At 38.2% G+C, this 236059-nt stretch overlaps 9 protein-coding genes and 1 long non-coding RNA gene across 23 annotated transcripts; 6 read left to right on the top strand and 4 right to left on the bottom strand.

The window, feature by feature from the left end:
- Positions 1-17886: 17886 nt before the first annotated feature.
- LOC136267479 (rap guanine nucleotide exchange factor 1-like) lies at positions 17887-25678 on the top strand. The gene is made up of 16 exons (XM_066062644.1): positions 17887-18008; positions 20074-20191; positions 20334-20412; positions 20490-20571; positions 20617-20700; positions 21259-21370; positions 21419-21489; positions 22647-22678; positions 22738-22790; positions 22841-22935; positions 23539-23620; positions 23672-23773; positions 23946-24043; positions 24398-24532; positions 25386-25458; positions 25511-25678. Exons 1-16 carry the CDS (start codon positions 17887-17889, stop codon positions 25568-25570), a joined length of 1398 nt encoding a protein of 465 aa, XP_065918716.1. The 3' UTR covers positions 25571-25678.
- A 3306-nt stretch (positions 25679-28984) lies between these two features.
- Positions 28985-31683, bottom strand: LOC136265792 (NACHT, LRR and PYD domains-containing protein 3-like). The gene is made up of 2 exons (XM_066060708.1): positions 31576-31683; positions 28985-31520 (listed from the first exon to the last, which is right to left on the bottom strand). The coding sequence occupies exon 2, from the start codon at positions 31517-31519 to the stop codon at positions 29060-29062; it is 2460 nt and encodes an 819-aa protein (XP_065916780.1). The 5' UTR covers position 31520; positions 31576-31683; the 3' UTR covers positions 28985-29059.
- Positions 31684-31713: 30 nt separating this feature from the next.
- LOC136265793 (death domain-containing ATP nucleosidase-like) lies at positions 31714-56882 on the bottom strand. Its single transcript, XM_066060709.1, has 4 exons — positions 56851-56882; positions 42840-42887; positions 41681-42550; positions 31714-31849 (listed from the first exon to the last, which is right to left on the bottom strand). The coding sequence occupies exons 2-4, from the start codon at positions 42865-42867 to the stop codon at positions 31722-31724; spliced, it is 1026 nt and encodes a 341-aa protein (XP_065916781.1). The 5' UTR covers positions 42868-42887; positions 56851-56882; the 3' UTR covers positions 31714-31721.
- An 861-nt stretch (positions 56883-57743) lies between these two features.
- LOC136267478 (uncharacterized) lies at positions 57744-60034 on the top strand. The gene is made up of 3 exons (XM_066062642.1): positions 57744-58078; positions 59144-59263; positions 59432-60034. The coding sequence occupies exons 1-3, from the start codon at positions 57755-57757 to the stop codon at positions 60032-60034; spliced, it is 1047 nt and encodes a 348-aa protein (XP_065918714.1). The 5' UTR covers positions 57744-57754.
- Positions 60035-66429: 6395 nt separating this feature from the next.
- Positions 66430-70150, bottom strand: LOC136265791 (uncharacterized). Its single transcript, XR_010705736.1, has 2 exons — positions 69567-70150; positions 66430-69377 (listed from the first exon to the last, which is right to left on the bottom strand). It is a non-coding gene; the product is annotated as an uncharacterized lncRNA (long non-coding RNA).
- Positions 69757-128569, top strand: LOC136265790 (uncharacterized). 2 transcript variants are annotated; one of them, XM_066060705.1, is made up of 11 exons: positions 69757-70260; positions 76029-76268; positions 80534-80608; positions 82715-82804; positions 83857-83928; positions 87509-88375; positions 93461-93547; positions 106581-106664; positions 116336-116410; positions 126879-126941; positions 128155-128569. In XM_066060705.1, the coding sequence occupies exons 1-11, from the start codon at positions 70092-70094 to the stop codon at positions 128445-128447; spliced, it is 2115 nt and encodes a 704-aa protein (XP_065916777.1). In that variant the 5' UTR covers positions 69757-70091; the 3' UTR covers positions 128448-128569. The 2 variants fall into 2 exon arrangements, with proteins under 2 accessions (XP_065916777.1, XP_065916778.1); XM_066060706.1 differs by lacking the exon at positions 76029-76268 and having other exon boundaries at positions 69758-70260.
- Positions 128570-154834: 26265 nt separating this feature from the next.
- Positions 154835-174234, top strand: LOC136265633 (uncharacterized). Its single transcript, XM_066060537.1, has 6 exons — positions 154835-155299; positions 156691-156795; positions 158321-158365; positions 159522-159583; positions 165717-165796; positions 174103-174234. Coding segments are annotated over exons 1-6 (669 nt in total). The 5' UTR covers positions 154835-154924; the 3' UTR covers positions 174105-174234.
- LOC136265626 (protein NLRC5-like) lies at positions 160530-213720 on the bottom strand. 13 transcript variants are annotated; one of them, XR_010705631.1, is made up of 8 exons: positions 213610-213720; positions 190258-190497; positions 161826-161930; positions 161503-161567; positions 161414-161442; positions 161231-161363; positions 160742-160806; positions 160530-160682 (listed from the first exon to the last, which is right to left on the bottom strand). XR_010705631.1 is itself a non-coding variant. In XM_066060528.1 (3 exons), exon 3 carries the CDS (start codon positions 184817-184819, stop codon positions 180038-180040), a length of 4782 nt encoding a protein of 1593 aa, XP_065916600.1. In that variant the 5' UTR covers positions 184820-185630; positions 190258-190497; positions 213610-213720; the 3' UTR covers positions 179863-180037. The 13 variants fall into 13 exon arrangements, 1 of the variants encoding a protein (XP_065916600.1); XR_010705633.1 differs by having other exon boundaries at positions 161231-161323; XR_010705630.1 differs by having other exon boundaries at positions 161503-161930.
- On the top strand, positions 165817-167970 carry LOC136265631 (uncharacterized). Its single transcript, XM_066060535.1, has 2 exons — positions 165817-167062; positions 167117-167970. The coding sequence occupies exons 1-2, from the start codon at positions 166793-166795 to the stop codon at positions 167861-167863; spliced, it is 1017 nt and encodes a 338-aa protein (XP_065916607.1). The 5' UTR covers positions 165817-166792; the 3' UTR covers positions 167864-167970.
- An 8291-nt stretch (positions 213721-222011) lies between the features above and the next one.
- On the top strand, positions 222012-224967 carry LOC136267477 (uncharacterized). The gene is made up of 3 exons (XM_066062641.1): positions 222012-222207; positions 223282-224167; positions 224505-224967. The coding sequence occupies exons 1-3, from the start codon at positions 222012-222014 to the stop codon at positions 224965-224967; spliced, it is 1545 nt and encodes a 514-aa protein (XP_065918713.1).
- The last annotated feature ends 11092 nt before the right edge of the window (positions 224968-236059 follow it).

The raw sequence follows: 236059 nt of genomic DNA, 5'->3' as shown, positions 1-236059 counted from the left end.
TGCTCTTCAACTTTTTACAGCAAGGTGCCCCCCCTCTTTCCAGACTCTGGATCCGCCCCTGCCTTGACTGATTCGAGATACTCTAATACAACATGTACAGTTGCTCTAATAAAATTAATAGTCATGTATGATACTCTAATAGATATGATACTCTAATAGAGCAGTCACAAGTTACACTGTAGCTGTGCTACAACAAAAAAACTACACAAAATAGGAAAAATGTCCATTTAACAATGAAGTAGGGATCTATGCAATAGAAAGTAGTGAAACAAGCGATGAATGATGGTATTACAGCATAGCTCGGTGTGAAATACTTTGGTACATTAGCTACAACAAGTATCTGTTCAATGCCAAAGGAGGGACTTTCAGTACCACTGAGTTTTGCTATAATACCATCACTCATCTCTTGTTTCACTACCGTTTATTGCATACATCCCTACACTTCATTTTTAAATAGGAATTTTTTCTAGTAGATAGATTGATTGATTGTGGGTTAAGTAATACATATCTTGCACAAAATGTAAATCCACAATCATTTTCTGCATTGTTATCAAAGCTCACAGATCTGCTTTATAGCAACTCAGTGATCAACTGTGAGATCTGCAATGGTACTTAGCACATCAGTGATCATTAGTGAGATGTACTATGTGTTGAATCCCTCAACTGGAGATATCTGCTATAAAGGAGGTCTCTAATCATTTAATCCAGAGGTAACCATTTTAGAGACCTTCTCCGGGGATCTCTTAGTAATTTTATAAATATCTTATTATCTCCCAAAGATCAAGGATTTTATGCGTACATTTTCTAATTACAATTATACAAATTTTCTGTGTGACTGCTCATACAGTATCCACTAGGTATGTTTAGGGTGGTTTGATAACAATTAATTTGTCACACCTTAAATTGCTTTAAAATTCGAATATTAAACATGCTTGGTAACAATTTGTGCAATATAATTATGCTATTTATATCATTATTTTTTATGGTCATGTATGTACAAAGCTGCATAAATATGACTGGATCTGCAGAAACCTGACACAATCGTGCATTATTCGAATTCCTGTTTATTAAATATTTAACATTAAGTTAAGTACTTAGGACTATGAATGTACTGTAATTTGCTTTTCTCATTGTAAAATAATTTTCGTATGCAAAAACTTGTATGAAAATTTCTTGTCTGAAAATTTTTACATAAGATCGAACTACTCTAATAGAGCGGTGATTCACGTAAATCATACGAAAATATTTTTACACAAGCACGAAGATTGTTTTACAGATCATTTGTCTTAGAATGTAATTTAGTTACTGTCAAATCATCTAAACTTAACTACACCGAGCCTTGCCTAATGTATAAATTAAAACCCACAATAAAATGCTCTGTGTCACTCAATAAAACGAGTCAAAGCGTTTCGTATCTTTGAATTGGTTGGGCATCAAAGCCAAGAGCAAATCGTGTTCCCATGATATTGCCTGGGTAATATCTAGATATTGCCTGGTGAATATGATAGTTAACCCTGAGCGCCGCCTTTGAACGCAACTCTAAAGTTGTATATATATATATATACCACACTTGTGGTTGAGATCAAAAGCGCTGCGGTGATATACAACACTTTGTGGCTACGCTTACCATATATGGTGCAACTTCACACATTTTACGGAATCCTTATCTAAATGGTAAACAAGTCTCTCATAACTAGTGCCTACGTAAATCAACCAAGAATTATTCAACTGAGCAAGGAGAAGGATTTTTGATGAACTCTTGTCTCCTTTACTAATCGTGAGTAAATGGATGTGGCACCGCTAAAACGTCTGATCCATCAAGAATTTCTATGGAGCTTAATTCCATGAAAATAGATCGATACTCCATAATAAAGCAGTCAGTGGAAACTGCAAACTGCGATCGATACTCTCTAATAGAACTGTCACTTTATAGTAAAATGCTCTAATAAAGCATTCACTGATTAAAATGTTTCAAGATAATTGTAAGAAGTGTTGCTAACTTAGGAGCATATTGCAAGTATAATGAGAACACTGAAGAGCATATTAGGTGAGAAATTTCTGAAAGTATTTTGGGCGAAATTTTGAGCATATTTGACTCAAGCCTAGACACAAAGGAGAACACAGTGTTAAGTCCACAAAGCATGATACTGCGGTATACCAAAAGTTGCCTTTCAGGATAAAGTGACATCAAACAATGAAAAAGTCAAGCCCGTATCCTTAGCCGTTCGAGTTAATCTTGCCCAACGGCATTAGTTAGTCAGTCAGTCAGGCAGTTACGGTAGAATAACTTTTTTAATTTTGTAGCAACTTTTTGGAAGCATTTTAGGTCATAATAAAGGTACTCTTGGGTTTGGTTATACCTAACCAATGCTGCCAAAGCACTACGAAGGTATGGTGAGGCTGTGATATTTTTGGCCAGAAAAGCCCAAATCTTCATGATCCCTAATAATAGCTACAGTACTATATTATGATACAAGTATAAGGAAAGGTTGATTAGGGATCATAGAAAAAATAGGAAAACAAGGGAGGTTGCCTAGACCTGCTAGTGGACATTTAATCCCTACTTTAGTGTATACCATTAGAGTTGGAATCATAGAAATAAAACCAATGAAACAAGGGAGCAGAGGCGTAGCCAAGGGGGGGCAAGGGGGGGCAAGGGGAGGCATTTGCCCTCCCATCACCGTACTGTTTTTTTTTAAAGACCTCCGTCACAAGCTTACCAGTAATAAACTGACATGCAAATGACTATAAATTATGTGCGCTACTCAGCGGTATCACCAGGGGTTGCTAGTGAACGCGCACTGTCACAGAAATATCGGTCCGGGTAAAATCGGTCCGGCCGGACCGATTTTGGTTACCAAAACTGGTCCGGCCGGACAAAATTTGGTTGACCAAGTTTAGTCCGGCCGGACCATTTTTGGCATCCAAAATTGGACCGGCCTGACTAAAATTGGTCCGGCCAAAACTTGGTTGGCCTCATGCACCCCCTGACCACTTGGACCAATTTTGGTTGGTCCGCGGGTGTGTGGACAGGTTGGTCCATGCTAAGTTTTTTGTGACGGACCACTGCAGCCGACTTAGCCTGGAAACTATATAAATGAGTAGCGTATAGTTTATGATTATGATTATATTACATTGGAAAGACAGCAATGTGCTGATATACATCCAATAATATAAATTTACTTATAAATGTTGGTCCAGGAGTTTGTCATAACTAGATGGTTCGTTTCCCGAGTTGATATACGGGTTAGTAGCTAGAAACTAAATTCCATGTCATAGCTATATGCAGCGATGAACATATAGTCGCATAATTAATGCTGTTTTAATTTAAAGCAGTGTGAGATGATAAAAGTCCTGCATTCTTCTTTTCCATGTCAGTAGCTAGCTGTCCGAGTGGGAAGTAGAGGTTTTCTTCTGGCATACATCAACTCAAATGCATGGTCAATACTGGACTCTTGGTGTGTAATGTTGTATGCAAAAACACAGGCATCAAGATATTCTTCCCAAGTATATTTTTACATGCTCAATAAACTTCACAAGCATCATCGGCTCTGCAGTGTTTGGTTGAATCTTTCATCCAGCCTGTTAGTGTTGATTATGACAAACAACTATAGCAACATGACAGAAATCACCAGCCTATGCTGGATCACTTATACTTGAAGATGGTAGACAATTATAAAATCTATCATTAAAACATGTCTTATCTTCAACTTCTGCATATAGCTAGCTCAGAATTTAATTTGTTAATTCTGACCCTTGGTCAGTTCTTTATTAATCTGGGAATACCCATGCATGCATTGTCATAAACAGCTACACATATCATCTCAGGGACTGATCCAGAGGGGGTGGATGGGGTAGCTAGCCACCCACCATGCATAGCCTTGCAGCCACTCAGACATGCATTATTTAATAATGCTGAATATTACTGATCATGAACATGCACTCTTTCGTTATATCAACATGAACTAAATGCCTGCATTGCATCAGATTCCAATGCTAGCTGGCTATAACCTTACAGTAGATGGTAGCAATATACATGAACTTATCTATGATCATGGGCAGTATATTAACTATCACCAGGTAGAGGACTTTTTGAAGGAAAATATGGGGTCTGCTTTTAGGATTGAGTCAATTTTACTTTCATGTCTGCAGCAATTCACCCTAAGGCCATGAAATAATGTGACTGCCTCAAAATTTTAAGTTGGCTAAGTAGTGAAAAGCATACTGAGAATATTATAGCTACAACCTTTATGGTGATGTTTCTTCTTGTGGGGCATGTCATGGGTAGGAGATGATAGTTCACATTTTAGTTATTTAATGGAGCAAACCTAAGCTATCATCTCCTAAATATCACATACAAAAGAGAGGAATGTGCAGTATGTACACATGCAGGTGTTACAGATGTATTGTTCTAACCATTAGTGTTAACTCATGATCAGACATTATATGTGCATAAGAGCACAGTGCACATGCTACTGTGCATGCGCTTCACTGTACAAACCAAACAACAACACAGTAAAATTAGCCTAAAATTGTAAATTTGTATCTCAGAGTGTTTAAGACTTGTATGCTTCAAGCTTTTGTAGCTCCTTCTCTTTATTTCTTTTCCTTAATTCTCCTCATACAGTGCCAACTGAAGCCATTATATCAATTCCTAATGCATAAATGTTTGAAAGGTGAGCTTTAAATTTTTTAAATGAAATTATTACCAGATTCAATCACACAATACACCTGTACCTGGGAGAGCATGACCTAGATTTAATCAGAGTTAGACTGAGGTAGAGGTGTGGTTTTATTGCATATTTTAAAGCTGTATAACTTGCTTTTCTTGTTGGACAGTAAAAAGTTAATGCAAAAATAATTTTGTGCCATTATTATTATTATTAGACTTTACGGCATATACAAGGGCAAAGTGACACAAGGAAGGAGATACAAAAAGAAAAGGGTGTATGCTGATGGTCTGGTAGCAATCTGTGCTACCAGCCATAAGATTAATAACAATTAATTACTTAACTACTTACAAAACAGAAAACAAAAGCTTTACTTACAGAAAAAAGTGGAAAAAAGAAAAAAAGTAAATTATTTGCTTGTTTGTTGAAACGGAATCAATTGGGGGTAGGGAGTTCCAGAGCCGAGTTAGTCTGTAAAGGTATGAATGGCGGGTAAGTTGGGGTAACATTGTTTAAGGCAAGTTTGTGTTCTAACTTGTTGAATGTTGATGACCAAATAGGACCTGTAGCAAATATGATATAGTTGTGAATATTAAAATGTGTAGATGGTGACTTCAAAGATTTCAAGCAAAATATAATATCTAAAAGCTCTAAGGTGTACATCAGTGGCAGTATTTGGAGTTTAACTAGGCGATCGAAAGAAGAAGAGTGATAATCATTTAATATAAATTTTGTAGATCTTCTTTGAACCTGTTCTAATAAAAGTATGTCTTTTGATAGGTGAGGCCTCCAAACTGGTGAACAATAAGATACCTGTGACCTGACCAAGGTTGAATAGAGCTTTTTCTTAGCCATAGAGTTATGCAAACTACCAAAGGTCCATCAAAGTAAACACAAAATTTTGTATGCTTTAGCAATTATGTAAGAAATGTGAGAGGTCCATGTCAGGTCTGAAGATATAAAGACTCCTAGGTCCTTTTGTAATTGCTTTATAGGAATATCAGAACCATCTAGGTGATACTGAGCATGAAACTTACATTTAAACTCAAGTAGTTACTTTTATGATGTTAAAGATTAAATCTTTATCATGACTCCACAGTGAAAGAAAGTCAAGATCTAACTTTAAGTGAATAGTATCTTCCTGTTGATTAATTCTCTTGAAAACTTTGGTGTTGTTGACAAATAAGAAACATTTAGAACTTTGAAGATAGAGAGGAAGGTCATTAATGTGAATTAAGAGTAACAGGGGGCCATTTTATATATATACAGTTTATATAATGTACATTAAATTTGAATATTTACAAGGTTTACCAAATTACAGTATATTGCATTTCGTTAAGCATGTGTGACAACATTCGGTGTGTTATTGGCTAACATGTACGTAACATAGTTATAGCTTAAATATTACATCTACTCTAAGTAGTAATTTAGCTATGTCAGAAGTAGCTACTAATGTGGTACTGCAATATGTTTCCAGGACAATCAATTGACTGTGGGTGTTCTGTGTGACAAGTTGAAGTCGAAATCTCATGCAAAGAATTTTGTCAAGTTTTGGGTGTCAAAGTCTCACAACCATCAGTTGATGCAGTGTCCAAGATGTGAATAAAACTAAAAACCCAAACTTTCTGAGAAATTGAAAGGTTAGCCATGATTAAAAGGGACTCCCACCTTCCGATGAACATGAACTTGCAAACTGACAGTCATACATACACTAGAAGAACTGCATGGTTTAAATTTAATCATCATTAATCAGAGACTATTATGATTACATTTTCCAAATGTTGGAGACTTACAAGATGTAAGAAAACAAGACACTCTATGTTTTGAAAAAGAAACCTGCGAGTTTGTTCAGATTTCAAATGATTACTTAACCTAGCTAACAATAAGGTGAAACAGAAAAGGACCAAAGAAAGGAAAAAAATCCCTCCTACCCCAGGATTAGAACTGCAGGCCACCCAAGTCTAGTCAAGCGCCACACTCAGTCTCCTCCAGGAGGAATGGATTTTCTTCCTTTAAACCTAAGTATTTATTGTTATTAGCACTTTACAGTGACATTTACATATTATGTCACACCACTCCATTCAATTGGTATTCGGTTCCCTAGTGCAACTCAACAAGATAGTTCATGTGACTGTGGATTGTTTTCATTGGCATATGCCTACACAGCATGCAATGGAGTATAGCTTGAACCAGAAGCTTCATAAAAATCTTAAGTCTTGGGAGCCATGATTTGTCTAGACCTTTGGCCTCACCTTTGAGAGAAAATTACCTAATTTATTGTGTTTGCCGACTGCCAGATTGTGAAGACAGATGGTGCAGTGTTGAAGTTGTCATAAATGGCATCACTATATATACTTGTGCTGGCATATACCTAGTGACAATAAAGTGAAGGGCATGTGATTTTGTAGAAACTGTGACCAACACTAAACCAGTATGGGTATAGAGTTATGTATGCTTTTTGCTGTTTTAGCAGCAGCAGCAGCAGCAGCAGCAGCAGCAGCAGCAGCAGCAGCAGCAGCAGCAGCAGCAGCAGCAGCAGCAGCAGCAGCAGCAGCAGCAGCAGCAGCAGCAGCAGCAGCAGCAGCAGAAGCAGCAGCAGCAGCAGAAGCAGCAGCAGCAGCAGCAGCAGCCCAGGGGGTAGGGCATCGACCTGGTGATCAAGAGGTCCCAGGTTCGATGCTTGAGTTGGGTGTTGCTACTGCTGTTTCCTTCAGTAAGAAACTTTACCCCTATTACTCCAGCCACCCAGGAACATATTGTGCAATTCAGGGCACAGCTGAAGAACAGCCTTGTCATCCTTGTAAATATAAATTTTTTAAAAAGCAGTTTGTTTCATTCATTATTAGCAATGATTTTGTACTGAAACTATACCAGTGATTCACTGGTTTGTACTGTTTTAGCAACAGCTTGTCAATCATTATTTGACTGAGTGGTTAATTAAGTAGTTAGTTGCGAGCAACAAATAAATTACATTGCTAGTTAATACACCCTGTGCTTACATTAAAATCTGTATTATATAAATGCCACGCTAGGTCTGGGTGTAAGACTATAATACCCTAGTAATAATCTTGCACACATATACTGGTAGTTATACTATACCTTATGTGCATGGGGTGTTACCTCCTGGTGCCTATAATTCTGGATTCCAAAGTGTCTGTCATAGAGAAAAAGTTACAAGTGCCACAAGAAAATAGGTGAATGAAGCAGTTACTATAATTAATGGTTAAAATTGAAATAATTACTTAGCAAATATCTTTTGTATTAATCATAATTAATATACCTGACCCCTATATTAAGCCCACCCACCGCCCCCTACCCTCCCACCCTATCACTACCACCTGTGATATTATTACCCGCTCGAGAAAAGTTGCCCAAAACAGGGATAATTTTGGGTATCAGAAATGTATACACCCACTCAGTGATAGCTAGTAAATAGATGCATACTTGGTGCAAATTGTGTTTGCACAGCTGTAGGCACTGGGAAGTTATTACACAATGATTACTTAAAATTGCCATATCTCCTAACAAAGCTTTGTGCGTCGAAGCCGGGTTTTGTCAAATTCAGTCACATATATGAATGATCTATAAAAGGGACACAAACATCTAATCCTGCATGCATTAGAGTAGTGATTATAATAGTGATTCAATTTTTACATAACATAAAGCAGTAAAATGGCTACATATCTATTAATGTATTGCCTACAAAGCAGCTGTTTGAATTATCAGTTTACAAGTAAACAACTAAAACTAAATAATCAAAATTAATGCTGTAAAAGTTGCAGTGTCATAGCAGCTTTATTTCGCCCTTATCCACACCCTGTTTTAAAGAGCGAATTGTTTCATTTTCATCTGGCCCACAACCATCGAAGGTGATTACATATCCTCTAGATGAATAAGAAATGACTGTTCCCTTGTACCATCTCGTTGTTTGTTGATGATCTGAGTTATAGTACTCTACAGCTACTCGGAGACCAACAGCTTTCTTGCCTGAAGGAACTCCCAATGCAGTTCTGCTTTCTCAGGCTTTGGGAGGTCGACGATTTCTTTTTTCTTTTATATGAAATAGTAATTCCAACCTCTGAAGCAATTTGCAATACTGCCTGACGACGATCTTCTAGGTATAAGTGTTCAACTAACGGTTTAAGCGAAACAGATTTCAAGTTGTCTGGTGTATTTTGCCTGTTAATTGACTCAACAGGGTTGTTAGTGCCAGGTAGGTCATCCCATTCACCATCGTTTATAGAACTGAAGGCTTTGCTCAATTTCTGCAAGACTGCAGGACGTGTCCACCAGTCAGTCCATGTCTGTACCCTACTCCATCTTACTGTGTCTACTTCTCCTGAAGAAACATTACATAAGGGTGGTGGTAAACTTTCTGACAATTTTGTGAACAGTTCAGATCCTGATAGAACATTGAAGGCTAATTGTACTTTATCCATTGATGGATTATCAGGTATTAGTTTTGCAACTGACATGAAAATTTGATACCCCAATGAATGTGTAGAAGGGTTGACAATTTTGCTATTCTCATAGCAGATCTTATGAAGTGTACTGAACAACCACGCAGTATATTGTTGATTTCCATACCAAAGGATTCTCGAAAGGCATCAGCCTCTCCCTCTGCAAAATCTAAAAGGATTTCCTTATGAGCACTTGTCATTTCATACCTTGGAAAAGCTTGCTTAATATTAGCAGACAGCACTGACAAAGCTTTTTCTATAGACTCGCCATCTTGGTGATTCATCAGCACCCTGCCACATGCCATATAACCCTTTGTATTGTTGTTAAAACATACAACATTAAAAAGGTAAGGGAAATGATGATTCCCAGTATAATCAACATCAACGAACAAGGCATCTGCCTTGTACCAATGATACAATTGAAAGGGTGACTGAAAGAAAGCGTATCTCCTGTCTCTTGTAAATTGATATGCATTGTCTCCATCAAGTTGGTATGCTCCAATCAGTTCATCAATTTCTTTGCTTCTGCTTTCCAAGACTGTGCACTGTTTATCTATTCCTGCTTTTATGGCAGGGAATGATGCAATAATCTTAAATGGGTTGACTTTATCATTATCTATTTTCTCTACTTCCTTCCTTACTTTTTTCACAGCTGCTCTCATTCTATCTAAATTTATTGCAGGCAAAGATGCTTCCATTGGACGATATGGCATTCCAACCCCTTTTTGTAATTCTTTGGGTGTGATTGACAGATTGTGAGAACAGCTCTGCTAATACTCTAGGGAAAATTTTCCATACTAAGGTGCAGCATGGTTATGCATGGTGTTGCCAGTTCCTGTATTCATAGCAACAAACCATCGTCTACCATCTCCATCCAGTTGTTTTGGGTAAATGTATACAATGTGGCAGCAACATGGACCACTTGGTTGGAGAGCCATGGTAGGATTATCCTCACAACGGTTTATCTTTTGTTTGGTTGAAACAATATAATCGCATCCTTCTCCTGCACATATTTTGACCCCAGAACAGTAGGATCTGTTCATTAAAAGAGTTTTCCTTATTCCATCCAGATTTACTTCTAATTCCTTAACTGTTGCCTGGCTTCGAGACAGCTGAAGGCAATGAAGCAGATAGTGAGGATCAGAGGTGGCATGTGGGGAATTCTGCACTTCAGGGAAGTACAAACAAATCTCACTCTCTGTTGATGCTGTACCAAACCCAAGGAATTTTAACTGGTCTGCGTCACCTGGTTGCCACATCTACTTTTCAAAAATGTTCATCAACCTAGGCTTCACCTGCATTCTTCTTGCTTGCGAGCTCTTTGTTGGACTAATTGTGATATCCTGTGAACTGGCCAGTATCTTTTCAATCACAGTACAAGATGGATTCAATGACATCACTTGTGTAGGCCTTTCTAAATGGTCTTCTCCTTTAGGGAAAACCATGTATCGACTATGTACTTCATAATGGTTTTCAAAAGGTCGAAATGTGAAAGAAAGATCTAGTAGGCAGAGATGAACAGCAACGTATAATACTTTGCACCATGAAAAGCTTGACATTGGAGTATCTGTTATCACCATACCACAACCCCAAGGTACAAGTTCATTATCTATAGACTCCAGGCACTTACATATATATGGACTTGTTGATTTCATCAAAACACCTACTAACAAAGTTTTAGTTACAGTGCTCAACCCTGCATTGTGAAGCTGTTGCACAGCAGACAGTAGTGTGCACAGGTAGTCCTTAATATCACAGCACTCTTCACTAAGCATATCTGATGCCTTACATATCATGCATAGAGGACTATTCGATACAAAGCAGGTGGGAGGTTCTGTATCACCTGCACCTCCATAAAAAATGAGAGAGCCCAAGACAAACATTTACCGTGATAAACACTGTAAATAAATCGCCAAGCTTCAACATAATTACGAATCATCTCACGCTTCTTATCTTCATGTGTCTCCTTGTCATCCCCATCTATTGCGCGATCAAGTGCTTCCTTGATCCACAAACCTAAACGTTTGTCATCAACACATTCATTGAAGTAAAGAAAAGCATTTGCTACCATGCCATCTTTTCTGCCAGCATGGCCAAACTCCTGTAAAAGAACACCTAGATTCCTTGGACAACCAATTCTGATAACTTGATTATTTCTAGGATTATCAACGCCCAATTCGTAAGACTCAGTTGCCACCAGCACAGAAGCATCCCCCTTTAAGAGTCTTTTCTCTACTGAAACTCTTTCTTCAAATCGCACATTACCTGTGTACTTCAATGCAGTAGTCTTATTCTTTTTCAGCAATTCAGTCATCTGTTCAACATCACTTACAAAGTCTAGGTACACTACAGTAACATTCGAATCTAGAACTTCTACGATGTCTTGTGCAGTTCTTGACCAAGATCAAGATGATGACTCGATTGATAGTGAATCACTATTATCCCTTTCAGCATCATCTACTGAATCTATCTCGGCATCGTCATCTAATGCAAGAAGCTTTTGTCTTTTGTATCGTCTTAAATGCAACACGAGGTTTTTCCGATGCACACCTTCAGTTAGTACAACACAGTTATCGCTGTGTAAAAAATCTGCTTGAAGAATTTGTATTTGATCTTCCGTCAGAGTAGCAGACATTGCAAGGAGCTTACACTCCAATTGTCTCAACCTTTTAATGCCATCAAATGCTGGTCAATATGATGGCAATCTATCTAAACTCTTGTGGGCTTCGTCCAAAACTATGAGATGCAAATCATCTACTTTGTCTTTTAATGCACTAAACTGACCGATGGTTGCCTGGCAGCGTCCATTTGCTGGTGTCCCAAATAAATATTCAGGGGTGCAAAATGCAATGAGAGGCCTCTCACTATCACATGGGTTCCTTAACACTTTGCGAAAATTCATTTGGCTGTTTTTTCCTGCAGCACTGCCAAGTGCAAATGCATCTATCCCCAAATTTTGAATTTGGTTTGTAATAACTGCTATCATTGGCTCAATAACTAATGTTATTTTACCAGGGTTCATAAGGGCTGATGCAACGTAACAGAAAGAGATTTACCAGAACCTGTCGGCTGCACAACAATGACATCTTTTCCACCCTGCAATGCTTCAATAGCAGCTACTTGAAAATTTTTGTATTGTGCCACCTTCAGTTTAGATTTTAGTGATTCTAATTCTGTTATAACGCAAGGAGCCAATGATGGTTGTGTGCTGTGAGGAGAGATAGGTGCTTCATGTGACTGTTGAGACTGATAAGTACTAACACCAAAATCAGTAATATCCACATCTGACTAGTTATCACTATCAGGGAAATCATGCCCACCATTCTCTTGCCTCGCATCAAAGAAGTCTACTAAAACTTTCAATACTGCTAGTGCATTAGGCCTTGCTTCTGGATCCTGCAACCAACACTCTTTGATTAAGCCAGAAAGTGTTGTGTCTACATTTGTGGGAAACACAGGCCGTAACTCATGCCGAACATTGTCAATTAATGCCATAGAAACATTGCACCATGCAGGCTTGCAGCATACTAGCTCATAGGCAAGTATGGAAAACGCATATATGTCAGAAGCCTTGGTAGGTCTCAGTGGAAATGCACCATTTGAAGGCAATTCTGGTGACATGTAACCAGGTGTCATTAATTGCTTCATCGTAGTAGAATGAGAAAAACGTTGTGGGGCTGTTGGAACATTAGCATAGTCAGTAAGCTTTAAAAAAACTCATCACGATGTAACCCATTTACCAAAACATTTAATGGCTTAATATCTCCATGTATTATGGCATTACTGTAGAGAAAGCCAACCCCCTCACTGATGTCAGTCAGCGCAATAATTGATAAAATCAAGAGGCATCTCATATCCATAAATAACCATTAAGTCTTCAAGTGAATGCACAACCTCATCTCCTAGTTTCTTTTCACAAAGCTCCATAATTACATAGCCAGACTGGGGGCAGAGACCATATATTTTGGCTACTTTAGGATGATCATGCATGTGCAAATATTGCTCGTATGACTTTACAAGTGAACTAGCTTGGCTATAAGAATAACCCTTCAACTTCTTAACAGCAAATTCTCTACAGTTCATTGAACCTACGTACACTCTACTGCTTGCACCATCTCCTACCTCATTCGTTAGTGATACAGTTATCTTTCCTCCATATTATATGGGCTTTCCCACACAAATGACTTGTGTGATGGCAGAGTCACATTGATCCTTCTGGGTCACTTCTTTGGTGGCTCCATTGCTAAGGGGAGAAAAGTGATCATCACTAGTGGTGCTCCACAGCAATACTACCCAATCCCTATAATGCACTTGTCAATTTCATCCCCCACCCCGGGGCGTCCCCACACCCCAGGTGGGGATTTGACATTGCTTCTTGTCCCCACCCCTGGGGCAATTGACAATTGTCCAATTCACTGACCAATTTTCGGTAGTTGCATTTCTAATCAATAAAATCGCACTTGCTATAATTTTACTAGCTACAGGGCAGGTTTATTACTAGTCGTATGCATGAAATATGCGCTTAGTCATCCTTGAGGTGTTGTCAAATCCCCTACTATGGGGGTGGGGACATAGTGGGGATTTGACAGCCGATTTTGCCCCAGTAGTGGGGAATTTGACACCGCGATTTGTCAAATCCCCGGTATTCCCCCACCCTCCCCGGGGGTGGGGGGATGGGGCATGAAATTGACAAGTGCATAAGCATACTGTGTAGCTCGAATTGCCGTTTATGCCGGCCGTCAGAACAAGCGTAAGAATTCTCTATAAATCAGATGCTGAAGTAGATACCCACAATGAAATCTATAATGTTGGTATTATCACAGTACAGTAACAAAGTTTCAAATTTCACACTTACCAGTTTGGTGGCATGGTCCAAAGGAATGCGCGCGAAAACAGCACGTGCGAAAGAATAAAACCCGAGGTAAAACCCCCAATGCTAATTACGTTTTGAACAAAATCACGGAGTTGCAGCTGATTTACTCACAGCATTAACATGGTTCCGTACAGAAACATATTAACTTCGCTGGATATACCGCAATCTAAGGTACGCCAATGTGTTAAAGGTTTGGCAGGTTATATAGAGCCGGTACCGGTTACACTGTTTTGCCGGCTATTTTGCCGGCAGTGGAGGGTATAATACTTAGAATGTTACGTGCATTAAAAAAAAACTTGTACAAAAAACCTAAGAAAGCGAAAAAAAAAAGTTGTCTAAGCGAGGGTTCGAACCCGGGCATCCGTACTCATAAGCAATGTTTGTAACGATTATACCACCGGTGCTGCAGCTAGTCATATTATTTAGTTTCTACGTTATAAACATCCGACTGAAGTGAACAAGAGTGAAGAAGAAACCAAAGCTGAACCCTAGCCTACCCCTAACGCTAAGGAACTACTTTTCGCATCCCCTAAAGTTGAATGCTCGGGGCAACCTACTAGACGCGTGCCCTAAAGTTGAATGCTCGGGGCAACCTACTAGTGCCGGCACAATAGCCGTTAGTGTTTGCAAACCGGTACCGGCTAAATATACACTTCGTAAAGGTTTTAAGGGAGCAACATTTCCCCCTTCTTTTTCGACGTGTGATATCAATGGTTTTTATCACTCGTAGGTATTCTTGCTGCCATTTTGATGTTTGATACTAAAGGTTTTAAGCAATGGTGTCTGATAAATCCACTACCTGTCCCTACGTTTTATGTCAAAGGTCTTACCAGTTGCTGGCATTACTGCTACCACCTATACGTTTTATACTAAAGGATTTGCCTGTCGCTGTTATACCTGCTTCTTTTACGTTTACTATCAAAGGTTTTACCTGTCGCGGATATACCACCTGGTATGTATGTTCTGTACTTAAAGGATTTAGCCGTCGCTGTTATCCCAACCATTAGTGTGGTGTTTCCTTTACTTGCAAAGGATTGCACGCTTCGCTGATTTCCCACCTTCATTTCATTCCTTTATATTAAAAACAACCTACATCAATATTATATATATAGTACCTATACCCAAACAACTGGTAACCACAGTTGTACTCTGTGTCATTCTTTAAGCCTCGCCCTTAGAGGACAAATTACGTCACGGTGGGGGCGACTAAATTTAAAAACGAACGATGGTATGCAGCACCATAGATTATATCTGTGGACTATAATCTATGGCAGCACACTTCTTTGTGGCTATATGCACTGATTAACTACATAGAGCGCCAGTTCATCAATACCCAGTGACCGCAGTTGTGCTTTGCGTCATTCTTTAAATTCCGAGTAAAATTCTTAGAGAGCAAATTACGTGGGGGCGACTAAATTCAAATTTCAAACTAGCCATTCTCGAAAACATGTTTCAATCTGAACGAAACTTTTAGAACAGTTTAAAGATACATTGCCCTACATGCCAAGCGAGTATTGCGGAAAACAACAATCTGGGATTTGTATTTGGCCTCTAGGTCGACTGAGGACGACTGAAACTGCGTTTGGTGCTGAAATTAAGACTGTAGGTAGGCATTCCAGTATCCGAGATTTTTTAATAAAAAAATTCTCCGTATATTCCCCAATAGAACCCTGGCACAAAATAACAACTCGTGTTTAACTTGGGATTGCTCCGTCGTCCGAGCTCCAATGAGTATGAAAATCGCTGTGGGGTTTGTCCACATGCTGATCATCATGAAAATCTTAGTTTTATCGTGCGCGTTACATATAAGTAAGTTTTGTGTTGTTTTGTAATCTTTTCAAGCCTTGTAATGTATGTAGAGTACTTTAAAACTTTTAAAAACGTACTGTCGGGTGGAAGGTAGTCACTGGTGCTTACTTTAAAGTGCGTAGTTACTTCGCTCAGGTTAGCGATTTTCAGCTCCAGAGCATTTTTCTGGTGGCTGTGTCATCAGCTCAAAAGTATAAACCACTTCAAAGTAGGCACAACAATGCCATAATTGAAACCACAACTCCACCTTAGGTATTGTTGCATCATTGTGGCACCTCCACTTCAGTTGTTTGCTTTTATAAGTTGTTAACTTGATGTTTTTACTTACTTGAGATAGCCACTTGCCTATGGGTATACACCATTGTACTGACAAGTGTGCAGTAGGTGAAACATAATTGCTCACCACAAAGCATACAATGGTTGCTGAGATCCAATAAGATCTGAAGTTACTCTCATTACATGTACAAACTTGTAGCTAGAAGCAACTGCAGTTTCAAGATAGTCCAGATTACTAGATGACTTCCTGATTCAATTGTGCCATTTTCCCTTTAAAATGCATGGGGAGCCCTGGAGAATATTTTTACCTTTTTTCAATTTTTAAGCACTGTGCATGCCAAAGTAGCTAATTCCAACCCAACAAACTATATATTTCTGAAATCGGCAATCAATACTCTATCTATTGAGCATATAAAAATCCCATTTTTCCAAATTTTAAAAATTGGGCTGGAATGCCTACTGTAGGGTAATCATGTATGGTGAAATCGATGATGTGAATCTTGAGGCGATTGAGTGAATACTGAAGCGATAGCAGGGCAATCAATGTTTGGAATGCACAAAGGAACGCAAGGCATACACCTGCGGTTGCGTCTAACCACATGCGATTTAAAAAAAAATACACCTGCGGTTGCGTCTAACCGCATGCGATTTAAAAAAAAAATGAAACTTCCCCTTTGATGTCAGCAATCTCGATCACGAAACAATCGGCATGGATTTGCTTCACTGCTTGTGTGGTAGTTACTAGTGACACGATGAGTTCAACTCTAGAGTTTCAGAGGGATAGCGTAAGTGGCGGGTGAGTTACAGGAAGGCCGAATTTGACAACGTTCGTTCCTGTAAAATCCTCACGTAGTGGTCGCGTCATTTATTGTCTGCGGCGCGCGTTCTGCTTTACTGGCCGCGCGACTCACTACCGTGAGTCTTGATTACCACCTAATCCTAGTGAGAGGTCAAATAGTTTAGTAACTTTTTAAGGTATGTACTGTTTGTTTACTAAGACAAAACATCATGATATATATATATATGGTTATGGCGATCTATGACAATTCACTTGCCTATGAGTATCATCGATATACTCTAATAGAACAATCACATGTACTACTTAGTGAATGCAATTAGCTACTGTATAGGTAGAAATTTTTGAGAAGCAATTTTTTTTGCAAATTTTGTGGGGTGATGATAGCTTAATGAAAATATAATCATGAATATATTAAAGCTGCACGTATCACTTAACGTTGTGATTGCAGCAAAATGTCTTATTTTCTGGATTACATTAAAATTGTGCATTTTATGACAATTTCATCCCTATGACTCGGCTTATATGATATACTGTAGAGAGTTGATTATGTGTCAATTATCTGAACACCACAATGACTGCTCAATTAGAGTATTTTTATGCTCTATTAGAGTAATTGAAACAGCAATCTGTATCTAAACAGCTGTTTCAGTTATGCATCCTCCCTTCCCCAGCTTAGTTCAAATAGTCAACTCATCATTGTATTAGTATTTCTCTTAGTGTGTGTACTGATGTTGGTCACTTGTGTAGTGGTTATGGTAGAAACAAGAACTCAATAATCATTGGATCAACGTACCAAATCTCTTGATGACAATGAAGATAAAAATACAGAGTTTACACAAAAAGAAAACAGCCGAGGTGGAGGACATTGCTGCGTATTTGAGATTTAATAAAGAAATAAGGAAATCTTCTGCAAAGTACTTCCACATGGTCTCATAGTGTTCGTGAGTTTCTGTACACACTGAATACTTATTGAGAACAGTGTTCTCTACAGTCTTATATATGTATTATCTTGCAGCTACCATACGCATATCATTACTACAAGATGATGGTGGATACAGTCTTCGTGGTGGACCAGTTGATGCTGTAATAGCATATGGCTGCATCACCACAGAATATTGCAGGTATGATTGTGTTTATCCTAGCCATGTAGGTGTCAGTGTACTTTGCTTTTTGTAACTCCTCGTGTATCATTCTACAAACAGATGCTACTGTACTGATCTATCCACCCACGAAGGGCTGATTAACAAACTGGTCGATAGGTTAGTGCTGTACACATGTGATTGGTGTGTTGTAAACTGCAGTACTTCTACAAGGAGAACAGACAGATCATGTGGACTTCTTGTACTAGTTTGTTAGTGAGAGTACTAAAGAATATCAAGTAGGTCACCTTTATAGTGTTTGCTTTATTAGAGTGTATGTATGAATATATTACAAATCATGAAGATTTTTGTGGCCAAACATATCAACCTAAAACCAGCCTCACAATACCTTCATGGTGCCTTGGCAGTATTGGTTAGGTATAACCAAGCCCAAAAGTGCCTTCAATGCGAACCAAAATGCTTCCAATAAGTTGCTAAGGAAGTTTTAAAGAATTATTTAATGGAATTTTGATGACTAACTGACTGACTTACTAATGCCTTCAGACAAGCATAACTCAATAACAAACCAAAGCTAAGGACCTGATTTTTCACTGTTTGATGTCGCTTCAGCCTGACAGGTGCCTTTTGGCATACTGCAGTACATACAATGCACGCATCATGCAGAGATGTAGCAAGAACCTGGGCCCGGGTCCAGGCATCAATAATTGTACACTATAATAAACATCAAGATCGAGATACTCTAATGGAACAGTCACTCTAATATAGCAGTCAGGCAAATGTGAGTAATGGTAGCTATTCTAATAAACTACAATAAAACTAGCCTCACATTCAATTTCAGAGGGTACAAAGTTTAAATTTTTCCTAGGTGGAATGTAGTTAGTAGAAAGCCATAAAATTCAAAATCGAGATACCCTAATAGAACAGTAACTTTACTGGAGCAGTCACTCTAATACAGTGTACGTATTAATAATTATACTGCTGAAATCACTCTAAGATTCAATTTCAGAAGGTCTAACTTTCAAAAATTTCCTGGGGGAGCATGCCCCCAAACCAGGATGTTTTGCATACTAATTCGCACACTAAGAAATATGTCTTTCCTATATTGACTTGCTATATATACACCTACACTGTAAAAAATTAGTAGTGAATTTCTCTGCCACAATACTCACTACTGTTAAGTAGTGACGTTCACTACTTTTTGTAGTGAACGTCACTACTTTTTGCAGTGAACGTCACTACTTGGTGGTCAATGTAGTGATGTTCACTACAAACTTAGTAGTGAACGTCACTACACAAAAATAGTGAGTATTGTGGCAGCCATTAGTAGTGACGTTCACTACATTTAGTAGTGACGCTCACTAGTTTGTTTTTACTGTGTAGGCCCTGGCAAAACCAAAAGTCTGGCTACACTCCTGGCAGTACCTTTGTCCTCCTTTGTGTCTCATTTCTTTTTGGTTCACGATAGTGGGTAATAGCTTTCCTACGTCATTCAGGAAGCTGTGTTGTACAGACCTCCTACAGCCTTCTTTCCTCTACTTTTGCTGTGTATGCCTTAACAATACTTTGAGTGTCATCAGACAGGCATGAGTACAAGCACACAGTTTTCCAAACCAATTAACAACCTTGCAGCACTATTGTGGCCAGCCGTGGTCTGGTGCCAGGTCAAAAAATCACATGTTTGTAAATTATATCTAATCCAAAACAGCTAGCTGTAAAAAAGGTGCGGCCATTATTAAAATGTTTGCCATTTACCTACCATCACAGACATTTCTTGGCTGCCAACTGGGATTTCACATTTTTTTCACCATGGCTTTTTGGAGGCGACAATTCAAGTGAATTTGTACTGCTTCCTCCAACTTTCATTAGGACTTGGAAACAAATTCACCTGAATTGTCGTTATTAAAATTTGAAATGTCTATGAAAATTCGAAATGCTCTATTAGAGTAATTGAAACAGCACTCTGTATATAAACAGCTGTTTTAGTTATGCGAACTCCCTTCCCCAGCTTAGTTCATGTAATCAACTCAATATTACATTAGCATTCCCCTAGTCTTAGTGTGTGTACTGACATTGTTCACTTGTGTAGTGGTTATGGTGGTAACAAGAACTCAATAATCAGTGGATCAAATGAAACTCTTGATGACGATGAAGACAACTTGTTGGAGGTGGAGGACGTCGCTGCGTATCTGAGATTTAATAAAGAAGTAAGAAAGTTTTCCATAAAGTACTTCCACATGGTCTCATACTGCAAGTGTGGTCACATGCACAAGTGAAATATGTATTGAACAGTGTTCTTCACTGTCGTATATTATCCTTGCAGCTACCATACACATATTATTACTATAGGATGATGGTGGATACAGTCTTCGTGGTGGACCAGTTGATGCTCTAATAGCATATGCTGCATCACCACTGAATATTGCAGGTATGATTGTGTATATATTAACCATGTAGATGTCATTGTACTTTGTGTTTTGTATCTCTTGATGTATCATTCTACAGACAAACACTACACTGAAGCTTTTCTACTGATCTATCCAACATTTGTAACCCATGAGGAACTGATTAACAAACTGGTCTACAGGTTCGTCATATGGTGTGTTGTACAATTGTGATTTTTGTGTTGTAGACTGCAGTACTTCTACAAAGAGAACAGACAGACCATGTGGACTTCTTGTACTAGTTTGTTAGTGAGAGTACTAAAGAACATCAAGTAGGTCACCTTTCTAGTGTGTGTTTTATTAGAGTGTGTGTATGCATATTCATACAAGTAGTTGTTCTGAATGTTTTGCTTGAATTTGTATGTTTTATTTCCCATGGCTAGCAATATACAAACAAGTTAATGTTGTGCTTAGTTCTTCATCAGTTTTCTTTTTAATGGACCTCAAAACTGTGGTTTTTTAATTGTACAAATACATTTTATGTACAAGTACAGGACATGCGCCCTTTTATATATCTACTAGTGTTTTCCATTGAGCAAGGAACATGCAATCAAACTGGAATCAGTTGTGTAGAAGTTTATACAATGTCTAAATTTTGAAATTTATTTATTACTTTTCTGCCAAAACTTTAGCATTCAAGAAGCTGCTGTGAACACACCTCCCACATCCTTCTTTCCTGTGTGCATAACGTATCAATACTTTTGAGTGTCATCCATCAGACAGACACAAGCACACAATTTCCAAACTAATTTCACAGCATTCTTGCAGTCAGCTGGGTCTTGTGCCTGATCAAAATATAATTTGTTGGTTCTACTTCTCTTACATTTTAGGATGGGTCTTAGTCAAGAAATTGATGTGAAAGTGATTGGTCTGGTATATATGATGTTGTCAACTAAGCAACTCAAATTTGCTCAGTTGTTAAGAGATGCTCTGATTACTAAAGTAAGCACATTTCAGTTAGATAGTTAGATCATGTGATGCTCCTTGTAGCTGAAGCAACTAATACCTGACCACACTGCAATGTTTACAGCTCTCCCTAAGATGCTAACAGATGGAGCAAAGTAAGTGTATTCTACAGATACCGTAGAGTCTGTTTGTTAAGCGCACGTATATATTAAGTGCATATTGCCTGTTAAGTGCATACCTGTGTCCTGTACTTAACCCATTCACGGTGGCAACCGCCATATGGCAGATCGCTCTAATAAAACACTCGCTGAATACAATTTCGACACGCTTACACTGGTATTGTGCGTTTGTTAGCACGATGCACCTATGCTGAAATGCACACGCCCATAGAGGTCCCGTTTCTGGGATAACCGGCACTATTGTGGGTTTGTTACGTAATCCGGTAAAACTTTTCTTGTGAACAGAGTCGAGTTAAGTGTTTCTTCGAGTTGATAGTAGTGTTTTCGAATACTCTGAATCATTTCTGATGTGCTACAATAGCCGAAGAAGACAGTCAATGGTTTTACAAGAATGTGGCGTGATGTGCACGCGTGCGTATACGCATGCGCAATGAGGTTATTGAGCTAAATCTTGATAAAATCAGCTAGGGAGACCATCGCTCAGTAAGCAGACAATGTAGAAGTGTTTAATAGACTGTTATATTGATTTGTAGATCCTTTGTTTGTACCCGTATGTGCTGTTTATATTGTTTTCGTCTTTGTTGTGTTGTAATTACTTTGCGGTTTGTGTTGTGTAAACATAAACAATATAGCCAAGTTTGTAAGTCTATAGCAAATATTTCAAGGGGTGGTTACTAAGTAGTTTAGTGTACAGGTAGTGTTATACTGGGCAATTAGGCCAGACCTATATAGTCTGCCGGGAAATTCAGCAGTGAATGGGTTCATGGTTGATAAGCACATGTGGACGAACACAAAGCTCCAACATGAGACGAAGCTATACTATCTAGAGAAGAAATGCTAGAGGTTTTCTAATAGTGCATAGTGCAAAATTTCATTAAGTACAAAGCCAAAATATGGCCTGTACTATACTTAATTACCAAGCAAAGTGGTCTTCTGTAGCTAGTAGTCTATGCTCCACATGAAGGATTCAGTGCACAATAACTGGACTCAAAAATATTGGTACTTATAATGACTGCAATTCACACCACCCCAAGAGAGTGAATCCATAATAATCACAATGTGGTTTATTTATTAGACGCATGCGCTTAACAACCATATGTTAATCACAATATTTTTTCGCGAACTTTTATTAGGCATATGTGCCTAACAACCAGACTCTACGGAGGTGAATTATATATCATTTGTGTATATTGTCATAGGAAACATTCATTATTTGACCTGAAGGCTTTGCCAAACAAATGACACTACTAGATGCTGGATATTTCTACAAGTTGGATGTGAGGTGTGATCACTATATTGGCAGTTAACCATCTTCTTTGTATTACAGATTTATGAGATGTTGTGTTGGGCTGCTGAGGCCGATGAAGAGAAGAGTCCAGGTCTGACCAAGTTCACTGAACACTTTAATAATGTCTCACAATGGTAAGTGTACTTTGTACCAAAAACAATGGGATCAAAGCATGTGCTGGTATAATATGAAAGGCACAATTGAGCTGTGAATAGTGTCTGTCTGTAAGGCACAGAGCCAAGTATTTATATAAGCTGCCAGGTTAAAATTGTAAGGTTCCAAGTGGGATTCCAAGTTGTTGTCGTTATTAGAAAGCAATGACAGTAGTCTAGCTGTATTTAACTAGGGAAGTAATATGCCCAGCTTTGTTAGTAGTTAACTTGGAGAAGAAAGAAGGAACTGTCCATGTTTCATATATGCATGTCATACTTTCACCAGTGAGACATGGTACATACAGACTATTGTGGGATACCAGTAATGAGATTTGCTAGTGATGACTCTTGTACACAGGTGACCCAATATTCCACTGGGAAGGCATGACCATATGTAAGTAACCAAAGCCTTTGCTGGCGCATGGGCATGTGTGCTTGCATTGGTTTGTTTGTTTATTTATTTACGAACTCCCACTCATCTTAGTAATTTCTGCAAGTTTATATATAACTCATGTATTTATTAGTAAGTCATCCCAAGTCATTAGAATGACAAGTGTTTCATTCCTTTGTTTTATTACTACACAGGACAAAGACGCTGATCTTGGACAGAAGCCTTGACAAGAAGGGAAGGGAGAGAGTAATGCTCTACTTCATTTCAATAATGAAGGTACTAGCTACCTGATGATAAGTTGCGTTGTCAGTGTGTGTTATTCAACAGAGTCTACGACATATTAACAATTTCAATTCTTATTTGGCTATCCTATCTGCCATTGAGTCAGCGTCAATCAGCAGACTGGAGTGGTCAGAAAAAGTTATCAAGGTGTGAACAGTAGTGTAATATATGAAACACTATACAGGGGGCAGTGAAATAGTCGGTTTCTGTAAAAGCTCACTAGATGCATTTTGGTCATCTGAACGCAATATTAAGGGCAGGCCTTTTCTGGTGTCTGTGTTGATTAGCACTAGTATATATGACATTTGTTGTTTTACAGAATTTGGAAGAGCCAAGAGCATTAATTGATAACAAGGGATCATTTAAGGCTTACAGAGATGCCTTCGGAACAGCGACACCTCCCTGTATTCCATATATGTAAGTGCACGCGTGTGTTTGTGTTTTAGTGTAAGTGACTCCAGCTATTTAATTTACCACATTCTCTTACACACTGTTATTCTCAATTTCAAAATAGCGCATACCGTATTTAGTTTAGAAGTGTTCCACTATTTCTGATGGTCTATAAGCTGGCTAGGTGGTTTTGTGGTTGTCACACTTGTGTATATGGACACTTCATTACAATAGGCATATCACAACTTAATCACCACAGCTAGAAACATTTAGAGTGATTTTGTATATGCAGACATTTTTTATGCAATCGTGCACCTTTTAATCAACTCTCACAATAACTGGCTATTGTGACAATCATGCTGATATTGTTTCTCATTCTAGTGGACTGTACTTACAAGATCTCACTTTTATCAACATGGTGGGTGATAAATTAGAAGACGACAAGTCTTGTATCAACTTTAACAAACGCTGGAAACAATATAATACTGTAGACAAGATCAGATTAGCCCAAACAAAGTGAGAATTGTATAATAAATTACTTTTAATTCTGTGAAATGCGTGTGTCTGTGTGGGTGTGTGTGTGATTTTATAAATAGAGCAGGGACTCAAACAAAAAAAAGTAACCCTATAACCCACAAATATGCATGGTTAGATTACCTACAGTATGTGGGCGTGCCTTGTACCAGTGTACTCAACATTTCTGTTAACCCTTGTTAAGGCACTTCAAGGGGTGTGGTTGCCATACTATAGTGAAACTGGCCATTTTAAATGTAGCTTGTGTGTTAAGGAACGTGGTTGATGTACGCTGTTTTCTGTAGTGAACTGATCTTGTGGGTGGTAGACTAGAGCAGTCCATCAAGTAGAGGTGTAAACTCCTCAAACCATTTGTGGCACCTAAATATGCGCTTCTAAAGAAAGTATTATACAGAAATTAACATCTTGGTATGGTTTTCATGTATGAACAAGATGATGCGTGGATTGAAGATTAAGGGTAAAGGCAAGATGCTGAGGGAAAAACACCTAAAGGACACATACCATTCATGAGTTGGTTATTGTGGCATAAAATGGTGGTCGTACACTTTGTATTGTAGTTTAGCCTCTAGCCTTGTGGCTGTGGTCAAGCTGGCAGGCAGGCCAAAAACTGATTGGGTTTGGCAATTTAATAATTATACTTCTGTAATGGTTTTCTTGATTTTAATGCTAGACTTGACATTAGATAGGCTTAAAGTGTTCCTGGAAAGCTTTTCAATACATATGATATTTCTATGACAACTTATGAAGACAGCCGTACTGTACAATTGTCACTGCTAGCTTTAAAATTTTGTTTTTTGAGAGTTAGACCTGTTTATGATATGTGCTATTTTCACAGACAATACACAATAGATCCAGATCATGAAATACTGATCTTCTTTCGTGATTTTGAAAATCACTTGCCAGATTCAGTAAGTAGAACATCATCTAATGTGGTACCACTATCAGTCCTTCTCATTGTAGGATTTGTATAAAATTTCACTGGAAATCAAACCTAGAGGAACTGCCACAGTTACTTCATAAAGAGACAACGAAATTATTAATATAATGTGTATTATGTGTACAGTATGTAGTATGATAGCTACTTGTGTCTTTTTTAACTTCAGAGTGATAACCTCGTGTGCAACCAAACTTGTTATATTATTTACACTTGTGATGAGTATGCCATCACATGACATGTGGTATATAGCTGACTAGTGATGATGTTGTGTAGTGCACTAGTAGTATATGCAGCATGTAAGTGTGTTGTGATGCTGATAGGGTTCACTATTCTGAAGTTATAGCCATTTGTGTATTAGAGTAAAAAGTATCCCTAGGATTGAGTCTTTTATGCTCCAAATTTTGCCTATTATGCTTTTTGGCATTTCCTCAAATTTTTACCTATTATATATGCTTGTTTTTATGCTTTTCAGTATGCTTTTATTTTGTGTTTTTTCTTTGTGCAGAAAATTTCTTGTAATGATTAAAATAATATGAATGGAGAAGCATTACATCAATTGTAACTTGCAAATGGTTTGAAAAGGAATGTGCTCCAGAGTTAGTGGGCTTATTAGAGCAAGGGGTCTAGGCGCATATCTAGTGCTATAGTCATTTTATTGTCTAATACATCTTTATAGTTTCATATGCAACTACGTGTAAAATATTATGCATTGTTTCTGATTGATCTTTGATAAGGCCACTCCAAATAAATTCTGTTTCTTGTCCTTGGCTCAGGTGTATTTGCATGTGGGAGGGTAGACCATTTTCATTATAAGATTGGCAACTTTTAAACCATTATTGAATTTCCTGACACAATATTAACTATAAAAAAAGCATGCTTAATGTTTGTACCTTCCTTTTTAAGTTGCAAAATGTGAATTTGTGTTGACTTGATAGCACACTGACATGTGAGCTGACACTATTACAAGATCACTTTGACTCAGCCTGTACAAGTACAGTATGCAAGAATAACATGTAGTCCTGTGCTGATTATGCCAGCAAAATAGGCACAATATTTGTGTATCAGTTATCAGGAAAGCAAATTATGCATATTTTGTATGATGCAGAATGGGATAGTGTGGAAACAGTAAAATTTATATTATTAGTGAAGGAAAGACTAGTTAAAGATTGATATACCCTAACAGAGCAGCCACTACATGTTCACAGATGCATTAGATACTCTAACAGAAAGCAGCTAGTGAAGACAGCATGATGGGACACAACTGGGAATAAAAGGAAATTTTGAAGCATTGCTCAAAGGCATATAATAGGCCTGAAATACCAGAAAATGTAAGAATATGGAATATTAAATGACAGTAACCAGATGTGGGCAGTGGATGGGAAACAGAATTTATTTGGAGTGTGAGTTGTAGTGATTGGTATTCAAAGGACAAAAGTTGCTCAATATACATATGCATGTAAGTAATATGTAACTTGCATTTGTAGTGCCATGTCATGAATATAATTATTAGCCTCCTTGGATAAACACTTCAATTTACTGGTTCTCATGTTTGACTGTTCTATTAGAGAATCCTAGGTGATATTTTTGAAATAATTATTTATCTGGAATGATTCATGATCATCATTAGAGCTTCCATCACCATTGTATGCACTGTCTTCCAATAATCATTATCAAGATCGGACAATCAATCATGTTAGATAAAATTAAATGCTGAGCCAAACTACTCATCCATTCCTTGTACTAGTTGGCACGTGACTGCATGTGTGACCCTATAAAATTCAAACCCACAATCAGTAGCTTTCTGCATTTTGTTGAGTGTAGAATTATTCCTAAGACTGTAGTGCTACTGGTTGTCGGGAACCATTTCACCATCCAAAACAGTCCTATTATGCAAAAATTATATGGTTGCAAGCCTATTATCACCCACTCACATCATGCAATTTATAGTACTTCTACAATCTACGCTAGTGTAAAAATTATAATTGCTGAAAAAAGAGCTCGAGGAAACAAGCCAGCACGTTAAACACACACAGATCTCTATGGATATGGTAGAGACTTAGAAGAAAAAAATAGTTTCCACAAATCAATAGCAGATAAGCACTAAGAATGCTTCTGTATAAATGATTATTTGATCAAGTTTCAAAAGACCTCTGTGTGTTTAACATGCTGGCTTGTTTGACTATTGTTTCTTTTTCAGTGTTTTTCCAGCGATCTCTATTTTTCATATGTGACCTGCTGAGTGAAAACTCGACTTGTTTGCATCTTCCTTGAGCTTCATTTTATGACTTGTTTGTTGTCTAGAGGGAAAAACCAATGCAATGGCATGGGTTGTTAAAAGTTTCAACCTTGTCTGGTAAGTCATAGCAATAGACAACAAGAAGAGCAAAACAATTAATTTGTGCACTGCCTATATCAAAAAAAAATACAGGTGCTTGTTTAATTGATCATAAGTCTCGAGCGCAATGAGCTACAGAGTTGGGACTTGTGTCGTTCTATTCACCATGAACTGGGGCATTCATCACAGTATATACTTGGCCTAAATACACCCATATGTTAAAAGGCTGTTCAAGCTATAGAATCAAAAGTGACAATAAAGTTATGTCTTACTGCACATAACTCACATTTGCTTCATGGTACAGAAACGAAAAAAGATATTCTTACTCTCCATGAAGAGGCAAATCCATCATTAGATATTTCAATTTGTGTCTTCCTTCACTGTTTACTGAAACATATAAAATTATTTGTGTAGCATGTGTAATTATACCCAATGTACTTTTATCTCAAAACCAGAATTATGCAACCAAGTCGGGTTTTAACTCAGTCAGTCACATATTTTAATTTTTAAAATTATTTTTACACTAGTTTGTTTACTTTTATATTGTTTACTTTTATATAAATCCATTGATGGATAGCTAACATGATAAGTGCTGGTGGTGCTTGATATTACTAAACTGTATATCAAGTCAGTCATCATGTACAGTAGCTGTTGAGTGTTCAGCTATTATCAGAGTTAGCAAACACTGTTTACTGAGTGCACTTTGCACCTATATACAGCTTAATGTATAGCATACTGTGGTCAGCAATGTGCATTTGAGCATGGCTTCCAGTACATGTGCACACACATGCAGCTCTGTGATCACAATAAGTCAAGTAACAACATTGCTGGTCTAGTCTGGTATGAACTTATCATACTGTGATATAGAGTTTCTGAATGAACATGTTAACATGAATAGATTGGATACTTACTAAAACGTTGATTACCCTTGCAGAGACAAAGTCAGATCAATGCAAAGTGAACCTACAAGAAGCAAATATGCTTGAGAATGGATAACATGCATTTAAAAGTAGGTCATGGGCTCTGATAAAGAGACTTAACATGAAAGGCTATGTAGATTTTATATTTCAGTGAAGCCATACTTCAAAGAATTTACTTGGACAATATGGTAGTTAACGGGCAATAACCTATCCCCCAAAATGTACCCAGAGTTTGCTGTAGGCCTGTGGAAAAATAATGATAATACTAATAATCATGAACAACAATCCCACATAATACAATACATAATTTCACTTGTCTAAATAGTACCAGCCCAGTGAATAATTTCCACTTTCAGTGGGTTAGACACTCCATTTGTGCACCTATGTTGGTTGATTTCCTGAATCTGCTTCTTCACATCTTCTAAAAACTGATCATCATCATCTAATAATTCAAATATCAACTCTTTCACTGCATAGACATGTTTTAGATGTTCCAAAAAATTCAGTATTGCTGCCTGATCTATGCACTTGTCACAAAACTTCAATATTTTAAGAAAATTATTGCTTGTCAAGGATTTAGTTATTTCAACTAAACTTGGTGGTGAAAGTCCATTGTAACATTTCAATGTCAATTCTGTTAGTGTCTTGTTCTGTTTTAATAGCTTGGTGATACCTCCCACCAGCTTCTCACATGAAAGAAATTCAAGTTTCAACTTCTCAATCTTGCCATTTTTCTTGATACTATTCAATATGTTGTAGTTAGCTGCATCACTCGTGATAACTAGTTCAATATGTCTCAACGCAGTAGTTTTGGCTACATTACAATTAATCAATTCACATATATTAGGTTGGTCAAAACTGATTGATTTTGTTTTAAACAATGCAGCAGCAATTAAAACATCTGATGTCATTAATACACCTTTCAACCCAATATGTTCCATTGTGATGTTCAGTGAAGATAAAATTGCAGAAATTCCTTCATCTCTTAGAGGATTACATGACAACTCAATACTGGTTATTGTTGAATTATCAATTTCCATCAACTTTTTGAGGTAGGCAGCACCGATTGCAGTGATACCATTATAGCTCAAGTTAAGATGTCGTAATTGCATGCTTTCACCATCATTAAAATGACGCACAAATTTTGTCATCCCACTGTCTCCAACACTATTGTTACTAAGATCTATCGATACAATTGATTTATTGTGGTATAGCATTTCACCAATCTTATCAACTCCATCACAACCTAATCCACAAAATGCCATACTAATGTCACAAAGTGATACATTCCTAAGGTTGGCAAAATATGTTGCACCTTCAGGACCAATATTAGCATAACTGATGTCTAAAACATTGAGAGTAGTATTACTGCAAATAATATTTGATAACAGCTGCATATTTGATAAGTGAGTACTTGATTCATCAGTTTCAGTATTAAATATGGTACCCTTGATGGACAGTTCAACAATACCATGCTGCATTGTAAACAAACTATGGGGAATAGATAATGACCGGTATGTAAAACTGCAGTCTGGAATACTTAGGACAACAATGTCATCTTGTAATTCCCTTTTTTGTAAAAGCTCAAGTAATATTAGAAACTGTTCGTCATATAAATACTGGGCATGTATTTGTTTTATTGTTCCTTTATAGTGCTTGAAGAAGTAACCAATGGCACGTACTCTATGCGATCCAACTTCAAACTTTTTAATGCCACTAACATCAATGATACCATCAAGGTAATCCCCGACTGTTTGGCACACTTCACTATTCTGTGCCTCGAACACACATTCCATCAAGAGTGGTATTCTCCACATAGTAAGACGTGACTTCAGCAGTTTAAATGGAAGTAATATATAACCAAGCACATCTATATCACTCAACTCAGTAATACCACAATAAAATCTCCATACACTTTCATAGTAATCATCATTCCAGTAAGCGTTTATATATTTCAGCTGCTCTTGTATGGGCATTTTAGAGATATACCATGCTGCACAAAATTCTTGCAGAGTTTTGTGAAGAAATCTATATGACTCTTCTATGCCATACTCTGAAGTGGTAGGTGTAGTTATTAATAGTCCAAGATCACTTGTCTTAATGTCAACTATGCCAATTTCCAAAAGACTTTGGGAGTTAAATATAGTCTTTCTTTGTTCTGTACCATTCTTTGCAACATAGCATAACTCAGAAAATCGCGTAGAAATATCTCCTGGAAGATGATTCAATGATCGAAGAATCTTTAACTGAGCCAAGTTTTGTGTTCGAGTGCTGATGTGTCTTAGAACCAAACGTAAACACAATAAAGTGTATAATTGTGTAAGTGTCTCTGGTAGCATTGAAAACCGAAAAAAAATTAGACATACTATTGCTACAAAGATTGGAATGTGCAGCATTTTCTTTACTATTGCATTCATCTGTAATTGTGATTTCAGTTCTACAGCCAACTCAGTGTTGCTTGAAAATGCATTTGAAATATATTTATTTACTGATTCTTCTGTATACCCTTCTATACTAATATTTTGTGAAGCAGCACGTTCTAGTCTATAACAAGCTTCAGGACGCGAAGTGTATACAAGTGTACAATTGGGAAGAAACTCTTTCTTCAAATCTGTAAATATAGAAGATGTACGAGATTGTGGATCTAGTTCATCATATCCTTCAATAATGAAGCAAACTCCCTCTCCAGAATTACTAGTTATTTCTTTTACAACATTATTCCTCAAGTCATCATCTGGAGTTACTATTAAGTCCCTGACTGTTTTAGCTTCTTGCATCCTTTGGGTATGCAAATGTAATAAAATTACAGCAAAATAATTTTTCAATACAATACCTTCTGCCCACTTTTTACAAATGTTTACAGCAAGTGTACTTTTACCCATGCCCAGATCTCCTTTAATAAGGATTACTCTGTTGTTTTCTCTCTCAGCATCAAGCACCTCAAATAAAGAAACTTTGGAACCTCTTGTAGATTTTCCATCAGCAGTCTAAATAGTCATCTATTAAGATTGATGCTAAATCTAATGAGTTGTACTTGCATTTTAAGTACTGACAGTATTGATGCATGTGCTGGCTCAAACCTGATTGGTCAGAATCAATGGGAAGCACTATAACAAAACAATTCAACTCAAATCATACGTACAGTACGATAGTACTGTATAGTAGGGACCACAAAGGAGTGGGTGTGGCCCATGAAAAAACACCACCCAAAAACCAGCCTCACTTTCCCCTGATGATGATGAGGTAGTATTGGTTAGGTAAAACTAAGCCCAAGCAAGTCTTCAGATTGACCCAGAACACTTTCAACAAGTTGCTACAGATTTAAAAAAAAATCTACTAAACAGAATTTCCTATTGGCTGACTGATGCCTTCAGAAAAGCATAACTCGATAACGGCTAAGGCTACGGGCTTGGTTTTTTTACTATTTGACGTTACTTCAGCCCGCGAGGTGCCTTTTGGCATACCACAGTATGTACAATGCATTCTTCATGGAGTTACCAGTGTCCTCCTTTGTGTCCCATTCATCTTTGCTGACAGTGAAAAGTGTCGATTTGGCGGTAGCATGTGATGATGGCTTCCCTTCGTAATGGAAATTGTCTGTATTTTTCATAATGGCTATTTTGATTGCAGAGGTACTTTTCGAGCAGTTCTTGATTCACACTGCTGTGTAACGGGTTGAACATAGCTGACAACAAAGCGTAATGGATCAGGGGCGGTGGAACAGGCCAAAGAGTGAGGGGGCCAGACCAGCTGTAAGCTGAAGACAAAAAAAAGTAACTACCTGCTGACAATAGCTGCCCTCCACCAAAAATTAATTACACATACACAGCTAAGTTGCTTGCTACACTGCTTCTCTGAATACTTTGACTGCTCTATTAGAATATCAAGATCTTGACTGTTCTATTAAAGTGTCTCAATCTTTTCTTGCAAACATTGTCGCATAAAAGTGGGGGGGGGGGACCCGTCTCCATTGTCTATGCAATAGATACTTCACTTTTCAGATGATAATTGATATAACTGGGGCACGCCCCATTTCTTTATTTTGATGTGGTATGCGTGGATTGCAGGGGTGCTTTTTGAACAGTTCTTGATTCGTAATGCTGTGTAACGGGTCTAACATAGCTGACAACGAAGCGTAATGAATACTTCAGTTTTCAGACAATAATTGATATAGCTGGGCATGCAGCACCATTTCTTTTGCGGTATGCGTGGGTTCACCAGTCATGATAACTATTATTTACAAAAAAAAGTTAACAAACAAGTACACAAATAAATTAGTTTTCAACTAGAGAGGGTGCACAAGTAGGGATATAACACTTATTATTGTTTTACTGTGATTTAATATCATGCACTATTCCAGCTTGTTTCTATCGATGTGCTATGGTTCCTACTCTAGTTGAAAATTCCAATTTTTTTGTGTACTTGTAAGAATGAAACCTATAAAATTTAATAACATAAACAAGCAAGTACGTATATATTAAATTAAGCAGGGATAATAGCAACAAAGAATAATGAAACAAGGGACACTTGCAGCTATATATACTGTAGAGTCTGGTTGTTAAGTGCATGCGCTTATAATTTTTCTAAAAATAATACTATCTGTTAGACGTATACGCCTTAATTATGGTGTGTTAAACACTGAATCACTAAGTTGTAATAGAGTAGTTCGTGGTCACCACGCCAGTGTATAAGGATATTTAGTCCATTTCTGGGTGAAATCCTTCACGATGAACAAGAATATCACAATCTAGAAAGCTGGTTTAGTGTATACATAGCGAAGGGAGACATAAGCACTCAAGGTGACATAATTTCAGTTATTCTTCCCACGCGTAGCTTTGTCGCATGCTAAGCCTCGCAATAGGCCATGTGCGCTTATGAGCCATGGTTAGTCACAAGAAATGCGTATGCGCTTAATAGACATATGCACTTAACAACCCGACTCTACGGTAATGGACATCTAATTTTCGAATTGCTTAGGTCATGTAATGGCCGCCTGCTATTTGGAATTATATGAGGAGGGTGAGGTTGAAATATCAAAATGTAATTGCTATTTTTCCAACCACTGACAGCAAGTTTGAAAACAAAAGAATACGTGCATGCATACAACTAACAAAATAACTGTCCATAAGTATATAAATATGTCACACATATGTAACACTCTGGCTTTTTTTGAAGCCTGTATGAAATATGAGAGAAAAACTCAACAAATAATGCAAAGGGGGTGGGACATGTTGATATTTCAACCTCATCCTCCTCATATAATTCCGAATAGCAGGTGGCCTTTACATGACCTTAGCCATTTGAAAATTATGCTTTGGAGGGCTCGGTCTCCATATCAACATGTGACTTTGAAGAACTAGCCGCCAAAACAACTGATCCAAACTCAGCAGTTTATAATAGAATTTCTGAAAAATACCTCTACTAGACCAACAAGCTGCTTTCAGAATATCCTCAACTGCTAAGCCAGACATAGCAGCCTTAGAGGTAGCAGCAACCCTTGCTGAGTGGGCCTGAAACTTTGATGTATCAACTCCTGCTTTATGCAGGCATGACTTCAACCATCTAGCAATGGTACAAGATGGGACAGGTCTGTGTTTCCCAATAAAAGACCTAAATAGGTGATTTCTTCCAGAATCACTACAGAATTTAGCTGTTTTTCTCTCATATACTTTTAGTGTCTCCATCAGACAAAGGCAATCATCACCATTGAATGTGGGGAAGAAAAAATTGACACTGTGATGTGAAGGTCTGGATTGTTTTGAAAGATGAACAAGTGTAAATTTTACCCCTTCGGGGATGAAAGATCTGTTGTTAAGATCCAACTCTGCAAGACCAGCCCCTTGACAAAGTGGGGTCAAGGCAAACAAAATTGCAGTCATAACTGTTAAGGCAAGGAGTCTGTTGGACCTTGCTTCTTAAATAACTCCAGCACTAGATCCACATTCCACACATTTTCATACTTTGGTCTTGGGGGTTCTTATTAAAAGCACCCTTCAGTAGTCAGCAGACAAGTAGATGCTTCTCAACTACCTCACCATCAATTTTCTCATGGACTGACGAGATGGCAGACCAGTAAGAGTTCAGTGATCTGTATCTATATCCTCGATGAATAAGTTGGCCAAAAAGTTCACTTGTCAGCTACAGGACCCCTAATGGGATCTCTACCCCATTCCCGACACCAACTATCCCAGCGTTTGAAGAGGTTGATATGGTCTTGCTTCTCCATAAAGCTTCCAATAATTGTGAAGCCTTTTTGAAAGGCCTTCTGATCTGCAGGAACTCCTGACAATGGCCAGATGACTGGTTGAGGAACTCCTGAAGGCATTATGAACTTCAGCTATGTTGGTGATATCACCATGTTCTCCTGAGTTGGGATAATGAGTGGGAATCCCTCCAAAAGAGAGGATACCAGAGCTGACTCCTCCAAATAGGTACCACTAGAACGATTTTGGCTTTCTCTGGCTGAATCTTTGCCAGGGTTGGTAATATCAGACACCAAGGAGGTTTGGCAAAGCCCTGAAACTGGCTCCAACTCTGAGTGAAGGCATCTGTGGCTTCTGCTGTGGGGTTTGGCCTCCAACTGAAATGTCAAGGTAGCTGATGGGTGAGGCGGGATGCAACAGGTCTACCTCTAATGGACCCACTGTATTGTTGATCTGTAGAAATAGCTTGGGTGGATCATCTAGTTGCAGCAATCCCACACTGTTTGTGATTCCTCGTCTGCAACAATATTCATCTCCCCTAGGAGGTGTTCTGCTATCAAGAAGATGCTCCCGTTCATGCACCATTTCCATCTCTGTTGCTACTGCATTCATTGGATGGGAGTGGATCCCACCAAAATGATTGATGTATGCTCTCGCTGTTATGTTTTCTGTTCTTATTAAAATGTTGAAGTTCTTCCTGTCCTTCGCAAAGGATTTCACTGCTAAAAAAGCTGCTGTCAGCTCCAAGCAATTGATGTTCTTCCACTGACCATAGCTCTCCCATCCTCACCTGTTGACCTGTTGATCCTTCAGAGTTGCCTCCCCTCCCCCCAAGTCCAGACACAAAGTATCCGATTCTATTATCAAGTCTGGGGGTTTTACCAGCAGAGGAGCACTGTTGAACATCTGAGCCTCCCTTGCCCACCATGCAAGCTCTTGCTTGGCTTCTTAAGATAGCCCTACCATCTGGTGGTAACTCTGTTTATGGAAGTTGCAAGTGGAACTACTCTGTTTATCAGGGCCTGTAACTGCCGATGATAGAGAGGACTCATACGTATTGCCTGTTTTGCTGCTGTTGCCATCTCCACGAAGGCTGCTAATCTCTGTGGTGATCCCATCCATTGAAACTGGAGGAATTTCTGGTGAGCAGGATCTATTGGCACTAGAAAATAGGCGTCCTTCATATCTACGTATCTTTGCCATCCAGTCCTTGTTCTCCACTAGGTCCTTCACCATATGGAAGCCTTCCACCTTAAAGTGTTCCTACACCACAAATTTGTTTAGGGATTTTAGATCTATTATTGGGTGGTAGCCCCCATCTTTTTTGGGAACCACAAAAATCTGAAATGAAATTCCCTGACTGGGTTGCACAGCTGTTATTGCTTGCTTCTCCAGCAGTGACTCCACCTCTGATGATATCAGCAACTGCTGATTTGAGGGGAACAGCATTTGTGAAACCCTGTACTGTTTGCAACACCCAAGGGTCTTGTGCCAGTTGTCCTTGAAGGCTTTTATGCACTCTGCTTGTAAAATGGTTACTATGTCCCTCTTTACTGAGGGCAGTATTGTATTTAGACTGAGAGTATGATGACAATTATTTATTACTTTTGAACCTACCTACATCTATTTCTGTCCTTGGATGTTTGCTCGTTGGCAACTTGAGCTCTCAGCTGGGTGACTGTATCCCCGGTTGTAAGGATGGTGTTGTCTACGGCCACTTCTGAATCCACCCCTGTGGCTGGTTTGGTAGTTTCGGGGGTGGTAGCCTGAAAAAACCCCTTTCTTGTCATCAGCCTTGTTGATCTTCCTCATGGCTTTCTGTTGATTCACAGTGGCATTGGCCAGCTTAGCGAATTCCTTGCCAAATAGCATAGGTGCAAAGGGTTCAAATTTTTTTCTGTCTTCAGCCATACATTTTAGAGAAGGATTAAGCTTCAGTAGTAGCTTCTTGCACCTTTCTTGCACCATAATTATATTAGTGCACGTTACCATCAGGCACAACGCCACTTAGACTGAAGACACCGCCTTTTCCAGTGACAACTCCCCTGCCTTCGTACATTCCAGAATGGCTGCCAGTGGAGATACAGCATTTAGCCAGAACTGTTGGAGCCACGGCAAATAGCTGTCCGCCTTTATGGCATCTGTCAGTACTATTGCCTTCAAGACTCCATGAAGCGAATCTGGTCACAGTCCAACATACCGATTCACTTTATACGAGCAGTGCAATCATCACTATCCATGGTCCCAGAAAATACTACCTCTAGGAAGGCCTTCATCGCATCAGAAACCTCGACGAGTCTACAGTTCTTCTTCAGCCAAGGTGGTGGCTTCTGTTGCAACATGGTGACTTGAGCTTGTAACTGCGATATCTGCTCTGTCATCTTCTGTAACAGCTGGTTAGTTTCTGAATCCTGTTCAGTCATTGTTGTACTAAGTGAAATGAAGGGAACTTGAATTTGTCAAACTTCTGTCAGAGCGGAAAAAAAAGCCAGAGTGTTATGTGTGACATTGTATTTATGTACTTATGGACAGTTATTTTGTTAGTTGTATGCATGTGTGTATTCTCTTGCTTTCAAACTTGCTGTTAGTGTTTGGAAAAATGGCAATTAAATGTTGATATATAATGACTGAGCCCTCTGAAATATAATTCCTACAGTCACATAGCGTAGCTGTTAATATTACTAAAATTATTAATTTAAAAATGAAGTAGGGATCCAAGCGGTGAAACAAGAGATGAATAATGGTATTACAGCATAGCTCTGTGAGAAAATCCACATTGGCATGTTATAACAATTATTTTGTTCAATGCCAAAGTAGGGATTTTCCCACTGAGCTATGCTGTAACACTATCACTCATCTCTTGTTTTTCTACTTTTTGATGCTTGGATCCCTACTTCATTTTAAAAATAAATTTTTAGTTTGTTTGGCTTTTTGTTATAGCATACAGCTATATACACATGTGAATGTTCTATTAAGGTGACTGCTGTTACCTCGATAATTGAATATATCTAGATAATCGCACACCTCTAGTTAAAAGCCATCTGTTGAGATTTTAGCTAAAAACATATCACCCTGCAGAGAGTTCAGCTACAAACAGGTCACCCTACAGGGAGTTCAGCTACATTACAAGTCACCCTGTAGATAGTTCAGCTGCACAACAAGCTACCATGTAGAGAGTTCAGCTACATTATAAGTCACTCTGTAGAGAATTCAGCTACAAACAAATTACCCAGTAGAGACTTCAGTTACAAAAAGTCACTATGTAAAGAGTTCAGCTATGTTACAAATCACCCTGTTGATAGTTCAGCTACATAATTAGCTATTACGTAGACTACATCACAAGTTACCCTGTAGAGAGTTCAGCTACAAACAAGTTACCCAGTAAGGAGTTCAGTCAAAAACAACTCATCATATGGAGTGTTCAACTCTCTACAGGGTGACTTGTGATGAAATCTCTATAATTATGTGATTCAATTTTGGAAAAACGATCCAAATCATACATCAGAAGTTTTTGAGATAATAGTTGTAAAGAATTCAAGTCAGTATAACTTGCAAGGATAAAAAGCATGAAATTTACACAAGAGATGCATCAATCTATTACCTTTCAGATCACTTTCAGTACTTATAGCTGCTTCTAGAGTTTCTTGCCAAAGAAAATCTGAGCAGTTGGATGAGCAAAGTAGTATCACGAGTGCTCACAAAGGGGTGGAAAGTGGGGGGTGGTGGCATGGGCAAGAGACAGACTTCAAAATGGAGGCAGACCACAACTGAAGCCCAGACATGAGACTACAGGGCCATGCTGGCTTCTTAGTGGCTCATATGCAGCAAAATCAACAGAGAAAATGATTGATCAGGCTATCCACCAGTAAACCACTGATTCTTGCCATGTCAGGCCCTTCACAAGGCCAGAAAATGCCATTCGAGCTTGCCACACCACCCAGAAAAGATATCCCATAAAACCAGCCTAGACATCCTTAAATCTACAGGATGTCTACAACATAGCTGAAGTTCTATTATAGTGACTTTTTTTTTAGCTGAAGTCTCTACTGGGTAATTTGTTTGTAGCTTAACTCCCCATGATTTTTGAACTCTCAAATCGTTTGTACATAAAGGAAGTGAGAGTTCAGCTACATTACAAGAATACAAGCCAGCGTGTAGACCATCCAGCTATGCACCAAGTCACCCTGTAAAGAGTTTTGCTACGTAACAAGTAGTCATGTAGAACGTTCAGCATAAAAATCATCCTGTAGAAGTCAGCTACAAATGAATTACCCAGTAGAAACTTCAGCTACAATCAAGTCACCCATTAGAGAGTTTAGCTACAAACAAGTTACCCTGTGGGGTGTTCAGTTACTTAAGAAGTCACCTTGAGAAATCATATAGTCACGTATCAAGTCACCCTGTAGAGAGTTAAGCTACACTTTTTCTTTAGAGAGTTCAGCTACATAACAAGCCACCTGGTAGAGAGTTCAGCTACACGGCAAGTAACCCTGTACAGCATTTAGTTACAAACAAGTTGCCCTGTAGCAGAGCTTATGATAACGTCTGCACACTGCATAAAATCTGGTCAAATGCATAGGTGTCTGACCATAGTGCTATTTGTCTGGATACGGTGTCCCATAAAAGCAGAAGGAGGGAGCCTAAGGGCTGAGCTGCCAGGTCTGCTGATTCTATCAATAATAACATTCACTTGGTTGCTAGAAGATAGTGTACATTCGTATGACACAAGAGAGTGACCACAAATGTAGCAAATGCATGACAAATTTGCTTTTGAAATCTTCAAAATCATTCACAACTCCCTGTTCTAAATCCAATCTATATACAAAAATTGTACTATCAATGTGCCACATTATGCTTTTACTACCCTCCAATTTTGAAGTAAATCGACTAAAGTACACACGAGTTATTGTGATTTTTGTTTAAGTGTGCAAAATGAAAAAGAATTAAGAAGAAAAATATAAAGAAAATAAGACAAATTTGAAGGCGCATATCTCAGTGATGGCTCAGCGGATTCTAGTGATGCACCGATACCACATTTTCACTACTGATCCAATACCAAGTACATTTTAGATGATACCGATCCAATACCGATACTTTGCCACACTGAGATGTTACTCACAAAACAGCTAGTAATTCCAATAGTGGATACTAAACACATTTGCTAGTTTCATAAACTGCAGTTTGCTGGTTTTGTGGCCATCAAACATGAGGATAACATTTATGGCTTCAATGAATCTTATTTCGTGGCTTACTGCTGTTTCCACATACTAATAATGCTAATGGTTGGCTTCTTTCAAAGAATTCATGGCTAACATCAGTTTTTTCTCAATGTGCTATGTATGTCACCATCTTGAAAAGCAATCTTGAAAAGCAATCAGATGATATCATAGAAAGTATTGGTTGGTATCACACATTTATAGCTTACCAGTACCAGTCCAATACCACCAAATAGGGCTGATACTGATCAGTTTTGCAGCAGAAAGTCCCTTGTGGTAGGGAACCGCCTATTTCAAATTTGAGCCAAATCCACTAGTGATGCACCAATACTGATACTAGTATGGTTAATTTCTGTCCAGCTATGGATGTGTGAAAATGGTGTTTTCTTGGTTCCTGTGAAATACACAGTTGTCTGTCGATTGGCGTCTGCACTAGCTGTACTTGGGCGCATGACAAGAGGATTGTTGGTGGATTGAGTCTGTAATGTGTATGCTGGGAAAGAGACAGCAGAAGGTTAGTACTGCAGTCCATATAAAAGACCAGCACATTAGGATATCTGGCCATTTTAAAACCAGGCGCGTGCCCACAGCCTGTGGGCATGCACCTGGTTTACTGAAATTGCTTTCGTAAAAGTGCGTGTGTGTACCTATCTACCTATCTATATTTGTCCATACGCACCCAATTGAGCAAAATCGTTAAATGGCGAAAGCAGCTTTTACGTAAGAAATAAAAGCAAAATGAAGGCTGTACTAAACTTCCACACAGGTAAATTTTGCTCTGAGGTGGTTTCTTTTTGGCGGTCTGAAATACAGGTGTGGCGAGTCTCCTCAGACTTTGTGAACTGCCTTCCCTTTGGGTTTTACAGGCATTTACCAATTGAGAAACAACTGTGCTAGCCTCGTAGACTACCAGGGATAGCCTGTCTCTTCGAGTTGGGAAGGGGGGGCATCCCCTACGTACGCGAATGAAAATGAAGAGCAGCCCAGAGGCTTTGTCGAGTGAATTTGTGGGAAAAACACAATAGTCAAACTATAAAACAGTTTAGAAGATACTTCTGTGCATAATATGTTGTTAAAAGTGGTTTATTTAAGAAGCGCTTCCTTAGCAGTGCTTAGCAACGTAATTGAAGAATTACAAAAATTCATGAATTATGAAATCTGAGAATTACAATAAATTAATTATGTATTATTGCACACCAAAAAACCTATTCGTTAATTCCAGATAAGATAGCTAGCTGCATGGCACCTGGTTTTTAGAAGTAGCACAACATCAACTTGTTATAATTTATGTAAGAATGTTGCTGTTAGGTCGATTCTTGCTACCCACAATTGATCAAACTTACGTAGAGCCCTGGCCTTTATAAAAAATACAGTTGTCCTGCAGGTCCTTTTCATCTACGTATGTGTTAAGTATGTGGTACATAACAATATACAACTTGCACTCATGCCTGTTGCATAACTTTTATACTTTCCAATTACTTAAGAAACTTTCATACACACTGTCACTGTACATACTAACCTTGCCTAGTATTAAGTAACAGGCTCAAATCTAATCCCATGAGATCATGAAAAAGATAATCATTTGCAGCAAGAGCTGCAGTAGGTTCCCATGTCTTTGTCTTTTGGTCAGCATAATCACATACGCCTTTCACTATGATGCAAGCCATTGTTGTTTTCATAATGTCGAAGCATTCTGTCTCGTATCCTACTGCTTCTTTGCAGTGAGCATGAATATACTGCTTCCTCATATTAGCATCATTTAAAACCTCCGATTTGCTTAACATTGGGCCTATAATCACAGATGAATTCCGCTTTTGATCTTTTGTACATGGAAAATGCCAATCCAGCTTTCTTTGTAAACGTTCTAACATGTATTTTGAAGCTGGTATTATATTTCCTTGGGGAATAATTTCTCCATCTTGCCACCCGATCATTGAGCAGTCATGAATTCTATCTGATATTAACACATCACCAAGTTTGACTTGACTTTCAGGGAAGCCAGCTGCTACTCCGACTGCAATAATAACCTTCATATCATGAAAGACATCTGTATCAGCATGAAATGCAGCATCTCTTCCATGTCCTTGCCTAACTCTTGTAACAGCAACAGGACATTTTCCAAATTTTCCAATCAAAAAAATTTGAGTGTCAATATTAGACCCATACTTAGCTTTACGATGAACTTCTAATATAACATTACTACCATCTGGTGGCTTTAGGTAACATTTGGTGGCAAGATCTTCATAATCATTAACAACAACTATCATTGCCTGGCTTTTAGCAACCATCTCTTTTTGTTTTTTGTCTAGGTCATCATAGTTCAGTTCTGTTGTCTGTATCTTAGCATCCTTATACATTTTCTTCAAATCTTCCTCATCATATAATGGTTCTGCAACAATGCAGACATACATTAAACAGTTTACAATAACATCTACAGTGGAATCTCAGTTATCTGATTCTTGATTAAAAAAGATTGCATTATTTGAAGAGTGAGTACTTAATTGGATTAAGTATGAGTACATTTTAATTGTTTGCAAATTGTTTCAAAATGATTTTGAACACAATTTTGGAGTTATGTGGTCCTTATGGGTTTGGGTAACTGATATACATACGAGGTTTCACTGTAAGGTTTCCCTGAGGTTTCACTGTAACTGAGGTTTCACTATTTACATACATACCTTCATCTCTTACATTTCCTTCTGCCATACTATTCCTCTGAATGTTAACTGCAATATGTACAAATGTACATGATCAGGACACACAATAATGTGTCGTGTGGCCAGGCACAGCTAGTACGGACGTGTGACAAACAAGTATGTATTTTACAGGAACCAAGAAAATGCTGTTTTCATGCATTCGTAGTTCAATAGTTCCTGAACAAAAATTAACACGTTTTGCTGTGGAAACTCCCTCAGGGTAGGGGACTTTCTATTCCAAATTTGAATTGAATCTGCCCAACTATCGCTGAGATATGTGCCTTCAAAGTCCATCTTATTTTCTTAGTATTTTTCTTCAGCTTCTGCTTCATTTTTCATTCTACTTGCTATAACTTGTGCAAGCTTTAGTCGATTGACTTCAAATTTGGAGGGCAGTAAGAGCATAATGCAGCACATTTACAGCTCAATTTTTAACTAAGAATTATGCGTGATTTTGAAAATTACAAAAGCAATTTGTTGTCACACCTACATAACAGGGTAACCCACTTGATAGAATAACTTGAAAAGTGGTCTGTGCATGAAGTTATTATTGTAGTGCACCCTTTTGTGGTTTGAAAGTACTGAGAGCATTAGCTAAGGAGATATAAAACAAAATCAAATGTGAAAAAACACGATCAAGATACTAGCACAATCACGTATCAAGTTTGGTGCAAATCTGATTAATAGTCAGCAGACATGGGGCCAAGTACATGAGTACTTATACTTAAGTACACTTAAGTACAGGTTTGAAAGTACTTGTACTTTACTTAAATACTTTCTTAATTTCTCCAATGTACTTGTACTTATACTCAGGGCCGCCCACAGGGGGGGGCAACTGGGGCATTTTTCCCCGGGCCCCAGCCTGAAAGGGGCCCCAGGAGGCCCCATGAAGGGCCCCCTGAATACCTGTTTAAAAGATCGATATACTCTAATAGAGCAGTCAGATCTAAATACTCTAATAGAGCAGTCACAGTATTCTTCAGAGGAGCAGTGTAGCAAGCTTATAGATAAGGAGATATGGTTGGTGATGGGTAGTTATTGTTATTGCCAGCAGGTTGTGACCTTTTTTTTTTTTTTTTTTTGTTTGGTCTTCACCTTACAACTTGGGTCAAGGGCCCCACTTTAACTCTTTGCCCTGGGCCCCTTAATTTCTCTGGGCGGCCCTGCTTATACTCAAGTACTTTGCTAAGTACTTGTATAAGTACTTGTAAGTACTGCAAACATTATACGTAGTATGTACACAATGGGTGTATAATGAGAATAACAAAATTGTATGAAGCAACTTCTTGCAATTATTTTAGTGCCTTTCTCAACCTTACTATGTATTGTGTAGTCATGATTAATGATATCATAGCATTCCAGCAAACAAAAGTAATGCTGCTATTTATTTTAAGGGTTTAAGAGAGAGAATGGTTGACAAAAACCTGAAAGTACCATACCCTTAGGCACACTTACATACTACAATACACTGAATACAGTATATATTTTACTACAGCAAAATGTACTTGTACTTTACTTAAGTACTCTCTTGATTGCTGCTGGAGTACTTGTACTTGGAAAATTCTAAAGCACTTGTACTTTACTTAAGTACTTTTAATTGGCCCCATGCCTGATAGTCATGGAGATTTGGACAATTATTTGCATTTAAAAAAGACCAACTTGTTGTCATGCCTACAAACTGCTTATGGGCCATTCCATGTCAAATCAACAAGGAATTTAGGGTCACCTTTCGGATTTTATGAAACTTGGTGTGTTTGTAGTACCTGTGATGCTTATCACTCATGCAAATTTTTAGTTCCATACACCCCAAAGTTTTTGATTTATGACTAGTGCTTAGTGGTAATAAAATTTGAATACATGGTATTAGTAACAGGAAAATATCATGGTATATTGATATATAGTTAGCTTGTTATTGTAACTATTGCATCATTTCTTGGGCCTAGTATGAAGGAGATATGCATCCCAATAACTAAAATATATATAGTTCAGTACAAGTAGGCATGTGTTGTAATGTGACAACTTCAAGTTTTTGTTTGGGGCGTGTCTGCTAAACCATCAACAAATCGGGTAATTAAACACCAAAGGCTGGGTTAAAAGCAATTCTATACTGGTATTCATCGATATACCGGTATTTTGATATATCGGTTATCAAAGGCTGTCATGGATTGATAATCGGTTATAATTTATCGCGATAAACGGTATTACCGGTATATATCACAGAGCACTATTTATGACCACAAATATTTTGAATATTTCATAGCCCAATGATTAGTGCTTTGTTTTGAGCACAAAATGTATTAATAGGCACAGGAATTGGTGAGTAAACGGCGTGACAGATGGACAGATGGCTTTTCAGCTTTATATTATAAGTGACCCGCTGAGCGAAAATGGACCATTTTCATAAAATTCTATTTTGCCAAAATGAAATACACTTGGTAAAAATATGCGTGCTACATGATAAATTTACACACGCCGTTATCACGTTCTGAAATTAAGCTCAAATAAATAAAACCTATACACCACTGGATTTGCCTATTTATGGAGAGTAAGAAAATCTTTGTGTCGTGTTCACACAGCAAAGGATACTTGAGTTATGGGTGTTTATTTTGCGATAAAAACAGCATCCACCATTGTCATTTCTTAGTTGGAATGGCCTCCTTCTTTATCAACACGGAGAAGTACAGGGAAAACACTATACCTTGATTGATTTGCCAGTTCATGGTGCACAGATTGAGCCATGTTCCATCTTCATAGCTTGTTTCAATCATGAGTTATGATCGATTATCTAAGTGCCTACAATTTATTTCCTGTATTGTACAAATTGAGTTTATCACTATTCCAACTGTCAAGTGCTATAACTCTAAGACCATTCATCATAAATACATGAAACTTGGCTGTCCACTCTTTTGTTACTATAGATTACAGAGAAACAATAAAAAATGGAATTTGAGGAATGTGCAAAAACAACCGGTTTTTGCTCAGCTGGTCACATATGTCTCACACTAGCGGAACTTGGGTCTTACACAGATCTTACCTAAAACTACACCACTAATTCATGCCAAAATATAGCTATTAATGCACGCCTCTGCTTTAATTTAATCGAGTCACATCTGGATTACAGCAGCATCGACCCACTTTTAATGCTGATAAACAAATCTGTAATCTTCATTTACAATGCTCTCAGCACCATGACCATTGACCGAGGGGTTGCCATCACCCATGCAAAACCCAAAAGTTGTGTACGAGAGTCCCAATATTTGTGACCTGCTGAGCAAAAACCAACCATTTTCGTAAAATTTTATTTTGCTATTAAAACATATTGAAGTAAAAATACGCATGCTACATAAAAATTTAACAAACACATTAATCGCTTCGTTATGTGCTGAAACAAAGCTCAAATCGATAAAACCTATACACTACCAGATGCTCCTGTTCATTGGGAGTAAGAAACTCTTTGTTTTGTGTTTGTACAGTCCATGGGTTATGGGCGCTTATGTACAATGCTGTAGAAATACAGTTTACCATAATTTAATTGTTGAAATGGCTTTCTTCTTTGTCCACATGGAGACCCACAGTGAAAACACTATATCTTGCTCGATGTGCCAGTTCATGGTGAACAGACTGATCCAGATTCCATCTTCACAGCTTGTTTCAGTCGTGAGTTATGATCGATTAAGTAAGCACCTGTAATTTATTTGCCATATCGTTGCTGTACAAATCGAGTTTATTCCTGTCCCAACTGTCTATCGCTATAACTCCAAGACTATTCATCACAAAAGGCTGAAACTTTGGCTGTCTACTCCTTTGTTACTATAGATAACAGAGAAGCAATAAAATGGAATTTGAGGAATTTGCAAAATGGCCAGTTTGTGCTCAGAGGGTCACATCTAAGAATTTCAAAATACTTCTGTATTTCAATAAATATTTGTAAATACAGTATTGTTTTTATTGTGATGCTTTCAATCCTGGAGAGTGGCTGACAAGGGACCACAGGAGTCTCAACAGATATACAGGTGACTTTGCATAAATTAAAAATATCCAGCAGTCATTTAACTAACCACTCCCAAGTCAAAGCCATTCTGGTTCAATTCAAAGCCTCACCCAAAGCAATCTTTGAATTCGTCATTGAGTCCTTCACCATGATTCCAGTAAAGATTTGCTTACCTAGCTATAGTACGTTCACGTTGAGCTGAATCCTCAAAAACATTTAATAACTCATGGATGCAATTACACACGATCTTGAAATTTGGCTCATTTGTAGTACTGCTTGATCCGCTAAAAATATTTCAAAATCTTTTTGTTCAAATGTTTGACATAATATTTACGGCCAATCAAAATTTTCACAATACATTTCCTATGGGGAAGCCATATAAGTACAGTGTCCATTACAGCCCTTTCCCGAACTTGTAATGGAGCCAAACCGTACGTGTCTGTTGTTGACACATTTGCTGTTATCTGGTTAGCTGAAATGTTAACTCTGTTGAGAAAAAATCCACTTTTAACTTTTAGCTGTTTTTCAGGATTCAGCTCAACGTGAACATACTATAGCATGAATGAAGACACACCACACAGTTGATTGCATGTCCAATGCTGTAATTGAGTTCATGAAGCACAGAAACGAAAATAACCGATTATACATGTTACCAGATTTTAGGATTTCCACAATTGTATGGCGAGTGCCTGTTGTCATGTGATATTTATGTGTTACATTTTTATTAGTGCACTAGTACAGGTACCTGCCCTATGTGCAGGGACCACATTATAATGACAACCAAGCATTAAACATCAGTGCCATTCATGCCCTGTAGCATGCATGGTGATACCACTTTTTAAATGAACCTTATACCACCATCCTATAAAGTACACTAAAATGATGGGAAGCATGCAGGTACTCCTGCAGAATTACAGTAGCTACACTAAGACAACTGTAATAATGTACATGCTTATCCATTACCACACAAGTAAACGATGTGCCCTATTATGCAGGCCATATGTACGTGCAACATTTGATAACATTCATCTTATATTGACAACAAAGACATTAATTTCACTTTAATATCATAGCATTGGTACCTGTCCCACAATGCAGAACGTGCCATAATATTGTGTATTTGGGGCGAGCCTGAGCAAGCCCCACACTAGCGAGTCGCCCACGTAACTTTCGTCTCAGCGACCATGCCCAAAAAACTACAGAAGAAATCGGAAAGAGACCCTGAAATAAACGGACTTACCGTGAAATAAACGGCGTAAATCACAGCATTTCCATATATGTTCGTCTCATCGACCATGCCACGGAGAAATATACGATGTAGATTACAGCACTTCCATATATGTTCGTCTCATCGACCATGTCACGGAGAAATATACGACGTAGATTACAGCACTTCCATATATGTTCGTCTCATCGACCATGTCACGGAGAAATATAGGACGTAGATTACAGCACTTCCATAAGTATATGTTCGTCTCATCGGCCATGTCACGGAGAAATATACGACGTAGATTACAGCACTTCCATATATGTTCGTCTCATCGACCATGTCACGGAGAAATATACAACGTAGATTACAGCGTATGAAACACGTGTATCAGCGCGTGAATATGAAAATCACCTAAGGTTGGCTAAATGAATGCAGAAGAACGGCTTACAAGAAGGAGACAGCTGTACAGATTGAGAAGGGACCGAGAAACACCAGAAGAAGCTGAAGAAAGACGAAGGAGAAACAGAGAATACTCCAGAACAAGACATGCTCGGCAAAGGGACACAATCTTGCAGCAGAGAAGGCAGAATTAGTATGTAAAATAATGAATCAGTCACAAAACAATAACATCACATCGTGCTACCACGTTCACTTGAATATACACTCATCATCAACTACCTATTGCTGCTATGCATACTCCCATTAAATATGTTCAGGCTCGCCCCACGATGCTGTTTGCATCTGTCTAGTGTAATCATGTTATGCAGTAAGCACTATGTGCAAAACCATCTCGACATAATGTAATGGAAGCCAAGTATTAAACTTCATGTAGCTATGTTGCAAGTATATCACTTTTAAAGAACATGAGGCTGCCTCATGCCATCCTACAAATACACTGAAATGATGTGAGCATCTAAGTAATTTTAAATAGCAGACTATACTGTACGCAAGGAAGTTTTGACGTCAGAAAAATTTGACAAATTCACACTTCAGCAGATTTGACGAATAAAACAAAAATCAAGAAATTGTAGACAAAACCTGTACTTTTAAAGGCGCTTATAAACATTTGACAAATTTTTCTGACGTCAAAATTTCCTTGCGTACGGTACATAAGCAAAGACAACTGTAATATTATAATATTGTGTATTAGGGTTGAGACAAATAATTCGAAGCCTTCGAAGCTTCATTCGGTTTCATAACATTCACATGCTGTTTTACCCCACCAAAGCTTCATTACCATGGATACCAACATGTTAAACCAGTTGCACAAGTATTGTCACTCCTTGTGGAAGCATATTTGTGACTGAATTTTGGAAAATCACCCATATGGGCATGCATGAAATAATTAGAATTTTCATGTTTAGTGAGTTACTATTAAGAGGAGGGTACAGTGTAAAAATATTTCAAGACTTTTTTTTGTAATTTAAGGCATTGAGAATGGCTTACAATCACTAACAAGTAGATTTACACAGTAAATCGTGTTCTTTGATCATTAAATAGTTTACATGTCAAATGCACCCATATGGTTGATTTCCAAAATTCGGTCACATTTTTTGATGTAATTATAGTCAAAGTCTAGGAGTTTGTGCTACAGTGTACACCCTAAGAAGCATCAATTGTAGTCATTAATTGTTGACATGACGTTTGCAACAAAGCTTCGGTAACATTTTGAAAAGAAGCTTCAGAGTATGTATTTGTACATTCGTTCCAACCGTATTGTGCATACCTATATGTCTATCCACAGGCGCAAACTTATTATGTAGTGTTAGTAAGTATCTATCATGGGTCATACAGGTAATATCAGATGCTACATGACATTGAAATGAATTTGTACTACTGCCTACCAGAGTTGTGTATGTTAATAACACTAGACTCCCTCTTGTTCTCTTTACTACATTATGACCTATACCTATTTTCATCACAGTAGAGTAAGCTACTACTGACATAATCACCTATTGTTATCACCTTCGTACAGTAAAGTTAGTTACTACTAACCATTATAAAGATTTAAATAAGGTGGAAAGAAGAAGAAACAGGTACCAAATGAGAGAACAAAGGTACAGCATGAAAAGTTATAACTGATAGTGAGACAAAATAGCATGACAAGAACACATAACAGAAAAACATATCAAAACGTTTGTAAAATTTACCATACATTACGTTTTTACACATTCTGGCATGGTTGCGGTTTTTATTTTATTTATTTATTTATTAAAGCTTTACAGTGCTGCAGGAGCAGCACTGATGGTCCACTGGTATCCAGTGGCCAGGAGTTACAAGTAATAAAGTAATTACTTAATTAGCTGAGTACAATTGAAAATTATGTTGGTTATTGCTATAAAAGAATGTCAAAGTTAGGAGTTTTTGGGTGTTTGTTACAGTTGGCGCAAGGACACAAGAAGGAGTAGCTACATTTGTTATCTGAATTGAAGTTTGATAAAAAGTGATTCCAAAGGTGAGTACTTAATTTTTGCTTGATTGTAACAACATTGAGATCTAAATCAATGACAGGGAGGTGATTCCAAATTCTTGGCAGTCTGTTGAAATAGAATTTTTAATAATGTTGTCTGAAGATCTGCAATTTTCGATGAGTGGCGAGTCGAGTGTTTCCAGTAGCAGTGTAGTTTGTGATGTTGAAGCCTGGATGAGGCGATTTATAATTCTTGATGAAGAACATAATGCCACTTAAGTCAAATGTATACATTAATGGTAGTAACTGTAATTTAAGAAGACGAGTCTTGTAGTCACAGGTAAAATCGTTTAGTGTATACTTGGTTGCTCGGTGTTGAACTTGTTTGAAAAGGTACATGTGTTTATGAGATATGGTTTCCAGAGAATTGAACAATACAGTAACAGGGAGCAAACAAGGGATATTGTATATATGTGACCAGATTTTACAGAACCGATCCAAATCGCACATCAGGCAAAATCAAACTAACACCACCAGTGGATAGCTACACTATCGTACTACAAGTTTTGACCCTCAGCACTACTCAAACTACACAAGGCTGGTTTTAATAGACGTCTTTTCTGGGTGGTGTGGAGTGCCCAAATGGCGGTTTCAGGCCTTGTGAAGGACCTGGCTTGGCAAGAATCAGTGGTTTACTGGTGGACAGCCTTATAATGTTGGCCAGACGTGTTCTCTGTAGATTTTGCTACATATCAGCCACTAAGGAGCCAGCACAGCCCTGTAATCTCGTGTCTGGACTCCAATCGTGGTCTGCCTCCATTTTGAGGCCTATCTTACACCACCAGTGGATAGCTACACTATCGTACTACAAGTTTTGACCCTCAGCACTACTCAAACTACACAAGGCTGGTTTTAATAGACGTCTTTTCTGGGTGGTGTGGAGTGCCCAAATGGCGGTTTCTGGACTCCAATCGTGGTCTGCCTCCATTTTGAGGCCTATCTTACACCACCAGTGGATAGCTACACTATCGTACTACAAGTTTTGACCCTCAGCACTACTCAAACTACACAAGGCTGGTTTTAATAGATGTCTTTTCTGGGTGGTGTGGAGTGCCCAAATGGCGGTTTCAGGCCTTGTGAAGGACCTGGCTTGGCAAGAATCAGTGGTTTACTGGTGGACAGCCTTATAATGTTGGCCAGACGTGTTCTCTGTAGATTTTGCTACATATCAGCCACTAAGGAGCCAGCACAGCCCTGTAATCTCGTGTCTGGACTCCAATCGTGGTCTGCCTCCATTTTGAGGCCTATCTTACACCACCAGTGGATAGCTACACTATCGTACTACAAGTTTTGACCCTCAGCACTACTCAAACTACACAAGGCTGGTTTTAATAGACGTCTTTTCTGGGTGGTGTGGAGTGCCCAAATGGCGGTTTCAGGCCTTGTGAAGGACCTGGCTTGGCAAGAATCAGTGGTTTACTGGTGGACAGCCTTATAATGTTGGCCAGACGTGTTCTCTGTAGATTTTGCTACATATCAGCCACTAAGGAGCCAGCACAGCCCTGTAATCTCATGTCTGGACTCCAATCGTGGTCTGCCTCCATTTTGAGGCCTATCTTTTGCCCTCCCCGCCACCCCCCAGCCTCCACCCCTTTGTGAGCACTCGAGATACTACTTCGCTCGTCCAACTGCTCAGATTTTCTATCTTATTTGGCGGGAAACTGTACAAGCAGCTACAAGTACTGGAAGTGGCTTGCAAGGTAACAGATTGATGCATCTTTTGTGTAAATTTCATACGCGTGCTTGCTATCCTTGGAGAGTTATGCTGGTTTCAATTCGTTAAAACCGTTTATCTCGAAACTTCTAATGTGCGATTTGGATCGTTTTTCCAAAATCCAGTCACATATATAGTTGTTTCTTACTGCTGATGGTATTGTGAGTTGAGAAGGTACGTCTCAAAAGGCCTAGTTTTGGCAATGATGTATTGGTAATGTGGCTCCCAGGAGAGGTTGGAGGAAACTAAGATACCAAGGTCACGATGAGTGTCAACTCTAGTAATAGCAGATAGATTGATATTAGATATTATAGGTTGTTTGTAGCTTAGGCTTAAAGCTCATGTGTACACACTTGGATAAATTGAATGAAAGGCTTCAGTCAAAATTCCATTTGTATAGTGAATCAATATCCTTGTAACAATAATAACACCATCTTTGAAACACGGCGCCATAATTTCCGAATACTATGATTTATGGAGGTGAAATATGGTTCATTGTAATCCTTATTGAACAGCAGGCCTTAATTTAATTTTTAAGGTGCTGAGGATAAATGTCCTTACATATTCACAAATGTACAGACATAGCGTCAAATTGTACAGACATAGCGTCAAATTGTACAGACATGAGCTAGAGGAGCACTTTGTATAGACTGCTGGAATTGGAATAGGGAGTTTCCATTGAAAGTTTTGAGGTTAAACACAACCACATAGCTGCAACATATCACCAGACTGTGGTCATAACAGTTGCTGGTGATAGCAGTACACAAAGGGGAGGTGGCATTGGTAAATCCTTGGGTTGGGAAAATGTAGTATCTCCTAGCAACCAAGTGACAGTTATTGTTAGCACTACAAACAAACATGCACACATCAGCTTTTATGGTACCACTATTGGTTTTGCAAGGACATGGGTGTCCGCCCAAAACTAATTATGTGCAGACATTGTGCTATTTGTGCGGATTTTGTGCGGATTTTGTCCGTTGACCACATGATAATTTAAGGCCTGGAACAGCGATGAGTTTGGTATATAAGAGTTGGTGCTGGGACAAAGGAACAAAGCAGGGGGAACCTTGTACACCAAAATTACGTGTTGAGGTGTGTTGTAAAAAACCCTGTTTTTTCACACGTTTTGTAAAGTATCTTTGTAACCCAACCAGCTAACCACTAGGTACGGGTGGATTCTTAATCAGTAGGCTTTAATAAGTTGAATGATACCAGTTAAACTAATTTGGTTGAGGTTAACAAGTTGAAATCAGAGGCATAGGAAGATATTTCAGGCAAGGGTGCTGAGGTGGAAGGCGGACTCACCTGCAGGGGGTCTGGGGGGCCCCCCAGACGCTGACGACATTTTTAGATTTGCATAGCTCAAATCATTGCAAATTAAATGTTTATGGACAAAACAATGATCGCATACATGCACATAGTACAGTAGCTACCTAAATTACAAATATGGATTAAACCCTATAACACTGTATTACAATAATTTACATGCAATTGTACTGGTATAGATGTATTATATTGTGTATGCACTAGAATGGAAGAATGGCCTTGGCCGAATTATATAAAAATCATCATTTATAGTAACATATCAGTTATATTTATTGATTTATTTCCTAGTGTTAAATGTAAATGCTTTAACAATTAAATCATCAATTCTGTTCTGAAGCAACAAGTTGTTCAGTTAACATGCACTCCCAGACTACTTAATTAGCACTTTGTAGACTAGAGAAGGATCGATCTCTCTGTTGTTGTAACTGTAACAGCTACCATCAATAAACAGGGAGGAGGGGTACACCAAACACGGGTACTGACACACACGTACACACCTTCTTATTCAATATTATCCACGTTATTACTGCTACTAGCGGTGTTTGCTGTGTCTTATCACCTTCACTTTCGTCATTTCCGTAAACTTTATACTGGAACATGTTAATCGGAATCTTGGAAAAATTCAATCCTATTCATCTCTGCACGTGGAAGACACGTGACATTGTGTTGGATTGTGAATCCATCGTTTTCTATACTTCTTCTGAATCACGAATTATCGCATGTTAAACAGTTATCCAATGGCGAGCTGTGGTGAACTGCAACATTGGAATCGTCGAGGTTATTGTCATCGTGACTGTCAGAATCGCTTTGGTCTGATCACGTGATCAATTTAATTACTTTGCGGCGCGTGCAGACAAATTTGTGGGGGTGCTCCAGCACCCGTGCTTCCTACGCCACTGGAAATTCCAAGGGCCCACCCAAATAACTTTTTTTCTATGGAACTTGTATGGAGCCCATTTTGTGTTGTAATCAACAGTGAATAACTGTCGCTATGGTAACATTATAACATAGGTATGGGTGGAATTGTGTAGAGCAGTTCAAGTATGGGTGGAATTGTGTAGACCTTCAGTGCAGGCCACTGTAAAGCTTTAATAATAATAAATACTTAGGTTTAAAGGAAGAAAATCCATCCCTCCTGGAGGAGACTGAGTGTGGCGCTCGACTAGACATTGGGTGGCCTGCAGTTCGAATCCTGGGGTAGGAGGGATTTTTTTCCTTTCTTTGACCCTTTTCTGTTTCACCTTATTGTTAGCTAGGTCATGTAATCTTTAAGTCTCCAGTTCCAGTGTGTTAGGTTAGGTTAATCCAAAGGCTGCAGCACATGTTGCTGTCAGACCTTCAGTGCAGGCCACTGTAAAGCTTTAATAATAATAATAATAATAATAAGAGCTTTCTTTTGTTGTATAGTATGCCGTAGAGATTTTGAGTGCTAGTGCTTGATATTTTACATTTTGTATAATTGGTGTAAAATACATGTATTTTGTATTGGGAAAGGGAGTTGGAGTTCTTCAATGAGCCTGTAGTACCAAGTTAAGGCTCATAACTTGTATTTTATGTTGTTTTAAGGCGTAATTCCTAAGAATTGATGGTAAAATTCAGTGTTGTGTATGAATATTAATTTTATTGTTGACTTTTTATAGTTTTTTTTGATACGAGCTGTTACCAAAAAATGAAAAAAAGTTGTTAAAGGAAAAGAAGTTGTAATTAAAAGGTTTAGCTACTGGGATTTGACTTCACACCCTACCAGTTTCACATTTCGTGCTGTACGACATGAAACTAGTGGTCACAGCATCTTTAAAAGTTTCATAAAGGCATGTGGTTTACAGAAAGAATCTTTGCTCTACACTTTCACATTTAACACGCTGTAAACGACGAATTACAGCAGTTGGAAGCTCCAATTAAAAGTGAGACAATTCTTAGAGAATGAGCGCTTTGTTTGATGCAAAATCCACACTGATATGTGTAGCTAGTTGTAGGCGAGATAATCGTCGGATGCCAAAGAATGCAACAAACGGATTTTCAGCTATATATATCTAAGGTATTGATGTTAATTGACACAATCTGCTGAAGGGGTTGACTACTGTTTATTGAATTTTTTTAATCTGCTTTACCAGATAGGCACTGGAGGCAGAGCCTGTACTGAACATGTACACCAACTACGGAATCCGGAAACTACTGAAGCAGGTAGGCCTATTATGTCAAGTGAGTAGGCTACAGAGTGAAACAAGACTAAACGGATGGCTATAGTTTATTAGTCCGGCCTACATAATTATAGCGATATGCCGAGACCGCTTATGTGTTTGAGTGGGGGGCGGCTTCAGTATCCGCTACAATAGGAAAAACTAGCTAGCGATCGGTGATAAGTTTATCCCAGGGCGTAACTCCATAAATTTTCAGCTCGTTTTAAACTTAGTACGCGGACGGCAAACCTAAACCAGTGCAGCCATAAATCACACAGATACACTAACTGAGGTAGTAGGTACATAGTATAAGGCCACTACAATGAGATTACTTGTTTCTCATCAACCGCCCGCACCAAAATTTTCTTTTGCCCATGCGCACTCATTATTGCACGAGATGGCAGCATGGCTTTTTTGAGTGTTGTGGTAGTGGGTTTATCACGTAGAAAAGCACTATTTCCATGAAAAACTGCAATCCCATTGAGATACAGACACCATTTATGAGTGTTTTTTACTTCTGTGTTGATTTAGAGAGCTTTCTGGAGCATCAACAACCACCAAGGCATCAACAGTGAGTGCTACAGTGTACATTAGACCATACACTAGCATTAGTATCGTGACCTGCATGCCCTATGTGCAGGGCCATCATATCTAAGAGACATAGTAGCTTTAGTGTTGCTACTTCTGCCACAAGCTTACACAGCCCCTCCCCCTAATAAGACTGACCAGCCTACATGTGCTAAGACTGCTGCTGTCTGCTGCTGCATGGTACATGACTCCAAGACTGGTGGAACTTTCGCAAAGGACTTGAATGCTATGTTACTGAAGTTGAAGTTTATGTGCACTTGGAATTTTACCCTCAGTGTGCACCAGTGCTTGGTGTGCATCCTGCCAATAGCCTAAAAATAAAGGATTATTATACTGGTTTTGTACAAATATGCTATGGCTTGTGCAATAATGAGATAACCCGCCCGCCCGCATGTGTTACTCTATGAGAAGTTGATGAGAAACAAGTTATCTCATTGTAGTGGCCTAATCATAATTTTTAATATCTATCATGCAACCATACTACATAACAAGTGTAAGTAATGCAGCCACTAACTTTGGGACTTATCTCTTGAGGAAAACAGATCTCCAATCCGCGGGGGGTCCGCCACTTTCTCGAAGGGCGTACGAGATTTCGAAATCACAGTGATTTCTCTGAAATCAATGATTTCATTAGTGATTTCATGATTTCAATTGTGATTTCGTGATTTTTATTTTATTTTATTTTAACTGCTTTTTAATGCAGGCAAGGCCTGCATTAATGGTCTGTGGGCAACTGGTGTCCACAGCCAGAAAAAGTATACGTACAACTTACAATTACAATTGAATGTATAAAATTACAATCAAATTAAGTTAGCTGGCTAAGGTTTTTGATTTCGTGATTTCCGTGATTTCACCATTGTTGACTCTCATGGAGCTAGAACAGGTCCAGAAGCTTCTTCGTCAGTAAACTGGATGGTAAAAGTTACATCTTCACTAGAGTCTAGTTCGTAAGCAAAGATGCTGGGGCCAAAGCCGTCTGGCTGAGATGATTCCAGGCACCAGTAGCGGTGATGGTTTGTGGTTGTGGTCGTACGGTAGTGCTGATGATTAACAGGCAAGCTAACAGTGTAAAGAGGCTGTCTAAAAATGAATAGAAGCCGTCCCAGAACTTCGTGCATAAGTTATATTCTAATGCACCTATCAATGTAACGCCCCACTACCACAGGTACGGGCTGAGGGTGGGAGAAAGTCGGGGTTGGTAGGGGAATTGATAGCCCGATTGCCCCGAGGTAGTGGGGCTTTGTATTTACCTTGAAAATTATAAAAGAAATTCACTTGCATCGGATAGTCAACCATCAGCGTACTCCAGCCGTACATATCACAACCCGCAAGCGTATCCTCAAAATGCAATGACTGGCAATCACGTGAGATAATTAACTGTACACGCCTCGTTTTTGAATGCAGCTGGCCTGGTGGCGATGTGTGAACGAAGCGAGGAACGAAGAGAAAGCAAGAGTGCGCTGGTGTCTATCAGCACACCTAGTGGGCTAAGAACAAGAGTTGTGAGATATAGTGGCGACGTCTCTGTCCTCCGTTCTGCAATTCTAGAGAGCTTTAAGGATATTTTGCAGTGCAGCCAGAGTAGTGTGATATTGCAAGTACGAGATGACAGCTGGGGAGAGAACGTGTTTGTTGATGTAGTTGGCTTGGACCAGGAAATTCCTGACAGAGCTGTGATGAGGATAATGGAAACAATTCAGTCCGAGGAAGGTGCAGCCAACAATCTTTCCACCGCACAGTCGGTTAGTAGCTTGTATATAAAATAAATTAGCTAGCTAAATAGCTATTTTTTCTTGGTGCATTTTGTCATGATAGGTAGGCAAAAACTATACTTGCTTAAAAAAGATTGATGTTTGTCACACAGTGCATGTTGCTGGGGGTAATTAGATGCATACAATACATTCCTGGTATTAAACTACATGGTATGCAAGTACTGCATGTACACTGGCTTGCTCTACTTGTTATTGTGAAGCCTAACAGTGATAACCTGTTACTGCTAATAGCACTCTTATCCACCACACTCTAATCTGTGCTAAGATGGTCTGTAAAACAGTTTCAGCTTAAGTCTAAAACTACAGAATTGTACGCTTAGCTTTAGTTGACAGACTGATTGCTTCATGCTATATATATAATTGAGGCTTAGCTGATAAATTTTACTTATAGTTGGAAGTTCTGAACAGAGCTCAATACAGCCCACCAGTCTAGACTCCGGCTCTAGAGTATTGAAATGTATCTGTGAAGAGTTTATCTATTTGTTAAAATCTTTTATCTTCACCTACATTTGCTTGCATATGGTTTGTTGGTTAATTGCTGACAGTGCTATAGTTAAATGCATAGGTTGTGATTAATAGCTATTTGATTAGCTGTGGTACCACCCAACCGCAACATTGCACTTGCTAGCAAGAGTCAATTTGTTTGCCGTAGAGCTAATAGCCAGGTTCACCCTGTATTCCGCAGGATGAAAACTCGTGAGTATAGTGAATACCACGTCCCTTTACTGGCAATAAACCTCATCGTGAACAAGTTAACTCTTGCAAGCAAGTGCAATGTTGCACTTATGTAGTTATCATACTGGTATCTATAGTTTTAATAGTTTGCACTACTAAATATTAGCAATCTTTTGTTAGCGGTTAGAGTATTATGATATTGTTCTAAGCATTTATATACATGCATTCATGCATTGTTAAGTTGCAGCTACTTACTATCTTGTATAAAGCATGCATAGTGTTACTAAATTTATATTGCAGAATATGTATTCAATCTTTCCAGTGGTAAAATTATACATAGTATCTATATTTTGTGTACAGGTGGCCTTTAACCATCCTCAGGATTCTGGTGCGGTTGCAGCAGCCCCTGGTAAAACTTCTACCCAACTCCAATTAAGCTTATCCAAGTCTGGTGTTTCGCTTTGCAGAGGCACAACACAGGTATATCATACGTATAAATTTTACGTAAAGAATTTAATTCAGTCTATATTGTTGCTGCAAAAGAACACACACACACACACACACAAAAACAAATGTATGCTTATTCCTGTTAAGTGCATGTAACAGTTGCATTGCATTTACATTCTGTATGTTTTATACCCTATAAAGGAATCTAGCATTCCAAATGTTGAGATGGCTAGTCCAGGTCTGTCTGATGAAGACATCAAGCAGAGAGCCCTTATTTACAAGAAGGAATCCATACGACCTCTAACTGAATATCAAATATCAGTAAATAAAGCAGCTCAAGAAATTTGCCTACAGAATCCCGTATATCTTTCAAGTCATCAGAAGCTCTTGGATGCGGCTAGGAGTAAAGTAAATTCAAGCTACTCATTTAAGAAGGGGAAAAGCCGCAGTAACAAATATTGTGGAGCTGTAGAGTCCACTGCTACAAAACGGCCAAGGCTCACTTTTGATGCTAGAGTGGAACGCACGAAACGGTTGGAAGAAGACATACAAAATTTAAAGGAAAGAATATCATACAAAGAGAAAAGAAGACAGATGGCTGAAAATGTGAAAAACTACAAGGCTTGTGACGATATTACTGCAGAGATTGCCAGTTTGTCCAAACAAAAACGAGAGCTAGAAAATGAACTGCTGGTTTTACAGAAAAAAACTAAAAGATCGATGTCCTACCATAGCAGAAATGTTGCTTCCAGTCGGAGTCAGATGATTCCTCTAGTAAAACCAGGCGTTTGCATAAATCTTTGAAACCAAAGGAATCAGCAGTAGTGCAGATACAATCATACTCTCTGACAATGAAAGTTCACAAACATCTTCCAGAGGTCAATCATCATCAAATAGCCAAATGTCCTCTGGTGATCAGACTTCTTTTGTTGATGAATCACCTTCGGTTGACCAGACATCGTCCACTGAACTCATGTCTTCCACTGACCAGATCTCTTCTGCTGGCCAGATGTCTTTTGTTGGTCAAATAACTAACCAACAAAAAGATACACTTTTTTAGCAGAGCCTCCTTGTACTGGTATTGCCGGTACAGGGAGGCCTCAGACTGACTTTGTTAGTACTTTCCATGATTATGTTAATCTTTCACTATCGGATTATGAAATACTTTCTAATCGTGTAAGCATAAGTAAAATTAAAGAATTTAACCTTAGACAATACTGTTTAGCTAGAACACAATACTGTAAAAGCCACCACCATAATTGTAAGGAATGCCCTAAAATGATAAAAGCTGCAAATATTGTAATGGAGAAAGGCATCACTCCTCTTAAATCATTATTTCAGAGCTGCTTTCCAGGCGTAACTTATCATACTCCAAATGCTAAGCGTAGACTGTTACAAATGCCTTTAGCTGCCTTGCTAATCAAGATAAATAAAGATCCTAAAGTGTATGTGATGGAACTCAATCCAGGAGTCGACTATGAGAAACTCATTGATATTTGTGAATCATCTAACAGCTCTGCTACTAGTTCAAAAACATTCTCCAAGATTGACCTTCAGAATTTGTTGTCCCTTGCTCAAAATGACCGGGAGAGAGAACTAGTTAGGTATGCAACATTCAAAGCTTCTGGACTTACACCATCATCAGCCAGGCGCTGTTATGGGTTTGAAAATATGACTGAGCGAACTGCTAGGGTGGAGGCTTGTATTGAAGAGTCTCTGCATATTCGAGAATCAATCAGAAGTTTAAGTGAAGATCAAGAAGCTGCGGTAACTCAGTTATACATTGATGATTCAGATATTGAGCCTGACTGTTCACTAGAAACTGCCACAGAAGATAAATGTTTTGTTTTTGATGAGCTGCTTGTAGCATTAGTTGAAAGTAAATTTAATTGGTTTCATTTAGTTGACCACATGCTAACAAAAGCAGATTGTGATGATGAAAAAGGTATTACAAATCAACTGTCCCAACAGTTTCCAAAATTGTTAGAGAAATGTTTGACATCTGATCATAAAATGTTGCTACAGCAATCATATCAAGCATTTACCAACTATAATAATACCCATCGACATGAGGCAGAAAGGAGTGTGGATGCCTTAAATGGTTTTATTGTGACAGACTCAGAAAGTGAAGATCCTGATGAGTACATTGGCCTCAAAGATGCATTTAGTGAGAAGGCAAAGGCTATTGTAGCAAAACAAAGGAAGACCATTCAACGAAGAGCCCAGTACTTAATAAGTAAAACTATTGCTAGCCGAAACTACCTTAGGAAGAAGCAAAGTGACCGTGTGAAAACAATTGTAAAGGAGTTTCCTACTATTGGAAGAGAAATCGAAGATTTTGTGAAAAGTTGCAATGTTGGGGCTGATGCATGGCGCAGAACTGGTGTGTTGACATTTGATGGGAACATCCGTGTTAAATCAAAAGCCACTTTTGGAAGGATACGTGATCATTTAATCAAAACCTTTGGACAAAACTTTGCTTATGGAACTGTAGTAGAGCTATGCGTGGCAAGGAACAAAAGAAGAAAATCTGCTGAACGTTATAAAGGCTTGGCCAAAGTCACTTGTAGACGTGCACGAAAGGGGTTCATGCTCAAGTTTAATCCCGACGCTCATTGGAGTGCAGCCTTTTATGCTGGTTTAAACTACCTACAATACAAGGATGGCTGCAACATTGTTAATGTTAACAGAGATGATGCTGCTGGATTCCGTTTAGATACGATGGCTACTCATCGTTTGCACAAGAGCCCAGTAGTGCAAGATCATGAAGCTCTAACGACTTATACAGACTATGTTAATCCTTATACCTCTATTCTGCAGACTACATCATATAATTTTACAGATACTACTGCAGAGATGTGTGCAGGTGTAGTTAAGGCAACTGGTGTTTTTCCAAAAAACCCATTTTAACACAGTGCTGATTTAGAAATGCTAGAACTAACACCAGAATTCAAGCCAATGTTCTTCAATCCTAGTACAGATATTAGAAAACCAGTTGAATGTTTTCGGGTAGATGGTGCCAGTGATGAAGGCCCGATTCATGAAGAGGTTCAATTCATATGGACAGAGAGACATTTGAAACGGTCAACTATTGCATGCCTTGTTACAGCAAGGAACAGTGGGTCCAGCTATTTAAATCGCGTTGAATTACAAAACGGTTGTTTAGCATTAGCACATGCAAATTTATTCATTCCATCCACTCTTGGAGGAACATGCATGGATTCAAACACAGGAAAGATCAATAAAGAAAAATATGAGCATAATATGGAATTGGCTACTAATGTTTACATAAACAGAGTTAATGATGCTCCATGTGGAGACACTGTCATACATTTGTACAATGGAGCGAATTCTTCAGAACAACAAGTAGTCCGTAAATATTTTCTATTGTAAGGGTACTAAGAAGCAAAAAGAAGCATTAAAAAGGGAAAGGCCAGAATTGTACAACTATTTTGACACTGTGTGGCAGTTAAAGGAAAGGCATAGCATTAAGGGACTACCACCCCAATACGCATTTTTTCTTGTTTGCTGTTTTGATCCCTCTTGTTGTCATCCTGTGTGCAGGAGTGAGCAGAAGCACATGCCACCCTGGTACAGTGGAGGACCACTTATCACGCACTTACCACTGCCTATTCCTGACCCTGACAGACCATGGGGTAATGTTGATTGCACTGAATGTAAAGAAAATTGTACTGGTCATTATTTGCCACCTAAGTCATCTATTCAATCACAACTTTTGCCAATGAAAAAGCCTCCTTCAACAGTACTTAAGGAAAAATTTGACCAGTTAACTTCATACCCTCCACCCGAGTCCCTTTGTTCTGAAATTGCTAAAGAAACCTTGCTATCAGTAAGTGATGTCACTATATGGTTCGAACACCTACACACAATCAAGGAGAACCGCAGAAGAGGTGCAGTAAAGGCTGCTGAAACAAGAAGAAAAAACAAAGAACGTAAAACAGCTGTAGCCACTTACCACTGTGCAGTTTGTTATGAAGAGTTCCAGGAGTTCACGGATTCCGTAGAAAAGTGGATAGGCTGTGATTTATGTGACAGATGGTTCCATTTTGTTTGTATAGGTATTGTGGAAGAGCCTGAAGAATTTGTATGTGAAGAGTGTAAATAGTTGGTGTGGCTTAATGCAGAGTGTGTACATCTTTTATCATTAATGAAATTTTTATTATTGTTGAAAAATATCTAACCCCCTCTAAGCTCCACATTCCCCCAGGTATATACTAGGGGTATTGTCAGGATTTGTAGGGGCTTTTACCAGCTGTACTCCCCCAGTAGGTGGGGCATTGTAATTTTCAGGAATACAAATCCCCACCTTCCCCCACCTCAGCCCGTACCTGTGGTAGTGGGGCATTACATTGATAGGTGCATAACAAGGGTAAAAAAATAATAGGCGTGGATCAAGGAATGCCGCACTGGCCTAGTTATAGCTAGCCGCCGGCATTTTTACGAGGCAATCCACGACTTATCTGCAGCCTATCAATACCATTATCCTCTTAGCCACACAATGTTCAACTAGACACCACTACCCTTACCACTTCATCCAGGTACTTAGCTACATGAACCGGCATTCCTTCTTTCCAAGAGCTGTCATCGACTGGAATAATTTGCCAACTTCAGTGATTGAGTCAGAAAGCCTGCATTATCAAAAAGCTACTACATACTTGTGCTGTAAAGTAAAAATGGTATAGGCAATGTTAGGCATTGTCGAGTATCGTCTTTACCTGTAGATATAATAAAGCAGTACTGTTGTTATCTTGTGTATTTTTTCCTTGGAGCATTACTCACGTCCCCTTGGCACATTGGCATGTCCAGCAATATTAATAATAAAAGTAGCTGATGGTGATACATGTGATTAATTAAGTATATTGGAATTGGTTACTATTACATGGTTGCGTGTCATCAGTGGGTCCACATGATTTCAGTTACACTTTTATCACTGAGTTATGATGAATTTAAAACAGTATCTTTGGTAGGAGATAGACTTGGACTCAATCAGTAATGATTAGGTAATGAAAAAGGTGTAAAATTATTTACAAAAATAGATAACAAACAAGTACACAGAAAAGTTAAGCACAAAAGAATACAAAGACTAGCAAATTACAAACTACCACACTAATTACAATAAACTAAACTACTTACAAGCTACACCTACTTAACTACATTATAAAACCTAAACAAAATCTATAATGTCCTCCGAGCAAAGAGCATAGTGTCTGAGGACCATTTTGGCATTGTATTTCCATAAAGTCACTGATTAGGTAATTGTTCTCCGTAAAATTTGTGTGCTATACACTGTTAGCTCCAATCATCCTGCATTATCAGTTCTTCAGATAATATAATGCAAACCAGTATGATGCATTGCCAGCAATGAACATACCTGCAAAATTTAGCAGAACTTATAAACCTTATCTGATCAATATGTGATGTATTTAATCTGCATGAAGCTGACTTAGCTATATGCAGAAAGATAGCTACTTGTATGTATTACCTACCAGTTTTATAATACACAATAGATTAAATCACACCTGAAAGTTGACATAAACAATATCTCTGCTAACATCAGTAACGTGCACATCCCTTCCTTCACAATCGTATTGAAAACTGGAATGGCTCTCTGTTAACAACCCTGATCTCATTTCATATTGACTAACAACCACAGTGGCAGGAAACACCTAAGTACACAGTCAACTGATCTGGATACATCCATGGTCTTCATTGTGTATGCCAGGATTGTTTTATATGAAATGTTTGCTTGCGAGTTATGTAAAGATGTTTAGTGGGTCAGCTGAACAAGCAGAATCATATTATGTGAGCTAATCTTTGAAAAGTTACACCTAGTAGCTAGTTACTAACCAGTACTGACATACATATTTTCTAGACAAGCTGCATAATTATTTGTCCTGAAGCTAATGCTGGGAACTACTTTCTTTGCAAAAGTATGCTTATAGTTTGCAGCCCTTCTACATGGTTTACCCGTTTCATCATTAACCCATGCAGTCACTATGATGTACCGTCACTTGTGGCTGCGAGTAGAGCCTAAATTGCTAGTTAAAACTGAATAAGATTCCGAGATGGATTCTCAGATCACTTGTATAGCTCCAGTGATGGAAGCTTTTGATCATTAGTGGACTCAGCTTGGGCTGTAAAATTCTAGAGATTGGCAGCCGAACCAGTGCCAGATCAAGTGATTCGGGCCTTAAATCACTTCTCTTATGTTCCAATTAATAATATCGCGTAATTCAATGCGTCCGTAATTTACGGAAATATACGGAGTTTTACGATTTTCGTTTTCAAAAAGTGTGATTTCTGATTTCTTTTGAGTGTGTGATTTCATGATTTCAAATGTGATTTCTGACGAAGCGTACGAGATTTCAAGAGTGTCGGACCCCCCGCCAATCCGAGCCCCAGTCTCGTTTGTAGCCATTTGTCGAGTTTGTTTAGCGGTTTTCAGTGACATCACTTTGTGTAAAATGGGCGGGAGGAAGACGCTTTGCAAAACCACGCCCACTTTTTAAAAACTATGGTAACCGACCGGCCGCCATTTTCATTGGGGCCTGTACGAATAATTGCGATTGCGCAGCATTGAAATTCGATGTTGACAGCACCTCAAGCAGAGCAGTATTGTTGAACAACAGACTATGGGAGTGTTCAGAGCTTTAAAATTAGTGTTTCTAATTAGATGCAGCTGGTTATCAGGGTTGAACAGGGCGCAAAACACGACTGCTAGTTAGCACAAGCAATAGTGCTGGCATATACTGTGTTCTCAGCTGCTGCAGACATCACTGAAGAATAGTTAGATGGTATCCTCAGTAGGTGAATGAATACATGAAAGCACTCACTGCTCTGCGAGTGTGAATTTTCAATTGCAGAAATGAGAGAACTATTGCCGCCATGCAAGCAATGTGGCTCACCAAGACCTCTGTTCCACATACCGGTATATGCATACATCTTTTGAATGAAAAATCTCTGAAAAATTTGTAGATAATTATGCATAATGTTGCATACAGTTTAGGTTATCAGCTTGTAAGCCATTTGAAAACAGTATCTGGGGATCTACAAAGATACGTGTCAGCAGCACTGACAAGCAGTGATATTGCAAACAGCACCATCCAATGTGCCATCCTCATTTCATGTAGCTGCTGTGGCTGTGGAATTATCAATTGTTTCTATAACACATAAAGTAGTTAGTAATTCACTCCTTTTCATATACTGTGTGTAACATAGCTAGTACTCTTGTGAGTGTACAGAGATAGCCATATGCATAATGATGACACAACTAAAACTGATGACAAGTATAGAAATTGTGTAAAAATCGTATCCTCAAGTACTAGTGTCTACTGATGTACCACACTACGTCTTGTCTCTGCCATACTTGATACACCATGCTATCTTCAGATAAGTAAGAGCAAGAGGGGTATGTATACTCACCACACTATACACTAACAGCTTTTCACTTCACTTTGAATATATAACTTAAGATGTAGCTCTTCCTCTTCTCTGGATAGTCTCTTAATGTCAAACTTAATGTATTGTGCTCCTGGCTTTTCCTATTTCCAGCAAGTACAACAGAGTAATCATTCCAATATTCTCACAGTAGCTGGCTAGTACTAGTGGGGAGGGTAAGTCATGGTCCAGTGTGACCGACTGGGTGGGGGGACTCAGTGGCTTCATAGATAATACACGTAATAAAGGATTGGCAACGCGCATAGCAACTATTAGACAATCCTCGTTACGGTCGCGTGACCTATTATGTAACTTCTGCGCATCTATCGTCATAGATACGGCTACCCCACAGAATGAATGCTCCGTTTTATCGTTCCCAGTGCTGTTATTTCGCTATCCAGTAGTAGAGAGGAGCTACTCATGTAACCCAAGATGTAACCAGTATCGATTGTAGTGAGCTATCAACTAGCGGATTTTGGGCGCTGGCAGCAACTTGGTGAGTCGTGGGGTTGGAGTCTTATTTACCGTGGCACAGGAATATCGAATCCTATGAAAAATTTGATGCGCTCCTGGTAGCCAGCTGCAGTAGGTCATAATAAGGATGGGCTATGTAAACCAGGGTTTAAGCCGATTGGCTGTTCGTAATAGGGCTTCAGCAGCATACTACCTTATGTATCCAGTGGCAATGTGTTGTTTTTTTAATGGACTGATGGATATTGTGTGTATATTGGGCATTTGTTTTCCCAGTAAACACCAGGTACCCACTAATGGTGCTGTGACAGCTCACCAGGTCCCCAACTGTATACAGCTGGAGCAATATGAGTAAAGTTTGTTGCTCAAGGAATCACCAGATTGGCATAACTGGGAATCAAACCTGGAACCTTTCAATTACCAGGCCAGTGCTCTAGCCACTTGGCTATGCTGCCTCACTGTCCTTGTCTCAACTTTGTGGTCATTGTGTGACTTTGGGTTCTACTTCTCCCTGTGAGATCTATTATTTTTTTTTATTATTAACACTTTACAGTGACTAGCACTGAAGGTCTACAGCAACATGTGCTGCAGCCTTAGGATTACCTAACCTAATTTCAAGGAATTAGACTTAATGACTTATAGCTGGAAAGGTGTAACAGAAAAGGGGCCAAAATAAGGAAAAAATCTAGACCTGGACAGTCCTGTGGATTACTAGACCTGTCCCAGGATGATTCTGCACAAGATTCTAGTGCCTGAGTGGTACACAGGCATCCCAGTGTTGGTTTGCTGGGTGGCAATAATTGTTTCACACAACTTCCGGCTTAGGCTCTGGGTGTGTGTGTGTGTGTGTGTGTGTGTGTGGAGGACAAGAGTTCAACACTCCATTCTATTTTCGTCATGTTGTTCACATGTGATGTGTTGTTTCATTAGGCCATAGTATGTGTTGTATTGTGTGGGAATTCCAGGGGTCGGTCACTCAGAAAATCCTTGAAATTTGGCTATCAAAATTGCAGCAAGTTTCAATGGTGATATTTCAGAAAATAAATCTCCTTTTATACCTGGGGCTAATTGTTTGTAGGAAACCATACCAAGGGGCCATATTTACTCCAGAAACCATGGTAGATCTTGCAATGGCTGTTGTTTTAGGTATGTGGAAAGTATTCGAAAAAAATAATTGACAAATTTCTGAACTTTGATCAATATTTCACTGAGTGAGAGACCTCTCGACCAACATCCCTAAATTGTGTAATGTTTTAGGGATTCCAAGTATTTGATTAGAATTTCAATAATATAAATCTTTATCTAGGTGTTTACTAGGATCATTTCACTGCTACTATTGCACGAAATGAGTAACTGACAGGACCTCAATGGAGATGCAGGTGTGCTTTGCACAAATCAATTAACGGAGCATCCATCAGTCAATTATCTAGCTAACTCTAAGCCATCCTGGAAACCTCAAAGGATGTGTCTGTCACATATGGTTCTTATAATCAAGACAGAAGCAAAAATAACTGATTTTATATAGTTCAGAATTTTAAGATTTTCTTTCTGAGATTGTGTGTGAGAGTCCTATGTCATTTGTGACTCCTAGGGTTGTGATTTTTATCTGATCTGAATATTTGAATTCATTGAATGCTTTATTAGAGTAGCGAGTGTTCTATTAGAGAAGTTAAATAATTTTTTTTCATGTTTTACAAATGTGTTTAAGAGATTTTGTATAAAACTTCATTTATCAGGTATCTGAACTGCAGGTGGTCCCTAGGAGTTCAGATGTGTTTCCATTGTTTATATCAATTATTATAATATAGCAGAGTCTAGCTAGACGTTAGTCCACAACATCAGTTTCCAGCACTGACGAACACAAGGACGTCACTTGATATCCACTGGATGGTATTTGCTGTGAGCTGCTACATTTCCAAAAACGTTCATTATTCCCTGTCTAAGCTTGAAGTCATGGTACAATATTTTACCACCAACAGCTCCTTCATGTTGATAATATGCTCCATTCCACTACACCTTTTATACCCCATTTTCACATACTTTGATGGCTAATGCCACATCTGAATTTGAGCTCGTACATATTTGCGTTCCACCACCATAACATTGAGCTCTCTTGTGCTGAATAGTAACTTGATGTTTCTCCACATAGTACCACGATAAAACTCCAAAACCCAGCACAACGAAACAGCTTCAAACCATAGTTTGGTAAGTGGTACGCCTACACAAAACAAAGCATTCCACTCTATTAACGGTTACAATTAATTCTTTATACATTGTTCGGAAAAAAGCACTTTAGTTTCCTTGTTAAAACTCCAAAACTGAGAAAAGCCATGAAGCAGTGGGCCTTATCTTGCGTTGGGTTAAAAATGACAGTGTGTTTCACTATTTTATTACATCAGATACTCACCTTAGTAGTTGTACGTTCATTTGAACTAAGCTTTACGTATTTACTGAGTAGTACTTTGCTACGGCACAAGGAACGAAGCGGCCTAGTGCGTTTAGTAACGGGTGAGAGGGCGCGTTAATTGGATGACGTACCGTAACGAGGATTGTACGTGACGTCACTACAGGTTTAATAGGCGCGTTGCCAATCCTTTATTACGTGTATTATCTATGGTGGCTTGAATCTACACATTGAATACCAGAAGACAGTATTTGTGAGTCGTATATTACACTCACAGTAAGTTTTCACTACTTCTGTCTGATAACAAAGTTGCGGAGAGTGAACCTTTTAATCGAAACGACTTTCTTCACAACGGCCAGATTTTCAATTCTCCATAACCAGCAGCTGGGTGTCGATTTCCAAGCTCAGTTCACCCAACACTTCATCATTTCCGAAAACACACTTCTCCTTTTCCAAAAGAAACTAAACAGCGGTGCTGCGAAGCAGTATGAAGGAATATGCCATACGCCGCTATGTACACTGGCCCCAATGAAAATGGCGGCGGCTCGGTTACTATGGTTTTTAAAAAGAAGGCGTGGTTTTGCAAAGCGTCTATACACGGCCACATGTGCATTGGGCGGGAGAGAAATACAAATGGCTACTAATGTTGGTGGTGAATCCTCAAGATTGTTGCACTCTTTCAGGAATGAGTCCCAAAGTTAGTAGTGCTATAATATTCTGTATTATAATTAACTTATTGATATAATATTGTGTTGTCTGTAATTTACTCGGTGATTTTTTCGTTGCCGTCTTAAGATCTCGTCACAGTCGTGCACTGTAGCCAACAGTGTGCAAGGATCTGGGTCGTGATTATTTAAAAGAGCCCATCTGTTTGAAATCCAACTTCTCTTTCACGTGTGAATGCACACTGAACTGAATGGACCGCCTGAAATTACGGGTGTAAAGGTTGGCCATCGCTCTCCTACTACTATAAGCAGGGGCGTAGTCTGGGTTTTCTGGAATAAATCGAGTTCTGATCGAGGGGTCCGCAGCTATAGGCGAAAATGCGTAGGAGATTTCGTAATCTTAAGGTTTCCTGGGATTTCTAGGAGATTTTCAAATTTTTTTTTAAGGTTACAGGATACGGAGCGACTGTCAAACAAAAATTTTATTACGTAATTAAGGCGGGCTTGTTGTGTTGTGTATCAGCTGGTAACAGGCTTAAATTGTTGGGAGTGTTGACTGGACAGTTACAAGGTACAAGAAAACACGTAACAGTACAAGAAAACACGTAACAGTACAAGATAACATAGATACAACACTTAGCAACTGGCGCACCTGTAAGCGCATGCTTAGTTCTGCTGACTAATGGCTATGTTTCCTGAACCAAAAATCAGGACTGTCAAACTAGTTGTTAACATTTTGTATAAACAGACTACTAGTTTGACTTCTTGTCTAGGTCCTGACGGAGCCATTTGTTAGAAATAATGTTTCTAGTGCTTGTGATGTCAATAGACACCATCCAAAACCACGCCCACTTTTCGGATGCCATTTTGAATGGGGCTAATTTCAATATCACTGACTGCACTGCATTGAAATTCAGCGATGAAGAAAGCTCGAACTAAGTGGTATTGTCAAACAATAGTCCATGAAAGCTTTCAATGCTGTAAATTCTTTGTTTTGGCTAAAAGCAGGTGATTGGTGCGACGACACTAATTCCCTTGTTTACCTGTACAAGGAGCGCCTGGATGGTCAGCTGCTACTACAGTTACTATCACTAATAATTTACCATCACTAATAATTTACCGCAGTAATGGATACTAAAATACTATGTATTTGTTTCGCAGTGCTTCCTGTGTGGGCCAACCAGCAATTTGGGCTGTCGATGCTTCGCGCCTTGTTCAACCCTGATAACCACCTGCCCCTAACCAATTTACAACCTTGAAGACTTCCACGGCCAATTGTTCGACAATACCACCTAGTTCGAGCTTTATTCATCATCGGATTTCAATGTAGCGCAATCGTAATAATTGATACTGGCCCCATTCAAAATGGCGGAAAGCTGTTGCTATGACGATTACGTAGTTTTGGATTGTGTCTATTTAAAAATTAATTTTGTGACCATAGTGTCTTACTTTAGGCCATATTGTAGTCATATTTCAGCAACTATACACATTATTCACAAATCCTCTTGTCAGTCCCTCACAAGTGATGTTCTTTAAATCTTAGAATTGTTAGTAAGTTCTCATGGTTCTTCATTGGTCTGATTTTTGGTTCATAGTTTTCACTGTTTGGCATGGGGACAACTCATGTTTCCATAACAACATATGAATTCCATGTCAATTAATGAGAAGTTAAGAATTGCATAAATGTTTGATAACAATGCATTAAGGTGGCGCTGAAGTAATTATGTGAAGCCGTACAATGCCCATTTGTCACTATTAAAATTAGCCCACGTGTTTAATTAGCTATTTTAGGGTGGTGGAGAACTCCGCTTGTGAACCATGTAGTCTACATTTAAAGGGTTCTTATGATAGCCTTTAATGTTGTAGCTTAGCATGCCAAGTTCCGTGAAATCACCCACTTTAATTTTGTGGCTATTAAACTCTGAACTTAAGAGCCGATTTTAAAATAACTCACCCCAGAAACAACCTAGCGCTAAACCGCCTTGGCTCTTATGGTTTCTCACATTGTAGAACAACTCTATGAATCCTTTTTAACGATAACAACGTGGAAACTGGTTAAAATGCAAACCCGCATTTTCAACAAGTGATATCACGCCCGTCAACAGCGAATCGCGAAAAATCTTTCCATAGCCCTGTAAAGAAACGCTTCACCAGTGCCTCTGCCAAATTTTGAGAGTCTATGGTAAGTAAATATGGAGTTATTTCACGAATTGTGAGACAGTGTAACTGGACAGGGTGCGCTCCGTAAAGCAGTAATCACGCGATGACAGCTGGTGTTGTTCGCTGTGAAGTTACCAGAGTTTTGACAAGGTGATGAAGTCAGTACGTGAATATCGTTACTTTTATCAGCAATAGTAGCCTGATAGTCTGATAGAGCTGGTTCTTTCAATATTTCGAAGCGCTTCGCTTTGTTCTATCAGTTTTCCGTGTTTTTTTGTGCATGACCACAAACGTGATGTCCCATTAGCCTTGTAAGGCTTCATTTGATTACTTCAGCGTCACCTTAAGAAAAATCAAACCCCTAATCATGAAAAATGATTGATAGTGTGCATCTGGGGTTTACAGTATTCCGTAACCTTAAGTATGAATTTCTTCGATTTCAAACCTCAAACTTCAATAGCAGGTGTCTAACTACGAGTACTAGCTACAATGTACTGAAGTAACAGCTAGATATAACCATGGTTATTGTACCCACAACTTGCTATGAGTGAATTCTTCATCAAGTATTACCCTTGGCTATAGCAAGAAATCTAGGATGAAATCCCAGCGAGCTTCATATGCTAACACACGCCCTTAGATGGCCTAGCTAAACTTGAGAGGATAACAGCCAAGCACAATGCTGAAGATGTTATAGTTTAAATGTCATACTGCCAGAGTAACCCTCCAGCTTGAACCCTCTGGGGCCACTTTTCGTGTTTCTAACTTTTTCGTGGCTACTTTACTAACTCAGTAGCTACATAGCCCAGGAAACTACTCTTACAGAAAGCAGGATAAAAGAATTATCGTGCAAAAGCAGATTGAGATTGAAGTGAGGTAACACGGATAATATCCATTGAATCAAGATGTTACATAAGATTGCATCATAGATTATTAATGTAACCTACAATATAAAGTAGCAAAAATGCTAAGGATTTCAGATGTCTTGAGATTTCAAATGTGGTGTATGAGATTTCAAGGGAGTTACGGATCCCTTGGTTCTGATTTGAAGTGGAATGTGTTTGGGGAGTTTGGATCTCCTAAAAGTCTTACTGTGATAGACTTTAGAAATTTTGTTATGCAATATGTTTTGTGCACTTGTGGATATTTTCTACTATTCATTAGAGACTTCCCGGTACGCAGCACGAGGCAGGAGAACGAAGTGAGCTGTTAATTTTTGGGCTCTACTGACTGATACTGACTGAGCTGGTGCCCAATGTGTGGCCAAAACCTCTCACAATTCCTTGGTGCCAGGTTTAACGGCACCTATAGAGGTATACTTACCATAGCTTATAACTTTATTTCTTGCCCATTTTAAGCAGCACCCGTATGGAATGAAACCCAGTGAGACTTAGGTCTGTTTGCAGGGGACACTGGGGAGTCGACAAAGGAGCTAGATGCGTTGTTTGAAAGATATTGGTAGATTGCAAGTAACAAATGAACAGTTGAAAAATATATTAACTGTATTGCAAAAACTCGATGACAGGGTTTTGGCTCTGTGTGAGTTGATGATGTAGCACGCAAAATTGATGAATCAGAGAGTATTAGTGCTACAGTGATTGATATAAAGGTGTTGTGTTGAGCGTATGTGTGCTTGAAACCTCCATCAGCACTTGGCTCATCTATGGCCACACCCGTAATTATAGCCACAGCGCTTGCTGTTGCAAAGACCTGCCTACCCTGCCCTGTTTGGAATTGGAAAAGTTTAGTGGAGATGTGATTGGTTGGACAACGTTTTGAGAGCTTCTGTTCCACCATTCTATAACTAAGGAAATGCTGGGGGCTCATCAGTGCTGCAATGCAACCCACTAGCAATCATCCTAGCCCATAGTTGCAATTTAGGAATAATCTGTAATATATTTTCCTTCAGTGAGTAGTATGCAGAATCAAACTTACCATCCTTAGCTTGCCTCTTTTATTTGTGTGTAAATTGGCTTGCCTCATCTTCTACGTCTTGCCATCTTTCCTTTTGTGCTTTTTTCTTGTGTGACTTGTACCAGGAGCCCATAAGTGCCGCAAAGGAGCATTTAACATCTGTTAATAGTCTCTGTGTGTGCACACTATTGGTGAAGTTTTCTGTCACCATTTACTCACCATCAACTCCTTTTACAGATAGCCATAAATTGCATTTACACAATAGCATTGTGATAATCCCTTCAGAAAGGGCACTGAGCTTAGTGAGTTACCTTTTTACGTAGCCATGACATAGTGCCTTGATTAGTGAATTACATCCATAGCAATACACCTATTATTCAAGTAATTACGTAACAACTAAGGAAATATTCGAATACAGTAAACTACTATTTATTTGAGTTTCTTAATCCTTATGTAGAAATACTATCTTCCTTTAAAGGTAAACTGCTATAGTGTTTTTATGGTGTAGTTCCAAATGGTGCCATGATGTTGACGTGCCATGTGAATACGGACCTCATTTGGTAGTTTTAGCATAATAGTTGGGATTAAAAGGCTACCACAGTGTTGTAGATTTATCCCCAGTGGAGTTAAACTCCTAGTATGAACAGTGATTCGATCATAGATGTTAAGAAGTGCAGAAGGCTGATCAGCAGTGCAGCAATCCTGATAATTTAATAATCTCATTCGTATGAGCTGCTGTCATAGCTTGTGGATCTCCAAAATGTTCTGCAGTAGTATAATAATGGAGTCATAATTGCCTTCAGTCAGTCCAAGACCTTGAATGGCCTTGCTTGTACTACCTTCTAAAGTAGAGTTCAGATAAAGGAACTTATCTATTTTGCTAATGTCTATTTTCATGGACTGCTGCCTTAAAAGGTATCCTGTACCAGATAATCTCCAGATACATTGGGTAAGCCAGGCATACCAATCATTTGCTGATGTGTCTCCAGCATAAACAGCTGTTTGTCTGCAGGGATCATTTTGTATGTGCTTTAAAGTACATTGTATGCTATTGAGTCATTTATCCAAGCTTTACTGTCATCCTTGGGAATTCCAGCAATTAGGGTATATCTTCATTTATTGTTGTCTCTAGCAACTACATGGTAAGTTGACATTAGAAAAAGCTTGCCATTAGGCATGTAATTTGGGAGAGTATACAAGGCCACCAGTTTCTTCAGCTAATGGTACATCCAATGTGGTGAATGGATACGTTGTCTAAAATTACAATAGTAACAATCATTCACAAAAGAATTTGATTAACACGAGTCATTTTTTCAATAGACAGGATAAGGCATCTTGTAGACATTTCCAGGTGGCTCGAACAGATCTACAGTCTCTTGACAGTAGCAGAATCAACACAAAGGTTTTCAGCATTATCCCCTGATTAAGTGCCATGCCATTTTCTTAAGTCCTTGTGATCTGCACTAAGTTGCTTACAAAAATGGCATTATTTCATTAGTTCAAAGCTTCAGCAAGCCTGCAAATTCTAATACACACATTTGGTCACTGTAATGCAATGATTGCCATACAATATCACAAGAAGTGCTGAAATTGCCCCAATGAAATCACAGTTGCTTTAAGCAAAAGATTTAGTGGCGTTATCAATAATTATATGGTTGTGTCAGAATATATCTTCTGTGGTCAATACATCTTCTTTTATCAATATTTATTGTAATGATGATTACTGCAGGAAAGAAAACACCAACATTGATTGATATTTGCAATAAGGTGGTTCCTTTTTGGGCATCAAAATGGAGACAGTTGGGTGTGCAACTCAAGATCACTAATCATATGATGGATATCATAGAGCATGACTATCGCAATGACTGTGAGAGGTGTTGTACTGAGATGTTGACCAAATGGTTGGATTATGATTATACTGCTTCTTGGGGAGATTTGATTACTGCAGTGGATAACTTGTCATATCATGGTATGATTATAATACAGTGGATCCTCACTTATCTGAACTTCATTTATCTGAACACTCAATTAATAGTGATTTTTTCAATTAAAGTTGTTTTTTTTGCTAATGTGCGCTTTATGTGTAGTAATTCGATCTGTCAGTGGGCTTCAGCTATCTGAACAGATTTATTTATCTGAGTACTTTTGTCTAACGTTAGGAATGAAGGTATTCGAATAACTGAGGATCCATCACATGAGTTCTATCCTGTAAATGCCTTTCACAATGTTATATACGTATATATAATTTATATATACATATAATTACAGTGATGGATTTTTATTATAGTATAAATACAATCTTTATTATTATTATTCACATGCAGCCTGATAATGCAGAACTTACTGTAACTTACTTTCTGATGTGTGCGGACAGACACATTATATGGGTTTACTTTCTGATGTGTGTATGTACTTGTAGATAATTTCACTCGCTTTTATCTAAATCAGATGACCTTGGTTCATGCAATTGTTTCCAAATAAAAGTGCATATAAGTTTGCGTGTGCATGTTTGTATCTTTGTTTGTCTGCACTTACGTGAGCAAAATGATAACCAAAACCTGTATGTGGAGTAGGGTTATGTGCAATAATGGTAAAACCTTATGACAATTGTTTTATCACGATAATCAATGTTATCTCGACGATGTTATATAATAGTTATACTGGCACAATGTGGAGTCCATGAAATTTATAAACCCTCAGGCCCTTAGTAGCGCCCTCGCTTCGCTCGTGCGCTACAGCCCGGGCCTTCGGGTTTATAAATTTCATAGACTCCACATTGTGCCCGTATAACTGCTTTAGACTCTATTTCACATTACACTCAGATTACTTACCTCATCCACGGCTGTTTCTGCTGTAGGCTCAGCAAAAGCGGCTGGTTTTTCTTGCGATAATACTAGCACCATGGCAACTATGTGTCCTCACACGACAAAATAATCGCGCTCATTAAATCACTGCATGTGAACAACGCATAGTGATTGGACAACTTAGATTTTGAGCATATGTTATATTGTGCCTGAAGGCATGGAGTATATTAGAAAACAAGGTGGAGTATATGAGATTTATTACCCACTCAAAACAGCCTAAATAGAGTCTAAGACAATATAGGAATGTTCTGTAAACACAATTTTACTTCTTTTTTTTTGGCACAAAGTCAAGTAGTGGTCAACCTTTCCATACATTTTCCATCTGACTGTGGTTGTTTACAAAGATTTACTATTATCTCAATAAGCAAATTCATAATCTTATTTTACGATAGGTGATTCAGGTATCTAGAAGTTTTTTAATCTAAATTATCTCCCAGCCCTAATGTAGAGGTTGTATAACATTTAACTTCGTTGTGAGATGATTTCTTCATGTTCAAAATGCGGCCATTATGAGGTATAGCTTGTCTAATTATCAAGGCATTCACACCTTTCCCATTGGATTCTATATTTGTATATATGGATGTTAAACAGCTGAATAAATAAACAGAGGGCTTTATATATAGCAATTTCCATTAAGGCATACCCACATACACTGTACAATACATGCATGCAGTAAATTTTCCATTAACAAGTGAATTACCATTTCTGGTAATAAACATGGTGTTAAATTTCATGATGGTGTTAAATTTCATGGTTTACTAGAGCTAAAATGACACAATTGATGTACAGTACCATACCTCATGCAATTATCCTGATTTGATGAATTACCCTTCTGACAATTGGCAACTATCATTCTTCTTTGCCAGAGTAGCATACAGTACAGACAAATACACATACAGCTACTGTAGCTATCAAGTACAAAACTTAAACACATGGATACAAAACAAATACAAACTAAATGCAACCACTTTAAGGCAATAACAAAGATGATTAAACAAATTACATACATCCCCTAACATTACACTGTGTGATAACAAAATAGCTGACTGCTCCATTGTAAATGCAGCGATCAGCCATTACACAAGCATCCAAACATCTGTTGCACGACCAATACATATGTCCATTATGCAAACCAATAACTGCACGACATAATAAATTATACTGGTACAAATGTAAGGAAAATTTTGGAATTTTAAGTTCGATTAGGGATCATTGAAAAAAAGTAGGGAAACAAAAAAAGGGAAGTCACCTACACCTGCAGATATACTAGTGAACATTTAATCCCTAATTCAGACTTGGTCTTTGGTATAGACTGAATTAGGGATTAAATGTTCATTAGTATATCTGCAGGTGTAGGTGACTCCCTTGTTTCCCTACTTTTTTTCTATGATCCCTATAATCAAACTTAAAATTCCTAATTTTGCCTTACACTTGTTTCTTTACTTTTTTTGTAACATTATTATGACTGGTGAACCCACGGGTACTGCATCAAAAGAAAGGATAGCACCAGAACTAATGTTTTCGTCTAAACGCGCATCCCAGGTATCAAATACTGCTTCGAAAGTGCAGTGGCCATTACGCTTCGCTTTCAGCTATATTCAACCCATTACACTGCGCTACATGCAAAAAACAGTAGAAGAAGTGCCTCTACAATAATCCAGTCATCACAAAAATACGACGATTTGTGCACCCCTAACTATTGATTAAGCCTTGAAAGTGCAGCAGCCATTATACTTTGCTTTCAGCTATATTCAGCCCATTACACAGCGCTACATGCAAAAAACAGTAGAAGAAGTGCCTCTACAATAATCCAGTCATCACAAAAATACGACGATTTGTGCACCCCCAACTATTGATTAAGCCTTGAAAGTGCAGCAGCCATTACACTTTGCTTTCAGCTATGTTCAGCCCATTACACAGCATTACAAACGAAAAACTGTGTTAGAGTCGCCTCTGCAATCAATCCAGTCACCACGGAAAATATGGACGATTCCCATTTACAAAAGTACTGTAGGGAAGCCATACATCGCGCTACCATGAATCGACACCTTGGGCTGTCAGCAAAAAGAAATGGGACACAAAGGAGGACAAAGGTAAATCCATGATGCGTGCATTGTACGTACTGTGGTATGCCAAAAGACATGTCTCGGGAAGAAGTGACGTTGAACAGCAAAAAAATCAAGCCTATAGCCTTAGCTGTTATCGAGTTACACTTGCCTGAAGGCATCAGGCAGGCAGGCAGGCAGGCAGGCAGGCAGGCAGGCAGGCAGGCAGGCAGGCAGGCAGGCAGGCAGGCAGGCAGGCAGGCAGGCAGGCAGGCAGGCAGGCAGGCAGGCAGGCAGGCAGGCAGGCAGGCAGGCAGGCAGGCAGGCAGGCAGGCAGGCAGGCAGGCAGGCAGGCAGGCAGGCAGGCAGGCAGGCAGGCAGGCAGGCAGGCAGGCAGGCAGGCAGGCAGGCAGGCAGGCAGGCAGGCAGGCAGGCAGGCAGGCAGGCAGGCAGGCAGGCAGGCAGGCAGGCAGGCAGGCAGGCAGAAAATTCCATTGAATAAAAGTTTTTCAAATTTTCTTAACAATTTATTGGAAGCCTTTAGGATCATACTGAAGGCACTTTTGGGCTTGGTTATACCTAACCAATACTGCCAAAGTGCCAGGATGGTGTGGTTTTTGGGTGAATGTTTTGGCCAGCAAATCCCAAATCTCCATGATCCCCAGTATACAGTACTACCATACTGTATGATGGTTTGCTGGTAGTCCATATAAAATTGGTACATGTATATACAGTATAGCTACTGACTAATGTTGATTGTGGTCAGTCAAACATGCTAGTTAGTACATTATTGTAGATTTGAGTTTAGGTTGGCTAAGTGTTGTCTTGAAGAAATCATTTTTTAAATTATTACGATGTCAAACAGTGAAGCTCGTAGCCTTAGCTGTTATCAAGTTATGCTTGTCTGAAGGAATCAGTCAGACAGGCAGTCAGTCAGTAGAAAATTCCGTTTAATAATTTAAAAAAAATTCTGTAGCAACTTGTTGAAAGCGTTTTGGGTCAATCTGAAAGCTTGTTTTGGCTTAGTTTTGCCTAACGAATACTGCCTCATCGTCGTCATGGAAAATTGAGGCTGGTTTTTGGGTGATGTTATTTTGTGGGCCACACCTACTCCTTTGTGGTCCCTACTGTACAGTACCATCATACTGTATGATAATGGGAATTAGTTTGATGCCTGCACCTTTGGGCCTGCAGCTTTTAGGATTGGGTTATCTATCAAGCAAATCCGTCATGGCAATGGATATGTGTGCATGTGCATTTGTATAATAATTTGTACATTGTACATGATTTCATTGCACTGTACTTTTTACTAATTTATTTAATAGCAAGGACAAATATGGCAGATTTCAAACCAAGCTTCAAGTCTACTGAGAATATTGGACAAGTTGATAAAGATGGAGGTATGTACATTCGTACATGTATGATTTCACGTACTGCTTAATGACACCATAAAGTGGTAGAACGTACATGTAAAGATCACAGTGATTTGTGATATCTACATACTACATTTAATATCCACCACAAATTAATATTGGTAGAGTATTATCAAGCCCAAGTGTACTCTTAAAAATAGTCAAATTGCATCATACGAGTTTCTGTATCCGACTAAATGACTATTGTTGTAATTCAATATAAGTACCATATTTCCTTGTACAGGCTTTTATTTCCTTTACAGCATTTTTGACCCAGCCTGTAAATGAATGGGGCCTTTATTTGAGACCTGGAATTTATTTCGGATTTCCGACCAACACCTGGCATTTAATTGAATTTAGGTGGTGGTAGAACGGGATTATTGTAATAGTAAGCGTAGAAAAGAGTGCCAGTGTGTTGACTACATAAACAAGTGTAGTCAATATGAAGATGAACAAAATGGCAAATTTCAGTCCCAAATACACATACTGTTTCCTTTTCACTTGATACTTACTAGTGGACCAATACTCATTACAAATAATCACCAGAGGATGGTTTTGAGTTGGAGGATGCTTTCCAAGGTGGTTTTTAGGTGAGCGTTCCATTAGAGTTTTTGTATAAAACATGGGCGATCCTATTACGTATGAACCCACTATCGTGGTTCATGATTATGTTAATGCCTTAGTATAGTAAATATCATTTACTGATTTACAGTAATGGCAGCGGTATTATTATTATTATTGATATTATGGTACATTATAAAATTTATGTTATAGTTCTATCACAGCAGGAATAGAATATCTTTCATGAGTAGGAGGTGAAGCCAAGGACGAGTGTTAATAACTAAGATATTCTACGACTGCAGTGATATAACTGGCTTATATCCAAGTAAAAGACTGTGAGCACTTTGATGTACAGTGGTCCCTCGATTATCCGGCCATTGATTATCCGAATTTTTGTTTATCTGAATTTCGATTATCCGAACTATGGAGGTGACTGTTCTATTAGAGTATTTGTGTGTTCTATTAGAGTATTTGTACAGGGCTCTGTATATAAATGAATGGGATTCTATTATCCGAACTTTTTGATTATCTGAACACCCTCAGGGCCAAATGAGTTCGGATAATCAAGGGACCAATGTATATGGCTTCATATTCAGCTTGCATAAATACATTATGCTGACACTGCATTTTGATTGCCAATATTGTACATTTGGTGTTTAGCACCTTACTGAACAATATGGTAGTATTATCCAAGTAAATTCTTTGAAGTGAGGCTTCATTGGAAAATGTATAATAAAGCATTGCCGCAAGTGCTATATGAAAATAAAGCACGAGGTGTGACCGAGATGCTAATAGAGCACGAGGCGAAGCTGAGTGCTTTATTTTTCATATAGCATGAGCAAGGCAATGCTTTAAATGATTTATGGAACTTTCTAGAGCCATACACTAAAACTCATAATTAACACGTGTTGCATGAATTATTAGCAGCCTGGATACACACAAGCTAGTTTAAAAAAGTAACTCACGCGTAGTTCACCATAGTTTGGCATGGTAGACATTCATCACATATTTGGCAGGTTTTGGTCACAACCCACAATCGATTCTATTGTGATACATGGTGAAGTATTTCCATGATATCTCCAGGACTTGCCCGTTTACATTAAGAAACACAACAGCATTTTACCTTCTCCCCACCCATCATCGAAGTATTTAGATATGTCTGTAAAAGCAATCCAGTGGTAGAACTCGTGTTGGCTGGGGCGATTGACCACTCAGCACGGTGTGGGCTATCAGCCTGCACCAGCTTGAGTAATTAATTGTACTTGCGTAAATTCCGTGGGCTATTAGCCTGCACTAGAGAATGTGAGCAACCGTGCTTTATTGCACTGCAAAGAGTGCTTTAATCGTATAATAAAGCACAAGCACTCTTTAGGCAATAAAGCACTGTTTGTCCTAAAGTGTACTTTATGAAACTTAAAGTACATCTTTTCCTCTGATCTCGCTCATGCAAAGTTCTATAAAAGTATTTAAGTATCGTATGTTTTTCAGCTGTTTTGTATGCATAAATAATTTATTGATACTGTTTATGCACAGAAAATAGTCAGAAAAAAGTTGTGACAGATACTGAAGGAAGATATGCTGCTTCTAATGGTGATGGACAAGTCAGCTATAATAAAGAAGAAGGTATGAGGATGATATCAAACTGTCTATTTAGAGGTTGTGTATAGGGCGAGCTCATGTGCACTCAATTCACACGGAAAAATCAGGGTTTGACAAGGGGATGCACTATGATCAGGGTAGTAGGTAGCTATATAAAGCAGGTGGGTGCAGCCTCCCAGAAGCTATAGGTATTTTATCTGTTTCACAACTAATGAAATTTTTGCTGTAGAGCCCAAATATCTAATCAGAAATAAATCATACTTTCTAAGTGGTCTGCATTGATCAAGAGTTTCAGCCATGAGTTCAGTTATGAGCTTAAAGTAAATTGTCATATTATATGAATGACATACAATCGACCTAGTACATTAAATAATCCTAGCAGGTTATATACAGTGGCTAAGTGTGCCCATGGATTGGTGCTGCAGATGCAAGTTTTCATACTCAGAAATAACTAGGGAGGATTCTCAATAGTGTTACATGTGGTGACTGTTCTATTAGAGTATTTGACTGACTACTTTATTAGAATATATCGATCTTTTTATTTGAAGAAGGGGGGGATGCCCTTCTCTGGATTCACCACTGAATAAAAATATTTTGCATAAGTCCAGTAATCACTATGAAAAGATACGGGTAGGGCTTGATAGATGTATGTGTTCTACTAATTCGTTCAATGGTATGAATCATGTAAGGGAAAATGTTATTGTGGAGAAATGTGAGGGACACATGACTGCTCTATTACAGCGAAGCTGACGTAACTGTTCTATTAGAATATCTGACTCCAGTATCTCAATCTTTCACAGTACTATGCTCTCTCTCTATTTAAGGTCAGTGTCATTTAGCTGCTGCCTGTGCGAGTATCTATGCTAAATTTCATATGTTCCTATGATATACTTATGCACGCGCACACACATACACACGTACACGCACGCACGCACGCACACACACAGATGATACACAGACATATGCAGACCGGTGTATGTGTGTGTTTGCATGTACAAGACTACTAGTAAGAAAAATATGTACAGAGTATACAGTAGAGTTTTGTTCCTATAATGTTTGCTAACTCTGTTTAATAGCACGGGAAGATGTGGCAGATTTCAAACCAAGTCTTAGATCTTCTGGACAAGTTGACTCTAATGTAGATGGAGGTATGTATAAGTGTACTTACACCTATGCTTTCATGTAGTGCTTATATATGGTTTAAGTAATTACATGTAAAGGATCACAGAGATTTGTGATTTCTACATGCTACAAGAAACCAACATTAAATATCTACCACAAAATATAATATTAATATTGGTTGAGTATTGTCAAGCCCAACTTAAAATATGACTAAATGACTAATGTCTTCAGACAAGCATAATTCAATACTACAAGTTGATTATTTACTTTAAGGTTACGGTATAGTCACGGGCAATCATTCAAAATTTTGAATGCCTATGGATTCTTTTTGAGAAGCCCATAAAACCAGTCTAGCAGCGTGAAAAGTTTCAAATGAAGGTGAAGCCCTTCATATTTAATGTTTTTATGTAGCTACAGTGTAGTTTGAGGCAGGTGGAACACTACAATTGTTGTAGTAACACAAGTAAGCCTACATCGCTCAGTTCCAGCTGTCACTACCATGTTTTTCCGCCGCCAAATACAGCAAAAGCTGTAGGTTGTATTGGCATTTCTAGGGCATAGTGATACTGTATATTAAATTTGTTAGGTCCTGTGGAAGCGTTTTTGGCGTGTTTCTCCCCAGTGACTCGGATACAAGCCTTCAAAGAGCTTGTTTCACCTGAAAAAACTATTAAAAGTTCAATAAAACGTCTATACTACCAGTAACTTAAAAAATCGCTTCCACAGGACCTAGATATTTTAGTTGTTTAGCCACATGTGTTGAAATTATAAGGATTCAGTAATCTGTTAGTCTGGTTTTTGGCGGCGCGTTTTTATAAAACATCGCTCTATTATAGACCACACACCCAAGAACAGTCGTTGTTCTGTAGTAAAAACAAACAAGCACAATTAGTTGTATTGCTAAACACAACACAGTTGTTGAAATTATTTATCCCTGCTTGGTTTAAAGCAGGTTTGGTAATTTGTTCCGCCCACGCATTTTAAACTATTCCGTAACCTTAATAGAAATCATAAATTTACTGTCAGTAAATAGACATTTTAAGGCAAGTTTCTCTCAGTCCTTTTACCTAAAAGTTACAAAATGAGAATAGGTAACCAAAATGGAAACAATGATAAATGACATCATATATTATGCCATTCAAAGGTTTATTGACGTTGAGGAAATGTGATATGTATTTGTGCATTATGTAATTAAGTAGTGCCATGCTTTTCAGCTGTTATGTATGTATAAATAATTTATTGATACTGTGTATATACACAGAAAAAAGTTGTGACAGATACTGAATGTAGTGTAGGGCGGTATGGCATTTTGATCCCGGTATTCGGTATTGAGAAAATATCCCGGTATCTGGTATTTCATGGTATCAACTAATAACACTCTTTTAATCAACCTGGTATTGCTTTATGTGTGATAAAAAAGTCAAGTGTTAATCTGTGGTTACTATCCACAGTTGGGTATATACCAGTTGGGTATACGGTATTTTCGGTATACTGCCCAACACTACAATAGCCCCCATCACACTTTATCACTGCTAGTACACGTGTATTGTAAGTGTATTCTAATTAATTAGTGCATGCGTGACTTGTAAAGAAGAGCAGTACCAGCAGTTGTAGCTTGATAGTGGTGTCTCCAGTGTTGCAAGAGATGGATAATACCTGGATTATTGTTTAAAAGCTGTTTCCAGCTTAGTCTGTGAGTCCAGTCCGAGAAATACATTATGCCAGGGGTTAAATGTCCACTAGTGTAGCTGCAGGTGTAGATGATCTCCCTTGTTTCATTGCTTTTTATTTATATTAAGATCCCTACTAAACCAGCACATACTTCATTCTAAGCACAGAATGGTGCTGGCTAGACTTCATTTAAAAGTTGATTGAGCGACTTTATCTGCTCCCCAACTATCAAAAATATGATTTAGAAAATGGTATGCTTAATATGCTTTGATCTTTGGAGGATAATGAGGTCTTCAAAATCCACTAAGAGACCTGCTAGCAGGTTCTTAAATTGGTCAGAAACCTGCTCACAGAAAAGACCTCAAAGCATCACAAAACTCACTTTCGATCATTGATTTGCAATGCTCTCTCCAAGCATAATCAGGCTGATAGCCTGCAGTGGGTGACCAGTCACCCAGTGGTTAACCACTCTATTTATTTTATAGGCTTACCTAAAAGAATTTGATTATGGGAGGTACAATCTAATGCTGTACGTTAGATTGTACCTCTCATAATCAAGATCGATGAACAGAGAAGTCCAAAAATATCACGGAAAATTCTGTTTAGCGCCCATCTGTTTCTAGACTGTTTTATGGCTGTTTTTGTCTTCTATTACACTATGGATGGACTTTACCAAGAGCTAACTGGGTAAGCTTCCTTGTAGAACGTTATTTTTCGTTACGTGTAATGTGGGTGTAGTTCATATTAGAAACTGTGCCTGTTTAGTTTTCGTGCTACTGTGGTGCCACTGAAGGCACAACTTGTGACAACTTGTTCCCATCGTATAAATCCACACAAGCTGCTTCTTCGACACACGTGTTCTTTACACTGCTGTGACACCATAGGCACTGGCTACCGCTAACCTGGCTCAACAATATCGATCACTGCCGTTTCCCAGATGTGCCAGATCCAAGTCTTGTGAAAGGAAGCGGTGCGAGCTTCGATTTTTTTCAACACTTCAACAAAAGCACATTCATTCTTCCGTGATTGTTTTAACATTGCGTGACGATTTCAATACGACATATAACCCAATCCCACAATGACTCCACCTATATGCCCATATATAATGCACACATTTTCTAAGTCAGTTAGAGACCATGCCCTTAGATCTTCATGCTAGGTCTCTAACCTACATGTAGCTATTCTGCTTCATTTTTAGCTTTGTTCTGCTTGTTGTACAGCATTACAAATCCAGAACAGTACAACAAGTGCCTCTGCCATCAATCCAGCCACACTACAGAAATTTCAATTAAACACATGCCTTAATTCCGCTTCATTTTCAAACATGCTATACCTGTTATACTGCTTTACAAAAAAAAAGTCAATACAAGAAGCACCTCTGCAATCAATCCATTCACTAAGGAAATTATGGGCAATTCTCATGACAACCACAACCAGCTGCACTGAAGCCATCACGAATCCATACCTATGTGGTATTGGAGGACAAAGGTATGTGCGTAAGCCCATGATGCAACTGCTACAGTTTGTGTAAAGGCACGTCGTGGGCCAAAGCAATGTGGAACAGCAAAAAAATCTAGCCTGTAGTGTTAACTATAGTCAAATTATGTTTGGCTAGAGGCATCAGTTACACTGTAGTTAATCAGATAGTATAAAATTCAGTTAAATAGAAATTTTTAAAATTCCATAACACCTTGTGGATGGGTTTGCGGTTACTCTAATGGTATCATTGGGCTTGGTTATACCTAATCAATACTGCCAAGCTGTTATGAAGGAAAAGTGAGACTGATTTTTGTGTGATGTTTCTGGACAAGAAAGCCCAAACCTTCATGATCTATATAGTACAAATGTACTGTATGATATCAATCAAATCCCAAGTGGTTATATGGTATAACTATTGCATATATCCCAATTTCCTACATGTTTATATTGTTGCAGAACCTAAATATGATGAGGAAGATTTGAAGAAAATGTATAAGGATGCTAAGATACAGACAACAGAACTAAACTATGATGAACTAAACAAAAAACAAAAAGAGATGGTTGCTAAAAGCCAGGCAATGATAGTTGTTGTTAATTATTATGAAGATCTTGCCACCAAATGTTACCTAAAGCCACCAGATGGTAGTAATGTTATATTAGAAGTTCATCATAAAGCTAAGTATGGGTCTGATATTGACACTCGAATATTTTTGATTGGAAAGATTGGAAAATGTCCAGTTGCTGTTACAAAAGTTAGTCAAGGACGTGGAAGAGATGCTGCATTTCACGCTAATACAGATGTCTTTCATGATATGAAGGTTATTATTGCAGTCGGAGTTGCAGCTGGCTTTCCAGAAAATAAAGTTAAACTTGGTGATGTGTTAATATCAGATAGAATTCATGACTGCTCAATGATCAAGGTTCAGGATGGAGAAATTATTCCACGAGGCAATGTAATACCAGCTTCAAAATACATGTTAGAACGTTTGCACAGAAAGCTGGATTGGCAGTATCCTTGTACCAAAGATCTAAGTCGGAATTCGACTGTTGTTATAGGTCCAATTCTAAGCAAATCTGAGCTTTTGAATGATGCAAAGATAAGGAAGCAGTATATTCATGCTCACTGCAAAGAAGCAAAAGGATATGAGATGGAAGGCTTTGGCATTATGGAAACAGAAATGAAATGCATCATTGTTAAAGGCGTATGTGATTATGCTGGCCAAAAGGCAAAGATATGGCAACCTACTGCTGCTTTGGCTGCAAATGATTATCTTTTCCAAGATCTTAATAGAAAAGATTTAAGCTTATTGCTTAATGAACAAGGTACAGTTGCATGTGTGTGTAGCTTGTACATGTGTTGTCTGTGTGTGTAGCCTGTACATGTGTTGTCTGTGTGTGTAGTCTGTACATGTGTTGTCTGTATGTGTAGTCTGTACATGTGTAGCCTGTATGTGTAGTCTGTACATGTGTAGTCTGTATGTGTAGTCTGTACATGTGTTGTCTGTATGTGTAGTCTGTACATGTGTTGTCTGTATGTGTAGTCTGTACATGTGTTGTCTGTATGTGTAGTCTGTACATGTGTTGTCTGTATGTGTAGTCTGTACATGTGTTGTCTGTATGTGTAGTCTGTACATGTGTAGTCTGTATGTGTAGCCTGTACATGTGTTGTCTGTGTGTGTAGTCTGTACATGTGTTGTCTGTATGTGTAGTCTGTACATGTGTAGCCTGTACATGTGTAGTCTGTACATGTGTAGTCTGTATGTGTAGTCTGTACATGTGTTGTCTGTATGTGTAGTCTGTACATGTGTTGTCTGTATGTGTAGTCTGTACATGTGTTGTCTGTATGTGTAGTCTGTACATGTGTTGTCTGTATGTGTTGTCTGTACATGTGTAGTCTGTACATGTGTTGTCTGTACATGTGTAGTCTGTACATGTGTTGTCTGTACATGTGTTGTCTGTATGTGTAGTCTGTACATGTGTAGTCTGTATGTGTAGTCTGTACATGTGTTGTCTGTATGTGTAGTCTGTACATGTGTTGTCTGTATGTGTTGTCTGTACATGTGTTGTCTGTATGTGTAGTCTGTACATGTGTAGTCTGTATGTGTAGTCTGTACATGTGTTGTCTGTATGTGTTGTCTGTACATGTGTTGTCTGTATGTGTAGTCTGTACATGTGTTGTCTGTATGTGTTGTCTGTACATGTGTTGTCTGTATGTGTTGTCTGTACATGTGTTGTCTGTATGTGTAGTCTGTACATGTGTAGTCTGTATGTGTAGTCTGTACATGTGTTGTCTGTATGTGTTGTCTGTACATGTGTTGTCTGTATGTGTAGTCTGTACATGTGTAGTCTGTACATGTGTTGTCTGTACATGTGTTGTCTGTATGTGTTGTCTGTACATGTGTTGTCTGTATGTGTAGTCTGTACATGTGTAGCCTGTATGTGTAGTCTGTACATGTGTTGTCTGTATGTGTTGTCTGTACATGTGTTGTCTGTATGTGTAGTCTGTACATGTGTAGCCTGTATGTGTAGTCTGTACATGTGTTGTCTGTATGTGTTGTCTGTACATGTGTTGTCTGTATGTGTAGTCTGTATGTGTAGTCTGTACATGTGTTGTCTGTATGTGTAGTCTGTACATGTGTTGTCTGTATGTGTAGTCTGTACATGTGTTGTCTGTATGTGTTGTCTGTACATGTGTAGTCTGTATGTGTAGTCTGTACATGTGTTGTCTGTATGTGTAGTCTGTACATGTGTTGTCTGTATGTGTAGTCTGTACATGTGTTGTCTGTATGTGTTGTCTGTATGTGTTGTCTGTACATGTGTTGTCTGTATGTGTAGTCTGTACATGTGTAGTCTGTACATGTGTTGTCTGTATGTGTAGTCTGTACATGTGTTGTCTGTATGTGTTGTCTGTACATGTGTAGTCTGTATGTGTAGTCTGTACATGTGTTGTCTGTATGTGTAGTCTGTACATGTGTAGTCTGTACATGTGTTGTCTGTATGTGTAGTCTGTATGTGTAGTCTGTACATGTGTTGTCTGTATGTGTAGTCTGTACATGTGTTGTCTGTGTGTGTAGTCTGTACATGTGTTGTCTGTATGTGTAGTCTGTAAATGTGTTGTCTGTATGTGTAGTCTGTACATGTGTTGTCTGTATGTGTTGTCTGTACATGTGTTGTCTGTATGTGTTGTCTGTACATGTGTAGTCTGTACATGTGTTGTCTGTATGTGTAGTCTGTACATGTGTTGTCTGTATGTGTAGTCTGTACATGTGTTGTCTGTATGTGTAGTCTGTACATGTGTAGTCTGTATGTGTAGTCTGTACATGTGTTGTCTGTATGTGTTGTCTGTACATGTGTTGTCTGTATGTGTAGTCTGTACATGTGTTGTCTGTACATGTGTTGTCTGTATGTGTAGTCTGTACATGTGTTGTCTGTATGTGTAGTCTGTACATGTGTTGTCTGTATGTGTAGTCTGTATGTGTAGTCTGTACATGTGTTGTCTGTATGTGTTGTCTGTACATGTGTTGTCTGTATGTGTAGTCTGTACATGTGTTGTCTGTATGTGTTGTCTGTACATGTGTTGTCTGTATGTGTAGTCTGTACATGTGTTGTCTGTATGTGTAGTCTGTACATGTGTTGTCTGTATGTGTTGTCTGTACATGTGTTGTCTGTATGTGTTGTCTGTACATGTGTAGTCTGTATGTGTAGTCTGTACATGTGTTGTCTGTATGTGTAGTCTGTACATGTGTAGTCTGTATGTGTAGTCTGTACATGTGTTGTCTGTATGTGTAGTCTGTACATGTGTTGTCTGTATGTGTTGTCTGTACATGTGTTGTCTGTATGTGTAGTCTGTATGTGTTGTCTGTATGTGTTGTCTGTACATGTGTTGTCTGTATGTGTAGTCTGTACATGTGTTGTCTGTACATGTGTTGTCTGTATGTGTTGTCTGTACATGTGTAGTCTGTACATGTGTTGTCTGTATGTGTAGTCTGTACATGTGTTGTCTGTATGTGTAGTCTGTACATGTGTTGTCTGTATGTGTAGTCTGTACATGTGTAGTCTGTATGTGTAGTCTGTACATGTGTTGTCTGTATGTGTAGTCTGTACATGTGTTGTCTGTATGTGTTGTCTGTACATGTGTTGTCTGTATGTGTAGTCTGTACATGTGTTGTCTGTATGTGTTGTCTGTACATGTGTTGTCTGTATGTGTAGTATGTACATGTGTAGTCTGTATGTGTAGTCTGTACATGTGTTGTCTGTATGTGTTGTCTGTACATGTGTTGTCTGTATGTGTTGTCTGTACATGTGTAGTCTGTATGTGTAGTCTGTACATGTGTTGTCTGTATGTGTAGTCTGTACATGTGTTGTCTGTATGTGTAGTCTGTACATGTGTTGTCTGTATGTGTAGTCTGTACATGTGTTGTCTGTATGTGTTGTCTGTACATGTGTTGTCTGTATGTGTAGTCTGTACATGTGTTGTCTGTACATGTGTTGTCTGTATGTGTTGTCTGTACATGTGTTGTCTGTATGTGTAGTCTGTACATGTGTAGTCTGTATGTGTAGTCTGTACATGTGTTGTCTGTATGTGTAGTCTGTACATGTGTTGTCTGTATGTGTTGTCTGTACATGTGTTGTCTGTATGTGTAGTCTGTACATGTGTTGTCTGTATGTGTAGTCTGTACATGTGTAGCCTATACATGTGTTGTCTGTATGTGTGATGCTTTTAAGGATGAAAACATAGTACCACCACAAACAAATCTAGTTGCACCATTCCTTTAGTATCTATGCAATATTGCACGGATCAAAGTGCTGACAAGTACTATGTTTTCCATACAGCACTAATTTGCTACATACATAGCTTTACTGTATGAATCATACAGTACAGTTATGCGGATAATTGGGAAAACACAGTACAACTATGCAGTAGAGCTGGGTAATATACCAGATTGAGTAAACTGTGATATTTAAGTCATGCTGGATTTGATACTGCCTGTTTATTTTAATACTGCCATACTGTCTAAGCAGTGTGGGCATGTTTCATCCCATATGTTTGTAGGCAGGTTGTAAACAAGTTTGTCTATGGTATTTTTGTACCTGAGCTACTTGGTAGTTTTACTGAGGTACGTAAATGGCTGTTACTTTAATACCAATGGCTTTTAGTACACTTTTGTAAGCATTGTAACGGAAACAGCTCCACTCAGACGGCACAAATGATCACATGTGTGACACTGTAAATCACTAAAACTATCTTACCAGTTTGTTTACGACTAGAATAGATTATATGAACACTTACTGATAGTCTGATCACCAAAAGTTGAAGTGGTTCAAGTAATCAAGATTAACGCTCCAAACAAGACAACTAGGAAGTACAATATTACGCTTAAAGCACCACCTATGCTTGTGCATACAAAACTACAGTAGGTGTCTTGAGGCTTATATAGTGCAGCTGCACTCAGACTGCCTGTTCGAATCAATGCATTCTTCATGGACTTATCAGTGTCCTCCTTTTTATCCCATTCATCTTTGTTGACAGCGAAAAGTGTCGATTTGTCGGTAGCGTGTGATGGCTTCCCTTCACAATGGAAACCATCCGTAATTTTCATAGTGGCTACTATAATTTGATTGCAGAAGTGCTTTTCGAACAGTTCTTGGTTCGTACTACTGTATAACGGGTTGAACATGGCTGAGAGCAAAGCGTAATGGATACTTTACTTTTCAGATGATATTTGATAGCTGGCGCGCGCAGTGCCATTTCTTTCTTTTGATGCGGTATGCGTGGATTGCAGGGGTGCTTTTCAAATGGTTCTTGATTTGTAATGCTGTGTAACAGGTTGAACATAGCTGACAACAAAGCGTAATTGATACTTCACTTTTCAGATGATGATTGATATAGCTGGGGAGCGCGGTGCCATTTCAGATACGGTATGCGTGTCATAATTATTTGCAAAAAAAAGTTAACAAACAAGTACACAAAAAAAATTGGAATTTTCATCTAGAGTAGAGACCATAGCGCATCAATAAAAAGTACTGAAACAAGCTGGAGTAGTGCATGATATTAAATCACAGTAAAACAATAAGAAGTGTTATATCCCTACTGTGCTCAAGATACCATAATGGAAATGCACAGTAGGGATATAACACTTCTTATTGTTTTACTGTGATTTAATATTGTACACTACTCCAGCTTGTTTCAGTACTTTTTATTGATGTGCTATGGTCCCTACTCTAAGTTGAAAATTCCAAAAAAAATTTGTGTACTTGTCATATTTAGTATTAGTATTAGCCACGATCAGTGAATCAATTGTCAGAATATAGTGTATAATTGTGCCAGCTAAACAATTTTGATTTAATATAAAATGTTTTACTGCGTAATGTTGCCATCATTATTTCTTTGTATGTGTTAACTTACAGGAATTACAACAGATGGTGCTGCTTCTGGGCAGCCTAGACATGTGGCTATTCAGCCATTTGTTGGTACAGCTGCTCATACTAGCATTGGTGAGTTACACTACTTTAGCTGTATGCTTTGATGCAGGCATACATACATATAAAAGTGATATGGATATTGTTCTTTCATAAAGTACAAAATTTAATTTTCACTAGTCAGTCCTTCAAATGGAATGGCCATTACATTTCTAATGGCAGACCAAGACCATTGTAATCTTCTCAAACATTTGGTGCTAGCGTAAGTCACCAATTATCAGCAGGTACCAATTATCGGCACTTGTAAACTACAGAGGCTACAGGATATATGGAGGCTACCAAGTTCCACAATGGGCTGTTATATCCTCTAAAACATTTCTTAGAATCGTTTTCATTCAGTGATTATTGTTGTTGTTAAAGTGCTATACAAGCTATGCTGGTTAAACATTGAATTGCATAAAAATGATTTTATATTGGAAGCCGGTATGCTTTTATGTCTAACCTGAATATCTCTTGAATGGCTGGCCTTATCTCAGAGTTCAAAATAACGTGCAGCCATTTTTCCATTAAAAAAATGTGTTTGACTGATTAAAAATAAAAACATCCAGTGTAGAGGTGGGTGATAGTAAAATTTTCACAAGACGATCGATAGTAATAAAAATGTCACTATAACGATATCAAGAGTTCATAATATAAAGAGGGAGGGAGAGTGTCCAACACTGTATTATCTAGTCAAAACACACTGTGTTCAAAGATTGCATCATATCCTGAATATTTCAGTATACTTCAGTATAATTCCATACAAATTCGTCACCTGGCTTCACCTACTGAAGAGCGTTGATAGGTGTTGATGTATCAAAGGGAAGCATTCTTAGTGCTCTGCTTTAATAGAATTAACATCCTTTCAGTAGTGATTTAATAAGTTTTTGGTGCTGATAGTCATTGCACAATCTTTGAACGCAGTGTGTTTTGACCAGGTAATACAGTGTTGGATACTCTCCCTCCCTCTCTATATTATGAACTCTTGATGATATGTATCACGATAGTGTCTAAATGACAGATCAGTAGTTAGCTGCTTGTACAATTGAGAATTTTGTGAACAAACTTGCTAATTTATACATTGTTTACACCTAATCATTGCTCCTTTCTTGTGAAAATACAAGAATATGGTTCATGAATAGAACTACTTAGTAGTTATTTAGAAGTGTTACATCCATCACAATAGTGTAGAAGCTAAATATCACGATACAATTTGAAAATTTATATCTCGATATTCGATATTTTTTTACTATTGTCCAGCTCTAATCCGGTGGTAGGTGCCGAATGTTTGTACAGTAGTGATAAGAGATGAAGAGACAGTGTGAGTATGAAATAACAATAGACGACGATAGAGAATACAGTAGAAAATGATATATTCAATATGACACGTTCAAGAAGTGGAAGCGCGATCTGGGTAAAGAACGTAAGACAGTCATGTGGCTAGAATGTGAGACAGTGATGGAATGTGGCAGGAAGATGGTGAGGACACTTAAGTGCAGTATTTATAGCAAGTACAAATCCAGAATTGAAAGCTCCAGAAACTTTAGTGACAATTGGATTGTGGGAGCAGAATCGCTTCACACGAGCAACATTCAAGACCACGGAAAAAAACAACCAGCACGTGCTCGCTATATCATTGCTAGCAAAAGAACATGTAACCAGCCATGGCGAAGGACCTTCGACATATGCTCCAATTGTACAAGCCTTAACAAGATTGCCAGAGAATGAAAAGGCAAGGCTCGAGCGTATGTTTGATAAAGTGTACCTTGTAGCAACGGAAAGTATGTCGTTTTTAAAATACCCAGTAATCTGTAAGTTGGAGAAAAGGCATGGGTTAATATCAGTGTTTCTTACACCAATGAACACAGTGGTAGAACATTTGTACACTATATAGCTGAAGCCAGACAGCAAGAGCTGGCAAAGAAAGTTGTCGGCGCCAAATTTTACTCCTTACTAATAATCGGCACCAAATTTTACTCCTTACTAATAGATGGATCCACAAACAAGGGAAATATTGACAACGAGGTTGTATTAGTTGTATGGTGTGATCCCAATTACAGTGATGAAAAGGTTCTCACTAGAATTTCTTACCTATTACTAATCAGGCCAAAGTTTTTTACAGGAGAGGGCCTATTTGAAGTTCTAGGGCAAGCACTCAGCAAGTTAAGGAATAGAGGAAGTTGATGGTGATCACTGCCAACAGTTAATGGGTATTGGGACAGATGGTGCATCCACAAACATTGCAAATGCTGGTTTAAAAGAAATAGTTGAGAGCAAACTTGAATGGATAGTGGATGTGGTGTCTTGCTCACAGATCGGAGTTTGGGATTAAAGATGCACTGAAAGGTACTTACAGTGGAACCTCGATTATACGAACTAATTGGGGGGAAAGGGTGTTTGGATAATCGAAAGTACGTAAGATCGAACATCCATACATTTATATACTGAGCTTTGCTCAACTACTCTAATAAAGCATACATTTTTGACAAGATACCCTAATTGAGCAGTCGTTTTGGTGTTCGGATAATCGAGATTCCACTGTACTTTGATGGAATTGATGACATGCTACTTCATTTATATTATATAGATGTTCACTCATGTGAGAAAATTAAAATTTGGTGCACAAAGATGAAGGACTGCTCTGTTAAATGGTTCAAACTGGAAGTTCATATGCCATTGAATTAAGGAATTACAATTGTGTAATGAAATGAAAATGGTGCCGATATTTGACGACTTACGCATGTACATACAACTATTTGGCGCTATGTACAAACATTTGGCACTATGTACAATATTGTCATACATATTGCAGTACTTACTGAAGGAATATTGCTTACTCTGTAAATGAAATTGCTGATCCAGACCCCAAAATGTTACCATCATAGAAACAGCATACACGACAAAATCACTTGATGGAATAGTCTTAATGTATCTGTCTTCAAATCCAGTGTTAAAAACAAGAAAATATTCAGACGGCCATATATACTGTAATTTGCCAAAGCTTGAAGTTTTGTCTGCCTGCCTGCCTGCCTGCCTGCCTGCCTGCCTGCCTGCCTGCCTGCCTGCCTGCCTGCCTGCCTGCCTGCCTGCCTGCCTGCCTGCCTGCCTGCCTGCCTGCCTGCCTGCCTGCCTGCCTGCCTGCCTGCCTGCCTGCCTGCCTGCCTGCCTGCCTGCCTGCCTGCCTGCCTGCCTGCCTGCCTGCCTGCCTGCCTGCCTGCCTGCCTGCCTGCCAGTGCTCAATATCAGCTAAGGCTATAGGCTTGACTGTTCAACATCTCTTTGTCCCAAGATGTGCCTTTTGGCATACCTTAGAATGTACAATGGACGCATCATGGACTTACCTTTGTCCTCCTTTGTGTCCCATTTCTTTTTTCTGACAGTTCAAGATGTCAGTTTGCACCAATGTGATGCATGGCTTCCCTATGTTTGTAGATGGGAATCATCCATATTTTCCATGGTGACTGGGTTGATTGTAGAGGCACTTCTAATAGCACTGTATATCAGGCTGAAAAAGGTGAAGTTGGGAAAACAAGGGAGATCATCTACACTAGCAGACATACTAGTAAATGTTCATTATTATGTATATCTGCAAGTGTAGGCAAACCTTCCTATTTTTTTTTCTATGATCCCTAATCAAACTTAACCCTCTCACCACTACAACCGCCATATGGCGTTTCGGTATATAAACACCCATAGTATCACATTCTATGCACTCTTTAACTTCAGTCGAGCGCTATAGTAGCCCCTGCACTTATCCCATAAGTAAATAGGAACAGGGATAACCAGTCTCTCACGCACTATGGCATGGCTAAATGATGCAATCACCACTTTCAGAATGTTGATAGCAAGCATTGTAGACAATTCTTTGAAGTGATAATGACATTGCTGGTGAACAGAAACAGTAAGGAGAGAGGGATTATGCAGGTTGGAGTGGCATGCTACTACTTTTGTATGCCTCAAAACAGTGACCTCATTTCTGTATGCGCATGTGCACATGCTCAAATGCCAGAAACCAGACTTGGAGATAATCGCTTCAACTGTAAACAGGTTAAAGTGGTATTATAAACAGTGTTAGCTTGTAAAGTTGTTAAATTTCACATTTGGTTTCACTTAGACCAATTTTTGCACTTTAAAGTGATATAATGGTTTTGTGGTTTCTCTTGTGTAAACAGCAACTCGATTATCGAATTCCTAGTTCTATAGTGAGTAAATAGATATGTAGGATTATATGGTACTAGCAGTGGTACCCATCATGGAGTATTGAGTACTGTGTTATATTTGTTGTACCTAACCATACATGTCATATACACTGTAGTGTACATATCTGTAACCCATCTAGTTTACCAACTATAGCACTGATTGATGCAGTGTAAAACAATATTTAATCAATGTTCTCAACACGTGTTAACACACAACTCTATTTACAGCACACTGACTCTAATTTTTGTACACAAAGCACTACTAAGAATTACATAGTCAATTACAATTATAATTACAATAATCAATGATAAATATAAGTTAGTGTTACTACATTCGCCCCCTCCAGTTAAAGCTTGACCACAAGCTTATGGTCCGTAGCGATCTGGTGGTCTTTGATGGCGCTGAGGATAACGGAAAGTCTCAGTTTGCTGAGCTGATGGAAGAATCACGTGGTCTACTGAAGGGGGTGGCCATTCAGGAATCTCATGATTGATCTCAGTATCATTAACAACAGCATCTTGAGTACCTGGAACATAACGACGTTGCAGTCTATTGATATGCACAACTTTAGTCCGTGTACCTCTACATATTTCTACAGTAACTGGGCTTTTAACTGATTGGATAACCCATTCTCCTTCCCATTTGGGGTCCAGTTTTCTTGCTGTTGGTATGGATAGCCATACTGGGTCACCAGGGTTAAATGTGTGTTGCTTAGCATGTTGATCATAGTAACATTTTTGTGAATGAGCTGCCTGAGTGAGATTTGAATGAACAAAGTCCTGAAGTTCTGCAAGTTTAACTTGAATTTGTGCTGGGTAGGATAGAGTGTCATACCCTAGTTGTGTTGCCAGTGGGCAAGGTGTTGGATGTCTACCATATAACAAAAGGAATGGTGAAACTCCGGTGGAAGAGTGTTGAGATGTTCTATATGCATACAGAACAGGGGGCAAGTAGGCTTCCCAATCGTACTGTGACGCGACATAAGCTCTCAAAAGTTATAGCAGAGTTCTATTAAACCGTTCTACCATACCATCCCCTTGAGGATGATAAGAAGTTGTGCGTGACTTTTGGATACCAAAAGCATCCAAGGTTTGAGTAAAGATAGTACTTTCAAAGTTATGGCCTTGGTCCGAATGGAGAATCTGCGGAGGCCCATATGTGCTGAAAAACTTTATAAGCTCAGGTGTAATGCAAGAAGCTGTTTGGTCTGGAATGGGGATAACATCAGCCCATTTGGTGAAGTAGTCTTGGATCACCAGTAGATAACGGTTATTGTTTGTTGATAACGGCACTTGTAAGATATCAATGGCTACCATTTGCCATGGCTGTCCAATAGGAATGTTTTGTAGTGGTGCTGGTTGTGGCATAGTGAGCTTAAACCGTTGGCAAACGGAACACTGCCTACAATACTCATCTACATCTCTGGCCATGTTAATCCAAAAGGCATTGTGGCGTAGGCGATTAAGAGTCTTTTCCACACCTAAGTGACCTGCAGTAGGAGCATCATGGTGACGACTAATTGCATCTTGTTGGAGATCGTGTGGCAATACAGGCACTGTGACTGACTGATGCATAAGGCTAGGTGAGTACTGGCGACAGTACACCATCCACTACTTTAAGTTGGTGCCAAAGTTGTTTCCATCTATAGAAAGGAGCTTTGTTCCACATTGGAGCTTGTGGGGTGTCTGTTAATTCCAAACGAGCTTGGAGAACCGTAGATAAAGTATTATCCTTAGATTGACCACAGCGGAGTTCTTCGTGGGAATAGTGAGGTAAGCTTATAGTGACAGCACAAGGTTTTGAGGAAAGATGAGAGAGAGAATCAGCATTACTGTTGGAGGAACCTTTACGATAAACAATTTTGAAATCATACTCTTGGATAGCTAGGGACCAACGACATAACATACCCTCCATTTTTTGTGCTGACAACCATTGTAAGGGAGCATGATCTGTATACAATTTAAACGGTCAACCTAGTAAGTAGTGGCAAAACTGTTTTAGTGCATAGACAATGGCTAAACATTCGCGTTGGATGACACTATAATTACGCTCTGAGCTGGTGAGAGACCGGCTGGCGTAAGCGATAGGATGTCCTTGCTGCTCCAAAACAGCCCCTAACCCTATTGCACTGGCATCTGTTTGAAGCACAAATTCTGAAGAAGTTGGAATGAATGAAGGGTAAGCAAGTACTGGTGCATTAGCCAAGTGTTGCTTGAGAGAATTGAAAGCGTCATTGCAGTCTGGGTTCCATGCAAAGGTTACACCAGTCTGTGTGAGAACATACAATGGAGCAGCAATATTGGAAAAGTGTGGGATATATCGCCTATACGTAGTATGATGCCAATCCAAGAAACTGACGTACTTCAGTTACATTGGTTGGGGTTGGCCACTCTACGACTACATTTACCTTCCTGGGATCAGGTGATATTCCACTAGATGAAAATGTATGTCCTAGGTATTGTACACTTGTCATCCCTATGTGACATTTTGCACCCCTCAAGGTTAGCCCTGCATTCAGCAACCTCTTGAATACTATATCAAGATGGTTCCTATGCACTTCTTCAGTCTCAGAATGAACCAAAATGTCATCCAAGTAAATTGTAACAAATGAAAGACCCTGTAGAGTTTTATCCACGAGGCGCTGGAATGAACTAGGAACACCTGAAAGCCCAAATGGCATTCTGCAAAACTCATAAAGTCCCATTCCAGGCCCTGGACAAAAGGCAGTCTTTTCACGGTCTGCCGGATTGACTGGCAGCTGCCAATACCCACTATGAAGATCAAGTGTGGAAAACACTGTTGACCCAGCAAGTTGGTCTTGTACTTCGTCAGGAAGGGGGGTAATGGGTAGGAGTCCTTTGTAGTATGTTTATTTAGTTCCCTATAATCGATACATATTCTAAGTTGCCCAAACTTTTTGGGGACAAAAACAGCTGGTGCCATTCAGGGACTCTTACTTCGTCGAATAATTCCCTCATCTAACATGGTCTTAAGTTGCTGGCAAACCTCAGTGCGGTAATGAGTAGGGATCCATCTAGGTGGTACCTTCACTGGGTTTCCCACTGTGGGGTGCCATGTGTCTTCAGTGTACCCAGGTCTAGAACTGAACAGGTCACAGTATTTTTCTATGACATGTTGAAGATTAAGGAGCAAACATGTTGGCAGCTTGATGGGGCACCATAAGTAGCCTACTAGGGGCGGCATAGTCATCACTGATATCAACCCCTGGTTCTTGATTAGTAGCTATGGGACATGTTTGAAAAGTTAAATTCTGAGATGCTTCAAATATTGGGACTACTTGGGCTATTGCCATACTATCCACTGTCAGCAGTTCTTTGGAGTGGCCGGTTAGTAACTGCTACTGGATTTTGTGTAAAATCTAACATTAGCCCGTTTCCTTGCAAGAAGTCAATTCCCAAAATCAAAGGGGCAACAAGAGTCTTAACTACAACAAATTCATGTGAGACATTTAACTCACCCAGCTGCACTAAAGCCTTGATGTGTTGTAGGATAGGCAACTGATCACCTGATGCTGTCACCAATTGTATCGGTCGTGCTGCTACTTGAGTGATATTGTGTGCATCTTGCAGGACATCATGTTGTACTAAGGAGACTGACGAGCCAGAGTCCAGCATTAATTCTATTTCCACTCCTCCAAATCGTCCTTTGATCATTGTTGCTGTGGACTTCATAGCTGCTACTGTTATAACTGCATGATCATTGTCAATGTAATTCATATCAGGGCTTATTGGTTGGGACGCCAGTTGCCTTGTGCAGGCACCCCGTTGGCATTTCCCTGATGCCAGCAATCCTTGGAGAGATGACCCAGTTTACCACAGAAGAAGCATCTTTGATTGCAACAGTCACGTTGCAGGTGGCCCACTTGATTACAATTAAAACAGCGAGGAAGAAGTCTTCTTGTTGGTTGTCTAACCCTTGACTGCTTAGTTGTCAACGCAGCAACTTGTTCTGTAAGAGCAGCCATTTGTTCTCTTAAAATCTGCATGTCATCTGGCTTATGAACATCTGGCTTCTCCTGAAGAGTGGCCACTGGCTCTGGGTTAATAGTCATCAGCAGTCTCGCTCGTTCAATTGCCTTGTCTAAGGTTGTTACTTCACCTGAAGCTCTTAGTTGTCGCAAGATTGGCTCAGGAATTCCTGCTAAAAACTGACGCAGCAACAGAGGCTCTCTTGATGCTTGAGCCACACCCGGAATAGCGTGTGTGAGCAGTTTCCTCAGATCGTGTGCATACAGCGTGATGGCTTCACCTGGTCGAAGTCTTCTACGATGAAAATTGTCTAGTGACATGAAGTTCATGGGCATCATCGCTTTTTCCAGTGTCGTCTTAACTTGATCGTAATCATCTTGTTGTTCAGTAGTCAGTTCTATCCAGACTGCCAATGCTTCACCTTCGAGTAGCGTTGGTAATTTCTTTGCCCATTTTGTTGCATCCCATCCATTTGCACGCGAGCAGATCTCGAATCGCTGAAGCCACTCTTTTACATCGCTGCTTGCGAAAGGCTTGGGAAGACTAATGTGACCTTCAGCCATCCTCTGCTACCAGTGTAAAACAATATTTAATCAATGCTTCTCAATACGTGTTAACACACAACTCTGTTTACAGCACACTGACTCTCTAATTTTTGTACACAAAACACTACTAAGAAATACATAGTCAATTACAATTATAATTACAATAATCAATGATAAATATAAGTTAGTGTTACTACACAGTATATATTCAAGCTTAAATTCCTGTACTTTGAATATACACACGCATGCATGTATAAATGCATCTGTAAAATGAAAAATAAACTGCAAGTGTACATATGTGACATGGAGTGGATATTCAAAGTGAAGTTGAATTAAAGTTGCCGTGTTGATCATGTGATACCAGGCAGGATGGAAAGTTCTGTTTTTTACACATTAGCACAAAATATGGATAACAGGGCATGGAGAACAACAGGTATTTGCAGTCCGTTAGTTTAGTGTTAAAGCCTGTTGTAAATTCTCTTGGGAGTTTATAAGTTCTAGCATAGGTAGTCCAGTTCCCCCTCCTAGCCTCGATCACTGTGCAGTATCAATGCTCCTAGTAGCTCCATTATTTCCAAGCTACTTTTGTTTCTTTTGCCTTTGGCTCGCTCAAAGCTGAGTTCCTATCCTCTTCACATCAGTTCTACCCTGCTCTGTTCTTCCCCCTCTCCTGAGTTTGTACTCCTAGCACCAAAAATTCATGTAGGTATTATGATGCGAGTTTGCGAGTTTGGTATGGATGCATTAAACTAGGGCTAAAACGAATATTCTAAAGAAAAATAAACGAACCAATTTGCGAACAATCGAATATTCTGTACTTTTACAAGTAATGTGATTTGTAAGCTTTTGTATACCATTTGTCATTTGTGTACTTTGTCATTACAAAATGTTGTAAAACAATGTCTTTGTCATGTAACTACAATAATCAATACTATATGCATGTTTAGGAATACAGAAATGGAAATGTCAGCAAGTTATCTACTGACTTGAAGTATCTCTCTCATCAGTTTCTTCATCTCCAGATTGAATAGTAATCACATCATCCACATCATCTTCATTGTCACGGATCTCAATCATCTCATGCTCTTTTGGCAATAGAAGTAACTCTGGTTATGGAGCTGGTGGCTCCTCTTCAGTTAGACCCAACAAATAAGAGTTCTTGTTAAGAAACACCAAAGTATCTACCATTTCTGGTGTAAGTGCACTATACCTGCAACTGAGAAAACCCTCTCAGAGGGTGTAGAGGTTGCTGGTATTGCCAAAAATGTTTTTGCCGAATTGGAAAGGCGAGAAAATCGACTACTATTACTTTTCCACCAAGCAAGTGGATTTTCTTTACGACTGATGGGCCGCTCTTCAAAGGACGCATCAACTTCATCTGACATAGTTACAGTTGCCTCCAACTTCCTCATCGTCACCAAGTAAACGATCTAAGACACTCTTTTGCTTCTTAGCAGGTGGCCCACTCGCTTGTGCTCTACCAGCAGAAAATACAGCACTATCGCAATCAACAGCTTTGTCCATCAAAACACTCTTCAGTTCTTGTCACTCTTCAGTAGAAAGAAAGGCCAGCTTACGGAATCGTGGATCCAGTGCTGCAGCTAGTACTGCTGGGGAATCTATTTCAAGGTTTGTCAAATTGAAGCATCTATCCAACTGTTCAGTCAGATTTGTTTTGATACTCCTCATCATTGTCATCAGGTTCAGCAGCTGTACGTAAGCCAAACATTAATGGCAAGTACTACGAAAGAGTGGATACTTCTCTCCAGACAATGTGGTCGTCACTTGATCTACTGATTCCAAAAGGTTTAAAATAGCTTTCACAATAGCCCACTGATTGTCAGTGAGATCATATGATCTACAATCAACTTCATCCATTGTATCTTCTAAATACCAGCAGATCGGTTGCTTCAGTAACACAAACCTTTGGAGCATGTAGAAACTGCTATTCCATCTAGTTGGTGTTTCTTGGATAACACGCAGTATCTTTCTGAAGCCGAGAGATTTTTGCTTTCTCATAAGCCCATCTGTAGCTAAAGCAGAATGCTTGAAATGGCCCACAAGGTGATGACATTTAGCAAGCAATCTTTGCATGCTTTGATTGTCCACAGCATGTTTAATAGCATTTTGGATGAGCAGCACATACAATACTCTCCCACTTAGCAATATCCCACAAAATTTTACCTATATAAGAATATATACAATCATTATGTTGATGAAGATAATTGAATTGTGGACAACAAAAGCTATAATTTGAATGTGTAATAATAATAGTAAATGTGGACATAAAATATTACAAAATTACCAACTCCGAAAGGAATATGACAATTTCAATATTATAATTTTCCCTAAAATGCTACCATACAGCTTTCAATGTTGTACACACTACCATAGCACATACACTATATTACTTGTTTAATCATGCACTCACCAGTTGAAACGGCATTAGATGCTTTATTGTGAACAACAACTGACACACTGTTCATATCCACCTTGTAACTCGTCAAAGTTTCTTGAAGCTTTTCTGAAATACAAACTCCTGTGTGGTGTCCAGGAAAATGTCTTGTTTCAAGCACACAAGAAGTAAGATTCCAGTTTTTATTATGAAATGAGCAGTGGTTGTAGCAAATGATTGGGTAGCCCTAGATGTCCATATATCTGTAGTAAGGGCCATGTTGCTACCTTGAAGTTTGGCTGTAATTGCTGCTTTACCATCCAAGTAATCCTTTCTAATCAGTGAACTTACATGGGTAGTAGAAGGAGGTTTATAGCTGGGCACTAGAAAGCTCAGAAGCTCTTTCAAACCATTATCACGGACGATAGAGCATGTCTTTTCATGCCCATTTAGCCGATAAACGGGTATCTTCTTTCTGCATATCGACAGTCCATGCCACACTGAGACCACTAGCATTTCTTGGCATTCCCTTCGTGGTGAATTTAGTAATAGATAGCTGCTTAGCAGTCGACTGTGATTCATCTTCATCTTCCTCTACTTGAATATTTGACTTGTGAAGTCGATCTAAATGTTGCTTTAAATTTGATGTGGTCCCTCCGTTGTGCACCATTGTTTTGTTGCACAAAAGGCAAACAGCCTTTCCTCTCTCGTGCCTAAAATGCTTCCAGACCGGTGACCGAAGTGGTCTTTGCGAGGACACTGTACTAGCATCAGAACCGCTAATAGTATCTAATACAGTTGCAGTATCAGGTGTGTCAACTGAGGTGTCAACTGAGGTCACCGCACATGGTTCCGCCATTTTTTCTACAACGAGTTTCTAATTACAAGTTTTCGAATTTTCAATATTTCACGAATGAATTTCGAATAGAATTCGGATTAGAATATTTGGTATATTTGTTTTAGCCCTACATTAAACGGACATCACTCCAGAGATGCCTCAATGTTGTTCTTTCTGTTTGCATCCACCTATTTCCTGGTCTAGAAGCACAAAAACTTGCTATCCTTCATAGCACATTGTTTAGTATTACACGTTTCTGACATCATTACTATTGACATAGCAACGGGACTTTAAGGTCCGTGTTTCCGTAAATTCACATTATATTATGCTTTAAAAGTATGGTCCATTTGCCTTCTTGCCGAATTGTAAGGTTATTTCATTAGTTATATGCTTGAATTCCACCATAGGATACACTATTTTGGGGTAGACAGAAGGCTCGTAGAGCTTGAAGTTAATTACTAACAAAATGTGGGCATGGCTCATGTCAGGAAACACTGAAGACTTTTAAGCCATAGTGTAACCCTAGCAGTAGAAATTGTTGCGTGAATACCACCAATGGATGTGAATTATACTGTAGATCAATGGTGTAGGGCTGCAATTGCCACTCCATGTCGTGAGTAGTAGCTGTGCTCGAAAAACCTGTTGACAAACTTATGGTAATGGCGATTTTTCGGCACTGTACAGCAAACAAAACATGCTAGAAATTTCTATTAATAAACTCCTTGGTGCCAGTTTGATGACAATTAATTTGCAGCAAATCTGGGATCAATCATTGCCACGGTTTGGGAGCTAGCTGGATCACGGACAGACAGACAGCTTTTCAGCTTTATATAGTAGATATGCTGTGTAAATTATAGCAGTTTAGAAGCAGCATATTGGAGCCTCTAAAAATTTGGCAGTGAGGGGGTTAAATTAATTAAAATTCTTAAATTTTCATTATACTTGGAGTTTTTAATTATACTAGTCGTTTCATATTACCCTGCATTTTTATATACATAATATATGTGCATAAGTACATGGGTTTTTTTTTTTGTCATACATATGTAATCTGCTCTATTGTTTGTCATATTGCTTAGGCATTTATTTTGATATGTGTATATAGGAGTTACTGGGGCTGGACCTGTGGTACAAAATGCTTTACTTCCTCCGTCTACGTTTGAGAAACCAGCAAATCAGCAGGATACTGGTGAGTTTGTGTGTGTCAGCCAAGAGATGTGCAACTAGCCAGACCAACATCCTGTTTACTGTTAAGTAAATAGCTAGATAGTTAAGAGGTGTGGTCTCTGTACTCTATTGCTATTAGCCCACCTAGATCTTTATTTGGTGGGTGTTGTTGCAAACGGGATCCCAATCTAGAAGTTGCAGATATCTAGCTAGTATACCTCTTATAGTAGCACCGGGACTGAAGTGCTTTTGAAATCCAGCTCTAAAATGATTCTGTGGCATCTAAATATGCAGCTGAAAGAAAGCGTTTTTTACGGAAAATTAATGCTTTGATATGGTTTCATTGGATGAAGAAGAAGACAAGTGGCCTGATTGGAGATAAAAGAAATGACAAGGCGCAGAGGGCCTACACTCGTTGGAACCCCAAAGGCACATCCCACTGGTGAGTTTGTTATTGTGATGTAAAATGGTGGCTGTGTGCTGCTTTGTTTGGCCTCTAGCCTTGCAACTGTGGTCAGTCAAGCAGTGAGACTAATATTTGAGTTTTGGCGATTTTTAAAAATTCTCTTTTCAGCCAACTGTAAGCGTTTTGTTATATTTAATGCTGTATTATTATATATTATATGTGACCGAATTTTGGAAACCGTCGATATACGCACAACAGTACTTTTGTAATAAAACGCATTTAAAAACTATGGGTAAAAAATGCAAGCTCCAGAAAAATAATTACAAAAGTTTTTATTGCCTCGCTGGTGGGCGAATTAAGCCGCCAATGGATAAATCCTGGGCATCATCGTGTTCGCCTGTCCGTAGGGAGTACAAAAATCTTTGCTTTATCTCCATACACGAAAAGATTCCAAAGTTACAGACGTTTGTTTACATTGCAGTGACGAAAGAATTTACCGACGATCATTTTTCAGTGAATTTTCCTTCCTTCTCGAACAAAGAAGCATGCCTGGGGGAAAAACTATACCTTGGTGGATGCACAAATTCATGGCGAACACAATGAGCCAAGATGCAATTCCATACGTCTATGTATCAGTAAGTTATGATGGTTTATGTAAGCGCCTGTAGATTCTTTTCTCGATAGTTTCTGTACATATCAAATTATTTGCTCGTCCAGCTGTCTAGTGCTGTATTCCCAACGCTGTTTAACTTAGGAAGCTGAAACTTGGCTAGTCCATTCATCTGTCCATGTAGAAAACATAGAACAAATAAAATGCATTTTGAAAATTGTGTGGATATCGACGGTTTTCTAAAATTAGGTCACATATGGACTAGTACTATTCCGTAGAGGTGATTTTCATCACGTAAGATGCCTCTAAGATGATTTTCAAGGGCATAATTTTGGATGTTGCATGAAATTTTTGGGGCGATCTGTACTTTATATATGTAGTTATAACACACAAGATATATGACTAAAATATATGCATGACTCCCAAGAGTGCACAGCGCTCAAGGGAGAGTGCGTTTACTGTAGAGTATTTAGTCATATCCGGAGTAATCATGTTATAACTGGTATATTCTACACCCCCAGTAGATTAAATGATTATGAATAGCGATTTATAGTGAAACAGTATCTGCTAGAGATCGAAATTGGTAGGAATCATTTATGGATCAGACGTCTTTAACGATGCCACACCCATCTACTCACGATTACTGAGTTATCCGTTTAAATAAGAATTTCGCAGAATGTGTGAAGTTACACCATATATGGTAAGTGGAATCACAAAGCGTGGTATATCACTTACATATATACGTACCACAGTTTGCCGTGGTATATTAGTATATTAATTTTAAAATGAAGTAGGGATCTAAGCAATAAAAAGTATTGAAACAAGAGATGAATGATGGTATATATTACAACATAGCTCAGTGGGAAAATTCCTACATTGGGATGTTATAACATTCAATGCCCAGTAGGGATTTTCCTACAGAGCTATGCTGTGTTACCTCTTGTTTCACTACTTTTTATCGCTTGGATTCCTAATTTATTTTTAAATTAATATACTAGTTTGTTTGGTTGTTGTTATAGCATTCAGCTATACACTTGAGACTGTTCTATTAGGATGACTGCTGTATTAGAGTATCTTGAGTCAGCCTTTCACCACTTCCTACGAGAATGCCCACTGAAGGGGAGATCTGCTTCCAAGGTTGGGGTTCATATTCTCCAGGCTTGAGAAGGATGGCAGGACAACCAACCTTCTCCCAGAGTTGAAGGGTGCTCCAAATGATAATGCTCATGTCGTTTCTACCCCTGCAGGTAGGTACAACAGTACCAGAATCTCCTGATGTGTCTACTGAAGCAGCCAAGGTAGCTACTGTTAAGCTGATTCAACCCATTTGTGTTCCTGCTGATCATGTAAATTTGGTACATGCCAGTGTGGATAATCTGGAGTTCTTTGGTTCTGTGTGCTTGTTTGAACCGTGCCTACTAGAGCTGCACTGTAAAGGGGTTGCAATGTATGATGAATTGGGGGATGCTACACGGGCTATGACTTTACTCATGAATAACCAGGGAGTGGAGCCAGTACAATTAGAACTAAATGTTATTGGGCACTTTAAGCTGGCTAGACTAGTTAAGGCTACTTCTGATGTTCCCCGGTAATTGTATGGCCAACACATATGAGGATGCCATTGTGACTGAGGAGCCAATGGTAGTAGCATACAGGATACCTCTCAGGTGGAAAAGCTATTTAGCCTGGAGAGTACTGATCTGAGTACTGCATGCTGAGCTGTCACGACTGCAGGAGCTGGTAAGAGAATTTTGTAGTTTGTTTGCACTCCGTAGTGCTGAATTAGGTTGCACATCACAGGTAGAACATCACATTAATACAAGTGACCATCAGCTAATCAAGCAGTTACCAAGGAGAGTACCACATTTTTAAAGCCAGAGGTGTCCCGCCACATCCAGGAGATGCTGGATAACTATGTCATTTGTCCTTCCCCACAGCCCATGGTCTAGCCCTATAGTGTTGGTTGTCAAGAAGAATGGTGCAGCACAAATTTGCATCGATTTCCAGAAACTAAATGCTGTGTCTAAAATATATGTGTACCCCTGCCCTAATTTGATGATTCATTGGATCTCCTTGCAACATGCCAATACTTTTCTACTTTAGACCTTGCCTCAGAGTTTTGGCAGATGGAGATGAATCCTGATTCACAAGAGAAGACTGTTTTTGTTACCAGTAATATCTTTTATGAGTTTACAGTCATGTTATTTAAGCTGTGTAATGCACCCACACCTTTTAACAGAGTGTGTTGGCTGAGATTGCAAGGGAGAAGTGCTTGGTTTATTTAGACAATGTGCTAATGATGGGTTCCACATTTGAGGAGCACCTAAGTAACCTTTGCGAGTACTCACCCTTAGGGGTTTGTGATATCAGGATTTTGATTTCGATATGATATCGATAGATAATTAGTAAAATATCACGATATCAATTCGATTTCGATAATTAATTAAATGGTCTGGGCAGATTAATTGCGTGGGCAGCCGATATTTATAGATGCATGTGCTTTAATTGCAATAGATCCACTAAAACCTTTATGTAGTTAGAGTTGGGCGGTATTGCATTTTAAAAGTTCGGTACGGTATTTTAAAAATACCTCGGTATAAGTAAATACCTTCAACATCAGTGGAACTTGTCTAAGTGACCACCTCACTAAATAGATCAGACTTTAAATTCTTGAAAGCATTTGTATAGCGATCCACCTGTCTGATGCAACCATTCCACTCTATTTGAAATTGACTATTGACGTACAGTATAGCTATGCTAATATCATTATAATGTATGTGTACTAGTTTTTGTACTTTATGACATAAATAACTGATTATGATTGTAACTTTTCACAAGTGAATGACAGTTGTGTACATATGAATATTACATCATCTATGATATAGTTCAAACAACAAAACCACACACAGGTACTCATGTAGCAAATTAGTAATACATAATACTACTACTAAGTGACTGAGTCAGAATTAAGCAAGATTCTGGGACAAAAATACCAGTTTGTCAACCATTGCAGGCTTTAGATGGCTGCGATGGGGTGTGACAATCTTCCCTGAAGCACTGAAAACACGTTCAGAAGGCGAACTTGTTGCACACACTGACAAATACTTGGAAGCCAAGTGAGACAAGCAGGGGTAGTTACGGCACTCAATACGCCACCATTCTAATGGATCATCTTCAACATCTATGCATGGCCTGTCTGTATAAGACCTTACCTCCTTCACTACTTTGTCCCTTGGCGTCAGCCTTCGCTGTTCACTGTCATTGGAACTCTTCAAAATTCTTGCAAGTTTGGACTTCTTCTTTGGAGGTAACTGCTCATAACAAGGGTCACTGCTACTTGTAGCAACTGAGGTAAGTGAAGACTGAGCTGGTTCTGTTTCCTCTGCTACTGCCAGATGGAAAATCTGTAATCCTTCTTGAATCACTGCTTCCTTAAAAGCTGTCTGGTTTTCCTCAGCTATATGCTCCACTTTAAACCTTGGATCTAAGAAAGAAGAGATGTCTAAGAGGTATTGAACCTTGGAGTCCGTGTATCTTGAATCTAGATCAGTACGTATACGACGCTTCATATCTCTGACTAATGAAACATCATCATCTTTCTCAACCAAAGCTTCTTCGTGAATATGTTTGATGACAGACCTGATAGATGAGATTGATACATAATGCTCGCCAGAGAGAAAATCTGTGAGGTCATCCAAAGTAGACAACACCGTGCTGATAGCCTCAAGAACTTCAGTATCCTGCCAAGTTGGTAAGAGATGCGAATACTTGCGGTCAGCACTCAACACTATACGGATTGCTTGGACTTGCTCAAGAATGCGAGAAACCATCTTTTGAATGGACCCCCATCTGGTAGGACAATCTGCCACTAATGTGTGAGAAGGTAGACTGTTATCTGTCTGAGCCTTTGCAAGATCCCGTCTCTTTTTCCATGACATGGAAAAGGTGCTCACAATCTTTCTAGCTAGCCCTAGAGCTCTTGTACATCGATCATCACACTTAATGGAATTGGTGATTGCAAGATGTAGATTATGGCCAAAGCAAGACAATCTCATCCAGTCCAGTCTTGATGCTGCATTCACTATATTGGCCCCACTATCTGTTGTCAAGCACACCTGCTTACTTTCATCCAATTCCCAAGCCTCCAGGCTACACTTCATAGCTTCCGCTAAATTCTCACTAGTGTGATCCTCTGGCATGAATGAGGTTTGAAGACACCTGGACCTCAATTTCCAATCACGAATAAAATGGATTGTATAAGACAAATAAGGCTTCATTCCTTCACTCGACCATAAATCTGTTGTTGCCGAAAAATACATCACATCACTGATCTCCACAGCCACTGTATCCCTGGTAGCATTATATAAAGTTGGAATGGCTGTCTTGGTGAAGTATTTTCTAGAAGGTAGTTCATATTGCTTGTCAAACGTGTCAACTAGTTGTTTGAATCCAGGTTTCTCAATGGTATAGATGGGAACCATATCCTTTGCCAAATATACGGTGACGGCGTCTGTAAGTTTCTTCCATCGCTTCGACTTCCTATCATACTTCCCCATTCGAGCGAATGATTCCTTAATTCCCATGGTACCAGTACTCGGATTTTTGAGGCGTTTACCCTTTTTTCCTTGCTGCCGCTTTTTAGCTTTGACTGCTACTTCGTACTTGTCCGGATGTTTCGTTCGTAAGTGTGAAAACAAGTTAGAGGTATTCCCATCACGTGCAACAACAGGGCGTTTACAATACAAACAAATGTTTTTCCCGTCCTTGTTAACACGAAAGTGTACCCACACTACTGACTTAGTTTTTTATCTTTTTGTCTCACATTGTCGGATTCTTCTTTGTCGGTGGCTTCTTCATCGTCGTTACTGTCCTCGTGGTCCACTTCACTAGCATCCATTTTACGCATGCGCACTTCTTTCGGTATTCGTTATAATTAAAAAGGCATACCGGTATTGGGTTTATACCGTTGTTAACTACTAATACCGGAATACCGCCCAACCCTATATGTAATACTACTAGCAAGCGTGGGAAACTGGTAGATAAGCTTTTAAAATGGCTAAATTACACATAACTGACCTTTGTTTCTAGCGCGATGGCACAATCACAGACCAAAATACTGTAACTTTATCTAAATTTTCTCAATATATCGATTAATCGATAAATACTGAGATCAGTATTTGCAGTATCGAATTCGATACAATAATAATACTGGAAAATTATCATGATATCGATAAATTTTCAATATATTGCACACCTCTAGGCAGAGGCAGATCTCAAGCTGAAACCAAGCAAATGTACATTAGTACACAAGAAAGTAGAATACCTTGGGTATGTTGTGTCTAGTAGTGGTATAGTAGCTGACCATAAGAAGATCTACGCTGTTGAGAATTTCTCAAGGCCAACAGATTTGAAGTCATTGAGGTCATTCCTAGGGTTAAGCTCGTACTACCGTTGGTTTATATTTAACTACTCCATTACAATACAGCTTATGTACAAGCTGACCTGCAAGGATGTACAATATCAATGGTGTGAGCAATGTGAGGAGGCCTTCACGTATGCTCTTGTGCTGCCTGCTTCGAAGATAGTTTTCTGTTGGAAACAGATGCATCCAGTTTGAGGTATTTCACTTGGTATTCCCACACAATTCAAAATTAAATCTTGCCGATAATACAAAATAGTCTACCAATACTAATTGCCAAAATTTCAAGAAAGTCTTATGTACTGTTTTTGAAATACACTCAAATCAATTTCCAATAAAACAAACACTTAAGTATTTTAATGCTTTTAAAGTTTCACATTTTAAAATGAATTAACAGCAATTAATTCACCTTTCTTTCTGAGCTATTTCCTCCTAGGTATCTCCATTGTTCATCACTTCCAACTACCACAGCAAGTCTTTCTGATTATTCATAGCAGCTGTCTTTGTACAGCCACTAATCCATCATAGTTGAACAGTATGAAGGATATAAATTCCAAGTTCTATTAGTGGTGACTTTACAGATGTGTATATATGTGTTAATAAACATTATTTCACTGGGAAGGGTGGTTAGGCCTGAGCCTATTAATGCTTTTGAAATAGCCTATTATGCTTTTGAGCATTGCTCCAGAATTTCCCCTATTATGCCCAGTTGTGTCCAAATATGCTCATATAAAATTGTGTCTTGACTGCTCTATTAGAGTATCTAATGCATCTGTGAATGTTCTATAGGATATACAACGTGCGGTCTGTTCTATTGGAGTTATTGATCTTTAACTAGTCTTTCCTTCACAACTATGTAGCTGTAAATCTGTTTGTTTGTTTGTTTTTTTGCTGTGTTTGCACACTATCCATTCTGCATCATGCAAAATATGTAGAGTTTCAGCTTTTCTGAAAACCATTGCACAAGAATTGTGCCATTATTATGCTGGCATATGCTCAATGCTTTGGCTACCTATTAATTATGCCCCAAATTAAGCTGGCATATTTGAATAACTGCAGCCTGTCTCTTCTTAAGCTGAATGTCATGTGTAAGGCTCAGTGTGCACTACAGCATAAGTAACATCACAGTTAAATACTACCAATACCATTTTCATGCCAAGAATAACAGACTATCATATACAAACTAAGTCATAAACAAACTTCTCATCATTTATCAACAGTAAAACATGATAGAAGTTGATTTAAACTGCTAGGACAACAAAACAGCAGCACAAGGCAGCTTAGTGTTCCAAAATTCCTTGTTTGAACCTGGATTCTATAAAACGATAATAGACATTGAGTTGGTCAATAATAGGTCCACCCTTGGCTACAGAACTGGTGAATTTTGCATGCTGCTTCAGAGTCGGTTTTTTTTTTGTTTGGGTTTCATATATCTGAGATTCAGCAGTATGAAGAATTAGCTTAAAACTTTATAATGGCCTTGAATGCCAAAAAGAACATTACATTAGGCCATACAAACTACTAATTTACATGCCATGCAAAGTTCATAATGTATTTAATTTGTTGCATAATAACATAAATTGTAAATTTCTAGTGATCTAACAGAGATAAAGTTTTTGTTGTTTTACTTCTAAGTTATCACACTGTCATTTGGTAGTGGAAAAATTTGCTCTATAAAGTTTCATGCTGTGTGAATTGCAAACAGCTGCTTCATCCAGACTACTCTACTCTAGCAGCTGGTACAACTTGTAAGATTATAACAAGAACTTGTAGTAAACAAACCTTTTCTAATCTTGCTTATTAAATAATTGGCACTTTATCAATACATATAGCTATAACTACATTGCATACAAATCAGCAGTAATATACGCCAAAACATGCGTACATATAAAATATTAGTTAGCTATGCATCTTGAAACTAAACTCCATTGATGTTATAGGTGGCTATAAAACCAATTAATACACATCCATACCAACATGATGGTTGCCTTAGCCTGGACACACCTTCCATTGCAGGGCTGGGGTAATTTTTTGAGTGTACCATCAAACTGCCAGTACAACACAGATTTTGTCATGTCAAAACATAAAAATGTACTGGTACCCAGTGTTAAGCTTTCAGTACTAAAGATGTAGTCATGCCAAAAGTAATGTAACCATGTCATAAATTAATGTAACACACTGTTTCTAGTCCAGTACAACAATCTTTTAGCTAAATGAAACTTCATGCATCCCACAAGTCAAAGGTAACACTGGATAACATGGTTTTAAATACATTTTGCACATTCATGTATAGCTGACAAGTACAAGTAGGCTGGTGTTCACACATCACTGTTTTGGCTTGTGGCCACAAACCATAAACAAACAGCTTAATTAAATATTGCTGCCTTTGTAAGGCTGCTCTCCAGCACCAGTCAGTACACAATATTGACTGGAAATTGGCTGATTATCAATCTTTATATCATTTTCCTTTGTAATTGCTGTAGAAACATTAAACACACATGCAATAATCATCATTGTATCTACATAGAAAAGAAGAAATGTGTGTAAAAACAAACCTCAAAGTCAGCCATAGGCTGGTTTTGGGGCCTTATAAAGTGCAAAAAGAAGTGAAATCCACACAAAAAAAAAGCAAAAAAAATACAGCCAAGCTGGGAAAAAGCGGTACAGCCTTAAAAAGCCTGGGTGAAAAAAGCTGTGAAATCAAAGGTGGTGGCCAAGAAATGGCTGCAATTATGTTAATGCTAAAAAAATTAATAATGGCTATGTGCATTGTTAAAATTTATTAGCATTAACATCATTTCAGCCATTTCTTGGCCGCCACCTTTGATTTCACAACATTTTTTCACCCAGGCTTTTTAAGGCTGCACCACTTTTTCACAGCTTGGCTGTTATTTTGTATCCTCACATAATCTGCTATGCTATGCTGTGTACAGGGGATTTATTACTTCTTGCAACATTGAAAAGCGTAGAGCTTGGTATGGCTTCTTACATGTTAACTAGCCACAAACATGTATAGTTCACTCCCATTATGTTGGTTGTTTACTGTTATCATTCCTAATATGGCCTATAGAACAACATTCTTTGGTCAATTAAAGAAGCCATATGACACTTTACGTTGTTTGAATTTTGCCTTCTGTGTTGCAAGAAGTAATAAATCCCCTGTAATACATAGAATTTAATGGGCTCTTGTAGCATAAGAGCACCAAAAAGTTAATGGCAGTAATAAACAAAGAATATTACCATTACTTATATTTGTAGAAAGCCAAGGTGGTCCTTCATCATCATCACAGACTTCATTAGATCCAGCAGTTGAATTACTAAATGAGTCTCAAAGTAAGTTTTTTTAATTTTATACCTACTTTAGGATTTGCATACAAATAACAACAAACCAATTTAGACCAAAACAATAAAAGTGTATGAAAAAGGTGGAGCCTTAAAACACGCAGTGTTAATGGATTTATCAAAGTAGTGACCAAGAAATGGCTATAATGATATTTATTGCAAACACTTTTTGGCCATCATCACTGATTTCACATGTTTTAAAAACTTTTTTTCTGTACATACAGCACCGTTTAAACACAACGTCGTCTTGCGAGAGTGTGAGCAATTAAAAAAAACTTACTAGTTAAAGAGTATGGCACCATTTCGCTCATGAGTATTCATCCTATTTCATTTTGGGATGCATACTTGTAAACAAAATGGGTGCCACGCCCTTTAGTTAGCAAATTTTATAATTGCTCGCACAATCACAAGAATTTTTTAATTCATTTGCACAATCACGAGATAACATTGCATTTGAGTGGTACTATAGGTCTGGGCTCTAATATGAAATACTGCTTGCTCATTAAGTTTTTAATTGTATGTACAGAACTTGACAAGCAAATGTAAATGTACATAAAGGTGTGGCATGTGTACAAATAGTAGTATTAACTGTTACTTAGATGTTTAAAATTTTGTGGTTGATAGTATCTGGTAATTTGTTCCACACTACGAATTGGTAAAAGGAATATGTACATGAGTTGACTCTTGTATATGGTTGCTTGAATCTCTTTGAAAGTTTATATTGGTATACAACCTTTAATTAAAGCTGCAGTCATCATGGAGATGGTCCAGCACATTAAGCAGGTACCAATGTTGTTATTGATAAACCACAAAAATCTGTAAAAGGAATACATAACTAAAACTACATGTATAGGTTCATAACAGACCACCATACTTAACTGTTTTTCCTTCAACGTAGCCAATTTTGCATTGAAGATTATCTAATCACAGTAGGCAAAACGATCAAAGAACAAACCTTTTAGCATAGGCTTGTGTTGTAGTTTTCTTCTGTAGCATGCATATACATTTATGAAGTGCTTCTGTTTATGTGCAAGCTAGACAAGCATGCTGTTTGTAAGTACAACTGTGTAACTAATTAATTTGTTACACTTAGACTACTATATTGATAGTACAATTCTTTGTGTAAACTGATTTACACACACACACACACACACACACACACACACACACACACACACACACACACACACACACACACACACACACACACACACACACACACACACACACGGGAAAAAAATGCAAAACCTTCAGCTGCCATGCTAGCATGGTCACGCCTACCCAGTGAACCAGCAATGGGACACCTGTACACTATTCAAATAGTAGGAGTCAGCACAGGCAAATCCTCTTGGGGCAAGACTAGTAACCTGCAAAATGCTTTACCATGTCCCATAGGTCAGGATATAGACACCTGAAGTTCCACCTGGACCTTCACCCACTGTGTGAGACATGGACAGTTGGCATTTGCTTTCCCAGTTAATACCAAGTACCCATTGATGTTACAGCTGGGTGGGCTGCTTCCCCAGTTGACACCAGGCCACCAGGTCCCCATCTAAACAGGTGGGTAGACTGGAGCAATGTGAGTAAAGTTCCTTGCTCAAGGAAACAACAACAACACCAATTTGGTGTAACCGAGCATCAAACTGGAAACTTTTTGATTACCAGGCTGATGTTCTAGCCACTTGGCTATGCTGCCTCACATGCACATATATACACATGCATGCACGCACACACACGCACACCTGTTCCTGTTCCTGTTCCTGTTGGACACTGCCTGAGTGGGTCTTTCAGAAATACATCTATCCAGAAAGGGAAAAACCCATGCATCGACAGCACAGGGCAACAGTGTCAATGTTGGCTAAAGATTGCTAAAGGTCTTGCAGTCCAAAAAAATCGTGTTGCTTGTAGACTACACGATTTTTTTGGACTGCAAGACCTTTAGCAATCTTTAGCCAACATTGACACTGTTGCCCTGTGCTGTCGATGCATGGGTTTTTCCCTTTCTGGAAGACACTTGTGTCTCTTGAGGTCTCCTGGTCTCCTGAAATTTCTCACACAAGTCATTTGTGACGGAGCTGCTGGTTCCCTCTCCTCTAAATTATGGTCTGCATCACACTTGTGGACTGCCAGCCCCTTCTCCTTCTAAATATTCTGGCATGAGAAACACACACAACAGCTATAACAAGACAAAAAGAAGTGGTCAGGCCATAATAATCTGCCAAACTAGGGGCATGGAAAGTGGATGCATTTCTAATGGAATTACCAATGTAATGGTGAAGGTCATTGTGTATGGGGCAGATTTATTGGGCAAATCCAATCCAGTGATGTTTAGTCTTTCTATCTGTGACATTTAGCCATATAAATGTTATTGAGCATCAATTTAGTTTAATCATGTGACTGCTGTAGCTCCAACAACAAACTCATCCAAGTTGGCTTTTTAACACCTTCATACAATACTCCATTCAAAATGCCTGTCCACCTAAACAAAATGATAGTAGTTATAAGTTTTTAGCTTTGTAGCCTCTATACTGAAGGAACTATGAAGGGTGTACATTGAAGACCAATTAGTAGCTTATTTTAATGAAGATCCTATTACCATCACCATAATGTTCAAATGACTTCATGAACTGATCATAATTTGTGGGTGAGTAAAAGCAAGAGTTCATGATAATTGTATGGGGGAGAGTGTCTAACTGCCAGTATGGCCTGTACAAACACACTGCTACAAGTTCACTTTTGATCATATGTACACCTCTAGCCTGATTCTACTGATAACAGAGAACTGTTGATAGGTGATGATTGATGTTGATAAGGTCAAGCCTTTCTTCTAAGAGAAGCCTGAGGTGTTACTTGCAGCAGTATGTTTGCTGAATGTACTCCAGTTAGACACTCTCCCCCATACAAATATTATGAACTCTTGGTAAAAGTAATACAACTACAAAGCCTTAGGCGCATTGATTCTAATAATTTGTGGTGGTGGCAACTCTGACGATGGTGCTGTGGAATTATGCTGAATCTCATGTACTAGGTTCTAGTATAGTAGTGTTGCCACGATATATTGATACATCGATAGTATCGATATAACAAGGTGGTGATATGATATGATATAGCCAATCAGTTATATCGATGGTTGCACAATAGTGGTGCCACTTAGTATAATGATGTGGGGGAGGCCAGACATATGGTATTTGGCATTTAATTAAGTTATGTGTTGATGGTGTAGTGTGTGGTAAACAAGCCAACCCCAAAGTAAACTGAGAGGTTTTAAGGTTTCTGTGTGGTGTCAGCCACTTGTATCAACTGTAAAGCAGTGGCAAAATGCATTTAAAACGGACATGACTAAAACACGGATCGGACTGGGAAAATGGACTCGCAAACGGGCTGGAAGGAACTTCCCTGAAAATGTTTTTTTTTGCCATAGATACTCACTACATTGCTGCTACAAAGAATATAACACGTATAAACAAACCTCTGAACGCGTGCTTGAGCCACCATTAAACCCTGGGATAACTTCAAAGCGCCAGTCTGCCAGTATGAGCGCCTGTGACAGCGAAGTTGTCGGTTAGTGTTGTAAACAAGTTTAACAAACAAAATAACACAAACTGTATTTGTAGTAGCCACTGCCTTGCCAGCTGATTAAATACTACGTGGTCCCTCCATGAAACTTACCTGTCACAAGCTGTCACCTGTAAAGCTGAAGATCAGCCATCAAACTAATTGCAGCAATTAACCAGACCATGAAATCCAAGTAACATAGTGTCTTAACAGACTTAAAGCTTCTTGTTTACAAATGCGAAACAAAAGTACGCTATTAATTAAACACAAAATGAATTTAATTTCAGACTATCTTTAAGCACAGGGCTTAGTATCGGCTTGAGCACACTTCGACATCATGTTCAGAGCAGTTCAGAAGTTTGTTTCAGGTCGTTGTTGCATGTTATATTCTTTCTAGCAGCTATACAGTGAATTTCTATGGCCAAAAAACGTTTTCAGGCAAGTTCTTCCTAGTCCGTTTGTTAGTCCATTTTCCCAGTCCATTCCATGTTTTAGTCATGTCCTTTAAAACCTGATAAACAAGAGTAGCTTTTGCTTGTGGTATTAATTAAATCCAACTTAAATTTAAACTTACAATGAAGAGTATGTATATGTTTGTCTTACTAATGTTACAATTAGCTCTATATCATGATATGTGACCCAGTCTGGGAAAACCGGGCTTATCACCTATTTAAAAGTATCGAGAAACACCGGTTTTAAGTATTTAGTGTGTTGTAGCTCGCCAATGGTTGAAGCTATGTGTACCAAATTTTCACATGTTTTACACCAATTCCTTACCTTCCAGAGCATCCACTGTGCAAGTAGCCAACAACTACGTTTCCCACCATTTTGGATAGTTTTTAAACCAAGGTTAACTGTATCAGGCGAACTGCAAATTGGGTGGGAGGCAGGGGCCCTGGAAGGCGGGCAAGGTGGTGTTCAAAAATTGAAAAGGAAGGCCAAGAGATGAATTAGGCCAAGCTTTGGGCTATTGAGGTCTCAAAACTGGCTAAAATGAAAGGAAATTTACAGCAGAGGTACTTATTCAATACCACAGAGCTGTACAGCCACATACAGTCATCCCCAGGCTGACCAGAGCTCCATTAAGGCCCCACACCACACATACGGATCGCCACTGGGCTTGGGAAAAGCAGCCAGCAAAACCAGACCACTCAAGTCTAGCTGATTTTGATTGTGGAATTAGATAGTTTATTCATGTAGCTTTGTGTCCTGGGTGAAAAATCGAATCTGCTGACATGGGCGATAAGACCGGTTTTCTCAGACTGGGTCACATACAACTGTGTCACGAGAGATCACGTGATCCACCCAATAATACAAAGTTGTAAACTGGCTGCTGTGGCTGTTCTAAATGGCTGGCACTACTTCTGGATGTCTTTCATGGCTGAAATTGGTAAGTTAGCTGTTCTGGAGCATCTGGCTATAAATCTGTAGTTGTAATACAACTGTGTCACGTGAGATCACGTGATCCACCCAATTATAAACTGGCTGCTGTGGCTGTTCTAAGTGGCTGGCACTACTTCTGGATGTCTTTCATGGCTGAAATTGGTAAGTTAGCTGTTCTGGAACATCTGGCTATAAATCTGTAGTTGTACAACTGTGTCACGTGAGATCATGTGATCCACCCAATAATACAAAGTTATAAACTGGCTGCTATGGCTGTTCTAAGTGGCTGGCACTACTTCTGGATGTCTTTCATGGCTGAAATTGGTAAGTTAGCTGTTCTGGAGCATCTGGCTATAAATCTGTAGTTGTATGTGACCCAGTCTGGGAAAACCAGGCTTATCGCCTATTTAAAAGTATCGAGAAACGCCGGTTTTAAGTATTTAGTGTGTTGTAGCTCGCCAATGGTTGAAGCTATGTGTACCAAATTTTCACATGTTTTACACCAATTCCTTACCTTCCAGAGCATCCACTGTGCAAATAGCCAACAACTAAGTTTCCCACCATTTTAGATAGTTTTTAAACCAAGGTTGACTGTATCAGACGAGCTGCAAATTGGGTGGGAGACGGGGCCCTGGAAGGTGGGCAAGGTGGTGTTCAAAAATTGAAAAGGAAGGCCAAGGGATGAATTAGGCCAAGTTTTGGGTCATTGAGGTCTCAAAACTGGCTAAAATGAAAGGAAATTCACAGCAGAGATACTTATTCAACACCACAGAGCTGTACAGCCACATACAGTCATCCCTAGGCTGACCAGAGCTCCATTAAGGCCCCACACCACACATACGGATCGCCACTGGGCTTGGGAAAAGCAGCCAGCAAAACCAGACCACTCAAGTCTAGCTGATTTTGATTGTGTAATTAGATAGTTTATTCATGTAGCTTTGTGTCCTGGATGAAAAATCGAATCTGCTGACATGGGCAATAAGACCAGTTTTCTCAGACTAGGTCACATATGTGTGACATAAACCTTGGTGATATATGATATAGAGTTTTTCTATATCGTGCCAGCACTATAGTATAGCTATGAATAATCAAGTTTCACAAGTAGCCTGATCTCCTTTGCTTCACAGCATATGAGTTCTGTGTGACTGTGAAGCTTTATGGTAAGAAGGTTTTTGAATGGAATATAGTTAATGCATACATTACATACATTACACTAAGGTCACACAAGCCTTTACAGGTTTGTCACTTACAGTTTTTATAAGAAATGATGTAGGTAATTAATGCCATTTTAGTGCATACACATATGTAGCTAAAGATGAATCTATAGTCAAACAACCACATACAGGGTTGTACTATGTATTTTCTTTAACACATACCTAATTTTCTTTGGGAAATAGATACACACTAGAATCCATTATAAAACTTTGCGTGAGCAAGATTAAAGGGAAAAATGTACTTTAAATTTCATAAAGTACACTTTAGGGCAAACAGTGCTTTATTGCCTACCAAGAGTGCTTTATTACATTGCGAAGAGTGTTTTATTGCAATAAAGCACTCTTTGTGGGCAATAAAGTACAGTTTCCCACGTGCTTTTAGTGCAGGCTATGACGCTCATGCCAGTACGACTAATTGCCCAAGCCAGTGAAGGCTGATAGCCTTCGCTGCACTGAGTGGTCAATCACTCCAGCCAATACAAGTTCTACCACTGGATTGCTTTTATAGCGATACCTAAATGCTTCGATGATGGGTGGGAGAAGGTAACGTTGCTGTTACGTTTGTTAATGTAAACGGACAAGTCCTGGAGATGTCACGGAAATACTTCACCATGTGTCACAATAGAATTGATTGTGGGATGTGACCAAAACCTGCCAAAATACGCGATGAACGTCTACTATGCCAAACTATGGTGAACTATGCATGAGTTAGTTTGTGTGCATTCAGGCTGCTAATAATTTGTGCAACACATGTTAATTACGAGTCCTAGTGTATGGTGAGCTACACGACTAGAAAGTTACATAAATCATTTAAAGCATTGCCGTGAGTGCTATATGAAAAATAAAGCACGAGGCATGCAGCCGAGATGCTAATAAAGCAGAGGCGAATATTAAAAGCTTTCAGTACCACAGTTTATCAAATGCTTTATGGGGCTGCCTCCCTTAATCAACTGTCTAGCTACTAATAATCCTTTGAGATGCAAAATTTTGGTTGACTCAGTGCAAAATTCATTTGTAAGGATAAAATTTTAGTGAAACCAAAACACAGTCAAAATTTTGTCCTGCAAAATTTCTAGTTGACGTTAGATATATATGTATTTAGTTAAAGCACAAGCAAAGGCAGTACTTTAAATGGTATAGAGAACTTTCAACTTGAAATACACACAAGACACACAAAATAATTAGAAACTCACAGAGTAGTGTTATCATCGGTAGAATAGGCATTGCGCCTGTGTTGCACTGTGCTGCACCTGCATTAGTCGTTTTGTGAGTCTAGTCCGTCTTCCCCACAACTAAAAGTTTTCGATTGTGGTACTTTAATAAGCATATTTCCGTGATATTCCTAGGACTCGTCTGTTTATGTGAACAAAACGTAGTAAGAACATTCGCTGCTGTTGACCACAAGCAACCATCATCAAAATCTTCAAGCGTGTTTATAAATTAAATCCAGTGGTTTGGCTCTTACTGGTTGGGTTGACTGGTCAGCCAACACAGTCGGGCTATCAGCCTAGACTGGCTTGGTTGATTGTTTATACTGGCCAGAATAGAATGAGTGAGTAACAGCCTACAAAATAGACAGTTCTATAACTACCTGATATAGAACTGTGGTCTATTAAAGTGTTCTATAACTGCCCAATATAGAACACTTGTGCTTGTATGGCGAAAAGTTCTTTATATATATATATATATATATATATATATATATTAGGGCTGGGACGAAGCTTCAAATGTTTCGGTGGTTCGAAGGTTAAGTAAACTTCGAATTTTAAAAGTATCCTTCAAAGCTTCGTAATGCGCATATTGTTTACGAAAGAATTACAAATAAACGTCGTTGTCTTTATTGCAGCTGCTTATTGATCTTATGCAATCGATGTTCGTCTCTTCGTGAATGTCACGTCCACTTTTAAACCATCGCAGTTTAGCTTGCTACCATAGTTATAGCCTTGAAACACCATATATAAAGTGATAGATATTGCAGGGAAATGTCCGTTTAGCCATTAGTTGCTGTTTACCTATGCATGATTGCAGTATAGCGGACACGCCCATTTGCAATTGATCGATTGCATCATTCAGTACTGCTGCTATGCACTTTCCAGTGCTTGCAAACTTATTAAATAGGACTAGAAAGATAAAACTTAAGTTAGTAAGTACAAGAAAACTTGTAACTTGAAAGCTAACACCGAAGCTTTGAATGTTAGAAAATTTTATGCACTTGTCAATTTCATGCCCCCACCCCCAGGGGGGTGGGGAATACAGGGGATTTGACAAATCGTGGTGTCAAATTCCCCACTACTGGGGCAAAATCGGCTGTCAAATCCCACTATGTCCCCACCCTCATAGTAGGGTATTTGACAACACCTCAAGGATGACTAAGCGTATATTTCATGCATGTGACTAGTAATAAACCTGCCCTGTAGCTAGTAAAATTATAGCAAGTGCGATTTTATTGTTTAGAAATGCAACTACCGAAAATCTATCAGTAAATTAGACAACTGTCAATTGCCCCAGGGGTGGGCAATGTCAAATCCCCACCTGGGGTGTGGGGACGCCCGGGGGTGGGGCATGAAATTGACAAGTCCATTACAAGCAAATATTTGAAGATAAATTTCAATATTCGTCCCAACCCTAATATATATATATATATATATAACTGTCGGTCATGAAACTTTTGCAATGCAAATAGCTTTTACCATAATAAAGTTTGGTCCAACATGATGTTCTTTGTACACTGTACCTGTCAAAGGAACAAGGATGAAGCCTAAGGGATACAGGTGCAATTATTAACTTTGCCCTTAAACCTGCATAGGCCAGAAAATTGGTCCAAATACGCATGCCTTGCACAAAGCACTGTAATTTTTGAAGCATCCATCCTATGGCTACACAATTTACGTCATTCTACTTCTAGCTGATTTCTCTACACCATGAATGCATGATTTGATCTTTCTACAGGGTGACTTGTTTTTAGCCGATTTCTCTAGGGCGGATTGTCTCTAGCTGACAATGTGATATAACAAATGATACCAAAGGTTTTTCTAACGTTAAACAGTGAGGCCAACACTAGCCATATAAATAACTTTTTGGCAAGGAAACATGCATACTCTTATAAAATGATCCATAACTTGATGGTGGTTGCTCCTATCAGCTTACAACAAGTTCTGTTCGTTTTGCCATAAATTTTTCTTCCATCAGGCCATACATGACCCATGTGAGTAAACCCACAATCGAAATTAAAGACATGGCAAGAATTTTGAAACACGGAAATGTGATTCGCTGCTGTTCATCATTTCATAACAAGTAAGTCACTGTAGTTCTCCAAGTAGGCCAGTGAACAGACTTTTGAATAATGTGTTGTTTTAGGCTATAAGAATTAATTTACCCCACCTAACATTACCATGCATGCCCATATTGTGTAAACACACATTCTGCTAAGTTCTTTGCGGGTTTAAGGGTTAAAAATGAAGCAAGGTTTCAGTGATAAAATGTAGTGAAACCAGAGATGATGCTACTGTAGCTACATATGAGGGAAACTTCATACTTGGCATTTTAGTAATGTGGGAAAATTACTAAATTGGCATGTTCTTGCCATCTTTTCAATGCCAAGTAGGGATTTTTTCTCATAGCTACCATCATCTCCTGGAACCCTACTTCATTTTTGAATTAATATTTTTTTATTGTACTAGTTTTTATAACTTTTTGTTTGAACATTGCTGTGTAGCTATCTGACTACCATGGATACCACAGTCCAATATGCACCACAAATAGTTTTGTGGCATACTAAATGTGTTCCTTCAAAGAAAGTGTCGATACAGAAAATTAATGCCTTAGTAGGTTTCCTGGCGTGAGAAGAAGACTACCATTAATTGATTGAAGATAAGAGGAATGGCAAAGCACAGAAGGCACTTCCGTGAATTTGTTTTTGTGGCGTAAAGTGGTGTCCGTGCGCTGCTTTGTTTGGCCTCTAGCCTTGCAACTGTGGTTTACCATCTATTTAGGAACGAGCTAGGATAATCCCCCACTGATTAGCAACAGTTGTTACACCACAACAATAGCATGTGATCAATATTACTGTCAACAAGTACAGTTGAAGTGTCCTTACTAAGTTCTTTTCTGTATCCCACTATAAGCTACATATGCTAGGATATTATTAGTAGTGAGTCCAATGCAAAAAGAATATTTGTCTCTATGTACTACAACTACTCTTACAGAATGCACACTAGTAATTGAAATATCATAATTAAAGTGTTCATAAAATTAAGCATGGTATATACATACAAGGCGTACTTTATTAATGATCAATTTTTTTACAGAAAACAGTGAACGTGATGAGCCTGATGGTAAAGGATCTGCAAACAATGGACATCAGCTAAATCGTATGCCTTATACGTATGTAATTAAATAATTCCCTGAGGACAAGGTCCATAAAGGGAATTGTGATTGTATGAAGAGGTGTAGGATACAAGGTATAGAGCACTGATTAACTTATGGCATTGCTCCTACATTCTCTTGCATGACAGCATTTCAGGGCTATAAATAAAACATTACCTTACTTCCGTTCTTCTTTTTGAATGGTGAGCATGCAGTCAAGTGTAAGTCATGATGATCAAAACAATAACAAAGTGCCAAACTGCACTTTACAAATGTACAATAATCAATGTAAATGAATTTCCTACATAAAATCAGAAGCACTTACACCTTGAGATCAATGGAGTCAGGTCACAAGTCCCTAGGTGAGTCACTGCTCCTCACTATACAGAAACACAATAAATAAGACACATTTTCAATAAGTCATAAACAGGTCATGGACCCACAGACCTCCAGAAGCATTAACTGCAATACAGCCAGGTCATTGTCCTCTTGCCTAGGGAGTCATGACTTCAGGTATTCCTTTACGAACTGATCTACTATTGGTGCCTTTGTTACAGCAGTCCTGGTGACTGGATGGGCTTTGTGCATTGCTGTCCTGGTTGTTTCAGAAGTACGTTCCTCAAACGGCTGTCATAGGAATCGTCTCCAAAATATTCTCCAATGTTGCACTCTGCGACATTCTCCTTCCTGGGTTGGTACACTATGCGTGCTGCTGCAAGCAAGCAAGAGAAAAGAAGTGCTAAACAGAAGTGAGGTAATGTTTTATTTATAGCTTTGAAATGCTGTCATGCAAGAGAATGTAGATGCAATACCATAAGTTAATCAGTGCTGTACCTTGTATCCAGAGCCTCCAAAATATAATTGTGCAGTTATTGTTGTTTTACAAGTTCAAATAGTTGTATCACTATCATGTCACAGTTGTTAAAAATTTGCTTCTCTGCTTGTTAAAAGGTACCTAATCAATTGTTTACCATAGCCTTAATCTGCCAACCTTTGCAAATACTTAAAACGCAAAGTGCCCATATTTGCTATATGTACATGGCATTTGTATTTTTCATTCCATCTATAATATGATGTGTAATACCCACTTTATTATTGTTATGAACCATGTGACCATGTATTCTTTAGAAATGTGTATTGCTATATTCAAATATACACCACACCTTCTACTGTTCTTACATCTGTTTACTCTCGTATGCATGTTTTTATTACATACAGAAGATGGCGTGCAGCTGGATGCCAATAAACACAATTTTATGGTAAAGGAGTTGGCGAGGCGGCTCTCTGATGATGAAATAAACCACAGAATGCTGTATCGGGATTTTTGTCTTACACAAGACCAAAAGCAAAAGATTGATGATTACCCACAAATGCACTATAAAATGTATGAAACACTTGCTCAATACATTGAGTCAAAACAACCTATGCTGGCTGAACTTATTAAAATTCTCAATGCAAATCAAGTTAAGCAAGAACATGTTAAATTTCTGTACGATTGTAAGTATGATTAAAATATTTTTATGCTATTGGCTATAATCATCTAAGTTTATTATTACTTTAATTATTTGCATACTCAATTACTATGTGTATTTTTGTAACTTTCTTGATCATTTTTAATAATTCTAGGATTTTTTTTTCAGTCATTAATTACACAGGTATATAATGCTATGATTACTGACGGTACAGTATTTGTACCTGTACTGTAAGACCACGTGCCGTAGGGCTGGGCGGTATTGGAGTTTCGCTTCACGATATATCGTGCAGAAATATATCACGATATTACTATTTATCGCGGTTATTAAAGATGACTGCTATATTAGAGTAGCTGACTGCTTTATTAGGGTATCTCGATCCTAGTTGACTGTTCTATTAGAGTATCTCGATCTTTGTAAAAAAAATTGACTAGCTAGTACTAGGTCCTTGTTTGCAGTAGTATCACGTGATTATTTGAGGTGCATTATAACAACCTTAAGGGCTTAATAAGCTGTCAAACACTAAAAATCGTAATAATATCGATATCGTGATATCGTTTCACCGAAATCTACGCGATACAGATATCGTTTCATTGCAATACCGCGGTATTACTATAATACCGAGAAACCGCCCAGCCCTATTAACCACGTGGCTGAACTCCAAATTTCGTAACTCGTATGCGTGCGCATTAGCGCATGGCACTTTGTACACAGCAAGATCTTGGAAAAATACAGTACAAAAATCGTGGGAAATTTTCCACATGATAGGGTGGAGCACATAAACAGCTAGATGGCACTGCACCATACACATGATACACCCTTTGATCAACCGCATAGTCTAGCGCAGACCATCAACTTCGAGTCTATAGTCAGCTACAAAATGCACAAATTCCAGTGCATAGCTTTGGTAAATGGTTTGTTATGGCATTTGAAGTCATCAATAACACATTTTGAAAGATTTCATCCACTGAAACAAAAAACAGCTACAGTTAGCTAAACTAGATATTTAACACAGCAGTATAAGCATCCATTATCATATAAAGTGCTGGAAGGATCAGTGGTGTTGCAGCTAAGTCAGACTACAAGCTTAACTGATCAAAGAGGAGTTATGAATCCTAGACCAGAAGAGCTGAGTTACAAGGAAACTATCAGGGTTACAAGATGCACTACAAACAATTGCAAGAAACATTTATGAATTTTTGTCAGTTTTATGCGTTACAGATGCTGCTGAGAGTATCTCAGGTAGCTAGAACCATAAATTCTTGTGAAGATTCAGTAACCCTCTGCTTTACTATTAGCTACTGAATAAACTGTTCTGCCATGATAATCCTATCTAATCCAATACAACCAAGCTGTAAAAAAAGCTAGGGTGAAAAAAAGTGGCACCAAATTCACCTGAATTGTCATTATTAAAATTTTTACCATTAACCTACCATCACAGCCATTTTTTGGCTGCCACCTTGGATTTCACCATAGCCTTTTTGAGGGCTGCACTCTTTTTTTACAGCTTGGCTGTTTTGGATTAGATTTCACTTTTTGTATTTGTATACCCCAAGGCTTTGGGACTTTTTAACCTATCTTTTTTTTCTTTACCAAGAAAAGATGAAGCAGATGTTAAATACTTTAAATATTTCTAATTTTATCAATAAATGTACAGATTATATATAATATAATACGTATATTTGTTACAGAATTATCTACATGGTGCGTGATTTCTTTGTAACTGAACACTCAACAAGGCGACTTCTTCTAGCTGATGTCTCTACAGGGTGAATTGTTTTAGCTGAACTCTCTACAAGATAACTTCTTCTAGCAGATCTCTGTACAGGGTGAATTGTTTTAGCTGAACTCTCTACAAGATAACTTCTTCTAGCTGATCTCTCTACAGGGCGATTTGTTTGTAGCTGAACTCTCTATACATGGTGTAGCTGAACTCCCTACAAGGTAACTTCTTCTAGCTGATCTATCTACAGAGTGAATTGTTTGCTACTGATCATGAACTCTCTACAGGTGATTTGTTTGTAGCTGATCTCTATACAGATTACTTGTTCCTAGCCAATCTCTTGAATTCTCTTCAGGGTGACTGCTCTATTAGAGTATCTCGATCTCGCATGCACTTGCTACACAAAGTTGGATTTCGTGTTATAACTCCGTGGCATTAAGATTATGATTAAATACGGGTAAAGGCAAAGCCTGTAAGTATCAGGGGCGTAGGCAGGATTTCCAAAAGGGGGGTTCTGCCCTAAGTATAGAATTTCGTAGGTGTGCACATGTAAACACGTGTAAACATGTGTATTCTTATAAATTCATTCGCAATAGCGAGTAGAGGTACTTGAATTCCTCTGCCTGAAGACCTGTAGCTACCCATTTCAGTGGATTTGTGTAAGTTAATTCAGTTCTAGTTAACCAGTATCACGATTTAAAAAACTTAACTCTGAAAAGGGGGTTCGTCCGAACCCTTTGAACCCCCCCTGGCTACGCCCCTGAGTATGATTCTTCTGCACCACTGAAGAGCCTTTCTAAGTACTAAGTTGATTACTCGATCTGTACAGCGATTTTCTAAGCATTACCCCAAGCGGTTTTTCTGGTAGGCGTGACAAGTAGTCGTTTTTCTATTAACTAATCTCGATTGCGTAATTGCTACACACTGTTGGTTTTTTCGTTGTATCTTCCTGGTTTTTAGCTCGATTTCTTTCAAACCACAAAAGATTTGCGGTTCAATCAGTTAACCTATTCACCCACCGATTTTCAGCTTATTCCCATACGCGGTTTACCCTGTAGGCGTGACAACATATTGGTGTTATTTTTCGTGAATAATCGCTAATAACTCTTTGCCTGTTTATCGTATTCCAGCCAAAGTTGGTACCGAGATGCGCCGTTACACCCCCCTTCTGTGTGCCAAATTGCAAGGCAATCGGATATAGCGTTCGCGTCTTGTAGCAATTTTTGTGTGCGAAAACAGGAAGAATAAAAAGAAAAAAAAACAAAGTGGATATAGTACCGGCACCGGTTACGAACGTGAACGGATATTTTACCGGCACAAGTCCATCATTTGCTGGACTATCAAACAAACCAGTTGTGTCTAGGCGAGCTAGAGTTGGTACGCGTCCAATATGCCCCGAGCATTCGACTTTAGGGCACGCGTCTAGTGGGTTTCCCCGAGCATTCAACTTTAGGGCACGCGTCTAGTAGGTTGCCCCGAGCATTCAACTTTAGGGGATGCGAAAAGTAGTTCCTTAGCGTTAGGGGTAGGCTAGGGTTCAGCTTTGGTTTCTTCTTCACTCTTGTTTAGGGCTGCACCGATTCTAGTATCGGTATCGGTATCGCGCCGAGCGAATTTTTTTTTTGGGCACACTTTGGACTTAGAAAATTTTCACGAAATATTTTTTTCTGGATAATGTTGTGTACGTATCCTGGATACTGACATGTTGAAGACTAGTTAGCAGGGCCAACAACTTCGTGTTCTCCGCCAGGCTGGCAGCCGCTAGAAAAGAAGGGCGAAAACATTGAGCCAGTTTAGAAGAACTCTTTTGTCTCCTGCCGTTTTTTCAGAAGGACTGTTCTTACTTTGTTTCTCTCACTGGCTCAGTGCCTCATCACTATGAACTGATTTGTCAGTGGCGTCTCGCATTACCTGGCAGCACAGGGCTATTCACAGGTATTGGCGAAACTGATCATGTGAGTGTGAAGTAGCTTGTGTTTTATTCTTGTGACACCACTGTGTGTGTGTGTGTGTGTGTGTGTGTGTGTGTGTGTGTGTGTGTGTGTGTGTGTGTGTGTGTGTGTGTGTGTGTGTGTGTGTGTGTGTGTGTGTGTGTGTGTGTGTGTGTGTGTGTGTGTGTGTGTGTGTGTGTGTGTGTGTGTGTGTGTGTGTGTGTGTGTGTGTGTGTGTGTGTGTGTGTGTGTGTGTGTGTGTGTGTGTGTGTGTGTGTGTCGTTTTGTACTATATAACTGTTTGTACCTCCTGCAAGGAAGAAAAGCTTAAGCCGATTGCATTGAGTTTAAACAATAAATCAAATCTGTGCGTGTGCATGTGTGTGTGTGTCTATAGGTGTTATGAATTCTCTCATGGAAGAACGGCTCTGCCGAATGTGTTGAGTTTAATTTTTTAAAAATTCTGACATTAGATAGCTTGTTTGTTTTTATCTGCTTTACCAGTTATAACTGAACAAGGGATGGTCACTACCTATGTGTGGTCCTGTAAAACCATCTGTGACTGTGATAAAGATATTTGATCAACCTTGATTTCATCTCAGGAAAAGGGGACAAAGCTTAATTTACTGCTTTGCTAATACAAGCCACTTGATTGCCTCTTTTAAGACAGTAGAAACTAACGTCACAGTGTTGATCTCTTTGTTGATCGCAGTCGTGGATAGTTTTACAGGAGTATTATATATGTGTGAACAAGCAGTTGTGCTTTTAATGGGTTTAATAAAGAGATGTTTTGGTCCTTGGACGCTATGATATTTGTTGTATTGGAGATAACTTTGATTCAACCAGTTCTACGACTATGCTGCTATAATCTATGGGCCTCATTATTAGGGTGATATTAACAGAGTTGAATCACTTAAACACAGAACTTCAAAACTAGTTAGTGACTTTCATCGTTATGAAAGACTCCATTGTTTACAACCACCCACCTTAGTATACAGAAAATATAGAGAAGACATTATCACATATCAGATGTTTCATGGTAACATGTACCAATCCTTGCAGCTTACTAGATCAACCATTTCTCATTGACATTCAATTGTACAAGCATGCAGTGCATGAAAATTTGTGAAGAAATACTTTCTAAAGAATACTAATTGAACATTGGAATGCTCTACCGAAACATGTTGTAATAGTTGACAATTTTAAGTGAGATATACTATAAAAATAAAATGTGTTGATCGGCCATCTGTCTCAACCTTATTAAGTATTAAATGAAGACATACAATTGCATGATAATTATGTGTTTGTTATTTTATTGTTGCAATATCAAGTGACTACAAGTTTAAAGACTGAACAATTCACAATATAAAGTAATATTTTTCCCTAATTTTCCACTCAGATGTTCCTTGTACTACAGAAATGTTGCTGTTTTTATGTATGTTATAGGTATATTAGGTAATAATTCACTACTTTATTATGTGATGATGATTTTGTGTGATGATCTATGATTAAGTGTGATGTCACATTATTATTGTGAAGCTACTTCTCGTCTAAATGAGGTGTGGAACAATGAGTCCGTATTATGGTGATCTTGTGAGATGATTGATCTATGTTTAATGATGAACAATTTGACTGTGAGCATTCAAGGGTAATGGCAACAACAAAAGACATGATTGAAGTTTTGCATTTAGGTGTATAGTACAATAGCACCAGTGTGTGTATTGTAAAGCACCTTTACACAACTAATTTTTGTTGATGGCTGCTACATGTTATTGATATCACCCTCTTTAAGAAAATGGTATATTCTTTATGCTGGAGTGTAGCCAATCGTATTTTGCTGTACATAGAGTGTATGCTCACCTCAATATGCTAGCTATATCCTCACACCTGAAGGCTGCATTAGTGTTAGTGTAGTAGATTTAGTGCAAGTTATTCGCTATTTTATCCAATGGTAAATTTGCAGAAGTACTTTTATTACTCCATGATTTATAAGGTAGTTGTACTTGAAAAGTTATTGTCCTTTAGTGTCTAAATAATGCCGGCATGGCTAACGGCTGTAAAGAAATATACAGAGTTACTCTAATGGAATGCATGCCTTAGATGAAATACTCTAATAGAACAGACACATCTACTGTAAGTGTGTTGATAGTCGAAGGTCAGGTAATCAAGTATTCACTTCTATTAGGTGTGATATATCCATTGTTGTGACAGCTATAGTGGATACTTTATGTGTGTACTAATTGTGTCACCATATCATCTCTTGTACAACTAATGATAGCCTAAAGAATTAAGGGGATAAAAAACGAAGTTGTGAAATTTACTCTCCCATAGCCATATAGTACTGGTATCAGTTCTCAGGTACTATAATATAAGAGCAAAATTTCTGCAATAAAAATCAATGTATACTCGTCAATTTTATAGAGTACATCTACTGTACTTCTTTATGCATGTGTGAACTTGAAGTGCTATTGTTATTAACACTTTACAGTGACCAGCACTGAAGGTCTATTGGTCTATTTGTGCGATAGTGTCAGGTCATTTGGGTTGCATTTCAAGGGACTTAATGTGGAGCCATACTCATGCACCATTTGAGAATGTTTTTGGTGTCTTAAGTGATATATGGAGCCACACCCACATCCTCTATGGTATTATGCCCACTTATTGGGTTTGTGTTGTTGTAGGCAATAAGTCTGCATGGCATCAAGAAAATTGCTATGCCGACTTATGGGAGCCTGTAGACTATCATGGAGCCACACCCACTTATCAATCATTTTATATGTGTGTTTTGATACCTGTAGCTACTTGTTCATTTTCTTTTGCATACAATTCTTCCTGTTGGTCGACAACTTTGACTTGCACCATGTAACTCCAACTTTGACTTGCACCATGTAACTCTTACTCCTGAATTTAAAAAGCATTGATGGATTATCTAACTATAGAACCTCTCTTAAAGTACCCTCCACTATAAAGAAACATTTCTGTGGTTCCTATAGAATTTAAAGGACAACCTCTCAGTAAGATTTCATCAGTTGGTCTCAAACTGTTCCTTACATATGTACGTAGTGGTTCGTTACATAATGGAGATAAGTCTATATGTACATACATAATTATACTATACATGCACTAGGTCATTCAACAGGTCAAGTATGCTTGACTAATACTGTACGGGAGCAGTTCTAATTACCATTAATATTAGAAATGTTCCTGTAAAAGAACCTGTATAAGAGATAGCACTGAGAATTTACAAATTTTTCTATAATGAAACCTCTTAAAGATTGGTAATTTTTGTCCTTTATAAAAAAGATGTACCTTAACTGTATGGTTGAGTCATATACGTAGAACTATGTACTACATTAGCCAGCAAGTAGACTGTCAGTCACTCAATTAAATAGTTAACAGTAATCACATCTGTGGATCACAATTCTTGCACAGTATGTAACATATTATTAGAACTACAGTGAGTTTCTTTTCTGTTTTCATCAGCTCCCACATATTTACCCATTATTGCAGATTTAACAATTATTTTGTCTGAATAACAAAAAACTTGAATATGCAGCCATTTAAAAAAAATTGTAACATTTGTATATAGGTACCTAACTAGTCTCACGTGCCAGAAAGTTTGTCTGGGGGCAGGAAATAAACTGTCTGGTCACTGTTGTACACTTTCCATGGATAAACTGACATGTAATTAGATTACATCACGCTATTGTTTTGTGGCAAGGATGAATCGTGCCAGTCACATCTGAGCAAGCTGAGGCGAAAATTGTACTGGTAATGTCATGATGTATTTGAAACATTGCTGAAGATCTTCCTCGACAATTCCACTACTTCACAAATCCATAGCGAACCAATGATTTTAAGAGCTCTGTACAAGGGGAACAAATATCCTAAGCCTATGGCATTGTTAAACTTCAGTCCTTTATTACAGTAAGAATTTGAATAATTGGTGTTTGTTTTATCATAGAGCGCGCAAGGCAATCTGATTGGCTCTGCCAACATTCCACAGTGGTCACAGAATGTGTGCAACAATGACTAGAAGGCTTATTTGCCACCCCCACACAAACCGTCTGGCATGGAGACTAGTTGGAACAATGAGTCCTTATTCTCATAGTGATTGCATAAAGATGAGATGACTTCGATCCAGTAAACATTTCTTGGCATTCTGTAGTGTGTTAGGTTACCTCATTAGATGTTAAATTCCCTAGCCAGCTAGTTGCTTGCAATATCTGAGTTTCCACCTACAAATAAGAACATCATACACAATACACACAAAATCATGACCACATTACCACATAATAAAGTGGTTATGAAAATTATAATATCTATAATGCACCTATCAATGTATTTACAGGGAGAATTGACACAAAACTGTTGCCGCACTATAGGGCATTAATTTTGATAAACATTCATTAAGCACACAAGTACTTTTTCTTGTAACTTGTCATATCCCTGTGTGGATAAGTGAGGATTTGAGACAATAGGTTTGCCCTTCTATGGGTCATTTGACATTCAGCTGTTTGAAATCCCCATATATGCCCAAGGGCGGGATAGTGGAGTAATACATTGATAGGTGAATTAACGTATATAAAAACAGTAGCATCTCTATAGGGCAAGGAACATCTCTAAGTAGCGAAATGTTATTTTCTATTGGGACTTAATGTCACTACAAATATCAGCCACTTAATTGTTACTCACACAGATTTGATTTATTGTTTAAACTCAATGCAATCAGCTTAAGCTGTTCTTCCTTGCAGGAGGTACAAACAGTTATATAGCACAAAACGAGACACACACACACACACACACACACACACACACACACACACACACACACACACACACACACACACACACACACACACACACACACACACACACACACACACACACACACACACACACACACACACACACACACACACACACACACACACACACACACACACACACACACACACACACACACACACACACACACACACACACACACACACACACACACACACACACACACACACACACACACACACACACACACACACACACACACACACACACACACACACACACACACACACACACACACACACACACACACACACACACACACACACACACACACACACACACACACACACACACACACACACACACACACACACACACACACACACACACACACACACACACACACACACACACACACACACACACACACACACACACACACACACACACACACACACACACACACACACACACACACACACACACACACACACACACACACACACACACACACACACACACACACACACACACACACACACACACACACACACACACACACACACACACACACACACACACACACACACACACACACACACACACACACACACACAGTGGTGTCACAAGAATAAAACACAAGTTGAAGCTGCTTCACACTCACATGAACAGTTTCACCAATAGCTGTGAATAGCCCTGTGCTGCCAGGTAATGCGAGACGCCACTGACAAATCAGTTCATTGTGATGAGGCACTGAGCCAGTGAGAGAAACAAAGTAAGAACAGTCCTTCTGAAAAAACGGCAGGAGAAAAGAGTTCTTCTAAACTGGCTCAATTTTTTTTTTACCCTTCTTTTCTAGCGGCTGCCAGCCTGGCGGAGAACACGACGTTGTTGGCCCTGCTAACTAGTCTTCAACATGTCAGTATCCAGGATACGTACACAACATTATTCGGAAAAAATATTTCATGTAAATTTTCTAAGTCCAAAGTGTGCCCAAAAAAAAAAATTCGCTCGGGCCGATACTGCTGTTTTCATGAAGTATCGGAATCGGCCATTATATTGTTGCAGATACCGATTCCTATCACGCGCGAGGATAAAATAACGTTTGTTTGTGCTTGCTTATTTTACTAGCACAGTGGACGTCCAAAAGCATCAAGTGTGACATAAATAGCTAACTACCAGCAAAATTGTACTAATCTATGCCGAAACCTACGTGTGAAAACGCTTTACTGAGAAAAAGATCGATATACTCTAATAGAACAGTCAATAACTCTAATAGAGCAATCAGGTAGAATTAATATGTGACTTAGAATATTTTGTGTTTTTGTAAGCACCATTATGATATTATTACACTTCTCCAGAAGAATACTGGAATATCCACTGATTTGACTTCTTTCTTTGTGTATCTTGATTGGCTACTTCATTATAAACATGAACCATACTGAAAACATGTACAAGAATACCATGAAATACACTATATAATAAATGTGTGCACTATGAAGTAGCTACTTTAAGGTACTTGGTATCGGTACTTGTACTTGCAGATACTTCCCAGCTGAGTACTTGGTATTTGAAGTATAGGTGAAAAGTGGAATCGGTGCAGCCCTACTCTTGCTATATATAGAAGTCACTTCAGTCGGATGTTTATAAGGTAGAAACTAAAGGATATGAGGAGCTGCAGCACCGGTGGTATAATCGTTACAAACATTGCTTATGAGTACGGATGCCCGGGTTCGAGCCCTCGCTTAGACAACTTTTTTTCCCCACATTCTTAGGTTTTTTGTACAAGTTTTTTTTAATGCACACAACATTCTAAGTATTATACCCTCCACTGCTGGCAAAATAGCCGGAAAAACAGTGTAACCGGTGCCGGCTCTATATAACCTGCCAAAAAAAAACGAAGAAATGGAGCCAATTTTTGAAGTCGCATATCTCGGGAATGCCTGAAACGATTTCGCTCAAATTTGGTATGTGGGGTACTGAAGTTGGCGGGCGTGTCCACAGCAAAAATTGCCTTGTTTCATGAAGGCAGCACAGAGCTACGAAAATTGCATTTTTGTTCTTCCTGTCAATATACCCACGGGTGTTGCGTGCCGGCTTCTTGGGCCGCATGACACATACCGTTTCTTGATTCCAACAGTATGTATCCAGACACTAAGTTACAGCATTGCCTGTCCACAATGCAAGCTCTACATTTGTGTGAAATGTACATTTGAAGTAACTATAATTAGATTTTGGCAGTTTGGCTGACATTTTCTAATAAATTTTCCTGGCACGAATCAGTTTCAATGCAAATTATTGGGGTAGCACTAAGGCAAAGATACAGAGGATTCACCATCACCCTTGAATTTAAGGTTAATGAAAACTCCATAGCTATGCATGGCCATGATCAATCTGCCATTGTACTTGACTGATGTCTGCCTTAGAGTATAGCCATAGATAATATATACCTTACCATAGGTATAGCTAACTTTGCCTGTCCTACCTTTCACAAGAGTCTGATGCAGTTAACCTGGCTTTAATTGTCAGAATTCTTGTGACAGTAGAATAGAATTCTTCATGATAAGCTTCAACAACTGAATAGCTACTGTGATTCTTCATGATTGAAAGAGTAACCTGGACTATGATGACTGGTCTACAGTAGATTATCCAAATTGCTATCCTCTACAGTATGTAGGAGCTTGGATGTTTAGTTTGACTGACATAATCTATACATTCTGCTTCACTGGAATGATTCCTGTGGTGGAATATACTGAAGACTTCCTCAGTAAGGTTTAAACAGATTACTCTATATCTGGGACCATAGCTGGGACTAACTGCTGCATGCTAAGAATCTAGCATTTACCTGATTCAATACAGACGTGGCTGTTCATTTGGCTCCACTCAGAGCCGGTTTAATAGCTCATCCCAGTGAAACTAGCTTTCCCAGCGCTGGATAGCGAGTCTCAAATTCTCTAGGGAGCAATTCCACCTTTCTTATTTCCTCGTTACGTAGCGTTTAATCCAATAGCACAACTGCTGGACGGCAGTATCGCCAGTATGACCACTCATTCACTCACGTCGAGCTTCAGGTTTTTTGCTCTACAAAAATGGCGGACGAATTATTCACGTGATTTTTCACGTTACGTAAGGTGACCACGCCTACCTGCTAAACCCGTCATTGAATAAGTGTGCTGATTGTAAGCACCAAATAAATATCAAATGCTTAGCTACCTGCAATTCCAGTGAATAGAGCAGTCACCCTAATAGTTAATGGTGGACTGCCCTTGCCACCACCCCCAGCACTAGGTGTTAAAGTGCTGGACAGCTGGAAATACCAGCAATCAAACAAGGCCACCAGACTCCAAGCGACCCTCGGAGTAGGCCAGATCAACATTAGTGGTTGATGGACGACCAACTGAAGAGCGATGACCCCTCAAACACATCACTGCAGATCTTAACAATGAAAAGCAAAACCTACATCACAGCCAGAATAAGCATTTGCTGTAACCAATGCTGCGCTTCTCAGCCAACATTGAAGCAAGCTTCCTAAAAACTGTTGTAGCAGTGGGCCCCATGCCTCCAGTAGCTGCAAACACCAATGGTGAAAAGCAAGCTCTCTCAACCTCTCTAACACGCTCATCATATGCCCGTCTTTTTTCAAGTTCATGAAGCTGGTAACATCTGGACAATTGGGAGTTAATGGTGGCTACTAAAATCACTCTGATTTATTTTTGAGAGTCTAAATCTCTAAAATTTCCTGGAGGGAGAGCAGAATTCCCCCAGACCTCTTTATAGGTCCACTGGGTACTAATGCCTCAAGATCAAGATACCCTATTAAGAGAGCAGTCAAACTAATATTAATAGTAATCTGATAACTGCTAAATGCTAAAATCACTCCCAGATTCAATTTCAGAGAACATATTTTTCAAAATTTCCTTTGGGGGAGGGGGGTGGGGGAGGGGGAGTATGCCCCCAGACCCCCCAGATGAAGCATGTTATCCCCTGGATAAGCCTAGCTACACCCCATTGGCACCCCCTAAATAAAGGTGTCTCCTCCACCCCTGACTACATTATCGTTGACAAAGCAATGGTAGTTTACCATATTGTGTTGCGTGTCACCAAACCTGTGTACCCCTGTCATTATCCTGCGCATTGTGTATTTTCTTTCATTGTATTTTATGCCATCGACAGGCATTAATGAATTAGGTTTTGGTCAACCAGTTTTAAAACAGCTTAAAACTTGGTCATGGCATTTGTGCCACTTGACTATCAATATACATCTTACACTGAATTACTAATTTGTCACATTAGTAGACACAGCAAGTGAAAAATGAATAAAGGTTTACTAGTACTAGTTGGCTATGTAGTGTCTCATGCTCCAATGTTTTGTTCTAACAAATTTGTAAATGAATTCTACTTATCCTGGAAAATCATGAAGACATATTTGTGACCTGGTCTTCGAAAACCTATCTTTAGTGGCACATTGGTCAATTTTCTGTTTTATAGTTTAAATGAGGTACTGCACAGTAAATTCAAATGGGTCAATTTGACCTCCATGGGTAAATTTAAACTACAGAAATTTCGGTGAAACTGAATGACCATCTAAAGTTTGGGTAGGCATTTGAACTAAATCAGTCAAAATAACTAGGGAAGTCGATATAACTGTTCATTTAGGATGTTGAATTAACATAATTTGGTAATTTCAGTGTGTATTGTCAAGTCTACTACAGTGAAGTTTAGATGACTGGCTACATGGTTAAGTCTACATTGGTACACTGGCCGTTATAATGTTTGTGGTTAATATTGTTACATCCCATAATAATAAGTGAACATGGAGAACATAGGTCATTAGAAAACTCTATAACATCAGGTATGTTTAAAGTATTAAGATACAGTATGTAACATGAATATGTGCCATAGATAGATTATTACTATAGTGATGAATGACTCATTAATTATGTAAAAAACAATTAATGAGAGTTAATTTTGCAACAGATGGTTAAAATGGCCATGATGGTATATGGTTATTTCAAACACTTTGCTAGAGGCTGAAGAGACTATATGGGACATCTGACTATATCTTACAAAGTTAAATAAAATAAACAAGTACATCTTTGGGTCATTACTACCAAAAAATCAGTCGATTGAATTGCACTCATTTTAAAGTGCAATTAAATGAAGGTAGTATGTTGTCAAACATCAAATGCCCAAAATTTTATGTTTTAAAAAATACCTGCTGCTTCAAGTGATATTATACTATGTGGAAAACAAAGAGTGTAATTTAGCTAACTTGCTAGAGATAAAAGGTAAACAAACTAGCTATTTTAAAAATTTAAAAATTTAAAAGAAGGTAGGGATTGATAAAATATAGCTACATGCTTCACAAAGTACATAAGGAAACAAGCTCAAAAATGTTACAGCTGAAATGAGAAGCAATCCAGCAATAAATGTAAGGAAACAAGATTAGACAACTATACTTGCTAAAATGAGACACACATTAATCCCTACTTTTGGCTAATAAAGATGCTAGCCAATAGCAGGCATTAAAGTGTGTCACATTTTAGCAAGTAGCTATAGTCGTCTAATCTTATTTCCTTACTTTTTATTGCTATGTAGATCGTTTCTCTAGTTTAAAGCTGTAACATTTTTGTACTTGTTTCCTTACTTTTTGTAGCATGTACGTATTTATCAATCCTACTTCCTTTTAAACCTTTTAATAGCCATATAATATAGTATGAATGATTCAGGGCTAGGTATGTCAACATGTTCAAAAACATGCTAAACTTGTTCCAGTACAAAGTAATTTGGAGTAAACACAATATTAACACATGTCCACCTCTTTGATATACTGTTTTTGGCAGGAGCTCAAGTGAACATGAGCCGACTATAAAAGGATTTTAGTATGTAACTCTAAGTATGTATATTGATGAAATCAGTATATCTTAATTTACTTGTCAGTCAATGCAGTAGCTAGTTTGTTTTCAGTTAAGTCAATGTTTCCGCCTGTTTACAACAACAGTTATTATAGTACATCTTTGGTAATGTGTTACTAATGGAATTTATAGTTAACCAGGTATAGATCAATGGACTAATTTGTTACAAGGATTCTTAGCCAACTACTGACCTAATGGTAATTTTTAATGGAGTAATGTACTAATGGGAGCTGAATAGTAAGAAATTACATTTGAACAATACGTGAAATGTAAAGCAAAAAACTGCCATGTTTGTGTTAGAAGCAAGAAAGCTCACTAGTTCAATCACAACTGATGTATAATGCTAAAAGTTATGAGATAAAAAATAATTTTAAGCAAGTTTGTAAACGTACATACGTACTAAAGTAACAGGTATAGTGTTAGCATTTTGAACATACAGTATGCTAATCTAAAGGGCTAGAGGCATAAAAAAAATTTTTTTTTTTTTGAAATTTATCTAGCTATTTGGTAAAAAAATTAACTGAACTTTGTAAGCATCTGCATTGTGAGTCATTGAAAGAAAAAGATCATCATTCAGTCTCCACAATATAGTACTATTACAGGATGAAACTGTCATATCATAATAAGGCTGCAGTATAGTTAAATTCAAGGTTCCCAAAGTGCAAAAGGCTACATGATATTTATTTAAGCAGGTACAACAGACAATAAGCATTTTTTGTTACAGTATGTGTAGAGTAGAATGTGCTTGTATACCGGCGTAATAATATGTGTGGAAAAAAGTTGTGGAAAAGCTATTTAAAAAACTGTATGTGCATGCTTTCAAGCCTAGATACAGGAAGTAAAAAAATACTGTGTTGTTAAGTAATATAAACTAATAAACATACATTATTCATTTGCATGATAAAACATAGCATAATTACAATGGTAATTTAATTTCAGCAAATATTTACTCTTGTGTTCTGCTTTAACACTATTCACAACTTTTCTATTCCCAACTGTCCAATACTGAGTACTCTAATGTCTTCTAAAGCTCTTGCAATCTTAACAATTTCTTTAGCTTGCAAATTATTACCATCAAGATACAATTCTTTTAAATGCTTGTTCATAGATACAACTGCTGTGATATCATCAGCCGCTTCATCATCAAGACTTGTATATGAAATGTTAAGTATAGTTAAACTTGATGTGTTCTGTAAACCACTGGCAATTTTAATGATTCCTGTACTCTGTAAATTATTACAAAACAAATGTAGCTCATTTATACTTGTGTTGTGAGATAATAAAGCTGATATATCATCCGCTGCTTCTTCATTAATTTTGTTGCTAGCAATGTAGCAATGTTTAATACTTTTAAGGTTGAAATGCTTTGCAAAGACTTACAGATACTAATTAGATCAGTTTCCTTCAAATTGTTTCCATTTAAATATAGTTCTTGCAAACTAAGGTTGTGTGAGCGGACAGTGGCAATATCACCAGCTGCTTCAACACCAATATTGTTGTTTGAAATACTAAACACAGTCAAAGTTGAAATATATAGTCTGCAAAGCACTTGCAATCTTTGTAGTGCTGTTTGCAATCTGTTGTCATCTGATCAATAAACAGTTATTACTATTTGTAACAATATCTACTATGCTATCTACTGCATTAACACTGATATTGTTGTTTGAATGTATTTAGTAATGAAACATTTTGTAAAGCTTTAACAAGTTGAACGGTGCAATCCATCTGTAAGTTATTCCCAGTGAAACACGAGTTTTGCAATTTAGTGGTAATTACATGACAGAATAGCTGAAATATCACAGACTGATCCAACACTAACATTATTTTTGTTAACTATGTTCTTAATTAAATGTGGTAGCATTTTCTAAAGCTTCAGAGTATTTATGGAACTGGTTTCTTGCACATTACAACAACTGAAGCATGACTGCTTGGAAACAGTAGTGTGAGACAATATACACATGTGATATCATCTGCTGATCCAAATAGAGTGTTTAAAAACTGAATGCAATTAATTAGGCATTCTGTAAAGCAGTAGCAAACTTGATAGCTAGCATTGTTGATATGTTCATTATCAGAATGTGATGACCCTTGTAGTTTGCTGTTACATGATAAGATATAGCAGCCATGATGTCAGCTCCTTCAACAGAAATGTTAATTGTTATCTGAAATATTAAAGTCTTTTAAGGGTAAAGATATTCTTAATAGCTTGGGTAATTTTGATAGCACCTTCTATTTGCAAGTTGTTACTACTTAGATACAAGTTCTCTAGACAGCTATTATTAGATAGGATCATCGCAATATCATGAGCTGCTTTGACATATAAATTGTTTCCTGAAACATCCAACACTATTAGAGTGGAAATATTTATAAACCTCTTGCAATTTTAGCAATACCGATCGCGACTGCTTGTAAATTATTTTCTCTTTGATATAGTCCTTAAAGATTATGATTACAAGATAAAATAGCTGCAATATCATTCACTGCTTTACCACAAATATTATTGTTTGAAATGTTAAGCTCTACCGAAGAAGTGCCTTTCATACCTCTGGCAATCTTAACGGCTCCTTCAGATTGTAAATAATTATCACCTAGATACAATCCTTGTAATTGGTTATTTTGAGACAACATAATTGTAATATGTATCATCTGCTGCTTCAAGTCCAATATTGTTTTTTGACACATCAGTACCCTTAATGATGAAATATTCTTTAAGCTCTTTGCTACTGTGATAATACCACCTGTTTGAAAGTTAATATCAAACAGAAACAGCTTTTCAAGAGAAAAGCAGCAATATTATTATCTGCTGCTTTACCACAAACATTGTTACCTGCATGAGATACCAAATGACTTAATTTTTTGTGATGCTGTAAGCCTCCTGAAATCTTTATAGCACCTTCTGTTTGTATATTATTAAAACCAAGCTCTAATTTTTGTAGTTCAAGATTACTGGACAGTGTAGTAGCAATGACATCTGCTGCTTCAACACCAATAGCATTGCAGTTACAATGAAACACACTCAGAGTTATACAGCATTATTTAAACCTCTAGCAATCTTAATAACACCTGCTGTTTGAAATTGATTATCATCTATATTTAACATTGAAGGTTTGTATTCTGAGATAAAACAGTTACAATACCATCTGCTGCTTCAACACCAATATTGTTACTTGAAATATCAAGTTTTGTTAGAGTCAAATGTAAACCATTTGAAACCTTAATAGCACCTTCTGTTTGTAAGTTATTCCCACTTCAATGGCGGATCCAGGATGGGGCATTTGGGGCAAATGCCCCCCCCCCCCCCCCCCCCCCCCTCAAGAAATTGCATACAAGATGTAGCTTACCTATGAAGCTTTTTATTTTACATAACATATGTGATAGAATATATTTGGTAAAGGATAACTAGCTATTATTGTTGTGACCTTTTTTTTTTTTTGCTCTTCAACTTTTTTCAGCAAGGTGCCCCCCCTCTTTCCAAACTCTGGATCCACCCCTGCACTTATGCAGAACATTTGTAACTTTAAAGTATGAGATAAAACAGCTGCAATAGGGCTTCATAAGGCTTTTACACAGCATAATTCATACACAAATACTGACTGTATTTATTCCGTCTATGTTTAGGTGTTGGAACTAATGGTCCGAAAATTCTACCTACGCTCAAACAAAAACAGATCACAGGCCCCAATAGTGAATAACATTGGAGTCATTTATAGATTTGAGGTTTGTTTTGTCTCACTGTAGGGAGTTTTATAAAATAGTTGTTTCAATAATGAATAAAGACGGGGTTAGAATAGGTATATAGTATTGAAACACTATTTTTGCTGTGTTAAGATCTCAATAGTACCTTCAGATCTTAGACTGTTGAAACTAAGAATTAGACCTTGCAACTCGGTGTTAACAGATACAAAATGTGCAAGATCAGTTACTGCTGCAACTCCAATGTTGTTGCTTGAAATGTCTATTATAGATAGGCTTACAATACAGCACAATAATTTTGACATGATAATAGCACCTTGTGTTTGGATATTATTACCATTAAAATGAAATTCTTTTAGCTTGATAATACAACACATATTTCATTTAATCCACAGCAATCAATCCTACTATTTGAAATATCCAATACCAAATGGTCTTTTAGAGCTCTGGCAGTTTCAATTCCACCCTTACCTTGAAAGCTGTTTTCAGCTAGATATAACTTTTGCAGCTTGGAGTTCTTAGACAAAACAACTGCCACAATGTTTGCAGCTTTATCAGTTATACAATTATTGGAAATACTAAATACAATTAAGGTTGAAGTATTCTCCAAACCTCTTGCAATCTTAATAGTACCTTTTGTTTGTAAATTATTTCCATTCAAATATAATTGTTGCAGGCTAGTGTTATGAGATAAAACAGTAGCAATCTCATCTGCTGCCTCAACTACAACATTATTGTTTGCAGGGGCAGATCCAGACCTTTTACAAGGGGGTTCTACTCTGGAATTGCAACTTCAGCTGAAGACCAAAAAAAAAAAAAAAGAAGGTCATCACCTGCTGACAATAGCTGCCCCTCACCATAGAACATAGAACCTGCTACACTGTGACTGCTCTATTAGAGTATCTCGAGTAAGTGAGGCTCTTTCAAAAGGGGGTTTACATGGAACCCTATGAACAGGGGCGGATCCAGAGTTTGGAAAGAGGGGGGGCACCTTGCTGAAAAACAGTTGAAGACCAAAAAAAAAAAAAAAAAAAAACAAGGTCACAACAATAATAGCTAGTGATCCTTTACCAAATATATCACGTCTGTTATGTAAAATAAAATCCTATTTATAGCTTCATAGGTAAGCTACACTGCCTCATGAACATTGTGACTGCTTTATTAGAGTAACTGACTGCTCTATTAGAGTACCTCGATCTTGTATGCAATTTCTTGAAGGGGGGGGGGGGGGGGGGGGGGGGAGGGGAATTTGCCCCAAATGCCCCATCCTGGATCCGCCATTGATGAACCTCCCCTGGATCCGCCCCTGGTTTGATAAATTGTGCACTGTCAAATGTGATATGTGCTCTAAGCCTTTTGCTACCGCAATACCACCTAGTGATTGTAAGTTATTGTCATCAAGGTACAATTTGAAGTCTTCTGCAAGTAAACATTACGAAATAATGCAGTTGCAATATCACTTGCTGCTTTAGCAATAATGTTGTTATTTGAGATACCAAATGTATGAAGTTTAAAATGATCTCTTAAAGCTGTTGCTATCCTAATAGCACCTTCAGCTTCTAGTTTATTTCCACCAAATTCTAAATGTTGTAAGTAAGTATTATGAGATAATACAGTTGCAATATCATCTGCTGCTTCACCAGAAATACTATCAGTGTTGTTTGATAGATAAAATGAATGAAGATCATAATGATTTTGTAAAGTTCTCACAATTTTACTAGTACTTTCAGCTTCCGGTTTATACAACTAAGCATTAAACATCGTAGATAAAATAGCTACATTATATTTTGCTGCTTCAACGGCAATACTATTGTCTATTAAAATTAATTTTATAAGTGTTAATGCTTCTTGTACAGATTTGGCAAACTTGACAAAACCGTCTTCTAGCTTGCACTATCCACAGTTCTTGTAGATTAGTGCTATGAGACAAAACACTTTCAATATCATTTGCAGCCTCATCATAAATCTGTACATTCCATACTACTAGTTTGTACAAATTAGGTATTTCTTGTAATAAAACCTCTTGCAATCTTAAGAACACTTGTCACTTGAATGTAAGGAGTCCATAGAGTCATCAACTAAACACAGCTCTTGTTTGATGTGGTGGCTTAAAATAGTTTCCATGTAATCTGCAGCAATACTGCAAAGTATATTGTTTCCTGCAATTTTAAACATTTTCAGTGTTGATGTATGTTTTTGTGATAATAATTACACTATCTGTGTTGAAATTATTACCATCTAGATATAATTCTTGAACATTAGTATTGCAAGATAAAACAGCAGCAACATATCATCAACTCCTTCATCATCAATATTGTCATTTGAAACACTAAGTTGTGTAAGAGTTGATATATCTTGTAAGGCTTTGGCTAACTTGATAACACCTTCTGATTGTAAATGATTTTGGTCAAGCCATAATTCCTGTAGATTGTTATTATGAGATAAAAGATTAGTGATATCATCTGCTGCTTCAATGTTAATATAATTTTTGATATGTTCAATACGATTAGGGTCGAAGTGCTCTGTAATAATATTCTTTTGTGATCTTAATAGCTCCATCAGTCTGCCCATCCAAATACAAATGTTGTATTTGAAAATTATGAGAAAGAGCAAGTGCAATATCATCTGCTGCCTCAACTGAGTCAACTCCTACATTATAGCTATGTCCCATGACTTTACGTTCCCATAGTCGGGTGACTTAATCATGGTTACTACTACACATCACTTGCATGGTTGCCACAAAACGATCTCTATAACAAGCGACAGCAACTTCCAGGAAAAATGTTTCCACTGCAGCTAAGTGAATGTTCTATTAGAGTATTTAATATTGCCTGACTGCCTTATTAGAGTATATCAATAAACTTGTTATAATATACCATACTACTACTGCTATACTACACTAAATTAATATTGGTATTGTATGAGACACCATTGATAAAAAAGTTTTAAAGATTGTCTTTCATGATGAATCCAAAATTTTGACAACCTAAAGTACCATGTTTTCTCCATGTTCAAAGCACTGTGCAGAATTCAAAGGGGTTTCCTGAAAACTCTTGGGTATGCCACTGAACTATAAAGAAATAACAACACTTCAACTATGCATACATGTGTATAAAACAACAAAATTAAAGCTGGCTATTCATGGTAATACAGCATGTCTTATTACTGCCTCCAGGTTCCTTACATTATTATTATTATTATACTGTTACCTAGGTGATCAATGTACAGTATGTGGTATAGTTAGTTCATCATAAAAAAGCATCAGTGTTTGCTAGTACAACACTGAAGTGTTGAGATTGTATTCTTATAAATTAACTGTGACATTGTGGTCTTTTAAATGTGGTCTTACTAGACAGGTGACCACTGCATGGGTGAAATTATTTGCTATTCCATTCCAGTTCAGCATTCCATTCCACCATTCCAGTCCATTCCCTCTTCCTATCCACCATTCCATACCGCTGAATCCACACCCACCCACCTGACACTTAACAAGTTTAAGCTGTAAAACTGCTGCGATAACTTTGTGTTGCTACTTGATAACCTCTTACCTCTGCATACACTCATAACCTGTAGATGAGAAACAAGCATATAGCTAAACAAGTTTGCAAGCCTGAAGTTTATTATTAGCAACTATATTGAATGTAGCTGGCAATGGATATAGATAACTAGATTACCCTAACACACTAGACTATTAGCTGACTAGCTATACACAGCTGAAGGTAGCCAATATATATTTATAATCCAGATAAGCAGTTGTCTACATTTTAGCCTTTTATTTTGTGGTTGGATTGCTTGGGATCAGATATTGCTTGGGATCAGATATTCATTGGTTGTATAGATACGCATACTGAAATAAGGCCTGGCTCAGAGACCACTTTTATGATTCAATGCATGAAGCAAACTTTGCCCAGCCATGTATACATTTCTGGGAACAATTTAACCCAACTACTAGATTAATGATAGACCAACTAATTGCAAGACACAACACAAGGACCATGGACCTGCTAGCTGAGTTTACAGATCTAAATTGATCAGAGCACTATAGGAGTATTATTAGAATTATGCTTTGAAAATAGCCTTTTGAGCGGTGCTAAAAATCCAGCCTATTATGCTCAAAATTGTGCTTTCAAAATCAAGATTATGCTCTAGAGTTGGCAGTTTCATTAGAGTATATCTGACTGTTGTATTAAAGTAAGTGACTGCTTTATTAGAGCATCTCAGACTTATTTTCGCGAAGTGTGAATAGTCAGCCAAGAAGCAATAACATTTATTTGATATGTTAAGGTGTAGTGTGTTCAGGTTTTTGCTATATTTTTGGCATACACATTGATGTGTGCATATCTTGAAAATTGTCCTATTATGCTGGTATAATACTTAATGTTTTTGCTAGCCTATTATGCTCAAAATTATACCGACATTATTGATGCAAGCCAAAATGTTATTATCAAAGTACTTCGGACTAATTTGTAATGCCTTTCATGGTCAATTCTATTGATGCTAAGAAACAGCTATATATCTCTAGTCTAATCTCAGTTGTGATCACTTGTCAACTATGGAGACCCAGTTCATCAATATTTGCTAGTAGTATACCAATTATATACACTAACCAACTACACTAATTCGCATACACCAAGGGCGGATTTAGGGGGGGTGCTTGGGGTGCTGAAGCACCCCCCTCCAAAATTTTACAATGAGCAAGCTAGGAAGCTTCTAGAAGTTGTAGTACAGGTGCAGTTGCATTTTATACACATATATGGGCAATGAAAAGATGGAAAGAGCAAGGGGAATAGTTAATCTTATCCAAGAATTACTAATAGGGGTTCAAAATTATACTTTTGGAGTAAGTCTTACCTTAGAAGTTGCTAAATCCGAAATATTCTAATAGAACAGTCAACTACTCTAAAAGAACATCCATCATTAAAGCTATAATTTTCAAGAAGTTACCAGAGTGTAAGCTGAAATTAAACCTATTTTTCTATACCTGTGCACTGCTACCCTCACCATTGTACCAAACATCCTGCCATATACCAATCACTTTAGGTAAAAGATTTATACCTTTAATGTACTATAAATTGTATAAAACAACATTAATTGAAAATCTATTCTGAAAAATAACCTTTTCTGTCAAATAGTTTAAGTTTTTTTAGGCTCTGCTACAAACTTGATTCTTAATTGGGTTGAAGTGCTTCTCTTGCAAATAAAACAGTAGTCTTATATAATAGTGAATTTCTTAGCTTTTATAAAGTTCACAAGGCTGCAACATCTGAGAGCTGTTCGTTTTTGTTTCCCTTACTTGATCAAATCCCATGCTACATTTGTCTAAATCTAGCAGCTTTGGAGTTTGCACTATCAAATTCCTTGAAGCTCAATTTTAAGCTTAAATGATACTGCAGCTTTTATGTTGTCATGATCATTATGTGCTAAAAAGGGGTTAGTTGTGGCCAAAAACTAGTTGTATTTGTAGACTAGTTGTAATACAATTATAATGATATGGATATATCATTTTAAAAGTTAGATTGAAATAGCAACCTGCACTTCAGAACAGTGGCTACATATGAAGGTATAGATCCAATCCTGCATGTGTTTTAAATATTCTCCTTGACCTTACATTCAATTAACTATACACTCTTTATTCTCTTTGACAAGCCACTATTATACATTTTCTTAAAATCCAATAACAAGAAACAATGTATATATAGTTCTGTTTTTTAATTAAAATTACTTCCAGCTGAACTCATTTATCTTGTACCCAGATTTGGTTAAAAATAGTTTCTAGATTCAATCTTGTGATAGCCTTTTCCCAAAAATTTCCGGAGGGTCCAGGAGTATATATGCCACCAGATCGAGAGCCCCCCTAGCTAGAGAATTATATACAGCTGAGTGCACATGCACTCCACATACTGGTGAGTCAGTCTACTTGCCCTCTCCACTCATACTTACCCTCTCCACTGTTCGGACAGCTAGTGTAGTTTGAGCCATGAGACTGTAAATTATGCTATACTTCAAAACACTAAATTTGATCATGTGCAGCTGATACCCATATGTTTCCACTACTAGTTCTTTAAGATGTTAGTCTAAGGTTGCAATTTTAGCTACTGGCTGTGCCCTTTAGTTACAGTATATATTGACAAGCTGTATGGGGAATAATGGTATCACATAAACAAAGTGACATCATTTTTCACTCAAAAGTACTACCAAATTCAATCTCAATAGGCCAAATTAGCAAAATTTTGCTGTGGGGGCATGCCCCCAGGCCCCCCTAGATAGAGCATGCTCCTCATGCTGAGTGTGCTTCTCACACTAGTTGTATCAACTTTCTTGGCACATATATAAATGTCCACGTTAGCACCTGAAAATCCTAGATCCGCCCCTGTACACACACACGCACGCACGAACGCACGCACACACAAGATGCACTGCGGCATGTACTGTTTTAGCATACAGTATTTTGCATGTCGGTTGTCAGTCGTACAAAAATTTTGAATAGGACTCACGTGAAAAGCAACCAATGATAAGTGGCCAGACATTTTCAAATTTTTTCGAAGTATTTGATTGGCTGTTTTTCACGTGATATCGCCAACGAAATAAATTGTAACTGACAACCGTCTTGCAATCTACTGTACAGGGGTTTGCGAAGTTCTTGCAAATCCCGTAATTCAAACCTTCGCACATGCGCGTAATTGTTCTTACATTTATCTCGAGATTTATTGCCATAAACATGAATACTAGAGCTGCCTACTCGTATCTACTGGTAGCTAGGTATATTCAAACGCAATACGGTACAGTAGTTCATGTATCGTACATGCAGACACAGATTTGTCATCTCGTAATTCAAAATTCAAACTTTGCACATGCGCATAAAATGCAGTTTAAATTCCAAGGCACAAAAGCGAGTAATGGTCATGTATCACATTCGAATATTATCATTAGGTGCAGTTGTAGCAGATGACATTCGTTCAGGATAAAAGCAAGAACAATAACGCGCATGTGCAAACGTTCGAATTACGGGATCTGCAAGAACTTCGCAAATCCCAGTACTGCGGTTTTCCATGTCCTTGCAATGCAAAGCGTCATGCGCTAATATTGTGTCAGTATGCGCAGTTCTTTGAATACACCTGTAATGTTCTGTGGCTGTCGAGTTGTATGCCAGGGGCGGATCCAGGAGCTGGCAAGGGGAGGGGCACTAACAGGCTAAGTTGTGTAGGTGCCGGTTGGGGAGAGCATATTCTCTTGTTAGTTGCTGTATTTTAAAGCAGCAATGATCACTCTTTAGTAGGTTGATTGTCCTTTGCAGATGGTTGTGAAGTCTTAAAAACTGTTTACAAGGCTATGTAAGTCTTAAACACCAGTCATACGATAATTATTTTTAGAGGCGCTTAGTACGTACGAAGGTACTGGGTGATAGTTTGACAGCTGTTTTAACTTTAGACTTTGCAATAAATGGTGATAATATGCAGTTTTCTATAAATTGATTTTGTTCTGACAACTATGACAAAGTATATAGTATTTCTATCAAAAGAAGCAGCTATGGCTCTTCTACTGAGGGAGAGGGGGGGGGGGGGGGGGCATTTGCCCCAAATGCCCCATCCTGGATCCGCCATTGTATGCGTAGGCATGCCTAAAGTCTTGTGAGTCAGTAGTCGTCACTGAAAATCCGCTGTTGAACAACTGCGCACCACATGCTTGTGTAGCGCATGACGCTTTGCATTGCAAGAACTTGGAAAACCGCAGTACTACTGCGGTTTTCCAAGTTCTTGCAATGCAAAGCGTCATGCGCTATACAAGCATGTATGTGCGCAGTTGTTCAACAGTGGATTTTCAGTGACAACTACTGACTCACAGGACTTCAAGCATGCCTACGCATACAACTCGACAGCTACAGAATATTACAGGTGTATTTAAAGAACTGCGCATACTGACACATTATTAGCGCATGACGCTTTACATTGCAAGAACTTGGAAAACCGCAGTACTGTATGTGTAGGCATCCTTGAAGTCCTGTGAGTCAGTAGTTGTCACTGAAAATCCACTGTTGAACAACTGCGCACGTACATGCTTGTATAGCGCATGACGCTTTGCCACTTGGAAAGCCGCAGTACAGGAAATTGCATTGTCTTTGCAACTACCGGCCATGCGCGGTTTGAGTATGCGCGTGTTTGAATAATAAAATTCGTGCAATACAGGGTTTTGGTATTTGCTAACTAGTGATGATCCTACCATTCCTGGTATACTTGCTGTAAAAGTGTGTATAATTCCGGTTATGCAATGATTTAACTGACGCGGAATTGAACGGCTTCGATACCATACCCGGTATTGCGCGCGTTTTATTATTCAAAACACGCGCATGCTCAAACCGCGCATGGCCGGTTGTTGCAAAGACAATGCAATTTTCTGTACGTGGGTGTGTGATAGAGCCCGATACTACAAAGTGGTTTTTTTTGATTTCACGCTACCTGTGTAAGAGAAATGGCTCGTCTTCTTACTTGTGCCTTGTTAGTCGTAACAGTCAGTGTATGGACAGCCTACGCTGTTGACCTTCCGTCTCCATTCCTCGAAGTGGCAAACCGTCTGAACCTGAAGAGCAAAATTTCTTATATTCGGGACCGGATCACTCAGCTCAGAAATCTTAATACTGGGCGTTTGCGTAAGCGACAAAGCTACGCGTGCATAAGGGCTTACCAGGAATCAGAGAGCCCTCGTGTTGAGCAGTGTCTACCTTACCTGGCGAATGAAGCAAGTTACACGAGTAATACACAAATTGGAACATTCTGTAGGCTGGGATGTGATAGCACCCTGAAGCAACTCTTTACAGATTTGTATACTTGTGAAGGCAGTTCTTCAGTAAGTAATTACCCACTGTATGTACATGTAGCTCACGTGATCAAGTCTGAAGTAACTTAGCAAATGGTATGGTGCCATGTTTGTGCCATATAAGGAGAAATACTATGTGTAATCTGTAGCTATACAACCCTATTAAATGTTGTGCAGCTACCACCATCACTCCAACTGCCTGGCTCAAGCCTGCTGGTCAGTTGTTGGAGGCTGTGAATACAGTGTTAGCAACTGCTATCACCACAAAAGCATACCGGCTAAGAATTGGGCAGCGGCTATATTTATGTTGATTAATTACCTCGTTTTTTTCTCAGAAGAGCATTTTATTGTACACCAGTGGTTAAACATCCTGATGTTATTGTAAACCATGATAAAAGTTTAAATATCACACAATTGCAAGCTTAGATAGTAGCTACACAGTCAATGTATGTTCGTCTACTAGACTAGCTAAATAATGTGCTGTCAACTTCTAGCTGTTTCATTTAATATTCTAAGGCAACTTCAGCACTTGTGCTGTAAAGCATTAATAAATAAACTAGTGTCCATTTGGTTCTACTTGGGGTACTTTGAGATAATGAGTTACTCTCTAGAATTCCTATGGATATAGTTACATGAAAATAACAAGGAGAAAACATCCTGACCACCTGGTAGACTCCTGTAAGTGTTTGAGCGTAAATCGGATGGCTGCAGGTTCGAGGCTACCTAGGTCCAGTCATGGATTTTTTCTCCTTTCTCCAACTTTTCAAACACACCTTAAGTAGCTAAAGTCTTTGATCAGGCTGTAGAACCAGGTGTCCTACAGACCTTCAGCACTTGTGCTGTAAAGCATTAATAAATAAAAAGCAATGTGTGTTATAGCCAAATAAGGAGTTCCACAAAGGTAAGGAGCATGAAAAAGCATATGCATATCATATCTTGGTCTTGTCACCCAGCTAGACCCTAATTTAAATACACTTATCAATATTTCTGATTGGAATTTTATAATCTTAGTTCTCTTGAAGTAGGGTAAAGTGTTGTTATCAGCAATATTATATTTTTTATGTTGTGGTATTGCATTTCATCATACTGCCGGGTTGATGCGGCCACACGGACAGTAAACCATAGGCTCCCACCAACAGTAAACCATACGATGACAGATAAGGTTAATGAAGCCAGGTGGTGACCAGAATATGGTCCTGTGAATGTAATGTGATTATGTCTCAGATGTTCCCCTACAACCAAAGTGTGATATGAAATTTCATTAATGTTGTTTATCAAGTGAAGTCCTGCAATTATATGCAGTTTAATGGACTGTAAAAGTCATGATTAATATCTCAAATTTTTCTTTAGGATAATGTAGCAACTTTGGTGTGAATGTATGGCACGAAGTAGTGTGTTGATGTGTTTGTCTTTTTGCATAGGACAAGGATGAAATAAAAATTCTTGATTTCTTTTGCAAACGCAATGCTCGTGGGACTTACTGTCTTATTGCATTTAATGACATTGATAACTATCATACATCTGTGGTGAGTATCTCTTAATATTATGCTGTTTAATGTAATGACTGCCCAACAATGCCACTTGGGACCTGTAAGAAGGCTAACCTGGTTTATGCATTGATTGAAATTCATAGCCTTATGAAGCTATACAAATGTGAGTATCAAAGAAGCCACATTCTCATGACAATATATACATACCCCCCACACAGATAGAATAGCTTATTACTTTCAAACAAGCAATGATATTTATGACATAAAAGCTATTTGAAATTTTCAATGGCATTCAGAAAATGCTTTGATATTTGCAAAGTATGCCAACCTGTACACAGATGTCACAGGTGTCTTACCAGCCACAAATTTTGACAGATTTGCATACTTTGTGAGTAGTCAGGATTCTTCAGTAGATAAACATCATGCAGGAATGATGTAATAGTCACCTCAGTAAGCTGAGGTGACTATTTCATCATTCCTTCATCATTCCTTCATAGTATAGCAGTGTAGCCCCCAAAATTGGTAATATTGTGCACTTTTTCATAAAGCCATGAAACTTTCCACATAAATAGTACTCCTCGTGACATGCATTTTTAGATATAGTGCCATCGCTGGGTTGACCTTTACGGCCATTTTTGTACTGAAAATTGATCATTTTTGTCTTTAACTCCCTGAGGCATTAATTAACTTGTTAAAACATGGTACCAAAATAAATATCTTGTTGATAGAAACAACGTGGTTTTTATTTGAAGTCAATAAGTACAAAGTTATTATAATTTTTACTAGCTGCAAAATCTGATGAATTTATGCATAATTATCTGCGCACAGGTAATTCACACCTCAAGGGCAGGTAAATTTATCAGATTTTGCAGCTAGATCATAACTTTGTAATGAATTCACTTATTGACTTCAAATAAACACCAATTGCAAGTTGTTTCTATCAACAAGATCTTTATTTTGGTACCATGTTTTAACAAGTTAATTAATGCCTCAGGGAGTTAAAGACAAAAATGACCAATTTTCTGTACAAAAATGGCCACAAAGGTCACCAAAGGTCAAATCAGCGATGGCACTATATCTAAAAATACATGTTTTGAGGAGTACTATTTATGTGGAAAATTTCATGGCTTTATGAAAAAGTGCACGATTTTTTGGTTGTGCCGCTATACTATTCAGGGTTGTTTATCTGCTGAAGAATCCTAGCACTGCATGTCTTACCTATACTAAGTCCACACATCTCATTTCTTTCATGTTTTATCCCAGCATCCCAGCTTCATTTATTTTTACCTCTTAAAGTAGAAACCCTTGATCTTAGCCAGCCTGATAAATGTGTCTGTGGCATAATGGTGCCTGTACATAATTATACACTACACACACTGTTGCAACTTGAAATTTCCATTTTTTCTAAAGTACTTGTTGAGACCTTGGACATTTTACAGCTAGCTCACATGCATGAATCTCTTGAAGAAACTCTAGGCCAGTACATAGACCCCATTGTACCATTAGGCATTGTTGTGTTTAAATAAAAATGTTTGTTTATTATTATGTGTTTCCAATGCAGACTTGCAACCGAAATTCTAATTACTGCACCTCCAACTGCCGAACTGTAAGTATTAAATAACACACACAATTGATACATTTGTGCTGTATTGTATAATCAAAATGTAACAGCTCAGTTAGTTTTAACACTCCATATTCAGGTATCTTTGTTTACGCCTTTCCTCTCTTGATTATTGAAGAAGTGGAAGTTCTGCTGGGCCTATAACAGTGCTTCATGGATTTTGAATTGTTTTGTCTGGAATTCATAGTGTGTTGAATTTTAAGTTCTACACTAGCCCAAGTAGGAAAAACATTGAGATCACTTGTGCTCTCAAGGACAAATTGTGTTGTGTTATACGTACTTCAAGCCACATATGCTACATACACAATTATGTACCGTATTTAGGAAAATACGAACAATGTGGGCCATGAAGCAAATGTACAGTTAGAAATACTTAAAAGCTGTTTCCGCAGTGACTACCTAAGGGTAAAAGTGTTTTAGGTCCTCAATGCACCCTCAAACAATAAAAATATTATTTTCACAAAAACATGTGACCAGATCTGCGAAAACCCAGCATAATGGCATATTCTTTATTTATAATCTACTTAGCCAAATGTATGCTCTGGCAAAGTTTCAGCCTCGTATGCCAATAACTTTTGGAGTTACAGTGGTAACAATAGATAGATCAATTCGTACAGCGAGTATAGGAAAAATAAAGTACAGGCGCTTATAAAAACGACTATAACATATGAATGCAATAGTATAAAAGTTGCAACTTGCACCATGGTATTAGCCATAAATAGGGAGATTCATTTCTGGGTAAGTTTTTCATCTTTCTTTACTACATACAGTCAGTAAAGAAAAATTGATCGCATACAATTGCTTAAATGGCGAATACCCATAACCGTTGTATCCATTGGTTTACTGCAACAAAACAAAGATTTTCGAACTCCTCTTGAGTAGGAGAATAAGGTGATATCCAGGTTTTTACTGTTCGGCCCTTTCTTTGCAAGCAAAAAAATGTTTAAGAATTATGGAATTTCTTTTAGAAACGTAGAAGTACTTTAATATACCCACTGCTTATACTGTAATTTAGGCTTTCACCATTATAGCAGGTTTTCAATGTAGTAGCAAACTCTAATGCTCCCTCAAACATATCTAACTCTATATGGTAGTTACATTGTCATAACTATTTGATTTTAGTTATCATGTACTCACACAGATCACATCATGGATAAACTACCACTTGGGCTGTTGTTATGAAACACTACAACAACTGAATGAGTAAGAGATGTCATGTGTGTGTCATATTAGGAGTACTGTAAGTAATAAACTGATCAAGACTCACGGTAGTGAGTCGCGCGGCCATGAAACTACAAAGCGCACGCCCAATTAAAAGACGCGCGGCCACTACTGTGAGTTATTTACGTGTAGGGCCGGTTTCGCAATATTAGTCCTAGATTATGCAACATCTCTCAATAGATTTGTATTGCGTTACGTGCTAAAAAAATGTTTAGGAGTCATCATCATAGTTTTCTTGCGACCTCGCTAAAATAAAAAAGTAACCATCGCAAAATAAAAAATAGGCGTATTTCACTTTATTTCTCTACCTTATGTTACAACTACTGTCACGTTATACCAGTCAACATAGTCGTGTTTGTATAGTCCATCTACCACTGACATTATCCAATCCTGGTTTGCCTATACGCGTATTTTCTTCAGTCAAACCTCTAATCCCTACAATAACTTTTAAAGGCACGACGTGGACACAAACTCTAATGCCTGATAAACAAGTTGTGACAACGTGCTGAACCGTAAGTTCCCTAGGGATGGCGTTTTAAGCAGAAATCTTTTAAATTCCATTTAGTGCCACACCCCAATCGAGCGTTTATAAATCGCCAGTTGTCTTATGGTGTGAAGAACAAAATCACTAGCGAAGGTGCTTTAAGCATACTCTTCAATTCTCTATTTACATGTAATTTTTAATAGATTAACCACAAAGGCCTGAATACAAAAGGTAACAAGCCTTTAGGGGTTACCACCTCTATGTAGTGTTTACCATGTAGCTTGTGCTGTGGCTTTCATTAAGTATTATGCACACACAAATGGTGCAACAAAATTTTGTAATGGATTGCTCGAATGTGGTTGGTGGTGTTGTGGCTCGAATGTGGTTCGTGGTTTGCCAGTGACCATGTATGAGTTGGGGTTGTTCCACACAACGTACACAATATTCAAATTTCATGATGGCCATGAAAATTTCTTGCCATATGGTAAACATACAACAATGTGTAACAACGTTAATCAACATCACATCAAGACTTGACTAAAAATAGTTCCAACAATAGTGATGATTTCTTGTATGTCAGCATGACGATACTGAGACCTGTAAAAGAATAAGCAGGCACTGAAGTTAACCTTAAATTAAACACTCATGCAACTGACCTGGAACATTGGTCGCAACACCAAAAACACTTGTTTCGATATCTGATGACACAATCCAGCAGGCACTGAATTAAAAGAGAATGTATAAAAAATCAATATGCCGGGCTGTATCAATAATAGCATGGATAATCAAAATGAACAAAAATTATATCCCAGGCTAAGTGAATGAATAACATAACTGTTGGGTAAGCATGTCAAACCTGAACATTAGGACATTAGTCAAAAAAAAAAGTACGCTATCACAACTTGGTCATAATACAATGTTTGTACCACTGGACTTCACACTGGTTGCCCAAAAATTGTGCCATTCCAGGACAACAGCATAATTATGAAACAAATAGTTACTACAACACAGAAGGCTTACTGTTGTACTGTCTACACTGATATACCATAATTTAAAAACATAACAGGTAGCTAGGAATTAAATACAATACACTTAACATCTGGGTACTAGGAAAAAATCACTAACATCACAACATGTAAACTGACCTAGAAATTAACACCCTTGATGCCACTACAGTCTACACTGGATATTTGTTTGAACCCATCAACACTATACCCGATACATCTGAGTAGACTGACCTGCAAATTCACATCACTAGTATACAGTGATAATTGATAACTACAAAAACAACAATTGCAATAATACAATTCTTCTGTACGTCAACTGACCTGAAATTCATGACACTCGATACCGAGACCTGTAAAAGAATAAGCAGACACTGAAGTCAACCTTAAATTAAACACACATGCAAACTGACCTGGAACATCGGTCGCAACACCAAAGACACCTGTTTCGATATCTGACGAAGCAATCCAGCAGGCACTGAATTAAAAAGAGAATGTGCAAAAAATCAATATGCCAGGCTGTACCAATAAAGGATGGATAATCAAAATGAACTAAAAAATATATATATATCCCATATGCAGGTTAAGTGAGTAACATAACTGTTGGGTAAGCATGTAAACCAGAACATTAGGTCATTGGTCAAACAAAAGTAGGCTATCACAAACTGGTCACTGATAATTGATAACTACAAAAAGAACAATTGCAATAATACAATTCCTCTGAACGTTAACTGACCTGAAATTCATGACACCTGTATCTTTGTTCTTGCATGGTCTCAACTTACATATGTACCATGATCACATTCAACTGCTAGTGGATAAACCAGTATGACCAGATGGCCTGCAAAAACCAACAAAGAGGTATTAAATACAATACACCTAAAGCCTGGAATATGAAAAATATTATATAAGCATTATTTCACACTGATATAGTAATAGATTATAGGACGTTGTGGAACTTGCCTAAATGTGTAAACTTGAACAAGAGGACAACTGCATAATCTGGACACTTGGAATTGTCCAATACCTGATGAACAAGTTAGTACTAATGACATTCACGTCAACATTTTATCCCAGCTGGGTGAATCTCTTGTAACTGAGTACAAAGGTGTTTATTTTCCACCTGCAACCAAAGTTCTACATTTCAATCTGTGGTTGAGTGTACATAAATTGACCAGGAAAATCAGGATGCCATAGGGGTATGGAAATGGTTCTTTTCCTTCTGTTATGACATTACTTACAGCTGACTGGTAAATGATCATCGATGTCCCCATGGACCCCAACAATGAGTATACCAATGACTTCACAAGTTGGAATAAATTTCCTTTCAACATGTGGTGGAATGAATTTCCTTTCAACATCTGGTGGACAGGTCCAAAAACCCTATCACACAAACACGGTGAATCAGTGTGTGGCGATGTGACACGTTGCACAAACTTCACTCCTCGTTTCGTTAGCATTCAAGACCGGCATATATCATAGAGTCCCTCAGTATTCTTGACTCTTACTTTTTCAAGCGTTGCTCAAGCAATGTAGTTTCTCACGAGGGGCTCGAGTTTCTCAGTAAAGTCGAGCCAATTAAAGTACGCCTCACCATCTAGTTACATTCTTAAACTATTCAATTTAAAACCACGTATCACGAGTGTCCGCTTAAGGTAATTAGGGACTTTCCACGAGATTTCCCCTAAATACATCACGTGTTAGTTGTCAATCCGGTGGATTCTGGTGGTATACATGGTTCAACAATGCGGTAAGTGTACATATGCTGTCAATAATTGTTTGTGCACTGCTAAACTAAGTTATTTTTGTGTGGTAAGTATGCTTGAGGAAGGGTCTGGGGGACGACACTAATGTTTTGACAGCAGTTGATGATGGCCAGGCAAAGAACTGCGAGAAGAACTACTGTGATAGTGTGATAGTAGGGAAAAATTCCCACCCCTATAGCTCTGCCTAGGGGCCTTATCTACAGCTACTGTATTATGTTGCCGATATGTACATCCGGGCCAAGAATAAAGGTGAAAGTGGTAGTAAGGCTCAATCCTATTATTCTGCTGAACAGGCAAGGGAGTCTGGGACTCTGGGGGCATGCTCCCTCAGGAAAGTATAAGTACTACAACTTTTTTGTTTTAATTGCTTCATCAAGTATAAAAATTTCAGTCAAAAGGTGATGATCGAGGCACTGGTCTTATGCACTGGTTGGAGTGGTTGTATCGATACTGCACTGTGGCAACCTTGAGGGGTTAGTGCTGGCATTATCCTTGGCAATACTATTCCATCTCCCCGAGTCTTGATGATTGAGTCCTCCATTCCTTTCTCTGCTGCTCCAATCCTGAAGTTGTGACCACAGTCAAAAGGTGACGATCGAGGCTCTGGTCTTGCATCTATACTGTACTGCAACACCCTTGAGGGGTTAGTACCGGCATTGTCCATCGCAATACTGTTCCATCTCCCATATACAAGTCTTGATGATTGAGTCCTCTATTCCTTTCTCTGCTGCTCTAATCCTGAAGTTGTGACCAAAATAATAAAAAATGGTTATAACATGATAAATGATTATGGTGATAACAATTACAAATGTATTTATAGCTGTGTAGCAACTGTAAACTAATTAGTCACTTGCAAGTTTAATTAGGTGTCTGAAGCATTTAACATGCACAGATATGAGATATATTCGTCACATGCAGGCAGTAAGGATAGATTTACTCTAATAGAACAGTCATACTACACCGTAAATTCATACTTCCGAATTTACGGTGTTATGAAACAATCATTATTATGTATGGATTTTACTGACTCTCCAAGATAATATTCTGCATTAATGTTAATTGCTCATTTCCAAAAAAAATTACCTTTTAAACCAAATGTAGAGTCTATCACTGACAAAATTGAGTGATATCCACCCCAAAAACACCTTCGCTGTAAAAAAGGCGCGCCCAAGAAACTACAAGTACCTGGAACCCAATGTAAAAAAACAAAAAGAAAACAGCTCAGCTGAAGTGAAAAGTAACTGGTAACTTAAAGAGCTGATATCTGAAGCGGCCAAGAATACAATTACTCAAGTTTAATCCATGCAAGAACACCTTGGCTATAAAACAGGTGTGTACATGAAAGTAACTGGCAACTGAAATGGCTGATATCTGAAGCGGCCAAGAATGAATGGTCATATACAACTAATTCAAAAATTTAACACTGAACCTTTATAATTTAGCTGTGTTCTATATTCACTCTTGCTGCATCGTAAAGTAATTTCTTTTAACTCTAATTGGCTGGTAATTTGGCCGCCTGTTTTACTCTATTATACTGACTATTAAAAAAGGCGGCCAAATTACCAGCCAATTAGAGTGAAAAGAAATTACTTTACGATGCAGCAAGAGTGAATATAGAACACAGCCGAATTATAAAGGTTCAGTGTTAAATTTTTGAATTAGTTGTATATGACCATTTATTCTTGGCCGCTTCAGATATCAGCCATTTCAGTTGCCAGTTACTTTCATGTACACACCTGTTTTATAGCCAAGGTGTTCTTGCATGGATTAAACTTTAGTAATTGTATTCTTGGCCGCTTCAGATATCAGCTCTTTAAGTTACCAGTTACTTTTCACTTCAGCTGAGCTGTTTTCTTTTTTGTTTTTTTACATTGGGTTCCAGGTACTTGTAGTTTCTTGGGCGCGCCTTTTTTACAGCGAAGGTGTTTTTGGGGTGGATATTAAACCCATTAACCATCATAGGCTCCATATCCACAGAGCAATAATAATTATAGCTTATATGTAGAATTAGATTCTTGCTAAACTAGTTGCTGTGCATTTCTATTGAAACGGTCACATCCATTGAAGCTTTTTTGTCTGAGTTTATAAGTCCTATGCCAATTATTGCATTATTGTTGCATAATTGCATGAAAGCCAACTCACTAGAATAGGCTAGAAGTAGTGTTGTTATAATTGCTAATAAATGTCTTGTAAGTGAAACCGATATAGTGCACTTGTTGTGCGGCTTCAAGTAGCCGCAAGAACCTTTAAACCATTCTTTGTGTCATGAAGTTGTGTAGCTATTTCATGGCTGTTATTGGCCGATTTGGAAGAAGTCTTTATAAAAATTGGTCGGGAATCAATTGTTATAAGACCATTATGTTGAGGTGACTTGCTAACTAAGGTGACCATTATGGGAGATTCCACTGTGGTTAATATAACTATGCAAAAAGTGACATCCCTTGATCATTATACTTTCATAGCAATTCCCAGTTAGGTCAACCTGCATAAAACTTTACATACAATCATGTTATTGCTTTGTTCATAAATAAATGTAGGTTGGTCATACTTGTTAAACTAGTTTAGTTAACATAGCAGTGACCAAACACTATTTCATCTTATGTTCACTGGTGCCAAAGATCATAAGATTAGTAGCTAAGGATATTTTGAAGGTAGTGTTACACAGTGAAAGTATAGTTAGTGCAGCAAGCTGTAGAGGTATCATTAGAGAGGTGTCATATACATGTGTATATATTAAGTGTTTGTTGACTTGAGTAAATTTGTGTTCCTACCATAGTTCATATGCAAATATCATACTCCTTGTAAGTAACCCAAATATGTAAATTTACAACTTATGTAATATATATTTCTTTATTATACAGGATTTCACCTGATTCAGGCGATGACCTCCCAACTGAAATATTTAGGGTCTGTGGATACACAGCTCCAATCACTCCTTGTTGTAAGTAGACTGATGTAAAATGCATACGGTTGAGCTCATAAACAATCTGTTACCGTATAACGAGTTAATTTTGAAGGGGAAATTTTCAAAGAGTAGCTGCTAAAATAAATTTCGAAGGTATAATTTTCGAATGCTCTATTGTCATGCTTAGCACCACAAAAATTAATTTTGTAAATATGCGTGTTAAATTAAGTGAAGCGATGGTGACCACGCATAGCGGTACAATCGAAATTGAGATATTCATTTGGTGTTATTGTATTTATAAAGAAACTAGCATTGTTACCTGCCCTACGTGCAGGTATTATAATAAAAAAATTAATGTAATAGTATAAAATAATTACAAAGACAGCATATTATGATTGCCTTTCTGGGTCATTGAAATTTACGGAGCAAATCACCATCTATTATAATGTAGAACTAAACACAATGCAGCTATATATTCAGTCATAATGCATTGCAACATTTTGGAGCATCAATCATAAAATTGTGCATCGGTAGTGCAAAATAAAGTTGCTGGGAATGATATTTGTACTATGCATAAACTATTTTTGGAGAACCCAGACAAATAAACACTTGCACAATGGAGAGTACTTAAATATCCATAGCACGTGTACCCCTTTTGTTGAAGCAGATAAATTAAATAGTGTGAGCCGTGTATCTCCAAAACATGTTTACAAAGAGGCCTATTCCAGTAAATTCCAATAGGTCTCCAGCATAGCTAGTTGGATAGTATATATTTGTACTATGCATAAACTATTTTTGGAGAACCCAGACAAATAAACACTTGCACAATGGAGAACAGTGAAAATATTCATAGCATGTGTACCCCTTTTGTCCAAGCAGATTAATTAAATAGTGTGAGCTGCGTATCTCCAAAACATGTTTACAAAGAGGATTATTCCAGTAAATTCCAATAGGTCTCCAGCATAGCTAGTTGGATAGTATAAATAAGCTGCAAATAAATACTTTTCACTCACTTGAGTTTTGTAACTTGAAATGAATCTGAACACAGAAGAAATGGATGTTAGTGGTATCAAAGGTGCATCAATAGATGCACGCATAGGTGGCGTGTTGGGAGATATTTCATCTATGAAGAGAGGCAAGAGTGCATCATATTTTGATGGCGAGATAAGCGATGAGCAAAAGAAAATAAGATTGTATGGGTTTGACAGCTCAGTCCGAAAACGGTTATTTGAAGAAACTGGAAAAGCGGTTGTCTTGGGAAATTGTGAAGTCAAGAAAGCTCGCCATGGCAATGAATATGAGGTAAATGTTTAGTAGGATTTAATACAGTTTAGTTAAATTTTTTGCATGTTATAGGTGTTAGTGAGCAAGAAAACTACAATAGAGAAATCTCCTCGAAAGTATGATGTACAGAAAATTGATGATGATTGTAACACTGCATTAAGCGATCTATCTGATATTCCAGAATACACAAAGGTTACTTGTGAAGGCAAGGTGATTGAAGTAGATAATGTTGTTGAAACAGCAAATGGAATAAAGCTACAGAGTGTTACGATTGCAGATAGATCTGGTACAGCTAGAATTGTCTTGTGGGGAGATGATGTAAATATGCTGTCTTCATCCAAATGCTACAAATTTGAAAAGGTCATTGTCAAGGAATTCCGTGGTGAGACGCAGTTGTCTGTGTCTAAGAGCAAAATAGATGAAATAGATGACATTGATGCAGTAAATATAAGAGAGCAAGAGAAGGTGCATACCATTGATGAAGCAAAAGTACTTGGTGTACAATTATTTGAAGTGTACAAAGCTTGTCTGAACTGCCGCAGCAAACTGCCACATGGAATTGAAGGAGAATTTGATACTTGTAGCAGATGTGGTATGCTGCAATGCACGGATGAATGCAAAACAGAAGCGACTGCACAAATGATGATTAGATCTGAAAGTTCCAGCAGTGTTGTTACCCTAAAAGCATTTGGAAGAAGCTTACAGGAAATAGCTGGAGAAGAAGTTTCCAGTCCACTTGCACTTTTAAAAGCTACACCTTTCAGTGCAACCCACCAGCATGGAGTGATCCAATCAGTCACCAGAGTGAAGCTTTTGTAGCATGCAACTGCATATGTGATTAAATACTTTATTGACTTGTTAACGCTGTACTAATGATGTGCTTGAAAATCACTATTAATAATTCAATAAGTTTGAGGTTAAATGTACTATTTCATGACATCGAATAGCATGCTGTCACTGAGGCCTGCAGCTGAGTTGGATAACCACATTTGTTTGTAGCATTGGTACCTGCCCTATGTGCAGGACCATCTCCACATTAAACATTTTAATGCCACAAAGAGGGACTAAGCATTAAACACCAGCACTGCTAATGTAGCTATGTAGGGTACATGGTGATGTCACATTTTTTAAAGAGCATGAGGTTTTCTTATGTCATTAATGATGCAAAACACTAAAGTTTATTGTTTGTGGTTTTGACAGGAATGTAGTTTAATTATTCAGTGCATCTTCCCTACCAGTGACTTCAACGTGCTGTATAGAACAAACGGAACCTTTGCTGCTTTACATGAGAACTAATGCAACAATAATTAATATATTGGGAACCAAGCATAAATATTAGTGTCCTATATTTGCTGTGTAGCATGTATGTCGATAGTGCTTTAAAGTACATGATCCTTATGCAGTACATAATAATTTATAGTGAAGCATGCATGCAAGGCTAGCTAATTAGTTAAACTGCATGCGAGCTAAGGCAATTGTATACAGTATACCCTACATTACATACAGGTTGTATACACACGGTACAGTTTCAGTTTCTACATTTTGATGTTTACCTTACCGACTGTCACAAAGAGAAATGAACTTGAGCATAATTTAAAGTCAACACAATTCGCAGTTATAGTTACTGCATGGCAAGCAAAAGTTCAGAACTTGTCTTATGCACTTTCAGTTCTGATGTTGCAGTGACACATATACCTCTTTCCATACAAAAACCCAGTTTTGAAACACCTGCAGTGTAATTGACCAATAAGGTAATGTATGAATCTTTAGAGTGAAAGCATGTAAGCAGGATAGTGAAACAGTTGTGCCAGGTCAGATGCAGTTCCTCGGTGTAAACTATGGATCTGCATGGTTCCAGTATTATCATTTTTCAGATGCACAGTAGTATTTGTTCAATCATGCAAGCTGCCTATTACTACAGCAGTATTGAGGTGAGTCTGAACAAACAGTTTTTCATGTCAGTGCACACCTATGTGCTTAAAACAAAGATGTAGATATTCTGGATACTGGTGAAAGAAGCTTTTACCTACTCTAATACAACACACTGGACCAACACACAGATGGACAAATATGTTGGCAATTTGTCTGCCCTGTCCCAAAAGTGCTATAAGAGTCCCTATTATGTGAGGTAATTCAGTGCCAGTGCCATCATAAGAGTTTGTAGATGAAGACTTGCATGGAACAGATACAGCAAAAAGGTGCATCAAAAAGGTCCCAAAAGTGAAAAAAAAAGTTATGACCTAGGCGGGGATTGAACCCTGGCTGGTTATAATAACTTGGGGTTAAGGGGAGGTGCACAAATCGCCACAGTTGTTTATCAGTGGTTTTGACAGGAATGTAGCTCAACTTTTCAGTGATCCTTCCCTACACCAGTGCCTTCATCGCCCTATAAAGAGCGAACAAAAGCACGTATTGATTTGCTACAACAACACTCGAGTTGCCAGATGATGGGCATTTAATTTCGCTGAAGTCCCGCCTCGATACGTGCTTTGCATGCCAAGATATGATGAGCTAAAAGCCGTGTTTTAAAAAGGTGTTCACAAAAAGGTACTAAGTAGAAAGAAAAAAATCTGTCAACACGTGGATTTGAACCCACGACCTCTTGCACGCTAGTCAGGCGTTCTACCACTTGAACAGTATGTGCTGTGGTTTTCAAAGGAATGTTGCTCAAGTTTTCTCTACACCTTGGCCTTCTACGCGCTGTAGAGACCGAACGGAAGCACGCGTGAACTCGTGATAACAATCTTAGAGTAGGCGGATGATGAGCGCTTCATTATCAGCACAGACTATGTCGATTCGCGCCAAGTCTGGTGAGTAAGCAGCGTGACCGTCAGACAGACAGACATTTTCAGCTTTATATATATAGAAGATAGATAGATATGGACTGCTCCACTATAGGAAAGCTGGTTTTGCCAATGGGAAATGGGTATTCTTTACTGTCGATTTGCTGTGGGCGTAGTCGTTGCAACATCAATTAAAGAAAGCAAAGGTGTTGGCCTGGTTGCCAGGTATGCAGTGGCGTAGCCAGGAAAAAAATTTACTGAGGCAAAGTTTATGCATTGAGAGGGTCAGCTTCTGACTCAACTCAGTCATTCACACACTTTCAAGCATGGGTGGTACAGGTTGACTCTCTGGTTGGATGGAAGTTGTTTCAGAAGACTCTGAGCATTTTCTACATGTCAGTAATGCTCCAGCTTAGCTACAGCATACCAAGCTTCAATTATTAGATTAGTGAAATTGCACTCAACACAAAACTGAATTAGCTACTCTAGAGATATTTTGAGTGATCAGGCCATCATGGACTGCAAGTCATAGTCATGCACACCACTGTTTTCAGCATTGATCTGATGTGATGTTTAAGTCAGAGATTATCTCTTTGATGTGATGCTCAACTGCATGTGCTAAGCATGTCAAGATAGGGAGTCTGGGGGCATGCTCCCTTAAGGAAAATTTTGAAAATATATGCTTTGAAATGTCATGTGGAGGCTATTTTATTTTAATTGTAACTGCTAATGCATGATAGGCATGATCATTTGATTAACATAAATGTAAATGATTTAGACCAAGCAGTGTAATGAGAACAGAGGCTATAATCTTTACTAAATGTTCTATTAGAGTATATTAAGATGACTGCTCTATTAGAGTATCTTGATCTTTTTACGAATTCAAGTAGCTGAAAAAGTGACGTGATCCATCCAATGCCGGACTGTGTCACCATGGGTTCTGGCCCTGCTTAGTACTACATCTATAGATACTATTGTGTGTGGTACAGTAATGCTGTCTAGTAACGTTTGAGTAGAAAATTTGGGGTGCCAAAACTCAGGCCTGCTCATCCTGTTTACTGAGTTGAGCATTTTTTTACCGAGGCAGCTGCCTCGGTTGCCTCAATGGTAGCTATGCCACTGGTATGGAAAGAGATATCATGTATTTGTTCTGTATTTCTTCTACCAGAATGATAAGATGTGGAGTTGTGTTTAATAATGGACAGAATTCGGCTGACCCAGCTTTATATTTGAAGAGTTAAATTTTCGTAGAAGCTGTGTTCTTCGAATAATTCGAAAATTAAACTCCTTCGAAAATAACTCGTTATACGGTATACTGTAGAGGCCAAAAGGCTAAACTTTGGTCCTCATCTGTTGCTAATTATATACTGACCTGGTATGCAAGAAAATCAGGTGTTTAGATGTATAAATTTGTGTCCACCTCTGCATGCGAGGCATATACCATCCTATTATGCTTTTAATTTTACTTATTTTGCTATGATACTAGCTATTTAAAAAATTAAAAATTTCAAAAGGAAGTAGGGATTGATGTAACATACACGCTACAAAAAGTAAGGAAACAAGCTCAAAAATGTTACAGCTGAAATGAGAAATGGTCCAGCAGTAAAAAGTAAGGAAACAAGATTAGATGACTACTTGCTAAAATGAGACACTTTAATGCCTACTTTTGGCTAGCATCTTGAAATGAGACCATCAAATTAGCCAAAAGTAGGGATTAAAGTGTGTCTCATTTTTAGCAAGTAGTCGTCTAATCTTGTTTCCTTATTTTTTACTGCTGGACCATTTCTCATTTCAGCTGTAAAATTTTTGAGCTTGTTTCCTTACTTTTTGTAGCGTGTATATTACATCAACCCCTACTTCCTTTTGAAATTTTTAATTTTTTAAATAGCTAGTTTGTTTACTTTTTTGTCTAGCTAGCTAGCTATATTATATTCTTTTTGTTTCTACATAGTATAAATGTCACTTGAAGCAGCTATCTTTACCTTTGTAGGCAATAAGTGCCTCTAAAAATATTTATCGTTTTGTCTTTTAAAACTATTACAGCCACTGTTTGAGGCTTCAGCTGCATTTCTAATGGCCTAAATGTTGATGATTTTACAGTAAAACATCACTGGAGAGTCCATAATTATAAGAGTGGAACCCTCGCTTTTAGAAGTCTGGATTCCGAGGTGGATCCGCCCTAGTCTCGCAGGCCAGATCGCTTTTATTTCTTTTTCATTTGGTCAGGAAAAAACCGACCAAATGAAAAAGAAAAAAAAGCGGTCTGGCCATGCGAGACTGGATCCGCCCCTCAAAGACATTATTAGCTAGCTACCTCACTAAACTGGTAATTAAGAATTTCAAAAATTTTTAAACTCACTGTACATCGAAACATTCGACTTTTCACTTCATTTACCCAAGGTATAACAATATTAATGCATTCCAGGTGGTATTTTTGGGTAAAACTTATTGCAAAGCCGTTTTGTAAGGTGCGAAAATCCACGAAACCATATGATTTCTTACCAACCCCTACTATACAGTACTATCGTACTGTATGATAAGGTTTAAAACCTTTTCAACTTTTCATGAGTACTTTGCAGCTTTTCATGAACTTTTCTGTACATATATCATGAATCATTATAGTGTTCATGAAAATTACAATGCTTTTGCTGCAGAGCTCATTGATAAAAATTCAAAAATCACTATTATTTCATGACCAAAGTTTTGTAATAATTTTGCACTTTTGAATAGTATAGATAATAATTTTTGGGCTTGTGAGCTACTTATTAAAAGTAAAAGGATTTCCTGTTTTTTTTTAAAACGTATCAGCTTTAACTGCTTTATAAATTATATTAATATACTCTAATTAGACAGTCAAGTCAACTACTTGGCTTTTCTATTACTGTTATATTACAGTACAGCTATGATATGCAGTCGACAAGCAAGGATTTAGACAAACAAGGATTTATATATAATTTGCAAAGTTATTATTCCCCTGTTATGCTAGCATTATGATTAGTGCTGCAGAGACTGATTATGCTGCTCAAAATATTGCCACTGTAATCGTTGGATGCCTATTCATGTGCCTAACTTCTAGACATTTTCATTGAACTTTATTATTATTATTATATATAGCAGGTTATTTCACAGATTGCCACCATTCAAAAAATTTAAGGGAATTTTTTTCTTTCTTCATGATCTATGTTTAACCCTTAAACGCGCATGAAACTTTTAAGGAATTAGTCCTGAATGCGCACAGAACATTTATGGAATGCGTGTTTACACAAAACAAACTTATATGGTGAGGTAAGACAGCCTTACCTAAATCTATTAGCCTAAAACCATATATCAATAGAAAGCTTATTCATTGGTCTACTTGGGGAAGGCTAAATAACCACTGTAACAACAATGGCTTACTTGTTATAAAGCGAAGAAGATCGATGTCTCGCTTTATCGTAACGCCACATTCTTAGCTTCAATCGTAGTTTCGATTGTGGGTTTAGTCACGTGAGCTGTATATGGCCTGATTTGCCATTGAATGGCCATTCGAATAGTACTCGTTTGAAGCAAATCGGACGAACTGTCAAGGAGTTATGGATCATTTTCTAAAGGTATGTAATATATTTTTTGTGGTTAGTTGTTGAAAATTATTTTCACAGCGATTTTTGATCTTATGCTTTCGTCGTAGGGTAAACCCCTAGGTATCATTTTAATGCTTATTACATCACGAGTAGAATGGCACAAGTTACAAAGCCATATGGTAAACACTTCAAAAATTACAGCGTTTTGTTTACAACCATGCATAAAAGCCTATATATAGGCTTATGCGTTTTCAAGACCATGCGTAATCTGCCTATATATAAGCTTATGTGCGTTTAAGGGTTAAAAGCCATTTTGATCAAGTTGTGAATTTCTAGGGGAAAAGCTTTCTCGGATAACTGTCAATCCTCTAAAAATTACAAACCGCATTTTCTTCTTCAATAACCCACTATATATACATAGGTATATACATGCAATAGTTATAGAATATTCAGCTGAACAGATGTGACCTGTTAAGTGATAGCTAGGGTGACGTTTGTGCCCACATACCTGGTCCTTTGCACACAATAATAATATTTCTTTCTTCAGTAGGATAGAATAAATGCCATGCATAGTACTTCTTTGATTCTCTTAAGATAAAACAGTGCATATGTCTGTTACTTTCACTTTCAACTCCTAAATATATTTAAATGTACTAGTCTGTACCTGTTGTAATGTCTAGTTTCATAACATTAATTGAATACTTGTCATACACAGGAGAGACATTCACATGATGGACTGGCAGTTGAACATTAGGATTTGACATTTAGGTTAGGACATGCTGAGATTACTAGGTTCAACTTATTTTGTACGTATGCAGGATTTATATGATCAGCTCTTTAAAATTTATTGTCTAGCAAATGATGGGAAAACATTGGGTGACCATGAGTGGGTCTGAATAGCCACTTTAATCAGATGGATCAATGCTGGCATAATCGACACAAGCCTAGTTGGATTTATATGAATTTGCTGCTGGTAAAAATTACCATAACTTTCATAACTTTGAAATGGAATATTCTATGAGCTTGCAACAAGTACCAACTTGTTTCTTGGATAAAGATCTTCAATTTGGCACCTAGTTTGGACAAATTGAGTGTTGTATGGGTGATATATAGACAAAGGTCACTATTTTTTAGCATAAAATGAGCTGTAGAGGATACCAAAAGTCAAATATGCGATGGCTCCACATCTCAAAATACACTTCATGGTATAGGTAGATACTATGTGCAAAGTTTCATACTTTCTGCACAAAGTGCACAATTTGCTCATTTTTGCTGGTTAAGCTGCTCTACTACTAACATGTAAACAAGGAACAACTTTTGAACTGCTGGGTAAAAAAGTGGTGAAATCAAAAGTGTCAGCCAAGGAATGGCTGTAATGAGTTAACAAAAAGCCTGGGTAATACAGTGGAACCTCAGTTATCTGGACCCCACTTATCTAGATTCTTGGTTAACCGAACTACGGAAATGACAACTCTATTATAGTGACTGTTCTATTAAGGTAGTTGATAATAGTAAAACTTTTTAAAATGTTCTTGATGGTTATTTATGCACAGTTTTGGAGATTCGGACTTTTCAGACTTATGGACCACCCCTGGTCCCAAGGGGTTTGGATAACTGAGATTCCACTGTAATAATAATAATGGCTATGTGCAATCAGTGTAATATTGATGAAATGGAGGAAAGAAAGAAGAATTTTGAAGATAAAGAGGACTACATGAGATCAGTACATTCTGAATTGTGATAACTGCACATGTTGAGTTAAGCAAAACATTCTCTGTACATTTCATAGTGGTTTACAGGGGCGGATCCAGGAGCTGGCAAGGGGAGGGGCACAAACAGGCTGAGTTGTAGCTAGGTGGTTGGGGAACTTCTCTTGTTAGTTGCTGCATTTTTGAAGCAGCAAATAATCACCACTTAGTAGTGTCTCACTGTTGAGTTTTGACATTTTGGCTTTTGCAGATGGTTGTGAAGTCTTAAAACTGTGTAAAAGGCTATGAATCTCTTAAACTACAGCAACACGATAATTATTTTTTTAGAGGCGCTTAGTACGCACGAAGGTGCTGGGGGCAGTTAGTTTGACTTTGGTTTGCTTTGATTTCAGGTGAATTTATAAATGCTACTAAGATTTGCACGTTTTCATGAGTTAATTGATCTAGCCCTGACAAAGTTTAGTATTTTAATCAGAAGTATGGTTCCTCCAAAAGGTGAGGGGGGGGATTTGCCCCAAATGCCCCATCCTGGATCCGCCATTGGTTTATAGTTTGGGCCGCACGACACACTACCGTGTGTCTTGATAAGTACATATAATTGAGAAAGGAGTAGTCATTTTCACATGTTTCGCAGAGTGATACAGTTTCAGCACAGTTGTTGTTCCTGGGAGTCAAATTACCCTGAAACAGTTGTGATACTCTCTCCTAAATTAAGTGCGTACAAAACTTAGTCAGGTCCTCTACTATCTAGTATACTTCCTCTAATACCATAATAATTTAACTTGTACAGGAGTCTTGAGTGTGCTACCTTGTCAAATGCTTTGGAAAATCTAGTATTGCAGCATCAACTTGATGGTTATTATCCATTTCTTTAGCAATATCGTTAATAGTAATAAATAATTGGACTCACAGGAATGTTTAGATATGAAACCAAACTGGGCATGGCTATCTGATAGGATGTTTTGATCTTGTAAGTGTTTCAAAAATTGGCTCACTAAGATATGTTCCATTGTTTTGCAGACTACAGATGTAAGTGAAACAGGACAATAGTTTCTTGGATCAGATTTTAATAGGGGAGTAACATAGGTATGTTTTCATTCATACGGAACAGTACCGGACTGTAATGATTGTTTTAAAATGTGGGTCAACATAGGAGAGATTTCGGTTGCTGTAGTTTTCAGTATACACATGGATGAATAGACTTGTCTGGTCCAGGAGATTTGGATGAATCACAGTTTGATAATATGTTATAGACTCCTTGCTTGGTTATCTCAAACATTGGCATAGATGGAAATAGAGATGTACCTTTGTCAGGGATGGTGGTATTGTTTTCAGTTGTAAACGCAGATTTGAAATATTGTTGGCTTTTTCAAATGAATCTGTCACAGCATGGCCACTTTGTGGATAATTTAATGTGCTAATGCCACAATTTCCGTGTTTTCAAGTAATGCCACAAAGGCTTTTTATTGTTAGATGATGAAATCAAGTTTGTTATGTACGACTTGTGTTGATGTTTGAGTTTATGGTCCACCTCTTTCTGCAATGATTTGTATTCTAACCAATCCTTTTCCCGTGTTACATATTCTTTGCTTCTTTCTTATTAAATGCTTCAATGTAGGTGACATCCATGGTAAATGAGTCCTTGCACTTATATATAATACTTTGGTAGGTCTTTGATGATTTGTTGTAAGTTTTGTGCAAAAATGATCAATTTTTATCTCAGTTTTGAGGTGAAGAGTTATTTAGCTCAAAGTAAATATGTGATAGGTCTGACAGTTTTTCTCTGATTGTATCCCAGTCAGCTGACTTGTAGAGGTAGATGGTTCAGGGATGCTGTTTTATCATTTATTTGGGAATTTGGATAGATACTATGATTGCATCATGATCACTAAAACCAGGAAGTGGCTCACAAGACAACACAGAATCTGGATGAGTGGTAAAGCACAAATCCAGTGTATTATTACCTCTAGTAGGAAAAATGACTAATTGAGACAGCTGGGTATCCTCTGCTAGAACAATAAGTTTTTCACAAAAGTGACATGGCACATATGAGTCTGTAAATTATTGTGTTCCCTGGACAGTTGAAATCACCACCGAGAATGATTCGGATATGAGGGTATTGCTGCTTGATAGCATCTACAGAAGACTGCAAGTCTTCAAGTACTGTGTCAGGTAAGTGGGGAGGACAATAAAATGAACCAACAATGACATCATTGTTCTTACCAATATGGATGCAAGTCCAGACAATTTCAATAGATGAGTTAGTGTCAATTTGTGAGGAGTGAACAGTGTTCTTGACCAAGACAAATACACCACCACCATGTCTTTTCTGTAAGTATGGAAATTGTTTGGAAATACCTCTGAATTTTGGATAGTTTCATTTAGTTGCCTATCGCGTACTTGGTTCGGTTAACTGACAGGGTGTCCATATATGTCAGTTTTATACTAGACAATGGGGCATCAATCAGCCTTATCAGAGAGGATGTCTGGAGGAAAGTGGTAGGAGAGAACACAGCACTAGAGAAATGCGACCTTCGTCTGGTCGGCATTGAAGGAAGCGCTATAGCAATCTTAGGGGTGGCCACCCTTGAAACATCATTCGCAGAGAGTTCAGCTACAAACAAATCACCCTGTAGAGATTTCAGCTACAAATAGATCACCCTGTAGAGAGTTCAGCTAGAAACAAGTTACTCTGCAGAGAGATCAGCCAGAAACCAGTAACCTGTAAAGAGTTCAGCTGCAAAAACAAATCACCCTGTAGAGAGATCAGCCAGACAAAGTAACCCTGTAGAGAGATCAACTAGAAACATGTCACCCATAGAGAGATCAGCTGGAAACTAGACACAATATAGAGAGTTCAGCCACAAGCAAATCACCCTGTAGAGAGTTCAGCTACAAACTAGTTATCCTGTAGAGAGATCAGCTACAAACAAGTCACCCAGTGGAGAGATCAGCTACAAACAAGTTATCCTGTAGGGAAGAATTGGCATGTAATAAAATTAATACTCTAATATAATTACTGATAAAATCAGAAATAGCTAAGTATTAAAAATCTGTTTCAAATCTTTTCTTCTTCCTGTGGTAAAGAAAAAAAGATAAGTTAAAAAGCCCCAAAGCCATCCTATGACCAGCTTTGGGGTATACAAATACAAAAAGAAGTGATATCTAATCCAAAACAGTCAAGCTGTAAAAAAAGAGTGCGACCCCACAAAAAGCCAGGGTGAAAAAAGATGTGAAATCCAAGGTGGCAGCCAAGAAATGGCTGTTATAGTAGGTTAATGGTAAAAAATTTAATAACGACAATTCGTGTGAATTTGGTGCCACTTTTTTTTACAGCTTGGCTGTTTTGGATTAGATATTATTACTGTGTAGGTAACTGGACTGAAGCTGCAACTACCAGACTCCAGAGTGGAATTTATAACGGCCTGAAGAAAATTATAGAAAACTACCGTAGTTTGCTTTTTTTTGTTGTAAAATAATTTTTGTATGAAAATTTCTTACACTACATAAGATTGAACTACTCTAATAGAGCAGTCATTCACGTAAATCATACAAAAATATTTCTACACAAAAATTTTTATCTTGAAAATTTTTTGCACAAAAGTAAAGTGAATTGTGGTATGTAGCAAGATGCACAGAGAATATGATTTAATAATGTTGTGTTACACTAGATCCCATGCAGTACAGGTGGATGGTAACATCATACTTATTACTGTAAAACTGAGGGGGATAGGTGCATATATTGTCCAAGTCATGGATGCTAACAAATTTCTTAGTTACCTGGCTATTGACGATACGATCGTCAGAGTCTCCTTGAATTTTGAAGTTGAGAGTTCCCTTTTCTGCACTCTTTTTTCACTATCTCTAAGACTCTAACAACATAATTATATATACGATAAAATATTTATAGATTAATTGATATATAAACTAATTAACCTATTTTTATTTGTTTTTTTCTCTCCTTTTATATCCTACAAGTAGCAATTTAGAGAATGAGAATGCTTCTAGTCTCCTAAACGTGTCTGCGGATTTGATCACAGAAAATCAAAAAAAGCAAACACCAGTAACTCCATGGTAATTCTCCAAAGATGGAATCAGACATCTGGAAATAGTAACCAGAAAATCAGGTTGAGCTGATGCCGCCTCCTTAACCAGTTCTGATAATACTGGATATATTTCCCAATGCAAATAAGGATGCATGAGACAAACTGATTATACTGGTAAAAGCAATGGTTGAAAAATTGGCTTTTGAAAAGGTGGACACCAAAGAACAGCAACTTTAATTGCACATATTACATTATTCTAATAGAATATTCAATGTGTGATAAAAATTCTAATAAAGTCATGTGTACTTCTGAGTTTCATATACTTAAATAAGCGTTTAGCTATCTTTGAGGAATACATTGAGTATGATGGATCAGAAATAAGAATTCCTGGCCTGGAAAAAATTAATATAGGTGGGTAAAAGTAAATTTGCTCATCCCTAGGCCTGAAAGTGTGAATCATATCCTTAAAACTATCATTTAAGTTGATTTTAGCAACACATTTTAAAATATATACTGTAGTATAAACATTCACCACTGACACTGTTCTTGTGCAGTAGGAAATGTGATACTTAAATTAATTTTCTTGGTAATCGTGTGGATGTATATACTTATGATTTAATTGTTCCCATGCAAGAAATGTTGTAGGACTTCTGTGACATCGCTATAATTAAGCTAGTTTCAACTTTCCTCCCTGTATTGAAAGAAAACTTAGTTAGCCAGTTAAGTTCACATGTCATTAATAATTGAATGCAAATTGCAATAAAATTAGTACAATACTTTTAATGCAGGATATGCTTCTTAGTGCTTACATATATATTTTATAGTGAAAAAGTTCTTCTCTAAGTTGCTAAATATGGGTTCATCTACAGTACGTATGTACGTGTGCATACTTCTGTTACGCAATTACTAAGTCAAGTTTAGTGTTGTGTGACAATAATGTTCGAATATCATCTTCTCTACCATTAATATTATTGTGTGAAACATCTAGGTGTTGAAGAGGTAAGGTGTTTTGTAAAGCTGTTGCTATCTTCATAACACCAGGAGTTGATAGGTTATTATCATTAATTTTTAGTATTCTGATTGTGACATTTGAAGATAAAACAGCTGCAATATCATCTGCTGCTTCAACATTGATTTTGTTGTTAGAAATGTTAAGTACTGTTAATATAGAGGTTTTTTGTAAAGCTCTTGATATTGTAATAATTCCAGGTGTACATAGATCATTTGCACTCACATCTAATGTATGTAATTGAGGGTTATTTGTTAATGCTGTTGCTATATCATCAGCTGCTTCCTCAGTAATGACATTGTTAGAAATTTTAAGTGTGTTGAGAGTTAAAATGTTCTGCAATGCTTTCGCAATTTCAATAGCACCTTCCGTTTTTATATTGCTTCCATCAACATGTAACTCCTTCAGCTTCGTGTGGTGGGATAATACATTAGCTATTCCGTTTGCTACGTAACCAGATACATTGTTATTTGCAATGCTGAACACTTCCAATTCTGATGTATTTTGCAAGATTTTAGTAATCTTGATAATGCCATCCGTTTGTAAATTGTTCCCATCAAGATATAATGAATTCATTTTGGCATTTTGTAATAAAACAGCAGCAATGTTTCCTGTCACTTCACTGCTAATGTTATTTCTTGCAACACTAAATGTTTTTAAGGTGCAAGTGTTTCTTAAAGCAATAGCTATTTTACTTATACTAGATGCTTGTAAGTTGTTTCCATCAAGGTATAGTTCCTTTAGTTGGGAATTGTGGGACAAAACAACTGCAATCTGCTCTGCTGCTTCAAAACCAATATTGTTGTTAGATATGTTAAGTAAAGTTAGGGTGGAAGTATGTTGTAGAACTCTAGTAATTTTAGCTAACCCTTTTGTTTGTAAATTATTTCCATCTAAACACAAACTTTGCAGTGATTTTACGGAAAATAGAAATGCAGCAATATCTTCTGCCAATTCAACACTGACATTGCAATTTAAAATAAAAAGTGAGAGCAATGAAGGATTATGTAAAGCTGCTGCAATTTGGATAGAATCTGCCACTGATTCATTCTCATCCAAATAGAGTTCTTGTGCACTAGCGCAACATAAAACATTTGCAATGTAACCTGCCATCTTTTCACTAACATGAACACTTGAAATATCAAATCTTGTAAGACGTAAATACTTTTGTGCTGTTTTTGTAATCTGAATAGTACCAGTGGCTTGAAAGTCATTATTGTCTAAATGTAATTCCTTTAATTGAGTATTGTGAGATAAAACAGTTGCAATATCATCAGCTGCTTCAACACCAATATTGTTGTTAGAAATACTAAATTCTGTTAGAGTTGAAGTATTTTGTAAACCTTTTGAAATCTTAATAGCACCTTCTGTTTGCAAATCATTTCCATGTAGATATAACTTTTGAAGTTTGGTATTATGAGATAAAACAGTTGCGATATCATCTGCTGCATCAACACCAATATTGTTGTTTGAAATACTAAATTCTGTTAGAGTTGAAATATTTTGTAAACCTCTTGAAATCCTAATAGCACCTTTTGTTTGTAAATTATTCTCAGCTAGATATAATTCATGTAGTTTGGTATTATGTAACAAAACCGTTGCAATATCATCTGCTGCTTCAACACCAATGTTGTTGTTTGAAATACTAAATACTGTTAGACTTGAAGTATTCGTTAATCCTTTCAAACCTTTAACAGCACCTTCTGTTTGTAAGTTATTTCTACTTAAATACAACTTTTGCAACTCAGTGTTGTGAGACAAAATAGTGGATATATCAATGGCTGCTTCAGCACCAATATTATTGTCTGCAATACTAATTACCATCAATGTTGAAATACTTTGTAAGCCTCTTGCAATCTTCACAATGCCTGCAGCTTGCAAACTATTTCCTGTTAGATACAATTTATTTAGTTTTGTATTACTTGATAAAACAGCAGCAATATCACCTGCTGCTTCATGACCAATGCTATTATTTGACAGGTTAAGTTCTGTAAGGGTTGAAGTATTTCGTAAAGCTTGTGAAATCCTAATGGCACCTTGTGTTTGTAAATTATTTTCTGCTAGGTGTACTTTTTCAAGGAATAAATTACGAGATAAAATAGAGACAATAGCACCTGCTGCTTCAGAACCAGTATTGTTATTGGAAAAATTAAATTCTGTCAGGGATGATGTATGTTGTAAACCTATTGATACCTTAATTGTACCTTCTGTTTGTAAATTATTCCCAGTTAGGTATAACTTCTGGAGTTTGGTATTATGAGATAAAACAGTTGCAATATCATCTGCTGCTTCAACACCAATATTGTTGTCTGAAATGTCAAGTTCTGTTAGAGTAGAAGTGTTTTGTAAACCTCTTGAAATCTTAATAGCACCTTCTGCTTGTAAATTATTCTCACCTAGATATAACTTTTGTAGTTTAAGATTATGAGATAAAGCATTTGCAATATCATCTGCTGCTTCAACACCAATATAATTTTTAGAAAAGTAAAACACTATTAAAGTTGAAGTACTTTGTAAACCTTTTGAAATTTTAATAGCACCTGTTGCTTGCAAATTATTTCCATTTAGATATAACTTCTGTAGTTGAGTATTATGAGATAAAACAGTTGCAATATCACCTGCCGCTTCAGCACCAATATTGTTGTATGCAATGTGAAAGTCTGTCAGTGTTGAAGTGTGTTGTAATCCCTTTGCAATCTTAATTGTTTGAAAATTATTCTCATGTAGAAATAATTTTTGTAGACTTGCATTATGAGATAAAACAGTTTCAATGTGCTCTCCTGCTTCATAACCAATATTGTTATCTGCAATGTTAAGTACTGTCAAGGTTGAAGTATTTTGTAATCCTTTAAATATGACAATAGCACCTTCTGTTTGTAAATCATTACCATCAAGGTATAGCTTCTGTATTTTGGTATTATGAGATAAAACAGTAGCAATACCATCTGCTGCTTTAACACCAATATGGTTGTTTGAAATACTAAGTACTGTTAAGTTTGAAGTATTTTGTAAACTTCTTGAAATGCTTATAATACCTGAAGCTTGTAAATTGTTGTCACCTAGATTTAATCTCTGTAGTTTAGTAGCACCAGATAAAATAACTGCTATATATGTTGCTGTTTCATCACTAATATTGTTGTTACAAATAGTAAAACTATCTAGGTCTGATGGACTTTTTAACCCATACTTTATTTCTGTTGGCAACTGTCCTAAGTATGTACTATTCACTGTTAAATTGTGGTACAAAATTGCTGACAAGTAGTCTGCTAATAGACCATGTGGTAAAATACCTTGATTTTCTAATATTGTAGTATTTTCTAGCAGGTATGCACCCTTTGACTGTAAATACTCACCACATATCTTAATGTATTTAACAGTCGACATTAGGGTTTTTAATTTCTTGTTTGCTTCCTCAACAGTAAGGTGATAACCAAATGATGCATCAGAAACTGCTGAAACTCCAATTACGTTTAGAAATCTTTTTATTTCTTCACGTATATACTCAACAGCAAACTGAGTACATGTAATGAAACTTTGGTCGGAATATACAACAATCATCTTGTTTAGGTTTGCTATATAAGTAGCCAGCAAAATGTTATCAATATCGGTTTCTTCTAGTATGTTTCTTTGATCTATAATATTCTTCATTTTATCAGTAAAATGGTTGATGAGGTGAACATATTTGCTATCGTACAGTGCGTCAATGGAGAGTACTAATTCTTGTACATGCCATATTTTGAAAACGTGACAAAGGTTGCTGAGAGATTCCCAGTCTAAACTATTTCCAGAAAGGTCAACAATTTTCACTGTGATTGCTTGTTGGTCAGTTTTAAAAATTTCACACAAACTGGTAAGGATTTCACCATTAATTTTACAGTTTGATAAGTCAAGTTTTGCCCACTGCTTACCAGGTAACCTTAATAGTAGGATTGCAAGTGTGTGAACATCATCATTGGACAAGGTTCGATTACTGACGTCAATTACTCCTCCCTGGAAAGCATTATTCACAGACTCTAACATTTCATGATTAGCTTCCATCAAACAGTGCAATAGGTAAAGACATTTTATTTTATCCTGCAATATTTTACTTGATACAGTTTGATTCCCAAAAAACCAACGAGATACTATAAAGGAATTACCTGACAAGAAATCTTTAAAAGAATCACCTTTACCACCAGTAATGCCAACATACATTGTCCATGTGTTACAATAATGAATTTTCCAAAATGTATCATTGAGTAGTTGTAACAGGTCAGCTCGCGGTAATGAGGCAATATGATAAGCTGCCATGTACTCTTGAATTGGAAAATGAAGGAAATGAAATGATTCGTGGTCACAGCCATCTTTGAAATATTGAGCAGGTTTTAATAATCCAAGGCCATACCAGTTAGCAGGAGTGAGGTTGGGACAAGCTGTAGTTACCTCAGCCTTAGTAAACACTAGTTGATCCTTTTGTAATGCAAGTAAGGCAAACTTTGACAAGTCCTTAATGATTTCATGGTACTTAGGAGGCAGGTCACTGAGACTGGTTATGTCAGCGGTAATAACTTCTCGACCTTTTTTCAGAAAATGAATAATTGTCATGATAATAAACTTCTGGTATAAGCTTGTTTGGGTTGTAGGTAAAGAATTTATTCCACCATCAGCAAGACAAAGTAATATGTTCATGTTTAATGGAATGTAACACAATTTATTTAGGAATGGATTTGTCAGAAAGAATTTCCTAAGCTTTTCAATTTTATCATCATTATTTTGCAAAGCATTCTGAATAAAGTCCAATTGATCTTCTTTAGTAAAACCCAACACTTCTGCTCTACAGTCAACAATATCATGGAGGTGTGATGAAGCTGCTGGACGAGATGTAATTATTAGTCCACACTCTGTCAATATAGTCTTTGGCTAATAATTTCATTGATAATTAAATTGTTAGCTTCATCATATCCATCAAGCAAAAGGGTAAGGTATCTCCCACTGGTTTCGATAAGCCAATCAGAAATTTTAGCAGCAACTGAATTGGGCAGCTGAAAACATTTTACAAGTGATGAAATATCTGTTATCTGTTTTATTTGAGGGTCACGCATAAATAGTAAAAAAAGTAACCTTTTGTTTTTTTAAATTTTATCTTTAGCCCACTGTAAAGCAATTTCTTTACTCAAGATAGTTTTTCCTATTCCAGGTGCTCCTTCAATGAGGAATTTGTAAGGGGCAGGTGTTTCCCCATCAAACAAAGCAAAAAGATTACTTAAGGACTTGTTATTATTTTGTTGGTCAGTTCCCATTTTGCTTAATGTCATGTTTCGAACTTCTGCCATATTTTTGACTTCAGATTCAGTACATCTTCCTTCATGATGAACAATAGTCAATGGTGTGTAGTGTTTGGGGTGGTAAGGTAGCCAGTTATCTTCTGGTGGAATATATCTACTTTGTGTATATCGTTTACGTAGCTCATGTCTGGCTGTCTCCACACTGTTGTCATTACCTGTAAGCAGTGCATGTACATGCACTAAAATATGCATATGTCCACCGTCTGCATAAACATATAAGTGGATAGAGGCCACCTGTGTTGAATGGTCTCCATACCAGCCAACTTTAAACTTTTGAGATACTGTAGCAATGAAATGGGTGTAAATGTATATACAGGTGCCCATAATTGCCATAACCAATTATTTTGTCACAAAGTACAGTATGCAACAGCTATAGATACACATGCATATAAATATACATGAAGTTCCTATATATTTAGGTCTATATACTTTACTGAGTGTAGCTGTCACTAGAAAAAGTGACGTTTGTGGACCAAATATCAGCATGGAAATGTCAGTGTTGAATTTACTATATCAAACCTGGAATAAATCAGTATACCATAAATGTCACATGTTTGGATATTTTCTAAAACATTGGAAATTTCATATGGCTGGACATTTCCTTTGCCAAACATCTGACATGTTGTTTGATTTCCTGGTATTCAGAAATTTGACATTTACACTTCCTGAGTCAAGGACACATGGTATACAGTGAGATTTCCTATACTCGGGGGCAGATCCAGGGGTTGGGAAGGGGAGGGCTTAGTTGTAGGTGGCCGGGTGAGAATAGACTCTTTTGTTATTTTTGAATAAGCAAATAATCAGTAGTATGATTTTTGCCAGTTTGGCCTTTGCAGGTGGCTGTGGAGTTTTAAAAGCTATGAGTGTCTCAAACACCCACAAGTATAATTATTTTTAAAGGCACTTAGTATGGACCAATATGCTGGTTGGCAGTTAGGCAGTGATTTGATTTTGGTTTCAGGTGAGTTTGCAATAAATGGTACTAATATAGGAATACTTTTCAAGAGATCTTGGCCTGACATAAGGTTTATCATTTCAATCAAAAGAAGTAGCTATAATGCATGCCTAGCTATTCCACAAAGGGAGGGGGGCAAATGCCCCATCCTGGATCTGTCATTGATACTATTCAGAAATTTGACATCTACATGAGATTTCCTAAGTCAAGGATACATGGCATGCAGTGAGAGATTTCCTATACTATTCAGAAATCAAGACACATGGTAGTGTGTCGTGCGGCCCAAGAAGCCAGCACACCACACCGTGAGTATATTGACAGGAAGAAAGTAAATGTGATTTTCACACCTTTGTAGCTCCGTGATCCCTCATCCGAACCTGTTTTGCTGCAGAGGTGACCACCAGGTAGGCCACCCCACATACCAAATTTGAAGGAAATCGTCACAGCCATTTCCGAGATATGAGTGGCCAAAATTTTGTTTTTATTTCTTCATTTATTTTTCTTCTTTTCATCTTTTCGCACACCTTGAAAAATTGCTATAAAACGCAACCACATAAATTGATTGCCTTGAAACTTAGCACACTCAAAGGGAATCTAAGGGAAAATCCTAGTACCAAGTTTGGTGCAAATCTGATGAACGGTTCATGAGTTATGACCGATTATTCGCGTAAAACAAGATCAATTTGTTATCACGCCTACAGGGTAAACCGCTTCGAGGAATGAGTTGAAAATTGGTTTGTGGATAGACTAACCATCGTAGGAGTGCCTTTTAGTGGTGTAAAAGGAATCAAAATAAGGATCATGGAGATATGAGTCATATGACCCGAAATCTAAGGTGTGTAACAATTGCGCGATCGAGTTTTGTGAATAAAAATACTAAAGGATTTCATGCCTACCTGGCAAGGAATGAGCCAAAATTCTATCTGCAGGTGAAATAATCATTATAGAAAGTCCTTGCAGTAGTACAGAAGAATCAGATTACAAACTACAGAATTATGATGCGAAACTCTACTATGTGTAGCAAGTGCGCTATCAACTAGATACTCTAATAGTACAGTCACCCTGTTAGAGCATTCAGCATTGTTAGTAAGTTACTCTATTAGAGTGTTCAGCTACATAACAAGTCATTGTGTAGAAAGTTCAGCTAAAAAAGTTACCCAGTAGAGAGTTCAGCTAAACAAGTTACCCAGTAGAGAGTTCAGCTACAAAAAAAGTTACCCAGTAGAGAGCTCAGCTACAAGCAAATCACCTGTGGAGAGTTCAGCTACAAAAAGCCACCCTATAGAGAAATCAGCTAGAAACAAGTAACCTGTAGAGAGTTCAGCTACAAACAGGTCCCCCAGTAGAGAGTTCAGCTGCAAAACAATTGCCCTGTGGAGAGTTCAGTTACAAAGAACCACCATATAATAGAGAGATCAGCTAGAAACAAGTAGCCTGTAGAAAGTTCAGCTACAAAAAGGCAGGGTGACTTGTTTCTAGCTGAACTCTACAGGGTGATCTGTTCGTAGCTGAACTCTCTACAGGGTGATTTGTTTGTAGCTGAACTCTCTACATGATGGTTTCTTTGTAGCTGAACCCTCTACAAGGTAACTTCTTCTAGCTGATCTCTCTACAGGGTGATTTGTTTGTAGCTGAACTCTCTACAGGTGATTTGTTTGCAGCTGAACTCTCTACATGATGGTTTCTTTGTAGCTGAACTCTCTACAAGGTAACTTCTTCTAGCTGATCTCTCTACAGGGTGATTTGTTTGTAGCTGAACTCTCTACAGGTGATTTGTTTGCAGCTGAACTCTCTACATGATGGTTTCTTTGTAGCTGAACTCTCTACAAGGTAACTTCTTCTAGCTGATCTCTCTACAGGGTGATTTGTTTGTAGCTGAACTCTCTACAGGTGATTTGTTTGTAGCTGAACTCTCTACATGATGGTTTCTTTGTAGCTGAACTCTCTACAAGGTAACTTCTTCTAGCTGATCTCTCTACAGGGTGATTTGTTTGTAGCTGAATTCTCTACAGGGTGATTTGTTTGCAGCTGAACTCTCTACATGGTGGTTTCTTTGTAGCTGAACTCTCTACAAGGTAACTTCTTCTAGCTGATCTCTCTACAGGGTGAATTGTTTGTAGCTGAACTCTCTACAGGATAATTTGTTTGTAGCTGATCTCTATACAGGTTACTTGTTTCTAGCTGATCTCTTGAATTCTCTTTAGGGTGAGTGCTCTATTAGGATGACTGCTCTATTAGAGTATCTCGATCTCGCACTTGCTACACCAAGTTGGATTTCATGTTATAACTCTGTGGCTTTAAGTCTGATTCTTCTACACCATTGAAGAGCCTTTCTAAGATGATTACTTCATCTGTACAGCGATTTTCAAAGCATTACTCCAAGCGGTTTTTCTGGTAGACGTGGCAAGTAGTCGTTTTTTATTAGCTTATCTCGATTGCATAATTGTTACACACTGTTGGTTTTTTCATTGTATCTTCGTGGTTTTTAGCTTGATTTCTTTCAGACCACAATAGGTTTGAGGTTCAATAGTTAACTTATTCACCCACCGATTTTCAACTTCTTCCCATAAGTGGTTTACCCTGTAGGCGTAACAACATATTGGTGTTATTTTTCGTGAATAATTGCTTATAACTCTTTGCCTGTTTATCGTATTCCAGCCAAAGTTAGTACCGAGATGCGCCATTATACCCCCCTTCTGTGTGCCAAATTTCAAGGTAATCGGATATGGCGTTCTCGTTTTATGGCAGTTTTTGTAAGTGTGCGAAAAGAGGAAGAAAAAACGAAGAAACTAAGCCAATTTTTGAAGTCATATATCTCGGGAAAGCTTGAAGCGATTTCGCTCAAATTTGGTATGTGGAGTACTGCAGTTGGCGGGCATGCTCACAGCAAAAATCGTCTTGTTTCATCAAGGCAGCACAGAACTACGGAGGTGTGAAAATTGTGTTTTCTTTCTTCCCGTCAATATACTCAAGGGTGTTGTACGCCGGATTCTTGGGCTGCACAACACACTACCGTGTGTCTTGATATGTGTATTAACTAAGATGCGCAAAACCACGGTGTGAGTGACTGCTTGTTGTTGGGGTGGAGTATCACAATGTGAGTGACTGCTTGTCACTGGGGTGGGTATTTCTATGTGCCAGAAGTTTTTATTTATTCCAAATTCTTAATTCGTTGTAGTGACAAGTCACAAAGATTAAAGCAATTGTAATACACTGTGTGGTGCGTGGCACTAAATAGAGTCTAAAAGATTTATGCGCCTTCCCTAGGGAACTTACATTCTTGACACTTTCACACCTTGTTTATATGTTATTAGAGTTTGTGTCCACATCGTATCTTTGAAAGTTATTGTTTGGATTAGAGAAGAAAATGCGTATGGGCAAACCAGAATTAGATGATGTCAGTGCAGATTGACTGTACAAATGCGGGTATGTTGTCTGGTATAACATGATGCTAGATGTACCACAAAGTCGAGAAATAAAGCAAAGTATGTCTAAATATGTGTATTTTTTTACACCAGTCGCAAGAAACTATGACAAGTAAAGATTCTTTATTACATAATGAAATGTTGGGCTATTATTGTGAAACCATCCCTACACGTAAATAACTCACAGTAGTGGCCACATGTCTTTTAATTGGGCATAAGCTTCATAGTTTCTTGGCTGCATGACTCACTAGCATGAGTATTGATATCAGTCAAGTATTTAATTTACTTGCAATAAGTAAACAATTCTAGATGCTTTGTTTACAGAAGTAGAAAAACAACCTATTTCAAAGCTGCCTATACTTAAATCATACATTTCATTGGCTCTATATAGATTTAACATACCTTCAGTAGACAAATTATCCACCGCAGTGATCAAATCTCCCCAACAAGCATTGGGGTTTCTATCCAACCAACTAGTCAACATCTCAGTACAACACCTCTGACAGTCATTGGAATGGTCTTGTTGTATGATATCCATCAGATTATCAGCAAATTTTAGTTGTGTACCCAACTGCCTCCACTTTGGTGCCCACCATGGGACCACATTGTTAGCAATGTCTGCTAATGAAGGTCTTTTATTTTCTGCAGTTATAAAATATCAAATGCTAAATAAAGCAACATAGTATAGCTTCATTGTAGTGAGAACTTAATTACCCAACAGATCATGCCAGCACACATTAACCCTAAGGAATATGTGTTTATTTACAAATGGATAGGTAAACTATCTTATGGACATTTAATTCCTATGCTTCAGTCTATAGTCTAATCTCTATACTTACTTTAGTTGTGTGTATGTGTGATGCATGTGTCTGTAGCAAATGCACGGTCAAGATACTCTAATAGTGAAGTCACCCTATTAGAGCAGTCAGCTACCTAATAATTCACTCTATTGCAGGATTCAGTCAAGTTACAAGTAATCATGTAGAGAGATCAGCTATGCTACAAGTTGACCCTGTAGCAAGTTCAGTTCTTTAATCCCTAATCATACTTAAAATTCCTAATTTCTTTGTATCATACTACTGTAAGATTAATATTATCACATTAATCACATAGTGATTTAGTTTGCCATATATTAGTCTCAATAGTAGGAGTGCAATTAATCCCAAATCGCATGGCCTTGTTTCTGTAATTGCACTGTAAAGTAGCCAATAAAATAGCAGAATAACAGAAGCCTTTTAAGTGCAACAAGAAGGTGATATAATGAATAACCAATCCAATAAGCTGACAATAGAAGCCTTTTAAGTGCAACATATGTAGCCATTTTGAGTAACCAATAGAATTGCTGACATGTGAAGCCTTTTAAGTGCAACAACAATGATGTAATACACAGAAGGATGATGCAATCACCTGGTAGAAGTTAATGGCCACATAGAACTGGACAGATGTGTACTACAAACCATGAAGGGTGGACACTATGTGATTAGTAGGCAATCACACACATTTTCGTGCAAGTGTGATTACCTATACTAATACCATACCTGTTTCACTGCCCATACAAAAGTCTCAATAGTAGCAGTGAAATTTATCCCGTATTTCACTGGTAGCAGTGGAAAAGTTGTAATTGCAATTTCATTGGCTAGAATTTATGTTAACAATGTAGTGCCAATTAGTGTTGACGTGCACGTGTTTAGTACATAGTGACAAATTGTGTACATGGCAAGCATGCGTATATGCAGCGAGTATATGGTATTAACTGGTAATAGCATGGGTAGCAGTGAAATTTGGGATAAATACCACTCTTGTTGTATTGGAAATGGTAAATTTCACTCGGCTTCGCCTCATGAAATTTATCCCCATTTCCAATACAACACTTGTGGTATTTATCCCAAATTTCACTGCTACCCATGCTATTACTAGTACTAATCACATAATGATTTAGTTCGTTAGTCCCAATAGTAGGAGTGCAATTAATCCCAAATCGCACTGGTAGTTTCTGTAATTGCACAGTTAATCTGACAGTACGTGTGGACCAAATTGACGACTGGTGTTGCCATAGTGATAGGTGCCCACAGCATAGCAACAATGTAGTTGCTTAGAAACGGTTGCTAGGTAACCAATGTTAAGGGTAAATGTCATTTTCACCATAGCAACTGTTGCTAGGCAATGGTTGCTAAGTGTGACTAGCCTTTTGTCATGGTTAATTTTCAAATTCTGTTGCTTAGTAATGGCTGCTAGTGTGGAGGGTGGTTACTGTGATTAGTAGGCAATCACACAGATTTTCATGCATATTCGTATGAGTAACAGCCAAAATTACACTCAAATGTGTGTAATAATTAAACGGAGTTAACATAGAAGCTACGGAGCTATGGACACTCGCAGACGCGCGCCCACATAAGGTTATAAACAGGATAATCAGGTTGGGTGACATCCTGTCGTTAGCAACCGTGTATTCAGATGTCACTGCAGCATAACGTCTGGTGCTACTTCTCATGATGCAGTCAAAGTCTATTTCGTTTTAAGGATGTCCAAGCAAGGCTGGCTATGCTTAGCGAAGAAGTATTCCGGTGCTTCACTACTGAACCTGTCAATTACAAGACTCTTCATCCTATATGCACCAGCTGGCGTGTAGGCAGGGCCCTGCACAGGCTCACTTTAGCCTTTCCAGTCAAGGTATGTTTTGTTGGTGTACCGATGCATATGTAACTATCAGTACCACGTGGGCGGTCACTATCTGAAAGACGTCCGTGTGTTGAAGCTTCCTCCTGGGCTTAGGTCCATGGAGTGACCTTACTCCCTCTGCCTCTGTGAGGTCACAGGACTTCTTTATTTACTGTTCTGGTAAGGGTTCCTATAACTGTCTTTTTATTAGATTTTTATTTGTTTGTTTATTTTTTGCTGGGTATTTGTTCAGGAAGCACTCTCTATTTCCCACTGGGTTTTGTTGGGTTCATTTCTGAATATAGGTAGTATTGACTTTTGAGGCAGGAATCTGGTGCACAGTACCAGGATACAAGTCAAGCAGCACCCAGTAGTTTAAAGTGTCTCAGCAACCAAGGCCACAAATGATTGGCTTGTATATACTGATATCTGACAGGCACAATGCCACGAAGTCAGTCTTATTGAAGACACTGTACCACGAAGTCAGTCTTATTGACCACACTGTACCAAGAAGTCGGTCTTATCGAGGACACTGTACCATGAAATTGGTTTTATTGAAAACACTGTGCCATGAAGTCGGTCTTATTGAAGACACTACATGTACCGCGAAGTCGGTCTTATTGAAGACACTGTGCCATGAAGTTGGTCTTATCAAAGACATTGCACTGTGAAGTCAGTCTTATTGAATACACTGTGCCATGAAGTCGGTCTTATCGAATACACTGTGCTGTGAAGTCAGTCTTATTGAAGACACTGTGCCGCGAAGTCAGTCTTATTGAAGACACTGTGCCATGAAGTTGGTCTTATCAAAGACATTGCACTGTGAAGTCAGTCTTATTGAAGACACTGTGCCATGAAGTCGGTCTTATCGAATACACTGTGCTGTGAAGTCAGTCTTATTGAAGACACCATACCATGAAGTCGGTCTTATTGAAGACACTGTGCCACAAAGTCGGTCTTATCAAAGACACTCTCCATAATACCAAAGCCTCATGCCAGAGAGCTGACTGACATCATCCCTCTGTCTCAGATTTAAGCTCTACCTTCAATCAGTATTCTAATCAGTTCCTTTTATCATGTTGTGTTTTTGAATTGATGTGTATATACCTGTTGATTGTGTAGCTATCTTTTAGTTCATGGCACTCCTCACATTTAGCTGTGTTCTGCTATTACCAAGTCGTATACGTGTAACAGAAGGCAGGCACAGCAACAGACTCAATACCTGTTAGGCATCTGGTCCTCAGTACCAGTATACAGGTGAAACCGATTACCCAGGGGTTGAAAGGTGTCAGCAGGCACAAAGTAGGGCCACAAACGAATGGCTGGTATATGCTCGTAACTGACAGGTACAATAACTGAATGTGCCGCGTTGTTGGTCTTATCGAAGAAACTGTCTACAGAATAGTGACACCTTCTCCCGGGGATGTCTGACGGAGTCACATCCTTCTGTCTCTGCTTTAGGTCCTACTTTCAATCATTATTGTACTCAATGTGTATGAGGGTTCCTTGGATTGTCTTTTGTGTATGAATTTAGGTGTACTTGCCTATTCTGTTGAGGCTATTCTCTAGTTCATAGCATTTTTGTGGTATTTACTCTTATATGTTTAGCTATTACTGGGTCGTATACATGTAATATAAGGCAGGCCCACAAGCAAGTGGCTAGTATTAACACAGTAACAGGCTCAATCCTGTTAGGCATCTGGTCCTCAGTACCAGCATGCAGTCAAAATAGGGCACCTGGTAATTGAAGCATATTGGCAGGCATGAGAGGCAAGGCCACAAACAAATGGCTTGCACATGCTGCAACTGACAGGCACAATAACTGCCATGTGCCATGTTGGTATTATCAAAGACACTGTCCATAGAATACTGAAGCCTCTCCCCTCCCGGTGGAGTGACATGATCCTTTTATCTCACCTCGATCTACATGTACGGCTCTAGACTCTTCAGGTTATATGCATAACAGAAGTCAGTGCCACCAATGGGTGGCTGGTACAGGCACAGCGACATTCACAATACCTGTTATGTGTATCAGTTGTGCTGGGGATGTGCACCCAATAGGGACACAGTTCAGTTAACAACCTTCAGGCCGCTAGCAATTGGTTGATAAAGCAACAGATATGACCAAGGGTATGATGCCTGCTATACTCTTGATAGGAGTACCTACCCACTGTCCAAGGCAGTACATGCAAAGGTACTGCTGTGAAGAATTAGTAGATACTCTCACGACAAGTAGATGGCTAGTTCGGTATAGGTGTCGGGCACCCATACATGTTCGAAGCAGCGCACTCCATGGGGTGCTCAAGTACCGATACACAGGCCCACTATCAGTAGGGCAACAGGTAGAATGCCTCCTATGTATTTGGGGCCAAGCACTAAAGGCTGCACAGCCCATGGAGTCTACACATTAGATCAATCAACAGGTCTGGTGGTGGCAAGTCTGATACAAGGCAGTGCACTCAGTTGGGGTATATGTGTACATTGAACTGGAGGCAAACAGTGCTCAAAGCACATGAAAAGAACGGGGCTATCCGTGCCTAGCCACCTAAGGTCCCCGCAGGTTTCACAGTTAACAATTGGCAATGCCACAGGTACGGTACAGCGGCTGATGCTGTAGCAGATACTAGTCAACAGCGATAGATAGACAAGGTCAGGCTCACTGGCCCTACCAGCACACTAGTTTCATGTCACTTGGCTATACACGAGACAAAGCAATGCATATGCATACTGAGGTCAGCAAAGCCACAGTACTCTGGGCCCATAAAGCAAAGCTGCAGTGTGTTTCTGGGATATTAAACTGTTATTTAGTATCGAGTAATAATAAAAATATACTAACGCTGGCGTGAAGTCAATACTGCAAGCTCTTCATCATGGAACCATTAGCATTGTTTTCAGTCATACATAAATTATTTGTAATTTGACTGCAAATCATATCCTTGTGCATATAACAGGTAGTCAGCTGGATGGATATCATCCCACCAAAAAGTGGCTAGCAGTATTTCAAATGGGCTGTACAGGCACAAACAGTTCATGCAGACTTGTGCCTGAGCACGGAGAGTACTTACATCAAGGCAATCGGCCAATTGATTAGTCGATGCAGAGACTGATCCCTTCTGCCCGGGCTCTCTCAATGACATTGTACCATAGCTAGCCGTATCGATGAATTCAGGTACTTCTTCATTGTTGAAGCAAACACTGTGGTGGCACCTGGAGGTACTATTTTGACTGGAGCAGTCAAACTTTGGCTTTTAGGTGTTACTATGGCACTTGTAGGTGCTGCCATAGCACATCAGTTTTTAACAGTGTTCATTGGCAGCCTTACTTCATTGGGCAATGTAGTGAGATATTCCACATGAAAGAGTGAATTCTGGTCATTTCAGCATGGGCCCAGTGTCTTACAACTTATAATAGCACTGTGCTGGTGGTCCATGACTACGAGGTCCTTCTTGGTTTTATTTTGTTTGCTTCTATCAGACACTATAACCAGTGCAAAATATCTCGTGGTTCAGTCACCAGACATGATCAAATATGGGCAGGGCTTGGCCTATGAGCCAGTTTGTTCAAGGCCATACTCGCAGAACACCATACAAGTAGCTCATGCACAGAGTCACTTGCAGTTGCATGATGAGGTGTGCTGTAATTGGCCATGCCTTGCCAATCACGCCTCCAAGCTCCTTCGAAGTAGCAACTATGTCTACACATGCAGGAGCATAGCTAGGGGGCAGCAGTGAAAGACGATTTATCGAGTGAATGCTGGTGACAAAAATACAGGTGATTACTCATGTACGCATATAACAGTCGTTGTTTGCAGGTTATAGCCTAGTCTATACTCTCTTATCTAGTGAGCTCACAAGTTTGCTATCCTTGCTATGAAATTTGCCCTGGCAGCCCACTGTATGTGAACACTGTATGTGAAACAAGTATACCTCTGTATCATAGTGGGCAAAATGGAGCACGAAGCCAAAATGATCATGGTGTTCGAGCACAGTCTTCTTGATGAAGTCTGCACATCGTCAAGTTCCATTATGCAGTGCCTGGCCAGCTACCAGGAGGTTTACCGCATCCATATATATATAATGTGGAGCCAAGTAATTGTTTTTCTGCTGCCTTTAATGTCAGTTGACATGCACATGTGGCATATAAAGTTGATTTACATACTTAAGCAACCCTTGATGGCACTTCTTTGGCTGGGTTCCCCGTGATTTTGCAATCAAACAACTAAAACGATTTTGTCACAACACTCTAAAGTGTTTGCTGTTAACAAGAAGGGAACAATCTCCTTCATCGTGTCTTGGAGATTAGGAATGCTTAATGGAAATGAAATGGAACATTACGCCATGTGTGCCAGCCAGAGGGCTCTCCCTCATTTGGTGTCACCTGATCCTGAGACTCAATAATATTTTAGAAAGATGCTGATGCTTCCACTAGGAGGTCAATATCGTGATTTATTACCAGCAGATCTGACACCAACAATGAGTTGTATTATCAGAGATGTGTCAGATCAGTGGGTAGTGTTACATTCCGAACCGGTTACCAGCAAACACGTTCCAAGTTGGTTAAGCAGGACTCAGGGATCCCCTATTCTCTATTGATATCTCATGTGACTCTCAAGTTCTTGAACAGCTAGCTGTTGTAGCACCGGCAGCCACCACCATAATCATCAATCGCCTAGCAATGGAAACATAGTTAACAACATGTTAAGCTATTTATATACCCACACATCACATTCAGTCTGACAACATGTCATGTGTTCCTATATATAACTAATTAACATAGTACACTACTCCATATGTTGCTTGCGGCATATTGCAGGGTAGACTAGCTACCATATCTATAGCTTTTGACCACTGAGTGATTAGACATGATTTGGGAGGAAGGTCAGGCATGCAAGTTATCTAGGTGGTACAACTAACACTAGCCTGAAACACTGGCTAGATGATTTTTTGAGTAGCTCGCAGATGCCCTGGGGGCCTTGCCCTGATCAATGATCTTTTGAACCAATGCAACTGGCACGAACACGGACTGGTTTGTTATCCGGTGACGTTATACGTGAGGGCCTCTGGGCATCCACCAAGTAGCTAGCTCCTTTTCTTTAAGAGTTATACTGCCCCAAAGCTTCTACCCAAAGTCTCTAACCTGACCCTCCTACCTGTTAGGGAGATGTGCTCAATTATAGCACGAGATCTAACTTGACATAATGATTTGACCTTCTTTCTTATAAGTAACTAGGCAGTCAATTCAGCTAGATTGCCTAGGATTTAGCAATAACAATTAAAAATTTAGCTTACGTAATTACAACTACTTTAGTACATGCTTTAGAACTGCTTAATGTTTGTCATGGTGGTGATATATGCACTGTGAACTACCAAATGACTAGAGGTTAAGCATACACAATGTATAGTATACAACTCAAAACTTACGTATGGTCCCCGTGCATGTGTGTGGTAGCATTTAAAATAACTCTCTAAGGTCCAACTATACGCGTATCATGGTTTATGTTTGAACCTAATTTTAATTGTTATCATGCATATATGGTTTTCCACTGCCATATTATGCATTAGAAGCGGTGTAATATCAGGTTCTCACATCATTTGTTAATTGTGAAGGTAACAAACAGTGTATAAAGCTGAAAAGTTGTCTGTCTGACCGTCTACAATGATGGCGTCCAACAATTTACTCGCCAGCTGATGCACGTATCAAAGCATTTTTGTGCCAAACGAAGCACTCATCATCTAAGAATTACCTCGCTTTTAAATGAAGCTTCTAACTGCCATCGTTCGTCATTTACAGCGCAATTAGTGCAAGGGTGTAGACAAAAATCGCTTGAATTCTTTCTGTAAACCTCATGCAAACTGCAAGTAAACACCTTATTCCATTCAACTTAAGCATGCCTTTATAAACAACTTTTAAAGATATTATAATCACAAGTGACATTTAGTCCAAGTGGTAGAGCATGTAGATTGAGACTGATAGGGTGAGTTCAAATCCCGGTTGTATCATTTTTTGTTTTTTTCTTTTTCTAAACCTTTTGGTTACAACTTTTCTTCAACAACCTTTTTTGCTACTACTTTGTTTTCATTTTGGCAGCCTTTTTGGTAACAGGTTTTTCTGTTGTGTGTTCTTTTCATGCTATTTTCTCAATCTACAGTGAAGGCTGTGTATTAGGGAATGACCAAAAGTGTCCTGATTATCAAGGTTTCCTGAATTTTCAGGTCAGTTACATGCTAAGGGATACTTTAGGAGCATTACCAAGTGTCCAGATTATGCAGGTGTCCTCATTTTCAAGTGTCCTGATTAACAGGTTCCACTGTATTGGTTGATAATAGTTAGTAGTAGATTTTTACTGTACAAAGGTGATGACAATAGGTGATAATAGTCAGTAGTAGCTTACTCATATAGTACTGTAAATGTAGGGATCATGGAAGTTAGAGGTGAAGACAATAGGTATAGATTGTAGTGTAGTAAAGGGAACAGGAGGGAGTGTTGTAGTATTGTTAACATAGAAAGCTCAGCCTGTACCGTAGGCATGTACTGCACCCTACATTATGTAGTTTCCTTTTGTTGTCAGTAAGTTAAATGTCATATGTATGGTGTACATGACAGGTACTACACTAATATCACATAATATGTAGTTTGTGCCTGTGTGGTAGACATAATATTATAGGTATGCACAGTAGTACAATATTATAGTTGTCTTTGCTTATGTAGCTACACACAGCTGTGCTGTTTAAAATTATCTGTATGCTCACATCATTCCAGTGTACTTGCAGGATGGTCTGATGGTCTTTAAAAGTGACATTCATTATACATGCAACATAGTTACATGAATTTTAATGCATGGTTTCCATTACATTATGTGCCCACAATATAATACGCAATATGGAAACTTCTGCATTGTAGGGCATGCAGGTACCAATAAATTAATGTCTTTTGTGGTCAATCTTTTATCAAATGATGCTACATGTATAGCCTGCATAATAGGACAGGTACTACTAGAACCATCCACATTGTTCACGCCTGTGTGTTATAAGCATACACATTAGTAGGCTGTAGGACCAGGTGTCCTACAGACCTTCAGCACTTGTGCTGTAAAGCATTAATAAATAAAATAAACATTACTACAGTAGTTTAGCTACCGCAGTTCTGCAGGTTCAGGAGTACCTGCATGCTTCCCATGATTTTGGTATGCTTTGCAAGATGTTGGTATTAAAAATGATACCGCCATGCATGCTGCAGGGCATGAATGGCACTGATGTTTAATGCTTGGTTGTTATTATAATGTGGTCCCTGCACATAGGGCTAGTAATAACTAAGGCAATATCATGGGAATGCAGTTTGCTCATGGCTTTGATGCCCAACCAGTTCAATGATATGATATGCTTTGACTCGTTATATTGAGCAACACAGAGCATTTAATTATGGGTTTGGGTTTACAAGTTAGGCTAGGCTCAGTGTAGTTGTTAAGTTTAGATTATTTGACAGTAACTAAACTATATTCTCAGACGAGTGATCTTTGAAACGAGCACTTTGGCGATGCATGGATGCATATTTCTACCCTTGCACGGGAGGCACGTCAGCCATTGAGCAGACCATGAAACAAAAAGAATATGACAACCAGGTGAGTAGCTTATAGTCCTAAATACTGAACTTAATGTATTAACTTACTTACTGCCACAATAGCGAAGGTTTAATGTAGTATTAAAAACTTTACACCACAAAAATCAATCCCACAATTGAAAGTTCCTGGTGTGTGTTGAAATATAACGATGTAGGAATAATGTTCTGAGAGCTATTTTCCCTATATCAGCAAAATCCCAAGCAGTCGTGGTATAAGCGATATATGTCAGTCGGGGAACACTCACCTTGTAGGTGAAAGAACTAAAGAGCACTCACCCCATTTGTTTTATACACTAGCATCTGATGATTGATTGTAGTTTCAATTGTGTTACACCTGCAGCACTTGGGCCTGCAACCCTCGGGCTTTGGGTGTATAGATCAGCAAAATTCCTCACAGCCGATGTATAACTATTAAAATAATGCCATGGAAATTGTTCCCTATACTACTTCAGGAAACGTCAAGGAAATGTGCTTTCATGTATACCGGAAATGTACAGAAATGTGGAATTTCTGTACATTTTCAAATACCTGAAATGCAGCTTTTTTTTTCCTGTGACTACCGTGAATTGACACCTTGCACTGTCAACAAAAATAAATGGGGCACAAAGGAGGACATAAGTAAGTCCATGAAGCATGCACTGTACATACTGTGGTATACCCCTGTTGGGCTGAAGTGATGTCAAATGGTAAAAAATCAAGCCCGTAGCCTTAGCTGATATTGAGTTACACTTGTCTGAGAACATCAGTCAGTAAGGCTGTCAGGCAGTCAGTCAACCAGTAAAAATTCCACTGAATACTTTTAAAAAGAATTGTAGCAACCTATTGGAAGCACTTCAGGTTGTAGCTATTACAGAAGACACTTTTGGGCTTGGTTATACTAATACTGCCTAGGCACCATGAAAGTACTGTGAAACTTGTTTTAGGGTGATGTTTTTCACCAGAAAAGCCTAAACCTTTATGATCCTTAATATTATACTGTATGTATAATAAAAAACAAAGCTATTAAATTGAATCTGTATATCACAAAAATCATCAGTATTCCTGCAGCTTTTTCTTGGCCGCCACCTTCAATTTCACATCTTTTCCACCTTGGCTCTTTTTGGAGCCACACTTTTTATATATAGATTAATTTTGCCTAGCCGTAATAACTGCTGAATTACACATCAAAGTTGAAATTGATGAAAATTAACTCCACCTAAAATACAAATGTGACATAATCGATGATGCACTAGTATTTGAAACAATAATTGTTAATTTAAAAATGAAGTAGGGATCTATATAATAAAAAGTAGTGAAACAAGAGTTGAATGGTGGTATTACAGCATAGCTCGGTGGGAAAGTCTCTACTTTGACATTGAACAAAATAATTGTTATAGCTAATGTGCCAAAGTAGGAACTTTCCCACCGAGCTATGCTGTAATACAGTGGAACCTGTGTTACGGTCACCTGGATTAAGCGGTCACCTCTGCATAACGGCCATGGTCACGAGGTCCCCCCATACAAATGTATGCATTGTGGTCTGCATTAAGCAGTCACCTGTCTAACATGTATAACAGCTAACCAACAATTTGCCTATGAATCACTGTATACATAACTTTCTCCTTCATATAGCGGTCGCTACCTTTTATGGTGGCTTGTTAAGCCAATTTCCTGGTACAACGGCACCGTTTCAATTAATGAGCAATTATCACACTTCCTGCCTTTCAATGAATACTATATAATCAATCAGGCTTGATTGCTTAAGCGTATTCAATAGCTATAATCAACATTCATAGACTCACCTTACCCTTTCTGTACTAAATATTCAGACTGTATTGCGGTTGGCGCGAGCCTCTTACTAATAATTACTCATTTATAACGGTCATAGCCACTAAAACGCTGCTGACCACCTTATGCAGGTTTTCTCTATAACAGCCACCTGTATATAAAGGCCAGATATATCTGGTCCCAAGGTGACCGTTATAGACAGGTTCCACTGCCCATTATTCATCTCTTGTTTCACTACTTTTTATTGCATAGATCCCTACTTCATTTTTAAATTAACAATTTTTAAAATACTAGTTTGTTTAGTCTTTTGTTGTAGCACAGCAAGCTATAGTGTAAGTCGTGACTGTTCCATTAGAATATCACACATGATTGTTGTATTAGAGTGACTGTTGTATTAGAGTATCTTGAGTCAGCCGAGGGGTGTGCAGCTAGCTAGACCAATAAGGGGTGAGTTAATCTTGTTTACTAAGTTAATAGCTAGATTGCAAAGAAGTATGGTCTCTGTACTCCATCGTTATTAGTCCACCTAGATCTTTATTTGATGGGTGTGGCCCTGAACCTATCGCAAATGGGATCCCAATCATGAAGTTGCAGATATCTAGCTAGTGTACCTCTTATAGTAGCACCGGGACTTAAGTGCTTCTGAAATCCAACTCTGAAATAATTCTGTGGCGTCTAAATATGCTGCTGAAAGAAAATGTTGATACAGAAAATTAATGCCTTGATATGATTTTGTTGGATGAAGGAGACAAGCTGCCTGATTGAAGATTAAAAAAAAGACAAGGCGTAGAAGGCCTACACTCGTCTAAACCCCAAAAGTCTGGTAAGTTTGTTATTGTGACGTAAAATGGTGGCCGTGCACTGCTTTGTTTGGCCTCTAGCCTTGCGACTGTGGTCAGTCATTCAAGCAGTGAGACTAAAATTGGAGTTTTGGTGATTTAAAAAAAATTCTATATCCGGCCACCTGTATATGTTTTGCTATGTTTTGCTATGTTTTGCTATAATATGTTATATGTTATATGGACTAATACTATTCCGTAAAGGTGATTTTCATTGCGTAAAAAGTCTCTAGGATGATTTTCAAAGACAGAATTTTGGGTGGAGCATGAAATTTTTGGGGCGATCCCTACTTAAACGGTACTAACGTACCGTTTGATGTATCACGCCATGCGGTTGAAGTACATGCTCAAAACCAGAGGAGGTAGGGCATGCATTACACAATGCTTGTTTCAATTACATCACGTGAGTGTTACTATTATTATCTAATTTGTGTGGTTTCACCAATAGGCTTGAGGCCTGCACAAAAGTGCTTCCCGAAATTAATTACAAACAGATAACACATACCCGCACACACACACACACACACACACACACACAAACAACTACAGATACATGGATCTAACTACATATAATTACATAACTAGAAAGACAGTAAATAATACAAAGACGATGATACAGATTTTGTTGGATTAATGGGTAGATGATTTAAGTGAATGAAATTGGGTAATGATGATTGTTGACTAAATCATAAAGAAAGCATAATGACAGATAGTAATTTGAGTTGCAAGGGTTAGTCACGCAAGTTCATCAATACAAGTGGCTGATGACTTTGTCCACCTCCTGATAGATGGGTTTCCAGTGATTGTCTCACACCCATCTAGCAGCATAGTACGCTTTTTCTTTTTCTTCTTTTTGCACCACTTAGAAAAATTGCTATAACCCGTGCATGCTTTAAACAATTTTCTTCAAATTTGGAGGGCTGTAAGAACGTAATGTAGCACGTTTACAGTCCAAATTTTGTACACTTTGGATAAAGAACAAGGGTTTATGCGATTTTCGAAAAATTTGATAGCGATTTTTTGTCACGGCCACAGGGTAAATCGTTTAAAGGAATGACTTAAAAATCGGTTTGTACGTGGAGTAACCATCGTAGTTCAAACCTTTTATGGTTTGAAAGAAATTGCACTAACACACATGGAGTTATAACAAAAACGCCAACCATATGTAAAATGCGCACGATCGAGTTTTGTTAATATTTGCCACACCTACCAGGCAAACTAGTTAACGGAATCAGCTGAAATCAGGTAGAGGGGTAGATAAATCATTTTAGAGCAATCTTTCAGTGGTTTACAAGGAATCAGATTAAAATCCACTGAGCTACACTATGAAAGTGAACTAGGTGTAACAAGTGCGCAATCGAGATACTCTAATAGTGCAGTCACCCTAATAGAACATTCAGCTGAGCAATAAGTCACTCTATTAGAACGTTCAGCGACAATCAAGTCACCATGTAGAGAGTTCAGCTAAAAACAAGTCACCCAATAGGGAGTTCAACTACAATCAAGTCACCATTCAACTAGTATCAAAAACAAAAAACCCTGTAGAGAATTCAGTTACAAACAAGTCACCCTGTAGAGAGTTCAACTACACCCTGAAGACTGTTCAGCAGCAAACAAATCACTCTGTAGAGAGTTCAGCTATGTTTCAAGTCACCCTGTAAAGAGCTCAGTAGAGATCAGCTAGAAACAATTCACCCTGTAGAGATCAGCTAGAAACATATCACCCTGTAGAGAGATCAGCTAGAAAGAAACAAGCCACCCCCATAGAGAGATCAGCTAGAAACAAGTCACCCTGTACAGAATTCAGCTAAATTTCATAGAGTGTTTCAGCTAGAAATAAGCAACCCTATGGTGAGTTCAGCTACAAACAAACAAACTCTTTCAGTAGAAGATCAGCTAGAAGCAAGTTATCCTGCAAAGAGTTCAAATCCATTTGAAGTCACCCTGTAGAGAGATCAAGTAACCTTGTAAAGAGATAAACTACATTTCAAATCATCCTGTAGAGAGATCAGCTCGAAACAAATCACCCTGTAGAGAGATCTGGTAGAAACAAGTCACCCTGTAGAGAGTTCAGCAAGTAACAAGTCACCCTGTAGAGAAATCAGCTAGAAACAATTCACCCTGTAGAGATCAGCTAGAAACAAATCACCCTGTACAGAGATCAGCCAGAAATAAGTCACCCTGTAGAAAGTTCAACTGGAAACTGTAGAGAAATCGGCTAGAAACAATTCACCCTGTAGAGATCAGCTAGAAACAAAAATCACCCTGTAGGGAGATCAGCTAGAAACAATTCACCCTGTAGAGATCAGTTAGAAACAAAAATCATCCTGTAGGGAGATCAGCTCAACACAAATCACCCTGTAGAGAGATCTGGTAGAAACAAGTCACCCTGTAGAGGAATCAGCTAGAAACAATTCACCAAATCATTCTGTAGAGAGATCAGCTAGAAATAAGTTACCCTGTAGACAGTTCAGCTGGAAACAAGTCACCTGTAGAGAGATCAGCTAAAAACAAACCACCTAGTGAGAATTCAGCTACATCACACTATATGCATACACAAATTGCAGGAGATACACAATACTGTAGGAGTATGTAAGCCAGGTGATCCAGATAAAGGAAGACAGCCAAGCCAGCCAGAGCCTAGGCTGCCTAGTGGGTAAAGACAAAATGTACAATACAAGTAAACAATACAAGAAAACATACCACACTCTTTACAACACATTAGTACAAACAGACAGCCAAGCCAACCAGCCAGAAAAAAATAAAACACAAGTAAGCAATACAAACGAACATACCGCTACTAATCCTGTTATTGTGCAGCTGGCATGGCAAACTTCCTTCGTGTTGGTGTCGGGCGTGGCCGCCTTAGCTACCTGCTTCACAGAGGACATCCACTGGCAGCTGGCATCGCGACTTGAGACTTAGTGTGCCAGCTGGCAACACTTTCAAAAACAAATGAACAGTAGTTTGCTCGTCTAAATAGGTATTTGAATCCTCCTGCTTTGTAGTGGGAGTCACGTGCTAACTGTTTTGATCGGCGTTAAATAGAATTGTTATACATTTCTATCACCTCCACGAAAACACCCACCCATTATACAATTGTCTCATCATACAACATGGATTCTATTCCCGGTGAGTGCGAAGCCTTAGGCCTTGTAGTTTTCTCAAACATTATTTATTTATTTCATTATTATTATTATTATTTGTGACGTAATTTTAACCGCATTTCTTATTATTCTTAGTACTTGGTTGTACATATAATTATTAGGACCGGGTCACATACAACCAGGTACATACTAGAGATGCAACATTATCGAGTATCGTATCATTTTAAGACAATATCGCTGTATCGATACAAAGTCAAACCGTATCAATATATCATGTATGTGATATATCAACATATCGTGGTTTGTTAACATGGCTGACAATCAAATTATTGTACATTGTGATTAAACTGAGTAGTATGTAATGCTTCTCAAAGAAAAATTAGCTCACTTATTTCCCTTAAAAAACAAAAAAAAAAACATTAAAAACAACATAGACCATTGCTTAGACTCCACCTTGTATCGCGCAATATATCACTGTATTGTGATACACCAGAGGCAATATATCGATGCGTCTACACACTGTATCATTGCAACTCTAGTACATACACCAATGTGACAACCCCCTGGTAAGTGCATACACCAATGCAACAATCCCCTGGTGAGGCTATGCACACGACTAGGTGGTGAAGACACGATTGAAATTATGATCCAAAATCAACTCAATATGTCACAATAGTGACATGCAGATATCACACAATAGTGGCATCGTAACTAGAAGCCACCAGTATCTAAGTGCCGGTACATCATTGGTGTGGCAATGGCACAGTGATGTGTACACAGTATATATGCATACAAAACATACAAGAGAGAACTATACATTATTGCAGTATTGTATGCAGTAATACATTATTGGCAACATCATTGAGGATGAAAATTATTCAGCTATGCAGCCAATATACAGTACAGTATCAACATCAACTAGAGGTCACCGGTAGCTAGGGATGCGGCGATTATGCCGGCATAATTTCGGGCATAATAGGTATGTGTGGGAATCAGGAATTATGCTAGCATTTTGAGGTGATTATAAAGCTTTAACAGTAGGAAAATCTGCAGATTGCACAATTCCGTTAAAAAGATCGAGATACTCTAATAGAGCAGTCAGAAACTCTAATAGAACAGTCACTGAATATTATTTACTCTAATAAAGCAGTCACATTGAAACGAAATACTCTAATACAGCAACCAGATAAAGAATTCAAGACTATTGGAAGCTTAAACATCAATGAAAATGGCCTGATACAGCAACAAACTGGCATTATTAGCCAATTATGGTGGCATAATTTTGGGAATAATGGGCAATTCTCAAAAGCATAATAGGTGATTTTTTGAGCACTGCTCAAAAGCATAATGCTCAATTTTTGGAGCATAATAGCCTCATGCCTACCGGTAGCTGAATACGGTTCATAAGTGGTGTGGCAATGGTACAGTGATGGGTACGCACTATATGCATACACAACTTGCAGGAGACACAACACTGTAGTAGTTAAGAGTATGCAAGCCACGTGAATCTGATAAAAGAAGATAGCCAAGCCAACCAGAGCCTAGTAAGCCAGGTGAAGGCAAAATATACAATACAAGTAATTAAACAATACAAGAAAACATAAAAACACATACCACATTCTTTACAATACATTTACATATCCTGGCAAGGCTATATATGCGACTAGGTGATCAAAATAATTATGATCTCAAATCAACTCAATATGACACAATAGTGACAGATATATGAAACACAATAGTGGCATCATAACTAGAGGCCATGCACCAGTAGCGTGCCGGTACATCGTTGGTGTGGCAATGGCACAGTGATGTGTACACAGTATCAAGACACACGGTAGTGTGTCGTGCGGCCCAAGAAGCCGGCGCGTAACACCCGTGAGTATATTGACAGGAAGAAAGAAAACGTAATTTTCGCACCTCCGTAGCTCTGTGCTGCCTTGATGAAACAAGACGATTTTTGCTGTGGACACTCCCTCCACCTTCAGCACTCCACATTCCAAATTTGAGCAAAATCGCTTCAAGCGTTCCCGAGATATGCGACTTCAAAAATTGGCTTAGTTTCTTCGTTTTTTTTTTCTTCTTATTTTCTTCCTCTTTTCGCACACTTACAAAAACTGCTATAAAACGCGAACGCCATATCCGATCGCCTTGAAATTTGGCACACAGAAGGGGGTATAAAGGCGCATCTCTGTACCAACTTTGGCTGGAATACAATTAACAGGCAAAGAATTATGAGCGATTATTCACGAAAAATAACACCAATATGTTGTCACGCCTACAGGGTAAACCGCGTATGGGAAGAAGCTGAAAATCGGTGGGTGAATAGGTTAACTATTGAACCTCAAACCTTTTGTGGTTTGAAAGAAATCGAGCTAAAAACCAGGAAGATACAACGAAAAAACCAACAGTGTGTAACAATTACGCAATCGAGATTAGCTAATAAAAAACGACTGCTTGCCACGCCTACCAGGTAAACCGCTTCGAGTAATGCTTTGAAAATCGCTGTACAGATGGAGTTATCATCTTAGAAAGGCTCTTCAATGGTGTAGAAGAATCAGACTTAAAGCCACGGAGTTATAACACGAAATCCAACTTGGTGTAGCAATTGCGAGATCGAGATATTCTAATAGAGCAGTCATCCTAATAGAGCAGTCATCCTAATAGAGCAGTCACCCGAAGAGAATTCAAGAGATCAGCTAGAAACAAGTAACCTGTATAGAGATCAGCTACAAACAGGTCACCCTGTAGAGAGATCAGCCACAAACAATTCACCTTGTAGAGAGATCAGCTAGAAGAAGTTACCTTGTAGGGAATTCATGCAACTATAGAAAGAGATAATTCAGCTAGAAGAAATCACCTTGTAGAGTTCAGCTACAAAGAAACCACAATGTAGAGAGTTCAGCTACAAACAAATCACCCTGTAGAGAGATCAGCTAGAAGAAGTTAACTTGTAGAGAGTTCAGCTACAAAGAAACCATCATGTAGAGAGTTCAGCTGCAAACAAATCACCTGTAGAGAGTTCAGCTACAAACAAATCTCCCTGTAGAGAGATCAGCTAGGAGAAGTTTCCTTGTAGAGAGTTCAGTTACAAAGAAACCACCATGTAGAGAATTCATTTACAAACTAGTGACCCTGTAGAGACATCAGCTAGAAGAAGTTACCTTGTAAAGAGTTCAGCTACATAGAAACCATTCTGTAAAGAGCTCAGCTGCAAAAAATCACCTGTACAGAATTCAGCTACAAACAAATCACCCTGTAGAGAGATCAGCTAGAAGAAGTTACCTTGTTGATAGTTCAGCTACAAGCAAATCATCCTGTAGAGAGATCAGCTAGAAGAAGTTACCTTGTAGAGAGTTCAGCTACAAAGAATCCATCATGTGGAGAGTTCAGCTGCAAACAAATCACCTGTAGAGAGTTCAGCTACAAACAAATCTCCCTGTAGAGAGATCAGTTAGAAGAAGTTGCCTTGTAGAGAGTTCAGCTACAAAGAAACCATTCTGTAAAGAGCTCAGCAGCAAAAAAATCACCTGTACAGATTCCAGCTACAAATAAATCACCCTGTAGAGAGAACAGCTAGAAGAAGTTACCTTGAAGAGTGTTTAGTTACAAAGAAACCACCATGGACAGTTCTGTAATAAATATATGTATTATATATATAATTTGTACATTTACTGATAAAATCAGAAATATTTAAGGTACATCTGCTTCATCTTTTCTTCTTCCTGTGGTAAAGAAAAAAGATAGGTTAAAAAAGTCCCAAAGCAGGCCATAGGCCGGCTTTGGGGTATACAAATACAAAAAGAAGTGAAATCTAATCCAAAACAGCCAAGCTGTAAAAAAAGTGTGCGGCCCTCAAAAAGGCTATGGTGAAAAAAGATGTGAAATCCAAGGTGGCGGCCAAGAAATGGCTGTGATGGTAGGTTAATGGTAAAAATTTTAATAATGACAATTCAGGTGAATTTTGTGCCAATTGACCAAGCGGCACCAAATTCACCTGAATTGTCGTTATTAAAATTTTTACCATTAACCTACCATCACAGCCATTTCTTGGCCGCCACCTTGGATTTCACATCTTTTTTCACCATAGCCTTTTTGAGGGCTGCACACTTTTTTTACAGATTGGCTGTTTTGGATTAGATATATGTATACAAAACATACAGGAGAGTGCTATACATTATTGTAGTATTGTATGCAGCAATACATTATTGGCTCCCAAAACCACTCTTTCTGGTGCTAAATCCTCTCAAGGCAAGTCTTGGGGTCTTTAGGAAACAGTTCCTTCTTTCTTACTTTCTCATTGGGTATATATCCAATAGTACAACAACTGAAAGGCATTCTGAACATGAATTCACTCATGTCAAGCTTCACGTTTTTGCCCTACAAATATGGTGGACGTATATAATTCAAGTGATCTTTACGTAATGTGACTACGACTTCCCGTCTTTACAGCAGCAAGGTGAGGTATACATACTTACCGTATAAAAGCCCAGGCGTTTATTTCCAATAAGTGATTTTGGACCTGGCATGTAAATGAGTCCGGCGTCTATTCAGGCACAGGTGTTTATTTCTTAGAGCACACGAGGCGGAGGGTGATTGTGAACAAAGTGGTGCTGAGAGTACTTATATAATCAACTTACAGTTTGGAATCTTCACTTTACAACTATGAAATACGAGGTGAAGTGTGTATCCAGTATTTAGACTCTTGTACAGCACACGACTCCAGCGTTTATTAGAATTATAGCCTAGTTTTTGGCATCCTGGCATCTATACGGGCCCAGGCATGTATTTTGTAGTTTGGGATGAAGTACCTGGCGTGCATTTGAGCCCAGGCATTTATTTGAGCTCGGCTTTAATCGGATAAATATGATACTTAGCTACAAGACAAATTCATGTTACTTAGGTCTGGTTTCTCTGGGTGGGATTATTTCGCATCACCACATTACGCCAACAGGTCTCTTACCTTCATTAGAAAGCAGCATGAATAATTCTCTTTGATGTTAACACAGTTAATGAGGTTATTAATACCACTTAGAGACCTGAGGTTAGGGCTCTAAGTTTCATTTAGAGACCTGTTGTCATGTGAGACTGTTATGGTAAATTCAACAACACTTCAAAGAATTTTTCTATGTCACTGATTTAATTAGTGGTTGTATGGTTAGTGAGATTTGGGTTTTTACCTTCATCAGCCACACCAGCACTTGACCAAGCTAGCCATCAAACCTAACGAGTCAGCTGCTCGATGCATATTACAGCTACCCCAACAATGTTCCACATTCACAACTAGCTAGCCATCAATGAAACTACTGGTGTTGCCGAGTTTACAGCAAGCATATTTGCGTTCGTCTGCTTGTCAGCACTGTCACCATTAGACCATCAACACACTTCAGCTGTGCTATTGCACCTGTTTGTAACATTTGTCGCTTCATGGCCAGTTGTAACTTCATGGCCAGTTGTAACTTCGTGGCCAGTTGTAATAAAGCTTGTCGCTTCGTGGCCAGTTGTAATAAAGCTTGTCGCTTCGTGGCCAGTTGTAATAAAGCTTGTCGCTTCGTGGCCAGTTGTAATAAAGCTTGTCGCTTCGTGGCCAGTTGTAATAAAGCTTGTCGCTTTGTGGCCAGTTGTAATAAAGTTTGTTGCTTCTTGGCCAGTTGTAATAAAGCTTGTTGCTTCTTGGCCAGCTTGTATTAGCTAGTAAACAAGCCTTGGAACTAAATAACAACTACTAAAACAACACTATTAAACCAGGCCACCAAGCCGCGGCACACACAAACATGCTGTGAAGGACCTTACCTAGCGTGACTCTGTGCTTCTTTTGTCAGTGCTGGTAACGAGCTGCTTTCTAAATAGGTTAGATACCCACTGTCGCTTTTTAGTAGGTTGAAACCCTCGTGCTTGGTTTGGCACCTTGGCAGGCATTAATTAGTGACCAAACCGCGCCCTCGGGTTTGTCAATCCTACTAAAAACCTCCAGTGGGTATCTAACATACACTTAAACAATGGCATGCAGCATTTCCTTTGATGTGTGGAGGTCTCTTATTTACGAAGAAACCATACCTGAAAACATAGTCTACAAACAGTATAGCTGCTTAATCACATCACTTTCTCTATTCCTAGCTGTTTACACTTAGCCTTGCATAGCCAGGCCCTTTTCTTTCTTTTGTGTGGGGGTGGGGAAAGAAAAGGGTCTGGTGAACATGGTCGTTGGGCTATCCCGAGATTGTGGGGATTCTACTGCGCAGCTTCCGGATTGTTGATTGGCACGAATGACGTGTTTGCTAATATTTGTGTCATTTGCATCCTGTTACCATAGCTACTACTGAAATATCTATGGTAACATGCAGCAGATCACGTCATTTGCACCAAACAACAATCCGGAAGCTGCACAGTAGAACCCCCACAATCTCGGGATAGCCCAACGACGATGCTATACTATGTTCACCAGGCCCTTTTCTTTCCCGCCCCCACACAAAAGAAAGAAAAGGGTCTGGCTACGCGAGACTAGTTTACACTATAACTGCTGTGTCATGAGCTGAACTCCCTCCTCCCTTAACGTCATTATGACGTTAAGCGTACCAAAATCAGTTTGGAGATGCCCCCTTAAAGCGCGCTCTGTAGACCTAGACAGCCATGTTGGCACTGGCTATTCACGTTCACTGCCATTCACAAGTATCTATAATGCCTCAAATACACTTTTTATCGACTTTACAAACCTTTATTCAAGCGGCTCCATGGCTTTCGAGACCTCACATCATTTGCTCTGCTGCTCGCTGAAATACCCTCGGTGTTTACGATACGAACTTTCCATAATAACTCACTGTTTCTACACCATTGTCTAAAACACTTAGACACTCGTTATAGGTATCTTCGAGAATTTAAAAACCATCGGTGACGTCAATCAGCTACGCCTCGGTAATTATTGACGTCACCTCAGGTTTTAAAGGACACCTATTACTAGTAGTCCCCACTGACTAAGACAGCTATTTAGTCAATTATGACGTCATTGCGGATAAAGTGCGAGACAACTAAAGGAAGCGGCGCGCACGCATTAAAATAAGTCTTTCCATAATGACGTCACATCAGTTTTCTATTTGGGGTACTCTTATATTTTCTAATATTGCGTTCTATGACGACAAGTTTTTCATAAACCATTTAGTTGTTGATATTGAAGCCAAGTTACCAGGTATGGTTACAACGTATATAATATTATTTCTACTCAACCTTCAAAACCAGCCGAAATTTTCAAAACCAACGTAAACGATTTAATTCCGCTGCGTTATACCCATACCTGCTAGTTTTAGCTCGATATCTTCTTCCTGAATCACACAAACGATCGATCTTCATTTGTCGCCCAATATCACCTGTAAGTTACTTGAAAACATAGAGTACCCCAAATATTGTACCTAATGTATTTGTTTGTGATTCCTGAGCACACCAGCAGGGCTGACTGCTCAGTAAACAATAATAATAATAATAATAATAGAGGTCGCCATTTTTGCTCTGACGTCATTATGGAAAAGGAAATGCAGTCACATGATGAATTTTAGGGGCGTAGCTGCTGTGGCATAAACACTACGTACAACTCAACACAAGTACACCACGTAGCACATAGCACAAAGCAGTGAGATTGACACTATAGTTACCGCTAATTAAATACAAACCATCCGGTATGCCACGGGTTGGTCCTTTCAGTCATTTGTACTGATCGAGGTGCAATTATTATTTATCCCAACCAACGGTATTACAAAAAGACGAGCATCAACACCCACTTTTTGATTCATCCCTGAACGAGTTCAACGGCAACCTCGCGTATTCGTCTCCTGGAAGGTTCTTCGCAGCCATTTGTGTGCACTACAGATCACGTAATCACTAACCACAAAATTACGACTTTACAGAACGCACACGTGATTGCTCGAACACGTGAGTAGTTTCTTTTACGCAGTGACTATTCGTCCGACCACTTTTTGCGCTATTCGTCCGGCAGTATCACTAATATCAAACACACTAGTTGTATGAAGGTAAGTTTTTGGGTGAGTTCGAAGCGAGCTAGGGGCGCTCGCTCCAACCCTAGCTCGCCTCGAACTCACCCAAAAACTTACCTTCATACAGACAGTGAAAGTCATCATTGTGCGTAACAGGCGAACGTAACGTTAGGTTAGGGTTAGGGTCGGGTTCAGCTTTGGTTTCTTCTTCACTGGGTATTCTTCTTATATAGGTTTCCTCTTGAATGACGTATATAAGGTAGAAACTAAAGGAGGTGAGTAGCTGGGAGCCACGGAATAGTGGTTAGGACGCCTGCTTACGAAGCTCGAGGTACCGGGTTCGAATCCCGGTCAAGGTTTTTTCGTTTCAGGACCCTTTTTGTCTAAGTTTTATTTTATTCACGTGACTGCCGGAAGAATAGCCACTGCGTTTCTTTTAACCAAGCTCCTTTTAATAAAGCAACTTCATTTTTTGCCTTCTTAGATCGTTAGACAATCTGAGGTGGTTATTCAACGCATTAAAGCACTGCACGTCGGTCCGCAACTCGGAAAAAATCCTGTACAAGATTTCAGAGTATGTAAAATCTTAAATATCAGGAATAATAGCATCACGTGATACGTAGTATACGAAAATACGCGGAATATTTATATTTTCGTCGCTAAAAACTACACGAGAGTTGTGGACCTCTTGTGAGGATGTTACGTGACGTGAATACGGAAGTGTGCAGGAAATTTACGGAACTTTACAACAATTTTCAGATTTCAAAATCAAAGATTTCAAGGATGGCTGTACGAGATTTCAAGGGAGTTGCGGACCCCTCGTTGCACGTAGGCATTCACATGATCACGTTCGAAAATCACGTGTGCGAATTGTCAAATTGCATTCGCAAGCAACCTGAAATCGACTGATGTTTGTACAGTCTATTTCAGGTTGGTTGTCCACGTAGACAAATACAAAAATATCATGTGAATAGAAATAACCAATGAAATTTCACGCCAGGCGGACGCGCTAGTTTAAACTGAAGGCTGCTGATTTCACTGACTAGTTTCAAGCACGTGACTTTTATTACTGTGTTTCCCTTGTCAACCAACCGGAAATACACATCACTTAGCTATGCGTGTTTCTACCACGTGAATGCGCGCGGCAGAAACACGCATAACTGAGTACACTAAATTGAACTACTAGCAAACTAAATTGAACTACTAGCAAACTAAATTGTTGAAAACACGTGACGTACTTACTCACTGTAACTGGTGATTAACGACGAAGGTGAGGTTTCACAAATAAGTTCACAAATAATTTATTATATCGTAGTGTCTATTCGTCGGTCGGTTAACACTAATTTCACAACGCTTCATATCCGCGGGCGCCCCTGCGCGTATATATTGAATAATTCGTTCCATAGATAGTAGATCATTCTCACGATCAGTAGTCCAAAGTTAGGGTTAGGGTTTGGATTCAGCTTTAGCTACTATAAATCCAGTTAGGGTTAGGGTTCTGCCATATTCTTTAATATAGGCTAGAGCACCATTTTTATATTATCTTGCATTTAAATACATCTAAAATTCAGGGTTCTGGCAGCTGGCAGCGGTGGTACAGTGGTTAGGGCTCTGATGCATTATGAAAAGTCCCGGGATTAGCTCAGAAATCTCACTTTTTTTTCTTTTTGTTTTTTACAAGTCTTAAGTTAAAGTCACAAAAGGCATCAAGTGTTGTGAAATCATAATATAGATAACACAAATATTAATACTAAATCTGAACACAAAGTTGCTTTATACCACCGAGCTAATCTTGAGAATATTAAAAGAGACCTACTTGAATTTCAAACTTATTTTCTTGGGAATGATCCTTACTGTAAAACTGTCGAACAAAACTGGACTGATCTAAAAGGTGTAATCAATGACAGTGTTGCAAAGCACGTGCCATACAAAACTATACGTTCCAACTCCAAATTACCATGGATAAACAGAGAAATAAAGAGGGATATGAAGAGACGCAAACAATTATACAACATAGCTAAAAGAACCAAATCTAGTAATGACTGGAATGCCTATCGCAAGATTAAAAACTCTATAAATAGCAAGATTAAAGTAGCACACAATAATTATTTTAATAGAATGTTTGACAACTCATTTAATGGAAATCGTAGACAATTTTGGAAGTATATTAGAGCAAAACGTAAGGACTACCATAATATCTCCACCCTAATTGTAGATGGTGAATCTATCTCAGATACAAAGAGTAAAGCCAATGCATTAAACAACTATTTTGAGTCAGTCTTCACTAAAGAAAACTTATCTAATATCCCTTCCATGAATGGTTGCAACAACCCTGTGAATGCTCTGCCTACTATGCCAAGTATTACATTTTCAGTGGCTGGTATCCAACATCAATTATCCCTATTAGATACCAACAAAGCCAGTGGGCCAGACAACATTCATCCATATATCTTGAAGAATTCTGCAAACGAAATATCTCCTATACTGCAAGTTATATTCACTCAATCACTAGACACAGGTATACTACCTTCCGATTGGCTCATGGCCAATGTATGTCCAGTTTTTAAGAAAGGAAACCGTACTAGTACCGCAAACTACCGACCAATATCATTGACTTCTGTATGCTCCAAAACTATGGAACATATTATATATCATTCCGTAATGAATCATTTAAACTCTAATAGCATTCTCATTGATACCCAGCATGGCTTTAGATCCCAGCACTCTTGTGTTACCCAACTTATTTCACTGATAGAAGACTTGTCACATGCTCTAGACCAACAGAAACAAACCGATGTCATTCTCCTTGACTTTGCTAAAGCGTTTGATAGTGTCCCACATCAAAGACTATTAGTTAAATTAAGACACTATGGTATCAACGATCACATCTGTCAGTGGGTCAATACTTGGCTGACCAGAAGGTCACAGCAAGTAGCTTTGGACAGTACTTTTTCTGACTCGATAGCTGTTCACTCAGGAGTCCCTCAAGGGACGGTCCTCGGCCCTTTGATGTTTCTTCTATACATTAATGACATAACAGAACATGTAAATTCACCACTACGGTTATTTGCTGATGACTGTTTACTTTACAGAATTATCACCACCAAGGAGGATACCATTCAACTTCAGCATGATCTTGATCAACTACATGAATGGGCAACTAAGTGGCAATTAAGATTCAATGTAACCAAATGTACTATTATGCGGTTTACCAGATCATTATCACCAATCATTTTCAACTACAAGCTAAACAATCACAACTTGGGTACGTCAAACCAACACTCCTACCTTGGTGTTATATTGGACAACAAACTATCATGGTCTCCACATATTAGTAATATAGCTGCTAAGGCCAATAGAACATTAAACTTTTTGAAACGCAATCTGAGTTGCTGCTCATCTAACATCAAAGCAACAGCCTACCTTACGATAGTACAACCGTCAATGGAATACGCTGCAGTCATCTGGGACCCATACCACCATAACAATATTCAACAGCTAGAGAAAGTACAGCGTAGGGCAGCTAGATGGGTCCTAAATGATTTCAATCGATTCAGCTCAGTCACAGCTATGTTACAGCATCTTTCTTGGCCAAGCCTTCAGCTGAGACGTAAAATATCCAGATTACAAGCACTTTTTAAAATTATACATCAAGATTATTCACTGTCAATTCCTCTTCATTTTATTTCAATGACAAGATCCACCAGACTATATCACCCACATCGTTTTATTCTACCAAATTCATCTACCCATTCATACCAACAGAGCTTTTTCTCCAGATCAATTAAGGATTGGAACAACTTACCATCTTCCATCATTGAGAGCAACAATATTGACTCTTTTTCAGCGGAACTGCAAACATTGTATGGAACTCTATAACTGTAATCTTTGTAACTACGTAGCTAAATTCATTTTATGATTGCTTTTTTTTTTTTTTTTTTTTTTTTTTTTCCTGAGCATATCAGCTGTGCTGTCTGCTCAGTAACAATAATAATAATAATAATAATAATAATAATAATAAAAAATTAGTGCTACCCCTTTTCGTCTGGCAGCCTGACATAGTTTCTTTTGTTTATATATGATATACGCAGAAATCCTATGACCTTATTATTTTTTATTATTAATAGGCTGTTTATAGTGCAACAAAGATTATTCTGTACAATTACAAGTTGTGTGTGTGGGGGAGTTACACTAAAGGTAACTGGTAACTTGTACCAGCACCCATTATACTAACAATTACTTACTTACTTACTCACTTACTTACTTACTTACTTACTTAATTACTTACTACTACATTAAATTAACTGATTACAAGTGTTATTTGAGTGACATTAGTTAAGGGAACTGAAGTTGGGTGTACAAGGATGCTTGGACCTTAGAACTTCCAGTTTCAAATCACGTGATCACCGCACACTAGGTCGTGGTCAACCACGTTTCTCTGTGCTACAATGATGAGTGAGTGACCTATATTCTAAAAGGATTTGTTTTGTTGACAATCTGTGTTTACTCTGGCCACTTGAGGCATGGGTGGCTACCTTGTGAGCGGGACTGATGCTTGGATTCTATATGAAAGGTATTTCCTTGAGCAAGAAACATTGCTTGTACTACCTACCATGGCTGTATAACTGAGACCTGAAGTAAACCAGGGAACCCATTTGTACTCATGTCACTTAGTGGTGTTGGGGTCGATATCATTGTTGAACTTTGAGTTGCACGTCGAGGAACTTTGAATTCCATGTTGCAAGTTACTAGTCTTGCAACAGGTGGATTTTCCCACACATACTCGAGTGCATTTGTGGTACACAGACACCCCAGTGCTGGCCCACTGAGCAGAAATCATTATAGCTAGGTACACTAGCCACTATACATTGCTTGTAGCACTATGCTGCTGTAAAAGGGAAAGAATAGCTGCACTTATAACATTTGCTACAGAAAACATCATGGCAAATATGTTCTTGCATTGATCAACCATGCACCTCTATATATTAAGTGCTATCCCGCTATGGATCTGTGAGAAGGCTAGGCCTGTAAATACAGGGAGTCAGAAACATGTATCTAAAACTGTGAAGAATCTATGAGAGACTTCCAGCACTAGATTGAGATATTCTAATAAAAAGCAGTTACCCTAATTCCCCTATCCAAGTGGTAGATAACGACCCCCAAAGAACCCAAAATGGTGTACGAGAGTCCCAATATTTAAGCATTTCAAACTATGTATATTCATAAATACAATATATATAGTAAATTTTTATTTCCTTTTTACTAAGATGTTTATGTACTTGTGCTTCAAACAGGACAGTAGAAAACAGGGGAACAGAGGAGCCTTGACAGGAGTACAAGCATATTTTGTACAGAATAATTCACAAAACACGATTCAGTATTCAATTACTCCAAATAGCCCTAATACCTATAGTCACCCTTCCAAGCCCAACTTTTTCATGATCTTGCAGTCATGAATTTAGCTGCCCTTGATGGTCTCATAACTGAGTACTCATTTGACATTTTTGATATTAAAGTCAATTTCAGGTAGTGGAAGCCTCGCTACCGCATATATGACTGTTCTATTAGAGTAGTTTATATTGAGCGAATTTCGCTGGTTTAAATTTTACAGGTTTTCGTGTTTGCATGACCCAACATCTATGACTTGTTCCAGAACAGATTCTAGAAAAATAGGAGCTTACAACACGAAAGTTAACAAGTGAAATTCACTCAACCAATAAACTACCCTAATAGAACAGTCATATATGCCGCGTGATTGCGGTATAGCGAGGTTTTGCACACTGTTGTAGCTTATTGCTGACCTCCACTATCTGAAATTGCAAAAATGTAAAATGAGTAAGAGGAGTGACCTTATTTAGTTAATTTGTATAGACGTACTATACTACAGTTATATGTAGCTTGCCTTCTTCCACCTGAAAAACACCCTATAGCTACCTGTGTTTCAATTGCTGCATTAAAAACCTTTTAAGCTAGTGCTTTACTGAAAGTCATAAAATACCTAAATTATCACAAATAAATGAAAAGTCCGAAAATAAAATGATTTTTTGCGTCCGACGTTTGATCTAGTTACCACCTCTGGGAAAAACCGGTTATCTACAATACCAGTTAATAAAAATCTAATCTGCTTATATCATGGGGTAGCTCAAGGTTAGCTCTATCAATCACCTACCACACAGTAGCTTTTGAAGTTGCATGGGAAGGGTGTAGAGGGTGGGGTCCGAGCATCGACGTTTTTGGACAGTGGCTTTCCGAGGTCACTGCAGCCACACGATATAACCAAATCCTTTTATATTTTATATATGGAGGTTATAGTCATAGGTCTTCATAATAGTGTAATAATTGATCGAGTCTTGTTGCTCCTCTAGGAAATATTGCGTCCGAAAATACATGGTGGTCAGGAATACCTGAGCTGCTCTAGTGGCGATACTTTAGAGGGTGTTGAGATTGAGTACTATAGAGTATGATTGGCAGGGTGGGTAATTTAACAGGACTTTGAGGTGATTTGTTACTATTTTATAAAGAATGAATCACGTGACCAAGATGGCGTATGAATTTCCTCCGCACAGCAAAACGCTACTTCGCCATGTTGGACACAGCTTGATGAAGTAATATACTAATAATAATAATAATATAATATAGATTTAATGTACATACCTCCATAAGTGGAGTATAATCGTACATATCTGAATCACAATTATGATTGTGTGTGAATGTATATTAACATTATTTGTTGTCAGTTAATTACAAGTGTGTGCATGTGTGTGTGTGCAAGTTGGCTTGAAAATTTTCCACTGAGTTTTGATTGATAATATCTGGCAAAGTATTCCAAAGTTTAATCGATGATGGCATATATGAATATTTGTATGTGTCCACTCTTGTATACGGCTGCATGAGGTGACCACGTGTATAGTGACATGTTACTGGTACTAGTATATTGTCATCAATATCAACATCAACAATATCATTAATTATTTTGTAAAACATTATCAGTTTTGCATTTGTTCTTCTGCTTTGCAAACTAGGCCATCCCAAAGATTCCATCATTTTAGTCACACTAGCATATCTGTCTTATTTAAAACAAATCTTGCTGATCGTCTTTGCACCATCTCTAGTCTGTCGATGTCTGTCTGGTAATGTGGAGACCATACCACTGATGCATACTCTAAAACTGGTCGTAGATAAGTTACGTCGCAAAAAACCAAGCACAGAATTTCCCTTCTTGACAACGTTGTTGATGTGTTCATGCCAGTTCAGTTTTTGGTCTATGGTGACTCCGAGGTGTTTAGCGTGTTCAACTTGTTGGATATTAGTATAGTCTATGTGATATGTAAGGTTAGGTAAGTTAGACTTATTTGATATTCTTAAACACTCGCATTTACTTGGGTTAAAGTTCATTTGCCATTTCTTGGCCCACTGAGATAATGAATTTAGATCTTGTTGTAAAATAGTAATGTCTTCCTCTGAATTAATATTCCTGTATAATAAAGCATCATCAGCATATAACTTGATCTTAGATTTAACTACTGTTGGGATATCATTAATGTAACACAAAAAGAGTAGCGGTCCCAGGACAGAACCCTGTGGGACTCCTGATATTACTGATTGTGGTTGACTGGTTTCTCCATTTAGTACAACTTGCTGCTTTCTATCAGTTAAAAAGGCATTGATCCAATTTAACAATTGGCCACGTATACCATATGAGGACAGTTTATGAGATAATTTATTGTGAGGAACGGTGTCGAAAGCCTTTGACAAGTCCAGCAGAATTGCATGTACCTCTCCACCATTATTCAAAGTAGTCACAAAGTCGTGTACAGTTGAGTTTCACATGAGCGCCGCTTACGGAAGCCATGTTGCTGTCTGCATATAATATGATTTTCTTCTAGATGCTGGTGGAAATTATATGTTCGAGTATCTTACAAACAATGCATGTTAAGGAAATTGGTCTGTAGTTAGAGGAGTGAGCACGACTTCCTTTCTTAAAGATTGGCACCACGAGGGCATTTTTCCAGTCTTGTGGAAGGACACTCTGTTTAAGGGAAGCTTGGTAAATTAGAGAAAGTGATGGGGTTCTTAGAACCAGACTGGGTTGGCTTCACCATTCTTTGAGCTGTGATGATTTGCCACCAGTTGAAGCGGCTGAGCAGTTCTCTAACTTCGTGAGTGACCTTTTACAAGAATTCGGCGTGATGAAGTCCTCCCATGGTCACGGCCGTCACCGGCCTCGCAGAATTGAGACAGCGGTACAGAACTTGTCATCAATGAAGAACAATTCACGTAAGGGCATGTCTCATTCTAAAGAATTTTTGTACATTGTTCGAGCGCACAATAAAGTGTTAAAGTGCTATCGTTCCTACCAGAACTACAAGACAGCGTTGAAACCGGGTAGGGTCAACCGGGTCCGACCCGATTTACAAATTATCCGGGTCTGACCCGGATTGGATCACGTGAGAAACGAAAATGTTCGTTTGACGACGTGGAAACTTATAAACGGTAGCTCTTTCGTGAGCCACGCCCACTTATCGCGTTACCAATATACGCTCAGCTACGCCCATTTATTAGTAAGTGCAGTATGTAGCACGAAACTGAGGGTATCTATGGTGAGGGGTAGCTATTGTCAGTAGGTGATGACTTTTTTTTCTTTTCTTTTCTTTTTTTTTGGTCTTCAACCTACAGCTAGGCTGAAGTTGCAATATTTACTCAACACGAATCGAACGCTCAAAACGTAGTCTCGCTCGCTCGAGACTAGCCGAAACATAGCTCTTATCGCACGCCTCGGCTTTAATTAATCCGGGTCAGTGGGTCATCCGGGTCAGCAGTAGTGATCCGGTTTCAACGCTGCTACAAGAGTGTGTGTAAGAATGAAAGAGAATTTGGACATAATCTTTGGGAATATGCCCGAACTAAATTACAGCCTTCGGATAATATGACACCTCTATTTGATTGTGATACTGCTTCCAGCTTTTTCACACAGACTTACTCCGATAATTCGTTGAACTATGACCACCTCCCCGCTTGGGTTGTTGACACTATTCCTGAGCATGATTCATCACTGTTCAACACTGAGGTGATTACTCCTTCATTAATAAAGTCCCCTCTTCATCACTGTTCCATGAAATCAGCCCCTGGCCCCTTACTTATCATTTGTTCCACCTTCCCTGCTTGTACCCACCATTTTTTGGCGACACTATTTAATAAGATACTCAAAGCTGGAACTGCTCCAGGAAGTTGGGGTCAGGCTCGTATTAAATTGATATACAAAGCTGCATGGTGACCGCCATGACCCCTCCAACTTTCGTCCAATTGCCCTTACATCTGTAGTAGACAAATTGCTCCACAAAATTCTTAGCAGGCGGCTAGAACGGTACTTAAAAGAAAATGGGGTCCTTGATACTAATGTTCAAAAAGGATTTGTTTCTGGAATGCCCAGTGTGTTTGAACACATTTATTCCGTATCAGCTATTATGCAGGATGCCATATTGAACAGAAAACCTTTGATGACAATATTTATTGATCTTAAAAATGCTTTTGGTTCAGTTTCCCACCGTCTTATTTTTGATATGTTAAGAGTAGTCAGAGTGCCCTCATTTTTCTTCGATTATATTCAGTCATTTTACTCACAGCTATCAGTCTCTATTGTAAGTGATCATTGGGAGACGGCTTTAATACCATTTCAGCGAGGAGTATTCCAGGGAGATACACTTTCCCCTATGGTGTTTTTGCTGGTGTTTAACCCACTACTACAGTTGGCGGAATCTTTAAACCGCCCGTGTGGCTATGCATTTCAGTTGCCAGTGCCTAATTGTGATAGTTTACCACCTACTGGGTCTTTTGTTTATGTCAAATGGTCAGAGAGTGGCGATGAGCAACCTGGATGGTATAGAGCACGTATTGATAAGTATCTGTTTAATGGCTCTTGTAAACTCATTTACAATGAAGACAGTGTTACAGAAATATTTGAAGAAGTTGACCTTAACCAAGTAGATTGGAAACCTTGCAGTAGGAGAGCAAAGAAGTTTGTGCCTCTTGCTGGTAAACCAGCTACTATTAAAACCAGCTGGAAATCTTCTCCCAAGTTTGTTGACTCTACTGCTCATTCAGTGAAGGGTTATGCCGATGGTGCTACTCTGATTTCTACCAACCTTGAAACCCATTCTTCTGTGCTTAAAGAAATTGATAGGAAAGCTGCAGACTTAGACCTGACACTTAAACCATCCAAATGTGTCTCGTTTCTTTTTGACGGTACTAAACATTTATCACAGGGCATTCCACTATCTGGTGGCACAACAAAATTGATTACTGAAGGTGGTACAAAATTCCTCGGGAAACTGATAGATGTGTCTCTGTCAGCAACTAAATCTATTGCAAACGGGAAGATTACTACACTGTTAACTAGATTATTGTCTGCTACAGACTCCCTTTCTATTAGGGGGGAGTACAAGTTGTGGATCTACAGAAACTACATTATCTCCTTGTTGCGATTTTATTTATGTGTTGATGCAATTACTAACCACACAATTAAACCACTTGAGTCCATGGTTACTAGGTACCTTAAAAAATGGTTACAACTTCCACAAAGCGCCACCCGAGTGATTTTGTATTACCCAGGCATTTGCTTCACAAGTGTCTAGAGAGGAAAAACTTAGTTTGCTCTCTTGTATTGGTACATCTTCTGATCCTAGGCTGCGGGAGTTGGGATTGCACTTCCATCTTGGCGATAATCTCTTGCAGTTTCAGGAACAGGATTATTCCATTTTGTCGGACGCCCAAAGCCAACTTTCCAATATGCCATCAGCACAATCTTTGTATAAGAAGGCTAAAGACCAGCTTAGTAGTGTCCTTGTGTCGGAAAACGAAGCTCATCTCAAACAACTTACTAAATTTCTGGATTCTGCCAGATTAGAGACTAGCTGTAAAACATGGAATAAGCTATTGACTGGTTTTCACCCTGGACAACTTTCCTTCCTGTTAAGAGCTTCTTCTGACACATTTCCCACAGCAGTCAACTTGCGTCGTTGGCATATCCAATGTGGTGTCAAGTGTACATTGTGTGATTCCAACCGTCCAACAACAGCACACATTTTGGGTGGCTGTCCAGTCGCTCTATCGCAGCAACGGTACACCTATAGACATAATAAAGTTTAACATATTCTGGCATCCAAGCTAACAACCCTCTTCGCTGACTGTCATGATGTCAAGGTCCACACTGACCTACAGGGATTTCGCTCCAACCAATGATTCTCCACCTGAAACCATTCCTTCATCTGTCTTAGTCACCCCCTATAGACCTGATGTTGTTATCTACAATGCTCATTCCTCATTGATGGGTATTGTAGAACTCACATGTTCACTCGACTCAGTTCAGCACATCAAATCAGCCCGTGACCGCAAGCAGTTTAAACCAGAATATCAACAGCTTTTGGCTGAACTAGATCGTTTGAATATTTCTACCTGCTATAGAACTGTAGAAGTCAGTGTTTTGGGTCACTTTCAACCTAAGTCTATCTATGCAATCAAGGACGTAACTTGTTTCACCCAGCAAGTATTTTCTTTGTCTAAAGCTAGTATTAGAGGACTTTTGAATGAGATGGCCAGATCCTCAATATCTGCTTCTCAGCAGATATTCTTTGGTCGAAGCTCAAGGGAATGGACTGTCAACCCGGACTGCTTTTAAATTTACTAAATCTGTTTTGTAATTAATTTTTCTGTATGTGTGTGTGTAAATAGTCTTTCTTTTCCTTGCCATGCCCACGTGCTGACCCAATTACTGGTCAGTTGTGTGGTCGCATGTTGTCTGAGGATCCACTTGCTTTTATTTTGTATACACCTTGTTCATCATAATTTGATGGTTAATAATAATAGAAAAGAAGGCAAGAAATGTATTCTTCGATCTTGAAGGGAAGGCCATTTCAAGTTTCATTAGCATCTGTGAATCAGAGTCTGGAAATGGCTCCAGACCGTGGGCTATTTCCAGCCCTGTCTGGAAATGGCTCCGGACCGTGGGCTGCGGCAATGCTATAATTATTGTCTTGATTGTTTCTTCTCCAAGGTTTATTTAACACAAATCTTGCAGCACGGTGTTGAATCATTTCCAGTTGGTGGATAGCATTCTGATGGTGGGGGTCCCAAATAGCTGAACCATATTCTGTAGTAGGTAAAATCAGTTAGAAACAGTGGAAATTGAAAACTGGAAATGGAAAACTCAAACTGAAATCATTCAAAGCTTGTGATATAGCTAATAGTACTCACCTCTCTACAAAGACCACCTCTTTACAAAGATCACCTCTCTGATAAGGCCACCTTTATGATAAGACTACCTCATTATAGTGACCACATTATTGTTTCAAATAACTATACTTCATAACCACTTCAAGTATACTATGTCTCACAAGGTCATCGATTGAGATCATATTTTTGTCTAATTTTACTTTAGTGTGACCTGATTAATCAAGACTCCTATATGAGACTATGATTTAGTATTTAATGAGATGTTATCAAAGTAGCTACACTATAATATTATAGCTAGAACTAGCTTTTTTGGGGCCAAAGTTTGTACAATGAAGCGGCCTTATTAACAAGGTTAGCTAGCTATATAGCTACCATTATTTTATTTTATGGTCTTGTATAGCCAGATTGATTTTCTTATCATTGGGCAGAGAAATACACAAGATGCTACTTATTCCAGTACAAGACCATAAAATAAAATAATGGTAGCTATATAGCTAGCTAACCCATGTTACAGTAATAAGGCCACTTCATTGTACAATCTTTGGCCCCAAAAAGCTAGTTCTAGCTATATGTAGTATCTCGTGTATAGTTCACAACAAGAAGATTAACAATTCATAATCAACTGTAAACAATCACACAACTACAACAAACGGCTAGGATGGAATGACACTTACAACCCATGCACATGCACTTACAATCACAATATTACATCATACACTATATAAAGTCAGTTACGTCACTACACTATATGATGTAGCAACTTCGAGTTAACCAAGGCCGGCTCAGCAGAGTGGGCCAGGTGGGCCATGGCCCACCCAATAATTCCTGCCTAAATATTTTAATTGAGCAAACCAGTTTAATTATTCTGACGCCTGGTTTCCAATTGTCACTGAAGCGGCTGGCCGTGTTTCTCCTTCAACAGCTGCTGTTGGCATTGTTTGTCATAGTTGTAGTTGTTGTAGGAGGCCATTCATGATTGTTATCTCACACCATGGACCTGGTAAAGTAACACCCCTGGCCTTTATTTAGGACAGGTGTTAATATTGGGTGCCATTTGTACCAAAATTGTGCAAAAATGCCTTATTTATAAACTATAACCATACTTTATAAATCAATGCACAACTTTATAAATCATGGACATACACTTTATAAATCATATGCATGATTTATAAACCATATACCTGATTTATAAATCATTGATGTACTTTATAGACTATAACATTGATTTATACATGTGATTTGTAAACTATAACACTTATTTGTAAAGTATAAACGCTGATTTATAAATTATAATATTAATTTACATATCAATGCACTACTTTATAAGTCATGTGTATAGTTTATAAGTCATGTGTATAGTTTATAAATCATACACATGATTTATAAATCAATAACATACTTTATGAACCATGCATACATGCATAATTTATAAATCATCATTATGATTTATAAATTGCACACGTCAGATTAATAAATCATAAGTATATTTTACAAACCATCATCACGAGTGACTTAGTTTGGTTATTGTTGTATTTTATAAATCATTGTCGTACTTTATAAATTTAACACATACTTTAAAAATCACATGTGCAATTTACTTTTGTAAACTAATACTATGATATATAAATCAATAGTGTAATTTAGTAGCCATACGTTGTTGTTTAGTATCGATAGTTAGAATTCATATCAATATTACTTAGGTGTGCATCAAATGGAAAGCATTTGTGGCATGTGATCCAGCACAGGATTCAGCAAACTTAGTACAAGCTTTGGCAGCTATTGTGAGCACTTGCACTAATGAGAGCAACCCGGCAAAGTGGAGTATCACCATTACCAATGCCCTTGCCAGTGGTAATTCCACCAGTTATGCCACTGTTGTCACTGGCTGGCTTGAGCCCAAATCCTACACCGTGTAAGAGTAGCCAGCAAGAGTGGTATAATTAGTGGAATTACTCGGGCAGGGGAGTTACCCACAACGATGACAGGGGCATTGGTAATGGTGATACTCCACTTTGCCGGGTTGCTCTCATTAGTGCAAGTGCTCACAATGGCTGGTCAAGACTTTGACTGCTTGTTCAGAAATAACAGTCATCTGAAGTGGGTAATAAATTCCTATCAGCATTGATATATAATTTGGATAGATAAAATGAAGTGGACAGTGCTGACAAGTAAATGTGTCTAGAGAAATATCAAAAACACTATAAATAAGAAAGTCTATAGCAATTTTACAATGTTCTCTTAGGGCGACCCTCTGTATACTGCAAAATCAGATCTTATGTATAGAAAGTTATTTTCAACATTATTATCAGGTACTGGAGGGTAAAGACCAGAGCCTGTATGAGTGAGAGTCCATAAGTTAATTCAACCTTCTGCAATCATTTTCCAACTTTGCTCCATGTAGTAACAAAAGGGTGACATGCAGTTGAAAACAGTGAAAATGATACTTTCAAAGTAGCAAATTTTATTTGTTGTTCATAGCTATCAAAAATGTTATAAATTATAACAGCAAAATTGGATATCTTGGAAATGTGATAAAGTGACATTATGGTTTTGATTACAATTGTTTGCTGGAGCACCTCTCTGTCTGTGGTGTCACAATGCCCAGATGTTTTTACCCCTTTCAGTTTGTTGTCCGGCAGTTCTTTGTGGGAAATGGACTCACCTTTTTACTCATACTCCTTGTAGTCAATTCCATCTTTAGAAGCAAAGATTTTTTGTTAATGTCCCTTTTAGAGTACGACTAGGGCTGGAATTGATTCTGTATACAATACGCAAACTCATTGTTATTTCTTTCAAATAGAAATACAGTCTATAAAAGGAGCATACAATCAACATGCATCACATGACTATATGCAATAGAAACTATACTCATGCAATGTTCTTAATTGTTACAAGTGGATGCTAACATACATGTAGCAAGTTAGTAAGAATGCTGCCTCCTATCATGTTCATATAACTAGAAATAGCCAGCTGCAGTTTTTTAGCTGTCCATGGTTTTACATTGGTAGTTTTGTCTCCTTTCTCTTATAGCTACATAGTTATAATATTGTCATATTAATGAAGACAGCTAGTTTGTTGAGTCTTAATCTTGAACTTTTTGTGTGAATCACCTGCAGTATCTGACTGGAAGAACTGATAGTTAAAATTGCTGGTTGATTATATATAATTACAATGCTAAATTGTATGTGCCATATGCATACAGAATGTAACATGAATCACCTCATAATTTTGTTTCTTATAAGACTAAAGCTTCTCAACTTCTTTTGCAAACGAAATGCTCGTGGGACTAGCTGTCTAGTTGCATTTAATGACTTTACTGATAACTTTCAGCCAAATGTGGTGAGTAACACTTTCATGTAGTAAAAGCATTATTGTTGACCGCAAAACATTACTTTGTCTTTTATCTTGCAATTTGAGTTACATTATACGTTTATAGAAATTACGCTTAAAGTGAAAATTGAATGCAAAAAAATCTCAGCACAACAATGAGATACTTCACAGCTTCACCGTAGCTACAGATCTGGATAAAGTAATCCATGCAAAAACAGCCAAGCTGTATAAAAAGGGTGCAGCCTTCAATCAAAGTGTGCAGTGATGTTAATATTAATAAAATAATGGCTTTTGCACATTATCAAAATTTGTTATCATTAACATCCTTCCTGCCATTTCATGGCCACCACTTTTGATTTCACAACTGTTTCTCCAGGCTTTTGAAGTCACATTCTTTTATACAGTTTGGCTGTTTTGCATGAATTTCACTTCTTTTTGTATTCAAAGCCAGCCATAAACTGGCTTTTTACACACATTGCTACAGACACAATGACAATCATATAAGTCAAAGTAGTACTCTACCAGTACACCCTTCAGTCCAATACCAAGAGTATTTAATGGGGTACCCCTCCCCCATTATATACTCTTGCCGATATCAATGCCAAAGGATCTATGCAATAACCAATTAATACTTTGTAATTTTGTGCTTGTTTGTTCATGGCTATAGTTGTATTACAGTGCTTGCAATAGTGTTTTATAACACAATAAATTCAATTGTATACTATTAGGATTTTTATTTTGCAGTTTGATTTTTCATGCAAACATGACAAGTTGCAATTGCTAAACTTTTAACGAAGCAAATCCTGCACATCCTGCACCTTTTATGCTAGCATATGATTTCCAGTGTGTTGTATCACAAGTTTTGCTAGCATAGCACTTATGATTATGATGATGACAATTGGACCAAGTGGGTATTAATCGTAGTGTACTACCAATACTGATTGATACCAAAATGGCTATAATATCAGCTCTGATTTGATGGAATATTAAAGAAGTTACAATAGTATTTTATTGCAGAGTTTGTTGTTTGATGTGTACTGTATAGAGGGAATCTTTGGCAGGGTAAACTTTGGCGAATTGCAAGCTAAATTGCATTTGGCAAAATAAACTTTGACAAACTCAACCTCAATGTTTGATGCTGATGTGAGGCACTACAAGCAGACATGGGGCCAAGTACATGAGTACTTATACTTAAGTACAAGTTTAAAAGTACTTGTACTTTACTTAAATACTTTCTTAATTACCCCAATGTACTTGTACTTATACTCAAGTATTTTTGCTAAGTACTTGTATGTACTTGAGTATACTTAAAGTACTTTTAAGTACTGCAAATATTGTAGTTTGCACACAGTGAGCATCAATGACAATAAATATGATGAAGTTGTAGTTTTCAACCTTTCTTACACTTTTTACAACCTTGACTATGTATCATGTAGCCACAAGCAGCTGTTTAATTGGAATGCTGGTATATAAAAAGCAATGCTGGCGTTTAAATTGGGAGTTGAAGAGAATGGTAAAAACCTGAAACTACCTGCTGTCATGAAATGTTTTGCAATTCCTGAAGTTTTATCTGAAGGAAACTGTAAAGCTAAATGCAACTACTGTAATGAGGGGTTTGTTGAGAAATTATCATTTATAGTGCATAGTATCCTTCTACGTCAGATACCATTCTTCCCTTTCCATTGTGGCAAAATAGTAATTGTATCATTTATCCCAATTAAGCGGTTATTCAGTATTGCAGGAAAGGAATTTAAACCTGAGCGTAGTAGACTTAAATTGATTATTATGCAGTGTAATAGTTCTGCCATGAATATAAAAAACTGTACCTTATATGTTTGTACCTCAAGCTTAAGTTATTATGCATGGCTGCATAAATTTTGCTATAGGAAAATGTACTGTACTTGTACTTTACCTAAAGTACTTTCGATATGTACTTGTACTTTACTTAAGCACTCTCATGATTTCAGGTGGAGTACTTGTACTTCGCAAACTCAAAAGTACTTGTACTTCTCAATAAGTACTTTTAATGTACTTGGCCCCATGTCTGGCTACTAGTAATTGGCGGGTTAAATATTGGCAAATTTACAGCAAATTGCCAAATTCGTCCGGCAAAGTTTCCCTCTATATCCTCGGGTATACTCTAATAGAGTAACTTTTTTCAACAAACACACAGAATGTTCTAGAACAATATAGATTTTCCATTGGTTGATCTATTAAAATATAAACTTTTACTATTGAGGAGCATTTATTAGGTAGAAATTAAGTGAGGTGAACAGCCATGATAGCAATGGCTCAGTGGTAAAGGATTTGGGTGTTCAGTATGGTTCAAATGATGGTTCAACATTTTTATCATGCACCATTTTTATCTTGTGGTGACTGTTCTATTAGAATATCTGAACCCTAGCCTGTTTGGTTTTTGCCTTGTAACTCTATAATTGTCAATGTGATTTCTTTTAACCACAAAAGGTTTGAGCCATAATGGTTAACCTACATGCATACTAATTTAAGTGGTGTACCCTGTAGGTGGGACAAAATTTCAGCTTTTTTAATGCAAATAATCATCCATAGCTCTATGACAGATTTGCACCAAACTTGTTAGCTACGTGATTTTGCTGCAATATGTTCTTGGAGTGCACCAAAGTTTAAGAGGATCAAGCTACACATTTGCATTTTATAATGGTTTTTGTAACGTGTGCAAAAGAGTAATCTAAGCCTCCCAAATCCCCTAAATAAAGAAAAGACAAAGAAATCAAGCAGGATTCGTATTTCACGATTGCGTTAGGCTAGGAAATCTTGTCAAATTTAGTATGTGGGCTGGGTTCTGAAGGTGGAGGGCATTTGCAGTGCAAAAATGATTCCAAGGGAACGCATAGCTATATATGTGTGAAAATCACATGTTCTTTCTTACTGTAAATATACTCACAGTGTGGTACGCATTTGCTTTATTGGCTACATGCATAGACACACTATTGTGTGCCTTGATATTTTGCTTTTGAAATTTTCCTTTGATATCTGATGGCTAATGAGGTTAATTACTATCCAGACTAGAAACCTGTGGCAGGATGAGTAGCTAACCCATGCTTTGGTCTACTATATTTATCAAACAAAAAATTGGCAAAGCCAATAATCTTATATAGTAATTAGCAGGGGTGGTTCAAGAACAATTGCTGACTGGTTTCCAACTTTACAGTAGGAGCAGGATCCATATAGTGGTATTGGAATTAGAATCTACTATATAGTTAATTGCAAGTAAAAAATCACACTAAAATGTAGAATCTGCTTATTCTAAGCCTATACAGAGAGATTTAATACCTTATCGAGCAGTTACAGAAGTTCTGAAATCAAGAACAATAACTATTTTTAGAGGCACTTAATGCACTTGAAGTTGCAAAAGAAACATTTTGGATCGTTCTGTGGTGGAGAAAGTATTTGATCACTAATAGTTACTTAATAAACTATCCAAGTACGTAGTTAAGTACGTTATTTTAGCCTTAAACTTCATTGAGCATTTTAAGATCCCAAAAAGCTGACTGGTTTCCAGAAACCAGTGAAACCCCCTTAGAACCATGCCAGGTAGTTAGTTTACTTTCTGAACAAGACAAACATCATTGGTATTGACACACTGATGTCATGGTGTGGCACTGATACTATAAACTTCAAGGGGTAAATCTTGATATGAGCAACTACATACAGTTTGCCACCTGCCAAAGTGACCCTGTAGTTGTGTAGCTAGCTATACACAATAGTGGTTGTGAAGTTATTGAACAATCATTTGCAACAAAAATGACACTTCACAACAATCAACGACACCCCACTATGAGACACTTCACAACAATCTTGTTTAGTGTTGTTTTGGTTCTAAGGTGCTAGAACCAAAAGTACTTTTTAGTACAGTGATTTAATTTAGTTCTAGTATACTAAAACTAAATCAAAATTATGAGGTGTTTTGGTTCTAAATCTAAAACAAAACTAAAAAACCTTCAGAATATTTTGTCCAAAAACAAAGAACTGAAGGAAAATATCTTAAACTTTTGGTTCTATTAAATTTCAGACAAAAGCAAACCTGACAGTGTATTCTAAAAGGCAAAGACCACTGCCAATTATCACTATTTATTGAAACTCCTGTACAGTGAGGGTACTAGAACTAAACTAACTAAAACTCGAGGTACCAGAACTAAATTACTAAACTCCTGTAAACTGAAGGTACTAGAACTAAACTATACCTAAAACATCTGCAAACCGGGGATACTAGAACTAATACTTGTTCTTAAAATTGAGTACTAAGACTAGAACTACATAAACCAAAATGATTTTGCAGTACTAAAACAGCACTAATCTTGTTGTTATTATACTGAGACTATTGGCATGTAATTTGTAGTGCATCAGAAATGATATCCATGGTCTGGAATGTACACTAACAATTATTATAGAAATGATTGATGGGAAATGCTCCTTAACATTTTTATGGTATCAATAAAAATGTTGTCATTGTATAATTGTGTGTTTCCAATGTAGACTTGTGACCGTAATTCCAATATTTGCACCTCCAGCTGTGATACTGTAAGTATTAAAGAGTACACATGATTGATACATAATTATTATGTGCTATCTGTATTGCATAACCAAATTGATAGCTGATCAGTTAACCATTTCATGTGAATTCGTTCAATTATTTTTATACATACACTTTCAAACGTCTTTTCTGTTACCATGCTTTTATCAGTACATGGGACTTGCAGGTCCTAAGGACTCTTGAAGATGCTTCAGTTTTATTAAGCACATATGGATGTTACACTAGAAAGCATTATACAGTGGAGCCTCCCTAGGAACCTCGTTACCTGGACAGCCCAAATTAATCATGTGGCTTGTAGTCTATTGACAGTTTGGGTTAGATGAAAGCACAAGGAGGGAGCCTAAATGGTGCTGTTTACCTGTTGGCTTGTTTATTCTACTAATAATAACTATCACCTGGTTGCTAGGTGATAAAACATTTTTACAGCCTAGATGAGTGACCATGAATGCTCTGTAGTGACTTATGTAATTACCCCTCTACCTACTAAACTGTATAGTACAATTGATTGCAATAAAACACATTTGAAACAGCTACTACAGCATATTAGCATGCATTTCTTAATTACAGACATTTCTGAGATACAGACATTTCTGAGATATAGACTGTAGTATGTACCAGACCTCCTGGATAAGAGAGGTTCTACTGTACAGGGATTCAGAAAACATTGTGCGTTCAAAAAATAGTGTGCTATATTTCTTGCCACATAACCCAGATATGTAATATGTAAACACTCAGAAAAGGGGATTAGGTAAACGTACAGGGTAATAACATTTCATTCACAATAGCAGGTTGAATGCTTGTATTTATACAAAACAGCCAAGCTGTGAAAAAAGGATACAACCCTCCAAAGAGGCCAGGGTGAAAAGGTTGTAAAATCAAAGGTGGCAGCCAAGAAATAGCTGCAATCTAATACCAATCGTTTTTGATAGATGTCACTTCTTTTTTACTTGAAAACTCCAAAGCCAGCTTATAGTTGGCTTTAAGGTTTCCTTTAACTTCATTGTACTACAGGAATAGTCAAAGACTGCTATTTGTATGAATCTGTGTACTTATTGTAACTGATTATCATGTAGCTACATTAGGGTGACTTGTTACACAACTGAACCCTGTAACAGGTCGTTATGTATAACTGCACTAAGGTTACAAGGTTGAAGGCTCTACAGGGTCATGACTTGTTTATAGCTGAATTGACTCTCTACATTGTGACTTGATTGAAAAAGTATTAGAAGAAGAAAAGAAAAATACAAAGAAAATAAGACAAACTTTGAAGGTGCATATCTCAGCAATGGCTGGTGGATTCGACTCAAATTTGGTTTGGGAGATTTCCTACTCTGTGAAAGTTTCCACAGCATGGTTAATTACCATTCAGGTGCCACCAAGCTATGGATACGTGAAAACGGTGTTGTCTGTCACACATTCGCACTGACTGTACTTGGCCGCATGACACACTGCTGTGTGTCTTGATGTCTATTTTAATATTTGTGCTACTATAATAGAGCACACATTTTTCTGAGCACTTCAATTATAATGCACATAGAGTGCTCTAGAACAATCCAGAATTTACACTGATGGATGTATGAGATCGTAAAACCTTACCAATCTAGTGCACTAAACTAAAACGTTCATTTATGAAGTAGAAATTAAGTTAGGTGAGAAACTGATAGCGGTGACAGGGTTTTGGGTATAATATTATAGGTGGAAGTCCCTTGAACTATGGAGAAAAAATTTTCTGACGTTTTTGTGCACGTTATTTACTTCCCGGTGACTGTTCTATTAGACTATCTCAATTAGGCTAGTTTAGCATGTTTGGCTTTTGCTTTATATCTCCTTAACTAATACTCTCAATACTTTGAAATCACAAAAATTAATGTTTGCAGTGTGATAGTTACTTCGTGTACGCACCAAGTTATTTTGTCAAGTGGATTACCCTGTAGGTGTGAAATAAATTGATTTTCAGGCATAACTCCCTTGTGCTTAATTAAATGTGCTGTATTATGTTCTTACTGCCCCCCAAATTTGAAGTAAATCGACTAAAGCATGCATGAGTTATTGTGATTTTTCTAAAGTGTATGAAAAGAATAAGACAAGAAGATTCAGATGAAAAAT

This window comes from Dysidea avara, chromosome 9 (assembly GCF_963678975.1).
Source record: "Dysidea avara chromosome 9, odDysAvar1.4, whole genome shotgun sequence".
NCBI classification, from domain to species: Eukaryota; Metazoa; Porifera; class Demospongiae; order Dictyoceratida; family Dysideidae; genus Dysidea; species Dysidea avara.
This window is presented reverse-complemented; position numbering and strand designations above follow the sequence as displayed.

Excerpts from the sequence above, each read along its gene's own strand:
- LOC136265790 (XM_066060705.1), top strand. The coding sequence starts at position 70,092 with ATGAAAATGGCGGCGGCTCGGTTACTATGGTTTTTAAAAAGAAGGCGT. Across the intron at positions 80,609-82,714 it reads ACAAGTTGATAAAGATGGAG|AAAATAGTCAGAAAAAAGTT; the intron begins GTATGTACATTC and ends GTTTATGCACAG. Across the intron at positions 88,376-93,460 it reads CTTATTGCTTAATGAACAAG|GAATTACAACAGATGGTGCT; the intron begins GTACAGTTGCAT and ends GTTAACTTACAG.
- LOC136267478 (XM_066062642.1), top strand. The coding sequence starts at position 57,755 with ATGTGTGAACGAAGCGAGGAACGAAGAGAAAGCAAGAGTGCGCTGGTG. Across the intron at positions 58,079-59,143 it reads ATCTTTCCACCGCACAGTCG|GTGGCCTTTAACCATCCTCA; the intron begins GTTAGTAGCTTG and ends TTTTGTGTACAG. Across the intron at positions 59,264-59,431 it reads TTTGCAGAGGCACAACACAG|GAATCTAGCATTCCAAATGT; the intron begins GTATATCATACG and ends TACCCTATAAAG.
- LOC136265631 (XM_066060535.1), top strand. The coding sequence starts at position 166,793 with ATGAATCTGAACACAGAAGAAATGGATGTTAGTGGTATCAAAGGTGCA. Across the intron at positions 167,063-167,116 it reads GCCATGGCAATGAATATGAG|GTGTTAGTGAGCAAGAAAAC; the intron begins GTAAATGTTTAG and ends TGCATGTTATAG.
- LOC136267479 (XM_066062644.1), top strand. The coding sequence starts at position 17,887 with ATGTATTATCTTGCAGCTACCATACGCATATCATTACTACAAGATGAT. Across the intron at positions 20,192-20,333 it reads ATCTGAGATTTAATAAAGAA|GATGATGGTGGATACAGTCT; the intron begins GTAAGAAAGTTT and ends TTATTACTATAG. Across the intron at positions 23,621-23,671 it reads ACTTCATTTCAATAATGAAG|AGTCTACGACATATTAACAA; the intron begins GTACTAGCTACC and ends GTTATTCAACAG.
- LOC136267477 (XM_066062641.1), top strand. The coding sequence starts at position 222,012 with ATGAAGTCCTCCCATGGTCACGGCCGTCACCGGCCTCGCAGAATTGAG. Across the intron at positions 222,208-223,281 it reads CAAGACAGCGTTGAAACCGG|CTATTATGCAGGATGCCATA; the intron begins GTAGGGTCAACC and ends ATTCCGTATCAG. Across the intron at positions 224,168-224,504 it reads AAACTGATAGATGTGTCTCT|GCTGCGGGAGTTGGGATTGC; the intron begins GTCAGCAACTAA and ends TTCTGATCCTAG.
- LOC136265793 (XM_066060709.1), bottom strand. The coding sequence starts at position 42,867 with ATGGCAGAAGGAAATGTAAGAGATGAAG. Across the intron at positions 42,551-42,839 it reads AGGAAATGTAAGAGATGAAG|AACCATTATATGATGAGGAA; the intron begins GTATGTATGTAA and ends GCATTGTTGCAG. Across the intron at positions 31,850-41,680 it reads GTTACTTAATACTAGGCAAG|TGCTTCCCATTGATTCTGAC; the intron begins GTTAGTATGTAC and ends GTTTTGTTATAG.
- LOC136265626 (XM_066060528.1), bottom strand. The coding sequence starts at position 184,819 with ATGAACATATTACTTTGTCTTGCTGATGGTGGAATAAATTCTTTACCT.
- LOC136265633 (XM_066060537.1), top strand. The coding sequence starts at position 154,925 with ATGGCTCGTCTTCTTACTTGTGCCTTGTTAGTCGTAACAGTCAGTGTA. Across the intron at positions 155,300-156,690 it reads CTTGTGAAGGCAGTTCTTCA|GACAAGGATGAAATAAAAAT; the intron begins GTAAGTAATTAC and ends CTTTTTGCATAG. Across the intron at positions 158,366-159,521 it reads GCACCTCCAACTGCCGAACT|ATCACATCATGGATAAACTA; the intron begins GTAAGTATTAAA and ends GTACTCACACAG.
- LOC136265792 (XM_066060708.1), bottom strand. The coding sequence starts at position 31,519 with ATGCAAGAAGCTAAAACAGTCAGGGACTTAATAGTAACTCCAGATGAT.